Below are 286,598 nucleotides of genomic sequence, written 5' to 3' on the forward strand. Positions count from 1 at the left end.
GGCTGCAGCAATGGCCTCCATGGTAGGAATCGTTTTGAGGATTGTGTGGGATGGACGGGACAGCAGTCCGTTCTGTCACACACAGGGTCCTATGAGTTGGCATTGACTAGGCAGTACCTACCCATGACACAAGGAGCTGCTGGGCATCTGCTGGCAGAGGGCATGATGGTCTGCTGGGGCAGGGGGCTGGGGAGAGGAAGGAGGATGACCAGGGGTCCTGGGAGCAGACTGTCCATTTCCAATCTCCCCCAGCACTCTCCGGACACCCCTGATGAAGCTGAGGCATAGGGCTTTTGAGACCAAGAGAGCCAAAGAGGGTGACCTCACTGCCCCCAGGGGAACGGGGAGGGGGGAGACAAGGCACCTACCCAACTTGAGGTCATTGCTGTCCCTGCCCAGACACCATCTGAGAGCTCTGAGCTCTGGGCTGCCTTTCCCCGAGGGCACTCCCTGCTGACCCTGGGAGGTCGCACTTCAGAGAGCGGTGCTGGACGGGAGGCAGAGCCAGGGAATTGACACCCACACAGCTGGAATCACCTGCTTCCAGTCTGTGGAGTCCAGATCCAGGGGCCCAGGATGCATTGCAAAACTTCCTTTACCGGTTCACTAAACATGGACCCTAACAAGATAAAACAGTTGGAATTTTATAACAGACTAGTATTATGACGTCTTTGCTTTTATCTTCAAAAAACAAAAATCTCTCATTGTCATAGAGTTGAGTCCAAAACTCTTAGCGACCCTGTGAGACAGGGTAGGGTAGAACTGGCCCCGTGAGTTTCTGAGACTCTGTCTACAGGAATGGAAAGCCTCATCTTTTCCTGGAAGTGACTGGTGGTTTCAGGCTGTTGACTTTCTGGTTAGCAGCCCAGCGTCTAACCATGGCACCACTAGGTGCCTTAGCTCCTCTCTAGAAAGGCCTGAATGGTGCCCTGACCTTGGCCGGTGTCCTCGGCTGGAACGCTGTGAGACGTCCTGCTAGGGAGACCCCATCTCGCGTTGGCCTCTGTAAAACAGATGTGACGAGTAGCATTAGCTGGTCTCTGTGGACCTTAAAAGCCCAATGCTCAGGGAACTGAGGGAAACGAATTAAGTCGTAATTTAGTACACACCCATCACATGGTGAATTTATATAGTCCATGTAACCACTGAGTTTCTACCACCAAAGCGGGGAGACAAAATCCAACCCATTAGAGACTGTTGAGATGTCAACACACTTTGGATTCGCCGGGAGATGTACAATCATTCTCATTCATTTGCTCATCTATAGGCATGCCTACCACATCCCCACCAGCCCTGGTGGTGTAGTGGGATCCCACTCTGGGTTGCTAACCAGAAGGTCAGCAGTTCCAAACCACCAGCTGCCCTGTGGGACGAAGGTGAGGCTTTCTGCTCCTGACAAGAATGTTACAGTCCCAACAAGACGGAGAGGGCTGCGACAATGGGCTCACACGCACGGACAAGGAAGGTGGCTTAGTTCCAGGAGCACTTCGTTCCGTTGTCCACAGGGTCGCGCGGTGAGGCCGAATCAACTCGACGGCACCTAACCGCCACCGCCAAGTACCCAAGGGAAGGTCAGTGGCGGAATTCTTGTCTACCTTGTGGGAGACCTGCTTTGGCTTCTTGGCTAAGGAAACCTCCGGCAGCCACCACCCACCTGTCCGTGGAGGATCGTGTGTTGCTCTGGTGCTGAACACGTCTCGCCAGCCAATGACAGCCCCGTGGGCCACAGTGCTCTGACCACTGGGGATGGCATAGGGCCAGGTAGCACTTTGTGCCATTCTGAAAACCCTTTAGGACTTGTTCTTCCTACGTTCCCTTCCCAGGGCTGAAGTCCCTCTCCTCCCTGTGTGTGTGTGTGTGTGTGTGTGTGTGTGTGTGTATGTTCCACGAGCAGCTCCTCAAGACTGCTCTTTGCCAGACTGGATTCCTGCTCCCTGGCTGTCATGGAGCCTACATGGGCTTGCAGAGACCCCTGTTGACAGGTGAGCATCTCCTCAGCTGCAGGCCTCCAGGCCGCTCTCTTTAAGGAATCAGACAGTCTCACCTTTCTCCCTTGGAGCAATGGGGGCGGGGGGGAGCAGCGGGGGATGAAAGCCCTGTCCTTTAGCACTAGTCGGCAGCTGTCAACCCACGGTGCCACATGGGCTACTGGGGCAGGAATAGAGGCCATTCAAAAGTTTGGATCCAGGGGTTGAAGGGGTATAGTTGAGAGTAACCCTAATTGTTCTCTTATGACTGTCAGAATGTCCCACATAGACGAGGCAGGCCTAAACTTGGGGTGTGAGCAGGGAGGCTTAAGCCTTGAGGGATGGCAAGATACGGGAGAAAGAGGAATGTAGGGGTGGAGGATGGAGGGTGGAGCAGAGAGGACAGGTCTGCACTGAGGCCCTCACCACCCACCCTCATCCCCATCCCCTCTCTACCCCAGTCCTGTCCTAGAGAGTAGACATGTCCCGGTACGCACTTGAAGACGATGACACTGAATGTCAGAGAAGTGAGTCTGCTTTGCAAGCTCTCCTCCAGACCCACGGCAGAATGGTGATACCTACCCAGAGCCTTCCAGCTCTCTAGAACCTTCCCCTACCACACAGGGTCCATTGGGCCTGTCATCAGAGCCTGTTCTCCTCCCTGGGCAGTGGATGCCCTCTACTCCATACCCAGCTGGCCTCAGAACTGTCCCAAGACTTCCTTTGCTTTTAAATGTCTCAGTCTTATGCACCTTAAAATCTCAACATCGTATTTGACTTAGAATTTCTCTTTGATTTCACTACATCAGCAATGGGGTGCTGGTGCCTCAAAGGGTGACGTATGCACTGGGCTGCTAACCTCTAGGCCAGCGGTTTAAGCCCACCAGCCACTCCTCAGGGGAAAGATGAGGCTGTCTGTCCTTGAGAGGATGCATCGCCGGCGAAGCTCACAGTGGCAGCTCCACTCTGTGCTGCTGGCTCCCGACCGAGTCGGAATCCACTGGGCACCCGACGGCAGTGTGAGCTTTTCGAGTGGAGTCATTGACACTGAACTTGCCATGCTCTCCCAGTTGTCATTCATTCCATTAGTCATGTCTTCAGATTTTTAACAACTAGGAGTCCCTGGACCCCAGGCAGCGTAATGGGCTTCGAATCAGCCTGCTATCTGCAAGGTCAGCAATTCGAATCCACCAGTCACTCCTCAGGAGAATGATGAGCCTCTCTACTCCCATAAGGAGCTGGAAAGCCCCAGGGACCGTTCTACCTTGTCCTATGGGGCTGCTATAAGTCAGTATTGACTCGATGGCAGTGAGCTACCCCATGTGTGTGGGGTGGGGCACAGTTAGTTTGTGCAAACATTCAAGCACTAGAGGATGTACTAAAAGGTTGACAGTTCGAACTCACCCAGAAGCCCCTAGAAAGACAAGCCTGGTGGTCTGCGTCCTCTGAAAAAGCCAACGGAGCAGGAGCACTCTGCACGGAGCGCAAGCATCACAAGTCAGGCACAGTCCCCTTCATGGCAGTGGAGGTGGTTGCTTTGGATGTTCAGCAAACAAGCAGCCTAAGGCACTGTCCCTGTAGAAATGAAATGTAAATTAAAAGGCACAAAATAAAGCACCGCCACCGCCCCCCCCCCCAGAAAAAAAGGTAAAAAAAGACCTATCAGATGCAAGTCCGTCTCCAGCAGGGAGGAAGAGTCCAGTCAGCCCCTGAGGACATCCGCTCAGCCTCTGGGTCCAGCTCCAGCGCCTCCTCTATCCCTTCTGATCCCCCTGTCTTCTGTGGGGGCCTCTGCTCACCAGGGAACCTGATGTTTGTCACCTCGCCAGCTCTCTGGCTACCCTCTCTGGTTCCCTGGTCCTTTCAGAGTGTTCTCCCTAGTATAGTACTTCCACGTGGTAGTCTGCGATCCTGGGCCCCCATGGACCTCTCTATCCTGAATGCACCTCACTTACTGCCTGTGAGTCTATTTCAGCTCACAGCAACAGGGTAGAACTGCTCCTATGGGTTTCTGAGGCGGAAACTCTTTAAGGGAGTAGAGAGTCTCATTTTCTCCTGAGGACCTGCTGGTGGTTTTGAACTTCTGACCTTGAAGTTAGCAGCCCAACTCTTGACCCAGCACGCCACTAAGGCTTTTCAGGCACTGGGCAATGATTCTTCCCATGCTCCTTTGGGCCAGGCAACCTTCTCGGTGACATCCCAGTGGGTGAATCTCTCCCTCCTCTCTCCCCAACTAAATGGACATGGGCCTCCTCTCTTTCCTATCAGGACTACCCAGCTCTGGGCTCCCTGTCCCCCACACTTGCTTTGCTCAAGTTAGCAGGCAGGTGCAAGGTTCCTGAAAATAGGGGCTGGAGAATGAGCCGAATTGGATGCTGGGAGGGGACTCCAAAGGATTAAGTCAAAGCCTTGTCCTGTTCACAGTACTCCGCTGGCCCATTTTTAGGAGCAGCGGTCAGCAGAAAAATGTCAACGTTGACCTGGGAGGCACCCACTTGCTCCTTTCTTCCTTCAGGGACCAGGGAGGGGACGGGACCCACACCTGGGGCAGGGCTGGGGTGACTGAGCTGTGTTGGGTCCCAAGTCCTGAGACCCCAGCCCACAGGGACCTGGAAGCCCATTTCCCAAGACAAGTCTGCTTTGCTAGGTGGCCACAGAGGTGACCAAGTCTCTATGGTCCTCCCTTGCTCTTCCTCAAAGGGGGTCATCCCCACCCCCACCCCTCCTGGGATGTGGGGTGTAGTGGAAGCCATCAAACAGGGCCCACCAGTGGGGAAAACCCACTGGTAAAGGGGAAGTGTGGTCCCCAGGACCCGGCTCCCCTGCTATGCACAGCATTGGACAATGAGTTACCTCATCCCTACCCCCAGCCCTCTGTAAACTAGGCAAACGTGGCCTTGGCATCAGCCCGGACTGAGAGTGGGCTATTTCAGACCCAAGTCCTCAGCCAAGGCTTACTGGCCAGGCTGTAGTTAGCCTGTGCTGGGCTGCCCTGGGCTACAAGCGCCGCTCTCTAGCGCACCCCTCCCCTTCCCCTCCAGGCAGGGGGACACACCCATTGCCTTCCCCCCTCCCCCAACCTCCCTCCCAGCAGGGGACCCGAAGCCCCTCAGGCCCCTCCCTGCTCCCAAGGCCAAATTTGTGCCTTCCTGCCCCGCCCTCCCCTCCCAACAGTCCGCCCACCCCTGACTCCTCCCATCCAAGCTGGGATCCCACCCCGCCGAGGGGTTTGCCCCTGGGGCCACAAGAGACAGCTTTGTTCTGGGGCAGCCGCGACTGGCCGCTGTCCTTCCCAGGAAGTGGCTCTGGTTTCCCACTGTCCCTGCTTGGCGGCGTCTCCACCACTTCCCAGTGGTCTTGGTGAGTTTCAACCTGGTCCCTGAGCCTGGGCTAAGGTACCTGTTGAGTCCATATGCCTGGAGGAGCCCAGTGGTGAGCGTCCCTGACTTAGCTCAAGGCTCCTCAGAAGGCTGAGCTTGGAGACCCTGCCTTTGAGGGCGGAGGTGTGGCAGGTGACCCCCGGAGGGGGCTACTGCAGCTGGATCTTCTCAGGGGCCACTTCTCCAGGGTCCTGGGCTCAGGGTACAGCCACAGCTGACATCTGGACGTTTGCGCCCTGCCAGGTAAGGGCCAGGCTCTCTTCCTGTTAGCCCGCTGGGGCCAGCGCCCCCTCCCACCCTCTTTCCCCAGGAGGCAGCAGGACTTGGTGGATAGGCTACTACATTGTTCGCCCCCAATGCAGACCCCTTTCTCTGGGACCCAGAGCTAGGGCAGCTGGAGAGTGGAGATCCAGCACTGACTGGGAGTCCCTCAATTGGGGGATGGAGCCCAGTGTGCAGTGAGAATGCACTGGCTCTAGCTGTGCAGCCTCAGGAGGCCTGAGCCCCCCCCCCCTCCCCCGCCCCCCACCCCCAAGGGTGGCAGTGTCCCAGCCTTGATTCCCAAAGGGAAGGAGCCTTGATTGTGCAGTGGTTAGCCAGGCAAAAGGTCCACTGTCAGACTCCACTAGCTGCTTTTCAGGAGCAGACAGACCCTCTGCTCCCTGAAGACTGACAGCCCCAGACACCTAGGGGCAGGTCTATTCTGATGGATTTTGCTTTTTTCCTAAGTTGCTGACATATCCCAGCTTCTTTCAACTTTCTCCTAAGATATTTAGAGAGAGAGAGGAAATTAAAAACCAAAACTAAACCAAAACTGGAGTTAAGGGGGAGGCCTACATGGTGGAGTAGTGGTTATAAACTAGGTTGCTAACCACAAGGTCAGCAGTTCAAAACTGCCAGCTACTTCATGGGAAAAAGATGGGACTTTGCATTACTGTAAAGTTTTTACATTCTCAGAAAGTCACAGGGGCAGTTCTACCCTGTCCTATAGGATCACTATGAGTCAGCATTGACTGGACGGCAGCAATGGGTTTGGCGTTTGGAGGGTTTTTTGGTGGCCTGTGGTCTTCTTGTTGTAAATTGGGATGTCTTTCCTATTGGAGAGTTTTCTTTCCCCTCTAGTGGCACAGTGGTTGACACTTGGATGCTAGCTGAAAGGTTGACAGTTCAGCCCCACCAGCTGCTCCAGGGGAGAAAGATGAGGCTGTCTGATTCTTGTACCATTTACAGTCTTGGAAACCCCATGGGGTGGTTCTACTCTCAGAACCTCAGGCTCGATGTGACTCAGAGCCGGGGGTTTGCTTTGGCTATGCTTTGCTTGGGAGCCCTGATGGTGCAGTGGGTTAAGCACTGGGCTACTAACTACAAGGTAGCTGGTTCAAGTCCACCAGCAGACCCTCAAGGAAAAAGGTGAGACTGCCTGCTTCTGTGGAGCTGACAGCCTGGGAAACCACAGGGCTGGTCTGCCCAGCCTGCAGAGTCCCTGTGAGTTAGCATGGACTCCTGGGCACTCAGTTGGACTTTCAGTCTTGCCAGCTCCAGTTCAGAGAGCTGTTTTGTACTCCCCGCTCCCTGCATTTTCTCCTCAATAGCAGGCAGTATTTCCTGTCCTTAGTTTGTAAACATGCCCTCACTGGAGCAGAGAAGCCAGAGAAGATGATGGGAGTGGGGGCTGCTTATCTGGCAGTCCCCGGTGGTGGGCATGTCATTTGCCCTCTTCCAGGGCCCTGTGCCAGCCCCTGACTTCTGTCTCCTTACAGATCATTGAAGCCCCATTCAGACCGCCATCTGCCCTCATGACTTGTCCCTGCTAGCCTGCAAAGGACCTGACTTCTACCTGCAGCTGGCTTCAGGCCAGGCCTCCCTCCAGACAGCTGTGGTTTAGTTTAACGTGTTGTCCCCGGGACTGTCTAAATGACAGGGCTTCCATGCAGTGGCGAGGCCAGCGGAGAGCAGTGCCGTAGGGGTCAGTGGGCGTGAGCTTGGCTGACCTGCCTGGCTGCTCTGCAGGCTCTAGCCTAACCTCTCTCTCCCCTCCCCCATCAGTGCAATGGGGCTATTAGGACAGATGCCCAGACCAGCTGCCATGACATTGGCTTGACTTGGGGTGACCCCATGTGTCATACCTGGGCTCTCAATGGATGGCCCCCCCAGCTTGCGGGAAGTGCCCTGCACACGGAGGGAGGATTGACTTGTTGCTCACGTTTTGTTCTGCCTGGTTGAATGCTCACCCTGAGCCTGCTGTGGGGTGCTGCTCTGTTTCCACTATCTTCAGCAAGGACTGGCTGGGGGGTGGGGAGGGAGTAATGGACAGTCTGAGGTCAGGGATGTGACCTAAGGTCACAGGAGAGACATCTAGGATCCCTGATGGCTCTGTGGATTAAGCATTGGTCTGTTAACCACAGGGTGGGCAGTTCAAAATCGCCAGCCTCTATCTGTTCCCCTTGAAGAGTTACCATCTGGGAAACCCAATGGAGCAGTTCCATGAGGGGCTTGTTGGGGTTCAGTCACCCTGCAGGACCTCCGTGTCCACACAGTGCTGGGAACAGTAGCAACTCTGGGTACCTGTGTGCAGCGAGGGTAGTTTTCCCCCCAGTGGTGGCCTCGTGTTTGCCAAGGGGCAGAAACATGGGCTAAACTCCCACACAGGCCCTGGCTCGGAGGGGCCGGATCACAGCAAATGAGGACCTGGCCTGTTGAGACTGGAGCGACTGTGCTGATCCCTCCCAGCTGGCACCATGGTCTCACCCAGCCCTGCTCTGCCTGCCCTGCCTCCTATCCTGCCAGCACCAGGAGGCTCTGGTATCGTGGGGCATACATAGTCCAGGGCCCTGGGAAAACTCGTGGACCCAGACAGTGGACTGGGCTGTGTGGAGGGCTACAAGCCTGGTCTGGGGCCGACCGCACCGCTTCTGTGTGTGACTGTGGTTTTTGGAGCACTGTTTGCTGCGACCCTGGGCCGGAGCCTAAGGAAAGAGCTCAGAAAGCCAGCGGGACCTCAAACCCCGATGTCCTGCGGGCCTCTGTAGGGTCTCCCTTTCTCCATCTAGCCCATTCTCACACTAGAAAAGCAAGTGTGTCCCCTCCCCAGCTCCAAAGTGAGCTAGCCGATATGGCTGGCTATGCATAGGCCTGTGCCATCCCGTCCGGCTGGGCCCTGGCTCTCAGTGGTTTGGCAGGCCGTTGTCCCCTGAGATGGGATCCGATGCCATCCGCCGATCAGTTGTGAGGGGCCGAGGGTGGGGTACAGCATCCTCACTCACTCGGATCCCAGCCCCTTCCAACGTTAGGGCGGTTTCTCGAGGGTGTAGCCTGCGTCACCCTCCATCTCCCAGGAGATGAGAGGGCGAGAAACCAGCAGAGAAAGGAGCTGTGGGCAGAAATCCTTCGGAACCCAGTTCCCTGCACTGAGAACCCTCCTCGACCCAGGAAAGATTATACCAAGACCCATGGGGATCGTCAAGAAGCGCCAGGGCCACAGATGTTAGAAGGAGACAAGACCTTCCCTGCAGACTCGGCACAGAGGGAAAACCACCCCCTAGAGCTGCAGCCTCCTCAACTGTGAAAGACTCCTTGTTTGTGAAAGCCTCCTCCCCCCATGTGGCTTCATGTCAGAGCCCCCCTGGAAAGCTCAGAGGGGCCCTGCATACCAATCTGTAATATCAGTATAAGAAGACAGGGCTGAATGCTCACCGGGTACACGGATGCTTCGAGGACAAAGGGGCAAAAACAACCTGTCCCGTCCTCAAGAGCCTGAGCTGTGTGATGGGATGGGCAGGGGCCCAGGGGCTCTGTGCTGGGGGCAATCAGCCTCAGTCAGTCATTCACCCTGCACGGTGCTGACCAGGATGCCGCATGCTTCTGAGAGTCCACCCCCCACTCCCCCTGGTACCATCTGCATCGACGCCTGGAGGGACGCCGTCTGTGGAGGAGCAAGAAGAAGCTGGCTGAGGCCATGTTACCTGTACAGGGCCCACTGATGTCTGCTTGGGGCTGGGGTGTTATCCCAGGTGCTGGGAAGGTGTGCCTTCCTCTGGGCAGGCTTCCTGGGTCTTCCTGGCAAGAAGAGAAGTGTTTGTCTTAATGGTTTGGGCGTTGTTTGTTCTGATGTCTGCTTGTGCCCCTGTGAGGGACAGTTGTTAATATGGAAACCCTGATCCCCACCTCCATGGTCCTGGCCCTGAGTGCCTGGGCACAGAAGGGGTGGCCTGGGTGAGTTACCATTGTCAGGTGCCATCCAGTCGGCTCTGACTCGGAGTGACCGTGTGTACAACGGAACGACACACGGCTCGGGCCGGCGGCTGCCATACTCAACACTTGTGTTACACATGAGCCCATTGTGTTAGCCACTGTGCCCATCCCTCTTGTGCAGGGTCGTCTTCTTTTGCATTGCCCCTCCACCCAAAACAATGTCATTTCCCAGGGACCAGTCTCTCCTGCCAGGATGTCCAAAATACGTGAGCTAGTCTCACCAGCATTGCCCCTAAGGAGCTCCGTTCTGGCTGGATTCCTTCCAAGACAGACTTGGCAGTCCATGGTTATTACCATGTTCATCATTTATGCCAGTGTTCAAACGCCCCGGTTCTTCTTCTGTCTTCTTTATTCAACGTCCGCAACTTCACCTGTAGATGAGGCGACTGCAAACACCGTGGTTTGGGTCAGGGACACCTTAGTCCTCAAAGTGACAACCTGGCTTTTCCGCACTTGAAAGAGGTCTCGGGCAGCAGACTGAGCGTGTCCAATGTAGTGTGTCGCTTGACTTCTGGACCGGGAGGCTTCCATGAGCAGCGACGGTGTGTCCCAGCCAGACGAGATCCTTGACAACTTCAGGCTGTTCTCTGTTTCTCAAGGTGTTACCCACTGACGTTGTTTAGGAGATTTGGGTCCCCTTGACCTTGAGTCGTGATCCATCCTGAAGGCTGTGTGTCAGGCATGAGTGAAGGGGTTGGGGGGGGCGTGCTGACGCGCAGGCGGCATGGGCAGAGGGGCGAGCAGACCGAGTCAACGAGCACAATTCGGGGGACATTCTGAGAGCCAGGAGAAGGGCACAGGCTCCTGCTGGTCCCAGGGCATCAGGGATGTCTCCAGAAGCTTGTTTCTACCCTTCCTGCTGGTGACTCCCACCTGTGAGCCTTAGTCTGTTGACAAGGCCCAGCTTGGGGGTGGAGGGGGTAGCGTGGTCCCCAGAGCACAGAGGTACGGAATGGGGCTCCCCGCAGAGGAGAGATGCCCAGGGGCTCCCTGTCATGGAGCCTGCTCCCAGGGCAGGACCAGTGGGAGAGCCTGTCAAAGTCATGTCCAATCCCCAATCTCTGTAGGAGTGGCTTGAGAACCCACATAGTGGAGGCTGGAAGCCCTCCACCCACCACATTGGCCTCCCATGTGTATTGGCTCCCTGGGAGAGCAGTCCTCTGGGAAGCTCCAGCCCGGGTGCCCCTGGCACTGCCTGACCTTCGCCTCGCAGACCCTGAGTGGCTCCCAGGAGGAAAGACACATCCCTGGTGATGGGCCAAGAGGAAGCCTGGGGCCAAGACCCTGTGGCTGCTCCTACCCCAGTCTTAGATTAAAATGAGAGTTAAAATGAGATACAACGAGAAAAGGACACACAAAGAGACGCTCTCTTACTGTGTGTCCTGGTTTGTACCCCAGGAACTCAGTAGGTGGTTTGAGACCTCACGCATGCATGGGGCCCCGTCTCTGTGTTTGTCACTTTCCCAGGCACAGAGGAGAAGCTCCCCCTGCCCCCACCCTCAGTCCAAGGAGCTCAGTGAAGAAGGCCAACCCTTGGGTAAATGGCCTTGAACACCATGGGGGGACGAACTAAAAGTGACTGTGACAGAGGCCCGAGGGAGCCGATCGTTGACCAGATAGGCCGAGTCCTCTGTTTCCATCAGATTGTGCACCTGAAGCTTGCTGTTGCCCCTGGTGGGTGTCTCGTTGCCTGGGGCCCATGAGGACCCCATGGAGAACAGAACAGAACAGAACAGAACGCTGCCATCTGCACGGCTGTTGTCACGTGTAAGTCCCTTGTTGTGACCACTATGTCACTCCAATCCCTTTGTCCTTGAGAGCCCTCCACTTGACCTCCGGGGGTCCGCCCCTCCTCACAGTACGTCTGACATAGGCAAGTGGGAGTCTGAGACAATCGTCTGTCTTCCACAGGGGCTTCCCCGGGCTCATCGTCAGAGGTGGGTGGCTTTTCTTTTCGGTCTGTAAGCTCCCAGGGGACAGGGTATCGACTGAGGGCGGCTGCAAGTGATGGAGACAGCAACCAGTGAAGATCTCTCAAAGCTTCCTCTCTCTCCACACTGCCCCACAAAACAGCAGGGCCACTTCTGTGGCTTCCCCTGCCCCCCCCCCATCCTGCCCTGCCCCCTCAAAGGGAGCCGGCTGGACCAGCGTCTCCAAAAGCGGTGCCGATGGTGTCACACTGCTGATATAAATGGCTTCACCGTACCAGACGCTGCTCGAAATAAGTGCGGCAGAAATACCTTCTGTGTCCTCAGGACCCTGTAACCAGATACTGCCTCTTGCTGTGCTTTGGGGGGTGGGGTGGGGGCGGGGCGGTGGCAGTGGGGAGAGTACTATTGGGAGAGATTCCAGACGCAGAGAATGTGAAAAGAACTAAGAATGGGCCCATTGCAGCGTGGAGATGCTTGAAGACAAGACCCTAAGGAAGCCAGCCAGCGGGTGGGGCTCTTCTTGAGAGGACCGGCTCTCCTGTCTGAGCCACCGCCTTAGCGCACAAGAAGGGGGCAGGCGTGGGGTGCCTGAGTGGAGTTTGGAAGTCACCTCAGGTGTGTGTGTGTGTGTGTGTGTGTGTGTGTAATGTGTGTGAGAATGTGTCTGATGTGTGTTAGAGTGTGTGTGATGTGTGTGAGTGTGTGTATGTGGTGTGTGTTAGTGTGTGCTATGTGCGGTGTATGTGTGATGTGAGTGTGTGTGTGATATGTGTGGTGTGTGTGATGTGAGTGTGTCTGGTGTGTGTGAGTGTATGTGTGTGATGTGAATGTGAGTGAGTGTGTATGTGATTTGTGATGTGAGTGTGAATAAGTGTGTGATGTGAGTGTGTGTATGTGGTGTGTGTTAGTGTGTGAAATGTGCGGTGTATGTGTGACGTGTGATGTGAGTTCGTGTGTGTGATATGTGTGGTGTATGTGTGATGTGAGTGTGAGTGAGTGTATGTGATTTGTGATGTGAGTGTGTGTATGTGGTGTGTGTTAGTGTGTGTTATGTGCGGTGTTATGTGTGATGTGAGTGTGTGTGTGATATGTGTGGTGTGAGTGTGTCTGGTGTGTGTGAGTGTATGTGTGTGATGTGAATGTGAGTGAGTGTGTATGTGATTTGTGATGTGAGTGTGAATAAGTGTGTGATGTGAGTGTGTGTTAGTGTGTGAAATGTGCGGTGTATGTGTGATGTGTGATGTGAGTTCGTGTGTGTGATATGTGTGGTGTATGTGTGATGTGAGTGTGAGTGAGTGTATGTGATTTGTGATGTGAGTGTGTGTATGTGGTGTGTGTTAGTGTGTGATATGTGCGGTGTATGAGTGACGTGTGATGTGAGTTCGTGTGTGTGATATGTGTGGTGTATGCGTGATGTGAGTGTGTCTGGTGTGTGTGAGTGTATGTGTGTGATGTGAGTGTGAGTGAGTGTGTATGTGATTTGTGATGTGAGTGTGTGAGAGTGTGGGTATGTGTGTGATATGAGTGTGAGTGAGTGTGATGTGTGTGCAAGTGTATGTGTGTGGTGTGTGTGATGTGAGTGTGTGATGCGTGTGTGTGTGAAGGAGGTTGAGTAGTGTCATTCTAGAAAGAATCTCTACATTGAGTTGTCAAAGATGAAGGAGGAGATTGAACAGCGGTTCTCAATCTGTGGGTCGTGACCCCTTTGGGGGTCGAACAACCCTTTTCCAGGGGTCGCCTACGACCATCAGAAACACATATCTCCGATGCGTTGGGGTCCCCACCACATGAGGAGCTGCATGGAAGGGTTGTGGCATGAGGAAGGTGGAGCACCACCGAGCTAGAGGGACAAGAGGCAGCTCCAGGAAGGAGACTGAGGACCTGGGAGCCACGTGGGCAGGGAGAGAAGAGCAGGAGGGGTGACAGTGGCCTCTAGGGCCTCGCTGCATGTGCCCAGTGCCCACCCCATGGCTTTCCCATGAAGGAACCCCTGCTCCAAGTGGTTTGAAAAGGAGGGGTGATGGTTGCCTCTTGGCTCCCTGGCCTTTGCCCCAAACTCAGCAAGGCTGTGAGATGAGGGTGCTGGTGAGGCATTTTCTGCCCCCATCCTGGTTCTCTGAGTCTAGCTTCTCTGGAGGGTGGCGGGTAGTGAGGGCTCAATAGCTCCAGGGTCAGTGGCTGCAGGGGGCTCTCCGGGGTGCGAATGGCTAACAGCTTCAGCTGCTTGCCAGAAGATGGGCAGGGCGGCTCCTCCCAGAAGTACCTCTGAAGAGAAGCTTGGTGATCCCCTTTCAGGGAAGGAAGAAGCACACACCAGCTGTGGGAACCGCCCTGGAGCACTGCGCTGCTCGGATGTACACGGGCCCCCTGCCCGAGTTACAGTGGGGCAGCAGCAGCTGCAGGGGTCCCTTTCCTGTCCGTCTTTGTCCCCGAGGCCTCCTGGCAGTTCACAATCCAGGCACTGGGTCTCCGTGAGAGCATCCTCACCGGAGAAGACCCCACCTGCGAGCAGGGCCAGAGATGAGAGAAGTCCTTTCTGCTTCGGCCCATGCAGTGCCCTTTACGGAGTCTCCCCATTGGAATGCCCTTGTTGTAAAATCTGCCATTTGGTTGCACACCTGCCCACTGACCAACCCATGCCCAGCTCTCTTCGTGGCGCCCCCTTGACACAAGAAATATGCTCATTCATGCCCCCACTGAATCATGGGATACAGTGATCAGGAAAGCAATGTCTGCTCATTAAGAACTTTATCAGCCTGTGCTTAAGAAGCGGGCAAAGGCCTAGAGTCAGAAAACCTAAAGAAAAGGGTATGCTGAAAGGACTGGGGGAAGGGTAGGAAGTCAAGCCTCGAGTTGCAATGTTAAAGGATTCTATGGAGAAAATACTTAGCAATACAAGAAGCATCAGAAGATGAGAGGAATACGCAGAGTCGTTGTATCAAAAGGAATTGGCAAACGTTTAACAATTTCAGGAGCAGAATGAGATTAAAAGCTAATGGTATTGAAGGAAGAGGGCCACGCTGTATGGAAAGTATTGGCAAAAAATTAATAATAATAACCCAATTGAAATGTTTCAACAAATGGATACAATGCCGAAGTGCTTACTTAGGTATGCCACACATTTGGGAGACAATGACCTGGACAACTGACTGGAAGAGATCAGTGTGTGTGCCCATTTCAAAGCAAGGCGAGCCACCAGGATGTGCTAATGATCAAACCAGCATGCTCCTATAGCACACCAGCACAGTTTGTGGAAAGCACTTCATAAATACTTGCAGAGGTCCATCCACAAAGCCCTTCTGGAAATTGCAGCTGGATTCAGAAGAGGACGTGGAGAGAGATATCACTGCTGACATTAGATAGATCTTGGCTGGAAGCAGAGACCACCAGAAAGATGTGTACGTGTGTGTTCTTGACTTTGCAAAGACTTGTCATGGATCACAACAAGCTGTGAATAACTTGAGAAAAATGGGAATTCCAGAACCCTTCATTCTGCTCACGGGGAACCTATACACGGACCAGAAGCAGTTGTTCAAACAGAACAGTGGGATGTTGCAGGAAAGGTGTGCATTAGGGTTGCATCCTTTCAGCAACCTTACTCAATTTCTATGCTGAGCAAATAATCCGAGAAGCTGGACTAGATGAGGAAGAATGTGGCATCGGGATTGGAGGAAGGCTTATTAATGACCTGCGATGTGCAGATGACACCACCTTTTTGCTGAAAACAAGGACTGGAAGCTCTTGCTGATGAAGATCAGAGACCACAGCCTTCAGTGTGGATGGTAACTCAGGGTAAAGAATGTTCAGATCCTCGTCTGGACCCACGAACAGTATCGTGAGAAACAGAAAACAGGGAAATTGTCAAGGGTCTCACGTTACTTGGATCCACAATCAAGGTCGGCAGAAGCAGCAGTCAAGAAGTCAAATGGTGGGTGTGGTAGTTACATCATCTGTTGTCAATTTGAGACTTATGAGTGAAGGGGTGGGGTTTAGTCTGTCAATCAGGTCGCAGCTTGATGACCTCATTTGGAGGCTTGAAGGAGATAAATAGCTCACTGGAGGCGGGACACAGGCTCACTCCCTGGGAGACATTGCAGCTGACAAGACACATGGAGCTGGGCTAGTGCCCTGAGCTGGAGGAGCCACACGGAGACCCACACCAGCGCTGAGATGCTTATACCGCCACTGGATCTACAGACTTCCTACCCACTGGCCTGTGATCTTCCTACATTGGGCATCATTGCATGTGTTCCGTGAGTCTGCAGAGGACTTTATAGATTAGAATTGGACTTATGGACTAGTATTGGGACTTATGGACTTGATCTGGACTGGGCTGGGATGTTTTCTTAATGTACAATTACTCCTTATATAAAGCTCTTTCTTATACACATATTAATCTCCCTGGATTTGTTTCTCTAGTCTACCTGGACTAACACAGCAGTTCCATTGGGTTGATGTGCTGCACAGGTTTTGAAAAGCACAGGGGCACTTTGAGGACTAAGGGGAGGGGACTCCGACCCTGGTATTTTCAATCACGCTGTGTACATGGAATGAGCCAGACCATCCACTTGAAGAGCGAGGTAGAGTTGATGCCTTTGAGTTATGGTGAATGCCAAACATACGATGGTTTGCTAGAAGAACGAACTGATCTGTCTTGGAAGAAGTCCAGCCGGAATGCTCCTTGGAATTGAGGATGATGAGACTTTGCCTTTGGACGTGCTATTGGGAGAGATTGGTCCCTGGAGAAGGACATCCTGCTTGGTCAATCAGAGAGTCATTGTGAAAGAGGAGGACTCTCAGATGGATAGAGTGGCTACAACATCAAACCCACAAGTGGACTTGGGTTCAGGGGATCACAATGGGAAGCTGAGTCAGGATGCTGGCCAGTAGCAGAAGCTGGAATGCGAATGGACCAGGAGTGTTGGTGCCAACCAAACTTGGCTGCTGCCCAGAACCCAGCTTTGAACTCCAGACCCAGGCTCTCTGGCTTGTCCCAGACAGAGGGTTCAGCCCTCACAGTGAGTCCCTTTGCCAGTGGGGTCCCCAGCCCCTTGTCCCTGCTCCTCCCACCCAGCATCCTGCAGTTTGCTCTCAGATGTTCAGTAGGGCCGCAGTCCTAGAACTAGACCCCAGGCCCAGAGCTGGGCCTCGGAGAGAAAGACCCCGAGTGGTCTGGATAAAGCCGGGCCACACTTTTATGTCAGGACTGGATTCTTGCCCAGAATAGGGTCCGTCCCCCAGCCACACTGTGGCCGACAGGGTCTCACTCCCCTGACCTGCTCCCACAGCTGGGTCCAGCTCGCTCTGGGCCCTGGCTGCCCAAGCATGTGCCCATCTCCTTTCTCCTTAAAGTTGCTTTCTGGGCCTTGTTTCCCTCCTGTCCCCTGGGTCCCTGCACAGTGAATGCTGGTTACCTCAGTGATGAGCTGGCTGGTGGAAGGAACCCAGCTCAGTAAACAACTGCTGGACTTTTGGGGTTAGTGGTTGTCTAGAGACCCAAGGCTGAGACTTTAGCCAGCCCTGGAAGCAGCTCAGGGCCTGCAGGCGGAGGGTGGCCAAGCTTGCTGTGGCTGCACTTGGGATGGGCAGCAAAACACACACACACACACACACACACACACACACACCAAACACCACCACTGAGTCGATGCGACTGCCCCGGTGGGTTTCCAAGACTGGAACGCTTTACAGGAATAGAGAGCCTCATCTTCCTCCTGCGGAGCGGCTGGTGGTTTCAGACTACTACCTCAGGGTTAGCAACTTAACTCATAACCCACTACTCCATCAGGGCTGCAGCCCCCATTCCCTGCACAACTTAAATGTGTGAAAGTCCTGGGTGGGGCAGGTGACTTGCGCTCAAGCACCAACTTCCAGGCAGCTTGGATCCCATGCACGAAAGCTCAGAAGAAAGGCCTGCTCGCCTGCTTTGATACAGACTATGGCCAGGACAACCCTCCTGAGCAACCTTGCCTAACACACGTGAGCTGCAGTCTGCGCAGGGGCAGTGGGCGTGTGTGTTGGTCGGTTTTCAGGGTGCACCGGGATCCGATGGCATGCCTGGCCGGTTTGATTTCCCACTCTGTCTCACAACACCATCCCGATGGATGGAGTGGACACTGTCCCTGTCAGATGGCTCCCCCGGTGCCGTGTCTTCCGTTCCTGTGACAGGGAGGTGCTGTTTTGCATTCCACCCTCTGGCTGCTTCTGCGCCTTCGAAGGAGCGCTGCTCCCACCTGCTTCCACGTTGCAGACAGGCCCAGGCCTGGCTCCCACCCTGACTCCTGGGAATGGAGTCTTGGGCAGGCTACTGAAGCAGAGTTCATCAGTCTCCTGTTCCATGAATGGATGCTATTGGTGCTCACTCTTTGGGTCACGTGGGTGAGGTTTCCTGGTGGCAGAGTGTTTGAGCTTTGGGTTTTGATCTGCAAGGTCAGCAGTTTGAAACCACTAGCCACTCTGAGGGAGAAAGATGAGATTTTACTCTAATAAAGTGTTACCATCTCAGAAACCCACAGAGAAGTTCTACCCTGTCCGATAGGGTTGCTAGGAGTCAAAATTGACTTGAGGGCAGTGAGAGGGAGCGAGATATGTCCTTAGATCCAGAAAAGAGACTGAGACATTTATATAACTTCAAACCCAAACCAAACTCACTGTCGTCAAGTCGATTCTCACTTGTAGGGATCCTGTCAGGGCAAGGCAGACCTGAGTCTGGGTTTCTGAGATTACAACTCTTTCCTGGGGAAGAAAGCCTCGTCTTTCTCCTGAGGAGTGTCTGCTGGTTTCAAACTGCTGGCCTTGTTGTTAGTGGAACCACTATGCCACCAGGGCTGCTATAAGCACATGAAAACAAACAAACAAACAAACAAACAAACCCCAAAACAAAGTCACTGCCATCAATTCGATTCTGACTCATGGCCATCCTATGGGTGCTAATGAATAGTTCTGGAAAAAGCATGGCTTTGGGGTCAGGCAGCCCCAAGTCCACATCGTGCAGTGCTCTCAGGACCAGAGGCATGTGCTGCACAGGTGTGTTGACTGTTTGTGTTGGCTGCTGTCATCGGTTCTGACCCATGGAGACCCCATACTAGACTACCAGAGAGGGGCTGTCTGCCCCATGGGGCAGTGCGTCTGAAAGTGGGCAATACACCCCCACCACGGGGTCTGGAATGATGGCGGGGGGGGGGGCTGTAGAAGCAGATACCTACACTTTATCCTGAATAGTGGGCTACAGTGCTGAAGCTTTTCATTGCCAGGGAGCACTGAGTTGTGTGTGTGTGTGTGTGTATTGTTTGTTTGTTTTTTCCTGAAGAAGAGGCAGTCTGTTTGGAAACCTGTGCCATGGGGTGTCGTCAGCTGTGCTCCTGATGGAAGCAGGACTTTCTCCTGCTGGGTGGGTTTGAACCACCATCCTTTCCCTTAGGCAGCTGAGCATTGAACCATTTAACCACTGCCCACAGTGGCACTGTCACATTGAACCATTTAACCACTGCCAGGGCACTGTCACAAAGTCCCACAAACTCGATGGAGTCAAGTGTTTGCTGTCACTTTTTGCTAAGGACAAAGTTTCAGGGCCCTGCTCGGCTGCCTCTAGTGTATGGTCTGTGGACTGAAATGGGGCTGAACAGGCATGAAGCCAGCTTGGGGAGGAGCCTGCCATCGCCTGGGGACAGCAGGCACAGTGGCTGGGCAGTTTGAATCAGATCCTGGGAGGCCCTGGTTCACTGGGCAGAGGGGGTGGAGGATGGAGCATGGATGCAGAGGGTGGCATTGGGCTTGCCTTCTAGAAGGGCATGCTATCGGCTGCGGAGAAAGTACTGGTGAGGTTGGTGGGACTTCTCCCGGGAAGGCTCAGCACTCTTCCCGGGTCTCTGTCCTCCGACCCTAATGCTGTGTCTTTCTCCCCACAGCGGATGCTCCTCTAGACACTGCCGAGGTCTCTTCCTGGCCAAGGAGCACTGGTCTGAGAGTTCCAGGTAGCCATGGGTGATCTCCGATGCACCCCCACGACCTTCCTGCTCTACCTGCTGATGCTGGGGAGCGGCCTCAGCCTCGTTCAGACACAGAGGGCAGGTGGGTCCTCCCAAGCTGTGCCTATCCCTGTCCTTGTGCATGCAGGGTGTTTGTGTGTGAATATGTGTGTGTGTATGGGTGTATATGTATGCACCTATGTGCGTGCATATGTGTTTATGCATGTGTATGTGGGGACTTGTGTATATGTGTATATGTGTCAATGTGTATATAAGCATGTGTACATGTGTATGAACACTAACATAAGTAGGAGTAGGGGGATTTTCCAGGGTATGGTGGTGGTCCAGGCATGCTAACTTGAGCAGGGTCCTGTCAGGGTGAGGTGGTTCGGACATGCTAACACCTGTAAGGTGAGGTGGTCCGGGTATGTTAACATAAGCAGGGTCCTGTCAGGGTGTGGTGGCCCAAGCATGTTAACATGAGCAGGGTCCTGTCAGGGTGAGGTGGTCTGGGCATGCTAATATGAGCAGGGTCCTATCAGGATGAAGTGGTCGGGCATGTTAATGAGCAGTGTCCTGTCAGGATGAAGTGGTCCTGGCATGTTAACATGAGCAGGGTCCTGTCGGGTTGAGGTGGTCCGGGCATGCTAACACCTGTCAGGGCGAGGTGGTCCGGGCACGTTAACATGAGCAGGGTCCTGTCAGGATGAGGTGGTCCAGGCATGTTAACATGAGCAGGGTCCTGTCAGGGCGAGGTGGTCCGGGCATGCTAACATGAGCAGGGTCCTGTCAGGGCGAGGTGGTACGGGTATGCTAATACCTGTCAGGGTAAGGTGGTCTGGGCATGTTAACCTGAGCAGGGTCCTGTCAGGGCGAGGTGGCCCGGGCATGCTAACATGAGCAGGGTCCTGTCAGGGTGAGGTGGTCTGGGCATGCTAATATCAGTGGGGAATATGCGAGAGCCAGAACTTGGAGGCCCCCACCCCTGGCCTGGCTTTCTGGGATCTCTCAGTGCCCCTCTCCCCTGGCCTGGCTTTCTGGGGTCCCTCAGTGCCCCTTTCCCCTGACCTGGCTTTCTGGGGTCTCGCAGGCACTCGGCCTTGATAGGCTGCAGGCTTACCACATTTCCATTTCTGGTTTTACTGGGAAATATCTGCGTCTGCTGTTTTCACCCCCCACAGACTCTCTGGGCTCCGGCACCTCTGGTGTGATGGTCTACAACCTCAGTGAGCCACCCAGCGACTGTGGACAACCCATCACCATTGCCAAGTTACTTTGGGGGCGCTGAAACTCAGAGGCTAAGCCACCTGGCAGGGCTCCCAGCTAGTGGGAGCCGCCCACCTGCGGCCACCTGGTTGATTCTGGCTCACAGCCACCCTACTTAGGGTTCCTGAGGCTTTGAGCAGACAGTCTCCTCTTCCTCTAGTGGAGTGGCTGGAGGGTTTGAACCTCTGGCCTGGTGGCTAGCAACTGGATGCTTACTCCACAGCTCCACCAGGGCCCCCGTGTGAATGCCTGTTGCGTGTGACTGGTAGCTCCACCCCCAGGCACTATGACAGCCCCCTTTGCAGACCAGGCTGCCCAAGTCCCGCTTCCCTCCCCCCTGCAGGTTGCAAAAGTGTGCACTACGACCTGGTCTTTGTCCTGGACACCTCCTCGAGCGTGGGCAAGGAGGACTTCGAGAAGGTGCGCCAGTGGGTGGCCAACCTGGTGGACACCTTTGAGGTGGGCCCTGAGCGCACGCGCGTTGGCGTCGTGCGCTATAGCGATCAGCCGAGCACGGCCTTCGAGCTGGGCCGCTTCAGCTCGCGCGAGGAGGTGAAAGCGGCGGCCAGGCAGCTGGCCTTCCAGGGCGGCCACACCCGCACGGGGGACGCACTGCGCTACATCACCGCCCGCAGCTTCTCGGAGCAGGCGGGCGGCCGGCCCCGCCTGCGCGCCTTCCAGCAGGTGGCCATCCTGCTGACCGACGGCCGCAGCCAGGACCTGGTGCTGGACGCCGCGCAGGCCGCGCGCCGGGCCGGCATCCGCATCTTCGCCGTGGGCGTGGGCGAGGCGCTGCGGGAGGAACTGGAGGAGATAGCGTCGGAGCCCAAGGCCGCGCACATCTTCCACGTGTCCCACTTCGACGCCATCGACAGGATCCGTGGCAAGCTGCGCAGGCGCCTGTGTGAGAGTGAGTACGCTCGCGGGCCTGCAGATGGATGGGTGGGTGGGAGGAGGACGCCTCCTATTGCAGCGAGAGGGGTGTGTGGGACAGAGACCCCCCTCCTAGGGTCAGCTACCACACCACTGCCTGGGCCATACGCTCGCAGTGACCTGGGGGTTTCTGAGGCTGCCTGCAGAGCCCTGTCAAGCAGCCGGCACAGCACGGGAAGACAGACACACTCAAGCAAACCTGTAGTTGTGCAGTTGAGGCCAGTCCCTAGCAACCGTACAGGGCAGGGTTTGCCGGCCCCCTAGTTTTCTAGATGGAGTCTTTATGCATGTGTCTGCTGTATATTTCTGAAAGAGCAGCTGGTACTTTTGACCACCGACCTTTGGTTCAGCAGCCAGTGCTTAACCTTTGCGTCACCAGAGTGCCTTCTCTGGAGCATAGTAGAGCCAAAAGTTAGCTAGTCCTGAGCCTGGGGAGGGGGTGCGAGGGTGGGGTAGCCTGCCGGCTATACACTAAACTGATAACCACATGGTCAAACCCATCAGCCACAGGATAGGCTAACACAAGGCTGTCTCCCGTAAAGAGTTAGGGTTTTGGACACCCCCAGGGCGGTTCCACCCTGCCTTAGAGGGCCCCCGAGTCAGCATTGACTGGATGGCAGTGGGCTTTTTGTCACTGTTCCTGGTCCACCTCCCAGGGTCAAGAAACCAGCTGCCCAAGGTCTCTGTGAGTTGGAACTGCCAGCTGACTCCGCCCCCCTAGAGAGAGACAGGCTGGGCTCCTGGGGTCTGCTGACCTGTGACCCCTGAGTCTCTGAAGGATGTGTCTGGAATAGATGACTGGCTGAGACAAGGGCATGGGGGTGCGGAGCAGGCAGAGGGCCAGGGGTCCTGCTATCTGATCAGAAAGTCCCGATCTCTTTGAGACTGGTGCTTTCCATAAACTAGGAATCCGGTAGTGGGAGTCCTGGGGCGGGGCTCCTGGGACTCAGAGGGGACAGGGAAGCAGGGCCACGGATGTGGCAGGGCCGGCACGATGGCAGCCCAGGCGTGAGTTTTCCTGGCAGTTCAGTGAAGGAGACTGCTGGACCCAAGCCCCAAAGCCCAGGGGGTGGGTATACCTGTCCACTGCCGTCACATTGATCCCAACTCCTCATGTCTCTGTACAGTCCACCCGATGCTGTCTGTCTGTCTGTCTTCACAGGAGCAGAGAGCCTCATGTTTCTCCCTCAGAGCGGCTGGGGTGGGGGCTTGAATTCCCAACTCAGAGTGAGTAATTAGTTTAACATGTAGCCCACTACACCAGCAGGGAACAGGGTGACTATTGGGCCTTGAATCATATGACTCTGAGCTTTAGGGGGTGGAGTTAGCTTCTGCCCCCCACTCCTTTATGGAAAAGGTGGGAGAAGGGGTATGGTGAGTGTGGGGAAGCATCAGGGCATTACCTGGGTCTCCTACATGGGAGGTGAGAATTCTGCCAGGGAGCCACCACCCCGTGCACCCCACTTCTCCCTTATCTACTCTAACAATCACCTCGCTGCCGGGGAGTTGAGGTCCACTCACAGTGACCCTACAGGACAGGGTGGAACTGCCCACGGGTTTCTGAGATAGTGACTCTTTACCAGAGTAGAAATCCTCATCTTTCTCCCGTGAAGGGGCTGGTGGTTTCAAACTGCTGACCTTGCAGTTAGCAGCCCCCAACATGTAGCCACTACGCCTCTGGGGTTCTTGCTACGCACACAGTGTGTTGAGCAGTGTGATCGGAACTCTTATCCACACCGAGAGCCTGACTCCCTTTGTTGCGACGTTTGCTTTGCTTTAGTGGTTTAGAACGGAAACCAAAATGTCTCTGAGGCGTGTCTGGACCGACTGTCACCCAGGGCGGGCCTCTTCCAGTGCGCCCCTCCCAGGTCCATGTGGCACCCCAGGAAAGCACCTTGTTGCCACGGTGCAAACTCCTGCCTGTTCATGCAGTTCGGGGCTCCCAGGGGACCAGCCCAGCCTCGGCTTTCTGCGGTCCTGGGTTCCGGGGCAGTCAGAGGAGCAGGCTGTGGGCTCTGGAATTAGCTTCCCCACGGCTGGGCTGTGGCTGCCAAGTAACCTTTATATAGCTTATCTGCCGCAGCGGAATGCCAGCCCCAGGGCCTCCACCTCCTGTTATTCTGGGCACCCCACCGTGGTCCCCTCTCCCCTCAGGCTGGACTCTGCTTGGGCTCTTGTCGGGCATGGAGCCCTGGGGTGGCCCTGTGGCACTTTCACGCTGACCTCTCTGCCGGGGTGTGCTCATGACTGGCCCAGTTCCAGGTCCCAGGAGACTTGGCTCTTGGATATCACACTTACTAAAGTGACCAAGAGAAAGAGAGAGGAAGGAGAGGTGGAAAGAGGCAGAGAGAAAATAAGGAGAGGGCGAGGGAGAGCCTGGGCCTTTTGGGGAGAGGGGAGGCTCAGTTTATTTTTCACATATAGCTTTCATGCCCCGGTGGTGTGGTGGGGTTACAAGCTGAACTGCTGACTACAAGGTTAGCAGTTTGAAACCACTAGTTGTTCTAAGGGAGAAAGATGAGGCTTCCTAATTCTGTAAAGAGTCTCAATCTCAGAAACCCACAGGGGCAGTTCTGCCCTGTCCTGTGGGGCCGCTGGGAGACAGAGTCATCTCAATGGCAGTGAGTTTGGTTTCTGGGGTATTCGCTCTGGTGGCTCCACAGAAGAAAAGCCTGGCTGTCTGTGTCCATACCGATGGCGGCCTTGAAGCCCCGTGGGGGCGCTCTCACTGTGCCGTACAGCGTCCCTGTGGGTCGGAATCAACTCCAGTACTTCACAGCAGTTCTCGTTTCCAGCAGAAAAAAACAACCTTTAAACTCCGGCTGTGCATTTTAATACTCGTGTGACTCAGCCGGCCTCATGGTTCAGCGCTTCAAACCCACGGGCCACTCTGTGGGAGAAAGATGAGGCTGTTTGCTTCTGGAAAGGCTTACAGCAGGAGTGGGGAACTTGCGATCTGTGGGTCATGTAAGGACCAAGAAATCATTCGGTGAGTCCCAGCGCACGCTGCGCCTCTCTCTCTCTCTCTCTCTCTCTCTCTCTCTCTCTCTCTCAGCAGTTCTAGCCGTCACATTAGGGGTGCACTTGTTCAATGCTTGACAGTATGGCCCAAGAAGGACATTGTTATAAATGCCCACATGGCCCTTGGCAGAAGAAAGGTCCCCCACCCCTGATCTACAGCCCCGGAGACCTGGTACAGGCTCACAGTGAGTCAGAATCAATTCCATAGCTTTGGGTTTCATGGTTGGTACCTCCAGGCAGTGTATTTAGCAACTGAGAGACTGACGGGGCCCCTGCAGCTGTGGGCTGGGTTGCCAAGTGAGCTGAGGCTGGGGGCACACAGGTATCCACCAAGACCCCCTACCCACATGCTTTCACTCTGGGTTGCAGACAGACCCCTTACAATAAAAAATGAGCTAACTACTAGATGTATTGGGAATCGTTATCGGCCACGGCTTTTTCCTTTCTGTAGAAGTGGCTCAGGAACCACTATTTCTTTTTTTAAAAAATAATTTTATTTGGGGCTCATACAACTCTTATCACAATCCATCCATCCATCCCTTGTGTCAAGCACATTTGTACATTTGTTGTCCTCATCATTCTCAAAACGTTTGCTTCGCACTTGAGCCCTTAGTATCAGCTACTCATTTCCTCCCTCCTTCCCTCCCCATCTCCATGAACCTTTGATAATTTATAAATTATTATTATTTCGTCATGTCTTACACTGTCCAATGTCTCCCTTCACCCACTTTTCTGTTGTCCATCCCCTAGGGAGGAGGTCATATGTAGATCCTTGTAGTCGGTTCGGTTCCCCCTTTCTACCCCACCTTCCCTCCACCCTCCGGTATCACCGCTGTCAGCACTGGTCCTGAAGGGATCATCCGTCCTGGATTCCCTGTGTTTCCAGTTCCCACCTGTACCAGTGTACATCCTCTGCAACCTCTATTTCTTTATACAGCAGACAGATGCGGCAGGTCCCATAGACCCTGCCTCACTGCCCAGGGTTTTAAAAGGCTCTGTGTCTATCTCTGGCTTATTATCGCACATAGTCTTTATGCGTGTTTACTGAACTCCGAAGGACCAAGGGTCTCCTCAGGAAGAAATTGATGTGGCCTCAACTAGTCAATTCCTGGGATCATCCCCCAGGAATTGTTCTGAGGCTAAGGGGTCTCAGTGGAGAACAAGAGCGATCGATCCCTATGTCGAGTGTGGTGCTATCTTTCTGGAAAAGCAAATGCCATCAATGCTTGAGTCACTCTGACTCATAGTGGCCCCTGTGGGTGTCCAAGGCTGTCACTGTTTCTGGGAGTAGAAAGCTGAATCGTTCTCCCACAGAGCTAGCTACTGGTGGTTTCGAACTGCTGACCATCCAGATCACAGCCTAACCTGCAATCACTACACTAGTAGGGCTCCTGGAAAGGAAGGGTCCAAATAACCAAACCAAACTCACCGCCATCCCGGCCAGTCTGCCTCCTGGTGACCATGCAGGTTTCAGGAGCTGTAAATCGTCCTTCCACAGAGCGGCTGGTGTGGTCGAACTGGTCCATCCCAAAATGATGGAGTAAACAGGTAAAGGGAATCTCATGCTGGGAGAGGGGCCTGCAGGAAGTAGATAAAGCTGGATGTTGTGCCTGTGTTTGGGTGAGGAGATTAGATAAAATGTCTTCAGAGGAGAGAGAAAATCCAGTTCTGCTGGGAGTGGCCTGGATGCCCTTCGCTGCCTGCTTTGTGGACAGCGTCCCAGCAGAGGCAACAGCTGAAGCTGGGGCCCGGGGCACCCACAGATACACAAAGGCAAGGGGGCAGAGGGCAAGGAGGGAGCCAGAGTCTGGCGGAATGTTACCATTCCCAAATTAAAGCAGGTAGCACGTGGGGCTCAGATCCATGACTTCAGTTTCCCAAGTCGACACAACCAGAAAGGGTCAACTATGCTGTCCAGAAACTTCCAACTACATATGCCAGCAGGGGACACTGTCAGACGGTTCTAGGGTGGTTGACATGGTGGGCGTGGGGGTGGTCCATCTCCTGGGGGTGGCTTCCCTCGCTTTTCATTGGCCCAGCAGGATGGCCTTCTCTTGGGATTGCTCTTTCCTGAACATACCCCTTGTCCCCTCGCTTCCTTCAGAGAGAGCTTTGTCCTGGGCATCAGATGGGGTTTCACATTTCAGATCTTGGACTTTGTCTTCAACAGCTTAAACGACGCATCAACCCAGTCACTTACCCTTCACCAGCTCCTGGATGGTCCCTCTCCCTCTCTTCCATTTCTCCCCGGGGAACATCCATCAACAGTCCACACCGTTGCTTTATTTCCCCTCCCTGACCCTCCCCCACTTCAAAATCTCCAAAGTATTTTGTGCTTCCTGTCCCCTTCCTTGTAATAGCGTCTCACGTGATAGTGGTCCTTTTGTTGTTGGCTAATTTCACTCGGAGAAGGACATCGTGCTTGGTAGGCCCATGAAAGACAGAGGAAGGCCCTTGATGAGATGGACTGGCACTGGGGACAACAATGGCCTCAAACAGAGCAGCCACTGTGCGGATGGTGCCGGCCGTGGCTCTGTCCCCTTCTTGTAGACACAGATCGGGCCACTGTGGGTCAGAGCCGGCTTGATGGCACCTAACAGAAGAACAGCATGCAGAATGACTGTCCAGGTCCACCGTGCAGGAGGAGCTCCTGGGGTTCACCATTGTGTGTTTGTGATGGATACATCCCACTGTGTGTGGGGGCCGGGGAAGCTTCACCCGGTCATCTACTGGTGGTCATTTACGCTGTTTCCATCACCTGGCTGTTGTGAGCAGCGTTGCCGTGAACACAGTGCGCTATGTCATGCCTCTCCTTTCTAGCGCACATGGACCCGGCAGAGGGAGTGCTGGATCCTATGGGATTTCCATTCCCAGTTGTGGAGGGAGCCCCATGGTGCTCTCCACAGTGGGTGCTCCTATGAATTTAGAGTCCACTGGCAGTGCAGGGCTCCTGTCTCTCTGGCATTCGTTGTTTCCTATTGTCTTGTGTTGGCCCTTGGCTGTCCTCATCGGGGCAAGGTGGCATCTTTGAGATTTTTACCTCCCAGATTGGTCATCCTCACGTCGAAGCAGCATGTGGGTTGGATTTCTTCTAAGACAAACTTCTCATTCTTCTGGCGGCCCATGGTTCATTTTTATCTTTGCCAACACCACCCTGTGAGCACAGAGCCAGGCTGTAATCAGCCTCCCTCCTTGAGGCTGGCTGGTGGCATGTCTGGCCTGGGAATTTCTGGGGGTCACTCCTCTCTCTGTACCCAGAGCCTCGAGAAGCCATCAGCAGTCTTCCTGCCCACAGTCTTCCTGCCCACAGTCCTCTGCCCAGCCCTATCCCTTGGGGCAAACACAGGACACACACACACACATATGGGGACATGTATGGCCCCAAGGCGACACACCCAACCGTTCCTCCTGGGTGGGTCCAACGGCCACTTGGAGTGGCCATGTAGATGCCTGTGGCTTGGCACGTGGGAGCCAGTCAGCTCCAAGAGGCCATATGGGTCCCCGCCCTCTAACTAGAGGTCACCCGGAGTTCCTCTTGGAGAGGCCTGGTGATGGCAGGTGCCAATGGGGAGAGGTCGCTGGGTTGATGGCTGCTGGTGAGGGGCTACGGAATTCTCTGAGGATCAGCTGAGAATGATGAAAAACTGGACACACGTCTCTTGTTCTTGACTGATAGGTGACGAGGAAGACAGGCTCCCTCTCCCAGCCCAGCTCAGCCAGATCCCAGAGGGAACGTGGCCTGGGACTCTTGGATGCCTGCCCCTACCCACCTTCTCTCTCAGTCTCAAAAACAACAAAATTGTGCCATGCTCCCTTACCTTTGATCACACACATGCCCACCCCACTGCCAGGGCGATTCCATGGTAATGACTTCCTGGGCTTCCAGGTCAGGGTTACTATGACAACGCAGTATGGACTTTCAGGGTAGGCACATAGGCGGCTTTGTCTACAGGAGCAGAAGCAGAGTCCTGTCTGAGGAGCCCTGGTGGTGCAGCGGGTTACCCATTGGATTGCTACCAGCTGGACTGCTAACACGAGGTCAGCAGTTCAAACCTACCAACTGCTCCTCGGGAGAAAGATGAGGCTTTCTACTCCCATACAATTTTAGTTTTGGAAACCCACAGGGGCAGTTTTCCTCTGTCCTATAGGGTCACTCAGTGGCACTGAACTTGGCTTTATATACATGCTTATTTTATGAGGTTGGGAAAATCACTGAATATAACAATATCTAAGATCTGACACTGCCACCACCTTGCTTGGGGTGTGTATGTATGTGTGTGTGTGTCTGTGTGCACATTTGCAATGATGTCACCCACTTTCATAGTGCAGGGCTCCGGTGTCAGAGGTTATGAGCCGCGGTCTCAGGGAAGTGGGGCTCTAGTCCTGACTCCAGCCCCTCAGGACCCGTGGTCTGTGGCATGAACACTCGGCAGGCCGCCTGGGCTGACATCGTTGTTTGCTGAAAGTCTTTAAACCTCAGGGCCCTGGTGGTGTGCTGGTTACAATCAGTGGGCTGCGACCCAAATGGCCGGCCGGTTCTGCCTCTGCCCATAGCCCTCAGTCCACAGCTGTGCCTCTGTGTGCGGCTTCCTGCTCCCACAAGTGCCGTTGAGTTCACTACCACTCAGGTGCATTGCTGCTCACACTGGTCACTGTTGCTATCACTGCCCTTGTGGGTGTCAGATTCCTGGGGTTTTGTGGCAGGCAAAGTAAAGAGAACACATCGAAGTGACCAAGTCCCACATCAGTGGAAGTGAGTGCCATGTCATAGGGAGCAACCAAGACGGAGATCCATCATCGTGAGCTTGTAAAGGGCCCTGCGTTGAGCTCAGGCAGGGAGTAGCTGACGCTACCCGGTGGGACACACCTGGCCAAGCTCTGTGGATGCGATTCCATGGGAACCCGGCATGCTGCCTCCTTTATATCTGGCGGTGCATTTGGGGAGAACACAGGGAGCAGTGGCACGGGGCGGGAATGAGGGAGGATCAGGTGGTGAGGCCCAGGTCTGTGGCTGAGAGGGCGAGTCTGAGCTCAGTGGGGAGCCATCAGCTTCTGCCTCGGTTTCCCTGTGAACTTTTGAGTCAACGGATGGTAGGAGACCTTCAGGAGGGTGCATCTCTCTTGAGCGTGTGGCGGGCACCTTTTGCCCAGGGGCCCAGTGTGATGCAGGGATGCAGGAAGTCAAGGGCCACATGCTGGGGCCCCTAGGGGGTGTGTTGACACTTGATAATTCCCTGGCCTGGGGCAGCTGACCATGGTCATTGTCCACCTCTGTAGACAGTCACACCTTTCCCATGAATCTGTGGTGTGGATTCCACTAAGCGTGTCCAGGGCTCCCACTGGCACTTAGCTGGCCATCTGTCTACGTCTGCTGTTCTGTTTCTACCTTGTCCTATAGCAATGGTTCTCAACCTGTGGGTCGTGACCCCTTTTGGGGTCGAACGACCCTTTTACAGGGGTCACCTGATTCATAGCAGTAGCAAAATGACAGTTATGAAGCAGCAGTGAAAATAATTTGATGGTTGGGGGAGGGTCACCACCACATGAAGAACTGTATGAAAGGGTCGCGGCCTTAGGAAGGTTGAGAACCACTGTCCTACAGGGTTGCTATGAGCCGGGGTTGATGTGACGGCAGTGGGTCGTTCGCTTTATGCAGGACCCGGGCTTGATTCTCGGCTTCACGCACCTCACGCTCAGTCGGTGGATGCGTTGAGATCGACTTGATGGTGGTGAGATTGCCTTTCCATCAGAAGCAACCAAGCATTTTCAGTAAATCAACTCCTCTCCCAACCTCAGCAAAGGCCCTGGGCCAGCACGGAGCTGCATGCTCTCCCCGCAGCTGCAAGGGAAGCAGGAAAATGCAAGATCAGAGCATTCCCTTGTTCTGTTTGCACACCTGCCTCTCGATCCTGGTGCCTTCGAGCAGCCAGCCGTGGCTCTTCTCCTGGGGCTGAAATCTCTGTCAGTCGGAACAACAGTGCCAGTCTTTCCGCAGGAAAGGAGTGGGCAGCGGGGACGGGGCTGGCAGTGGACGGCGCCTGCCACACCTTCATGAAACCTGCTTGCTAGCCTGTGAACGGATCACCAACCACAGACCTGGACGGTCTGAGATCTGTGCCCACCTTTCAGGCGTCACCGGCCACTTCTGCAGGGGTGTGGCGGCAGCTGGGTGATAAGAAGGAGGGAAGCAGCTACCCCGAGGCCTGGGCCACCAGGCTGGCCTCCCGACACCTTCCCAGAACTTGAATCGACAGAAATAAATGCTTTCGATCTTCAGCTTTTGTTTCCAACCGGGCCAGCAGAACCTGCAAACACCCTTCCGGCGAACCCTCCTCCCGGCTCGCTTCTCTCTCCTGCGACAAAGGTTGATGATCAAGGCTCGCAGAGCACTGAGGTCCGCAAACCCCGACGGACGGCTGTGAATGGACACGGGACTTCTCAAAGCGTCGGTGTCATCTCCAGACCTGGGAATGTGACCTTGTATGGAATGTGTGTGTGTGTCCGTGTGTGTGTGTGTGTGTGTTCTCTTGCTGTGTGTATGAAGTCTGACCAATGGAGGGCGAGTCTTACGTCTAATTCTTCCTCAGTGGTCCCCAGTCCAAAGAGCAGAGCAGTTGGATGCCCGCAGGTGCCAGGTAAAGAGCTCCAGGAACTGAATGGAGGCTGTTGCTTATTCCCAGAGAGAATTTTCACCTGCCTGGTGGGAGGCTGGCGGTGAGGTCCTGGGCGGGGCATCTCACGTGCTGCCATCACTCACCTGCCGGCAGAGGTGTGCGTGTGCCTTTGAGGCTGCTCAGGTGTCAGCGCAGCTGCCAGACTAAGAGAGACGGGAAAGAAGACTGGCCTTCCACTTCTGAAACCACCGGAGAAAGCCCGGCGGACCACACTGCCCCGAGCGGCCTCTGGTCATCGGGGGATGTGTGATTGGCCTACATTCATGCCATTTTACATGGGCTTTTCCCCCATGAGCCGACTCGGCAGCTGACAGTTACCACCACCACCACCACACACCAGCTGATCCAACTTGCCTGCCAAATGGGTGGAAATAGTCGCTCAGCAGGACCAGGATGCGAAGGAGTATTTTGGGCCACCACATTTGTCCTGACTTAACTAAGTCATCTATAAACTGCCCCTCTGCCTCTTGTACTTATTCTGGCTTTGTGACAGCTGTGTTTGGGGAGGGGGCCCTTCCATCAACCTGGGCAAGTTGGAAAGCCTCTGGGGAGAGACTCCGTCATCGCTGTGTCTGCCATCTTTGGGGTGGCCTCGACCGTCTGGTCCTCTCCTGGAGGTATTTGCAGGGGTGCTGCCTGCCCTGCGCTCCCGGCCACCATCCTCCAGAGAGTGGCTCACTGTCCGGCACAGAATCTCCGAGTTAACTCATTTTACATGAGCCTCCATCCCTGGCCAGTGTTTCTGAAGGTTCTCAACGTTACAGCAATTGATAGTCACGCACAGCTGCCGGGCCTGGGGTGGGGCTGTTTAAACACTGCCCAGCGCCAAAATCCTCAGCATGTTGGGACCTAGGCAGACAGCTCCCTGCTATTTCCGAAATAGCCCCAGTTCCCGTGATGACCCAGACTGTGCGGTGCCTGGTGGGATCCACTTTAAAAATACCCTCTCCCCTAACAGGGAAGGTCTGATTCTGGCCCCAGCTTTTCTGGTAGGCATGGGGCCCGCCACTGAACCCCCCACTCCCGGCCCCTTCAAATACACACACACACAGAATGGCTGGGTGGCTCACCGGCTGAGCAGTCAGAGATGGGTGGAAATGACTCTCAGAGTCAGGGCCAAGGCTCGGGGGAGGCCAGCCAGATGTCTTAGGTGCAGTATTGACCCAGGTTCCAGTCCTGTTGGGAGTCCCTCCTCGGCTGACACAAGAGAGATGCACTCTGAGAACTGAGGGTTGGTGGTTCCAAACCACCCAGATGTGCCTCCGAAGACAGCTCTGGCGGTCAGCTTGAAAGGCCAGCCTTGAGAGCTTTGTGCAGGAGCTGAGCTCTGCCCCGCCCCGCAGGCCTGCCCTGAGGTGGCGTGGCATCCAGGAGAAGCGTCAGCCCTGCTGAGGGCCTGCTCTCCCCATCTCCTCCCTGTGTCCAGGACACTGATGTCCAGAGACTTGTCAGGGCACCAAGCTCACGTCCACGGACACGTCTGGCTGGGTTTCTTCATGGAGACTCAGCGATGAAGACTTTGTCAGAGCTACCACTTGGACCGGGATGTTGTAATGGGTTTGAAAACTGAATTGTGAACTGGGTAGAGGTTGACTGAGCAGCTCGTCAGTTTCTCATTCAAGAACTCGGACTCGTTGGTTTTATCTCCATCACGGTCCCTTTAATGTGACATCACATTCCTCCCTCCCTCCCGGGGTTTCCTGCTTCTATCTCCCTCCTTTCTTCCCAGCCCTCCTGACCTCCGGCCTCGGGCCAGTGAACAGACCTTTGGGTCTCAATGGCTGGTGACTCGAATGTGTCCTTCTGTGCCTCGTGGAGGCCTGACCACAACGTGGTATGGGTGACGAGGGTGCCATGGGGCTAAGTGGTGTTCCACGCCGTATGGTCCATCATCTCTGGGTTTCCACCAATGTCTCTCAGTCTAGTAAGCCTGGGGTTTGTATTTTTTAATGATTCTGAGTTTTGTTCCACTTTTCTCCCCCTCCCACTCAATCCAGGACCTTCTCATGTGACCCCCCTTTCGGAGTGGTCAGTCCTGGAAGCTGGGCACCATCTGGTCCTTCTGGCCTCAGGACCCTGGGACTGACGTTCATGTTGTCTTGGCATCTGTTGTACAAGTGGTCTCTGCGCATCTTCAGGTGTCATCATTTTCCTTCCCTCCAGGCGGTGAGACCAACAGTGGCCTCTTAGCTGGTCACCCCCAAGCTTTCCAGAGTCCAGTGGCTTCTCCCCGAAGTCGGATGTAGCACATTGTCTTGGTGAACTGCATCATGCCAGTGGACCTTGGTGCCTCCTGAGACTAAACTTTCTGAAACCCGAGCTTAGTACATTCTGAAATTCTGTGGGAAACTGGAAGACTTCCATAGCTTCCCAAGAGCTTTCTGTTTGGTTTGGTTTGGTTTTCCCAAGGGAAGAAGCAGCAATGTCCTGTGCCTTTTTACCATCACAGGTGATGGCGGTATTGTGTGGCGTCTGTGCTCCATTGCCGTTACATGACCCGGAAGGTTTGCTCTCTGGATTCTTCTGGATCTCCTAAGGGTGGCCTGGGGGTCCCCTTCCCATCACGCTGCAGCACACCTCTCCTGTGGGGTGGGCACCTGCTGCCTCAGGAGTCTCCCTTCTGTTTCCATGTAGCTATCTGTCCTAGTGGGTTCCCTGCTTGGTTCTCCCCCTGAATCTCACCTTTCCTTTACACAGAATCTTCCCTGTTTCACAAGGGAGTGGTGCCTCCCTAGGAAAGCTTCCCTGAGTCCCCAGGCGGGGCGGGGCGTTGCATCTGTGCCCTGGGTCTCAGCTCTCACCCATCCTCCGTGTGGATGGCGCTGGTACCCACTGCTGACTCTGGGGTTAGCAGCAGGGGCGCTTACCCATGCTGGTGGGCAGCACAGTGGTTAAGCCCCAGCTGTTCCATGGGAGCTCCAGCAAAGATGGCCACTGTGGTCTGGAGCCATTCCTCCAGTTCCACGTGTAACAACTCCCAGAGCGACAGTGCTCCTTGCTGCCCGCCAGGACCCATCCCCACGATGGAGGCTACATGGGAGCTCAGTGCTGCAGCCACTCAGCTCATCCAACTCTCTCCCGTTTGTCACCGCCCCTCGACTTTACCAAGCATGGTGTCCTTCTCCAGGGACCGGTCCCTCCGGATTCCGTGCCCCAATGTTTGAGATGAAGCCTCTCACCAGCCTCAACTTCCAGGGCAGCGTCTGGCTGTGCTTCTTCCAGCACACACACCCCTGGTCTTCCCATAGATGGAGTCGATTTGATCTGTGCGGAGCCCATCCTCCAAGACTCCAGCCTGGGAAATCCTATGGGGCACGTCTACTCGGTCCTTCCGGCTCTCTGTGCATTGGGTTTCTGAAGGGGAGGTGGCTCAGTGGGAGACTCCTGACCTCCGCACAGGAGAGCTGGGTTTGATCCCCTGCCAGTACACCCATGCCCAGCCACCACCCACCATCCCTGGAGGCTTGTGGCTGTTTGGTGTTGACCTTCCAGGCCGAGACACACATCACCCACAGCCCAGCCTGTGATGGGCCCTGGTGTTGGAGCCGGACAGAGCAACCCAGAATTCTGCTGGGTGGGGGCCCGTGCTGGCAGGGCTGACCACGGCGTCTGCACAGAGCGAGTGTCCCCTGGGCCCCATTCCCTTACCAACCTGTTTTCTTCTCTTCTCAGATGTGCTCTGTCCCAGCATCCGGATAGACGGCGAGCGCTTTAAGCACACCAATGGAGGAGCCAAGGAGATCACAGGTGAGGGAGAGGGGTCACAGGTCAGGAGAGGGGTCACGGGTCATGGAGAGGGGGTGACATATGAGGGAGAGAGGGTCAGGAATAGAGGGTCACAGTTAAAGTCATATGTGAAGGAGAGGGGTCACAAGTCAGGGAAGGGAGTCACAGGTCATGAAGAGAAGATGTCTGATGAGGGATAGGAGGTCACAGGTCAGGGAGAGGGGATTATGGGTGAGATAAAGGGGCTTATGGATAAGTGAGAGAGGGTTACAGGTCAGGGAGAGGAGATGACAAGTGAGAGGGGGTCATGGGTCAGGAATAGAGGGTCACTGTTGAGGGAGCCGGGGTCACATATCAGGGAGAGGAGATGGCAAATGAGGAAAAAGAGGTCACAGGTCAGGGAAGGTGTCATAGGTCATGAATAGGTCAACATTTATCATAGGTCAACAGTTGAAGGAACAAGGCTCACAAGTCAGGGAAAGGGGGTCTACAGATCAGAGAGAGGAATCGCGGGTCAGAGAGCGGGGAATCCCTGGTCATGGAGAGGGGTTATGAGTAGGGTGGGGGTTCACAGGTCAGGGAGAGGGAGACACAGGCCAAGGAGAACCAGACCCTACACTGCTTGCTGGGCCACTCTGTTTGCGGGCCCTTATGGGATTTGGGGCTTCTCCTGGGCCCTGTCCTCACCCCCATCTCTCGCAGGCCCATGGGCGCACACATGAGCAGGCCAGTGGGGATGGCGTGGGAGCAGCCGGGGTGGGGGGTGTCTGCGAGTGGTGTCTGCCAGCCGAACAAGTTTTACAAGTCAGAATCGAGTCGATGGCTCCTGACAGCAGCAACCCCAACATGAACAGCAGCAACCCCACATGAACAGACCTCCAGGCCTTCCTTCCCAGAGCTGCGGGTGGGCAGGTTCAAACAGCCAGCCTTTGGCTCAGCAGGTTGACCTGCTCTTGGTTCCCCTGCCACCCCTGGTGACCATGGAGTTGATTTTGACTCCTCGAGACCCTCTAGAGCTGAGAAGAACTGCCCCTGTGGGTTTCTGAGGCTGCCAGTGTCCACATTAGCCAAAAATTACATCTTTCTCTCGTGGAGCGGCTGGTGGGCGGATTGCACTGCAGCTGCTGCTGAGCACATCCGAATGAACGGATTAGGAGCGGAGTCGGGGGTTGACCAGAGCAGCAGAGATGAGCATGCAGGATCGTGCTGTGGGTGGAAGGGAGAGGAACAGCGAGTGAGGGGACGAGGTCATGCATGGCTGGCAGGAGGACAAAGCCCACACGCGCCCATCAGCCATGGTAGCTGATGGGAGGGGGCGAGTCTGTGGGCTCCACAATCTGAGATGAGGGCACCGGCTCAGCCCACCAACAAGGATGCTGGGAAGCCCTCTCAGCTCTGGACCAGGTTCTCCTCACTAGCACCCCAGAGCTCCGGTGACCCTGCACCAACCCATGTTTCTGTGCAAGTCACCATAGCAGCAGCTTAAGTCCAGGGACCAGCCACTCAAACAGGCCTGGGTCTGCGTGTGCTGGATGGGCTTTCCTGAATGGTCAGCGGCTGCACTACCTGGGGGCACAGCAGACACAAGGAGCTGCCCAGAGCAGCCTCCAGACAAGGATCCCTGGGAGTTGATGGGACAGCATCCTGGGTCTGCTGCCCCTCAGGTAAGAGCTTCCTGAGTCAGGGCTCCTCATTTCTCTGAAGTTAAAGCCATAGTCACCCACACTTCTGTCAGTATTGGCTGCCCTGCACTCCAATTGCTAGAAGCCCCAGCGAAGACATACTTGATCGCTCTTCTCTTGCTCCTCCGAGTTCCTGAGCCACCACTATTGTTGGGGCCGCTGAGTTCCTTCCACCTCGCTGCAACCTGGTGCACAACGGCATGGAACTCCGCCCAGTGCGGGCCCATTCTCACCAGGGTTCTGATATTCGAGCCCATTGTGGCAGCCTCTGTGTCAGCCCCCCTCTTCGAGGGCCTTCCTCTTCATCACTGTCCCTTTATTTTTCCAAGCATGATGTCCTTCTCCAGGGACTGTTCTTGCCTGACAACGTGTCCAAAGCACGTGAGACATCGTCTCGTTAGTCTTGCCTCGAAGGAGCATTCTGTCTGGTTGTGGTTCTTCCACAACAGATGTGTTGGCTTTTCTGGCCAGTCTGTGGTACTCTCCGTCTTCTTTCTCAGCAACATGATTTAAACACACCTGTTCTTCTTTGGGCTCCCTTACGCAGTGTTCCACGGGCCTGAGAGGTGACTGAAAATACCACGGCGTGGGCCAGGCGCACTTTAGTCCTCAAAGGGACAAACGTCCTTGTTTTCAACACTTTCCAGAGGCCTTGGGCAGCCGATTTCCCCAGATATGACGTGTCGTTGGAGCTCCTGACAGCTGCTTGCATGAGCAATGGCTTGGAGCTGTCACGATGAGGTCCTTGGCAACCTCAGCCTTTTCTCCAGTTCTCATGGTGTTATTTAGCTATTGGTCCGGTTGTGAGGATTTGACCTTCTTGACATTGAGTTGTCATCCATACCAAAGGTTACAATCCTTGATCTTCCTCAGCAAGGACTTCAAGTCTTCCCCACTTTCAGCAAGCAAGGTGGTGCTTCCTGCAGATCACATAGCCTTCCTGCAGGCCTGATGTGACCTTCATCATAGACTCCAGCATCTCTATTGAGTTTCCCATTTTAATGTGCTCTTCCCAGGGCCCATCCTGTCCAGCAGATTATGACTCATAATGACTGTGACAGGGCTTGCCTGGGCAGTCATCTTCCCAGGAGCAGGTCAACAGTTACTGCAGGATGGCTTCAAGCCACCAGCCTATCTGTTAGCAGCTGGGCGCTTAACCCCTACACCGCCAGAGGTGAACCCTTCATGACTACTGCTGAGTTCCTGCCTTCCCACCCACCATGCCTCAGGCTGGAAGCACCACAAAAACATCATCCTTCTTTAAGATTAAGATAGTAATACTACATTTAATCATGTTTGGGTGAAAGTTTTCCCAGGCAGCTCAGTCCCATCGGGTGATGTCTCCACTCACGTTGAGTGTGTTAATCACAGCACCCACAGCAGTTCCCAAAGAGCCCCTGTACTCGGGCTGGGTTCTGCCTGTCTGGGTCCAGTGCTTACCTGTCCCTTGTCACCGTTGCTCCAGGGTCACTGTTGACTTGCGGGACCCCACAGGTGGTCTTCAGCAGAGCACCCATATAATGGGCATGGCCTTTATTTTGTGTCTTTCTTGACTTTTATCTAAAGGGAACCCTGGGGGACAACGTGGTTCCATGTGGAAGGAGCACCCCTGGGCCATAGTCTCAGGCTGTCCTCCAGTTAATGGAAACGGTCTCCCTGTGCAAGCACCCAGCCTCTGAGGTCTCTCCCTAGAGGACAGGGTAGAAGTGCCCCGTGGTTTCCGAGACTAACTCTTTCTGGGAGTTGATAGATGGGGACAATGGATTGGGTCTGGTCCCTTCTCTTGTAGAGCTCACTGACCACCTGGGGAGGAGGCAGGTGGGCTGGGAACATCTGGACAGACCGTTAGGTCTGGGGGTCACTAGCTCTCCTGGGAGGGGTGCGGTCAGCAAGGCCCAATCCATGCACACTGGGAGCCGGAGGTGGAAAGCACACAGTGGGGCAGGTGTCACCAGAGAGCCCCTGCTGCTGGCCTCTCTTGAGGCTGACCAGTGGTATCGGTGGCTGTGAGTTCCTGGGTCTAAAGCCTGTGATGTTGGCCTGGTCCCTTCCTCTCCGGTGTCCTCTGTCCCTTTTCACGGCTGCTGGCCAGCCCTCCTGTATCCCAGCCTGTTCCTCACTGCTGCCTCTCACTGCCCCTCTCTGCCGCCCAGCTTACTGCTTGTTGGTCCCAGTTTCTGTTTCTATTCAGATGCCAGGGTGGCCAGGAAGTGTAGCTTACGTCTGCTTTCATCTAAAGTTTAAAAGAAGGAAAAAAAAATCTACCTTAAAATCGCTGAGGGGAACCTAGCTGACAACAGTCTGGCGGGAGCAGCCCAGGCTGTACACCCTAGAGACAGAGCCCGGCCCCCCCAGGCACTGCCTACTGCTGGACCTGAGCCTACATATGGTATGACCTCACGCTGCTCCCCACTGAGCCTCAGGAGACCTTGCTGTGTGCTCACCAGAGCCCCACCCTTATGCCAACCCCAGGCAGCCCTGAGAGGGGGCACTGGACAAATTCAGGGATATAACATCCGGTGTCATGCCGCTGTGAGGAGGGGGGTGCCAAGACAACATGGGGGTGGCGGTGGGGATGGATAAATGTCATAATTTACACAAATAAAGGCACTCTGTTGGTGCTGTGGGTGAGGCACTGGGATACTAACTGCAAGGTCAGTGGTTCAAATCCACCAGCTGCTCCCCAGGAGAAAGATGAGGCTGTCTGCTTCTGCAGGGTTGGCAGCCTTGGGAACATTCGGGAGCAGCCTCCTCTCTGCTGCAGGGTCACTGTGGGCAGAATCAGCTTGGCGGCTGGTTTAGCTTGGTGAGAAGCCCATGAAGTTCTTATTTACAGAGGAAGCATCCACAGAAGCCTGGAGCTCTGCTCAGGGAGCAGAGGAGGGCTGTGGTGGTTAGGGCTGGTGGCTCCCAGTCCTGTCCTCTCCAAATGCAGAGCTCAGTGTGTCTGTGTGGGGTGTACTGGCTGCCTCTGGGCGAGCTGGGTGGTCATCATGGAGCCCAAGCAAGTCCAAGTCTGCGGAGCTCCCTGGACTGTTGGCAGCCAAAGCAGAGACCGCTGGCATCTCCCCAGCTGGACGTCCCAGGCCCTTGAGCCACCCCTGGGATGCTGAGGAGAGGCTGACCCAGCCTCAGCCCACTCAGCCCCCACTCCCTAGGGACCTGGTTTCAGGTCAGGGGCCTTGCTGTGAATCCCACCATGGGTTTTCCTCCAGGCCCGCTCGGTGGTTTGTGGGAGTCCTGTCTGCCTTCCTGACTGGCCCCTCCTCTTTGTGAAAGCCCCTGTTTGTGGGGGACCCAGTTGTGCTGGGGCAGCGGGCCTGCTGTGCCATCAGGTGGACTGCAGCATGTGGGATCCCATGGGTGACAGGTAGGACCGTGCTCCCAGTTTTCAACTTCATCTGCAGTCGGCCGGCCTCTCTTTCACACGGCCACCGGGAGGTGGGTATGGACCCACTAAACTTTTAGCTAGAGCTCACCATCAAGCCATCGTGAACTGCAAATCTGAGCATCTGAGCTGGATTAGACTTCCTTGCCCCCCACTCTCACTCCTGTCAGTGTACTGGTAGCTCTGCAGGCGGGGAGAGGGCTTCAAAGCAAAATGGGCACAGGTCAGTGGACGTGCCCTCTGGAGAATAGCCTGCTTCTCTCCCATCCTCTCGGCTCTTTCCAACATCATGAAGCCCTGGGCGTGCCCAGCTCCGAGACAAAGCCAAACACGCATCCATGGAGTCCCTGCCGCCTCAGCGACTCTACAGGACAGGGTAGAACTGCCCCTGTGGACTTCCGAGACCGTAGAGCTGTACTGAACTCACCACCATCATGCCACTTCTGACTCACAGCCACCCTGCAGGCAGGGAGAACTGCCTCCCTGGGTTCCTGAGACTGCAGCTCTTCATGGGAGTAGAAGGCCTCGTCTTTCTCCCCTGAGCAGCTGGTGACTTCAAACTGCTGACCTTGTGGTGAGCAGCCCAATGCATACCCTTTAGAAAACCCTTAGGAATTGGGAACATGAACATGAGGCTGCAGGAAGAAAGCCCTAAGTGCCGGGGCCCACCCAGGGGAGCAGGGGCGTCTGGTGGCCTGAGAACCCCCACTAGGACTCCCGGCATCAGCCCCAAAGCCATGACACCTCTGCCTATGCCTTCTTCCCCACCGGTGCGTCTGGCCACTCAGGCCTCTGTGGGGAGCCCAGGGGCGGAGCTTTCCTGTGTCTGCAATGGAAGCTGCTGGGCCCCCAGGACATAGCTGAGCTCCTCTGTACAGCAGGTGTATTTCCCTGTGTCTCTGCCTCAGACTCACACCCACCTCTTGTCCCTGGACAGGTTTTGATCTGATGGATCAGTTCGGTGTGAAGGAACTCCTGGGGCGGAGAGAACACGGTGCTCACAGCTCCTACGTCCGCATGGGGTCCTACCCCATGGTGCAGAGGACTGAGTGAGTGCACACTCTCTGGACCCGCCCTGGGCGCTGTGGGCTGGGCAGTCTAGTGGAAGCCAGGAAAGCCCTTTGGTGTGGCAGGGCAGCCGCACCATGAGCCCAGGGCTGAATACCTGCAGCTCCCTGAGTGTAGCTGTCTGTTGGCTGATCTTTCTTTAAAGTCACCACCCATTGATCCTGCCAAGCTCCAGTCCATGCAAATGCAGATACCTAGTAACTGGAGCTAGCCAAGAGAAGACCCCTGGGGCTGGGCCCAGGGGAGATGTAGCCAGGAGGGCTAGGAGCCAGGAGGGTCTCCTGGGCTCTGTGTGACCCTGGGGAATGGGTGTGTCAGGAGGGGGGATGGGAGGGGAGGGGGTCACAGTGATGGTGTCCGGGGGGGCCTTGTCTCACCCCAGCAGAGGATGGTGGAATAGTACTCGGGGAGTGAGCAGGGGCAGCCGAGGGCTACAGTGGTGATCTCCAGGGGGCTTATGAAGGCCCTGCCTAAAAAATCCTGGTGAAGGACAGGACCCAAAGAGGTATTTAGAAATATGTGGGGGCTTCAGGCAGCGTGTGGGACACGGGATGAAAAGATTATGGATTTTCCCTGGAGCCCTGGGAGGCCCTGGGGTTGGGCTTGCCAACTTGTCCCCTGGGTGAGCAGCCTCCCTTCACGGGCCCCTGCATCCTGCTGAACCTGGGCTGCCTTCACTTCTCCTCCCAGGGACGTGTTCCCCCAGGGTTTGCCGGATGAGTACGCCTTTGTCACCACCTTCCGTTTCCGGAAAACATCTCGGAAAGAAGACTGGTACATCTGGCAAGTCATCGACCAGTATGGCATCCCCCAGGTGAGCTGGGATTTGAACTCATTCAGTCAAGCTCCCAAGACTTGTTCTGCTCATGAACTGTTCCGTAGCATCCCATGCCAACTAAGATGCGTGGATAATTCCAGGTGTGGCTGCCTGTGGCCTGCTTTCCTAAGTGTAGGAGGCTGTGGAGAGTTGAGAGTCCCCCTGAGCCCAGCTTCTTTCTGCTCCTCTTGGTCCCCATCCACCCCCGCCTCCAGTAGCAGGAGTCTTGTATCTGCACTTTCTCAGGGTCTGGTATGATGGGACTGGACACCTGCCTTGACATTCTTGTGGGGTGAGCTGGCACTACCTCCTCTGTCTGGGTTCTCTCTTCCACAGAGCTTCCAACGCTATGTGCCCCCCCATCCCCACCCGCCCCATCCATGTCTGCCTGTGCCTTCCTGCTGGAATTCCATGGAGTCGTGCGGAGGTGGACTGTGCCTCCCAGACTTCAGCCTCCTTCTGGGAGGGCGGCTGGCCTTTCCATTTCCTCAAGCAGGCCCTGGCTGGACGCTCCTCACCGGCCGTTCCAAAGACCACCCTCGCACCCTGGGGGGAATATTGGATCCGCATAAGAAAAGGAGATGCTGAGCTTGGAAATGGCATTTATGAGCCGAGTGATGTAGCCGACATCGCCATTCCCGTTCCTTGCGTGGGCACTGCTGCAGTAGCTCAGATCCGTGATCCCATTCCATCTTTCCAACCTCTGCCTGAAGCTGGCCTCCTGGGAGGATGTGGGTGTGTTAGTCTGGGTAGACTAGAGAAACAAATGTAGGGAGATTTATAGGTGTATAAGAGAGAACCTTCTATCAAAGAGCAATTGTATATTAAGAAAACATCCCAGCCCAGTCCATATCAAGTCCATAAATCCAATAGTACCCCATATGTCGATACCAGTCCATAAACTTCTTCAGACTCATGTAGTCATGCAATGACACTGAGTGCAGGAAGATCACAGGCCAGTGGATGAGAAGTCTTATGGATCCAGTGGCGGTGGGAGCATCTCAGCGTCTTGCAGGGAGAGTGTGTCTGGTCTCCAGTGAGCTATTTATCTCCATTGTGCCTCCAAATGAGGTCATCAAGTTGCGACCCAATTGACGGGCTAGACTCCACCCCTTCTCAAGTTGACAGGAGATGATGTATGGTAACTGCCACAGTGGGCAGTCACTCATTCCCAACCTGATGAAGGGGCAGGATGATGGTCAATGTGAGTGGCGAGGTGCGGTGGAGGGAGGATATAAATGTGGAGGACAGTGATGACACTTCAGGGGTATGGACGCCCCCACACCTTCTACCTGTACCTACCTTGTCAGGCATCACCCTCATACGCATCACCACGTGTGAGTGCCCAGTGAGAGCACCTCAGCGTGCCATTGTGCAGAGGGCTGCTGTGTGCTCGAACAGGCTCCGTGGTTTCTGATAGACACACCTGGGCTCTGACCCCTTCAGGAATGAGCTTCCCTGTTACGTTTTGGGGCCCTATCAGTGTTGTTGTTCAGCGTCATGGAATTGAGTCCCCTACATAACAGAACGAAACACTGCCCACTCCCTCCCCATCTTCACAATTGTTGTTAGGCTGTGTCCTATCAGCGTCGGGTGAGTTTTAAGCCAAACACCTTTGAGATACAAAGAGAGCAGTGGATTGTTATAGGGCAGCAAGCAGAGGTGGGAGAGGACAGACGTTACACGGTGTGACGATCACCGGGGAACCTTCTCCCAGAGCCTGGAGACAGAGAGCCAGCGCCCTGCATGTGGACTGCCAGCCCCCAGAATGTGAAGAAGCAAATGCATGTCTGTGGGCCAGAGCCCCCTCCTGAGTCTGTCTATTATAGCCACAGAGCTAGCTGAGACATCAGCTAAGGGCGGTCCTGGGATCGACCAACCAGTGTCACTCAGCCCACTCGCCGGGTCCCACGTTGACTTTGGGCTGTGGAAATGACCACCTCTTCATTTTACAAATGAACAAGGGATGCAGAGAGGTTTAATGACCTTCTCAAGGTCACATGCTCCTGCAGGAAGTGTCACTGGTCTGGGTCCAGGCAAGCAAAGACACCTTGCCTCCCTCCCCAGACTCCCCCACCCACTTCTTAAAGTCAACAAAGCACTACTACCAGCCAGGCCTCGGAGGACACATCTTCCCAGCAGCCCCTGGGCTGGTGGGTGACCAGACAAAGGGCGCCTCAGTCTAGCCACACGGCCACATGAGCTCGCCCAGCAGAGGGGTGAGTTTGTGTCCCTGGATCTCATGGGGGAGGGTGGCATTACAGGTGCATTCGATGGCTTGCCAGGTAGGTGTTATAAGCATCATTGTACCCAAGAGTAAATTAAGGCTCAGAGTTGGGAGGGAATTGGCTGAACAAGGGTCTGTCTGGTTCTAAAAGTTGCCCCCCTCCGCCAACACACACACCTCTGACCTCCCCACCCCCCATCAAGCTCAGCGGTCTCTGGTCTCCCCTCCGTCCCCAGGTCTCCATTCGGCTGGATGGCGAGAACCGGGCGGTGGAGTACAACGCCGTGGGCATCATGAAGGACGCCGTCAGGGTGGTCTTCCGAGGGCCCCGGGTCGATGACCTCTTTGACCGCAACTGGCATAAGCTGGCCCTGAGCATCCAGGGCCACAACGTGTCCCTGTTCATGGACTGCGCCCTGGTGCAGACGCTGCCCATTGAGGACAGGGAGAACATCGACATCCAGGGGAAGACCGTGATCGGCAAGCGCCTGTATGACAGCGTGCCCATAGACGTGAGTGGCCTGGGCCATGGCCACCAGGCCTACAATGCTGCTCTGTGCCGGCCCTCCCGCAGGCTGTGTCAGTATGTGGGGAGTTGGGGCACCAGGAAGGGACGGGGCTGACTCCCCTATTTCTTTAACCTCTAGTTCTGAGTGGTGGGCCCAGCCCCCTCTCAGTCTCCACATGACCCCAGGGCACCTTGGAACCACACTGCCTGTGCTCTGTGAATTCCCTGGGCCATGCACGTGGTTAGTGAGCTCCCAGAGAAGCATGGTTCAGATCTGCCTGACATGCCCTACGAGAAAGGCCAGGTGGTCTCTTTGCCCCACCTCACCCCCCAGATCAGTCATGGAAAACCCTGCAGAGCCCCTCACCACAGGCAAGGTCACTGCGTGTCAGATCCCAGTGATGTCAGCTGCCTTGTTCCAAGTTGTCATGGTCTCTGAGGGGCACGCCCTTAGGCCACGCCGCAGGGCCCGGAGGTCATGTAGCCTGGCTGGTCTCATGTAGCTGGGATAGGAGGGGTCAGAGCCGTGAGGCCCACTCAAAGTTCCAGAGACTTCCTTGCTTGGCTGGGCAGCTGCTCACTGGGGCTGGGTCCTGTCCTGACCCCTATGTTTGGCCATCCAAGGGGGGGGGTCCCTTTCTACTCCTTTGCCCACGAATGTTGATTCAGTGGCTGCTGGGTACCAAAGGCCTTGCAATCCCAGAGGAAGAGGAGGCCGAATACAGAGAGGGTAGGGTGGGGGTCTCAGGCAGCTGAGAAAGGTCACTCCTGGATCCTCACTTCACTTATACGCACCTCCGTCCAGTCCTCAGACCAGCTGAGCTCAATCCCTTTTCCTATGCCCCTCCTTCTCCATTACTGTCCCTGCAGCCCTGCCAAGAGGGCCAGCTAGGCTGGGTGTGTGTCTGCTAATGAGCAACACAGGATGGGCTCTTTGGAATGGGCCTTGTTCAAAGGCCTGAGTCTACATGCTGCAACTTTCCCCTGTGTCTGAACTGCTGTCTCTGCAGGAAGGGACACAGACTGAGGAAAGTCAGTGGGCTGAGAGGGAAGGCATGCAGGCTCAGCTCAGGAAGCCGGGAGACTGGTCCCACACAGTTGGCCAGCTGCCTTACCTGTTTGCTTGAGGGACTCCTGGGCTGGACAGGTACCAGGGACGGGTGTGTAGGTGGACAAAGGCTGGGGACTCTGAGGTCCGTGTCCCAGGAAAGCACCTGGCTTCATCCCCTGATCTAATGCCTTTCTGTGCACCCTGTACTCATCCATCCATCCATCCGTCTATCCATCCATCCATCCATCCACTCATCCACTATTCACCATTGACATCTCCACCCACAATCTATCCATCCACCTACCCACCATCAATCCATCCATCCACCATCCATCCATCCATTCAGTTTTCCAGCTACCTACTATCAATCCATCCACCCCCATCATCCATCCATCAATCCACTTTACCACCCACAATCTATCTGCCCAACCATCCATTCATCCATCCATCCATCCATCCATCCATCCATCCATCCATCCATCCACCTACCTACCCACCCACCATCTATCCACCCACCATCCATCTAACCACTATCCACCCATCCAGTCATTCCACCATTCAAGTTCTTGGCAAAGGAAATGATGAATCATCGGCTTTTCCCCACCAATGTTGCCAAGCTTCCTCACAACATTAGATCTCAAACCCCCCTGCCATGGAGTCAGTCGGGGCCAACCCACTGTGGCCCTTCAGGACGGGGCAGACCTGCCCTGTAAACGTGACTGCTTCTCCTTCCAGGAGGAGGAAAGCTCCCCTTTCTCCGGCAGGGCAGCTGTAACACATGATATCACCAGGGCTCCCCAGAATTAGAGGGGACTTCAATGAGGGGGGCAGTGGCCTTCAAGGTGAACAGAAACACCCCTTAAAACTATCACTGCACCAGGTGTCAAGGGCAGTTTTTGTCCAGCGATAAAGCTGGGGGTGGGGTGGGGTAGGCCAGGAAGGGCTGGGAAAGTGGATGGAGGGACATTTGAAACAAGAAGGACATGGGAGGATGGAGGTGACGTGGTGGGAGCTGTAGTCCACGTCATATATCCACATGGGCATGAGTGGTCGAATGGAAAGAGAGTTTGCTGAGCACACTCCCACCAGATCCACCAAAAATGCTCACAGCGAGCGAATGGAAGAAGCACCATGGGGGAAGAAGGAGTCAGGAAGGCAGCGTCTGAATGTCATGGACTTAGGACCACAGTTGCTGCCCTGGGAATTGTGACCCTTGCCCCCATCCTCTTCGCTTATAGAAATGGGTGCAAGTGGATGATGTGTAAACCCCAAAGGCCAAGCTCACCACCGCTGAGTCACTTTGCCCCGCAGGACCAAGTAGGACTCCCCCCCCCCCAAGGGCTTTTTAGGCTGTAAATCTCAGAAGCAAACAACCTCATCATTGTCCCAAAGAAGGTCTGGTGGGCATTGAACTGCTGACCTGTCTGTTAACAGCACAGTGCTTAATCTTGTGCAGCACCACGGTTCTATAGATGCTGCTTCTCTCTCCACACCTTGCCTGAGAATCAATCTCGACTCAGCGTCCACCCAGGGCAAAGTCGACCTGCTGCTTAGGTTTCCAGGGCTGGTAGCTGTAGGGGAGCAGACAGCCTCATCTTTCTCTCTCAGAACAGTGGGTGAATCAAACGGGTGACCTTGGTCTTTGCACATATCCACTGTATTGCAAGGATTCCGGGCTGAAGATTGGACACCTCAGACTTGGGCAGTGAGGATCAGGGAAGACAGTGACCAGGATGAATCCAAGAAGGATGTGGCCAGACCCTAGCAGGGCTTGTCTGAGAGCAGAGGGTAGGGGCTTTGACACCCAGACTCCCTAAAATCCACCCCATGTCCCCCCCCCTGCAGTTTGACCTTCAATGGGCTGTGATTTACTGTGACTCGAGGCACGCCGAGCTGGAGACCTGCTGTGATATCCCTTCTGGTCCGGTAAGCGTGGCCCATCCATGGGGTGGGGGGCGTAACGTCGGGGAGGGCATCACGGGGTGTTGTCAGGGCTTAGGAAGGTGGGTCCCGCATGGGGGACTCGCACCTGAGACTAAGCAGAGCCAGTGAACGTCACCAGGGGCCTGCTTCCTGGCCACATGGGGGCAGGCAGGCCAGTGAGGCCAGCTCAAGGAGGAGCCAAAGAGGCCCAGGGCTGCATCTCAGTCAGGGGCTAGTCAGTCACTAAGGAGGAGGTGGCCCTCGGTCAGCATGTACAGTTTGACCCCTGGTGGTCCTCTCCTTGTAGGCATCTGCTTCTTGTCCTCACCACGTACCCCTGGGCAGTCTGTCCAGTCCCTAGCCGGGCTTTTCCTGGAAGTGCGGGAAGAATATTCAGGCTTGCTACCTGGAACTGGAGGGTAGAGTCCATGTGGGGTACCCTTGGTGGCTGTTAGGAGCTATGGCTCTTAGGGCAGCCCTCTGCTGGATGGACAGCAGCTGCTGGGCTTCGGCCAGTTCTGACCTTCTGCATGTTCCTTCCAGTGCCGGGTGACTATCATGACAGAACCTCCGCCCACGCCCCAGCTCCCTCCCACCGCTGGCAGTGAGCAGATCGGATACTTGAAGACCATCAACTGCTCCTGCCCAGCGGGAGAAAAGGTATTTTCAGAGGTCTACCCTGATCGCCCAGCCTGGAGCCCCAGAGCTGAGCTGAGCTGAGCTGAGCTGAGCAGAGCCGGTCAGCAGGACCACATAACACTTCCTGGTTCTGCAGTAAAGATGGGAATCTCCCATCATCCTCCCATGGCGGGATGACATCAGCCTATGGATGACCTTCAAGTCAAAGTCAGTCTGGCTTCTGAGGTCCCATCCCAGGATCCCCGACCTGAGCAGGGAAGGGATGGTCAGTCGGCCTGCATACATCTAGTCCCACAGTGATGGTTGGATTCTCCTATTACGCACTTGGCTTCCCAGGCCCAAATGGCCGTGGGATCTGGATGGCTTTCACTTCAGAGCTTAGTTCTTGCTCCTGAGGACCCAGCCCAGAGCCTCTGAGCTGAGCAGAGCAGGGCTGGTGCCGCAGTGAAAGCGAGATTTTCCCATCACGTGCCTGGCCTCCCAAGGCAGGATGGCACCAGGCTTTGCAGGACTTTCACATAGGCGCACCCTTCTTGCTCCTTGGGGTTCAAGTTGGTTGGTAGATTGGTGCCCACATGAGGAGAGGCAGCCTCGGCTCTGACTTTTATCCACATTCCCCTGAAGTTCAAAATGTACCCCCACCAGGCTCTGCTGGCTCCTCCTGGTATTGTCTGCACCCCGGGGCAGCTGCATCAGCCCAGATGTGGTCTGAGAATGAGACTCAGCATGGGGCAGGCAGGGAAGGGGCCGACATACCGCTCCTCCACATTTCACTCAATTAGCCGCACGCTCTCATCTGACCGCCGCTGAAAGAGGTTGGTACGTTTCGTCATTTAAACAGGTGGCTTATTTCCGTACCCTCTGTCAGCTTAGATGAAATTTCTCATTGTGTGCTTGGGGCTCGTGGTGAGAAGAAAGCAAATGTCCCCCCACAATTTGAGCAGAAGGAACATAAACACATTTGCAAGGAGAGGAGGAGCGTATCGGGGCTGGGAAAAGCCCCGGAGAAGTTCCACAGGACTGATCGCCATGTCTGGGTTGGACTGTGTCCCCCTCAGGCCTCCCCTCAATATATATATTGAAGTTCTCATGCCCTATATCTGCGACTGTGACCTTATTTGGAAAGGGGATGTTGGTTTGGTAAGAGGGTCTTTGAAGAGGTTGCTAGTTAAGGCCACCTGAAGCTGTACTGAATGTGGGGCCATGTGACACCGACGGCTGGTGTCAGGTGCCATCGACTTGATCCTAGGCTCAGCAGAACGAAACACTGCCCACTCTGCCACCGTCCCCACAATTGTTCCCATGGCGGAGCCCGTTGTTGAGACCACCGTGTCCGCCCGTCTCATCGAGGGGCTTCCTCGGTCTCTGTCCCTTCACTTTGCCCAGCATGCTGCCCTTCTTCTGGGACTGTCCTCTCCTTACAGCGAGCCAAAGTACACGGGACGAAGTCTCCCCAAACATGCCTCCAGCAGGCTCTCTGGTTGTGCTGCTTCAAGACAGATTTTCCTGTCCTCTGGGTACTTGCCCGTGGTTCTTCCAGCGTCACTGCCAGCTCTGCCATTTGGACCTGTCCACACCCTCCTGGTCTTCCTGATTCAGTGTCTGACTTTCACATACCTGTGAGATGGTTGAAAATGCCATGGCTTGGGCCAGGTGCACCTTAGTCCTCAAAGGAACCCCCTTCCCCCTGCTTCTCAACAGTCTAAAGAGGTTTTATGCAGCAGAGGGACCCAATTCCAGGCGTCTTTCATTTCATCTCTTGACTGCTGCTTCCATGAGCATCGAAGGTGGATCCAAGGTAGACACAGTCCTCAACAACTTCAACCTTTCCCTGTGTGTCTTGATATTACCTATGGGTCCGGTGGTGAGGACGTTGGTTTTCCTTACATTGAGTTGTCATCCATACTGAGGGCTGCTGTCCCCAATCGTTATCAGCAAGTGTTTCTGGCCCTCCTCATTTTCAGCAAGCAAAGTCCTGTTATCTGTATCTCAGGTTGTTAATCAGCCATCCTCAGTCCTGAGGCTGCAATCTTCCTCCTATATGACTGTTGTCCTTCCAAAAAGAAGAGAGAGGACGACACAGAGAGACACAGAGAGGGGAGACAGCTATGTGAGGATGCAGGTGGAGGTCTGCATCATCTATGAGCCAAGGAAGGCCAAGGTTGCCAACAAGCGCTAGAAGTGGGAAGAGGCATGGAAGGCCTTTCCTTCAGAGCCTTCAGGGTGAGCTTGATCCTGCAGACACCTGGACCTCTAACGCTAGTCTCCTCTGGAAAGGTGAGCAGCTGTACCTGCCGTCTGAGGCCCTGGGTGTGTGGTACTCTGCACAGGCAGCGCCGGGATGCTCAGAGAGCCCCAAACCCTTTCATCTCCAGCATCAGGCCACATTCATCCTCCCAGCCACGTGTCCCGACTCCACACCAGCATGTACAAGGGGGCCAGTGACTCCGTGCTCGGGACCAGGGACACTCTGGCAAGAACATGACAGGTGGACGAATTCCAGCCACCTCACCCCCACCACCCCTACTGAACATACTGATCCGAGATTCTTCAGAAGATTTCTGATCCAAAGGCCAGTGGGGGAGTACAGTACAGAATGTCAAATTCTCAGGGAATCCAGATTTTCTGGAGCCATGAAGTCTCAATGAAGCCGAGATCATCTTTTCAACCTTGAGCCATAAGGCAAAATCTTCATAAAGCTGAACAATAGTCTGGAGGGGCTTCTTAAAAATCTGAGGACCATCCATCATTCAGTTCTATTCAGCACACTTGTGCCTATGTTGCCATCAATATGTCCCAAACCTTTTCTTTCTACTCGAGTCCTTGGTATCAGCTCTTCTTTTTTTCCCCTCCCTGCCCCCCTCCCATCCTCGTGAATCCTTGATCGATGATATATTATTGTTGTTATTTTGTGTCCTACACTGTCCGTTGTCTCCCTTCACCCACATTTCTGCTATTCGTGCCCCTGGGGGGTGGGCTATATATCCAGCCTGTGATGAGTTCCCCCCTCCCGCATGATATCGCTGCTCCCACTATTGCTCTGGAGGATTCTATGTGCCCCATAGTCCATGTGTGGAGCGCTCTCATGTCATGTCTGCGCCTTGAGCACCGTGTTCTTTGAAGATCTCTCTGTGAGGCTCAAAGGGACAAGGTCCACTTGAAAGATCAGATGGGAAATGGAGGTGCAGTGAGTCCCTGCTAATGGAACAGCCCAGCAAAGGAGAACGAGGATGGCTGCCCAGCTAGAATGAGGCCGTCTGTGTACTGGAGCAGAGACGTGGAAGCGGTGGGACTGGTGCGTGGTGTGCTCTGTCTTTCAAAACAGGAGCACGGAGTAGTAAAATAAGAATTTCCGCAGCAGCCCCATGTTCTGGCAGCGAGCGTGACCTGGCAAGCTGCCCCCCAGACCCTCCTCCTCCTTCCTCTGCTCTGGCACCATGGGGTCAATCAGGGTCTCCATCTCTGGGTCTGCCTGCTGGCTGGACCATTCATGGGCAGCCTGGTGCTGTGCTGCATGCCTGGGGGTGATCTGCCTCAGAGAGGGCGGGAGCCCTGGAGGGAGCCAGGCTGGGCTGTGGCTCCTCCCCACCCTTCCTGCAGGCTCAGGGCCAGCTTTGGCCCCTCCAGGGATTCAGCTCTCCAATACCAGGGCCAGCCCCAAAGCAGCTGTCTAAACCCAAGTCCCCTTGAGTCCTCGCTTTGAGTTAAGAAGCCCAAATGAGAAGGGAAATGGCATTGCCAGCTGAGATCATTAGCCATGGTGCACCAACCAGCTGCATCCAGTTTCAGACTTTCCCTCTCAGCCAAGGCTGTGCCCTGGATATATCCTGCAGGGGCCCCTGTGGTCGCAGGCAGAGAGCCCCAGGAGGGGAGTCTGGGGTCAGGTGGCCTCCACCCACTTAGTCCCATTGATTTTCCAGCTCCGACTCACACCCCAGCCCCCTTTCCGGTCTCCACTGCCCACCTTGGCATACCTTTTGGACACCTGTCCCTACTTCCTGGCCTGCAGGGCCCAGAACCATGTCCTCGCTCATGCCCTCTCCAGCCTCAGCCCGCCCCCTCCCCATCCCCCGAGAGCGGATGTGGTCCTGTTCTCTTGAGCCCTGGAGTTTGCACAGGTGGAATGCAGACCTCATCCCCGTGACCTGCTCTGTCTGCTCTTCATTCAAGACACCTCCAAGAAGACATCCCCTCCCTCACCATCACTGTCCACCTCACCCCCTTCCACCCCTCCCTCTGCTTCCCCACTCGCTTCTCTTCCATTATTCACAATCCATCCCTTCAGTAATGAATTATCCAGCACCTGCAATTTTCTCTCTCATTTTTAAGCACCTGCAATTTCCAAGAAAATGTGAACTTTTCCTTGCACCAAGCCCCATACTTCCATCTATCTTATCATGATCACATCACAGTGAAAGTGTCTACTATCTTCCCCCCCCCCCATAAAATCCTGAGCTTCCAGATGGCAAAGATTGAATATTTACATTTCTGAATTTCTATTGACTTGATGACAGTGTGAATATATAGCCTGATACAGAGGGTTTTTTTTAAAAAATAATGGTAGATTTAATGGATAATTGGATCAGTGCACAAAGAGCTGGATGGATGGATGGATGGATGGATGGATGGATGGATGGATGGATGGATGGAAGGATGGATGGATTGATGAATGGTTGGTTGGATGAGTGTATGAATGGTTGTACAGATTGGTGGGTGGGTGGATACATGCACGAGTGGGTGGAGGAATGCATGGCTGGGTGGATAGATGCATGCATGTGTGGATGCGTGGTTTGATGGGGGGGTAGGTGTGTTTATGGGTAGATGAATGGGCCTAGTGTACCAGTCCCCAGCCCCACACTGCGTGACACCACCCAATATTGCCTCCCTTTATTCAGTGAATCATTCTTCATTTCTGAGAGTTAACGTGAAGCTACCACTATGCGCAAAGCACTGCTCTGCACAGTGGGGCTTTGAGGCAAGCAGCACACATATTCTGGCCCTTGCAAAGCCCTCAAGCTGCTCTCTGGGTAGGAAATTCAGGGGCTCGGGGGCCTGGCTTAGGGGCTAAGAGTATGCCATCGGGCCTCCTCCAGAAATTTCCAAGCTTAGGTGGGTGGAGAAGACAGCTCTACCATCTTCTCCTCTCCCCAAGAAGACCACATGGAAGTGCTTGACCAGCAGCCTCATGGTGCATGATTTGCCAGCACTTGCTCCAGCTTCGCGTCTTTAGGAGATGCAGCACAGGGGCCTGGGAAGCTGTAGAATCACCTTCAGGAGGCTGGGCTCTGGTCACAGGGAGAAGACTCTGCTTCCAGTGATTTGGATCTTCAACTCAGTTTCCAAATATCTCAATTGCTCAACTTGATCAGTGATGCTCCTGTGTCCACGTCTCCACCCTCAGCATCACGTGGACTGTGGATGACTGTGACCAAAGCTGCTGAAGGACATTCTGTGAGGTCACGAGCAGAGCGGTGTATTTAACTTCATGTGTATGGCTGGAGGGCATTGGTGATTGACTTGAAAAAGGATAGCCCTAAAGCTGCTCGGTGTACACCTGTAAACGTTGTCAGGCGCCACTGAGTCAGTTCTGACTCATAGCGTCTTATGCATAACTGAAGGAAAGAGTGCCAGGTCCTGAGCCCATTGATGGACAGCCACAAACAGTGTCACCTGTAGCTTCTTTTCAGGTGATGGGTGCCCACAGATGAGTGAGACAGTGTCATCTTTCTCTTAATCCATGTGGCAATATTTGCACAGATAAAACATAGGAATCTTGATGCTTCTGCTCTTAGTTTGGCAATATCTCCCTGTGCCCTCCACTTGTGGACCACATTAAAAACAGACAAACAAGCAAACAAACAATAACCAATAGCAAGACCTTGTACACAGTCAACAGCACATGGTTTAACACTGAACAAATGTTACATTAAAAAATAGTCGATAAGCACAGGTTACTGATGAAGGTCAAGAACTGTAGGCTTAATCGTGGATTGCATCTCAAAGCAAAGAAAGCCCAAGCCCTCTCTGTTGGACGCATAGGTAACATCATGATCAATGGTGAGCAGATTAAAGTTGTCAAGGATTCGATCTTGCTTGAATCCCTAATTAATGCTCTTAGCAGCAGCAGCCACGTGATCTGTTACATCGGGCAAGTCGGCTGCACAAGGCCTCTTTGAAGTGCTGCAAAACAAGAGTGTTCCTCTGAGGACCAGGCTGTGCCTTTTCAAGCCATCGTCCTTCCAGGCCACGCCCCTGCAAGTAGGGGGGCGGGCCCTCAAGAAGGAAGACTGAAGTGGAATGGGTGCATTTGAACGCTGGCACTGCAAGGAACATGGAAAGTACCACGGACCGCAAGAAGAATAAGCACCTGTCCGTCTTAGCAGTACAGCCAGAGGGCTCCGTGGACGCGCAGATGGTGAGACTTGGTCCAGGTACTTTGGACGTGTTCTCAGGAGGGACTTGTCCCTGGAAAGGACACCATGCTTGGTAACGTGGAAAGTCAGCGCAAAGGAGGAGGAGACGGCCTGACCCAGCGGCTACAACTATAGGCTTACACACAGCAGTCAGTTCGAGGATGGCGCAGGACCAAGCACTGCACACAGGGTCCCTGTGAGTCGTGACTCAACAACAGCAACAACAACATGCCTGAGCTGGTGTCTTAGGGACCAATCATCGCATGACCCATTCTCCTTCTGATTCACATGATGAACTTCTCAAACAGACAAAGCAGCCCGTGGCTGTTCATTGCTCCCCATTGTCCTGCAATTGGAGGGCGCATCACAGGTCCCCAGGGACTTCCTGGTCAGGAGCTTGGGCTCTTGGTTCCCCTGAGCCAGTGCTCTCATCCAGCTCTGCACGTGGCTGATCCCAGAGTGGCTTCTGGGCACGCCGGGTGGGTGACCCAGTGGGCCGAGGAGGGGCAATGAGGGTAGAGCACAGACTTACCTTCTGTTTCTCTTTGTACCTTTAGGGGGAGAAAGGCTTTGCTGGCCCCGTGGGACTCCCTGGTCCAAAGGTCAGTACTGGTACTGGAGTTGCAGGGGAGAATCCAGAGTCAACCTCCTTTTGCTCTCTGTGTCCCAAACAAAACTAAAGACAGGTGTGTGTGTGTGTGTGTGTGTGTGTGTGTGTGTGTGTGTGTACGCACGCGTGCGCCCTGCCTGCTCTGCAGGTATTTAGTCCCGGAGACAGATGGGTCAGGAAGACAGGAATAAGTGGCGTCAGTTTGAAATGTCCTCATTTCTGTCACATCCCCCGCTTCTCAATCTGGGAATAGGAGCAAGAAAGGGTTGGCTTCTCCACGCCCTGCTCTGTTCCCGGCTCCCACAGGCCTAGTTCTTGCCTGTCCATGAGTCCTGCACAGTCCTTCTGAGAGCCTTTCAGGGACTGGGCTTGTCAGAGCAGTTTAAATACATGGCATTTATCTACACCAACTCCCCAATCCCACTAATTGCACATAGCCCAGCGGTGTCTTCTGGATCGCCCCCCCCACCCACAGCCAGGACCCATGTCCTCCACAGACCCCCAGCTCTGTGACCTTTGCAAGGAGTCCCCTGGTGCCATGACCTAAAGGCGGTGGTTCTAACCCACACCCTGCTTCCAATGGTGAGCAGGCTGCATGTACAATGAATGATGGTGGAGTCAACCGTTTCAGGGAACGAGGCCAAGGTGACCTGTGTGAGGGCCTAACCTGATCGCCTTTTTGCTTCACTCTATCAGGGTGACATGGGGATGCCTGGGCTGGCTGGCGTGCCTGGAACCAGGGGAGAGAAAGGTGACTCGGTGAGTTGAGGGCCCCTGCTCTGTGTCGCCCCCCCAGGTGGCTGTCATGCGGGTGGGTGCACACGTTGTTGTGAGTTAGGAGCAGTTTAGACAACAGTATTGATGGGCCTACAACATGGATAAACCAAGGGCAGTGTGGACGGTGGTGCATGTACACAAGGACACACCGGTGGATGGGGCAGCCATCCATGCACCTGCAACCAGACGACCCAGGGCAGTGTGGACGCTGGACCTGGAAGGCACTATGTGACTGACATGTAGACCTAGTCATAGGAAGCCCTCTTTCTCTTTGGCGCTGTGGGAACTGCCCTACACCGGCTGTGGTGACGGTGACCCAACTCAGGGGAGCTGTTGAGGATGCCCTGACTTGCGCGTGCCCAGCAATGGCATCGTGTGGCATTTGAGCGGTCCCTCAGTATGGCTATGATGGGCGAGGGGTGGAGTGAGTGGTTTGAGTGGTGAAATTGTCATAATACTCACGACTGTCCACATGCAGTGGCTCTCAGCTGTCCCTCCTGAGGTGGGGGGGAACAACCAACCCCCCGTGCTCGCACCCCCTGCTGGGGGGCATCATGCCATGTGATTGCTCCATCTGAAGCTCTGCCTTCTCTTTCCCCGGCTTCTCTGCAGGGCAGAGGACCTTTCGTCCAAGGAGAAAAGGGTGAGAAGGTATGAGGTCTTCGTCACGTTCCGTGGGGTCTTGGAGGTGCGGGGTGGGGAGTGGACAGGGGTCTGGGGTCTTGGGTTGGTGGGGGTGTGTGCTCTCAGAGGGTCTCTTGGCAGAAGATGGGTCTTCTCTGTGGAGGACCCAGGCCTCATGGGTCCCCCGGAGTGGATTCCTCACACGCAAAGTAAGCACAGGTTCATGTGTGCTTACTACCCGCAGTGAAGCGCCTCGTGTTTCTCACCACATCCACGTGGTGAGACCCACGCGCAGCGGCTCACCACAGAGCAGCAAGCACGCACAGTGAGCCCGTGCTTCCCTCGCAGAGCTGTGCAGTGGGAAGGGGCTTGGATTCTTGCAGGAAATGGGCTGTGGGTTTGGGAGAGCGAGGCCGGTCGTAAAGAGAAGCAGAATCTTCACTGCGGGGAACGGACGCCTGTGAAATGTTTCACCGTGGATGAGTGAGAAAGCACGGGCACCCTGTGCTTACCTTGCCCGTAGGGTCACCTGACACTGTGCCGGTTTCTCCCCATCCCCCACCTTGGGCAGTGGGAGCAAGCTTGTGGGCAGCAGGCAGAGAGACACCAGAGGCAGGAGCAGACTTGGGGGATTCTGAGCCCATTCTACTGGGGAAGGTGGCTTTTGAGTGTCGGGCAGGTTCTCTAGGTCAATGGGGGAACTTGAGGGGACAGGGGAGATGTTAGGCTGGGAATGGGCCAGGTTCTCAAGATCAGAGGCTACTGAATGACCCTCAGAGGGAGTGGGCATGGGCTGAGTGGTCTGGGAGCCATTGTGAAGGGTGTGTGTGCGCCTCCCCTCCCCCTCCCACACACACACCATAGCCATGGGACACATGGATGGGACCGTGCTTTGTCAGATGTGCGGGGAATGTTCTCTCTGCAGGTTGTTCTTGTAGCAGGTGTCAGACAGATCCCAGAGGAGAGAGGCAGGGGTTGAGGGAAGTGTCAAGAGACGACACCAGTGATCGTGAAGATGGCGAGGGACCGGGCAAGATTCCATTCTCTGATGCATCAGTGGCAAGCCCACTGGATGGCCCCCAACCACGATCCTCATCACACTCCAAACGCCTGCCGTCGAGTCGTCCACTCCCACTCTGAGCAACTACAGGGCAGCGTAGACCTGCCCCCGTGGGATTCCTAGACACTACACCTACTACACCTTCCAGGAACAGAGGAGAGTGGATGGCTAGGCATGACTGTGTGCCTGTGGCACGGTGCGTCTGACACCCGTGAGCCTAGCTGTCACTGTGTGTGCTGTGAGGGAGAGAGACAGCCTGGTGGGTGATGGGGGGTGGGAGTGGATGGATGCATGGTTGTATTGGTTCCAGAGACCGCCCCAAGCACCGGTGGTCTCCAGAGGGTGTATGTCCCTGTGACCCATGTGTCTGACCACCATGTGACCCTAGTGTGACAATGGATGAATGGATGGATGGATGGTTGTATTGGTTTTGGAGACCTCCCCAAGCACCGGTGGTCTCCAGAGGGTGTATGTCCCTGTGACCCAGTATGCGATTGACCACCACGTGATCCTAGTGATGGACAGATGACTGGATGGGTAGACAGACAGATGGATGGATGGATAGATGGAAGGGTAGATGGACAGACAGATGGACAGTTTGGTGGTTGTATTTGTTCTGGAGACCACCCGAATTGCCCCTTGTCTCCAGATAGCTTGTGGACCTGCTGTGCTCAGAACCAAGAGCTACTGGGTTCAGTAGAAGGAGCACTGGCTGGGGCTGACCAGCTCCCATTTTAATTCTGCCTCTCCCTCGTCTCAACCACATGTCTTAGGGTGTCTCTGAACCTCAGTTTTCTTTTTGGTCAAAAGCGTGATCATAGTCATAATCATTACAGAGTTCTTAGAAGGAAGGATGGAAGGCATTGTACTTCAGACAGGTTCTCAGGGGCGGTCAGTCCCTAGAGGAGGACAGGATGCTTGGCCAAGCAGAAGGTCAGTGAGAAGCAGGAAGATGACCAGTGAGCTCAGAGCCCCAGTGGCGTCGTGGGCCGCACATTGAGCCGTTCATCACAGTCAGCAGCTCGACCCGCCAGGTATGCTCCGAAAGACGAGGCTAGCTGCTCCCATCAGACTCCATCCTTGGAACCACACAAGGCAGCCCTACGCTGTCCTATAGCATCGCTACGCTGTGAGTTGGAATCAACTTGATGGCAGTGGGTTCGGGTTTGGTTCGGGTGGGTTACAGGAGGCATGCCTGTCACAGGTCTGACTGTGCACAAGAACACTACACCTTGAGATGGAGGTGCTGCGCTGTCATCGGAGGGTGAGACTGAGATGCTGGGGATCCTCATGATGGCAGATGGCCATGGCTTTGGGAGGCTAGGAGCCTTCTGAGTGGGGTCAGTGGTCACAGGGAGGGACAATGACCCAGCCCCTCCCAGTCCTTGCTCTTCCTACTTTGGGAACACCAGGGCGCACAGCGAGGGCGTGAGTGGGAGACCCCTTGGGACCAAGCACTAGCTTGGTTGTGGTTTGTGGTGATGGGTTCACAGCATCTTTAGGACCCTGAATCCCACAGCAGAGCAAGTTCAGAAAAACAAACACAAGGTGAAGATGGGCGATTCCCAGTGAGCTCCTTGAGTCCATTCTGCCCAAGGGCTGGCTTAGGAGGCCTGGTCACCTTTTTTGGACGTCCAGAGCCCTCTAGTGTCCAGAAACCAGAGCTTCACTCTGGGTTTTCTTCTGCCAGGACTCCAGTACCGGGTACTGGTGTGTGTGTGTGGGGGTGTGTGTGTGTGTCTGTAGATGCGGTGTGTATGTGTGTGTGTTTATGTATGTGTGCATACATGTGCGTGGTATATGTGTGTGGTGTGTGTGTAGTTAGTGTGTATGTGTGTATGGTGTGTGTGTGGTGTGGGTGTGACTGTGGGGTGTGTGTGTGTGTATGGTGTGTGTGTGGTGCAGACCTGCGTGTGCCTGGAGCTCCTCAGTAGTTGGTTGAGTGGTCTGAGGTAAGTGTCCCCAGACCTCCCTCCACCTTCCTCCTGTGTAGAGTGGGACCATGGGTGCCCCACCCAGGGCTGTGGGAATAGGGGTGCCTCATGTACAGTATGTAACACACAGAAGGTGCATCTGCACCTGTGGCCCTTGGCCTGTTTCGCTTTCCTTCTCTGGAACAGCTTGAACAACTTGCCTCCCCTAGATGCTCACTGCAGCAGCCTAGCTTCTTTACAAGCAGGGACTGCGAGCATTCGGTCAGGAGTGATGCGATATCCCCGTCACGAGAGTCTGACTAGTTTGGAGTTATCTATGGATCCCTGGAGGCACAGCAGCTCCTTGTTGGGCTGATAACTGCAAGATAAAACGTTCTCAACCTCCCGCCACTCCTGGGAGGAAGACGGGTCTTTCGACCCTGTAAAGAAGGACAGTCCTGGTCTACCTGATCCTATAATGTCACCAGGAGTCAGAATTGACTAGTATCTATTTAGGGACCTGTCTCGGTTAAAACCTGGGCAGACCCCACCTTCCTGGGGCTCCTAGGACGGTTCTGTTGAAGAGACTTGGTGGCACACCCTTCCACGTGGTTCTTTTAAAGCCTGAATCTTCTCTCAAGCCAGGCTGTACCACTGGGCAGTAACATCTTTTCCTGTCAACTGAGTGAAGGGGTGGAGTCTACACTGTCAATCAGGTCATAGCCAATGATGCCTCTGTGTGGGCATGGTCTCCTCCTGAGGATTCTGGAGGCAGATGCCTGTCTTCCTCCCTGGAGGTGGAGCACACACTCTGTCTGCATGATTTTCCTGTTGAGAAGCCACATGGAGCCACACTGACGGCAGCCAGAGCCCTGGAGATGCATTTACCACCATTGGATCCATAGGACTTTCCATGCACTGGCCCATGAAATTTGGCATCATTGCATGAGCTGCGAGAGTGTAAAGAGGAATTTATGGACTAGAATTAGACATATAGGCTAGTATCAGACTTATTGACATGATCTGGACTGGGCTGGCATGTTGTCTCAATACACAACTTCTCTTTGCTATAAAGCTCTTTCTTAGACATATATGTTTCTATGGATTTGTTTATCTAGTCAACCCGGACTAACACAGCCACCTTCATTGTCCCAACTGTGCTTCCAGGGGCGAGAGCAATGATGTTGTTGACAATCCTTCCAGTCCAGCCCAGAGCGCGAGAGCAAGAGTGAGAGCGAGAGACTGACTTAATCACTGCATTGGCTTTGCAGTAGTTGGGGCCGGCAGGTCCAAAGCCCATAGACCAGGTAACAGGCTAGAGATTCCTGCAGACTGGAGTTCCGAGACCCATAGGTCAGATAACAGATAGAGTGGAGACCAAGAGAGAAATTCTACCCAGATGCTTAGTTATGGTCTGAGGAGATCACACTCAAGGATTTCAAATGATTGAACGGATTATTGTGGTTATGCACATAATAGGCTCATTATACTATTTATTTTGCAAACCATGAAACCCTTTCAGATGTTTGTTTCCTGTGTTCATCATGGGAGACCTCATGGGGGGTGCCCTTGAGTCAGCGTCAGCTCACAGTAACCCACGCGCGGCCAAACTCGACAGCGTCATAGCACTTGCCGTGTTTGCGCCCTTGTCGCAGCCACCGTGTCAATCCGCACTCAGGGGCCATCCTCGGCTGTGTGGGCCTCCGCCGTACCAAGCACGATGTCTTTCTCCAGGGACTGGTCCCCTGATGAACGTGTCCTAACTGGTCCCCTGATGAAGAGCCTTGCCACGCTCACTTCTATGTGGCATTCTGCCTGTGCTTCTGCCTCCACAGATTTGTTTGGTCGTCTGGCAGTCCATAACGACTTAATGTTTTCCACCGACACGGTAATTTGGAGGCATTAGTTCTCGGGTCACTGTATAGCTCTGCTCTGCAGACGGATGCTGTTGGCTGCCAGGTGTCCTTGGATTGTTTCCAATTCATAGTGACCCCCATTCTCAACAGAAGGAAACACCAGCCGGCCCCACCCTCCCCCTCACAGTGGTCCTTTTGTCTGAGCCTATTGTTGCAGCCTCCATGTCAACCTCTCTGGTCGAAGGTCTTCCTCTTTTTAGATACCCCTTTGTCTTTTTCGGGGACTGGTCCCTTCCTGATAGCATGTACACAGTATGCAGACAAAGTCCTGTTGCCTTTGTTTTTTGTTTTTTTAAAGCATTTTATTAGTCGCTCATACAATTCTTATCACATTCCATACATATACATACATCAATTGTATAAAGCACATCTGTACATTCTTTGCCCTAATCATTTTCAAAGCATTTGCTCTCCACTTAAGCCCTTTGCATCAGGTCCTCTTTTTTCATCCTCCTTCCCTGCTCCCCCCTCACTCATGAGCCCTTGATAATTTATAGATTATTATTTTGTCATATTTTGCCCTATCCGGCATCTCCCTTCAACCCCTTCTCTGTTGTCTGTCCCCCAGGGAGGAGGTCACATGTAGATCCTTGTAATCGGTTCCCCCTTTCCAACCCACTCACCCTCCACTCTCCCAGTATCGCCCCTCACACCCCTGGTCCTGAAGGTATCATCCACCCTGGGTTCCCTGTGCCTCCAGCTCCTATATGCACCAGTGTACAACCTCTGCTCTATCCAGTCTTGCAAGGTAGAATTTGGATCATGGTAGTTGGGGGGAGGAAGCATCCAGGATCTGGGGGCAAGCTGTATTCTTCATCGGTGCTACACCACACCCTGACTGACTCATCTCCTCCCCTAGACCCCTCTGTGAGGGGATCTCCAGTGGCTGACAAATGGACTTTGGGTCTCCACTCTGCACTTGCCCTTTCATTCACTATGGTATTTTTTTTTTGGATGATGCCTTATACCAGATCCCTTTGGTACCTCGTGATCACACAGGCTGGTGTGCTTCTTCCATGTGGGCTTTGTTGCTTCTGAGCTAGATGGCCACTTGTTTACCTTCAAGCCTTTAAGACCCCAGACACTATCTCTTTTGATAGCTGGGCACCATCAGCTTTCTTCGCCACATTTGCTTATGCACCATTTGTCCTCAGCAATCGTATCATGGAGGTGTGCAGCCAATGATATGATGTTCTGTTCTTTGATGCCTGATAACTTATCCCTTCGGGACCACGTGATTACACAGGCTGGTGTGTTCTTCCATGTGGGCATTGTTGCTTCTGAGCTAGATGGCCGCTTGTTTACCTTCAAGCCTTTAAGACCCCAGACACTATCTCTTTTGACAGCCGGGCGCCATCAGCTTTCTTCACCACATTTACTTGTTCACTCGCTTTGGCTTCAGCAGTTGTGTCGGGAGGGTGAGTATCACAGAGTGCCAATTTAATAGAAGAAAGTATTCATGAATTGAGGGAATGCTTGCATAGAGGCCCAAGGTCCTTCTGCCACCTTAATACTAAACCTATAAATATAGACACATAGATTTATTTCCCCATCCTCATATATACATCTGCATGTACATGTCTTTGTCTAGACCTCTATAAATGCCCTTTGCCTCCTAGCTCTTTCCTCTATTTCCCTTGACTTTCCTCCTTCCCCACTATCATGGAGCATCCTGACTGTACTTCTTCTGAGACATGTTGTCTCTTCTTTGGCAAGTCCACGGTACTGCCAATATTCCTGGCCAGCGCCATGATTCAAATGCATCATTCTTCTATTGTCTTCCAGTTTCACACGCACATCAGGTCAGCACACCTTAGTCCTTGCTTTTTACCCAAGAGATCTTGAGCAGCAGCTTGACCCAGTGCAATGCCTTGTTTGGCTTAGCCCAGTACATTGGGCTGCTCACTGCGAGGCAACAGTTTGAAACCACCCTTACAGCCTCAGAAACTCACAGGGGCAGTTCTACTCTGTCCTAGCTCAAAACTCACAGCTAGTGAGTCACTTCTGACTCATGGCAGCCCTATAGGATAGGGAGGGGAGAACTGCCCGTGTGTGTTTCTGAGACTATCACAACTGTAACAGGAGTAGAAAGTCTCATCTTTCTCCTGCAGAAAGGCAGGTAGTTTCAAACTACTGACTCTGCCCTATAGGCTTGCTATACTTCGTCATCGGCTCAATGGAAGTGAGTTCTGTAATGTTTGCTCTCTTGACTGCTACTTCCTGAGTGTTGGTTGCAGATCCAAGTAAGACCAAATGGTTGACGTCATTCTCTTCTCCATTGATCATGTTACCTGTTGGTCCAGTTGTGGGGAGTTTGGCTTTCGTTATGTTGAGCTGAAATCCATCCTGAAGGCTCCAATCCTTGACCTTCATCCTCAAGTGTTGACTGAACATTCCTTGGCTTGGGTTCAGTGCATCTTAGTGCTCCAAGTGACATCTTTGTTTATTTTAAATGCTTGAAAGAGGTCTACAGATTGGCCCCAGAAAATACGCCATTTGATTTCTGGACTGTGGCTGCCATGGGCGTTTATTGGGGATCCAAGCGATAGGAAATCCTGCACAACTTCAACCTCTTCTCCATTTGCGTGCTGTTGCTTATCGATCCAGTTGTGAGGACGTCTGCCTTCTTTATAGTGAGCGCCGATTCCAATTCACGCTGCTGGCTAGAGTCTTTGATCTCTGTCAGTAAGTGCTTCCAGCTCTTGTTACTTTTCCGCCAGCAAGCCTGTGTCCTCTGCAGGTTGCTAATGACTCTTCCTCCAACCCTAAGGTCATGTGCTTCTTCCTGATACCTATAGGAAATGGAATTGGGGCAAAGTGTCCCCATCGAGCCTCATCTGGGTCAGTGCCTAGGAATTCAGCATCTGGGAGCCCAGCCACCACAAATCCCTTTCTTCAGCATTTTCACAGAGATCCATATGGCAGTAAATTAAACCCTGTGTGGATTTTATGCCCAGCCGTCACAGCGTGCTGCTCCCCAAACAAGAAGAAGAAGAAGATAGATGAATAAAAGGAAAGTCTGCAATCTGAGCCACTCGGCCGGATTTTTGTTGAGTTCATTGAATCACAGCAGGCGGAACTTTGGGTCCCACAAACATCGATCTGTCGCCCGTTGTGATTGTCTTCCAATCTGCCCGGGACCCTCGGCTGCCAGGGACTCTGCATGGCGAATGCGAGGCTCTGCCCAAAGCAGCTGAGGGTGGTCCATCTTCGCGAGCGGTCAGCCTGATGCCTGTTCTGAAGAGGGTGCCCGGCGCTGGAGCGGTCTGGAACGATTGTGATCCAGAGTCCGGCACGGTGGCCCATCCGAGATGTGAGTGAAGAGGATACTTGATCAGAGAAAGCTCCAGGACTTCTTCCCATTTCTATGTCTGATGGACTCGGGGTGGGGTGGGGGATGCAGAACACCCTGGCACCAGTTTGTCAAGTACCAGCAGACTCAGCCACGGTGGGCAGGTCTCAGTGGAGCATCCAGACTGAACGACAAACTAGAAAGAAGGAGCTGACGGTCCACTTCACACACTGTGGTTGCTGTCAAGTGCCAGTGACTTGGTTCTGACCCACAGCGACCCCGTGCACAACAGGAGCAAACACAGCCTGGCCCTGCGCAGCCCTCACAATGGTCCCTGCACCTGAGCCCATGGTTGCAGCCACTGTGCCCATCCATCTCCTGGAGGGCCTGCCGATATTTTCGTTGCTACCCCTTGACTTCACCAAGCAGGATGACCTTCTCCAGGGACTGTTGTCTCCTGACAACGTGTCCAAAGTACATGAGATGAAGTCTCGCCATTCTTGCCTCGGAGGGGCACGCTGCCTGTCATTCTTCTGAGAACTCCCTGGCTCACAGCAGGATCTCGCAGGAGTGTACTGAGGATGGGTCCCCCGGGTGAGCAGGCCCCAACCCCCACAGCCCACCTCTCTGCCATTGCATTGTGTCTGTTCCTATTTCCAAGGCTGTCACTCTGGACTCCACTATGGATCCTCAGCTTTCTCCCGTGGAGGAGCAGCTGGTGGATTCCAAGTGCCGACTTTGTGGTTCGCAGCCCAAAGCAGAACCCACTACGTCACCGGGTCTCCAGCACACAACTGACCTTGGAGATGGCCCAGGACCTGGTGACACGTTGTCCTCAGGGTTGCACCCATGGTGGCTGACTCACAGGATGCTGTCAGCACCAATCATAGTGGAATGGAGGAGCATTGTCAGGAAGTCAGGTTCATGGCAATGGACTTGAGGTGGCTGGCTCTCCAAGAAGCAGGGTTCCACCCACATTTATGACAACTGTATCTCCTGTGCGCTGATGACCAACGTGTCCCTTGGGAATAGAATAAAGTGGGCTATTCTCATCTTGCAGTGGATCGCATGGCAGAAGGACTTTTAGGAAAGGCTGCAGACTTGAGCGTGAGCTGGGACCCACCTGCCAAAAAGTCACACCTGTCGTGGGTCAAGGGAGCCTGGACACCGCAGCTCTGGTGTCCCAGTTTGCCAGGGGGCCACCCTTGGAAATATGCACCTGCCCAGGAAGTGGCATGTGGCCTTGAAACACTGCTGTGGTCACTCCATCACCTAGTGGACGCAGACTGTTCAGTGGCCCTTGGAAGAAGGTCTACGGTATTGGGATGTGTTGGTCACCCACTGCCACGATGCGGCCCTACCTGTCCCTTCCCAGGGCACTCTCTGCAGGTGCCTCCTCTCTGCTTCTGATCCCCGTGCTCCGCCTCCATGCTCTGAGTCAGACCTTCCGAGGGTGTGGACTCATTCATTCTTCCCAACAGTTGTGGACAGAGGATATTATTATCTCCGATGCCTGTAAAGTCACCAAGACTCAAGAAACACGCAAGGCCCTGTTTTCCCTCTCCCTGTTAGGGCGAGGCGGACCCAGCTGTTTCCACGGAGCTCTGGCTTGTTGGGTGACTGGAGAAGTCACAACTACCACGTCCTTATGGCCATGCATATGCTCGGGGCTGGCCGATGTGCAGGGAGGGGCACTGACATGCAACTCTGATGACCTGAGCCCTGGCGACCAAGCATGTAGACTGGTAAACCTGGGAACCTGGACTTGATTCTGCAAACGTGACAGGTTTGGCAGCACATTATTGGATGCGTGGTTAGCAGGGCAGCCCCGGTGGCCAGCAGAGACATTCTGATTAGACGGAGACCTTGAGACCTGAATGCCTGGTGGGATCTTACTGCAGGTGGCCAGCTTCTGACACCTGTGTGTCAGACCCATCTGGTGATGACCACACTGTCAAGATCGGCCCTTCCGCCTGAGCTGGGCTCATCCCCTGGTACATCTCAAAGGCAGGTTCTGCTTGAGGCTGGAGAGCAGACTTTCTGGGTGGTGCAGGTGGGGGTGGACAGTGGAGGGAAGAAGGAGGCTCCTCTGCTGCCAGGATTGGTTTCCCTTCCAAGGTAATGACCATGGAAGACTCCCTCCAGAAAACATCCGATGCCGGTGCATATCCAGCCTGCTGGGCCAGATGAGGGAGTCCTGATGGTGGTAAAGTGCTCAGCTGCTAACAAAAAGGTCAGCAGTTCGAACCCACTAGCTGCTCTGCAAGAGCAAAATGAGTCTGTTTCTGTTTAGGTTACAGCATTGGAAGTTCTATAAGGCATTCCCACTCTGCCTATAGGATTACTAGGAGCCAGCATTCAACTTCAGAGCTGTGGGCTTGGGGTTCGTGCAGGGGAAGTGCAGGCCAGAGCGAGGGACAGCAGACACCCTCTGGAAAACTGACAGTGCGGTTAGGCACTAGCCCACCAAGTGGACTTCACCAACCATCTATCGGTGATTTATTTTCTGAAAGTGAGTGAGTTAATCTCAAAAGAAGGTGCCATGGAGTGGGGAAAGTCTGGGCATCTGCCTTTCGTGAGTCTTTCTCCCCTCAATTTTATTGTGAATGAGCGGAAGGATCGTGGATTTACACTCGATAGTTCAACTCATCCTTTGCGATGCCCTCAGTGAACCAGCGTGTGTCCCGCTGCCGCCCCTGTGCCCTCTTCCCTTCCTCTGTCCTTACCCGCTCTCCAAGCTTAGGGGAGATGCTGCCCTTTTGATTCTAAATGGCTGTTTCTTAGTATGCACTGGTTATGCAGGTGATAAGATCTCGTGACCTCATAGGGCGCCTTCATGGAGACTGAGGCTTGCCCAGGACCCTGGCGCCGTGAGTGGGTGGGCCTGAGTCTGGTATGTCTGACTCTTGTTGTTGACTTACTCCTGATAATGCCATGCTCATTGGAAGGGAACACTGCCCAGTGCCCTGCCACCTCCCCCACCCCCACGGCTGGTTTTCTCCTTTCCCTCAGCATCTTTCAGTGGCTCAAAAGTTCCTTTCTTTGTGATCTGGAGGCAGTGCCCAGAGCGAGTCACCAGTTCGATATTCCACAGTTCGAATGGGTTTTGTTTCATCTCATCCACTGCCCAACCTGCAGCCCGCCGTCGCTCATTCCAGCTCCTCTCGGAGTCCCTTGTTTCCCTCCTTGATCCCAGCCCTCTCAGCTTTGTCCTTGTTCACATGCTACCCTTTGGCTCTTAAGCGGTTGATTATTCTAACACATGGGTGAGCTCTGTCCCAGATGGAAGGCTGACTGAGGGCCATCGTCTTGAGCGTCCGGCCAGTCAGAATGCAGCCAGTCAGCCTGGCCCTTGGACGGTTATGATTCTGGCTGCTTTCCAGAAGGCCCAGGGTGATCTTCACCATACGCCCCCATGAAGCTTGTTCGTCATCATAGCAGCACGCCAGCTTCCACGGGCAGATGGCGTGTAACTGTGCTCCAGGTGCATTGGCAGGGACTCGAACCCAGTTCTCCAGCATAGAAGGTGAGGACTCTACCACAGAGCCATTAGTGCCAGTTCCCCTGCCTCAGTCTGGTTTCCCACAAGCACAGTCTCCACATTGGGATGAGTCTGCTCCCCATCTGGAAACCCCTGACCCTCCAAAACCATGTCCGCATGGCAATCAGTGTGTTTGCTTATGCCTGCCTGTCTGCCGTGTGTGCCCTTTACCTCCCTAGGCTGGGTTCTTTTCTCTCTACTCAGGACTGGTTTCATCTCACGCTTCCCCACCCTCCCCCGTCTCCTATTCTTAGCCCGTGCATTAATGTGCATTATTCATGGCTATCGAGTTGGATAACTGTGGTTGAGTGCCTTCTATTTTTACAGTAATTAAAGGGTTTAGGGGAAAATAAGTTTAGCTGCTTACATGCCCTTAAATAGCCCCACGGGTGAGGGCTGAGATAAGCCAAGATGCCACGGCTCTGTCCGAGGTGCTGAAGGACACCTTGGCGAAGGTGTGAGTTCACGGGATCTCACAGCCCCGGGGAAGGCAGAGCCGGGCTGGGAATGTCTGTGTGTTTTCCTCCATGGGTCTGACACTCGGAGCCCCCCTTACCAAGCCGAGTGGACCTGTCACAGGACCAAGGGCTTGGTCCTGGAGGGAGCCAGAGTGGCGGAGGTGCCTAAGTGCTGGAGCACTGAGCTGGGAGGGCTGTGGACTCTGCTGGGCTGGCCTGGTGGAGTCCTCTGCTCAGCCACTTAGGAGCTGTGTGTGACTCCAGGTCAGTGACTCAGCCCTGTGGCCCTGCTTTCCTGGCTATAAATCAGCAATTTGAGTAATAAATACATGCCTCTGAGCCTTGCTGCATGGATTCAATGAGCTAATGAAAATAAATGACTTAGATTTATAAAAAGTGCGTCTAAGTGTGCACTGTAATTACCATGACACCAGCACAGTGTTCCGGTCTTTTATACATTGGATGATGTCTTCTGCATCCCGGGAGCTGTGGCCTTGCCCCAGCAGCTTCATCCAGCTGTAGAACGTCACAGCTCCGGCAGGAGGGGACCCTGCCAGCTCCCCTGGGCTCAGGTAGAGAGCAGGCCCCAGGTGGGCTAATGCAGAGGCACTGGGCACACTTCCCTTGATTTCATTTACCTTTCTAGGCTTCTAGGAGTGGTCACCTGCTGTGTGTCAGCATTTACTACCTGCTAGGAGCATGAGTTGGGACCTGCTAGAAGGGCTGATGAACTGTTCACACAGGTACAGGGAATTTGAACTCACCTTTCCTGACAACAGGGACTTACCTTTCCGGGGCGATAAAGCAGCAGCACAGGACGCACAGGTATATAGTAAGCATGTGATCTCACTACCGTGCAGTTGACTCTGGCCCATAGCAACCCTGTAGGACAATAGAACTACCCCCATGGGGTTCCCAGATGGTCTCTTTACAGGAGCAGAGTCTCATCTTTGTCTCAGGGAGCTGCTGCTGGTTTCAAGACCAGGGCCTCCCATTAGCAGCCCAAGGCTTAACTGCCTAGCCGCTTCACTGCCATTGATTCAATCCTGACTCATAATGAACGACCCTCTAACAGAAACAAAAACTTGCCGCCATCGCGTTGATGCCGACTCACAGCAACCCTGTCGGACAAGGTAGAACTACCTCAGTTTCTGAGACTAACTATTTATGGGAGCAGAAAGCACCATCTTTCTCTTGAAGAGCTGCTAATGGTTTTGGACTGCTGACCTTGCTTCTGACACCTTGGTACCTCACTGCCACCAAGTCTGTGTCAACTCACAGCGGCCCTATAGGACAGGGAAGTTGAGTTTTTGAGGCTGCCACTGCTCACAGGAGTAGACAGCTTCTTCCTTCTTCAAAGGAGCGGTTGGTGGTTTTGTATTGCTGGCCTTGCAGTTCGCAGCCTAATGCATAACCACGACATTACCAGGTCGGGCTTGCTTACTGATCTGTAATGTAGGTACACCTCCACCTGGCTCTCACCTGTAGACAAAGGCATGGTGGAGCCCAGGTGGAACTCTTCTTCATGGAGTAGTAAGCAAGCATAATTTAGCCCATGCATACCATGCTGGCTGGGCCGTCTGTCCCTGTCACAGTCCCTAGACTGCTAACCAGAAGGGTGGGGGCTGGAGTATCCTCGGAGTTGCCTCAGAAAGAAGGCTCAAGATCTACCTTTGAAAATGCTACTGCCTGAACCCCCTTGGAGCCTAGTGCCCTGTAACCACAGGGAGCCTGAGCCCACAGCGACTGACACCCTATAGGACTGGGCTCTCCCAGTACAGTCTGCAGTCCTCAGCCAGAGCAGAGGTGTCCCCTGTGGCTGAACATCAGGATCACTGGAAGGGCTTGTGCCATGGGCGGCCAGGACCTGGAGATAACATTGTAAGAGAACTCCTACCCCCCAAGCCTGTGGCACTTCTCAGCCCTGACAGTGGAGCACGCTGGCTGTGGCTTAGGCAGGGCCATTCTCAGGGGCCTCCTTGCTCCGTGTCTGCCAGGTGCCCTGAGGGTGTGTCCTCAGTTCTGGATGCTCACACCTGGCTGTCTGCAGGCAGGGAACTTCCTCTTGATCCAAATGGACTCATGAGACCTGTTTCAGGGGACAGAGATGGGAGGGGAACTGGGGATTTGGAGGCTGCTGAGACATCAGAGCCCAGAACCTGGGCTTGGGAACCAGGCTGTGATCTGGGGTCACAGCGGCCACTGTGGATGCATGTCAGGTGGGGGAGGGGCTCTCCCTGGAGCCTCAGTTCTCAGCGGCTCTGTCTGTTCCCCTTGCCTTTACCCTGGAGGTTCCTATGGCTCCCCCAGAGAACAGAGCTGAGGCTGGTGCAGTTCTGGCCTTTGTTGAAGGCATTTCTCTCAGCACTGCCCTCAGCCACCTGCTGGCCAACTTGGGCCTGTGAGGGGGGGGTGTAGCCTGTCCTTCCTGGAGCACCCACTGCATGTAGCATAGATAGGGGGGGGGGGGATTGCTCAGCTCAGTCCACACCAGCAGAGGCCTCATGGGAGCTCAGGTCTTCTCCTTCCCTCTGGGGCCTTTCCTCCCTCCTCCATTCTCTTCCCATCCTTTGTCCTTCCCTCCCTCCTTCCTGCTCATCCTCCCTCCTCTCCCACCTCCCCTCCTTTGGCCTCTTCCTTCCTCCCTCTGTACCCTTGGCCATTTCTTCTCCATCTTCATTTTCTTTCATCCCCTTCTTCCCTCTCTCTTCTCACCCTGCTCCCCCTTCCACTGATTCTCAGTTTTCCATTTTGCATGTTATTGTGGCTCCTTGGACACGTGTCTTCCTTTTGGAAACCTCCCCATGCCTGATCCAGACTCACCCCTCCCAGGCTCCTCCTTGTGCCTTTCTGTGCCTCCTTGTGGGCCTGGGGATGTACTTTCATTCGGAACAGCACAGACACAGCGGGGGAAGCTTTACACTCCACACAATGGGTCCCTGTTTATTTTTCTTCTAATATTATTGTTATTTTCATATCTTGCACTGTCTGGTGTATCCCTTTGCCTACAATTCTGTAATTTCCCCTCATGGGGGTTTCACAGCCGTCGTTGCTATCAGTCCCCACCCACCCCCCCACCCACCCCCGTACCTGCATGGAATCATTACTCCATTACTGTTTGTGAGGGCTTTATCTTTCTTGGATTCCGGGGATCAAAAACTCTTCTCTGTACCGATGTGTATATACCAGATGCCGGTCTAGGAGAATTTATGAGGCAGAACTGAGGCTATAACGTGTGGGGAGGAAGCATTAGAGAACTAGGGAAATGTGTGTGTTTTGTTGTGCTATGCTGCAGCAGTGTGGTCTCCATTTTACACTCGTCCGGAGACTGTCCAGTCAGGTCTGGGTGGTTAGCGTGGGTGGGGCTGCCCTTCATCTTTGGGTGGTCCCGAGGGAGGGGACGGTGGTTCCAGATGGAGGAAGTGAGCGGAAGTGCTGTGGTGGGTACACTCTCTGAGGCTTAGGCTGGGAGACGCTGAACCCTTGGGGTCCGGCTGACTTTCCACGAAGACAGAGACTCCTCCCAGGACCTGCCTGGCTGCGTGATACCTGGAAACAGTGCGTTGCTCAAAAGTGTGGTTCTCCTACCCGCTTCGGGAGCTGCCTCCTTCTTGACTATGAAGAGCCTGCCAGTCAGTGTTTTAGGGCCCAAGGCAATTCCTGCTCAAATCCCCGCACCAGAATCTGGCTCCACAGAGCAGTCATCCCCAGTGACTGGGCCAGTTGTCAGTTCCCTGGAGAAGCGCCGATTCTGACAGTAGGGTTAGGATATCGGTTTCCAGGTGAGGCCTCAGGGCCTCTGAGCATCTTGTGACTTGGCTGTGGCCACAGGTGCTACGCGATGGAGGGAAGGCGTGGTGCTTTGCTCCCCAGGGTCTGACAGCCACTATCGTTCCACAGCGCCAGGTTGCCCACTTTGCTTCTCAGGCCTCTCCTGTCCCCAAGGCGGATCTTGAAGTCAACCTGCATACCCACGGACGCCCTCTGGAAGCACACCGGACTTTAGAAAACATGTTGGGTCCAGGGCTCCTGTGCAAGGCCAGGTGCCTGGGAGGCGGAGACAATGGAGTCTTCAAGATAAATGAGCCTGGCGTGCTTCTTAGGGACAAGGATGCTGAGCCAATGGCTCATGCGCTTTGGACATGTTATCACGGGAGACCAGTCCTCAGAGGGCATCACGCTCGGTGAAGCAGAGGGGCAGCGCTAACGAGGAAGACCCTCAAGGAGATGGACGGACACCATGAGTACAACAGTGGCAGTGGGTCCTTCTGTCTTGCCAGGAGCTTGTGCCTGAAGTAGGGTATGGAACCTTGTCTTTGTGCACTGGTTTGTGCCAGGTGACCTCAGGGTCCCCTGAGAGCAGGGTCCTGAGTCTCCAGGCCCCTAAGTCCCTCCCTCCACGTGCTTGGTTGGAGCTAAAAGGTTTCCCCAGCTTTGCCTGCTGCATGCTCTAATCTACCCACAGAGGTACTTGCAGTGTGGGGGAAAACACAGGTAGAACTTCCCCCTTCACCGTCCTCTGTCTCTGCATGAGATGGGCCCACAAACAGCAGGTTTCCCAGAGCATGTGCGTGAGAGGAACAACATCTGTTGGAGAAGCTGAAGGTTCTGGAACTCCCCAGAGTTCTCTCTGGCATTGCCCCTGGTTTCCCTGATTAGATCCAGTGCCCTGTGCCTCGTCCCCTTTGCTCCCGGGCTGGGACCCACCAAGACACCCTTCAGCTGGCCTTCGGATATGGGACTTCCTGATCTACAGGAGCCTGCAGGCCGCCTGACCTCCCCAGGACGGTGACCTCCCCCTCCCCCCCCCCCGTCGACGTGACTCTAGAGGGCAGTGCCATCAGGGAGTTTCCTCCAGGATGTCCTTGTTTGTGGGGGGATGCCTGATGGACAAGCCTCAGTGTGGCCCTGGTGCGGTCATCGGGAGCCTGGTAGTGCTGGCAGTTAGCTGCCCGAAAGGTTGACAGCTCAAACGTGACCCTGTGCCTTGGGAGAAAGGCTTGGTTTTCTTGCGGTTAGAGGCTGTCCAGTTGATTCTGGCTCCTGGCAACCCTGTGTGGCAGACCACAGCCCTGAGGGTCCTCTAGCTGTCCCCCAAGGAGCCTCGCAGGGGAGGCCATTGGACAGTGTCTCGGTTGGCAGCCAGGTGCCTCAGCATTGCACCATCAGCTGGGGCTGCAGCCAGGGACAACCCGAGGACCAGTTCTCAGCTGCCACGCTGGTCACCTTGAGTGTACTCAGCACGACACTGATGACAGCACGCAGCCCCCTGTGCCTGGAGCGCCGTGCAGAGACTCCTGAGCGGCTGAGGGAGCCCCGTGGCACCATCTCGGGAAGTGACGCACACAGCAGCCAGGGCGGCCACATCTGCAGGGCTCTCGTCCATACTCCAGAAGAGAGGCCAGTGACCTGTCCCCACCAGCCTCCCTGGTCCCAGTCCTGACTGCTGTGGGAGGCCAGTGATGCACGGGGCCTTTCCTGGGAGGCTCAGTGTCAGGTCACGCAACCAAAGCAGTGCGTGGGACACCAGCGTGGACGACATCTGCCTGCGTGTTTTCTTCGGGATCCCAACACAGAAAGTGAGACCCTCGGAGCACATCATTGAAACTGCGTGTGTGCATGCGTGAGACCCAAAAGCCAAAGCCCCTGAGTTCCGGTGTTGGCGAGCCATCCTGGAAGGACCAAGACCTCCCAACCTGTCTTGGGAGCATGGTGCACCATCAGGTTGCTCCTTGGAAGTGAGTGAGGACGGAGAGACTCCGTCTCACGTACCTTGGACCCATTTTCAGGAGAAACCAGTCTCTGGGGCAGGACCTCACGCTTGGTGAAGTGGAGGAAGACCCCAACGAGGTGGAGGGACAAGAACAGCTGGGAGGAGGTGCGGGACCGGGCGGTGTTTTCTCCTGTTGTCCATCCGTCACTTGCTGTGAATCAGAGCTGACCGGGCGGCAACATGTACAAACCAAGCTCACAGCCTGTGAGTCCCTGCTGACTCATCACGACCCTGCAGGACAGTGCTCTGTGAGTTTGTTCCTGAGCCTGTAAGTCTTCGGATTCAAACCGTTGACCTTGCTGTTAGCAGTCCAGGGTGGAATCCCTCTGCCACCAGGGCTCCTCAGCAAAGCAAGCACCAAACACACTGCCTTCAAGTTGATGGGGACTCAGAGCTGCCCTAAAGGATGGGGTAGCACTGCTCCTGGGGGTTTCCGAGGCTGTGAAAAAGCCCTTCTTTCACCGACCACATAGATACACACATCTTTTTATTTTATTGGGGGCTCATATAGCTCTTATGACAATCCATTCATCCACCCACTGTGTCAAGCACATTTGTACATATGTTGCCATCATCATTTTAAAAACATTTTCTTTGTACTTGAGCTCTTGGTATCAGCTCATGTTCCCCGGCCCCCACCCTCTTGAACCCTTGATAATTTATGTTTTTTTTTTTTCATGTCTTACACCGACTGCTGTCTGCCTTCACCTACTTTTCTGCTGTCCATCCCCCTGGGCGGGGTTATACGTATACCACTTACAGATTAAACTATTGCAGTTAGGTGCATCCAGTCAGCACCGCCTCATGCACAATGTAACAAAACCTTACATCCTTTCCTATGCCACCCACCGTCCCTGTGGATCAGACAGTGGTGGCCCAGGGGGTGTATGTGGGCTGCAGATGACCTCTAACCTTTTCTTCTGCATCCCTCTGAGTTGGGAAACTCAGCTGAAACCTGATGTTCAGCCCAGTGGTGTGGGAGCCGCGGGGGACAGGCTGGGGGTGACCGTTCATTGTCTGAGCTGAGTGTGGATCGGCATGTGGAGGGTGGGCAGTCCAGCATGTGCACTGGCCAGGGGAGCACACTGGACGACCCCTGAGGAGCTGTGGAGCAAATCGCCAGGCTTCATCTGCCCAGGCTGGTGCGGGTACTAAGTAGGAGGCCGAGTTGGGCACATGGCACCGGCCTCACGTTGGCCTTTCCCAACAGGCCTGAGCACTTGGTGTCACTCACTGGCGGTGAGTGTGTGCAGCCAGGCAGGCGGGAGCTGGACGGAGGGCTCAGGGGAGACCCTGCATCCCAGACACATGGTGCCTGAGCTCCCAGGAGCTTAGCAGTCCCTGATTCGTGGTTTTCCTGGCCCTCTCTGCGGAGGTGTGTGGAGCAGGAAGGGGCTGGTGATGCTGGCTCGGTGTTGCATCTCTATGGTCATGTCTGCCACCCATGCTTCTGGGTGTGAATCCTTAGAGCAGCATTTGTCCTGTCTGGAACATTCTGGAAAGTCCTGCACTGACCCAAGTCGAGTTGTCACGACTTGGAGATGTGACTGGCATTCTGAGGGTGAGGCCAAGGACGTAGCCCTCCAGCTCCCCACTCCCCCATAATGATACATGCTGAATGTCCCCGGGGCCGTGACTGAGACCCCGTCCCAGCCCTCACTCTAGGTGCCTGGGCTGAGGGGCTCACCCGTGGGCTGGGGTGGGGCTGGCACAGCTCACACTCACTGTCCCGTGTACAGGGCTCCTCGGGTCTGCAGAATCTGCACGTCCATCTCCCGCTGCCCCTAGGCTGCTTCCCTCAGCAGGTGGGCCTCTTGCTCTGGCACACAGGTGTCTCCGTGTGGCTTTGATGTGCACCTCTCCGGGGCCTCCAGAGGATGCGTGGTTACGAGTTTGGCTGCTAACTGCGCGGTCAGCAGTTGGTGGCCTGGGCATGGCCCCTTTGGTGAATTGTCTCCAGTGTCAAAGTCTCGGCCATGGCTTCCTGCTAAGAATGCCCTTTTATCCCCAGCGCCTCAGGCCTGTGCCCACCTCCTTCTGATCACGGGCCGGCCCAAGGGGCCGGAGTACAGCTGGGCCATGTCGTGGTCCAGTGGCTGCGAATTCTGAGGTTGGCAGCCTGGCCTTTCTTCACAGATACCTCTGGATCAGTGCCAGCCTAACTAACCTCTGACCTCTTTCTCTCCTTCCAGGGATCCCTGGGCCTACCCGGTCCCCCCGGGAGAGATGGCAGCAAAGGCATGAGGGTACCTTCTCATTCTACAGCCTTCCCCTGGGGGGTGTGTGTGCAGGGCCTAGACCTTGTCACTGTAGCAGTAGCTGTGGGCATTGGCCTCAGTGGCCTGTCCCCTGTGGGTGTTCTTTCTCAGGAGGTGCACAACCCAGCCTGGGCTGGGCTGCCACCCAGAGCAGAGCTATTGGTGGCTATGGGAGTTGGGGTGTCCTCCACCAGGTCCCCCCAGACTACGCTTCTTCATGCCTTTGCGGGAGCACCTACCCCAGAACCCAGGGTACCTGAGGATCTCAAGTTGGGGGTCTGTCTGTCCCAGGGAGGGAGGCACACCCACCCTCCTTCCAACAGCCCCTGTGGGGTTTGGTTCTAGGATCTCCATAGCTTGGCCCCTTTGTCGTGGTCAGCACAGGGGCAGCTTCATGGCACTGATGTGTAGGCACCTGGACCCCCACTGTCACCTGGCAACATGAATCTGAGGTGGAGACCAGCAGAGAAGGCGGAGGTCTCCCTCCATGCTCTCAGGTATCAGGTGGGGCAGGGGTCCTGTGGCCCTGCTGCTGGGCTCAGTTGGAGTGGGGTGCTCTAGTAGCCAGAGGCAGAAGGCAGCTCCTCCAGGGAGCACTGCAGGTGCCCAGACCCCATATCTGTGGTTCCTAGGGTGGACACTGAGTCCCAATGAGGCCCCTGGTGGTTGGGTCTGTGTCCCCCAATGTGACCACACACTGTCTTATTTGCAGGGGGAGCCAGGAGAGCCGGGTGAGCTGGGCCTGCCTGGAGAGGTGGGCATGCGGGTGAGTTTCCCAACTCAGGGTCCCGAGGTTCCAGGGTGGGAGAGGCTCAGAGGGTCTCTCTGGGTAAGCAGGGGTCTGTTCTTGTCTATGAACATTGACACAGACATGGCTGATCATGCACACATGTATGACTGGTCACTAACAGAATATGAATACCTGTGACTCATTACTCATAGATACAAGCACTTACACAGGGATGATCAGTGATGCACATGCACTGATTGCTCACGCATGTATGACTGATTACTGACACACACATGACTGCTTGTTCACATGCATATGATTCATTTGCACACACATGACTGCTCACACATGTATGGCTGATTACTGACACACATAACTCCTTGCTCACACATGTATGATGGACTACTCACACACTCATGACTACTTGCTCACACCTGTGTAAAAGATTACTCACACATATACGGCTGATTATCCACTCACCCAGATATGCCCGGCCACTCACACCTGCATGTCTGATTACCCTCACAGGGAAGGCCACTTACTCATAACCCAGCCAGAGGTGGGCATGTCCTTGGCCGTCTGTCACATCCATAGCACATGGATTCAGAGCTGGTGTGGCAGCCCAGTACAGATGGACCTGCTTGTTCTGCAGGGCGCCCTGGTGGTGCTGAGGTTAAAGCACCAGCTGCTAACCAAAGGTTGGCAGTTCTGACCCACCAGGCGCTCCGTGCAAGAAAGACATGGCAGCCTGCTTTCAGAAAGCTCACAGCCTGGGGAGCCCACGGGGCCCTCGGCTCTACCCTGGGGGCGTGGGGCAGGGTGTAGAGATGAGTCAGCACTGGCCAGGCGGCACTGAGCATTAGCACAGTCTGTCGGGACCGTGATAGGAACACAGCCTCCTGCTCAGAGCCTGCTCTCTGCACGGCCTCGGGCTGCATTCTAGTGTTGTGTTTTATGAAGAACTACTGGGCGGTGCATGCATGGGTGTGTAGGGAGCCCTGGCAGTGTAGTGGTTACGTGTTGGCCTGCCATCTGCATGGCCGGCATGTTGAAACCACCAGCAGGTCCCTGGGAGAAAGGCTGGGCTCTCTACGTCTGTAAGCAGTTAGTTGCAGTCTTAGTAACGCACAGGGGGGTCTCTCTGGGTCAGCATTGACTCAATGGCAGTGAGTTTGTTTGCTTGTTTTGTGGGGTGTGTGTGTGTGTGTGTGTATTTATGTCAGTGCATGTGTGTGTGTGTGCACTGTGCTTTCATTTGAGCCACAGGGACTCCAGACACCGGGTTGTTTTGTCTGATGGAAGGAACATGTCTGCTTTAATAGTGTAGATAGACACCAACAGATCACCATACACGCGGGGAGGTGGCGCCTGTCCGAGCAGCTCAGTAGAAGATCCGATCTCTCCAGGTGGGCGGGAACACACAGCGCCTCCTTATTCCAGTGGCTGTTCACACCAGTCCAGGTGCTGTTGGGGGTAGTGGTGACTCTGAGCAGTCAGAGCAGAACTGACCCCTGAACTTTCAAGGACTGGCTGTTCAGACGCAAATTGCCAGGCTTGTCTCCCGAGGTCTCTCTGGGTGGAATCGAACCTCTGACTTTTGATGGGCAGTCGAGTGTGTTAAGTGTTTGTACCACCGGGGGGCTCCTGATGCTGATGAGTGTGGGCATTGTTATTTCAGGAGATTTGAGGGGTCCTGGGTGCTCAGTGTGGTGACACTTGTAGGTCCCATGGCTAAGCGCCCTCTAGTCTGAGTTTTCTCTTCTGTCCCAAACCTTTTCTTTGTGAACACCATCCTGCAGGGGCCTGCAGGACCACCTGGGCTTCCTGGACCCGCTGGACACGTGGGCGCTCCCGTAAGTAAGAACACTAGAGGGTGGTGGGAGCACAGGACACTTGCTGTCCCAGGAATTGAGCCAGCTCTTATGCAAACACTGTAGCCATGTGAGAGGGTCCCTCCACCCCCCATTCCCCACAGCACCACACCCCAGCCACAGTGAAATGTTGTCTCTTGCTTGCTTTAAGAAACCAGAAAGTCTTCGATGTCCCCAAGACCCTCCCTGGGAGCTGGCCAGTTTAGAGCGCACATCCCTGGTTCTGACCCAGGAAGGGCAGGTGTCTGCATTTCACTTAGCACCACTGGCATTCAGAAGCTTGCCCACAGTGTTTTAGACGCAGTCCTGCCTGATCCACTGTGCCTCCAGTGACCAGCAGGCGTCTCGGTCTGTACTGTGGGCACTGGGAAAAGTAGGCCAGCGCAGCCTTAGGAAGGAACCTCGCTCAGAGACTGGTGCTGGTGGATAGGCCCTGGGCAGATGTGTGGTTTGCCTGCCTGGTGGGCAGGACAAGGCCTGCCCTACCACCCTGCCTTGTCCTGGGTCCGAGAGGGCCAGACTGTCTCTCCACAGGGCCTCTGGGACGGTCAGGACAGAGATGCCAGGTAGAATGTTATCACTGCTCTTCTTTGGTCCCCAGGGTCTCCAAGGAGAACGAGGTGAAAAGGGCATCCGAGGAGAAAAGGTAATTGTGGTCAACTCCTGCCTGTCAGCACCTGCCTGTGTGGGTACCTGTGTGTACACCTGTGTGCAGGCATGGAAGGATACAGTGGGCACACACGTGTGTACAAGTATGTGTGCAGCTATGTATGCCCATGTGTGGTTTGTAAGTGTGGGCAGGAGTATGCAGGTGTGTATGTGTGCAAAGTGCATGCTGTGTGCGTGCATATGCATATGTATTCATACGTGTATATGCATGTGAGTGTGTACAGGCTTGTGCACATATGTGCAGGTTTCCTGTGTGCTTGCAGGAGAATGCAGATGTGACTGTGTAACCTGCATGCAGATGTATACAGGCTTTTGTGCAGGTGTACACATCTACCGGGGTGTACCTGTGTGCAGTTGGGGCCAGAGGGGACTGGCGCACACGGAGTACTGGTCTCCCTGCTACCAGGAAGCTCTGTGCCAGGAAGGCCCTGGTACGCCAGCATTCTCGCTTCAAAGGCAAAGCTCAGCGCTTCCAGACCAAGGAGCTCAGTGGCTCTGGGCTCTGCTGTGCTCCCATCTCCCTCTCCACCTGTCACCCGGCCTGACTCTCAAAACCACTGTGTGGCTGTGGAGACACCGCCCGCCTCAAACAGCAGGGGGCTCTGCTCAGTGGTAGTGTTGGGGAGCGAGCCTCAGGTATGTGAACGGGCTAAGCGTGCACCCTTAACCAGGGACGGCTGCAGCTGCTGCCACCTTGAATCACGAAGGCCTCCCGCTCCTTCCCAACGTCTGCCGTCTACCGGAAGGCTTCTTGGCTCATACTGGGCGAGACCAAGGATCGAAAGTCCCCCCACCTCCACATTCCCAAACAGCACCTGGAGGTGGTGACCCGTGGCTTCTCCCCAGGCCCACCTGCTGAGCTCCCCATGCCCAGCATCTGAGGTCGAGATCAGGAGAGAGAACCAGACTGACCCTTCCTGCCCTCAGGCACACTCCGGCAGCTACAAAGAGACTTCCAAATTCTCTCTTCCTCTGCTACATACTTGGCTCCATTTGGAGGGCCTTTCCATCATTATGTGACGGACGCGCAGGTCAACGTGTTTGGATTGTACCGGACACTCGCCTCCGGTCCCGCCACACACATCAACAGTCCACCTGCTGGGCGCGTTTCCCATGAGACTAACTCTCACTGAGCAGCTGCTGTCTGGCAGTCACACACCTTGTAGCCAGTCCTTGTCGTGCTCGTGGGCCCTGTGCCCAGCATCTTCTCCCCACCACCTCTGCCTGCAGGGCCATCTCCCAGAGCGACGCAATGCTGCTTGCATGGCCCGAAGAGGCTGTCCTTTGTGGTGTCCCTCTCTCAGAGGCTGTGTAAGCATGCGTCCGTGCTCCCCTCTGAATCATGCCCTGAGATCCTGGGGTGAGCTCCTAAGGAGAAGCACATATGCGGGATCATGTCCAGACCCTACAAGGGGGCGAGAGCCCCAAGCCCTATCCACCAGGCAGGGAAACAATGGTTTGCGTATCTAATTCCAACTCTGAAAATGGGCTATGAAAACCAACAGGGACCAGACCTGGGGGTTCTGGTCTCCACCTCCCTTCATTAGAAGGGACCGTTTGGAAGACAACCAGGATCAGTCAGGTTCACAGTCTCAGCCCAGACATTGATCTTTTGGAAGGGCAGCCTAGGGAAATCACCCCACATTTGAAAAACAAACGCTAGAGGGTGGGAAATGGTCCTCACAGCATGAAGGTGGTGGCCTCTGGAGTCACTGAGGACTTAAGTAGGGTCCTGGGGACAACACTGCAAGCAGCAAAGGAGCCAGGCTCTGATCACAAAGCCCTGAGAGGCAGCCACGGGGGGTTGGGGGCCTGCTCCAGAGACTATGGTGTGGACTTGAACTAAGACTGCCCAGGAGCATGCTGAGCTCAGCAGGGAGCCCTGCTGAAGGGCCAGGTGTGTGGTGGTCAGGCACTGACTCACCTGAGTGGCCATCCAGCGGGAGGTAGGAGCCCACCCCTGGCTGGAGGGTCACAGGAGACTATGAGGCATTTGGTCTCCCCTGTAGCAGCTACCAAATGTCTGCTGAGTGCCAGGCCTGGTGCCCAGGGCAGGAGGTACAGAGGGCACTGAGGCTTGGTCCCTACCTTCCAGATCCTAAGAGCTTAGTGGACAGACAGACTTTAAGAAGCCAAACTCCACAAGTGGGCATCATAGTTGTCTGTGTGTGGTGCTCACTGTGGCGTGGAACATAGAGGGATCTCAGAAGCACCTGCCAAGGAAGTTGATGGACAGATCATGACTTTGTCCCACTACTGGTCCCCTGTAAGAAGGGGTCTTGGTGAGTTGAAGGCGTGGGGACTGCGATGACTCATTTGTGTGTCTGGAGGGCCAGGCACCCAAACACAGGTAGAAGTGTCGCGGTGAAATTTCGTTTGAACACGGTTCACCTCAAAACCAGTTGACTCTCACTGATGGATGAAACCAAAACTCACGGCCATCAAGTCCATTCTGACTTATAGGGACCCTGTGGGACAGGGTCCAACCATCCCTGTGGCTTTCCAAGACTGTAAATCTTCACGGGAGTAGGAAGACTTGTCTTGCTCCTGAGGAGCGGCTAGTGATTTTGAACTGCTGACCCTGCCATTAGCAGGCCAACATGTAACCACTATGCCAGATTGACCCTTCTAAAGGGAACAGGCTTTCCTTGTCAGCTGGAAGGCCAGAAGAGCAGAATGGGACCTTTTCCCAAGAGGACATGCTGCCCCAAGATGGCAGCATCAACTCCTGCCGTGTGCACAGCCTGCGTTCCTGCTTGCTGGTCCCCATCATTGAGAGCCTGCCCCAAACCCTGCTGGTTTCATCTCTCTGCCCCTCTCCTATCTTCCTCTCTGCTCTTATTCCCCACTCCTCTCCCCCCTGCTAAGGGGTGTGCCCATCTGCCAGCTCCCAGCTGTGTCCTCCTGGCCCCGGCCCTGGTCTGACCAGTGCAGCATGTTGCTGACACGGCAGAGAAGCAAGTGCACCGTCCACCTTGTGCCTGTCAAGAGTGACAGCTGGCAGAAACCTTGGTCTCAAGCTTCTCTGACCTGGAAGGACCAAGCGAAGACTTGGTCAACAGACAGACGCCTCTCCTCCAAGACCAACCCAAAACCCACTCCCGTTAACTCCTAGCCACCTTATAGGACAAATTCTGTCACCTTTCTGAGGCTGGAAATCTTTAGCGGAGAGTAGATGGCCTCATTTTTTCCCATGGAGCAAGGTTGAAGCATCAACCTTGTAATTAGCAGCTTAATGCCTGGCCCACTAAGCCACCAGGCCTCCTTCCACCTCAAGGTAGAACTTGTAAGACAGCGCCTGCTTACTCCATTTTCCTTGGCTCAGAGCCCTGTGGGAAATTACACACAAATGTATTGTCTTGCAGTTTAGGACACTATGAGTTCAAATCCAAGGGAAGATGTTCTCTCTGTGCCAACTCTGGGGGAAGGTCCCTTTCTCCATTCAGCACCTATGGGTGCCGACTTTCCTGGAGAGCTCCATGTGTCTTGGCATCACTCTTCCTCTGGGTCTGGAAGGTGCTCAGAAGAGGGATCTTCAGTCCAAATGATGCACTCTGCTCTTGGCTTTCTCCTCCAACCCCACCTGGTGGTGGGAGGTTCCTCTGTTCTCTTGTTTAATCTCTTTTATATCTCAAACGAGATTGACTCAAGACAGAGCTAATCCTGCAGATTGTATCCAGTTTAATAGCATCACAGAGGCGAGGATTTACCACATGGTGGCTGGATAATTACATCCGATCACAAAACGTAAGACAATCACATCATACTGAGACTCATGACCTAGTCCAGTTGACACATATTTGTGTGTGTGCATGTGCGTGTGAGTTGGGGGCATGAGGTGGGGGCACAACTCAATCCGTAACAGATGTCCATGCTTTCTCTTCAGATCATGACTCTAGAGTGTCCAGTGGGCCCGTTGCCTGGTGACCACTTGCCCATTCTTCATTCTTCCCTATGTCTTCTTTTCTTGCCAGGGGGAGCGAGGTCTGGATGGATTCCCTGGAAAGCCGGGGGAGACAGGACAGCAGGTATGTGGGGTTGATGATTCGAGGCTGGGTCTGCTGGAGAAGCGGAGAGACGGGGTCCTGACAGGGGCTTCTGTGGAACCCAGAGGCTCCTGGGGGATCCAGCCATGCAGGCACTGCAGTGCTGCTGTGCTTGGACGAGGAGGGGCCACAGAAGACCCTCTGCTCCACATCTGCTTTGCATTAAGTCACAAGACGCTGTCTATGAAGGAAGAGGCCCCAGCCTCCAGGGACACAGCGTCCAAGGTCAGGCATTACAAGCTTACCGTAAGAGGGAAAGGCTCGAAACAAACCAAATACCATCCTTACGGACGCTCGTCAGTCGAGGTGTGTCGACGGAAATGGCATGAAACTTTGAAGACGTCACGATGTTCTCCTGTGCTGAGGTGGGCATTCCAAGAGACACGCTCTTCAGAGACAAAGTGCACTGAGGTGGGGAAACATCATCTCTGTCTTCTGGAGGGCTGAGCTCCTTCACAGGGGCAAGCAGGAAACCCTGTCTTGTGCCCAGAAGAGCATTCTGGGTGACCGGAGATGTGGGGTGGAAACTTAGGTGGCATTTACATTGTGAACCATGTTGCCATTTAAAAAAAGCAATAACTAAATTCAAACATTTTAACAGTTTAAAAGTAATGCGTGAATAAAACATAAAGCTGGGGATCTTCATGGAAGACAATCAGGGTAATGCCACATTATGTAATATAATTTAGTGTATGCCTCTCAGCTAGTTAATTAACAGGCTTACATAAAGAGCAATACAAATTGATGTACATACAACAATGGGTTGAAACTCAAATGGTATCCACTACGAATCCATCACAGGTGAGCATTCAATCTGATGTGCCCTTTTAACCTAAATGAAAGCCATACCAAGCGCCGTCGGAAACAATGCCTCAATTCTTACCCATTGCCACTCACGAACAGACGTGCACAGACATGGGACGCATACCTGGAACTCGTCCCCTCAAGGATTCAACACCTCTGCACATGCTTGTAAGCATTTCTTCAAGTATTCAGCCCAGATGAATGACTGAGAAGGCAGCTGAGTGGCCCACAGCATGAACATGTCACCCTGGAGTCACCTGCCTTAACGCATTCACAGAGTGCCACCTTGCCACCTGGCTCTCACTCTGGGGCATCCTCACTGGGTGATGGCCAGGGAAGACCAAGCGCCCTCCACCTGCTGCTTACACTTTACACCAAGCGAGAGACCCTGGTGGACCCATGAGGCCACAGTCAGTCCTTGGGCATTCCTCAGGCCTCGCCTGACCTCACCCCACGGCTCAACCTTCAGCCCAGCCACAGGCCTCTCAGAGGCACACTCACTGCAGATGGGTGAGTGCTCCTTAGAACAGCCGGACTTTCTATTTCTGTGTGAGCTAGAAAGTCAGAATTGCCCCGGGATACAGTTCAGAAGGCAGGAAGGCACAGGCATGGTGGAGGGATGGAGACTAGAGACTCAGGGTGGAAGTGGGATGTGTGCCGTTACCCTGTGGGGCTTGCAATGAATGGAATAGGTGACTGGAGACCTAATCGACCCAGTAAACTTTAACCCAAATCACAACGGGAAGTTTTAAGGAAGGGAAAGTGTAGCAAAGCTCCATGAATGGCCCGTAGAGAAAACACTGACAGTGTGAAGGCCACAGGCCAGTGACTGAGAAGCATCAGGGCGGGTGGACCCGGTCCAGTCCGATTCTCAGCTCAGAACTCCCTGCCCTGAGTCGGGTCCGTTCTTTGCCATTTCTACTGAAAGAGAAGTGAGCGATCTGTGTCCATATCGCTGAGCGAATGTTCGGTTACCTCTTTAGGATAAGTTCACCTCCACCACCGCCGCCTATCACTTTACCGTGGGGGAATGGACCTAGCTTGCCCACTTCAAACAGATCCTTCCTTGTCTCCACACGGGGACTCACACTGGGTCTCCCAGTGTGGTGTGGCCCTGGGGCCTCCTCCCTTCTAGTTCTGTAGGGGATCCCAGTGCTTGGCAGTTGTCCTGGTCAAGGTGGGTCGGGGTTTCTGTGGGACACTTGTGGAGAGGAGGAGGAGATATCTGTAGCACCCCTGGGCCAAGTCTTGGGGAGCTCTGCTTTCCCTGCAGCTCAGAGATTTAGCCTCTCCTCTAAGAATTTCCACGTAGTCCATCAGACTTTGCCTTAGACCTGCGCCGGGTCCAGGCAGAGCGAGGCTATGTCCAGAGGCTCTGTGACGTGCCCCTTGAGGCCTGAGGACAAGGTCCTGGGTGCTCTCCCATGCTGTCCCACCCAGACGCGCCCATGGGACTTCCAGGGGGAGGGGATGCAGAGGTGAAGCTTGGTCCGTGTGACGAAGAACTGAATGACCATAAGCGCCATCCGGGAAACCTGACCCAGGAGACCCGAGCCTTCTGGGGAAGTCTAGCCAGACTGCTATCTACCCCTTCCCCGTGTTCTTCTCCACTCCCCGGTCCTAATCACCCCCCCCCCCCCGGCTTCCTTTCTTCCAGGGCAGAGCTGGTCCTCCTGGTGCGGCAGGACCCCAAGGAGAGAAGGTAAGGCAATCGGGGTGATAGGTGGCTCTGGGCTCAGGAAAGGTAGGTCCTGGACCATCCTCCCGGACAAACCAGGGCTCAGGAAGAGGGGCTGGGCTGGAGTCCTGGGAACAAGGCGCAGGCCAAGGGTAGGGAGCTGAGCTTAATCCACTGCCTTTAGGAGAGGGTGGGCTCAAGAGAAATCCAAGCAATCTCACCCAAAGAATAGTAGGTCATTCAGATGGCCCTGCCTAGATTCCATAGGGAAGACACCAGGCAGAGGTGGGCATGACCTCTGTCCAAATAGGAGGCAGTGGGAAGGAACCAGAGCATAAGGCTGCCCCAGGGGAGATGGAGCCAGCTAGCACCTGGAGAGCCGGTAGGCCCAGTGGCTCGTTGCAGGGACCCAGGGACCTAACCCGGCATTGGGAGGAATCAGTTCAGGGGTCTAGTAAGTTGAAATCCACCAAGTGGATTTAAATGAATACATTCCTCCTCAGGGAAGAAATTGGGAAAATAGCATGGCTGTGATTGACATACTTTTAGATATGTCAGTAGAGTACTCAGAAATAAGCAACCCAGAATTGTTCTCACCTTAATTCATACTGGGGTACACAGCACAAGGATCCCCGGTTATGCCACTGACTGAGGGTGCAAAGCCAACGACAAGGGCCTGAGAAGCATCACAGGGCTCTTCTCCGACAGAGGAGCATGTTGTTACGTTCAATCATTTGCTATGTTTCGTAAGAAGAAAGTAAACACGCTGCATAGATACCTCTGAGTGGGGTCTCTGATTGCCTCTTTAGGATAAATTCCAACTTAAAAACTCCCACTTGTCTGGGTGGGGGGATAAGAAGGCAGGCTGAGCTGGCAGGTAGGAAGTACAGCCCATGCATGTTTTCACAATAGCCAAGCGTAGGGTGAGTGAAATGCCAACCCACGTGGGATGGGTAAACCCAAACGTGGGCCATCCACTTACGGAGCCATGATTCAGCCGTCAGTGGTGCACCTGGAACCCTTCAGACCGAGCGGAATACACCTCAGAAGGACACCTTGAGATGAAACCAGCAAATACGTGCAAAGCAAAGCTGATTCCTGGTTACAGGGGTAGGAGGCTGAGGCGAAGGACAAGCAGACGCAGAGGCACAGAGTCTGCGGGACAGGTGGTGGGGTGATTTGGACCAGCAAAGTGATCTGGGAGGATGGGATCAGCACCACCGGATGGTGTGTGCAGAAGTGGTTGAGTTGGCAGGGTTTGGGTGTTACACACACACACACACACACACACACACACACACACACACACAACCCCCCCCTTCAGGAGGTGCAGGAGAGCGCTGAACCCCGAGAGTTTCATGGAATCAGACCTCAATGCCAAGATTATGACCGGGTGTCAGGAGCTCACCTCATGACCCTTCCAGTCCTCTGTGCATTTCTATTGTTTCTGCTTTTCCGAGTGAAAACCCAAGGGCAGCAGGGACACGCGGAAGGACATTTAGAGGACACGCAGGACTTTCCAAAACCTTCCGCCCCTTTCAGTGCGGTTGGGGATGAAAGAGGCTGTGAATGAGTACAAAGTAAAACCTTAGCAACATCTTTTCTTCCTTTCCCTCCTTCATGTCATATTATAGAGATATGATTTTGTGTGTTTATATTAATATATCTTAGTCCTGAGAAATAACTATACAGATGTAGTTATTAATCCTGAACATTTTCTCGCTCTTTGGTGAAGAAAAGGTGTGTCTTATCCTGGTCATCAACTCTAGATTTTTTTTTCCCAACAAGGCTGAGCTGGAGAAACATATTGCTAGGATATCTGTTCACAACTGAAATCACTGTAAAAGGAATTTTTTTTTTAAGTTGCCACAAGTCCGTGGAGATGGGCAGCATGCTTGGTAAAACAGAGTCCGCAGAAACGAGGAAGCCCCGAGTGAGGTGGCCGGACCCGGTGGCTGCAACAGTGTGTCAAACATGGTGATGCTTGTGGGGACGGTGTAGGACCGGGCAGTATTGTGTTGTCTTGTACACACGGCCCCTCAGTCAGAACCAATGTGACGGCAACAACAACATGGAGATGTACAAGTGGGAGGTCTGAGCGGTCAGCTGAGGAGGCAGAGGTGGGAAGGAGGCAGGATGTGTTCTGGGCCTGAGTGAAGGTGGCTAAGTTGCAGTCCCTGAGAGTGGTTTGGGGCCAGCCTCCTGGAGAGACCCTTAGGAGACAGCGGGTGAGGACACAGGGCTGGGGATGGGAGGTGGGAGAGGGCAGGATGGCTCCAGTTACGTGCAGATGCATGAGCCGCCTGCCCTTGCAGAGTTCAGGAGGAAGTCACAGACTCAGGCTGTGCCCAGCTTGTGCTCAGACCGAAGGAAAAGGCTGACAGGTCCACGTTATAAATAAACAAGTAGCCTCTGAGTTGGCAGGTCTTGGCTCAGGAATGGGGACAGGTGGCCGCTCGCTCCTGCTGTCCAGATTCTCACTCGGCTGCAGCTCTGGCTGAGTTCATTCTCTCCCCTTCTAAATATCTTTAGAGTTGAGACTTGCTTTGCTGCCATCCTAAGTCGCTCGCACAATTGGAGAAGCACGGGAGTGTCCGGGCTGGTGCTGGGCTTTTCTTGCAGCCTTGCCCAGCTTTGGCCAAGGGCTTGCTAAATAAGCCACCCATTGCAAGTCCTTCAGAGGGATGATTCTGGATTTGAGCTCCCACCCCGGTGCTGCTTCTTCTCGCGCGAATGCTTGTGCGTGCTCCTTTTGGATTTCAAACTTTCGTGGATACATCACTTTCTGTCCTGCAGGCAGGTTGGGACACATGTTTTTCTTACTGCAAGCCGAGGTTGAAGGGCAGGGTCCTGGGGCATCCTCAGGGATCATTCTGAAACTGGCGGTGCTCAGTGGTTTGTACGTACCTCTCAGCTGGTTCCCAGAGAACATTATCAAGATAATTCTCTGATGTTACCCAATCGGAGAAGGTCATTGGACTATAGAGCGGATCCTTTTAAACATCCTCCTTTGAAGATAAGAGAGCAGAAGCCCAGGAAGATGGGGTGTCTTGTGTAAGACCCCACAGTGGATTCAGCAATAAGCCAAAGTCTAACGCTTTGGCTTATCTGTTTGTCCACCAGCGTTGGGCCAAGGATCTGCTGGTGGCTTCAAACCACCAGCCTCTCTGCTATCAGTCCAATGCTTAACTACTGCACCATGCGGATTTCTTTGGAAGCTAGCTGGACATCGGAAATCAAGGTGTGGGCCACATCGTGCTACCTCTGAAACCTCCAGTGAATCTTCTGTTTTCCTCTCTTTGCAGATTCTGATGGTTTCTAGCCATCCTTGATAGCCTTGACTTGTAGCCACATCACTCCAGTTTCTATCCAGTTTCCCTTCTTAGCTGTGTCTCCATGTCCACATTTCACTCTTCTTACCCAGGCAACCACCAGCAGACTGGGGCCTACCCTACTCCTGCACAACCTCCTCTTCACTTCAGCATACCTCTAAGAATGTTTGTCTAGATAAGCTCTCTATTGTAAGGATTCCCTGGTTCCCACGGTTAAACTAGAACAAACACTTTGGAGTAACACAACTCAACCCACCTTGGGGACAGTCATGGTGTCTAGCTACCATAATTGAAGTAGATCATTGCCTAAATGTATTATCAGTATAAGTAAATTGGTTCAAGTGGAGACTGCCAGTTGTATTATTATCTAGCTTGTTTTATTTAACCCTGAACTAGGCATCTCTGCATCTCAGGTTCCTTCTGTCTAAATTGGGAACGATAATATCACAGGAAAAGTTCCGGATGGTAGAAGACCCACAGTGTCTGCAGTCATACACACACCAGAGTGTTTCCAATCACCCCCTCCCCGCTCCAAACATGCGGACACGGGAAACTGAATAGGGAAAGCAGGGGGAGACGGAAGTTTCGGCTTCAGGGGTTGGTGATGAATAATGAACATGCCATTGGCTGCCAGGACATTGAAATTCCTATCTTAGAAGATGTGCAACCAGGATGGTCCAGAGAAGTGAACCTGGTGGGACTTATGGTCACATACTTTAGACATGTCCATGGAGAAGCAGGCCCCAGAGAAGGAGTGCATGCGTAGTACAGTAGAAGGTGAGCCAAGAAGAGGAAGGCCCTCACTGAGCTGGACCGACAAAGAGGCTACAATGGGCTCAGGCAACATTTGTGAGGTGGGCATAGGAGCGGGTTGATGATGTTTGGTTGCATACAGGGTCGGTCTAGTCAGCACCCAGCAACATCTATACACGGCATCATAGGAACGAATGCCAGAATCTTCCGTTTTTCTCACTAATGGTCTGACTCGCTCGGAATATCTTATCTCGTATTGGGTAGGATGACCTAGGCAAACTCTTGTTGTGATTCATTGATTAAATGACTCTGATTGAAAATCCTTTTTGTGGTATAATAATAATCATTTTACAATACTTACGAAATAATCAAAAAGCAAATGCGATTGGCCTAGGGTACACAAAAGGAGAAAGGCACAGGTTGGGCCCCCCAAATATTCCTGAGTTAGCTACATTGAGGAGTTAGCTACATTGAGGAGTTAGCTACATTGATACACAGTCCAGCCTAGTGCCAGGTGGGTGTGCTTGGTGCTCTGTAAATTAGCTTGTGTGGCTCACACTGGGAACCTGGTCCATCTACAGCCACTTTGGCCCAGATGACCTGGTGTCAAAGGAGGTGAAGGCACTAGCACAGCCTTCTGTGTCGATTGACTGAGCATCAACCCCCAAGAGACCTGCCCCGAGTCACCCCTTAGACCTGGAGCTGAACTCACCCCATTGGCTCCATTCTCCGCCAAGCAAAAGGCAGGTCTATACGGTGAACAGTCATATGAGAGATGAGTTCCTCCTTAAATCCATGTACAGTTTGTGATCCAAAGGGCAGCGTTTGCCCAAGGAGAGAATCCAGAAGGCAGGGAGGGTTGAGCCAGAAGAAGGAAAGGCAATGGGAAAGACACGGACTAAGTAGGAAGAGGGATAGCTGCCTCTGAGATGAAACAACATAGGTACCGATGGTTGAAGGGAAAACTGGTCTGTCCAGAAACCTCCCCGTGGTTCACATGGAAAAGCTGAAAAGCAGATCGAGCTCATCGGAGCAGATTGTCTAGGGATTTGACTCTGACCCTGTTTTGAGCATGGCCCAGGGATGGAGATGCCCTAAGCTCCACTCACTGGCCCAGCCCCTGTGGCTAACTCTGTGCCCAGCACAAGCAGACACTCACTGGGGCATGGACGAGGGCATGCTCCAAAGCCAAGAGTGATTGTGAAATGCCAGGAGGTATTGATGGATCCTTAGCCAGACCTCAGCTGGACATCCTCACCAGAGAAAACTGGGCTCCTTCCCCCTGGAAGCCGGCAGCCTTCGTGCCCACACCTGTCAGACACCGAGCATTTGAGAAGGTGGTAAGAAGTGGCTCAGATCATTATCGTGATGTTTCAGGTAGTGGAGTAGCAACGTGGGAGTGGTCTCGTGAACTCACAAGAAAAGCTAAGGGCCTTGAAGGCTGCTTGCCATCCTAAAGGGTAGTGAATAGCAGAAGGTGGCAAGGACCACATCTGTTGAAATATTTCTTCTTTCTACACAGGGGGACGTGGGATCACCAGGGCCCCCTGGCACACCAGGCTCTGTGGTAAGTCTGACAGTGATTTCTGTCATCCACGGATGGAATCAGGATCTGGGGAGCATCTGTCCATCCAAGGCTTTGGCAGAAAATCGGAGATGCCATGCCAACACCTTCAGAGTTGCTGGCGGAGGAGGATCAGGGGGTAGAAATTGCTTTGCACTAATGCTTGCTTTGTCTCTCAGGTGCAGAGAGAGGGTCTGAAGGGGGAGCAGGTAAGGGGGCTGTGGGACCCATCCCACTGATGGCTTTGGGCTGGTAGCAGGTATAGAAAGGCCGTAGTCCTGGGGCTCGACCTGCATGCTGAGGTCAGATGGTATTTCTCAGATGTGTCAGGACCTAAACATGTGTATGTGGTATGGCTGGGCCATCCTGGGGACTCAGGAGGACAGCTCGGGGTTGGGTCCTTTCCCTTGGTGGTCCCATTGTGCAGAAGGGGAGGCCATGACTGACCTACCTTTGCCTCGTGTTCCAGGGAGCTCCAGGACCCCGAGGTTACCAGGGCCCACCTGGGCAGCCAGGAGAACCGGTGAGTTATCCCTGCCCAGGTCAGGGGCTTTTAGTCATGTCTTGGGGCGGGGGGGTTGGGGGGTAGGGGGTGCAACTGAATGTCACAAAAGGGGTAGCTTGAAAGAAACCCCTTACTGTCCCAAAGTTTTATTCTGAGGTTAACCAGCCTCCGAATAACCAGACACCACTGCCATCCATACCGACTCTAGCAACCCTACAGGCTTGCAATCCAGGTGGTGGCTCTTTATGGAAGCAGACTGCCCATCTCTCTCCTGGGAGGGGAGCTTTCTGGAGGCCAGGAGTTTAAACTGTAGGCATCTTGCCAGCAGGGCTAGCCTCTCTCTGTCCACTCCAGGGAATGGTCCTGCCTGGTCTTTCCTGACTTCTGGTGGCCCAGGCATTTCTTGGTATTCCGTGGTGTATTTCTGCATCTTCATGTGACCCTCTGCAAGTTCCGGCGCCTCTGCTTGCTCATGGAGTGAGACAGAGCCCACCTTGCTACAGTCTGACCTGTGTCTGCTTCACTGGTCACGTCCCCCGAACAGGGTCCTGTTTCCCAGTTCCCAGGTCAGGACTTGACCATTCCGGGCGGGGATAGAGTTCAGACCACAATGGCCCTGAGCCGCGCTAGGTCTGAAGCATGGTTGTTCCCACTACTGAGCACTGGAGGGCAGTGTCTTCCCCCAGCACCCTCTTCACAGAAGAACCAGCCTCCCCAGGTGAATCCCTGGCTGAGAGTCAGCCAACGTGGAGCTGGAATGCCACCTGGGCAAACACTCTCAGACCAGGGGTGAGGCCTGCCGGCTAAGCTTGCCAAAGCTAACCCAGAAGTTCATAGCTCAGGGCCACACAGGGGTTCTACCTGGCACTCTGCCCACATCAAGAAGACTACAGGCAGGAGCACCAGTAGGGCAGCTCTGCTCTGTCGTGTCACATGAGGCCAGGAGGGGGTGGAACAGGCCAGACTGCAACAACCAATGCCTGTTTGGGAAGGGGCCACCCAAAGGGATCCCAGGGCCATTTGGGGCTCCGAGTGAATTCAGGTGTGAATGGGGACCCACCGGAGACCTCCGAGGATACCTCCACAAGAGGCTGTGCTTCCACCCGCTCCCTTCTCAGAGAGACTACTGACTCAGCAGGCGTGCTATTCCGTTGAAAGAAACAATCCAGCTCTGATTTTTGAAGACCTGCCCATCAGGTTCCCATGAAGCCATCCAAGCCCGGACCTCAATAGGATGAAAGCGACCGTTCCCTTTAGGCCGGGAGGGGACTACAATGGTGGGAATCATAGCATGGTCAGGACAATTCCACATCAAGACAAGCAGGTCCCCCCTGGAGGGCTCTTCTTCTTCACAAGACCACAGGGCAGCCACACTTCCCCTGAAGCGTGTGAAGGAAAAGGCGGTCCCTCTGGGCTCCCACTAAGGAAGAGGAACCCGAAGTGGCCCTTCCCACCCTATCATGAGGCCAGTCCCCGAGTCCTTTCCTGGGACCTGGGCTCAGAATGAACGGCAGGCCCTCACATGCAGGCATCATGACATGTGGGGGCTGGTGGGAGGAGGGAGGGCGTGAACATTTAGCATGCGTCACCTCCTGCTTTACCGGAGGAACCCCAGTTCAGCACTCGGCCTCGAGCCAGAAAGTTGCCTGTTGCAAGTGACCCAGGACCTCTGAGGGAAAAAGGCCTGGCCATGCTCTCTTGTCAAGATTCCAGCCTGTAAAACACCCCGGGTGGGGAAGGATTCTGAAGCTGCCGGGCACACCGTGCTGGAATGAACCGAACCCCATCCATCCATGAGCACGGGGCCTAGCTGCCTGCTCTGAACCCTGGGCATCTGTGAGCATCTCCTGCCTGAACTTGAACTTGCCGCAAGGTCGGATGTAGGAAGCAGGGCTCTGAAGCCCGAGGGAGGCCAGTCTAATATGAATGGTCATCTCTTGTGAACTCCTGGCAGCTTCTAGCCCAGCCCTTTCCCTGCGCACTCGCTTCCTGAATATGCATTAGAGTGAACAATCGCATTGAGATGCTGGTCCCGTGACTGCTGATGAGAATGGAAATTTCCAGTTTGTGTCCAGCAAGCCCAGCGAGAGGCGCAGCACCCCACTCTGGGAGCGGAAACCCCATGTCCCACTTTGCATCCAAATGCTGCCTGTCCTGCTCTTGCTTCCTTTCCCCAGAAGACAGGGACACTGGCCCCTTCAGGATGTCTCCTTGGGGAGATAAAGATGGGCCCCGGGAACCAGCTATGAGCATCTCCTGAGGCTTGGTGAACACTCACTCCTACAAGCTCTGCCTTTGCTCAAGGGTCTTGAGCTCTGCCGAGCTCCCCTCGCAGGGAGCAGGGGACCCATGCCTTGAGTGACTGAAGTCAGTTTATTCACCCATTCATTTACAGGTGGCGCAGTGTGTTAGGTGTCGTTGAACTACTAACCACAAGGTTGGTGGTTCAACCCCAATAATCATTCCACCAGAGCAAGAATGAGGCTATCATGGAAGCTTTCCACCCCCAGAAAGCTGGACAGCCTCAGGAACTCTGGAGAGGGCTGCTGTGAGGGGGACGGACCATGGCAGTGGGTTTGGTTTATGGCGAGAAAGGGGTCCTGCTTTGTGCTCAGATACTAAATGAAAGGTTGGCGGTTTAAAGACCCCCCAGGAGCTCCTCAAAAAGAAAATCAGATGATCAGCTCCCTAAGGGTCCCAGCCATGAAAGCCGAATGCGTGTGACTCTGCTCTGCGGCCCATGGGGCCACCAAGAGTGGGGCTCAACAGACGGCAGTAGGTAATGGCCGTAGCTCGAAGAGGAAAGAGCTGGCTTCTCAGCATTGCTGCTGCGTGCAGATGAGCCAGATCCAACTCATGCGGCTCCTGTGGGACAGACTCCAGCCACCCCACAGCGCTCCCAAGCTGTCCTCGTTACAGAGGGCGGACCTGCGTCGTCTTTCTGTGCAGGACGGCTGGGCAGCCCAGCGCTGGTCATTGCAGATCAAACACAGGAACAAACACAAGCCCATTGCTGTTGAGTATATTTAAACTCACAGTGACCCTTGGTGACAGAGCACAACTGCCCTAGAGGGCTCGCCTTGATGGGGGCAGATGGCCAGGTCTTCTCCTGTGGAGTGGTTAGTGAGTTCAAACTTACGACCTTCCAGTTGGCTGGTAAATCCTTATCCATGGTGCTACCAGGGCCCCTTGGTTCTAAGTCCAGACAGTGATGACACAAATTTTTGGAATACTAGCCACTAAGGTGATGCTTACATTTGATTGATAGGTGAGGAAACGGAAGAGCAGAGAGGTCGTTTCTGGCCACAGTTCATCCAAACAGTTGGTGAGGCTGAGCAAGAGCTAAGCGTTTCAGCTGGGCATCCCTGCCCCAGGCCTGTTCCAGGTGCCAGCATCTGGCTCTAAGTCACAGTGCTGCTGTGAGCCAGGGCTTGTCTGCCTGTTTTTCAAGGGGCCTCACAAATGCTCCAAAGGTAGGGATGTTTCCCCCACTTCATCAATAAGCTCTCAGGGGCCCAATGACATGCAGGGATCTGCATCAGGACATGCAGCAGATGCCTGGTGGGATGGAGGAGCTAGATCTACAATGCACAGTCTCTTGTCTGCACCCGTGCTACTTTGCTTCATTGAAACGGATCTCAGACCCTTCCATTTCTGTGTCCCAACTGCCACCGGATCTTTTGTGTCACTGTGCGTCCAGCGGCACGTCCTCCAGGCTCACTTCTTCTGGGTCCCGAAGCTACAAGCAAAAGAGAGATGGAGTCCTAGACTTACAGATGGAAACACAAGCCATTGGGGTTCATCTATAACATATAAATAATGGTAGGCTGCTAACCACAAGGTCAGCAGTTTGAAACCACCTGCTGTTCCATGAGAGAGAGATGGGTCTTTCTACTCCCATAAAGAACTGCAGTCTCAGAAATCAAAGGGGCTGTTCTAACCTGCCCTAAAGAGTTTCTATGCCATTGGCATTGATTGAATAGCAGCAAGCTTGGTTTGCTTACACCTGGGTTGCTAGATGTAACCCGTTAGACTAGATGTGGGTGTAGATGTTTTAAAGGTTTATAGCTAATACCTAAAAGAGTCCTATTCCATCTTCTCCATACCGTCCAGTCTCCCCATTGAAAGAGGCTGGTGTCTCTCCATTCATGATAGTGGGCTGGAGACACAACCTGTGCTGTTGAACTTTGCATATATCATAATGTGCTCTCGCTCTCTCTCTTTTCAATCTCACCCTGTCCTTTCCCCTCCCCAGGGTCTAATGGGCCCAGAAGGCAAGGCTGGACCTCCGGGGCTGCAAGGTGTCCGAGTAAGTGAACTCTTGTCTCTTCTTCCAAAACCTCCACTCCTGCTCAACCTTGGCTGCCAGTGCTGACCCTGCCATGGAGGAGGTGGTGCCAGCCTCACCTGCTTGGGATGGTGTGCGGAGTGGAATCAGGATGAAGCGTCAGATTCAGTTCATCAAATGGATGGATGGCTTTCTAGGAGCTTGGTCTTGAGCTGGGCAAACAAAGATGAGTCAGCTGTCTGCCTTGAGTCCACCTTTCAGATGCTTACATCCTAGCTTATCAGGATCTCAGCAGAGGGCGAACAGAGATGGGACAACTGGCCCAGCCTGGGCACCAGCCAGGGCTTCTAAAAGGAGGCAGATTTGCACTAAGTCTTGAGTGGAAGAGAGAATGGGGATTGTGATTGTGAACTTCTACCATCTTATTAGGAACTTCCCCCAAACTTCTATATTTTCATTGTGCCTCAGTGTACCAACGTGGGGCCACAAATAAAGAAGAGTGAAGAGGAATCGATGCCTTTGAATTCGGGTGTTGGCAAAAAATATTAAACATGCCTTGGACTGTCAGAAGAATTAATAAATCTTTCTTGGAGAAGTACAGTTGGAAGGGCCAAAATGCTCCTTAGAAGCAAAAATGGGAAGATTTTATCTCCAGTACTGTGGGCACGTCATCCAGAGAGACCAGTCTCTGGAGAAAGGACCTCACGCATACTTTGTGAAGCAGAGGGTCAGTGGGAATGTGGCAGAGTCTCATATGATGGGTTCACACAGTGGCTGAGACTGTGGGCTCACGCATGGAAATCGTGAGGGTGGGTTTGCTAGGAGTGGGAACCGACCCAAGGCACCTGGCACCAGCATCTCCCTGTCTCATGGCATCCTCTGTAGTTAACTTGCTTTAATTAATCACCTGCCTCCTTCCTTACGTGTCTCAGGTGGGTTTTGATTTACTAATAAGCACAGCTGCTGGCCCCTGCCAGGCATCTGAAGAAAGGAAGTAGGAGAACACCTGGGTTAGGTGCCCTCCTGGGCGCCCCCATGGCACACTGGCCTAGGTCTCAAGACTCAACTCCATTTCTCCTGGTCCTAGCGTGGCGCCTGGGATCAACCACATGGATTCTCCATCAACTCTCGCTCTTGAATGTGGTCTATCTTTCACTGAGACCGATGGGCAGCTGGGCAGCAGGGTCAGCCCTAGATGGGGGAGGGGGGCTTGCAGAGTAGAGAGCTCACTGCCTCTGGTGTTTCTGCGCCAGGGCCATGGGATGTCCTGGGGATGGGGAAGAACGGGTCCTGGAACTTGATGAAGGTGGAGGTGCCTGCCTTGTTATGGTATCTTTGGAACTGGAGACTTTGTAGTTTAGTCAACTGAGTGGGTTCATGGACTGGCCAGTCTCTCGCCTTCTCCTTCCTTCCCCCATTCCATCTATCTATCCATCCAACACATAGTTATTAAGTGTCTAACACAGCGATTCTCAATCTGTAGGTTGCCACCCCTTTGTGGGGTGTTGAATGACCCTTTCACAGGGGTCGCCTGATTCATAACAGTAGCAAAATGACAGTGATGAAGTAGCAATGAGAATAATTTGTGGTTGGCAGGGTCACCACAACATGAGGAATTGTATTAAAGGGTGGCAGCATTAGGAAGGTTGAAATCCACCGTTCTAACAGATGTCAGACCCTGTTCTCAACGAGTGGGAGAGTTCAGTGAGCCAAACGAAGATCCTGGTCCTCGTTTATAATCCAGGAGGCTAGGGACAAAAAAAATAGTATACTGAGCTTTTAAATCGGCGATGGCGGAAGGCCTCCTTGAGACCTGTGTTTTGTAATACCCCAGTGCCTGTATAGCGAACCAAATAGCTGGTGGCTGGAGCCCACCCAGAGACACCTCAGCGTAAAGGCCTGGTGATCTGCTTGTGGGTTAGTCTGGGTAGACTAGAGAAACAAATTCATAGACCCTCATGTGCAAACTAGAGAAACAAATTCATAGAAAGAGCTTTATATACAAGAGCAATTGAATATTGAGAAAACATTGCAGCCCAGACCAGATCAGGACCATAGATCTGATATTAACCCATAGGTCTGATACCAGTCTATAAATTCCTCTTCATATTCACAATACACATGCAATGCTGCCAAACGCAGGAAGATCACAGGCCAGTGGGTGGAAAGTCTTGTGGATCCACTGGCAGTGGAAGCATCTCAGCTCTGGCAGAGATCTCCATGTGGCTCCTCCTGGGCCAGGGCTCAGCATAGCTCCATGTGTATCATCCACAGGAATGTCTCACAGGGAGTGAGCAAGTGACCCACCTCCAGCAAGCTATTTTATCTCTGTGGCATCTCTAAGTGAGGTCATCAAGCTGCGACCTGATTGACAGGCTAACCTCCACCCCTTCACTCTTCAGCCTCAAATTGACAACAGATGATGTACCTACCGCAGCTTGTGAAACCCCCCTAGGAAGGCCAGGGCTCATGGGGTCACCGAGAGTCTGAATCCACTCACCATCCAAGGGGTTTATGTGGCCAAGGAGGTGAGCCGGTTGGCCAGGTTGAGGGCTGGGGCAAGCATGTTAGGCAGAGGGAGCCGCCCTGGCTACCCAGTGGGGCAGAGCGGGGAAATGATGTGAGAGGCTACCCACTCTTCCAGTGAGTAAGTCTGGTGAGTCAGAGCCAGGGCTGGGAGGAGCAAGGCATTTCTGAGCCTCTGTTTGGATCCAGCCCATATGCCAGCAAGTGGGAACCCCCCAAAAAAGCAGGCTCAGGCCCCAAAAGCCGCATATCTAGCAGAGAAGGCAGGAGAGAGAGCCAAGAGCTCCCTGGTGGGGTGAAGATAGTATTAACTCAGGGTGGGGGGGGGTGAATCCCCTAGTAGATGGAGGTCAATGTCTTTGGGGGGCCCTTGATGCTTCAGTGAAGGTCCCTGGGTGGCAAAAGTGCATTACACTTAGCTGCTAACCTAAAGGTTGTTAGACTGAATCTCCCCTCTGGTGCCACGGAAGAAGGGCTTGGGATGGATTTCCTTAAAGACCACAGCCATTGAAAACCTCACGAGTTCAGTTCTTCTCCAAGGCATGCAGGTTGCCCTGAGCCTGGATTGACTTGAAGACAATGGTTGTCATTGTATAATTAGGTGCCCACCCAAAGTGGCCCTGTGCACAACAGCTTGCAATAACACCTGGGCTTGTGGCTTTCTCCTGATTGTTGCTATGACTGAGCCCATGGCTTCAGCCACTGACTGTGTCTGTCCATCTCCTTGAGGCTCTTCCTCTTTTTCGCTGCCCCTCCAACTTTACCAAGCATGACATCCTTCTCCAGGGACTGGTCTCTCCTGGTCTAAAGAATATGAGATAAAGTTCTTGCCGTCCTTACCTCTAAGGCTCACTCTGGTCATACTGCTTCCAAGACAGTGGGCTCATCCTGGTAGCAGGTCCAGGGTACTCTCCATGTTCGCCTGCAGCCCCGCCCCTCAAATGCATTGGCTCTTCTTCAGTCCTCCTTATTCAATGTCCAGCTTTCATGTGCACATGAGGCAATGGATGTGATGCCCGAGCTTGAGTCAGGTGCACCTTCGTCTTCAGAGTGACACCCTGATGTTTCATACCCTCCAGGGGTCTTGTGCAGCAGGCTGACCTCATGAGGTGGCGGTGGGTCGGGGCCTTGGGTCTGGCTGTGAGTCGGGATTGCCTGGATGGTGGTGGGATGAGTCTTTGGGTTCCAGCTGTGAATGGTGATTGACTCAATGGCAGTGGGTCTGGGCCTTTTGGTTGGGACCTCAGACAGTCACTGAGGAGTCCTGATTCTGTCTGTGGCTCCGGCACGGCTGCCTGGCGGGCTGTACGCAGGGACGAATGGGGCAGAGACTGTCTGGGAGGCAGTGCAGCCTTGACAGCAGCTTTGAGCAGCTGCTCTGCGCTGAGTCAGGAAAACCGGAGACAGAATGACTCATTCAGAAAGTGCCACCTCGCCTTCCCTCCCCGCCAGCTGCCATTGAGACTCCACTTGGCTGAGCGTCTCCAGGTTGCTGCACGTTGTCTGCCAACGAGAATGCAGCTTGCAGCTGGGACACGCCCCACTGCCACTGCACGGCGTGAGGGGGGGGCGGTGGGGCACGAGGGGGAGCCTGCAGAGGGCGATGCTGCCATAGTATCCACACTGTCACTGAATGGGGGCAGGTGCATGGGTGACAGTCCCTCACAGCGCAGAGAGGGGGACACGGGATGGGGACAGGAACTGGCCCTCACAGTATAGAGCAGCAGGTCTTGGCACAGTGGTCCTGGCCCATGGGCAAAGCTGGTGCTTTTCTACCAGGACAGAGCAGCAAGGGGGCAGTCAGGGTGCCAGCAACCTCCCCTCTGGCCCATGGGTTCCCGGATGTGAATGGCCAGCCCACCTGCCTGCAGGACTGCATAGGCAGTGACCTGATTTTGCCTCCTGCGAGGTCTTCCTGATATGTTTGCCCCACCTGGAGGTCTCAGCTGCCTTGACTGCTGATTCAGCCGTTGAACACATGTCCTTAGGCACCAGGGTCTAGGACATGCTGGTCCAAGGTCAGCCTGGGGAGGGTTGGCGTGATCCAGCCCAGGGTGTTGGAGGTCATATCAGCACATCTTTTGAGTGCTTTCCCTCTTGTGCTGACTCTCTGCTTCCCAGGGCCCTTGTCTAGCAATTGGTCTTTCTGATGACGTGTCTAGAGTCTCCAGTCACCTCAAGTCTAAGGAACATCTGGTTGGGGGGGGGGGTTGAACATCTGGTGGGGGTGTGTTGGGAGACAGATTGTCAGGCCTTCCTTCTTGGTCTGCTCTGGTCTGGCTATGCTGGTATCTGAAGTTCCATGGCCACTGCTTTGCACACAAACCACCCACAGGGTAGTGGGGGCCCCACATTTCAGGCAGGTCTGCTTTGGCATTTTTGGGGAGGGAGTGCTATCGATTGGCTCAAGAGGGCAGGGGTGCAGCTGGCATCCGTACAGGGATGTTCAGACAGCAGACCCCGCCTGGCTCATGACCACCAAGCCCCTTAACCCTCAGTTCCTGGGCAGGTGCCTTTTCTTGTGAATTTTGTCACACCCTAGACGTTTACCCCCAGTATCACCCTGTTTGAATGTTCCGCAGAGGCTTGATCCTATGTTTCCATGATGCGAAGCCATTTATTTCTGTTTCTGTCATGGGAATGTAAGCCCAGGAGGACAAAGCCTTTCCCTTCTCTGTCTGTGGCTCTGTCAGAGGTAGCTAGGGTGGTGGGGGTGGCGTAGGACTGGGTAGCGTTTTGTTCTGCTGTGCACGGGCCACTGTGCTACCCAACCACACTACCACAGAGCCTGCAGAGGAGCCTGGCACCCGCCATGCGCGGTTTTGTACACACCTGAAAACACGTAAGCAAAGGGTGTCAGCGTACAAAATGGACAGGTACGTGGTGGCATTAAAGCACTGGCTGCTGTATCAATCCTGCCTCTGGCGACTGCTGTGGGTCATCAGAGCAGAGCCGGTCTCCGCAGTTTGCAGTGGCTGGGAACTCCCAGAGGCCGGCCACCAGGCCTTTTCTCTGAGGTGCAGCAGGGAGGACTGGAGCCCTGGCCTTCAGGCTAGCACTGAGCACTAGGCTGGGTTTAAGAGAGGCCCATTACCATTGGGTTGGTGGGGGGTGGGGAGCTGGTGATGTTGTGGGCTATGTGTAGGGCAGCTAACTGCCAGGTCAGCAGTTCAAGACCACCGGCAGCTCAGAGGGCAAAGACGAGTCTTTCTGCTCCCATTACTTCTGGTGAGCTGCTAGGGTGGGGTAGAACTGCCCCCATGGGTTTCTGAGATTGTAATTCTTTACGGGAGCACAGAGCCTTGTCTTTCTGCCTCTGAGTTGCTGACCTGGCAGATCACAACCCCTCCATCACCAAGAGTTAGAATTGACCGGGTGGCAGTGAGTTTGGTTTGGTAGATTGCTACAGTGTCAGAAAGGCACAGGGGCAGTTCTGTCCTGCCCTAGAGGGCCACTGTGAGAATTGACTTGATGGCAGAGAGGAAAGGGTTTCAGTCTCAGAAACCCATGCGGGCAGTTCTGCCCAGTCCTGTAGGGTTGCTGGGAGACAGAACCATCTCGATGGCAGTGAGTTTGGTTTCTGGGGTGTTCACTCTGGTGGCTCCACGGAAGAAAAGCCTGGCTGTCTGTGTCCATACCAATGGCGGACTCGAAGCCCCGTGGGAGTGCTCTCACTCTGCCGGACAGCGTCCCTGTGGGTCAGACAAAAACTCGACGGCCTTCAGTTTGCCTGTTTTTGTTTGCTTTTAATGCTGTCCTGTGCTGGTCCAGGCTGCTTCCTGGGCACCATTCAGTGTTGGGAAGAGGAGGTCAGCTTCTAAGTGGACATCTGGTCCCATGCATGCTGACCTCAGCCAGAGAGCAGCTCATTAGAAAGTGGGAAGCGAGGCTCCTTCCTGTGCCTGCATCTAGCCGTGTGGAGCCGGGAGCCCCTGAAACGACCAGGCTGCCTCTCCTCTTGTCTCAGCAGAAGAGAGCAGGAAGCAGGCTCTCTAAGAACGGCCCATGTTCTCAGCCATTCAAACCCTCTCCCTGCCCTCTCATCGAGTCCTGTGTTACCACCCCTGTGTGTTTCCAAGACTGTAACTCTGGATGAGAGTGAAAAGCCCCCTCTTTCTCCTGCAGGGCAGCTGGTGGTTTCAAACCGCTGACCTTTTGGTTATCAGCCCAACACGTAAACCTCCAAGCTACCTGTGTGCCTCCAAGGAGACCCAGGGCCTCTTAATAACGCGGGGTGTCTGTTCAGAGCAACACTGCAGGCACACATTGCTCTAATCTCTGACTGGACCTCTGGGAACAGAGGGTCTTACGGTGGCTGAAAACACTGTGCCCAGCAGTTCTGGGTTCTGCGGTGTTGACGGGAAAGCCCGGGAGGTCTTGTGTCAAGGGTAGCGGGGATGCATTTGTTGGCTTCTTCTCACCTGATGGTGACAGCATCGTTTACGTCACAGAGGACCGTTCCATTTATTCGGTGGCCCCAGCCAGGGTTTGTGTCTGGATGGCCCAGGTTTTCCTCTCGCTCCGAGCTGACGCTAGACGTTGAGAGGCATAGGTTCTGGGGACCAAGCTGCAGAGCTCAGGAGACACGTCAGAAGCCCTTGCTCAGACGGTCCTGTCATCGGCTTGTGACTGCGCCCTAGCCGGGAGGGATGGCAGCTTGGAATGAACTGCTTCCCACCTCTGCAGGCCGATTGGAAGCCTTGGAAATATCAGCACCGCTCAGCATCCTGCCATTCCGAACAGCTTGAAAAGTCTGCCCTCGTGATAAACTGCGCGCGTTTGTCCAGACACAGCGCCAGGCAACAGTTTAGACAGAAGACATAAAAGTGATAAAAGCAGGCATATTGTTCATGAAACATTTCTTTATGACCACAAACTCGCCCTCGCCTCCACTTCTCCACTCCCCGCAGCCAATGACGGTCACAGTGCAGGGCCTAGGTGGATCCTGCTGCAAACACCATGCCCCCACCACCGTGACCATCATCACCACCACCTCCCCCATCATGTCCACCATCACCATTGCTGCCAACACCACCATCTCCATCTGCAACATCATGAGCCTCACCACCACCACCACCACCGCCACCGCTGTCCCCAGTACAGCACCGTCTGTGTGTCAAGAGCTCTTATCTGTACCAGTGAACTGGGGTCCTGATAGTCGGGTGGAGGGGTGGGGGAGAAAGCATTAAAGAACTAGAGGAATATTGTGTGTCTCATCGGTGCTACACTATCCTCTGGCTGGCTTGTCCCTTCCTTGTGACCCTTCTGTAAGGGGATGTCCAACTGTCTACAGATGGACTTTGGGTCTCCACCCTGACCCCCCTCATTCACATTGATATGATTACTTGTTTGGGTCTTTGATGCCTTGATGCCTTGATACCTGATCCTCTTGACACCTTGTGATCACATAGTGATGCCTTGATACCTGATCCTCTTGACACCTTGTGATCACATAGGCCGGTGTGCTTCTTCCATGTGGGCTTTGTTGCTTCCTTGTTAGATGGCCACTTGTTTAACTTCAAGTCTTTGAAACCCCAGATACTATATCTCCGGGCACCATTAGCATTCTTCACCATATTTCCTTATGCACCCATTTTGTCTTCCGCGATCGCATCACCACTATTGCCAGCACTAACCTCACTATCACCATACTGCCTTCATCACCCCATCATCACTACCCCCCACCATCCTTTTCATTATCATCCTCTTCTTGATCACCACCACCATCATCATAAACACCACCACTACCACCCTTATCATGACATCATCATCATCTCTTCTCACCACCGCCCCTCCTCCATCACTACCACCATCAACCCTCATCACCACCACTATGTCTGCTACCACGACCTTTGAACCACCTCTACCACCATCACCACCTCCTCCACCACTAGCTCCATCGACCAGCATCATCTCCACCATCATCAGTACTGCCACCACGAACTCCTCCATCATTACCACCATCAACCATCATCACCTCCACTATTTCTGCTACCATGACCTTTGAACCACCTCTACCACCATCACCACCTACTCAATCACTAGCTCCATCAACCCTCATCGCCACCATCATCTCAGCCACGCTGACCTCTAGCTGCCTTAGACTTAGAATTCGTGTCCCTCTCGTTGTCTAGAGGTAGGGGCTCAGAGGAGGAACACAGTGGAGCCCTAACTGCACTGAGTACTTAAGGCCTTCTAGCCACTGATACGGGCGACACAGTTGGTCACTCTGACTCATTTGCTCTTGGGTGGAAAGTGGGCATCCAGAGCTCAGCTATGTTTTTGTCCTTATTGCTGGGCTGTCACCGGGACGTGGCCCTGGACCAGGGTGTGGGTTTGACCACCGAGAGCCGTCTCAGGGGTCAGATGATGTCCCGAGTGGAGGAGGGTGGACTGGGTCTGAGCAAATGGACATGTCATCAGGAGAGAGCAGTCCTTGGAGAGGGCCGTCATACGTGGTCAGGTAGAGGGGCAGCGGAACCGAGGAAGACCTTGACAAGGGGGATCAGCGCAGTGGCTGCTACAACGGGCTCAAGTACAGGAACAATTGTGCGGATGGCGCAGGGTGGGGCCGTTTCCTTCTGTGGCGCGTGGGCACTACGAGTGGGAACGGACCCCCTTGCCCCTGACGACGACAGCAACAGCATCTCCTGTGATGGCCAGTGGGACTGACCCGCCGACCGTGTGCTCGAGAGCCCAGCACCTGGGGCTCAGGGCCACCCGGACTCCGCAAGGTGCTCTGGGGAGGTGGTCGTGGCTTCCGTTCTTGTTTCACTCTCCGTCGGGATTGGACGTTTGAAATGAGAATGTGACTGTTTGCATGTTCGGTTCGGTGAGGCGTGCCGTGCTTGATGTAACTGGGAAAACCTACGGAAGGACAACAGGACAGCCACACAGGCCTGTCTCTCACCAAGCAGGTGACGCCTCACATCCTGTGCCCCTGCAGGCAGGAAGCCCCACCAGCCTCTGCTGAGGGAGCAGACATACCCATCAACTGGGGACAGCCGGGTGTCTTTCTGTCCTGTGGGGCTCAGTGAGAGAGACAGCTTGCCCACCAGGTGGCTGCGTGCTGGACTTCATCAAGAAACCGTGGGGTGGGGGAGTGTGCGTGTGGGGGTGCTGCATACCATGCCCAGGACACCCCTGGGGAGACCCCAACATCTGGCCAGACGTGCTGCTGCCCTGAGCAGTGCTGAGTGGCCAAGGCAGGGTCAGAAGGAGGAAGGCTCCCAACCTTTAGGCTGGGGGCTGTTCAGGGAAGCCAAGCCAAGGCTTCTCCACTGCACCCCCACTTCCCACGCCCAGCTGCTTCCCTGGAGCCCCCAGGAGTGCATTATTAATCAGGACATTGGAGAATTAAAGATTGGGGTCCCCATGCTGATGATGCCTGATTGAAGGGGCTCCAGAGGCGATGGTCTGCTGCTAACATTTCCTTTTCTTGTGCACGCAGGGCAAGAAAGGCGAGGAGGGCTCCCCTGGACTCCCGGGGCCACTGGGACCACAGGTAACCACCCCTGCATGCCAGCTCCCTTAGCAATGCTGCTAGCTCGGATGCCTGGATCTTTAGATGACAGGACCCCTTCATATTGGCAGACACCTCAGAGGTGGTCTTGGGGTGACCCTCCACTCTGGAAGGGGCAGCTGGTGTGGGAGGCGTGGGCCCCCTGTCTGTACCTGTCACCCGCCCTTGCTGGTGTGCGGATATCATTGGGTTCATGACTTGTTACCACACTCGGAGTAGAACCCTTGGGAACTGCAGCTCAGAGGGGCAATGAGCACGTGGCCCAGGGAGTGAGGCATCGGGCTGCCAACCATCAGGCCGGCTCTTTGAACCCACCAGTCATCCATGGGGGAGAGCCAAGGCTGTCTGGCCCCATAAAGATGGTTGGGACGCCTGCAGGGCAGCTCTCCGCTGCCCTGGGGGGTCTCTCTGAGTTACAACCCACTGGCTGGCAAGGGGGTTGGTTGGTTCCGTTCATGGGAACTGGATGAGCAGGCAGTGAGGTCTGACTGTCCCCAGTGAGGTCTGACTGTCCCAAGCTGCAAGGCGCTTCTCCCTTCCAAGGTGGGTGGGCCTCCTGGGGCAGCCTTTTTTTACAACAAGGATGTGCCCCAGAAGGAGCCCCGGAAGCCAGTTGTTAACACTGCTAAGGGAAAGGCCAACTTCGGACCCACCAGCTGCTCCATAGGAGGAGGAGCGGGGAGGGGGGGGCGGGGGGGGGCTATTGCAAGGAAGAGTCTCAGCTTTGGAGACACCCCCCAGGGGGGAGGGGGCAGCTCACCTCTGCTCTTCAGGGTCTGCTCTGAGTCAGCACCGACTCAGCGGTAGTGTGCTTATTGCTGCTAGTGCACATCCACCAGACAGTCGTGGGCTTGCTGCTCCCCGAGGGATTGTAAGAGACGTGGAATCCCTGCCTGGCCATGGCTTTGGGGTTGGCACGGGGACAGGAGTCCCTGGGAGGTGGTGAGCATACTGGCTGACAGTGGGCACAGTGGGCTTTGAAGCCACTGGGCCTTCTCCTAAGAAACACCCTGGCAGGAGCAGTCTTCACACGAATGCCCAAGAGCCATCTCCTCTGTGTGGGACTTACCAAATGTCCCCAAAGGGCCCAGGCAGAGCCGGAGACAGCTGCACTAATGGGGCCCATCACTCTCCCGCACCTCCTGGCCCCACCCAGCTCCATCACCCCAGCCCAGCTGGAAGTAGGTGGTTATTAGGAATAATTATTGCCAATCCTCTATGAGCAATAATTGGGTTAATTGGCTATTTATGCCTTACCGGTGTAGCTACGTCGCATATTAAATAGCTTCTTAGTCACCATGCTCTTAGAGGGAATCGAGTGGCGGCTCATTAATAATAATTAGACTAATTTGTTAATTGATAAGCAGAGTCATTCCTTAGCTGTTTTCATCAGTGGCAATGAAAACAGTCGTACGTTCAGTTGCTGGCATTCAGTGGCACTGACGAATGTGTTACTTTCTTTCATAATTGGATAGAGGTGTATTTTAGACACTGCCCCGCTTGGTAAATGTCCTGCATGAGACCTCTTGAAAGGGAATCAGGGCGGAGGACTGAGTGGCTGACCACGCCGAGGTATGTTCAGTGGCCTCCCTCCCATGTGCGTGAACATTGGGCTGAAGAATGAGTGCCTGTGAAGTTTGGTGCTGGGGACGAATCCTGAAAGTGCCACAGATGGCCAAGAGGACAAACCCATCTGTGTGGGCAGCGGAACAGCCAGAGTGCTCCTCAGAGGCAAGAATGCCTGGACTTCTTCTCATGTACTTTGGACATATTGTCTGGTGAGAGACCCGTCCCTGACGAAGGGCATCACGTTGGTAAAGCACGGGGCAGCGGAAAGAGGAAGGCCTTCGCTGAGACGGATGGACACGGTGGCTGCATCAATAGGAACCTTGGTGTTCAAACATAAGAACCATTTTGAAGACGGGGCAGGACCAGGTTCAGCGGCCCCTGACCACCACCACCACCACCACCACCACCACCACCACCACCACCACCACCTGTGAATGGAGAGCATTCCTGGGTTGGGCTGGCCCAGGTGCCTACATTTAATCCACACAGTGAAGCTGGGAGCTGGGGGTGAGGGGCTAGGAAAAGGGGACTTGGGGAGGGGGAGGCCTCCAGCCCAGCTGGGAGAGTCGAGACAGGTGTTGACGGAGGAGGTGGTTTACCCCACCAGGTCAAGCCAGGTCATCGGAGGCAGAACCAGTCCTCACCAATTGCCAGAGTCAACCCCAACTCCCGGACCCACAGCACCACTCTTAGAACTGGGGCAGGCTTCCTGGCCGGGTGCAGGACCCCTCCACCTGTCTTCGAGTTGCCTTTGGGTGGGCTTGGACCTCTAAGCGTTTGGTGAGTCCTTAACTGGCGGTGCCACCAAGGATTCAGTCCTATGCTGAATGCCTAAACCCAAGGTTCTCAACCTGTGGGTCACGACCCCTTGGGGGTTTTGAATGGCCCTTTCACAGGGCTCACCCGATTCATAACAGTAGCAAAATTATAGCTATGAAATAGCAACAAATAATTTTATGGTTGGGGTGCGTCACCATAACATGAGGAACTGTATTCAAGGGTCACAGCATGAGGAAGGTTGAGAACCCCCCGACCTAAACCAAAGCCCTGTTTAAAAGCAAACAACACCCTTTGCAGGCCACCATTACTTAAGACCCAGAGCAGACCCACTGCAGTGGGATCAGACCCCGTAGCACAGAGCACAGAGCAGGATTGCCCCATTGTCCTCTGTAGGACAGCATGCCATGCTGTTGGGTCAGAGAGCTGGTGGGGCTGAGCCAATAGCCTTGCCATTGGCAGGAGAAGGCTCACCCACAGCACCACCTTATGCCGCCACATTTACTGCTCACAGAGATGTTAACTCTCAAATGGGGTTTTGTTACAAATATAACCCTATATATAAAGTGTGCAAATACATGTGGAGTATGTAATCTTTAATACATGTGTTAAGAGGGCCCCAAAGTAAACTCGCTGCTATGAAGTCTATTCTGACTCAATGGAGGCCCCTATAGGTCAGGGGTAGAACTGCCCCGCCAGTGTCTGAGACGGAATCTTTTTTTTTGAGCATCTCCTTTGGCACTTCACCCACATATCTTCCAATTCAGTAGCCCCACCATGTCCAGAAGCATTGCACAGCTTTTTCCACAATCAGTTGGAGAACATTGTTCTGTTTCCCCATATGCATTGTGATTCATGTATCTTTTTCTCAGTTGTGACACAAAACAGACACAGCAAGACATTCCCCCATTCAACAACTTCTACATGTATGATTCAATGCCATTGGTTAGACTGTGCTGTACAGCCATTATTGATTTCCCTGTCCAGATTGTTCGACCACTATTAAAAGGAACTCAATGACCCCTAAGCGAAAACCCTTCCTCCTTCAGTCCCGGTAACTACATCACGCTTGGTTTCTTTCCTTTTAAAAAAAAGTAGATTTCTTGATCTAATATTCACGTATCATCCACTTCCATCCTTACACCGCTTCTAAAAAGAGTTGTATACACATGCTCACAATCAGTGAGACTTTAAATCTTTACCGAACAAACTCGTCTTTCTCCACCAGAGCACCTGGTGGTTTCAAACTCTTGACCTTGTGGTTAGCGGCTGGATTCGTAGACAAGAAATTTCACCCATGGTTAGAAATTTGGTGAAGATCAAAGGTACATAGAGCCCCAGCCCGCCCATCTCTTGGCCCCATGATGAGGTGAAGGGGACAGATATCCTTAAAGTGAAATTTTGGAGCCAGCAGTATCTGTTAGGGGAAACTGTGTGACAGTCCCCAGCCTGGGTCTCGGCGCCCAATAAAGTGCCAGGCATCAGCGGGCCTGCTCTCAGGGAGCTCAGATCGCCTCCGCGGGACTTCCATTCCCTCTTTCAGCAACGGAAGGAGTGGCTCCCTCCGACGGATCCTGCAGCATTGCCTGCACGCCTTTCGCCGCTGACACTAAGTCACTTGAGATGTGGAAACGACTTCCCCATGCATCCGACACACCAAGCTCGCTGAAAGTGAGCGGGACTCCTTCAAGCTCTCACCAATGAAGATCTAAGGCTGCAGCCTTCCGCATGGATCCCGCCTCAACATACCGAGGACATGAACCTTCACAACTCAACCAGCAGACAACACCGCACTCTGTGCTCGGTTTGTGAACAGATCGAAGCCGTCAAGGAGGTTATTGTACTTCGATCCTTGCTGACCCCCGGCCGGAACAGCAATCGGGGATTCAAAGGACACATGGCGCAGACACATCTGCAGCACCACACCTCTTGATATCGTCAAAAAGCAAAATGCCGCTCTGAGCAATCAGATGTGCCAGGCCCCCCAGGCCATTCAAAAGCAGGCAGTGACTGGGGACCCACTAGGACGACCGGGTGCCGTGGGGTGGCGGTGTGCGTGAAGAATGGTGAAGATGCCAGGAACAAGCAGGCGTCTCTCGGAGGCAGTCCGCAGCCAGAGTGCCCCCTAGAATGGAGGATGGTGAGACTTTGTCCCACGTGCTTTGGACATGCGTCCAGCAGAGACCGGTGCGTCCAGCAGAGACCGGTCCCTGGAGATGGGCATCATGCTTGGTAAAGCAGAGGGGCAGCGAGAAAGAGGAAGGCCCTCGATTGGATGGGCTGCCACGGTGACTGCCACAGTGGGCTCAGACACAATTATGATTGTGACGGTTGTGACGATGGGGCAGGGCCAGGTGGTGTTTCCTACTGTCCAGCATGGGATGGGAACCAACTCAATGGCATCTAACAGCAACTGTGAGGGCGTGGACTGCCACATCTTCCCCACGGGAGCAAGTGAGTTTGAACTGTCCACCTGACAGTTGGCAGCCAAGCGCTTAACCACTACGCCACCAGGACACCGTGACACCAGGTGCAGCTACTACAAAGCGTCTCTGCAATCCCTTTTCCGAGTCCTTTGGCTCGCGGCTGCCCCCAGTGGGAGATGAAGGAACAACAGCCCACGGGTGCGCCCGTCAACAGCCATTGCTTAGTCTTTATCGCCCTCTAGTGACAGCTGGTCCCAACGCAACTCAGCCTGGAGTCCTGGTGGCTTAGCGGGGGTGTTACTCATGGAGCTGCAGACCAGAAGATCAGCGGTTCAAACCTACCAGCTGCACCATGGGAGAAAGAAGAGACTGTTTGCTCCTGTAAAGTGTTAAAGTCTCAGACTCCCACAGGGGCATTTCTACCCCGTGTAAAGGGTTGGAATTGATTCAGTGATAGTGGGTTGGTTTTGTTGTTGTTGTTGTTACACATAAAACTCTGCTCTGTTAGGCTCAGCAGGTCTTCTGGCATTTTCTGAATGCCCGCTCTGTCCCGAGTGGATGCTGGTCAGCGTGCACCATGCACACGAGATGAGAAGGCCCTCTTTGCACGGATAGGATGGTGGGTTAGAACCCCGGACAGGGAGCACCCCAGGGCCAGGTCCACGGCAACACTGGGGCGTCCTCGGTAGAGGCACAGGCATTTAGAATTGTTGATGTCTTCAGAATGTCACAAAAGAGATCGCATAGCACAGCAAGGAGCCGCACTCCAAGTCGGCTACCATCCAAGGAGCTGCTTCCATCCGAGTCAGGCACATGCTACAACAGTTTGATAGTTTGACTGCAGGGTTTGTTTGATAGTTTTCTGTTTTGTTTACAGAATAAGGCACTGAGAATAAAGCTGATGAACCTTCCTGTCACTGGGCCCCCTTGCTCCTGTCCCTCACAGGCTGTGGATTTTCTAACCCTCTCAAACCTCTCTCCGCAGGGACCCCCAGGACTGCCTGGTGTCCCAGGGCCTCCTGGGCCTGGAGGGCCCCCGGTAAGACTGGGTTGGTTTTCTCTCACAAGGGCATGATGTGGAGGTTCAGGCCTGAGGAAGGCAGGTCACCTCCTTGGGGATGGGTGCCAGGGAGTATCGCTCTGCAGACCCATTCCCACAGCCCCTCAGACAGACTGACAGAAGTGTGTGGGGCACTGCTGAGGCCAGGGCTGCCCACTAGGCTGGCTCTTAGGCATTTAGGGCTTGGCTTGGAGGTGAAACAGAACCAGGGTCTTGTCAGCATGTCCAGTCTCAGGATGCAGGGAAGTAGGTGGGGTCAAAGCCGTGTCCACCAAGTAGGTGTATCTAGGAACCCCACCTGCTGAGTGGGGTCTGACCAGAGACCACAGCTTCACAGTGGGCAGGGATAGAGGCCCCACCTGTCTGACCACACTTGCCAGGAAGGTGGACCCAGGGAACCACATCTGTCTAGTAGGGTGGGGCCAGAGGCCACACCTGCCCCGTGGGCAGGGCAGCCCCAGCAGGAGGCAGAGGCCAGACACCGGCCCATCTGGTAGCAGTGACAGTCAATGGTGCCCCATAGTGAAGATTTATTGGGGTGACAGCTCCACCCCCTTGTACCATGGAGGCTCGCTTAATACCACGAGCTCCACTTTGGGTGTCAACCACAACCAGATGCCCGGCCAGTGCAAATGGGGGGGGGGGGGGCAGGAGGAGCTGACTCTCCGTGAGGTCACACCAACCTCTCCCTGTTGATTCCTTTGCAGGGCTTACCTGGCGAGATAGGATTCTCAGGCAAACCTGGCCATCCAGGGCAAGTGGTGAGTGTCCTGGGCCCACCCCTCTGCCCCTGTGGGGCCACCAGAGCTGGTAAGGACAAGGGCCTGGCCCCAGCCAGGTGTCTTCTGTCTTGACATTTCCACAAGCCCTGTTTCCAGTTCCTGAGTCGGACAAACCCCTGCCCAGATGGGAGCAGTGCCTCCCCTCATCCCACAACCCAGAGCCATTTTCTGACATCTTTGCTTTCTCCCCTGCTTTTTTGAAATGATGGAGCCAATTCAAGGAGACTCCCAGTTCATCAGTGTCTGCGTGCATAATGCAGTGACCTCGATCGCCCTCTTCATGCCGACCACACCGTATCCATTTATGTTTCCTCTTGATTCCACCACCATTCATGGAAACACAGTGCCCCATATGCAAAAATATGCCCTGTGCTCCCGCCCACCCCAGGCCCCAAGACACCCATTGTCATTGAATCCACATCAACTCACAGTGACCTTACGCAGTCTTTCCAAGGCTGTGACTTCTCATGGGAGGAGATTGCCTCATCTTTTTTCCCTCAGAGCTGCTGCTGGCTTTGAACCACTGACCTTGTGGTTAGCAACTCAGTGCCTACCACACAGCGCCCCTAGGGCACCCAGCAGCCATCTATCACCATTGGTCTCAATAGACATGCTCATTTCATATACTTGTAAGCGAAGTCATGCAGTATCTACCCTTTGTGTCTGGCTTGCTTCACTCGGAGGATGCTATTGGGGTTCACCTGTGTGGTGGCTGCACTGGGCTCCGGGACCCTAAATGGCTGAGTGACATTCCCCTGGACATGCATTCCAAGGCCCTTTGCTTTTTCAAGGTGTGACGAGTCATCCTTAGGGGACCCACATAGAGATGTTGCAAGTGGCCTGGGATGCCCTACCTTGGAGGACAGCTCTGGTCATCTGCTTCCCAAAGGACTCAGCCTTGAACACTCATGGGACGGCTCTGCTCTGCACACGGGGCGTTGGCATGGGTTGGCGTCAACCTGACAGCCCCTGGTGTTCACCTTGGAGATGAAAGTCAGAGCAGGAGATGCGGGACCCTGCCGACTGCGTTTCTGAGGGACCGGAGAGGGGAAGCTAGCATTGGGAAGGGAGATCAAGGAAGACAGAGATACGGAGAGGAGAGAGATAGTGGAGTCTCTCAGAAGCTGGGGCCGATGCACAGTTCTTTAATAAATTTAAACCACTGAATTATGCGGTATGTGAATTATATTTCAATAAGCAAGTTCAATTTTTTAGTAAGAGCTTGGGTAGAAGTAGACTCATCAAAAATGGATTCTGTAGATGTCTGGCCCCTCCCACCCACCATGCGTCCAGGGCCCTGGAAGCAGGACACTGACCCAGCAGCTGTGGCCTGACAGCTCCCGGAGGGAAAGTTCAAGGCCAGTTTCCCAAGGAGGCACTGTCTCATCTCTTTGTGCTCTTTCCCCCTGGTACAGGGGCCACCTGGGAAGGATGGGCTGAGCGGAGCGCCAGGCCTGCCGGGACCCAAGGTGGGTATACTCAGCGTGGCTGGCACATGCTGGAACCCCATCCGTGGATGCCCCGGGGATACTAACCATCGGCCCATTTCAAAACCCACAGACTCCCTGGAGCCCGGGTCTGGATACAGTGGAAACATTTGGTGTCCGGGGTTGGGCAGGGGAGTGTCCTGATGTCCTCTTAGAAAACCAGGATGGAATTTGGAAAGCTCGAACCTTACACACAAGCCCAGCCTCCATAGGTTTTCTTTTCAGGAAGGAAAAATGTTGAATACTCTAGCTTCAAACGAGACTTCCAGTTGTAAGTACGAGGGTGACAGTGAGCTCAGCTCATGACGGGAAGGTCATGTAAGTAATAGTTTCCAGTGGGTTGTCCTAAGCTTGGGACACACACCCCACCTTTGGCCCCCACAGCTTGGAAGGTCACATGGAGCATCACAAGCCTGGGCACCAAATAACTTAACAGACAAGGAGGCCTCGTTCCTGGTCACCATGCCCCAGCCCCAAGTGTGCATGCCATCCCACTGCCAGGCCGTTCCAAGACAGCCCTTAAAGGTTGTACGGGAATGCCTGCTGATGCTTTGGATGAGCCGACTTAGATTCAGGAAGGCAGAATAAGTCCAGATTCAGCTAGAATCTTCAGGCGTTTTAGGGTACTTCTCATCTACTTCCTCTCCCCAGAGACACTCCAACATCGCCCTGATTTCCGATAGCTCAGCAAGAGAACAGCCCTGTGCACACGCCTTTGTGTTTTCCTGTGGAAAGGAAGGCAGGACTGTCTGGGACGGGGCCCGGAGGGGCGTGGGCGGTTTGGTCAACGTGTTTGGCTGCTCAGCATGAGCCTTGAGACAGGTGTCTACCAGACGTGCCTTGGAGGAAAGATCTGGAGATGGGCCTCCCACATCCCCCCTATCTGATGACGCCCGTGGGTCACCGAGCATCGGGGTCGGGGGGTGGTGCCTGGCTTCGTGAGCTGCCTACGAGGCCCCACAGAGCTCAGGATGTTCACACCCACCTGTGAACAAGGAATGCCCTTCCCTTGTTACTAGCACGTGTACTCGTGTGCTTCCGAAACCAAACCCAGGCTGTCGAGTACTTCCCGACTCAGAACAACCCTGTAGGGCTGAGTAGAACTGCCCTTTAGGGTTTCTGAGGCTGTAATTTTTAAAAACAGTACTATTGGCACTTAACCCACATCTCACACAATTTAATCACTTGATCCTATCAAGAATTGTACAATCATGACCACAATCAATTTCAGAACATTTACTCCCCCACCCCAGGATTAAATCACTCTTAAAATGAGTGTGTAATCACCTTCAATTCTAATGCTTACTCCCCCTCCCACCTTCCTTGTTTACTCTCGATATTTTCCCATCCCAACATCCTCTACAAGTCCTTGAGGCTGAAATTCTTGATGGAAGCAGACTGCCTCGCCTTTCTCCTGTGGAGTGGCTGGTGGATTTGAACTGCTGACCTTTGGTTTAGCAGCCCAACACATAACCTGCTGCACCCTCGGTTAAACCAAACACATTAATGCTACCTTGTGCTTCTTGCAGGGGAACCCAGGAGAAAGAGGGGAAGATGGCCTGCCGGGGAAGCCTGGTGTTCGGGTAGGTGACCTTGCTTCCTTCCCCATCACATCCCACACGGTGCATTTGCAGGGTGTTTGTGTGTGTGTGTGTGTGTGTGTGTGTGTGTGTGTGTGGCCGTTGGGGGGCTCAGCTCACTGAGCACAGCACCTGTCTCAGCCAGGAAAGAGTGGGACAGTGAGCAGGGTTCTGGGGATCCCCCAGAAATGGACACACTACAAGGACGGTGGCCACAGGATCACAGTCAGCCCCAGGGGAGGCACAAGGCAGTGCTGCCGCTCTCTGGTGCTGCCGCCACAGAAGCACCATGCAGAGGAGGCTTCCACAAGCACGGTTCTTCCCCACAGTTGAGAAGACCCTACGTTTGAATCCAGGGTGCCAGCCCTGGAAAGCTTTCTCACTCAGTCACCGCTGGGAGAGCTTTCAGGGTGTCTTCAACATCTTTCACCATCTGTGCGCCCAGCATTCCTTGGATCTCCGTGTGTCTTGACGTCCACCTTCCCCTGGCTCTGTGGGGTTCTCGCAGAGAGGCCTCTCGTTCCCAGGATGCACTTGCTCCTGGCTCTTCTTTCTTGGTTCTACCGAGGCGCGCCTCCTTCTGCTCATGTCACTCTCCTTTTAATCTCCTGTCGGATAAAAGGTGGTGTGGGCCACTCCCCAGGGAAGTCCCTCCCACCAGCTCAGGGCTCGGACCTGAGGGAGGGTGTTGCATTCCACCTTATTCCCCTCATAGCTGATTGGCTGATCCCATCAGATCGCATCGTGAAGGGTGACTACGTCATTCTATAACTGCCAAATTGCATCAAGCCATGACCACCAAGTCACTAAGACCCATGGCCCAGCCCTATTGACACATACTCTGGGAGGAGACACAGTCCTTGAGATGGAGGGAGTGGGTTCTGGAAGCCAGTAGCCCTGCATCTGGGGGAGAGGGCCCCTCAAGAAGGGCCATGGTCCTGAGCAGAAGATAGCGACTGTCCTCTGGCCAGGGGGAGGGGAGCAGGAAGGACAAGCTCCTGCTCTCTTCCTGAGTGGCAGGCCCCGCAGGGCTCCTCAGGCTGGGAGGCCATACATCCAGCTGACACCACCGATTGGTTGGTAGAATTCCCCCCAGTTTCCAGGAGGGTGGTAGCACATGTGCTTTGGTTTGCTGTTCTCTTCCGTGCTTGTCTCCTTGGGACTCCGATGGGAGTCAACCGTGCGCTTTAGTTGCATCCTCTCACATTCAAGAGTGCACGGATTCCAAGATGCTGTTTAATCGGGAATGCCGAAGAAGCAGCGATCCACTTGAACGATGGTGCTGGCGAGGAAGACCGACGGGACATGGGCTACCAGAGCTCATCTGTCCCGGAAGACTGCTCCTGAGGAGCAAGGATGGCAGGACGTCATCTCACATCCTTGGAACATGGCAGCAGAGACCGGTTCCTGGAAAAGGACGTCACGTGCGGGAAAGAAAAGGAGCAGAGACAGAGAGGCAGACCTTGCTGATGGACAGACGGATGGACAGACACAGTGGCTGCAGCCATGGGCTCACGCATGACCACCATGAGGCTGGTGCAGGGTAGGACGCTGTTCCGTGCTATTGCACATCAGGTCGCTGTGTGTCAGAAGTGACTCGGCGGCTCCTAATAATGACAATGGCGGCTGAAGATAAAGAATTGCTTTCTGAGTGGACGGGCACAGCGAGCCATAGGAGACAGCTTCCTGGGGGTCCACTCAGGGCCGAGTTGCTTGCAGGGTGACTGGCTGTCCCAGGAAGACCAAGAGAGCCTCATCCTTCTTCCTCAAGGACCGTCGGACTTCCTGACGCAGGTGTAGGCTGCATGTGAGCTCCCTAACTTCCTCCTAACTGAGCTGGGCCCCTTGCCTTTCCCAGCATGGGACAAGCCACTCCCGCTGCTGCAGATGGTCCCCTGCCTCCCTCTCACACACACAAAGAAGATGCAAAGTGACAGTCTGGGTGACAAGTATTTGCACAATTCCGGTTAGAGCAAATCCTGGCTAATTGCGCTTGTAGACACGGTGGGGTTGGCGGGTGAGTTGGAGCATGTCTAGAATGCCGATGCGTGTTGACTCCGGACGCCAGCCCCCATTGTGGCGAATCGCTGCACAGGGAGGCATGTGCTTTCACCCAGCCATGCTCTGGGGACCCTTTCTTTCTGAGACGTGAGAGTGGGCTGGCTGCTGTGGCCCTTTGAGTCTGGCACGCGCTTGTCGTTAGATGTCATCAAGTCGGCTCTGACCCACAGCGGCCCTGTGCCCAGCAGAATGAAACACCACGGGGTCCTGCACCCTCCCCACCACGGTTCTTCTGTGGGAACCCAGCGCTGCTGCCACTGTGTCAACCCATTTCTCTGACCCTTCTCTTGGACACCTTCCTACTTCGCCCAGACTGATGTATTTTCTGTCTCAACTGCGGGGATATTCTGCACGCATGAGTTATTCCTTCTTTCCTGCCTTTCTGCCTCCTCCCTTCCTCCCTCTCCTTCCAGCCTGTGTCCCACCACTCATCCGAAAACCACTTTCCCCCATGGAATTCCAAACCAGATGCTTCCCCAGAGAGCGCCCTGGGCTTGAGAAGAACACCTGTGCTTTCTAACATACTCAGCTGCTGAGAAAGCAGAACCCGCCACCCCTCGTGCCACGCCCCTCCTTACAAAGGGGGTTGGTAAGGACCTGCTAAACACAGAAGCGTCACGGGATGATGGGAAGAGCCCTGCTGGTGCTATGTCTCTGAATTCATCTTGACCACAAAGGCTAGTGAAGGTCCTGTGGCGGAGGGTGACACCTGACCCAAGCTGTCAGGGAGAGCACACCCATGCCGGGGGCTGATGTGCAGATGTAAGGCAGAATGTCAGCAGAATTTCATCCCAGGCTTGCCTGCCTTTGTCCCAACAAACCAAGGAAGGATGGATGAAGCTCGTCCTGGTCCCCAGCCACAGGGGCATGCTGTGTCACCAACCAAGTGGTACAGCAATCGTAAAGACCCAGCCAGCCGGGACAAATCCAACAGCAGCCTCTTCTCCATCTTTAGAATCAACGTGGGGTCCACCTTCCTCCAAGGGACAGCCAGAGTGGCTGTTGGCCTGAAGCTGGGCGTTGTCGGTTCAGCCTTTTCGTGTTGTTGCATCAGAAGTGTTTGGATTCAAGTTGGATGGGATTCAAACTGTGAAAGTTCGGTCAGGGTTACCCCAGGTGCTGTCCCCCTTTCAGGGAGAGGAAGAGCAGTGGGGGTGGGTGGGGTGAGGTGGGGTGGGGTGCACCGTGGTTCCCAGTCCTGGACCCTGCATTCAGCCTGTGGGACTCGAGTCTCTGCCAACATGACTGAGAAATGCTGATGTGTCTTACTCTGTTCTAGGGTGACGTTGGGGAGCAGGGCCTGGCAGGCCGGCCAGGAGAAAAGGTCTGTTCCTTCATGCACCCTTGGTTATGTACTAGACCTTGCATCCCTTGCCTTCTGGAAGATCACTGCGCTCATGCGATGCATTCATGCCCCTGTGTGGTCAGTCACGACGAGCGTCTACTGCCTGCCCGCCATACTGCTGGCCAGTGGGGCTTTGACCCATGAGCCCAGTTGGGCTGGTCCTCGCAGAGCAGTGAACAGGCCGGGGGCATGCAGGTGAAGATGGAGAGGTACAAGAGGGTCCCTCTGACAGTCGGGCACGGGTGTCAAGAGAGATGGTGAGGTGACATTCAGGCTAAAGGACAAGTAGGTGTTAGTCAGCAAAAGGGTTGACACCAGGGGTTCAGGACAAGGGAGGAGCTGAGGGAGGAATCACCTGGCAGCCCTCAGCAGGTACACACTCTGGAAACCAGCATTCTCTCTTGTGCTTGCCATGGGTCTGTGACTTGGCCCTACTTGGGGGGACTGGAGAGCACGTGGCCCAGGTCTGTCCCCAAAGAGACCATCCACAATCGTGCTTAGTGAACAAGAGCTGCCATTTTGTTTTCACAGGGAGAAGCAGGTCTCCCCGGAGCTCCAGGGTTCCCAGGTGTGAGGGGCGAGAAAGGAAATCAGGTACGTGGTGTAGCCCCTTCCCACCATGCCTCCCCGACTATGCCCATGGGTAACAGTCCCCTCTGGTGGCTCAGGCTTTGGTACTCGGTGGGTTTAGCCAAGATCCAGGGGTTGGTCCAGAGATTATCGAGCAGCAGCTGGAACTGCGGCTGGGAGCTTTCTTGGAAAGGGTCAGGCATCTCGAGGTAGAATGGATGGGGACATGAGGGTGGGAGACACCACCTGTCAGCTCCTCTGGTGCCAAATGGAGAACTGGGTGCTTCATTCTTAACCGTTCGGACCACCCCTTCAGTGGGACTTCAAGTGGCCATGGGATGAAGCAGGCCAGGCCAGTTTAGAGGGTAAACAAAGTGCATTTCACCCAAAGTCATGTGATAGGGTGTTTTCAGTCGCCTCATATGCATAGGAAAGAGAGCTAGGCAACGAACTAGGAAGACACAGAATGATGCCTTTGAATTAGGATGTTTGCAAAGATAGCAGTGCCAGGAGAACTAGTGGATTTCTTCCTTCTTCTGGTAGTTCCTTCTAGAATTCTCCTGAGAGTGGTCAATGGCTTCATCTCATGTACTTTGAACATGTCATCAGGAGAGACCAGTCCGTGGATGAGGGCACCGTGCTTGGTAAAGTCGAGGGTCAGTGAAAGAGGAAGGCCCCCATGCGATAGAGGGACACCGTGGCCCCATCGGTGCACTCGGACAGAGTATTCGTTGGGAGAATGGTGCAGGACCGGGCGGTGTCTTGTTCTCCTGCCTTTGGGGTTGCTGTGGGCAGCAGTGGACTTGAAGACACCTCAGAATACCTTGCCTTTTCCTAGAGGAGTCTGGAAATAAACTCAGTTTGATTTCTAAGACTTGCTCATTTTTATCTTTTCCTACAGGGAGAAAAGGGTGAACTGGGGCTTCCAGGATTGAAAGGCAGCCGTGGTGACAAGGTAGGCATTCCCTGCTCTCATCCCAGTCTTCAGTTCTCAGTCATTATGTTTTCCTAAAGTAAGGGTTTGTCTGCAGACAGCATTTGTCTCAGAGTCATTGAGATCGAATCACTCCAAGCTCCTTTGTTTTGAGGCGACAATCTGTTAGCCTGTTAGACATGAACCTCAGACTATCTGTTCTCCACTGCTATAGACCGAGGCTGAAAATGATGCCGCATTCAGGTAACAAGGCATCCATCCATCCTACGGCCATCACCTTAGTCGTTAATTTATTCAGAGCTTAGTGAGCGCCTGTCATGATCTGAGTGCGGTGTTAGGCTTGCTTATGGCCAATCTCTCTCTGAATACTAATGCCACTTTCTGCAGCAGACATCAGTGATTTACCAATAACACCGAGTCATTGAGATTCAAAGGATGGAGAGCACTTGCTGAGCATCCAGTCTCAATTCCCTTAATTCCCATGTCCTGCTTTCTAGATCAGGAATAATAACAAACCAAGAAATGTTGCCACTGAGTTGACTGTGAACCGTGACGACCCCACACGTGTGTCAGAGTAGCACGCTGGTCCTGAGGGTCTTCAATGGCTGGTTGTTCGGATGTTGTGTTGGGCTGAGTTCACTGGAGAAGTAATGCTAGTGATATTTTCATGTGCATATGTGTGTCAAGAAAACGGCTCCACAGTTGTAGAATTGGGTACGTCTAGTGTGGTTCAAGGCTGTGAGTCCGATGTTCAGCCGGAGGCTTTTCCAGATCCATGTGGTTGTTGGAGCCAATGAACCAAGAGTCAGGAAGATAAACCTGGAAGCAGGAAGGTCCTCGGCTGCTGGGGGCAGAGTCGGATGACTCCAAGGTTGGCAAGCAACATGGCAGTCCACTGATTGATTGCAGGATCAACAGGAAATATGGCAGGCCGTTGGTTCAAGACCAAAGAACCTGAAGTGGATGAGACAGGTGCAGGATCCAGACACAGCAAGAAAGAGGTAGCTTTCACACCTCATCAATTTGCATAGGAAGTAGGCCACACCCCCATTGAAACGTCCTTCCAGTTATGTCAGGGCTGTGACCTGACTGCTTGACTGCTTCCATCAGATTCCATCACAGGGTGGATCACAGAATGTGAGGCTCTAAGTGCCAAACTGAAAACCCTGGCCCAGCCAAGCTGATCCCAAACCTGTCCCAGAAGTAGATCCCCAGGCCTTTCTTCTGAGGTGCCTCAGGACAGATGAAGACTGTCCTCTTTTCGGTTAGCAGCCAAGCGTGTGGGCCCTCCGCACCACGCAGAGACTCGATGTTATTTGTGGCACATCCATTTGACTGCTGGTGAGGTTGAGCTTGGCGCCGGCTTGGTGGTGGGTCAGGGCCGACTCTAAACCAGGGGCAGATCTTATTATTCTTCCTGTCCTGCTGTGTCAGTAGGTGTGCGGGGACGGGAGTTAGCCCTGGGTGGGTTTCCAGTCTGAACGCAAAGGGCCAGTTCTCCTCTGTCCTACAGAGGGACAACGAGTCAGAACCAACTCTCACCAACCCCTGGCTGAGCTCTAACCCAGCGTTAGAGGACTTGTGAGCAGGGAAGCAGCAGGCTCTTCTGCTCCGTGGGCAAGCCTGCTGTGGAACCACAGCTATGTCAGCAGTTGGCTGTGGCCCAGGGCGATTACCCAGTAAGCAAGGTGGGCAGGGGCTTCCTTGCTGAACTGTAGTGAACAGTTTCGTGTGGCTTTCCAAGATGTGCAGACAGGCGTGTGACGCTGCGTGCTTCAGGTGGTAAGCAAGTACAGTTGTGCGGATGGAGCAGGACACGGCAGTATTTCCTTCAGATGTGCAGAGGGTAGGTCGCCACGAGTTGGAGATAACTCAGCACCTAACAGCTTCAAAGTCAGCACAAGTAAGCCCATGTGTATCTTGCTGAGTGGGTCCTTTGTCCCTGCAACCACACAACACAAACAAAACCACTACCATCGAATTCAATTCTGAGTCATAGCCACCCCATAGGACAGAGGAGCACTGCCTCTTTGGGATTCCAAGGGTGTCATGCTTTACAAATGCAGAGAGCTTCATGTTTCTCCTGTGAGACGACCTTTGACCTTGAACTGCTGGCCTTTTGGTTAACAGCTCAGTGAGCCACCCACGATGCCACAAGGGATCTTCCTGTCCCTGCCTGGGGTTGTCAGCTTGCAGAGGTGTTGACTTTAGTAAGTGCCCGGTGGGGCTGGGAGAGAGACAGATGCCAGCCGGTCCAGACACAGGGTCTCTGGTGGGGTGGGAACTAGTGAAAGGATTCCCTGAAGATTAGTCCCTTGTTGTTGGATGCCACCGAGTCTGTCTTGCCTCACAGTGACCCGTGTACAAAGAAGGAAACACTGCCTGGTTCTTCGCCATCCTTACCATTGGTATGTTTGAGCCCACGGATGTAGCCTCTGTGTCTGTCCATCTGGAGGGACTTTGTGTCAGTCTGGGTAGAGGAGGGAAACCAATGCATAGACACTCATGTGTGAAGGAAAGAGCTTTATATACAAGAGCAGTTGAACATTGAGAACACATCACAGCCCAGGCCAGATCAAGTCCAAAAGTCCAATATTAACCCATATGCCCCATACAGATCTATAAAACCCTCTTCAGACTCACAAAACCCATACAATGATGCCAAATGTTAGAAAATCACAGGCCAGTGGGTAGAAAGTCTTGTGGATGCAGTGGTGTTGTAAGCATCTCATCACTGGCAGGGTGTCCACGTGGCTCCGCCAGGCTCCAGGGCTGCATCAGGGTGGGTCCATGTGATTTATCCTCAAGAATGAACTTAAAGAGAGTGGGTCTCCTGCCTCCAAAGAGGAAAAATCCAGGAGCTCCCAGAATCCTCAGAAGGCCATGCCCACACAGAGGCCTCATTGGCTATGACCCAACTGACAGACTAGACTCCACCCCTTCACTCTTAATCCTCTCAAGTCCCACATTGACACCAGATGATGTAACTACCAAACACATGATGTCATTTTTTAGGGACTAGTCTCTTCTGATAACATGCCCAAGTTTTGCCATCCTTGCTCCTAAGCAGCGTTCTGGCTGTACTTCTTTCCAGACGCATAGTGTGTTCTTTTGGCAGTACATTGGTTGCCAGCACCACGGTTCCAACACATCCCTTCTGCTTCCTTCCTCCTTCTTCAGGGTCCACCTTTCCGGTGCATATGACTGATTGACAGTCCCAGGATTGAGTGGGTCAGGCACAGGTTAGAGTAACAGCCTTGCCCCCCAATACTTTAAAAAGGGTTTTTTCAGCAGGTTTACCTCCTGCAATGAAATGCAGCATGCGACCTTGTACCTGCAGCTTTCTCTTTGTTTCCAACTTATGAATTCTAATCACCAATCATTAGCTATGCAGCTTGATGGAATGTTGGAGCAATTTCAGACTGAGGAGGTTGGCAGAATGGTTCAGCTTTTATGTCACCAGCCTCAGTGACTTCTGGGTAAATTGGAATGACGGTTTTAGTGGCTGGATTCCCTTGTATGTACATAGTTCCAGTCAGTCATGGGCAGCAGTGTACTTCATGATAAATCCCAAGGTGTCCTTGTTGACGATGGATGCGGTGCCATTCTTCTGGAGTGTGTCCTTGCTGCCACAGTGACCCATGACAGTCTGATTGGAAATGGCCAACCCCAGACCATCCCGGCTTCCTGCTGCTTTCCAAAGTGACCTTTATGCGGCCCCTTTCATTTTCGATGGCTTCCATTTCCCCCTAGATTAATGCTTTCTGTATTACAAGTTCTAGTTACCAATATAGGCATACAAGTCTGTTGACGGTGGACTCACTCTGCACCAGAATTGGTCATGGGACCCCCCACCCCCGCCCCACTCCCACAGTGACTTTGTCCTTACTGCCACCCTGCGAGGGAGCTTCAGTTACAGTAGCATCCCCATTTCATAGATAGAAAACCGAGGCTCAGGAGGCTAAGTTCTTGCCCAGGTGGCATGGCGAAGCTTCAGGAGAGTCAAGATTTGAACCCTGACCATTTGATCCAGATGCCACCCACTGGGTGCTAGATGGCCGGTGACAGACACACCAGGGGTTCCCTATCTCATTCCCTCGGCTTCTTCAGTGTCTTCTTCCCCAAGTTCCCCTTGTGTCCTGTCCCCTCCGGGTCCAAGCCTTCATCCGTCCGTCCACAGCCCTGGGCTTTTCTCTCCACCAACCTGCCATCTATAAACAGAGCCAGCTCAGCCTGGGGAGGCCATTCGGCCCCGCGGCTTCTGCAGATGCTTCCGAAATGCTATTTTTATGGGAGATGCTTGTTTCCAGGATGTGAAGGCTCAGCAGGCCCACAGAGCCCTGGCACCACCAGAGACATGACTGATAGTACTCAGCCTTCCAGAGAAGCTCCTCCTCCTTCCCTGCCTCCAGAGAGATAGACAAGGATGGGTGTGCGAGGCCAGGCAGACTAGAGAAACACACCCAATGACACTCATATATGTGTAAGAAAGAACTTTCTATCAAGGAGTAATTTTATATCGAGAAAACATCCCAGCCCAGTTCAGCTCAAGTCCATAAGTCCGATACTAATCCGTAAGTCCCTCTACAGACTCACACAATCACATGCAATGATGCAGAATGCAGGAAGATCACAGGCCGGTGGGTGCAAAGTCTTGTGGATCCAAAGTCGGTGGAAAACATCGCAAGGCTCCAGTAGCTCTCAGGGTGTCTAGTGAGCAGGAAATTCAAGAGAGAGAGAGAGAGAGAACACCAGCTTGCAGAGACGAACCTCAAGGGATGCCATCAGGCTGACTTATAAGCTAAACTCCACCCATATCTTCTTACAGGTTGGCACAAAAAGCATAACTGTCACAATGAGCACATTTAGTAAAACTAAAAATCCGACCTCACCTTGCTCATGCAGTCCCTGCTCCTCATTCATTCGGCCCTCGTTTTAGTCCCCTCCGAAGCACTAAGGCCACCCACCACTGTGCAGTCGCGTCCCCCAGAGCAGAGCGTCCCCTTGGTGTTTGCCCGGCTGTCGTCTCCACGGGAGCCTGTTCCACAGGTCTTTCTTCGGCTGCGGTGCGGCTGGGTGGGTTCAAACCCCGGCCTGTAGGTTTGCAGCCAATGGCACACGCTTGGACCACCCAGGGACTCAGCTTCTTGGAAGAGATACATTCCAGCGTCTCCCAGTGGGGGCTACCTGAGGGTAAATCCACCTGATAGATACGGCCAGGGGCCCGTCACATTCTCTCTCAACCTTGGAGTCCCTCCCTTACCAGGCCTTCTCCCAGAGTCGCTGGGAGGCCACGTGTTCCCACGCAGGGTCCCCTGTCTGGGACCAGACCCTGAGGTCAGCAGGTGTGCTCACAGGTGGTTTCCTGGTCCTGGGGCAGGGCATCTCTCAGAGTCTTCTCCTCTATCTGTGCACTCAGCTCTGAGCACTGGGACTTCTCCGGTAGATGCTTGTGGTCCAGACAAGGCTACCTGTGGAGTGCGGATGAAGCGATGGCCAGAAGTGCTGAGTCTGGAGCTCCCCAGCAGTAGCTCCACTTGAGAGAGACAAGGTGGTCTTCTCCCGTAAAGACCAATGGGCTCGGATGCAGTGGTTCTCAACCTGTGGGTCGTGACCCCTTTGGGGGTCGAACGACCCTTTCACAGGGGTTGCCTGATTTATAACAGTAGCAAAATTACAGTTATGAAGTAGCAAATGAAAATACTGTTATGGTTGGGGGGTCACCACAAAACGAGGAACTATATTAAAGGGTTGTGGCATGAGGAAGGTGAACAACCACTGCATGATAGGGTAGTTTCTCTCTGTCCGTTGGGCCTCAATGAGTTCGAATCAGCCCTCTTGTGTCCGCTGGGCCTCAGTGAGTTCGAATCAGCCCTCCTCTGTCCGCTGGGCCTCAGTGAGTTCGAATCAGCCCCCCTCTGTCTGCTGGGCCTCAGTGAGTTAGAATCAGCCCTAATCTGTCCATTGGACCTCAGTGAGTTAGAATCAGCCCTACTCTGCATTGGGCCTCAGTGAGTTAGAGTCAGCCCTGCTCTGTCTGCTGGGCCTCAGTGAGTTCGAATCAGGCCTACTCTGTGCACTGGGCCTCACTGAGTTCGAATCAGGCCTACTCTGTCCACTGGGGCTCAGAGAGTTAGAATCAGCCCTCCTCTGTCTGCTGGGGCTCAGTGAATCAGAATCAACTCTTCTCTGTCCCGTTAGGTCACTGTGTGTCAGTATCACCTCTGTATCAGTGGATTTCCTTTTCGGGTTATAAAGCAGAGACCGTGGATTCTGCAGACAGCGCCAGGCTCTGCCGTTTGATGGTGATGTGACGCTGGGCAGATTCATGGCTGTCTTCATGCTCTGCCTTCCTTCCCTCTGAACTGGGGTGACCGGAGCTTCTACCTGGAGGCATCTCTACACAGAGCAAGTGGGATGAGTTACCTGACACACCTGAACCTGGGATGCAACCCTGACAGCCATAGAGATCACAACCGCATGAGCAGATGGCAGCAGCAGTGCCTTGTTCCAGACCACCCGAGGTTCCGGCTCTCGGAGGCTGCAGTGTGACCATGCCTCCGCCCTTTGTTTCAGTGGAAAGTGTCTGAGTCTGAGTGTCCTCTGTGGACAGTTTTCCACCTTATGCAGATTCTGGCTTTCACAGGATTCACTGCAGTAACAAACCACATGACTTTTAAATTAAGCTGTGATCCCAAACCAAACTCATTGCTCTCGAATCAATTTTGACTCTGAATGACAATAAGGGGCAGCGTAGAACTATCCCAGAAGGCTCCGAAAGTTGTTAATCTGCATGGAAACAGACGGCTTCATCTTTCTTCTACAAAGTAGCTGGTAGATTTGAACAGCTAACCTTTGGCTTACAGTCTATGACACTAGAGTTCCTTGACTTCTTAACTGCTGCTGCATTATTATTGTTTATTAGTACCAGCTTGTCTCTCGCTAGATGACATATCCATCCATCTATCCATCCATCCATCAATTTATCCATCATCTGTCCATTTATAATCTAGCTATTTATCATCCCCCACCCACCCTCTATCTATCATCCATCAATCATCTATCCATTCATCCATCCATCCACCCACCATTCCTTATCTATCCATCTAGCTCATCTCTCTAAACCACTATATTCATTCATTCATCCTTCCATCCATCCATCAACTATCCATCTATCACATTCCTCTCTAGACCACAATATTCATCCATCTGTTTATCCATCCATCCATCCATCCATCCATCCATCCATCCATCCATCCATCCATCCATCCACCCATCCAAGCGTCATCTGTCTGCTATTCATACCTGGAAGAACTGCTAGCGTCCCAACACTGGGTTGGTGTCAGGAGCAGACCGTGACACAGAAGTCCAGTCCCTGACTCTCTGGTTGCGTCTGTGAAGTGACCGCTTTGGTGACCAGGCCACTCACCATGACTCCTCCTACCTTGGACGAACAGCTCAGGAGCCACTTTTCCTCCTGGTTGATGCAACAATGCCTTCCTCCTAGTTGAGCCTCTTCCTCAGATCACCCTCATTGCTCCCCCACAAGATGCTGTGAGTGGCAGGTGCTCTGCCCATCCCTGCTTTACCTCGAGGAAAGCACACGGGAAGAGGTGAAATGACTTACTAATGCCACTGTGCTGTGACAGGAATGCAGTCAGGCTCCTCAGCCCAGGACAGCCCTACAGGGACGGGGCGGAGGGTTCTAAAGGAGTCAGGCTTCAGACATGCCTGGTGTGCACAGGGCGCTCATACCTGCACATCTGGTGCAGCGTTTGTGATGACACCAAATGGAAACCAACCTGCATGTCATTAACATGGCAATGATGACAGGTCACTTTATGAGGTATATAGCCAATGGAATCCCACAGCATTGTCAACATAAATACTTCCCAAGGAGTGTGAATATGTGTGAACTGAACATGTTTTCCTATGTGTGAACTATTTTGTAATTTGCACTTGATCTATCTGCTTGTTGACCTATCTGACTGTGTATCCTCTATCCACTATTAGTGTGTCACCTGTCTCTCTCTATATATATATTTCTCACTCACTCACTTTCCATCCATCTTTCTAACAACTCATCCATCGTCTATTAATTGGTCAATCTGACTGAATTACCTATCATCAGTGAATCATGAATCCATCTCTATCGTGGTTGTAGTATGTCTATCTCTTTACTCACTCTCTGTCTCTCTCCATTCCTCCATTCATCCAGCTATCATCCACCCCTTCTCTGTCTACCTACCATCGATGTATAACTTCTCTTTTACATGGACTCTCGCTCTTTTTCCATCTCTCTCTCTATACACTGTGTATTATCTCTCTGTCTGACTGTGTGTCATCTACCTGTCACCAAAGTGTCATCTCTCTCACAACCTATCTCATCATTTGTCTGTCAGTCTTTCAGTCTATCTGTTATCTGTCTAGCTCCCTGTGTATCATCTATCTATTTACCTCTGTATCTATCTATGCACCCACTCATCTACCCACCCATCTGTTGTCTAATCCATTAAGGCTGCTGCAGGGGGTGATCCCACTGAGAGAGACGGGAAGTGGACTGGAAGACTAATGTTTCCCCCTCTTCTTCATCCAGGGTGAAGCTGGCCCCGCAGGTCCCCCTGGATTACCAGGAACTGTAAGTCCCTCAACTTCTTCCTCTGAATTCCCACAGCATTGGGGTACACCCTCTCCACCAACACCCCAATACACACATCATCTTGTTACCATTTTCCTAGTCATTCATTTGTCTTATAACGCAGCCATATGAGTTCCTCTAAGAAGCATTGTTTTTATATTGAAGACATGTGTTTCATGGAACAAGCCATGATGCCCTCTACCAGGCTGTGTGCAGACACTGAGGACACAGCGCTGACTGGTACACATGGAGCAGCTGAGGTCCCTGGAGAAGTGGCCCATCTTGGCAAAGTTAGCAGGGCGGGCGCACGGCTGTGGCCGGTGACTCGGACTTACTCTCCTGTCTCTGCAGGCCTCAGGCCAGTATCAGAGCATGGGCTTTGGAATCAGAGTGCCAGGTCCACTGGCCCATCAGCACTGACCTTCCATATGTTGTTTAACCTCTACAAGGCTCCATAGGCATGGTCTCATACCTAAAACATACATATTTGAAGAATTGAGGTGTAGTGTCCAGGCACATTGCAAAACTGTAGTGAAAGTCATCTGACATCTCATCAAGTTAAAAGAGCCACGGTGGCATAGTGGTGAAGCACTGGCTGTTAACCAAAAGCTCAGTGGTTCAAACCTACCAGCTGCTCCGTGGGAGGAAGATGTGGGAATCAACTTCCTTAAAGATGGCAGCCTTGGGAACCTTCTGGGGAAGTTTGACCCGGTCTCACAGGGTCGCTAGGAGTCAAGATTGCTGGATGGCACTGAGACACAGCAAGCACCCTAGCACCGTTCCTGGTAGATGGCAAATGCTCGATTAAAATCTTACCACGGACAACCCTGTGTTGAAGAAGTGCAGCCAGCGTGCTCCTTAGAGGCAAGGATGGATAGGTCCTGTGGACGCACTGTCAGGAGAAACCAGTCCCTGGAGAAGGACACCTTGCTGGGTAGAGTAGAGGGACAGTGAAAAAGACGAAGGCGCGCCACGAGATGGATGGACACGGTGGCTGCATCAGTGGGCTCACACTTACGAACAATTGCTCATACTTACGAACATTTGTGGGATGGCTCAGGACAGGCTGCTGTTTTGTTCTGTTGTACGTAGGGCCGCTGGGGGGGCGGGACTGGCTCCAGGGCAGTGGGGTTCTCCAGGGATTTTGAGGCTCTGTTCTTTCACTTTGTAAATTCCTGACGTGGGCAGTTTTACTTGTCTTTACATTGAGAGCCAGGCTCGGGTGTCCATCTGTCTAACTTCTGTGGCATTCTTTGCAGATGTCCCTGTTCACACCACACCCAAGAATCCCGGTAAGTCGCAAAAATCCCCCGTCTTCCAGCTGCCAGGCACCCCGAGGTCTCTGAAAGGAGGCACAGGGGGTCTCTAATTCTCACCTCCTCTTCTGGTCACTCCCTGGTGCCTGGCAGGGGCCGGGGGAGGGGGCTGGCCTTCTGGTCACCAGTACATGGGAAGGGGTGGGCCCTTCTCTCTTCATGTTGCTCTCCTCCCAGCATGCCCCCCCCCCCCCGAGGTGAGCCACCCAAATGTGTCATACTCAGATTGTTGCAGTCCCTGGGTACTGCCAATAGACAATGTGCTTGGCCACTAAGCAAAGGACTAGGGGTTCGAGGCCATGCAGAGGCACTTCAGGGGAAACAGCAGCACCATCTGCTGAGAATCACAGAGCACAGCTCCACTGTGGCATCCCAGGCTCGCTGGAGTCTGGGCAGCTGCAGGGAGCAGGACACCCATTGGTCTGTGGCCTCTGTAGAAATGAACCCCGGAAAAGACAGGTGGTCCTGGGTCTGCTGTCATGACATGTGGCTATATTCCAGTCCACTCTTTGCTCCATCTGCTCCACTGTCCTTGTCTACATGAGCCCCACTACATCCCCTTCTGGCCACCGTGTGTGATGTCTTTGAGGGCAGCAGAGCGGGAGACACCTGAGAGCTTTGCATGCACTGGCAGGAAGGACATGCCAAGATCTGCCTTGAGGGGCCATGCTGTCTGTGATAGGATTACATTCCTGTCTGTGATAGGAAATCCAACGGATACAATGATCATTCAAATGGGGCACCAACCACTAAAGCTAGTGATGCAGGCACTGAAAAATACTACCAGTGTCTTCGGTCTGAAATGGATCAAACATACATCAAGATGCATTGATAATTCCTGGTGACTGGAAAAGTTGGAAACAAAGAGAATGCGACAGTCTTTGGGAAGTATGGTCTTGGTGACAGAAATGAAGCTAGGAATCCCATGATGGAATTTTACAAACCCAAATGACTACCTCATAGCCAATGCCTTTTCTCAGTCACACAAGCAGCACCTACATATATGGACGCCAGATGGAAGACATAAAGATCAAGATGAATACACCAGTGGGAAGAGAACACGGAGAAGCTCAGTGTCAGCAGCTAAAACCAGGCCAGGGACTGACTGTGAAACAGACCATCAATTGCTCCTGTGTAAGCTGAAGCTGGACAAAGTTAAAACAAGTCTGTCAGGGCCAAGTATATCCCACCGGAATTTTGGGAACATCTCAAGAATAGATGTGATACGTTAACACATATGATGGAAGGCTCAATGAGCTGTGAAATGACATCGAGACTGTCGTTCATGAAGAAACAAAAAGATGGAAAGGAAGGAAAGATCCAAGGGAATGTTTGCCAAAGCTCTGCAACTCACCCTTCACTGTGCAGAGGAGTAACTGAGACAGACGGAAGAGCTGATGAAGTCAAAACGCTGAGCAGAAAACTTCAAAGGACAGCCCGAGAAGACAAGGCAAAGTGTTATAATAAAATGTTCTAAAACCTAGAGTTCGAAAACCAAAAAAGGCAGAACACGCTCCACATATCTTAAACTGAAAAAACTCAAGAAAAAATTCAAACCTTGAGTTGAAATCTTGAAAGGTTCTATGGACAAATAATGAACGGTACAGAAAACATCAAAAGAAGATGGAAAGGATGCACACAGTCACTGTACCAAAAAGAAGTAGTAGACATTCCACCACTTCAGGAGGTAGCCCCTGAGCAGGAGCCAACAGCACTGAAGGAAGTTCAAGCTGCACTGAAAGCATTAGCCCAAAAGAAGGCTCCAGGAATACTGGCAGTCTTTCAACTCCCGAGGGCTGCTGGGTGCAAATCAAGGAAGCAGACAGCTGAGTCTTCTGTAGAGCAATACAGGCAGTCCGGCCACAGGCAGCAAAGAGCAGGGAAAATCACCAACAGTCAGCCAGATGACAGGGTCTGACAGTCCCTAGCTCAAGTGATGTATACACCAGCAGTGTGGTGAAGCAGGTCTCAAAGGAACCTCAAACTATAGTGACACGGTCCATGGGTTGGGTATCCCACAGGTTGTGTAGCTCACAAGTTGAGGCAGAGAATGAGCTAAGGCAGCCGCACACTGGTCTGATCATCAGAGAGCAAGACACGGACAGGCAGGCTCACTGAGCCATTTATCTCTTTGTCCTTCAATTAAACTGTAACCTTATTAATCCCACATGTGTCTATTGGCCAGGTTGGCACAATAAACCTACCTATTACACTCGTCTATACCAGGAAATTTGGAAGAAAACTATTTGGCCAACTGACTAGAAGAGGGCCATATTTGTACCCATTCCAAAGAAAACCAACTCAATAGAATGCCAAAATTATAGAAAAATATCATTAATATCACATGCAAATAAAAGATCACCTAGCAACGGTAGTAGCAGTCCATTGACAGAGAGCTGCCGGAGGTTCATGCCGGATCCAGAAGAGGAAGTGGAACAAGAGGTGTCATTGCTGATGTCTGATGCATGTTGGCTGGAAGCAGAGGATACCAGAAAGATGTTTATTTGTGTTTATTGACTGTGTCGAGGCATTCAACTGTGCGGATCATGGCAAACTATGGACAATGTTGAGAAGAATGGGAATTCCAGAACACTTCATTGTGTTGATGTGGAACCTATACATGGATCAACAGGCAGTTGTGGGAGCAGAACAAGGACATATGGATGTTTTAGAATCAGAAAAGGTGTGCAGAGGCACTGCATCCTCTCGTCACACTTGTCCAATCTGTCTGTTGAGCAAATAATCGGAGAAGCTGGATCATACGAAGAAGAAGGCAGCATCAGGATTGGAGGAAGACTTGTTAACAAGCTGCGATGGGCAGGTTACACCATCTTGATCTTGAAAGTGAGGAGGACTTGAAGCACTTGCTGATGAAGATCAAAGCTGGTAGCCTTCAGCAGTGTGGATGAAAGTCAATGTGGAGAAAACCAAACTCCTTATAACTGGATCAGTGGCAACATGACAAATGGAAAAACGGTTGAAATTGTCAAGGATTTTGTCTTGCTTGGATCCACAGGCGATGCCTGGGAAAGCAGCACTGAGGTGGTCGAGTGATGCGATTCATTGGAAGATCTGCTGTACAAAACCTCTTTCAAGCATTGAAAAGTAAAGAGGTGACTTTGAGGACTAGCAGTGGGCCTGACGGTGGCATTCTCAATGGCCTCGCATGCGTGCGAAAACTGGATATTGAATAAGGAAGACCTAAGGAGGATGGGTGCATTTGAGTTATGGTACTGGCAAAGAATATTGGTAGTACCAGGGACTGCCAAAAGGAGTGCCACCTGGTGGTGAGGTGGTTACATGCCGGGCTGCAATCTGTTTGGTCAGCAGTTCAAAACCACCAGCAGCTCCACAGGAGAAAGACTGGGCTTTCTCCTCCCGTAAGCAGTTCCATTCTCAGAAACCCACTGGGGGCGCTGTGAGCCAACATTGACTAGATGATCATGAGCGTATGGACAGCCAAATGAGTCAAATCTGTCTGGAAGAAGTACGGCCAGCATTTTCCTTAGAGGCAAGGATGGCGAGACATTGGCTTTGGGATCATTGTCAGGAGAGGCCAGTCCCTGGAGAAGGACACCGTGCTTGGTAAGAAAGCACCGTGCAGGAAGAAAGAGGGAGACTCTGGACAAGATGGATGGACACGGTGGCTGCATTGACGGGCTCACGTAGAGCATTTGTGAGGGTAGTGCAGGACCGGGCAGCGTTCTATTCTGTTGTACACAGCCTTGCTGGGAGTCGGAACCAACTGGACAGCACTTGACACCAACAAACGCGTTTCCTGGGTGCATCCTCGGAGGCCGAGTGCATCAGAAGCTGGATCTCGTGCCACTGGGAGAGCTGGGCTGGGGGGGTTAACCTTCCTGTAGTGAATGCATCGAATAAACCAGCGCCACAACATGATATCCAGTCAGCACTCAGGAACAGGGTCCCTCCCGGGGAGAGGGTCAGGGCTGCCCAGTGGGCAGGCGCCATCCAGCCCTCTCCTTGCCCCCCCTCATTCAGTGCGCAGCCACCTCCCGTGAGTCCATGACATGCCCCCTTCACAGGGGAAAGCAATGAGGCTCGGCGAAGGCAAGAGACTCACAGAGGCCCTTCCGTCCCTGGAGGCGGACTTGTATCAATGAGTTTGGAAAGTGTTTGTGGCTTGACTGCCCCCTGGCCTTCCCAGCATGCATCTTTGGAGGTCTTTAAGGGGGCGGGAGGTGTGCAGAGGCGGTCTGACTTACAGAAGCCTGTGAGCCACAGGGTGAAGCACCCTGGCACCGCGCTCCCCTCAAAACCATTGCTATGGTGTTGCTGCCCCTCTGCTTGGCCGAGCACGATGGCCTTTTCTCGGAACTGTCCCTCTTGAGGGCATGTCCCTTCTTGCTTCCAAGGGGATCCTGGCCACACTTCTTCCCAGACAGATATGTACCCTTCTCCCGACAGTCCCCGGGACTTTCCATTTCCTTCCCAGCAGCATAATCCGCATGTATTGAGTCTTCATCTATGGCCTTCCTTCTTCAGTAGCCAACTTCCACATGCAGAAGAGCTGATTGAAAATGCCATGGTTTGGGTCAGGCGCCCCTAGTCCTCAAAGGGACATCCTGCTCTCCGACACTTTATGGGGGTCTCATGCACAAGGCATTGCTTGATCTCTCGGCCGCTGTTTCCACGAGCATGGGCTGTGAACCCAAGCCACGTGAGATCGTTGACGACTTCCGTCTGTTCTCCACTTGTCACTGGGTTGACTCTTGGTCCGCTTGCGTGGAAGATTTAGAGGGCATGAAAGCGACAGCATCGTTAAGAAAGGGGGCGCAGAGGGGAGGAGCAGTGGAAGGCCCCTCAGACCCCTGCCCACCCCATTCCCAGGACTGAGGGTGCTGTGGGGATGGCGGGTGACTGTAGCCCCTAAAGATGCTACTCATGCAGAACGGAAGTTAAGATTCTCATGGAAGCCTGACTTCCTGCCTACAAGGGGAGAAAAATGTAGACCCAAACTCACAGCCTAGAAAAAACTAGGCTGGCTGGTGGGATACAGGCTGGTGGAACCCCCAAGCATGTGGCCCTTCCCTTAGCCACCCCTTGCACCTGAGACAGAGCATGCCCCTCTGGCTCACATCTTAGCCAAACAGGAGCCACGTCTGTTAGGGACAGTGCCGGCAGGAGGGCCACACGCCTTTGGAGGACCAACTGTGAACAAGAAGGAGGCAGCATTGACCCAAGGACCTGGCTCAGAAGTGTCCTTAGGACCTGGCTCAGAAGTGTCCTTAGGAACCAGGGAGGGTGGACACGGGTTGCAGAGGGAAGCAGTGGGCTGAGGATGGGCCATGCAGAGTGAGGGGCAGACCGTGCGGATTCTTGAATGAAAGTGGAGCTGTCTGTGAACTTTCAGCCAGGTCACAATAAAACGTTAATTTGCATACTGAAGCATAGGGAGCGTAACCTTTGCCGTTCAAGAAGAGAGAAGGACTCAAGGTGTGTGGGGTGGGATAGGAGGAGCCCTGATGGGCAGAGGGGCTGTCTGGTGGTGGGCACCGGGCAGGTCTAGGGGTGGACACTGGTCAGGTCTGAGATGGGCACTGGGCAGGTCTGGGGTGGGCACTGGGCAGGTTTGGGAGTGGACACTGGGCAGGTCTGGCATGAGCACTGGGCAGGCTTGGGTGGGCACTGGGCAGGCTGGGGTGGGCACTGAGCAGGCTGGGGTGGACACTGGTCAGGCTTGGGTGGGCACTGGGCAGGCTGGGTGGACACTAGGCAGGTCTGGAGTGGACACTGGGCAGGTCTGGGGTGGGCACTGGGCAGGTTTGGGGGTGGACACTGGGCAGGTCTGGCATGAGCACTGGGCAGGTCTGGGATGGGCACTGAGCAGGCTGGGGTGGGCACTGGGCAGGTCTGGGGTGGCCCGTGCACAGATGCACTCCAGGGCCAGGAGGCAGCAGCTGGCCCTTAGGCCTGTGATGTATTCTGTGCTCCTTCTCCAACAGGGCGAGCAGGGGCCCCGAGGAGAGAAGGGTGACACAGGCCTGCCTGGAGAACCGGTGAGTCCTCACCCCTGCGCCCCTCACAGCTGTCACCTGTCTAGGTGGCATCCCGGGCCACAGGCTGCACCAGCCATTTTCTGGGGCCATCCACAGGAGATGTGGATTGAATGTGGCCCCTTCGTGGGGACCTGACCCTGTGTGCCTGACTGTGAAGCCCCAGGCGTCCTCCAAGGAAAGCATTCGAGCCGTTCCTGGGGGTGTTTCATTGCAGGGACCACAGGGTCGTCCTGGAGAACTGGGGCCTCAGGGACCGCCTGGACCTCCGGTAAGGAAACCTCCTCCCGGGGTTGGCCCCTGTCTCCTCTGCTGCCCCCTCACCTGGCATTCCCACAGTACCCACCAGGGGCATGGAGGCACAGAGCCTTCACCGGGTCCCCCAGGCAGCTGTGGGCCTGGGCCCTGCTGCTGGACACTGTGTCCTTACTGGGGCACAGGGGGTGGACTCTCCCCCTCATGCTCTCCTACCTCATCGGTGGTGATCAGCCACGGGGCAGCTGTGAGGATTTCAGCATGCAGGTCACTGCCCTTTGTCCCCGCCCTCCAGGGCAGCTCTGCACAGAGTGACCGCCCCTACGCCCACCCCAGTGCGTCCAAGCCTTGACTCTGCCCTCACTTTCTCCCATGACGAATCAGTCTTTCCTCCCCCACTCCCCCTCCCTCTGCTCTCTCTCTCCTCTCTCCTCTTTCTTTTCTCTCCTCTCCTCTCCTCTGCTCTCTCTCCCCTCCACTCCCCTCCCCTCCCCTCCCCTCCCCTCCCCTCCCCTCCCCTCCCCTCCCCTCCCCTCCTCTCCTCTCTTCTCTTCTCTTCTCTTCTCTTCTCTTCTCTTCTCTTCTCTTCTCTTCTCTTCTCTCTCTCTCTCTCTCTCTCTCTCTCTCTCTCTCTCTCTCTCTCTCTCTCCCCGCCCCCCACCCGCCCTCTCTCTCTCTTCTCTGTCTTCAGGGACAAGATGGAGCCCTTGGGGTACCGGGCGCAGCTGGAAACCCGGTGAGTCCTCATGTCTACCCGTTGCTGACCACCAGAGTGGACAGGGCCCGGGGACTGAGAAGGAAGGCGAGGATGCTTGGTAGCACTGGTGGTGCTGTGGTTAAAGCAGTCAGCTGCTGTCCGACAGGTCAGCTGTTCAAACCCACCAGCCACTCTGTGGGAGTAAAAGGAGGTGTTGGCTTCCATTAAGCCACAGAGTCCAGAAAACCTTCACCCAGGTCTAGTCCAGCCCACAGGGTCATGCGAGTCTGTGTCAACCACTCAGCAGTGGGTTTGGGTTTCTGGTCTCTTCTGACCAGTAGTGAGAACACAGGTCTGGGCTCCCAAGGGCACTACGTGTCTGCATGTGTGTGTGTGTGTGTGTGTGTGTACATGTGTGTCCAGGGTCCAGTGTGGGCACAACACAAGGTTGGCTCACACTCTTTCTCATGTGCACACATCACACCAACACACACACACACAGAGGCACACTCATGGTCTCATGCACACAAATGCATGCAAATATTCTCACACACTTCACACCACATTATACTCAGACCCACCATACACCAACATGGACACAGTCTCACATGCTCTTAAACACCCACCAATGCCTGCATACACACACACGCACACACTTTATGCACACACATCATACGCACACCACACATATACTCACATCAGGAACACACATAGACACAGGCTCAGACTCACTTACTTTCTCTCACACACAGATGCACACACACACACACCTACACATATCCTATCCATTCACTCTCATGCACACTCATATTCACACACTCCATGCTCACACACGGAGGCATGCTCCAACACACACCCACACACAACATATATACATACTTACCACACACAAACACACACTCACCACACTCATATACACACCCTCAGCATACAACACTCTCACTGCACATACACACACCTTCACAACACCCATACACACACACAATACATACCCCTCAACATATACACACATACACATGCACCCACCCACACACCTGTGCCTCATCAGATGGACTTCCCAAGCCCCCTCCACCCATGGCCTGCTCCCCTCCAACTTCTGCTCCACAAATTGAGCTCAGCTGAGTTGTGGCTTGTCTAGGTACCACCAAAGAAGGTTCTAGACATGTGTGTGGAGGGGAGGGGGCAGGGGGAAGTGTTAGGCTAGAGGCAATTCCAGAAGGCCGCGGTGAAGGGTCCCAGGCAGCCCCTTGGGCTTGGAGAGAGAGGGAGCTGCTCTTGTGACCCACACCCTTCTTTGTCTGCACAGGGCGCTCCTGGATCTGTGGGCACCCCAGGCCCTAGTGGTGCCCCGGGGAGTGTGGTGAGTAGGCCTGACACCAGAGAGGGGGACTCTGGAGTCTCAGGAGTGTGTCAGGGGATTCGGTGTGAAGCAGGGCGTGGGGGTGGGCTCCTGCCCGGAAGTCAGAGAACAATGGATCTGTCTTCATCTCCATTGACCTCAGAGCTGGAGGTGGGACGGTGAGCCCGAGCTGTGGTCCTTGATGAAAAGCAGGCCTGGTTGCCATGGCATGGAGACCCTCACCTTCCCTGGTATTCTTGAAGCTCAACATAGCAATGTCTTTCCTTCTCCAGGGCCCCCCTGGCATCAGAGGCCCCCCCGGGAAGGATGGGGAGCGCGGGGAGAAGGTAAGGCCCATAGACCTCTGTAAGTCAGCGTCCAATCTGAACATCTCCAGAGGCCAGTGGGGGGTGCTCCAGCCTCAGACAGGGCCCACTCTGAATAGTCAAACCCACTGCTATGGGTTGATCCTGATTCTTGGGGTTCCTCTGGGGCAGGGGAGAACTGCGTCAGTAAGTTTCCAAGGTGCATACCCCAGATGTCACCTGCAGAGCAGCTGTGATTTCCAACACGGAACCTACTGGCCCACCCTGGTTCCTTCCTCACTGCCATCGAGTCGGTGCTGACTCACAGCAACTCCCCAGGGCAGGGTAGGACTACCCCTTCCCTGTGGCCTTCTGAGACTGTGACTCTTTACAGGAAGAGAAAGCCTGGTGGTGGTTTTGAACTGCTGACCTTGCAGTGCGTAGCCTGATGTGTAATTCCTTTGGGACCCAGGCATCCCCCAGAGACCGTACCAGCAGATGGTGTGGAGTCAAGTGAAGACCACCCACCAGGGAACTCACTGGGCAAAGTGACTGGCCAACCTGCGGACACCATTCTGGGGCTGTGGTCCTTGGGGGACTAGATACCACTTTGTTCTTCCAGTGGCACATGCTTGGGAGCCCCTTACAAGGCTGGTGGTTCAAGCCCCGCAGGCCCTCCTTGGGAGGAAGCTGAGGCTAGCTCCTCCTATGGAGATGTGCAGCCTCAGAACCCTGTGAAGCCGCTCTTCTCAGCCCTGTGGGGTCAGAAGGAACTCGCAGGCCAAAGGTTTGAATTTTGAGGCAGGTGCGAACACGTTGGGGCAGGTAAAGCACTGTCCCAGACTGCAGGGACAGGTGTCCAGCACCTTGGGCAAGTGAGGGAGGCTCCGTCCCCGTCTGCTTTAGCGTGACCCCACCCATCTGACGCAGTGGGCGTGATACAGCACAGGGCATTGCAAGCAGGATGTCGGTGAACTAGAAGGGGCGACTGAAGAAGGACTTGTGCTGGATGGCTGGTCATCCGGTGCACCCCAGTGGTGGCACAACCATTCACACGCTTGACAGGAAGGTCGGAGGTTCAAACCCCAGAAGCTCTGCGTGTGGCAGTCTGGTTCTGTCACGATTGCAGCTTGGGGGCCCCCAGGGAGAAGCTGTCCTCTGTCCTGTGGGGTTCTAGGCAGTTGGGGTTGACTGGGCAGGCTGGTTTTCGGGGGCTCTATTCCAAGGTGGGACATGGGTTGACGTGGACTGGGTGTCAGCGGGTTTTTGAGTTGTGTGGTATAGTGATAACAGGGCTGGGCTCAGAAAGTCTGAGTGGGAACCCAGCCCAGCTGCTGTGCCCTGGGAGAAAGGTGAGTGAGTGTGGCCCTGTAAGGGTGCCAGCCGTGGAAGCCTGGGGGCGGTTTGCTGCTCTCAGGCAGGTTGGCTCCTATCCAGATCCTCTCTGTGGCTGGCTTCGGTTTAGCATTTCTGCTCTGAACTCCATGGGCTGTTACCATGCTGGGGCCGCCAGGGGGAGCCAGAGGCCTATGGCTGAACATACCTGGGCACCAGAGACTGTAAATGGTCAGGTTCCTTACGCCTGGTTGTCCTTCACCCCCATCCCCAACACCCACCGCCTCTCACTATATCTGGGGCCTGGGCTTCTCCTTCTCACAGGGTCCAGGGCCTAGGCTGTACCCCTTCCTGTGTCCAGGGCTTGGACTGCCCCCTTCACCATGTCCAGGGGTGGGCTGCCCCTCCCATGACCATGTTCAGGAGAATCCTTCCATGTGCCTTGCCCATCCATAGTGCATATGACTAACCCTGTTGGGGTTCAGAGGCTGCCTGAGTCAGGTAGGTTACAGTGTAGTCGTCTGGGACAGGGCATCCCTGTGGATCAGGGTCCAGCCCACTCCTGCGGAGGAGGCAAGCTCTCTCTTGACCGGCTGTAGGGGATTATTCAGTGCCCAGCTCCCTTGCAAACTGGCAGGCAGGCTCTGTACCCTGTGACACTCACTGTGCAGATCAGTGTTTTTGATGGCTGGTCTGTGAGGAGACAGAATTCTCAACTGGCTGGGGCTTGGGAAGGGCTGTCATGTCTGGATGTGGTAGGACAGGGACGTGGGGGCTGGCCTGCTGCAGGGTTGAGAGTCTGGGGGTGGTGAGCTTCTTGGTCTCTGGGGACACCTGAGCAGACCCTTTCTGAGCTGTGCCTGCTGGGTATTCTGCTCAGAGGGGAAGGGTGGACTAGCCCTGCATAGCTCGGCACCCACCCCATGCTGCATGGCCCATCTTTCCGGGTCCTCAGAGGGGGCGGGTATTCTGACACCTGTTCAAGGGGAGGGTACCCACTCACCTGGGCTGCTCCACCATTGATGTTGGGATCCACTGTGTGCCCTGGAATATGGACACTGTATTTTCCTTCCAGGGAGTGGCCGGGGATGCCGGGAGCCCAGGCCTGGCCGGGTCAAGAGGAGACCCTGGTTTGCCTGGGACGCCTGGACCACCGGGGAAAGGGAAGGATGGCGAGCCGGTGAGTGGCATGGGGCCTCTAGGGGCTGTGCCCTGTGTCCAAAGTGCCGGCAGCAAGGAGCAGGAGGAAGCCTCCTGCCCAGCTAGAGGTGGAGGTGGTTGGAGACAAAGCTTCCATCCACACTCAAGGCCTACCCATTTCCCAGAGTCCCTTCTCGTGGACTGGGTCTTCAGTGGGTCTGTCACCCTGCTCCTGAGCACCTGTGGCCTGGCATGTAGGGCCCAGCAGTCCTCACTTGATGCCGTGACTGTTTTGTGTTGTTTCCACCAGGGACTCCGTGGGCCACCTGGATTACCTGGACCCCTGGGGAGCAAGGTGAGTGCTATTGTCAGTGCACCCTGGGCTCTGGCTGCACAGGGCTGTGGATGGCTCACCAGCAACATTGCCGCTCCGCCCTCCCTCTACTTCATGCTCACAGCTCCACTCTGAGCACACAGTAGGTGGTCAGGGAACGTGTGATGCTTAAATGGGTATACAGTAGGCATTCAGGGATATGTGCTGATTTAATGAAGATACAGAAGACTCCAGGAGCGGATGGAACTCAGGGGTCTCCTGCAGGCACATGCCCCCTGACTGGGCTCTCCGTGGGCATGACTTCTGCAAACAGAAGGTCTGTGGCAGCCACGAGTCTAGCTGGCCATTTGGCCAGCGGCGTGCGCTCACGCCCAGTTTGCTCGCTCTCAGGGTAGTTCCATCTTTTCCATCATGTTGCACACTCTTCATAGGCCACCTCCGGGGATCGACCTGGCTTCTGTCTGCACTGGGACAGCCAGCCATTCACGTGACGCTCCTCATGGTGACATCCTCTCCATGGGGTGGCCTGGCATGGCTGAGCCCACAGCACCTCAAGGCCTGCCCTGTGGGTTTCCAAGACTAAGTGTTTCCTGGAGTGGGCAGCCTGGTCTTTCTCAGAGCAGCTGGTGGCTTCGGACTGCTGACTGCCTCGTGGTTAGCAGCCCAGCGTGTGATCACTCGGCCTCAGGAAGGTGGGGGGTAGGCGTCCATCTTCACGTACCAGCGGTGGTTCCATGCAGCCTGGCTTCTTTGGACCTCTGACCTCTCCACCTATGCACTGAACTCCCCATCTTACATTGTCTCTTTCCAGGGCGATCGAGGGGCACCTGGCATCCCTGGCTCTCCTGGCAGCCGTGGCGACCCGGGCATTGGCGCTGCTGGCCCTCCTGTAAGTCTGTGCCCTCAGGCACGCAGTGTGCCCCCAGCTAACCAACCTGGGTCACTAGTCCCAGGGAAGTTGGGGGGCAAGTCTGCTTGTGCTGCCGATGCAGGTCGTAAAACTGGGCATGTGTCTTGTGGGAGCCAGGCTTCTGGGGTGACCAAGCCTCCCTTGTGCAGTTCACAGGCAGCTGAGAGAGGCAAACTCACTCCCACTGTTAGTGAGAGGAGGGACTCCTTCATCAACTCTTGCAGCCACAGAGCATGCCTGTCCCTGGTCTGCCTGGGGAAGGGGTGTCCATCACTCCAAGTGTCCCCAACCCTCATTCACTGCCCTTGAGTCAGCCCCGACTCAGAGTAGCCCTCCAGGGCAGGGTAGAACTGCCTCTGGGCATTTCTGAGACCCACACGTTTACTGGAGGAAAAGGCCCCGTCTTTCTCCTAAAGAACAGCTTGTGGTTTCAAACTGCAGACTTTGCTGTTAGCAGCCCAGCGTGTGCGCAGTGCAGTCCCAGGGCTCCTCTATTCTCCCGTGAGTCCAGGGGAAAACAGACATGGAATTGAGGGAGGCGGCCATCCAATCCTCAAGGCAAATCTGCGGCGTGTTCCTCACGTTGTGAAGTCCCCCGAATAACCCCCACAGCCGGTCAAGAGAGCTTGCCTCCCCCTCAGAGGTGGTCCTTTGAGAGGGGTGCGACCCGTGTGTCTGGATGATGGTGCTGGCGAAGAATTAGGAAAGTCCCATGGACTGCCAAAAGGACAGACTGATGTGTCTCGGAAGAAGTTCAGCCAGAATGCACCTTCGAGGGGAGGACGATGGGATTTCATCTCACGTACTTTGGACTCATCACCAGGAGAGAGCAGTCCTGGAGCAGGACATCAGGCTCGGCAGAGGGGAAGGGCAGCGAACAAGAGGAAGGCCTTCTTTGTCCATCCAGGAGATGGATGGACCGTGGCTGCAACTGTGAGCTCCAGCACAAGAGTAAAGCTGAGGACGGGGCAGGGCAGGGGCGCTCCGTTCAGAACAGCCCCGATGGCGCCTAACCCCCAACAACACAGGGACTGAGGAGCCCAAGAGGAGAGCTGTCCTAGCAGGCTTTCACTTGAACTTTTCTAGAAATGCAGGTACCCTTCTCTCAAAGCCAGGAAGCCTTGGCTTTGAAGTACACTCATTGCCACTGAGAATAGAAATTGTTAGAAATCTCCTTTCACAGCGAAAGGATCCTCTGTGTCTCACTCATTGTGCCTCATTTTTACGCTCTGTAGCCCAAAGAGCACATTTAAAGACCCAGCTGTCCCCTGCACTGAATGCTCGTCTGCAGAGTTTCTAGCTGTTTTGTCACCCTGCGGTCTGAACTTCCCTCCCTCCTTTCTTCTCTGAAGACACCGGCTTCATTCAAACCTCTGGGATTGATCGGCGGGTCCGATGGCCATACCATACTGTTAAGCAAAAGAAGGTCAGATGCAGGCGCCTTTCAATGCCCAGCCGTCCAGGTGCTCTGCTGAGCTCAGAAAGGTTGGAGGTTCAGGTCCAATCCGAGGCCTGGCTACCGACTTTGAAGAATGGGCCTGGGGGAATCCCATGCTGCAAGGCCCCCTACTGGCACACGCAAGGTCCCATGGGTCAGAATCAACTTGGCAGCAGCTGGCACATGTTTTTAAAGCCTCGTCCGACCCAACCTATCCATGTATTATTACTATTATTATCACCACCATCGTTGTTGTTGCTTTAATCCCGATGCACAATCTAACTCAGACCCCAAAGCGTGTGACCTTGGCTCCAAGTGACTCAGACCCTGCCCACCTTTGCATTCAAGCCCCACCCCTCAGGGGCGCCTCTCTGAGAACAAGACAGGAAGACTTTTACAGCTCACAAGCAACACTTGGGACATGAAAACTCCTTTCCTCCTGACCTCGTCCCTTCCCTCTCCCCATCCATCTCCTTCTCCCCGCTGCCCCCACACCCAGCAGAAATGACCTCCCCTCTCACACCTGCCCACAGGCAACGGGCACTATTTCCACAGGGGCAGGGTCCAGTCTGCTACGCATCTCCCCTGCAATGACCAGGGACCCTCCTGGGAAGCGCCACATGGAATCACCCCAGGACTGTCTGGTTTTGGGTCTTTTCTTGAAGACAGTCCTAAGCTTGGCTTCCTGTTTAGAAGGCCCGCCCTTCATTGGATCACCCCTGCCTTTGGGACCTTGGCTGTGTCCTGCCTGCTGTCCATCAGAAGGCTCATGCGGCATGGACCGCAGAGAAACGCAGTAGTCAGCTTTCATCTTGCTGAATCTTCCTTGTCATGAAGCCAGATGCTGCGGGAAGGATCAGAGCTCTGGATGGAGGGAGCATTGTAGGGGAGCGCCAAGCATCACCCAACAGTAAATTCTAGGGGTTTATTCAGAGAGAGAGACGGCTGGGACCAGGAGGACATCCAACTCTAGAGAGGGAGGGGTGCGGCTCTGCTCTGCCAGACAATGAGGAGCAGACATCCTGGGCAGTGTGAGCCAGAGTTACAATCTAGATCGTCTTCTGGCTCAATGACAAGCAGGCAGTCTGGAAGCAGGGACGTGGCAGGACGGGTATGTGCCAAGCCTGTGGGGTCATGTACCTGGTTAAGGGTCCCTGTGGGAGCATCCCAGGACAGTGGCAGGGCAGGTGTTTCTCATGGCCTGCTTGTGAACTTGTTTCCCCAGCTGGCGGTCTGGCACACAGTTTGAAGAATAGTGTGGGAAACCTGGAGTAGCCACTGTCACCACCAGAATCTGCTTGTCCATGGAGAAGATCATCTCCTGGGAATGGATTGTAGCATCCTGCACTTGCTGGGCCTCAGAGATGACGAGAGTCTCCTTTAGGGCCTAGAAGGAGCCTGGTGGCCCTGTGGGTTAAGTGTCAGGCTATTGTTGAGCAGGTCGGCAGTTCAAACCCACCAGCCACTCCTCAGGAGAAAATGAGACTGTCTGCTCCTATAAAGATGTACAGCCTCAGAAAACCTACATAGGGTCGCTGTGGGTCAGAATCCACAGGGCGGCGGTGGGTTGGGTTTGGTCTTTCCGGTCTGTGGTTTAGTCAGCTTCAGTGTCAGGCCAGCGCCATGGTCAGAAAAAAAGTCACTGCCCATGGAGTCGATGCCGACTCACAGCAACCCTGCAGGACAGAGTAGAGCTGCCCCTGGGGGTTTCTGAGACTGTCCCTGTTTGGGGAGTGGAAAGACCCATCCCTCCCTCTGAGAGGCTGGGAGTTTCCAGCTGCGGACTGTGGGAACCAGAGCCCAGCGAGCAGCCACCACCCACGGGGGCTCTGCTGAAAAGGCCGCTTTTCAAACCCATCACTGCAGTTAGCCTGGTTCCGAGGCTTTAATGGCGTGTCCAGGCTCCCACCTCCGGGAACTGGCTGCGAGTGAACCTGCAGAACCCCAGTCTGGGTGTGTCCCCTCCTTCCGTAGCACGTCACCTCCCAAGGATGTACCGGGTCAAGGCCTCAGCCGGAACACAAAGCTGCAGTCGTGGTCACAGTTCACCCCTCCTCCCGCTTCAGCGCTCACCCCCCATGAAATATGTTCCGATCTCTGAGAGCCCACCTGCAGAAGAATTGGCTGGCTTTAGCTAAGAGGCTGTGAATCAACTATTAGCCACCCCCACCCCCTGCCTTCACCACTCTGACTTATTAAAAGCTTCCGTGGTGAATGTAACGGTATTGAATTTCCATAAATCCTGCCTCTGGCCACTGGCCCACGATGCTGATGGCCTGTGTTGGGGCCTATGCTGAGAGCAAGTGTGTGGAGGGGTGAAGGAGTGGGGCAGGGAGCAGGCACGTGACCACCCTGCATGGAGCCAGCACCGTGGGGTGCTGGGCTGGATTTAGAAGCACCAGCTTCCTCCACTTTTCTCGGTCCTTGGAGCTGGCTCATCCTTCAGCTAAGGGCGGAGACCAGGCAGCAGCCACCCCTGGAAGCAGTGCTCCGGAGTAAAGAGTCCACCTGGAAAGTCGCGTCGGAAAGCATTCCCTTCATTCGGAAAACCACAGCCAGGGAGCCAATTGTAACTCAGAGTCACTTCTCTGGGACAGCAGCTCCTATCTATGCCTCATCTGGGGATGGCGGGAGCCAGGCATTTCCTCACCGTCTTAGGTTACTATGAATCATGCTCCATTGCCTTCCTCCTGGGCCTTCCTCACGGATCCTTTTGGCATTCCGGAGCAGAGCTGACTTCCTGGGAGAAGGGGCTTACTTTCTCTGCAAGCTCAGCATCTCCCTCTTGGTGGGAGGAAACTGGAGCGGGAGGCTATTGGGGGTTTCGCCTTCCTCTGCATAACATTAGCAAACCCGCAAAACATCCCTTTGGTCTCCACATCTCTAACCTCCCTGGAGCCATGTATAGAATGCTTACAGGTGATCCCAGCCAGGCTCTGGGGCAGATCAACATGCTAAAGGGCTTGGGGTTTGGGCAGGCAGGTTTCCATTAGTGACCATGGCCCTGAGGAGGAATCTGTACCTTCCATCTTGGACCACCAGTTCCCTCCTGAGTCTGCTGCCAACACCCTCCAGTCTCCTCCTGGGTGGGGCCGAGTGCAGCAGGAGACCATTGATGGTGACCTTGACCCCACCATGAGCCCACAGCTGCCATACCAACCCTCTTCCAGGGACATCATTCTTAGATTCCCAACCCAGAAAGACTTCTGCTTTCCTGAGGACCTTTACCCCGATATCATCCTTGGGGGCCCCGAGAAAGAATCCCTTCATTGATGGAAAAAAACTAGGTCTTCAATGAGTTTCTGTCATCACTTCTGGTTGGGCTCTCTCAAGTCAGCCCGTGACTTGCTTATTTAGTAGCTTAGCTTCTTGTTTTTCCTATAAGTTTTGCAATTGAACCAAGAGGCTTAATTGGATCCAAGGCTGATGTTTTTGGCAAGACTTCATAGGCAGTGTGGTGTCCCATCAAGACCCGTGTGATGTTTGGTCTGTTCGCGGTCGGTGATGTTAGCTCCCTCAATGTCCAATGTTTGAGCCAATTAGGACTTCCAAGTGCTTCAACTTGGTGCCCTTGGGGTTCTAGCGAGTGTTCTTTCTGTTCATAATTTATCAGCTGGGATGCTATTTTTGTAACAGCTTTATTTACCTCTAATTTACCAGTCGTACAATGCAATGCTTCCCTCATGTCAAGAAGAGTGGCCCAGCCATCCACCACAATCCATGTGAGGATGGTTTCTTCTGTTTGCTCCCCACCCAGCTCCTGACATGCCCCTGGGGACCCATTAGTCCAGCTACTGTCTCCATCGACTGACCGGTCCTGGATTTCACATACAGAAAGACATACTAAGCCAAAGCAAAGAACAAGAACAGCAAGAACATTTTAAACCATTTTAAACTCTCTAGAGTCCAGAGTGGACTTGCTGGTCCTTTGGAGGTGAGTTGACTCCTAAGTGCCTTTGATGAAAAGAGAAGACGTGGGGAGTTTTCTTGCTCCCTGCGAGGCAAAGCTGCTCTAGCATATGAGTTTGCTGCTGGAACTTGGATCAGTCATCTCTCCAAGGTGTCAATGCTGTTGGAGTGGAGATAGGTGCTAAGGGAGCAAAACTGGACAAACAGGTAACATCATGATAAGTGGAGAAAATGTGGAAGTTGTCAAGGATTTTGACTTACTTGGATCCACAATAAATTCTCACAGAAGCAGTAATCAGCAAATCACAAGATGTGTTGCACTTTGTTCCAATAATCTGGCATTCTGTGATGCTCACCTTCCTGAAGTGATCGCTGAAGACAAAATGGGTGCATAAGCAAATGTGGTGAAGAAAGTTGATGGTGCCCGGCTATCAAAAGATAGAGCATCTGGGATCTTAAAGGCTTGAAGATAAACAAGGAGCCATCTAGCTTAGAAGCAACAAAACTCACATGGAAGAAGCACACCAGACTGTGTGATAATGAGGTATTGATGGAATCAGGTATCTAAGACCCAGAACAAAATCATACCCAATGTGATTGGGTGGGGGATGAAAGGGGTGGGGGTGGTGGGGAGTGGAGACCCAAAGCCCATTTGTAGACAATTGGACATCCCCTCACAGAAGGGTCACAAGGGAAAGATGAGTCAGGCAGGGTGCAGTATAGCATGGATGAAACACACAACTTTCCTCTAGTTCTTTAATGCTTCCTTCCCCCCACAATCGTGACCTTAATTCTATCTTAACATGTATTACACCAGAACATGCATACTCCTACAGATAATAGCCCGCAACACAGGGAATCCAGGATAGATAAACTCCTCCAGGCCAGCAATGAGAATAGAGATAGCAGGAGGATTAGCGGAAAGTAAGGGGAGAAAGGGGGAATTGATCACAAGGATCAACATATAACCCCTTCCCAGGGGGGAGAACAGCACAGAAGTGGGTGAAGAGCAACAGAGGATGATGTAAGATATGAAAATAATAATCTATAACTTATCAAGGGTTCATGAGGGAGGAAGGGCAGGGAGAGGAGGGAGAAAAATGAGGAGCTAATAGCTAATACCAAGGGCTCAAGTGGAAAGAAAATGCTTTGAAAATGAGGATGGCGGCATATGTGCAAATGTGCTTGACACAATGAATGAATGTGTGGACAAGAGATGTAAGAGCCCCCGATAAAAGTATTTAATTTCTAAAAAGTGCATTGCGTTAGGTCAACCTGCTGCACAAGACCTCTTTAGAGTATTGAAAAGCGAGGATGTTCCTTTGAGGACTAAAGTGCACTTGACCCAAGCCTTGACATTCTCAATGACCTCCTATGCATGTGAAACTTGGACGTCCAATGAGGCAGACAGAACATGAAGTGATGCCTCTGACTTGTGCTGCTGGAGAGGGATGTCGACAGTACCGTGGACTGCTGACAGGACAAACTGATCCGTGTTGGAAGAAGGAGGGTCGGAGTCGGAGTGCTTCTTAGGGGGAAGGACGGCACGCCTTTGTCTTGCCTATTTTGGACATGTCAGGAAGGACCCGTCCCTGAAGCAGGACATCATGCTTGGTAAAGGGGAGGTATGGGAACAAAGAGAAAGGCCCTTCATGAGATGGGCTCAGGCAAAGGTACCATCGTGAGGATGACGCAGGACCGGGCAGTGCTTCGTTCTGGTGTGCATGGGGTCGCTAGAGGGTGGAACCAACTCAGGGGCACCTGGTGAGAACAATAATGAAACATGACTTGTGTACAGACACACCAAGTTGAAGCATGTTACCAAAGAGGGCTAGGCCTGCTGTGAGCAACGATGATTAGAAGTCACTTTGTAATCCCCCCACCCCCACCACCCTGCTGGCCATACCCCATGTCTCTTAATAATGTAGCAACAAAACGACTCTAATGGGTGGACGCTGGCCTGGGTCTCTCCTCTGGGATCTTGCCCTGCTTCTCAGTGCACAGGGCCCGGCGACTCTGCCTTCAGATGGCAATACAGGAGAAGGAATCTAAAGGGGAGCTTCCTCGGAAGTTGGCGGCCCCTGCAGAAGCTAATGCGGAAATGGCCCTCAGAGAGACCGATGGCAGACATCTGCTTCGACTGGGGGGGGTTTCTTTCCCCCAAACCCAACACTCACTTCCAGGAGGTCCTTGACCAAATTCACTCACCAGTGGCTTCGCCCTCAAGGAAGTTCGCAAAACCTCCTTTCTGGTTCGAAGCCGGGCTTAGTCAATTGGACTTTGGAATGACCTGGATGGAGAGGGTGGGAAGGGAGGGAGCTGGTCTCAGTTTGGTCTCGGTGACAGGCGGAAGGAGGGCCGGGCTCGATCCAACATGCTAAGGTTAGCTGGTGATTGGCCCATCTATATTTCTCCCTCCTCTTCTCTCTATGAGATGCCCGATGGTGCTGTGAGGAGGCCTGGGGCTGATAACCATAAGGTCAGCAGTTCAAACCCCCTAGCTACCCTTCAGGAGACAGATGAGCTGTCCGCTCCCAGAAAGATTTACAGTTTCAGAAGCCCACGGTGAGGGTTGGGTGGAGTTCTCCCGTGTTCTAGAGGGCTGATACATGTCAGAATTGACTCCATGGCAGTGTGGTTTGGGGTGATATTAAACAGCCCCAGCAGCTAGGTGAGGACAGGGGCCTGGAGAGCGAATTCGTGAATTCACAAAGGAAGCGTTTCTTCATTCAGAATCTCTCTCTGAGGTGCCTCAGAAGAAAGTCCTGGTAGCTTCCCTGCTGAAAAACGAGCCATTGAAGATTCATTATGCAGCACAGTGGGCCTCCGGCACACACAGGGGCCAGGACTTGGCGCTGACTTGCTGTCAGCTGTGTGTGTGCATGTGTGCGTGTGCACACATGGTTAATTCGGAGGCTCCCCAGTGCTTCCCCATTCCTGTCCCTTGACTCGGGTTGTAACCCAAGGACAGCTGACTCCTCCCAGGATCCCTTAGGGAGGGCCTCCCTCTCTTTCTGTGCAGCCCAAACACAGAGTTCTACCTTTGTACCCGGCTGGAAAGGAAACTGACACGGATGATCTCCTGCGCATGTACAGAGCATGTGTAACTTAGGGTTCGGTGCCCCTCAATGTTGGTGACTATGGGATATGCGGGATCAGGCACTCGAGCTACGCCGTCCAGCCCCACTGCACTAAGCTCTCGCCTGTCTTTGTCCCCTAGGGCCCTGCTGGACCTCCTGGAGAGACGGGACCAACGGTACAGTAAGGCTCATCTCCCGGGCTGGGGCTGGGATGGGGGGAAATTCAAAGTTAAAGAGATTTTCAAGGGCAGGGAAGGCCCATTGTACACGGTCGGATGGGGTGGGGACACATCCTAGAATTGGTCGGATGGGGGTACGTCCTCCTGGGCATGGTGTCCACACCGCCAACAAAACCAATGTTGGCCAAACAATGAGAGGGGCCCACGGGCAGTTGCTGGACAGCCCTCCTGTTCAACAGGGGGCGGCTCCCACAGTTACTGTTGGCCTGTGGGGTGACCACAGGGGAAGGGTCCCTGGGCATTCTCCTCGCGTGCTCATTGGTTTACCTTGGCGATCCCCACCCTGCGATGCTTGTGGGCAGTCCGACAGAAAAGAGATCTCCAATGTTAGGCTCTCAGCGGCATTGGGGACTCTGGTCTTGGTGTCCCTCGGTATGGTGGGGACAGGCTGTCTCAGCAGTCCCCCTAAACCCTATGGCTCTCCCCAAACTCTTCCCTCTCACCCACTGTCCAAAGCAGAGATCCTTCTCTGTACCCTGCGGTGAGTGTGCAGCTACCTGCTACGCCCTGGGGGGGAGGGGTGCTGGGCCTAGTGGTGAGGAGTCACTGCACTGGGGGCTAGGTGACACTGACCCCAGTGATGTCACTGTTTGGTGCACCCTGCCCTGCAGCGCCAGCCTCTCCCCTCCCCCACCCTGGACACCACACACCTGCAGCCACTGTGCTGTCACCCCTCTGACGGCGGCATTCCCTTGGAAGTCGTCTGTTCCATTTCTGGAGTCTTTTTCACTGGACTGGGGAGGGTGGCTTACAAAGATCAGTGGGTGGCATGTGTGTAGCCCAGCTCCCTTGAGGAGCGTCTCAGCAGGCCCAGACTGGGGTCGGGGCCAGGCTCTACTATGCTCAGGCCCCACAGACTCGCAGCTCGGGCTGCGGAGCACCCGGTGTGCCTCTGCCTTGGCCAGCAAGCCTGGATGACGCCGGGGCCTCCTGGTCCTCATGCATCAGAGCCCTGGTGCCTCCACGGCGTCTGCACGATGGAAGCCAGCACGTTCCTGGTCTTGGCCTGAAATCCAAGGGTGTCTCTGCTCCTCCCCAGGGATCTCGCGGCTCCCCTGGATTCCCAGGACCTCAGGGACCCGCTGGCCAGGATGTAAGTACAGCAGAGCAGATGTGGCTCAGGCAGGGTCCTAGGAGGCCCCTCTCATGGAACTGACCACAAGCGGGGCCCCTGGAACAGCCTCATTGAGTGGTGGACCCCATCTGTCCCTGGCTGCCCTCTCAGCCTATGTTGGTGTGTTTGGTCCTTTATTTCTGGAGCTCGCCAGCTGGTCAACTCTGTGGTCTCTAACTTCCCATGTGCAGTTCTCTTCCTTCACCTTTGATGTTTAACTCCCAGAACCTCATAAGCACCTGGGTGTCCTATGTAAGATCTCTGACTATACACCCATTACCTTATGTACTTTCCTAGTCAGTGCAGCTCCGAACAGACCCACCTTCTCCAGGCCCTCATTCCCAGCTCGTCTTCCATGGACGGGGTTCCTCGTTCCTACGCTATCCTCCCCAGATGCCGTGACCTGACCCTGGCTCAGGTTGATCTGAGCCCCGAGAAGATCACGGCCTTGTCTTGTCCATCTGCAGTTCCTGTTGCCTAGCAGCAAGCCAGGGGCCCTGGTGGCTTTGTGGTTATGCATTGGGTTGTTAACCGGAAAGTCAGCAGTTCAAAACCACCAGCCGCTCCTCAGGAGAAAGATGAGGATTTCTCTTCCCATTAAGAGTTACCATCTCGGAAACCCACAGGGACAGTTCTACCCTGTCCCATAGGGTCCCTATGGGTAGATCAGCAAGCCAGGTGCTTGGAAGGGATCTGAACACACTTATTGATGAAAGGGATGAGTGACAGCCACGAGCTCTTATAGTACAAAGGAGTCTGGAGCCAGCAGCAGTGGCCTGCCTCTTTACACCTCTAGCATTTTAGTTCCTTGTAAGCAGGGACAATAATACATTACCACCCTCCCCACCCCCGAATTTTATGAAACTGAGGACAGTTTGCTATTCTCTTACGGCTGCTGCAGATACTCAGCTCTCCCTGCCCTGCTGCAGACATGGCAGCCCTACCGCCCAGTCATTGGACATGCCCTCTTCCTTTGTCAAGGAGCCCTGGTGGTGCACCTGCTGGCAGGTCGAACCCACCAGCAGCTCCTCGGGCACCAGATGAGGCTGCCTGCTCCCGTGAGGGTTAGTCTCTGAAGCCCTGCAGTGGCCACTAAGAGTCAGCACTGACTTCACAGCAAGGATTCCCATGCCAGTGTTGTCAAAGCCAGGCCTTCTGCCTGAGTTGGCAAAAGATGATGCACATTAAAAACAGGTGTGTGACTGAGTGTGTGCGAGTATGTGTGTGTGGGTGACTGGGTGTGAGTATGCACGTGTGTGACTGAGTGTGTGTGTGTGTGTGGGGGGTGTCTGTGTGTGGTTTTTGTTTGTGTGCTTTGGTTGGGGGAGTCATTGGAGGCAGAGCCGACTGACTCACCCCTTGGCTACCCTGGCCATTTCCTGGGCAGCCCTGGGTACTTGGTGGAGAGGGGAACTCAGGCACTTTCATGACGGCCCCTGGACTCAGCGGTGATCCTGCGGGTGGGTGCCCGTGGGCGGGCGCTGTGTGGGGTGAAGCTGATGCTGCGCTCTTGCTCTTCTTCTTCAGGGCGTGCCAGGAAACCCGGGAGAAAGAGGGCCGCCTGGCAAGCCAGTAAGTACATCACCTGACCTTTCTGGATAGGTTTGAGGGCCTGCCAGGGATCGGGGCTCTGGCGAGAAGTCAAAAAATATCCAAGATGGTTCAAGAAGCTTGATGCAGGGCCTTCGTGCAGATGGGTGGGCAGGGGGCCCTGATGAAGGAGGCAGAGACCCCGAGTAGGAGCGCATGGACAGTCTAGAGGGCCAGGGACAGGTGGAGTGGCATTTTCAGAATCAAGAGAGAACTGTCAGAATCAAAAGGAACTGCCAGGTAGCACCCACAGTGGGGTCCAGGCTTAGTCGAAGAGCTTAGCCCGGCGGGGCAGGGAGGGAGCAGAAAAGAAGAACCCTAACCTCAGAGTCTCCCCAAAACCTGTACTTCCAGAATTTCCTTGTGCTGCTCTAGCAGGCCGGGGAGCCTGTGACCATCCACCCCCAGGGCAGGGCAGAGCAGGGTGCAGAGGCTGGCACACACAGTGGGAAAGCCAGCACCTCCCACTCTCCCACCTGTGCTCAACAGGTACCTTCCTACCTGTTTGTCAGGCACTGTGGGTACTGCGGAATGCTTCCAGTTTATGGTCCACCTGGCTGCTTGGTCCTGGGCAGGCAGCCCCAGTCTGGCCCCAGGTCCCTGCCAGCTCCTACATCCACCATCAGGCAAACTCTCCACCGGGTGGCCAACACCAGGGATGCTCCAGGGTCCAGTTGAGTCAGCAGGCCACAGGGAGACCCTTGTAGGGTTTAGTCTTTTAGGCATGGAATGCCCCAGGGATACATTTAGTCTCGCTGTCTTCAGCACCCCCAAAGACCACAGAGACCCCCCCCATGCCCCTTGAGTTTCTGCTCCAAGACACTTAGTCACAGCAGACTATCTGGCAAGACCCCAGCCCCCAGCGAGCAGAGATGGTTTCAGGAGGCAGGGTAGTCTACTGTTTCCTGGTCACCTCCCAGGAGCGAGGGAATGGCCAGCACTTTGTTCGGGATGTGCAGGCTTTAGAAACCCAGCCCATGACCTTCAGCCTTGCATCCCCGCCAGAGCTCAGCAAGCAAAGAGAAGGGCGGGGTCTGTGTGTCCAGGTCAGATGTGCAGGAGATCGGGGGATGCAGGGTGGGCGGCGAGAGAGAGAGAGAGAGAGAGAGAGAGAGAGAGAGAACGAGAGAGGATGTGAGCTCAGCTGAGGTGTAGCCTGGGTCTGACCCCATGGTGGCTCTGGAGTGTGAAGCATGATCACCGGTGGGAGAGGCAGCTTTCCTGCTGTGCACGTTGGTCTGCCATTGGCCGAGGACTGCTCTTTGTGGGAGAACGTAGCCTCCCTTGAGTTTCCAACAGGGAAGGGGGTCCCAGGGCAGGACACAGGCTGTGCCTTCTACTCCCCCAACTCTTCTAACCCATTGGGCCACCTTCCTGGCCTGGTATGTGTAAGCAGTCACTTGAAGGCTGGGGGCAAGGGTCACCATGCAGCCCTGCGCCTGCGCATCTTCAGAAGCTCTGTCACATACACAGAGAAGGGTGAAGACAAGACACAAGATTGACCATCTCCAAGACTTCTCCATGCCTAGACTTGAAATCCATTCCTTGCTTTCTCGCCCTTGGTACCCAGCCAAGCTGCCCAACAGGGCTCACTCTAATTATATAAAGAGCTTTGGTGGCAGCATAAAGCTGTCCCCCTAAATGGCAAGTCAGCAATATAAACCATGCCAGTTTTAACCCTATGCCCCCCTCCTTAGTCACCCCTCAAGGGAAAAATATAGACGCTTCAACATGTCAGCCACGTCCACTTTCCTGAGGGAGGTTTGAATCCATCCGTATTAAGGAGGTTGGCTGTTCTTCAGAGAATCTCACTCAGATCCCAGGGCTGGTTTGGAATTGGGGGGCTGGGGGGGGCTTTGCCTTGTGTGAGACAGCGTCACCTTTAGTGGATTCTCAGAGAAGAGCGAGCAGTCCTCCAGTACCTCAAATTTGGTCAAAAGGGCTGGCCAAGAACTTGAGGGTCCCCACAGAGAAATCAGCACACAGCCCCCCCCCCCACCCACAGCAGTGAGTCCCCTGTGCCTGCTAGGTGACCCACTTACATGGCTTTGCATCCCATTGGAAACGGTGGGAACCACATTTCCGGAGAGGAATGCCAGAGAGGGGGGATAGCAGCGTTGTCTTGGTTTAAGCCTCCCCAAGATACCAGACTGGATTTGAACCTCTTAAACTCCACCAAGAGAAACTCCTCCCAGCAAGTCCCACGGGGCCATAGGCTTCCTGTGTCCAAGCGGACAATCTAGGGCCTCCCCCTCACAATCCTCAAATGCTCCTTTCCCGTGGCACACATTTCCAGAAGGGCACCCAGGCTCCAACTCCAGTCTGAGATCCCCTCCTCCCGTCAGCTGCCTGCCCTGTGGATCCCCTGTTTCTTCCCAGCCATTTGCTCCTTGCACCTCAATGGGGTCCCAGCCTCCAGCCTATCTCAAACCCTGGGCCAGCTGCCCTTTTGCATTCACATTGGCTGCGGGTGTCAATCCAGGGACTGGCAAAGGTGACCTCTTGTCGCAGGCTTTGGTATTACTCTTGATTTCACCAAATCCCCTTTCCAGAATTAGACGTGTTCAGTCCATAATGACAGGCAAGGTAGAAAAGGCAGCCTCCCCCGTGAGAGCTGATGAGTTTGGGTGAAACGCACAGCAGGCAGTGCATGGCCGCGAGTGACAGCGGTGACCTCTTTGGAAAATCCAGGACAACCAGATGGCAGATTCCTGCCAATACTTGCTATGGCCTTTTAGATGTTGATCTCGTGCGGCGGGGAGGGGGTTCTCAGTGGATAACGGCCCACCAGGAGAGGAGAAGAAGCCGGTGGATGAGGCTGGGGACCAGAAAGGTGTGAGAGAGTCGGGTCTGACCATGAGTCCCAGGGAGGTGCGTTCCTGGGAACATTAGCATCCGTGCTTTGTGCAGATGACCTGGGCCTGGTGGCCACTCTCGCGGAACTCTCACTCGTGGAGGGTGCTGGGGTGGGGGTCTGTCTGTCTGTCTGTGTCCAGTAGGCGCGGATGCATTTGTTTATTTGTACTCCCACAGGGCTCCTCGCCACTGCTGTCTCCGGGGGACATAAGCCTCTTGGTGAAGGTAAAATAAAAAGCATTACACGCATTTGCATGGGTTTTGAAAGCCACGGTGGGGGGGGGGGGGGAGGCCAATCACAGTGAGAAACGGGCTCTCTCTGGACGGTTCCCTGAGGACCATAGCAACAATAGCAGCACTGTGCCTGGGCAGCTGATGTGACGGGCGAGGGGCCAGTTTGCACTGTCCTGTCTGGCAGTATATAGACTGTGGCTTCCTGGGGCTGTCAGTCCTTCTGGGAGTAGAAAGCGTGATCTTTCTCCCATGGAGCAGCTGGTGGTTTTGAACTTCTGACCTTGTGGTTAATAGCCCACCCTGAAATCCACGGTGCCACCGGGTTCCTCTTTTGTACATGGGGAAGGGGGAATTTCATCATCTTTTGATTCGGTTTTCCAATGGACTTCAGAAAGGAAGGGAGGGATGAAGTGTGTTTGCCCACACATGCCCCAACCAGATGGCAGGATGCACTAAAAGAGGGGCTGCCATTTCCCATGAAACCCCAAAAGCAAAACATCCAAACTCACTGCTATGGATTGGATGTAGACGCACAGCGACCCTTTTAGACACGGTAGAACTACGTCTGTGAGTTTCTGAGAGTGTCGCTCTTCGCAGGGGTGGAAAGCCAGTTCTCCTGGGGAGCAGCGGGTGGTTTCAGGCTGCTGACCCGGGAGAGTGGCAGCCCCACACATCACCGCGACGCCACCAGATCTCCCTGTACTCAGCTGCTAGCCTAAAACTCAGACGTTGAAGCTCACCCAGGGAGGCCTCAGAAGGCTCTGGTGGTCTCCCTCCAAAGAAGTCAGTCACTGAAACCCCATGAGGCAGTGGGCGCTGGGCTCCTCGTCCCTACCCCACCTGGGACGTGCCTGATCAGAACTGGACACACACTCCATGGCACTCGGTGACACTTTAGACCTTGCTCACAAGGTCAGTGCCGCGTGGCCTCCACTTTCCTCCAATCTGCACTCCTTGGGCCCCCTGTCTTCTGAGACCAGCATTTGATGCTGTGACGTCAGAGAACTCCACCCTGACTGGTGAGACCCAGGGAAGGAGAGAGAATACACAACAGCTAACCAAGGAAACCAGTCCCAGAAGGGGGGGCTTTTAATCGCCCCCTCACGTGGAGAGGTCTTGGAGAATTCGACATTTGATTAAAAAATAAATAGCGGGGCACTCTGTGGATTTTTATTGACAAGGGAGAGTATTTTTCCCTGGCCAAGGGCACGACAAGAAATCACTGTCTATTGATTCAATCCTTTGTTTATTACAGATTTCATTAGCTGCCTTCATTTCTCATCAGCCCATTGTTCTGCAAGGGACTGGGGTTTGCATCACCCCCCACCCCCGCCAAGAAACGCAAGGGGAAAAAAAGCTTCAACCTCAGAGTCTAGTGGTTTGTGCACCCACAGTGCGTGCAGGAGAAGGCTTAGAGTCTCACATCCCAGCACTGTGTTGGGGCAGACACTTAGTGAAATGAATAGTCTCTTGCGTGAGAGGACGAAACTGGGTTTATCAGAATACTTGGGAATCCCAGGGGACATGTGAACACCTGTATTCAGTGCCCTGGACCCACCAGGACATATTACCTTTAAATGTTATCGACTACAACCAGAGAGCGGTAGGTCTGGCCAGGTATGATCTCTGCTTCGTGTAGTCAAGAAGCTCTAGGGATTCAGTGGTTTAAATACTGGGCTGCTATCCCAAAGGTCAGACGTTCGAACCCACCAGTGTCTCTGCATGAAAAAGATGAGGCCGTCCGTGTTCCTCAAGAGCTGCAGCCATGGAAACTCTACAGAACAGTTCCACTCTGTCCTCCTGGGTTGGAATCGATCCCACGGCGATGGGTTTAGTTGTGTGCAGCAGTCCCTGGCATCTAGACATTGCAGGTGGAAGGCTGCTGATCTGGTCCAGGGACTGATAGCAGGTGATGGCTGGGAAACTGCCTGGGTAGGACGCTCTCTCTCCAGGAGTTTCTGTAAAAAGAACTTCGGTTGTTGGGTCTCTGCCCACGAAGGTCATCCTGAGGACATCTCCCTCGCATGAGTACAACCATTCCGCAAGCTCCGCACTTGCAGCACTTCGGCTCTGCACTTCACAGGGGCAGCTGGTGGGGCACGATCTCCTCAGTAGAGTCCCATGCACCTCTTTTGCATGTAGACTGTGGCTAGAAGAGCAATGTCAATGATTCACTGCATCACAGCTGCACCCCTCTCTGGCAGAACTATTGGGGTGAGGATGCTGGTGTGTAGGCAGGAGGGCCCCCAGGGCGGTACAGACAGGGACGGACTAGACTCCCTTCCCCAAAGCTTAGCAGTTGGCACCCACTGCCAACACCGAGAAAGGCAGCCCTGGACCCCTGCTCCTGCAGGCTCCCAGCTCTGAAAGTCCACGGAGCCCGCACGTCCTGCACACAACACAGGGTTCCCACGAGTTGGAACCAACCTGACAGCACCTTGTGTTTGTGAACGACACAGGTACAGTGAGCGCTTGGGTGACCTAGAATGGAAGACTTGGCGATTCCTGAGCGGCAGAGGTGGCCTTTCTTCCCGGGAGCAAAGGCTGCTGCGTTTCTCCACATGGCAGCCTCTCATTGAGCACTTGTTTGCTGCTGCCCATCACACTGACCATGATGCAGCGAGCTAGGTTTGCTGACAATATCTCAGGCCAACGGAAGAGAACAGCTGTGCACACAGCATATGCAATGGGCCCTGCAGTTCGCATGGTGCTTTGCATGCACGCATGGTTTTATTTACATCTTAGAGCCCTTCCCTTAATTGGGAGAATGGTCCCGTCTACAGATAAGAACGTGCACTCAAATGGACGAAGTGACTTGCTTAATGACTCAGTAAGTGGAGGAGTTAGGAAGTAGTCTTGATTAGCATGTATCGCATTGGGCAGATCGCTGCACTTGGCCTCTTTTCGTGCTGAGAAGCACAGATGCCAACTTGAGGCTGACAGTGCCCCTGCCCCTCGCCATGGTAATTTCCTCGACCTCAGAGGCATGCCCCAGCTGAACAATATATCAGGAGCACTAGAGAAGAATGGGGCATTTGAAATGTGGTGCTGGGTAGGGATTGCGAATGTGCCATGGACTGTCAGAAAATGGGCAAGTCTATCTTGGAAGAAATACAGTCAGAACTTCTCTCAGAAGTGAAGGTGGTGAGACTTCGTCTCTCAGGCTTTGGGCAGGTCCTCAGGAGGGACCAGGCCCTGGAGAAGACATCATGCAGTGAAAATGAGGAAGCCCCACCATGAGATGGATGGACACAGTGCCTGCAACAATGGGCTCAAACGGAGGACACACAACGGGGATGGCGCCAGGCTGGGGCATGTCTTGTTCTCTTGGTAACTTGTTGTGTGTCTAACAATGACAACATACAAGGGCATCTGCTGTGCACATGAGCAAGACCACCCACTCAGAGCAGGAATCGGCCCTCCAAAGCATCATGGCGCCAGCCGAATTCAGATTCCCCACGCCTTCCCCATGGACTCCATCACCCTACTTCATGCCTCGATCATGTATGGCCTTGCTGATTTCCCACAAGCCACCACGGGTCACTTCCCTGTCAGCTCCTCAGTGGACTACACAAGGACAACCTGCTGTGCAGTGGGTCCCCTGAAGTGATTCCTATGCTGGTGCCCTGTCCACAGTCAACATCACCCCAGTAACAGCCCGGCAGGACAGAGCATTGCCCCATGTTTCCAAAGCTGTGAATCTTTATGTCAGCACACTGCCAGGTCTTTTTCTTGTGGGCCAGCTGGTGGATTTCGAACCAGTGACCTTTCTATTAGCAGGCACCAGGGCTCCTTACACATCCCAGTCATCCCTGGCCAGCATTCCAGTCACCCCTGGCCTGGCTCTGTTCTCCCTGCCCGCCCTCCATCATCACAGTGTTTCATGACTACATCATGGCCTAAGGAAGTGGAAGAGACTCTCTAGGCAAGGATGAGTCCTCCTCAGCGGTTACTCTGTCTAACAAACAAAACCACAGCACCAACAAAAGATCCTTCTGATCATTTCATGCACCTTGGAGTTGGATGAGGTGCCCTGGGGGCACAGTGGTTTAAGTGTTTGGCTGCTAACCACTCAGTAACTGGTCCAAACACACTGGCCACTCCAAAGGAGAAAGATACTTCTGTAAAGACTTACAGCCTTGCAAACCCTACAGGGGCGGTTCTGCTGTGTCCTGCAGGGTCACCACGATGTTGAATCCACTGGTCAGCAGTGGATTGGGGCTGCTCATACACATTAGCACCTAGCAATTCCCAACATGTAACCAACCCACCCCCCAAAAAAATGCCCAACCAGCTTTTCCAGCCCCCTCCCTAAAAGGAGACCGCAGAAGGTGAGGGGTTGGTTGGTTCGTTGGTTGGTTGGTTGGTTGGTTGATTGGTTGGTTGGGTGGGTGGGTGGTTGGGTGGTTGAGTTGGTTGGTTATTGCATGTATTCACCATGTGCTCTCTAGCCAGCTATTTGCTACAGTGAAGACATATGAAAGTAGCCTGACGCCCTGCCTGCCTCCCTCTGAGAGCTTGCTCTTTCTCTGTGCCCAGTGAGGGGAGGGCGGGTGGAGTTGTACACAGACCCATTCAATGATGAGTGGAGTGCTTGGAGAGTAGGAATCCCACTCCAGGGTGGAATAATCAGGGAGGCTTCTTGGGATAAGAGACTTCTAAAGAAGCGCCAGAAACTCAGAAAGCCAGATGAAGGGTGTGCTGTGCTGGGAAAGCTCTTCTCTCCTGAAATGAGAGGCCAGGAGTACTGCTGGATCACCCCATACTTCATCCCTTGCCGTAGGAAACCATGTAGACCCCACCCACTTTGTGAACCTCTCTGTGGGCCACTCAAACAACGGTGATCGGTGCCACTTGACCTTGAGCTCTTCACAACATTCCACTCATTGTGGCCTTTAAGCTTAGCATTGCCAAAGACAGCTTCTTACACTCAATGAGTGGACAGATACATGAGTGACCAGCAATAGCTTAAGTGTATTGTTCCTTAACCAACTAGTTTGGTAATATTCTAAGTGTCATATTTGCATTTTCCTGTGTAACTCTCAGCAGATCCCTTGTGGCATAGTAGCTACTCTTTGGGCTACTAACAGCAAGGTCACCAATTCAAAACCACTAGTCCCTCCTTAGGAGAAAGACAGGGTATTCTGCTCCCATGAAGAGTTAACAGCTCAGAAACCCATGGGGACAGTTCTATTGTGACCTACAGGGTCACTATAAATCAGTATCGACTTGATGACAGCGAGTGTTTTTTCTGTTTGTTTGTTTTAACTCTCATGATAAAGAGAGGGCTCATAGAAGTGTTTCTGAATCAGGCATGACTTGTTAGCAGAGGGTTTGAGTTGTTTCTGTCCAGAGAGAGGAGGAGGAGGGAAGGGACACTGAGGAAGGACAGCCTGGTCCTACTCCCTGGTTGTCATTTTGCCTATCATTTGGGAGGATGCTGGAAGCTGCACCGCCAGTGAGTCCCACAGCAGCACGGCGGGCAGCTTCCAGCAGAGCTGAAGGCGGATGCTAGAGAGGGGGATCTGCTGGTCTACTTCTGAACACCAGCCAAATGGAAAACCCCCTAGAGGTCACAGCAGAACAGCATCCAGTTGAGGGACAGGAGTTTGTTCAGTTGAGGGTCAGAACATCATCCAGTTGAGGGAGAGAACAGTGTCCAACTGAGGGCTACAAGATGGGCCCCCTAGGTTGAAAGGCCCTCAAAGCGCACAGCAGCCACAAGCAATCAGACCACTGATTGTGAAGCTGGCGTGGGACTGGGCAGCATGTCTTCCTTCAGCTGAGCAGGGGCTCCCGGTGAGTCAGAGCGCATGCAGCAGCACACGGTGACCTGAGTCTAGTTACGTGCGTGAGTTTCCCTGGTACGCTCTGATCTCCACAGGAAGAGCTAGAGACAGAAGACTACTTCCCTGCACAGAGCGAGCATTCCATTCCCTCCAAGGCGATTCCTTACCTCCGACAAAGACGCGGAGCACAGTCGATTCCAGGAAGTGGTTATTGAATGCCTACTCAGGCTAAAGCTGGCATTATGCCCCACAGCGAGAATGTCCTGAAGGGCGGGGCTGCCCTTTGTGCTGCTCCTCTGCTCAGGCAACCCCGAGACAGAGCACTGAAGTTCCACCTCTCTTCTGTCACTCATCCAGGGACAGAGCATGCCATTTTTAGCAGCCTGAAGTGCTCGCGTGGCATCAGCTCCGTATCTGTTTAGATGCTCACAGACATTGGTACACAGAGAGATTTTTTACATCATTTTCTCCTGCCATGCTTCCAGCCACCAGGCTAGCCAGGAGTTGGGGGAGATGGGGTACTAGTCCAAGTATCTCAGGGCTGGAACGAAACTTTCAATGAAGTCAGTGACCATACAAAGTGTGATGCACCAGGAAGGGTCTGGGTGATGATGAGATCCAGCCCGTGGGCTTTGCCATTATTGAGTGGAGCCATGGGTCTCCTTGACTGTACAAGTGAAGGTGTTGTTCATGCATATTCTCTCTCTCTCTCTCTCTCTCTCTCTCTCTCTCTCTCTCTCTCTCTCTCTCTCTCTCTCTCAGGATGTGTGCGGCGACTGTCCTCCTGGTCCCCCCGGCCTTCCTGGTCTGCCAGGCTTTAAGGGGGATAAAGGATTCCCAGGAAAGTCAGGGAGAGAAGGCACAGAAGGGAAGAAGGTACGGAGTACAGGGACCCGCGGACTTCATCATGGCAATGCAGTGTGTCGTGGTGTCAAATGGGAGGAAACAACACCTCCTGCCCCCACAGCTCTCGGGCTTTGAGGGTTTCGGCTTGCCAAGGAGGGTCGGGCTGTGGACACAGCTGCGGAATTGCTGAGGAATGGCCTGCGTGGGTCTTGAACATTTTAAGAAAATGTTGTCAGACATTCCGGTACAGCTTGATATTTAACACACACAGTCTGCCTCCAGCCCTCTCTCCCTCCTCCCCTCCTTCTCCACTTCTTCCATGACTCTGCCCTTCCCCGTTTTGCTCTTTCTTCCACCCTGCAACTTTTGAGCATTAAGATGTAACCGAAACCAAGTGAGACACTCAAGCAATGCAGGATCACCCACTACCTCTCTGTCCTTCAACACGTCTGTGCACCAACCCACTTCCCTACCCATCTGCCCATCAATTCTCTTGTCATGTACTGTTTAGGAGAGCGTGGTAAGTATGTATCATGACTCTGCTCTCATGGAATTCCTGGTGGTGTTGGGAGTGAGGTATGGGCAAGCAACAGACACAAATGCAGGTTTGAGGTGTGACCTGTATTCTGATCATTAACTGTGTCCCCTTCCCCTCCCCTACACCCGATACACACATTGCTTTAGCAGTGGCCTCACAGTGGGACACAATTCCTGTACTTCTTCCAAAGTGCTCCGGGTTCTTGGGAGAGGACCAGGGCAATTCCCAAACAGACTTGACTAAGGCTTGCACTTAATCCAATTCTCCTGGTAATCAAGATGCCAAAAATAGACACTTATTGGATTTGCAGCATCTCTTACATCATCGTATATGGAATGGTAAGCAGACTTAATGGAATCCTTTCATATCCGTGTGAACTCTTCTCCCTGCTCCCCGAACCCACACTTCAGTCAGCTCGCTGATCAGGTCAGAAGATTGCTTTGTTAATTAAGATGGATGAACCTCTGGGTTTGATTCCAGGCGTCTTAATCTAAGAGGTTCCTCTCTTTACAAGAACACTTAGATGTCATCTTGTTGAGTGGCTCTGAGGCAGACATGTCCAAATCACTTAGATGATTTTTAGAAAAATTATTTCTGGAACCCTCCAGCCCAGACTGTTTCCATCAAATCTCTGGGGAGAATTCTCAAATACATATGTTTTGAAAAAGAACTCAAACAGTTCTGATGATGAGAACCACTCACTAAATCAATTTCTAAGCCAACTTTCCAAGCTGTGTTCCATTCTTCTAAGCAGGACCTGCCAGGTGGCCAAGGACCCCGTTCTCTCACCTGAGGCAGCCTCTACTCAAAGCAAAGGCCCTCCTTACACTCTGTTGACACTCAGGGTTGTAACCAGGGAAAGTAAAGGTAGGATGCATATAGTTGTGTGCGAATAAATACATATGCATGTGCATATGTATGTATATATATATACTCAATGAATTGTAGAATATTCTTTCTTTACACGTACACATGAGCATGAAAAAATTTATGAAAAAATTACATTACATTTTAATGACGTTTTTCATGAATGTTTTAAAGCGATCTCTATCTTAAAAAATATCATTTTATTGGGGACTCTTACAGCTGTTATCACAAACCATACATACGTCCATTGTGTCAAACCCATTTGTACATATGTTGCCATCACCATTTTCAAAACATTTTCTTTCTACTTGAGCCCGTGATATCAGCTTATTTCCCCATCTCCCACTCTTCTTCCCTCATGAGCCCTTGATAATTTTAAAATTAATTCTTTACACTCACTGCTGTTTCCCTTCACCCACTTTTCTGTTGTTCATCCCCTTGGGAGGGGGTTATATATAGATTATGGTGATGGGTTCCCCTTTTTTCTATCATATCTCTCTAGGGAGCCCTGGTGGTATAATGGTTAAGCATTGGGCTGCTATCTGAGAGGTCAGAAGTTCAAAACTACTAGCTGCACCTCAGGAGAAGGATGAAGCTGTCTACTTCTGTAAAGAATTGTAGTCTCACAAAACCCAAAGGGAAGTTCTACCCTGCTATAGGTTTGCCCTGAGTCAGAATTGACTCAATGGCAGTGAGTTTGGTTTTTGGTTTTATCGATCTAGCTAGCTAGCTATCATCTATCTATATTTTGTAACTCCCTCACTCTCCTCTCTTCTGTTTTATGATCTATTTATTACTGTTTTATTCACTGAACCCAAAACATAGTAGCATAGAAAAGCACAGCATTTATTCCCTCACTATTTCTGAGCAGCAGACACCCGGCAGTGGTGTACCTGGGTGGGCCTGGTGCAGGCTCTCTCACAAGGTTGCTCACAATGTTGTCCAGGCCTGCAGCCATCAGAGTCTGACTGGTGCCAGATCCCTTCCAAGCTCACTCATGTGGTTTTTAGCTGGAGGTTAAAGTTCTTAACCATGTGGGACTCTCTACAAAGGTTATTCAAATGAACTCAAGACTTGGTAGCCACCCTGTTTCCCCAAAAATAAGACAGTATCTTATATTAATTTTTGCTCCCAAAGATGCTCTAGGTCTTATTTCCAGGGGGTGTCTTATTTTTCCATGAAGAAGAATACAGTACACATTTATTGTTTGTTAAAAGAGATTTCCTCGCATTTCCTGTCTGCTCCAGCTGTGCTGCAGCCAACAGTGAGCTCTGTGGAGGCACCTGCCACAACAGTCCAGAGTCCAGAGTTACGGTAGCTTCAGGGGGTGGGGGGTTTATTTTCAGGGAGGTCTTATTTTCGGAGAGATGTCTTATATTTCAGCGAGAGGCAAAAGAGTAAGTAGGTCTTATTTTGGGGGGATGTCTTACTTTTGGGGAAACAGGGTAGCTTTCATCCCAACTAGTGGTGATAGAGAAAGAGAAAGCAGAGACCCCCCCAAAAAATTGGATATTTTTATACCCAGACACACTATTACACCTGCCATGTTATGTTTGTCACATCGATCAATCCTGGTACAAATGCTACAGTAGGGTGTGACTGCTGCCAGGCAGGGGTCATCGGGAGCCATCTTGAAGAATGGATGCCATGCCAACCTGCTGCACTGGGCATGGTCACTTGCCTACATTCTTGGTTCAGCACTTTGGCATCCCAAAAAAAACCTCACTGGGCACTCAATGACTAGAAGCCAACATGGACATCATGATAATGACTGTGGCCACAGGCACGGCCACTCATTCTTGGTTTTCTATTTTGTCCTTGCTTCAGGGGGATGCTGGACCCAGAGGCCTCCCAGGGCCCCCAGGAATAGCTGGACCACAGGTAGGTGAGACTTCCTAACATATGTCTGCATCCTCTCTGCACATCTCTTTGCTTCATGTAGTTTGAGTGAGAGTGAATGTTATCCAGTGTAAAAGAACAATAGTTTCAAAGCTAGAAAATTCCTGTTTGACCTAATTATGACCTTGGGCAAGTCACTACAATCTGTTGAGTTTCAGGCTTCTTGTCTGCAGATACCTGAATGGTGAACATATGATCTAAGAGATGGGGTTAGACATGAATGGCGGGGTCTGGAAGCTTTGACTCTGAGTCCCAACATTGAGTTTAGCCTTCAGAGCTGTGTGGCCTTGGGTAGAATCCTTGACCTCTCTGGGCCTCAGTGTGTGTTTGGCCATCAAGTTGACCCTGACTTACAGCAACCTTATAGGACAGAATAGAGCCACCAGATGGAATTTCCAAGGCTGTAAATCTTTATGGAAGCCAATGGTCACTTCTGTCTCCTGTGGAGCAGTTGATGGGTTCAAACTACCAACCTCTTGGTTAGCAACCAGGGGCTTAACAAATGTGCCAATAGGGCTTGTGGCTAAAAAGTTGCCCACTAATACAAAGTACATGTACTGAAGAGATGTACTAGACTTCAGTGACATGTTGCCCAGAGAGAGCTTGGCATCTCATTAAACATATGACTAGGGAGCCACATGGTAAACAGAGGCAGCCTGGTGTCAGGGTCCTGCTGAGGCACCCCCTAATTAAAATAGAACTGCCCTGTGGTGTCACAAAGCAGGAGCATAGGCACCAGAGTGGGGGCACAGGAACAGGGACATGAGCATGGGAACAGGCTGTTGTGCCCTGGGCTTTGGCCATTTGGGCTGGTGGTCATGGTGGTGGTGTTTATCTCTAAGAAGATAGTATCTGTGTTTGTGTGTTGTGTGGGGGGGGGCCATGGAGAGCTTGAGGGCTGGCCCTCACTCCTTTGTCCTCCTTTCCCTGTCCTGGATGTTCTCCAAGGGTGTCAGGAAGGACTGTAAGCTATGCATCATGCCTTCCCCTTTCATAGTCAGGATCAGTCTTCCTGTTTTCCTGTGGGGACAGAGGTATGTGTATCCTTCCTGACCCTGTGGCAGACTTTCAGGGGACCTGCTGCTAAGATATAGTGTACCATGAGGCGGATCTGACTCATGACCACCCTACAGGACTGAGGAGGACCCCATCGGGTCTCAGAGCCTGTATTTTTATGGGAGCAGACAACCTCACCCCTCTCCCTCAGTGTAGTGAATGGGTTCCAAATGCCTACCTTTATGTTAGCTGCTGAGTGCTTAACCTCTGTGCCACCAGGGCTCCCTGCCCACAATGTATCCGGATGGAAAACATGTGGCGTGCAGGTTGAGACATTTACACCTGCTGGTGACTGAGAAGGAGTCCCGGGTCCCTCAGTTCTCCGACCCACCCAGGGTGGAGAGTTGGGGCAGCTGGTGCATAGAGTTTAGCCATGGCCAAGACGGGGGCATTAGGACCCACATGTCTGTGGCCCTCGAGGAGTGAGATTTCTCAGGAGCAGGTCTGGGCTATTTACTGCGTATTAACCTTCTCTCCAGGGTTCAGCAGCATCTGCGCCTGGGCCTGTGATTTCAGCAGATTCTTACTTCACCTTGGCTGTCAGTTTGCTGGCTGTCCTGGCTTAGCCATTGGGAGTGGTGGTCTTTATCCAGAGAAACAAAGCAAATCAATCACACAAATGAGGCCTTGCCACACCTCCTCAGGGACCATTTCTCTTTCAACCCTAACCCGCCCCCCCCCCATGCTCCCCTCACACCCAAGAGCTAATGTCTTGGGACAATGGCTCTGCTTCAGCCTCTTTATAATTCCCTCCCAGGGAGGCCTTCTGAACACATCTGAGCAAGGCAAAGACTGCAGCCATCCAGGAAAAGGACCAGCAGAGTGTGGCACCAGAGTCTTCCCAGGGGTGACCTTGATGAATCTCAGGGCTCTCAGCCCCCCCCCCCCCAGGCGCACATAGTGAACATTCTAATACCAATGGTCAAGCCAAAGCGCCCTGGTGGGGTAGTGGTTAAGCATTGCGCTGTTAATTGCGAGTGCAGCAGTTCAAACCACCAGCTGCTCCATGGGAGAAAGATGAGATTTCCTACTCTTGTAAAGAGTTACAGTCTCAGAAACCTGCACTATAGGATCGCTATGAGTCGGCATCGGCTTGTTGGCAGAGGATTTGGTTTGGGATGGTCAGGCCTGGTAAGGTGCTCTGCAGTCTTATCTCCTGCAGCAATCAGGAGGATCCTGGGAGGCAGAGCTGTTTTAAAATGATGGAACTAAGATGTAGCAGTTTGAATCCAGCAGCTGCTCCACAGGAGGATGTGAACTTTTACTCCTGTGAAGATTTACAGCTTCAGAAAGCCGCAGGAGCACTTCTACTCTGTCCTACCCAGTCTATGAGTCGGGACCTACTAGATGGCGATGGGGGAGAGATGTCAGTTTTATAAACTCTAAGGAGCCACAGCGACAGTGGTTGGAAAATAGGACCTTAATGATAGAAACCAAGCTGGAGATCGCATGATAGAAGTCTGCAAGACCAATGGCTTGTGCATCGCAAATGCTCTTTCCAACAACACCGAAGGCACTGTACACCTGAATTTCTCCAGATGGAATACTCAGAAACCATATTGACTACATTGGTGGGAAGAGAAAATGGAGAAGCTCAATATCAGCAGCGAAAACCAGGGCAGGGGCTGACTATGGTGCAGACCATCAACTGCTAATATGTAAGTTCAGGGTAAAGCTGAAGAAAATTAAACAGTCTATGAGAACTAAAATATGACCATAAGTCTATCCCACCTGAATTTAGAGAACATCTCAAGAACAGATTTACTAAGCACGAATGACAGAAGACCCAATGAGCAGTGAGCAGACATCGCAATTGTGTTAGTCTGGGTTGACTACAGAGACATCCAGAGACACTCATATGTGGGTAAGAAGGAGCTTTATATCAAAGATCAATTGCATATTGAGAAAACATCCCAGTCCAGTTCTGATCAAGTCCATAAGTCCAATATTCTCCCTTATGTCTGATACTAGTCCATAAACTCCCCTTCAGACTCATACTGCACAGGCAATGATGTACAATTCAGGAAGATCACAGGCCAGTGGGTGAGAAGTCTTGTGGATCCGATGGGGAACGTCACATCTCCAGCATGCCTCCATGTGGCTTGTCAACAGGAAGATGAAGCAGAGAGTGTGTGGTCCACAGCCAGGGAGAAAGAGAGGAAGTTCCCAGAATCCTCATGAGAAGGCCCTGTCATCCTCCAGCTGTGACCTGATTGACAGGCTAGACTCCACCCCTATACTTATTTATCAAGTTGACCTGAAATCATGCAACTAGCACAAAGACCATCATTCTTCATGAAAGAGAAAGGTCATTACAAAGACAGGAAAGAAAGAAAAGGTCAAAGTGGTTGTCAGAGGAGACCCTGAAACTTGCTCTTAATCATGGATTAGCTAACAGAAATGCAAGAAGCGACGTTGTAGCCAAAGTGCTGAACAGAACATTTCAAAGGGCAGCTCCAGTGCAACTATATAACGAAATGTGCAAAGACCTAGAGTTAGAAAACCAAACAGGAAGAACATACTCAGCATATCTTAAACTGAAGAACCCCCCCCCCCCCCAAGAAACAATTCAAACCTGGAGTTGCAATATTGAAATATTCTATGGATGAAATATTGAATGATGCAGAAACATCAAAAGATGGAAAGAACACATTGAGTCCCTGTACCAAAAAGAACCAGCTGACCTCCCACCACTTCAGGACGTAGCATATGAACAAGAACCATTGATGATGAAGGAAGAAGTTCAAGCTGCATTGAAAGAACTAGCCCCAAATGATCTCCTGGATAAAATGATCTGTCTTGGAAGAAGTACGGCCAGAGTGCTCCTTAGACGCAAGGATGCTGAGACTTTGGACATGTTGTCAGAAGAGACCGCTCTCTAGAGAAGGGCATTACGGTTTCTAAAGTGGAGGGGTGGCGAAAAAGAGGACGGTCCTCTGCTAGATGGAGTGACACGGTGGCTGCAGCAATGGGCTCAAGCACGGGAACCGCTGGGAGGATGGCACAGGACGGGGTGTGTTCCTTCTGTTGTGGGTAAAGTCAGTAGGTCAGCCTGACTCGATGGCTCACACACCAATAATAACAGTCACGGCGTCTCAGTGGATTAAGTACTGGGTTGCTAACTGAAGGGCTGATGGTTGGAAATCCAGGGGAAAGATGTGGCAGCCTTGGGAAGCCCATGGAGGCAGTTCTACTCTGCCCTACAGGGTTGTTCTGAGTCGGAATTGGCTCCCCAGCAGTAGGTTTGTTATAAAACGTGTTGTTAGCCTCTACTCAGCGACTACTGACTCGTGTATACCAGGGCAGTACTGCAGGGATCTAGAGTTTCTGGCTGAATTTCAGAAATACCTTGCCAAGGTGTCTTCTGAGGCTGTGTTAGTTTTCAAGCTCCGCTGAAGCCTGTGCAGCCTCCCAGCAGAGCACAAACCCCCAAATGGGAATGAGTAGGTTGCCAAAGTGGGTGCCTGCTCATCCAACCCCAAATGCATCCTGGTGGCACAGTGGTCCCTGCTTTGGACTGCTCCCCGAAAGATGAACAATTCGGACCCACCAGCCTTTCCTGGGAGAACGGTGAAGCTGTCAGCTTCCTTAAGGCTATACAGCCTCAGAAACCTCAGGGCCAGTTTTGCTCTGTCTACAGGGTCGCTTAGAGTCAGAATCACCCTGGTGACTGTGTGAGCCCAGGTAGACCAGAGAAACAAAGTCATAGACATGCATATGTGTATAAGAAAGAGCTTTATCTACAAGAACAATTGAATATTGAGAAAGCATCCCAGCCCAGTCCTGATCAAGTCCATAAAAGTGATATTAGCCCATATGTCCGATACCAATCTATAAATTCATCTTCAGACTCACACAGCACATGCAATGATGCTGAATGCAGGAAGATCACAGGCCAGTGGGGGGAAAATCTTGTGGATCCAGTGACAGTGGAGCATCTCAGTGCTGGCAGAGGTCTCCACGTGGCTCCTTCAGCTCCAGGGCTCTAGCATAGCTCTGTGTCTTGTCCAAAGGAATGTCTCACAGGGAGTGAGCCAGTGTCCCGCCTCCAACAAGCTATTTATCTCTAACTCGTCCAAATGAGGGCATCCAGTTGCGATCTGATTGACAGGTTAAACCCCACCCCTTCACTCTGAAGTCTGACATTGACACCAGGTGATGTAACAACCACAGTGACCGTGACGGTACATACCAGGACCCCCATACCCCAAAAAACTCAAACCAAGCTCATTGTCATTCAGTTAATGCCTATTCATAGCAACCCCTGTGGGTTTCCAAGACTGTGACTCTGTGTGGGAGCAGAAAGCCTAGTATTTTCTCCCATGGAGCTGCTGCTGGTTTTGAACTGCAGACCATGCGATAGAAGCCCAACTCGTAACCACTACACCATCAGGGAATCCCTAGGGCTCCCATAATGTGCTGTATTCTCAGTAGCATAGCTACTACTGTCCACATCCATCGCTGTCCCCAAGGGAAGCAGTGCTTGCCTTGACCCTGCCTATGGTCATGCCTTCTTGTCTCCACCCACTGGAGAGAAACTGAGTCACAGAGAGGTTAAGCATGCCCCTTGAGGACTCACAGCCATCTGGAAGCTCGAATTCTCTCTTTCCTTGTCTTTATTTCATGCCAGTCTCCAAACAAGCCCAAGGGAGGGCTGGTCCGGTTTCCCTCTGCCCAGATTCACGTATCAGGCAGGATTTCACTGGAACTGTGGGGGGGGGGGGCACAAAGCGGAATTTGTCAGTGGAGAATGCACACCGGCCAGAGTTCTCAGGACTGCTGCTCTCATCCTTTGGGGACCAAAGGTCATGGGTGTGTGTTGATCCCTTGCATTGCCCTCCCCACAGGGGCTGGTTTGTGGTTCTGATGAGCAGCAAGGAAGAGGCTTCCCCAAGACTGATGTCTCAGAAGCCCAGCTGCTCATGAGGGCCCACTCACCGGGCCTGTGGAGGGTCACACCATCACTAATTACGGAGCGCCACTCCAGGGCTTTCCAACTGCGCCACACGGGAGCTTCAGGGCGTTGGGGGTGGGGTTGGGGTGGGGAGATAGTGGAAGCTCTGATAGTTTTAATCTGAGTAGAGGGAACAGGATCAGGATGGCAATCAGAACCATTGCTCTAGGCGCATGGATTCTGCAGAGTTAAAAGCCCGTCCAGGTTAGAATTGCTGCTGATTTTAACCCTGTCAGAGAGCTTTTTATCTCCTCTGCTGTAAACCTAAATGCTCCGAGAAATGCCGGCATTTGTTGAGAGGTGACTCGATTTGAATCAGGCAGGGTCAAATCAACCCAACCGTGTGGGGAGAGGCACTCCCACGAGGGTGTGGGGAAACAGGTGATGAACACCGACTGTGGGCAAGTCCTCCTGCCCTCCAATGCCACACAGTTTTTACCCTGCCTTGAGATAATTGAACCAAACCTTCTTCTCGGTGATGATGTTGGATAAACCTTGGACTGCTACCCTCAAGGTCAGCAGTTCAAACCCTCTATCTCCAAAGGAGAGAGATGAGGCTCTCTGCTCCCATGACAATTGTACTGCCCTGGATGAGTGCACGATGACTCAGAATAGACTATATGTCAGTGGGCTTAAATAAAACCAAGCCAAAAGAATTCGCCGCCATCGATTTCATGGCAGGACAAAGTGGAACTCCCTCACGGGCAGAATGATCCTTAGAAGAAAGGATGGTGAGGCTGAGACTCATGGACTTTGGATCCGTTATCAGGATAGACCAGTCCCGGAGGAAGGGCCTCATGCTTGGTAAAGTAGAGAGGCAGCGATCAGGAGGAAGACCGTTAATAAGATTGATTGAACAATTATAGCCAGAATGCTCCTAGCGATGTGGAGGGCAAGGTTGTATCTCATGTACTTTGGACATGTCATCAGGAAGGGTCATTCCCTGGGGAAGGACACCATGCATGGTACATTAGAGGGTCATTGGCAACGTGAAAGTCCCTCCATGGGACGCATTGCCACAGTGGTTGTAACAATAGGCTCACACACAAGGACAATGGTGAGGATGGTGTCAGACCAGGCGGTTGTTTCCGTGCATGGTCTGTAGGGTCACTGGGTTGGACCGGACTACATGCTACCTAACAATAACCACAGTGATACTAATAACAGCAGGTGGTGACAGGAGCATGCCGCCTCAGCCTTTTCCCTCAGCTGGTGGCTTTGAACTGCCCACCTTGTGTTTGTCAGTCCTTCCGATAACCCACTGCACCACTGGGGCTCCTTGACACTGCCTTTCTGAGACTGTCATGTAAATGGAGTCATAACCCTGGTGGCTTAGTGGTTGCACATTGGACCACAAGATTAGTAGTTCGAAACCACCAGCTACTCAGTAAGATAAATATGAGGCGTTGTGCTCCCATAGGAGTGACAGTCTCAGAAACACAGGACAGTTCTGTGCTGTCCTATCGGGTGGCTGTGAGTGGGAATTGACTCGATGAAAGTGGGTTTAGTCAAAGCCTGGGTTCTCTGCGTCTCAGAGCTGGTTGCTCCTAGCTGTCCTGCTCTGGTCCAGGAGAACCCAGCACCTGAGGCAAAACTGTGCACAGTCACTGCAAGGTTGTTTGACTAAGGCTATTTCAGGTGAGCAGTTTCTTATCAGCTCAAGGTTTAAGGGCAAACAGCCTGGCTGGTGACCCCAACCCCATGGATCCAAAAACCCATATTCCAGAAGAATTAAAATGGGTTCATTACATCAGTCCACTTGTCTGCCAGCTTAGAGGTATTGGGGACTGAAGGTGGGCTGTGCCAGACCTCTTCGTGTCCTGTCAAATCCTGGGAACAGAGAGCTGCCTTGAACACGGTCCATAGAAATGAGCAGGCTTTCTGACGCCAGAGCCACTGCTTCTGACGTTAAAAGCCAGTGGGACAAGCCACCTAGTCTAGGGCAATAGCCATGATTGGAGCCAAGGCAGGGAGCGGTACCTGGCCGCTTGGTCTTCAGGGGGACAGGGCTGGATTAGGCTGCCAACCCTGGTTTTGACTAGCTATGTGATGCGATGTTGTGGTTATATGTTGGGCTCGTTGCAAGCGCAGCAGTTTGAAACCACCAGCTACTCCTTGGGAGAAAGACGTGACTTTCTGTAAAGGGTTACAGTCTCGGAATCCCAGAGGTAGTTTGACCCTGTCCCGCGGGGTCACTGTGAGTCACTAGGTACTCTATGACTGTGGGTCTGGGGGGTTTTGTTGTGACCTCAGGTCAATGACGGATCCTCTCAGATCTCTGATCTTTGGGGTCTTTATTGAGACACAGTGATCACTGTGCTCGCCCCCTAAGGTGATCTTCCTGGTGAACGGAGATACACCGAGGTAGGAGCTCCGCCGTGGGTCAGGGCAGATGTCGGCACACAATGGAATCAAGTGTGGGAAAGCTCCCGCATGGTGCTGGCACCGAGCAGCAGCCCAGCAATGCCGCCCTTCTCTCGGGCAGGAAGTGAGTCAGGCGTGGGGGTGGCTGCCGTGGAGGTCCTGCAGCTTCTGACATTTCCATTGTTGTGAGATGAGGGTGCCAACCACCCTAAGCCCAGACCAAGGTCTGGACATTTGAAAGGAGACCATTCACCTTTCAGGCAATTGTCCCAAATGTCAGGGCGTTCTGTCAGCTCTTTTCAGTGGGATCACAAAGCGGCCAGCGGACAGCCTGCTGGTTTCAGAGATTCAGAAAGGGTGGAAGCCGTCACATGTGAAAATGTTGGTGTAGATGACTTTCCCTTCGGTTTGCCCCTCTGAGGGATGTGAGGGGGTGCTCAGCAGGTATTGCTCACCTGCGCCCTCCCAGGTGTCCCATGGAGAGTTGGGTAGCCATCACTGAGCTGCAGGTGCGGCAGATCCCTCTGGAGCTGACCTGGACTGAGCTTGGCGTTTCAGTGCAAGTCAAGTGGCGTGGGGCTTCGCTGCTGGAACCTCCCTCAGGCTGACCTGCAGAGTCACGTCCTACCCTTGGGCAAATGAATGGGGCGCCCAGAGGAGACATGACTCGCTCAAATATTTACAGGTCCACACTGGCCATCCTGGAACCAGAAGCATGGCTGGCTCACTGCCAAGGGCTTATTTGTACTGCCCACCCCACCCCCCATCATTCTTTTGTAGGAGCTGCAATGCTGCTGTTTAAACACATTCCACTGAAAAGACATTTGTGGATGCAGTAAATGCTGAACCCAAATAGTTGGCAGATAGGATGTTGAAATATGTTACTTTCAGGGTTCAGCCATAAGAAATAGCTTTGGTGGGTTGTGCATCTTGCATGTTGTGAGGATGAGAAGAAAGGTGATGGTAGCAGAGTGCGGCCATGAAGGTGACAATGATGACAATGATGATGGGGCAGCAACGGTGCCCTTCATCCAATGATGATGTTAATGGCGTGGTGGTGACGACTGTGACGGCATTTGTGTTGATGATGTGGGTGACATTGATGGCTTGAACGATGGCGTGAACCAGGGTGATGATGCTGATGGGAACGGACGATTGCGGTAGCGTGGATGAAGTCGGTGGTGGAGGGAGTGTTCAGTGAAGACTGATTCTGAGGCTGTCACTAGTATGACAGCCCTTTCAGGTCATTGAATCACAAAGCCCAATGAGCTAGGTACGACGTTGGCTGTCTCCCTTTAAACGTTAGGAAACGAAGTATCGCAGCACCTTGCCCGAGAACACACAGTTGGCAAATGGCAGGGCTGTAGTTCAAATCCAAAATAATCAGATGCTCTTGTTGTTTCTTATTAATTTGGATGTGCATTATGATAACTTTCTGAGTGCTTTTTGTATCCTGAGGTGTACGTTTGGGGTTTTCCATGTATTGCTGGATTTCAGTCTCCTGACAGGTCAGGGGCAGCATCATTAACTCCCCTGTCTTACAGAGAGAGAAGTAATGTCCCAGATCTAATGACTCACCCATGGTCCACAGGGGCTAAGGGAGGGAGGAAGGAGCCTGAGCTCTGCAACAGTCTCCTGCTCAGCTCGCTGTGGAGTGTGGCCCATGACCCCCCCCCACATCCCAGCTTCTCCCTCTTCTTCACTGCAGCCCTGTTCTGCCAGCCCCCTAGGCCCTGCCTCACCTGCTCCCCATCTCACACCTACACAACCACTTCTCCTCCCAACTGACCATCCCTTCTCCAGGCAGGGCCTTCCAGGACCTTGAGCCATCCCTTACTAGAGGCCACAGGCCAATCTCGATTCAAGTCCCCCCGTGAGCAGAGCTCGGCCAGCCTCAGTGCCCAGGCAAGCCCCTCCCCCAGACCTGCCATTTCTATCCACCTGTTACCAACCAAAGAATGAGCGAGTGAGTGAATGAATGGTGAAAATGCTGTTTTGTAATGTCTCTTTAGTAAAACAACTTCTTCTTCTTTGTGTACATGTGTTTTTTCTCCCCCAAGGGAAGTAAAGGCGAGCACGGTGTCGACGGTGAGGTTGGACAGAAAGGTGACCAGGTAAAAACAACTTGCTGTATTATTCTGAACCATTCACGCCCAAAGGGCACCAGTATCCCAAGAGGGAGCACTCACGAGAGCATCTCCAGTGGCCTTTCTTGCTGCCCCCTGGCCTGTAGGAAGGACTCATAAAGGGCAGCATTTCCATGGTTTCCATTCTGCTATTTCTGGTCCACTGTCATCTGCCTCTCCTCCCCACCTCCCCCCGCCTCGGCCCCCTGCTTGTGTTTTCCAGTGACAGGGTCTGGAGGTGGAGGGGAGGGAAACCGTTCCAGTTGGGTGGTGGGTGGGTTGTGTGTGTGTGTGTGTGTGTGTGTGTGTGTGTTTATAACAGTTTGACACACATTTGAACTGCAACGTATATGATAGTCTGGCACATTCTGCATTCTACCATGGGCCCAAATCCTCTTTCTTCAAAGAAGAATGCTGTCGTTGTGCCAGTGCCATGACGTGGCCAATCCAACAGTTCCACTTGGGGACAGACAGGAGGAGGGCATGTATCTGTTTTGTGGTGGGACACCTCAAACCTAGAGGAAAAGTAGTCAGTACAAGGAACCTGGTGTCCCATCACCCAGCACAGGTCCTGCAGCTGTTAGGACCTCTCTGGTCTCCATGGAGATCCGTATACATCCTCACCACTCCCTCCTACCCTCCACCAGGGCCCCCAGGTTTTTATTTTATTTTTTTAAACCAATGGATCCACTGTCAGGGTCCATTCGTTTTTATTGATTTTCCAGGCATGCTCTCAACTTACTGAAGCACCAGCAATATCTTCTTACAAGATTCATTTATTCCCCACCCAACCGTGCTGGTCCATGGCACCAAGGTCGTCTGGGCTGCTCTGATCCAGCTGTTGTCACGGTGACCTTTGACCAACAGCAAACGCTTCCTATGCGTCCCTTGTAACCATTGCTTCCTGTTTCCCAGGGTCATCCTGGAATTCCAGGCTTCATGGGCCCCCCAGGGAACCCCGGGCCACCAGTAAGTAATGACATTTAACTTCAACCTCCTAATCCTTGACACATGACCCCTGTTCCATACTTACTGGCCGTGACGGCATCACCCTGAACCTACCTCTTCTTCAGCAGGTGGGCTGGAGTCTGCACACCCTTCGGAGGGCAGGTCCCGGGGGAGATGACTAGAGACGAGTCATCTTGGTGGGCCGGGTACGGAGAAGGCTGTTGGGACTTGCGGGTGCTGGCAGACATGGCAGTTTTCAGAGTGCTGCCGTAACAAAAACGCCGCACGGGGTGACCTTCAACCGCTGGGCTTTGTGTTCTCACAGTGACAAGGCTACAGGTCCAATTTTAGGACACTGGTTCTGGGGAAAGGCTTTCTTCCTGGGTCCACTCCAGGAAGGTCCTTTTCTCCAGCTTTGCTCGCCCTAGCACATATCCTGGACTTTTTGGTGACCTCCAGGTGTCAGGGATCTCCTGTGATCTGTGTCAATGCTGCTCTTCCTGGGTCTCAGTCCAGATCCAGGGGGACAGGGCTCCGGCACTACGGACTCATGGGCACGTGACAAAGAAAACCCTATTTCTGAGGGCAATGACACTCACGGGATTCTCACCCCTATTTCTGAGAGACATCCAGTCCGTCACAACCAGCGTGGCAGGCTTTTATATATTTTAACCAACTTGGAGGGTGAGGGGCCGGGGGCTGATGCCAGAGGGGAGGTGTCAAGCAAAGAGCGCGGAAGCAGCTTCCTCCCCTCTGTCAGAAGCTTACCCACAGTGAGAGTCATTGGGATTCCAAGAGGCCATGGGAACCAGGTTATCTGGATTGACCAGTGATTTGTGTCCCTTATTCCCATTTTAACAATTATTGTTATTACTTGTCTGATTATTTATCCTTACTTATTGTGGTGAATTAGTAATTATAGCAAGTGTTTATTATACCTTTGCTATTAATTTGTTTTATTCTATGTCACTTATCATATATTTGTATATTGAGCTATTTATTTATTTACCCATTTATTATCCATTGCCGCTTGTTGTCCTCATAACTACCAAATAACCATCGGCTATTACCCGGAGTTAGCCTTCCAACTTTTAACCAAAACATACCTTGAACTTTTCTTCAAGTCACACTGCTCACACATGCTGTCTTGACCATGTGCTCTTGTAAGGAAGGAGCTATGGGATGCTCATGACCTCTTGAAAAGTGCTGAAAAGCAAGGGTATTACTTTGAGGACTAGGGTGCACCTGACCCAGCCATGTTCTTTCCATCGCTCCACTGGCATTGACTCGGGAGGAGTGGAGGAGAACCCACGCATTGGAGGGCGGGTGCTGGGGAAGAAGAGCGCAAGGGTGACCCAGAAGAACACACGCATCTGTTCGGGAGGAGGACAGCCGGAGTGCTCCTTGGAAGCAACGATGGCAAGAGTTGTCCCATAGACTGTGGGTAGGTGACCAGGAGAGACCCGTCCCTGGAAAAGAATATTGTGCTTTGGAAAGCGGAGAGCAGTGAAAACGAGGAAGACCCTGGAAAGATGAACTGACAAGGTGGCCTCAAGCATGACAATTGGCACAGGACTGGGTTGTCCTAAGCTCGCTGTCACTATGAGCTGGCATGGACTTAGTGGCATTGAACTCCCGGGGTCACAGTGATGACAGCAACCTGAAAGGTTAGACGGGCTGCGTGGCAGACAGTGGTCTTGTTAGACTCACGGTGGAGGAATGACGTCGGGAAGGACGGTGACAGTAATCACACGATTCCAACAGTGAATCCAGGCACTGAGCAGACCGCGCAGAGGTCGTCCAGCCTGTGTCTATGTTCAACAGCCACAAAAATTAAGATCCAAAGCAAAAATTCATCAAAGAAACCCAAAACCAACATGGATATGCATCATTCTCCATGTAGCACGCTCCCCCCCCCCCTCGGATCCCCCTGCTGTCTCAGCTGGGTGTGGCCTTGGCATTGATGGTGTCATTGTCAGCATTGTCTCTCCCTCCAGCCCGGGCTAGTCATGGCTTAGTCCTTTGCTCCTTGTCTTGAGCGAATTGCTGTCCGGGTACCCATGTAGAGTAGTCATAGCAAAGGGTAGGGCTCCTCAGTGCCCTTGATCCAGCCCAGGGCGTATTCCTAGAGGTTTCTTATGGCTTCTCCATTCACCCAGGTCTCCCAATCCTTGCAGACAGAGGTTACCAATACTGGCAAAGAGACCACAGAGCAGAATCCAAAGCACCGTAGTAGATAGAGAGGACTCCCATTGGGATTTCTTCTTGGATCGTGAAGCTAAAGTGTATGGAAACAAATCATACCCTGCTTTTTTTATAACAACTCCTGGCTGCACGTGGTCCCTGTGTGTTACTCAGAACTAAGCCAGTGGTTTGAGCCCATCCCCTACTCGCCATGAAGCCAGGCGAGAGCTTGGAATCATGCTCTTCACGTCGTACTTGGCTTTTAGGGCAACACCCACACAGACCCATAACCACAGCATTATTAAAGCCCGGCTCATCTTCCTGAGAGCCTACCTTCCATCTTTGACAGACACCTGGTTTGCCTTCCCCCGGCACCCGAGCCGCAGACCTGGGCTGCTCACTTCCTTGTGGACTTCTTCGTCTAGACTTTTGTCTTGTCCAACTTCATCAAGTGAGCATCAGGGATTGTTTCTGCAGGGGCTCAGTGGGTTTGCTACAAACCCATTCCCCATGAAGTCATGAAATGCCGCAGCTCTTCGGAGATTCGCATTTTTGTGTACATTACTCTGAATTGTGTTGCTGCTCTCCCCTCTCTGCTTCCATAGCTTATGACCATCGGTGGAAGATCAACCCACACCCAGGGGAATAGGATGGGCCTCGGGGAGAAGCACTTCTGTTAAACAAGCAATGCCATTTGGGAGGAAACTCATTTCCTAACAAACAAGCAGAGCCCTGAACAGTTCATTTTGAATCATTCCCTATTGTGATGGCTGTACCTTCCCTGTGTAGTGCAATTGCCGCTGAAGTCTCTGAAAATGGATGGTCCCATCCCCAACCCCATTTGTTCCTAAGTTAGCATGTCTCTGATGCAGACAGAGCCCTGCCTTGGTCTCTTTGGGATGTGTCGTCACTTAGAACTGTGACAAGTGTAAGACGTGGCTCCTTCCTTGTTAGTCTCACGGCAGACCACGGATCAGAGGCCCAGAAGCAATCATCATCAGAAGCCAGCTTGTCCATCTCCATCTAATTACTGTTTTCCATTCCCTCCTGGATGAGCTTGGAACCGTTGTCTTATGGTCAGCCCTAGACTGATCATGGACTCCAGGGGTGGGCGTGGAGGTGGCCGCTGGTGCAGACCCAGCATCCAGATGCCGGAAACCATGCAAGAAACCTTGTCCATCTTGTCATTCATGCAGTACACATTGGCTACTTATTTTAAGCCAGGGTACCAGGGACTCCTCTCTTCCAGAGCTTACTCTCTGCCACCCTAGAATCAGCAGTCTTTCCCAGATATAAGTCATACCCTATCCTCAGGCTGTAGCAAAGCAAGGCATTTTATCCCAATGCAGCTCATCCCCGGAGTCCAGGATGCTGGAAGTCCTTGTCCAAGCAATGTCGAAGAATTTGCCTTTGAAGTGGACATAATGTTGCTCTGTTAGATTTGAACTAGACAGGCTGTTTCCCCTGGAGCTGGCTGCCCTGGTGAAGCCTGGGCCTAGGCTGTTTGTTAAACGTTACCTTCTGCTCCCTTGAAGGTGTATCTGAGGGTTGATTTCCTACCTTCTGCCTAGCGATGCTCCCTGAAATGTAGCAGCAAGTGCACGCTCTCGGGAGAGACACGGGCTGGGGCTGGGGGTGGGGCTGGGGCTGGGGCTGGGGCTGGGGGTGGGGGTGGGGCTGGGCTGGGGGTGGGGTGGTTGCAGGGAGACCAACTGACGTTTTGCTCCTTCCTAAAATGCTGTTCATTCCTCAGCAGCGGACAGCAGAGTCCTTCTTTGTAGTCTGTTGTTAGTCAGGAACCTCTGCAGAGACCTGCTCCCCCGGAGTGACCCTTCTGGCACTTGAAATACTGGTGACATTGATTCCAGCATAACAGTAACGCACAAGCCGCCGCAGTACAACAAACAAACAAACAGGTCTGTCTTGGCAGACAGCCAGCCAGAATCCTCACAAGGATGGCAAGACTTGGTCTTACTTCAGACATGATGTCAGGAGAGACCAGTCTCTGGAGGAGGGCAGCGTGAACGAGGACCACCTTGACAATATGGATGGACGCAGTGGCTGCAGCAGTGGGCTCCAACATATGAACCACCGTGAGGACATCGTAGGACTGAGCAGGACTGAGTCTGCTGTGACTGAACCGACCAGATGGCACCTAACAGCAAGAGCAGCAGCAGCAGCAACATAGTGCTGCTCTTCTTCCTACTTCCTGCTGCCCCCAGAGAAGATGGACCAGCCTGGAGGGGGGACGGGAGCCCAGTTGAGAGGACTATCTGTGGGCAGTGGGCAGGGGCCACAGAGGAGAGCATCTGTTGTTAGTTTGCCTTCAGGTCAGCTCTGAGACATGCTGGCCCCGTGTGTGCCCTGTAGCACTCCTCCATAGTGTTTCCAAGGGACTAAATGGGCAGCCCCTTCTCCCGAGGCACCACACGATCATTTCAGCTAGCTGTCGAGTTGTTCAAGGATCGCACCCCATGGGTGGCCCTCCTGGACCAGGAGGAGGATGCCGGTGACTTCTCTTGGCCAATAACTTCCTGCTTTGTGTCCCCTAGGGAGCAGATGGCATCGCAGGAGCTGCTGGGCCACCAGGAATCCAAGGACCCCCAGTAAGTCCTCCAGGCACGGGATCTGCTTTCACCCAGGGTGCAGGCTTTCTTAGAACCAGTCCCTTCCTGATGTCTCTGCCCAAATCACAGACTCTCCGTTTCTGTTTTCTACCAGCCTGGCAGGGAGGTGGCGGTAGGATTCTCTTTATGGTTGCCTCACTGATGAAGCTTTTTGCTCATCAGAGTTGCAGTCTCAGAAGCCCAGAGGGACAGCTCCACCCTGTCCTCTGGGGTCACGATGAGTCAGAATGGAATTGATGGCTGTGAGTTTCTGATTCTCAAAGCCCACGTCTGGATGACAGATTCGGGAGGTATATATTCCAGAATTCAGCTCACAGCCACCGATGTCAATGGGACCACAGGGTAGTTCCCTCTCTGCGTCTTACCTGACGAGCCCACCTTGAGTCTTGGCTGTGTGCCAGGCAGGAGGTTGCCACAGTTACTTTCTCTGCTCAGAAGTACAAGGTGAAGTTCAGAACAGGGAAACGCCTCATCATGGTCCCACGACCACAATGGCAGGGGCTGGCACTTGAATCCACCTCTTTAACAGAAAACCAAGACTTCTGTTCACTGTAGGAAGATGCCAGAAATCTTGGTTTCAGTGTCCAAAAGTAAAGGTTACCCCCAGCTCACCAGGCACGCTGCTAACAACTGAAACATGCGTGACACACACGGGGATCTATCTCCCACCATCAGGTCGATTGCTCCTGGGCACATCAGAGCTGCCCCACAGGGTCTCCTACAGGTCCCTGTGCTCCCTATGGAAGCGAACACCAGGTCTTGTTCAGGTGGAGGGCTGCTGGGGTTGAGACAGAGACCTTTCGTTCGATCAGCAGCTAGTGCTTTATCTATTCACCCCGAAGGCACCTTCCAAAGTCATATAAGTAGAGGAACTAATCTTCAGAATAATACCCCACTTTATCCATAACAAAGGTGGGGGCCAAAGCTACACTGTGTGACTCCAGGGTCACACGGAGAGGACATGCCAGGTCCAGGCACAAATCCTGGTCTATAGAAATCCCAGCCTAGAGTGCCCTGTCCTCGCCTCCGGGGACTCTGGAGTCCAGGGCATTTGAGAGGTCACCTGGTATCGCTTGTTCTTCTTCAGAAAGGCAGCCAGCGGCCAAGGGGAGCACATACTAGGTCGTACAGGAAATGACATCCACATGGGAGAAGAGGCAGTATGGAAGCCCAGGCTCTCCCTGCTAGTCCATCCCGACCCACTGTGTAGGATGGCTGGCTCGAGGGAAGGGAAGAGGTTGAGAATGAAACATTGCGGCCACATGGCTCTTTCCGTAACCATCATCTGGCCAGTCCTTTGCAAGCAGCCGGTTTAGAAGTCCCAGGGTGAATAGAATGTAATGCGTACTGCTGGCAGCTTTTCATTGATTTCTCAGACAACGAAAGGTTCCCCGATAAGAACCAATGGGCTGTTTTCCCGAGGAGGATGAATGTGGGGCCCAGAGGCAAAACCGTCAGACCTCAAGGAGCTAATTCCTATTCAATAAGCCAGCCATTCTGCCATGGGGCCGATGGTGAGCCAGGGGAGTGTTTGAACCCGTCCATGTTCCTGGTACTTGACCATCAACACCAAACCTGAAGAAAACGGGTGTCTTCCAGAGCCCTGGTAGTGTAACGGGTTAAGTGTTGGCCTGCTGACCACAAGGCCAGCAGTTTAAGACCACCAGGCATCCCATGGGAGAAAAAGCAGGCTTTCTACTTCCGGGGAGCTGACACCAAGGGCTCAAATGGAAAGAAATGTTTAGAAAAGGATGAGGGCAACATATGTACCAATGTGCTTGACACAGTGGATGTGTGGCTGGTTCGAAGAGCTGGCAGAGCCCCCAATAGAAAGATTCAAAAGGAAAAAAGAAAGAGTTACACTTGCAGAAACACCCAGGGGGCAGGTCCACCCTGTCCTGTGGGGTCCCTGTGGCTGATGGCAGCGAGGACTAGGAGCTTAAACAAACAACAGCAAACAGCAACAAGAAAGGAAACGTTGCTTTGAAATTAAGTGGTGAATAATAGTGATAAAGAAAAGATGCATGCAAAACTTTTTCATGGGAGCTTAAAGTCAAACAGGAAGAGGTGTTATTTTGACTTTGGGCCCCAGTCCTGGGAGAAGAGCACTGTATATCTCTGCGTTGCTCGTGGAAGCAGCGGTTTGTGTGGAGGAAGACATTGTGAAGCATTCTAGATGTACAGTGTTAGATTGCTAGGATACACCTGCTCAAACAGACATCGCGGACTTCACTGAGAGCAGCTGAGTTTGATAGTGAGTGGCTTGTCTTCGCCCTGTCTTTTCAGAGAGCTACCTTAATCTGCCCTAAATATGATCACTCCTTTATTGTTTTCCAGCCAAGTTTTATTGGGCGTCTAATGTATCATGGGAGAACCCTGGTGGCGCAGTGGTTAAGCACTCAGCTGCCAACTGTTCAGTCAGCGGTTCACTCCCACCTGCCAGTTTTGGAAACTGTGTGGGCCAGTTCCACTCAGTCCTATCGGGCGATCGTGCAGCCGTCCTGCTCTGAGCGACTGGGGTGCTCTGAGCTGCAGGTGGTGCACGGCCAACCCGATTGGTTTGGGTTTTAATAGCTAATTAAGCAGTGCAGTGCCCACAGCAGATAACAACAGGCACCTATAAGCATAGGAACAAACTGACTCCCAGCGAGTCCGTCACTCACCTGGTGGGACAGACAGACGACGGCGTGCTGCAGTGTGACTAGAAAGTACAGCCGTTTGGAGAGGAGGGAGGTGCAGGTTTCTCATGGGGGCAGGTCAGTGGAAGTGGGTTAAGCAATTGCTTATCTTTTAGCTCCCTAATGGAATCCGTTTTATAGAACAGAGCATGTGTCCATCTGAAATAAAGATCCGGTTTTGATTTTTTAAAAATAAAATGTTCTTCTAGGAAACCACATATCCCTCGACAAGGCTTTGTGTGGCATCGAGATTAGGACGGGGAACCTGGCCTCAGTCAGTACAGACCACAGTCGTGAGGAATTCTCAAACAAGTCCCCGTTGTTATTGGCTGCTTCCACGCCAGTTCTGATTCATAGTGGCCCTGTGGCCAACAGGACACAGCAGTGCCCTGGCCGAGCACACGACTCCTGCGAGATTGGGGCTCTTGGTGCAGCCACCTCATTCATCCATCTTGTTGAGAGCCTTCCTCTTCTTTCTTTTTAGAGCCCTCTCCTTTACCAACATGAGACACAGCACAACATTACAGTGCTCTTTGCGGTAGCCACGGTGACACTGTTGACCTCATGCTGGCCCAGCAGCTTTGGGTGACAGTGGAGTGTGTGTCTGAGGAACAAGTTGGAAAATGAAGTCTTAAATGATGTGACTTGCTAAGCACGGTTGTATAGAATATGGGGTCTAGTTCACACGGGGAAAGAGACACAAAGAAGTTTGATACCAGTGAAACTCTCCATCATGTGTGTACTCTGGCCAGCCCTGCACCTGTGTTGGCTCTGGGGCACACAGCACCTCCAGGTGTGCTTGTCTGTGCTGTGGGTGGGGAGGTGAGTCTCGGGGAGTCTCAGAGACAAAGTGCAGAGTTGGATCTGAGCCAGGTCTTTTGGATTCCAAAGCCCCGATCTCTTCTTCCCACAAGGCTTGCTTCTCCCCACTTCCCCGAGTCTATGGAATAGGGCCTGTCAATGAACCGGGGTGAACACACTCTGTCCTGGAGTGGGAAAATCCTGGCATGAGACGGGCTGCTTTGAGGAAACCTCATTTATACCAACGGTCTCATTCTCCACAGTCTCCAAGGGCAATGTAGCACTAAGTCGTGTCCTTCCAGATAGACCCTGCACAAATCATCTTTAGATGTGAAAACTGAAATCAGAAGGGCCCCCCCCCCCTGAGGTCCCCTTTGAACCAAATACTAGTTTATCTGAATAAATGGGGTAAGTCTACTCTGAGCATCATGCTCTTTTAAAGAATGGTCTGATCAAGGTCAAATTGACTGGACAACGTGAAAGGCCAGATGAGAAGCTTACCAGGTGTTGAGTCCAAGTTAGAGGTGATGGGCCATCTGGTGCAGGGCGGTGAGAATATTTGCCCCTTGAAGGAAGCTGTATGGGGAGAATGGGTCAGACTGGTGCACAACCAGTGTATGTTTTCACCAAAAATACTAACACACACAACGTGCTTCGGAAAGACTTCATGGTGTGTTTCTGTCTTGAATCTTTAGGGGAAAGAAGGCCCTCCAGGCCCCCAGGGCCCATCAGGATTACCAGGAATCCCAGTAAGTGACGGCAAAACAAAACAAAATTTGTTTTCTGAATTATACCCCAAAAAGCAGAAACAAAAACAAAAAGTCAAGTATATGGTTCTTGTTATTGAAGCAAATCATGGCCATTAGGGGAATGTGGTGTCTTACAGAGAACAGGAAGAAACACAAGCAGCTCGTTTCCCAGCCAAACCAACTCTGAGTCACACGGCCTTGCTCCGTGTGTGCTTTTGTCTTTGTCTGCTCATTTATATCGGATTTTTATCAGCCAGCACAGGGCTGAATAAGCTGCTGTGCAGATCTGAGTCGAGGGAATGGCCGAATGAATGACCACTGTGTCAGTGGTTGTCTTAGGCTGGGTTCTCTAATGAATAAAACAGGGTGAGACGTGTGTGTGTGTAAAGTTATATCAACAAAGCGGTTCATGTGGTGTAGAAGCAGACAAGCCTAAGCAGGTGCCCTGTCTGAGGTCAGCTAAGAGAGTAAATGCCTCCTGACTTGGGTAGCTGGAAGGGGCTGTTGAACCAAAGATCAGCAGGAAGAGGACTGGGTGGTGGCTGCAGAGATGAATGAATCTAAGGTTTACCAGTCAGTTGGCAGATGACTGACAACCCCCAGGATCAGCAGGCAGCATGGTAGTTTGCTGGCTTAAGTCCAAAAACCAGAGATCTGTGAGTCAGATGCAGAATCCAGACCTAGCAACAAGCAAGCAACCTTTCCCACAGCATCCACTTACATTGGAAGCAGGCCACATCCCCAAGGAGACACCACTTCAGAGCTAGGTCCTGAATAATAGCATTGTGTCTCACCTTGATCTTCTTATCCCTGAGTAGGGGCGCATAGCATATCCCATTTGGGACGTGGTTGCATTATGCTAGGCTACATCCAGGGGAATCACGGCGTCCGAACAGCCAAACCACTCGGAATCTGGCCCAGCCGGGTTGACGCAGAACCTTAACTATCACAGAGCTCAAGGGACAGACGGAGCCATCCGTGGTCCCAGCCCTCAAGGAGAAACCAAACAGAACCGCAAGCCACATTGACCTGTAGCATGATATACTTAAGATATGCTGGCTGGAGACAGGCTCAGCACCCAGACAGACCAGAGAGGAACCTAGATTATAGGTATGTGTCTAGGAGGGGGCAGGGGGGGTGTTGTTTATGCAGATCTGTATACTTATGCCAACTGGCTATAAGATAGGACTTCCTTCTTACTGCTTCATGTAGTGAGCGATGAAAGTCCCAGTGACGAGATGCCAATATTCATTGACCTTGCTGTTCCTTCTCATAAAGTAAAACAATTGGTCTCCCATTTACTGAGTGCCAAGGACAGGCTGGAGAGGCTCTCTGTGTGACGCAGGGTACAGGGGAAGCATATCATGTGCAGCCTCTGCACCCATAAGGGCCTCTCATTATTTTACATTGATTACCCCAAACCTGTTAGGCCTCGCTTTAGCAACGTGGATGCTGTGCGATTCAGACGTTGTGTGAGCACCCTATTTAAACCTTCCTGGGGCTCACCCCAAGTCGTTTCCATCTCAACTGCCACTGCTGCTGGAGACCGGAGGAACGGGTGGCTGCAGTGGTGGTCCAGAGGGTGGCACAAGGATGGAGCGATGGGGGGAAGGGACCAAGTGAGGAGGGCACAGAGTGCACCCAGCTGTGTCCACTGTCTGTCCCCAGGAGCAGCTCCAGACCCCTGCTGCCCCTGCTGTCCAGTTGCCCACTAGAAAAAGTCCAAGAACAACACCCCACCCCACCCCAGAGCTGTGTCCTCTGCCTCCTTGTAGCCCCACTCCCACTCCCCACCCCAGGGTCTAGTGGTGTGGGAATCTGGTTTGGAGTCTTTAGAAACATTGAGGAGGCACTGGTGCAGATGATAAATAAAAAGAAAAGGGGAAAAGGCTTTCTGGGACCACAGGGGTGTGTGTGTGTGTGTGTGTGTGTGTGTGTATCACCTGGTTAGACCTTACGCCACAGGAAATTTACTTATATTTGAAAATTTTTATTGTGAATTGGGTGACGGTTTACAGAGCAGACCATCTGAACCCACTCAGCAGTTCACGCACAGGCTGATTCAACTCAGCACCCTGCGCCGCACCTCGCCCACTGGGCTTTCTGTCTCCATCGCTTCTTCTTTCCTGACCCTGGTCACTTTGTCCCTCTCTGGTGGTTGATTCTAATACGGGCGTGACTGCAGCTCCAGAGCCAAGGGGTGACAAAGGGCCATGGTCTTGGGGGTCCTACTGGTGTCTAGTTGACCAGTCACTCTGGTTTCACACATCTGTCCATTTTCTAACCGCCACGACAACATGGTGAGCTACAGGGGTGAACCAGGCATGGAAGGGTCCCACTGGGAAGCCCTCCCCTACAACATGCTTGTGAGCACCCCCTTACTCAAAGGCCAGGCCCGGGCAAGCTAAGCACGAACAGACCCGCAGTTAGCCTTTCTCTCTGAATGTCTTCGGCTATTTGGTTGGTCCTAAGTGTCTCTGTGGAGCACTTACCCTTCTGGGTGACCCGAACACTGCCACCTGAGCTCCCTCCCCCACCCCGACCCCTGCCCACCCCAGACTGACCTTGATGGCTTCCCTTCTGGGCATTCCATATCATGGTACCAGGCTTCCCTTGCATCGGGGACATGGCAGCTGGAGGCCAAGTCTTAATGGAAGAGAAGACTGATCCAGGAGACCTCGCAAGCGGCATGGCTGGTTAGTGCAGGTTCATGCAGGGACCCCTGAAGAGGCCTTCACAGAGAACACATGGGGCCTGGGGACAGTGCCCTGGCTGGTCAGTACATCCAGGTCTCCGTCCACAACGGCATCCACCAGTGAGGGCAGAGGTGCTGCGGAGGACTAGCACCTCATTGCATCAGTGGCTGCTGCCACCATGGCCCTGGCACTGTGTATCCAGGGCTCTTTTGTGTACCCGAGCAAGCAGAAGCATCGACTGAGCCAGCTGGCACTTCCACAAGGCAGGTTGTGATCCCTGTGTAGGAGATGAGACACCGAGAAGCCGGGTGCTTCAGTGACTTCCCTGAATACAGGGCTGGCTAGTGGCAGGCAGACCTCCAACCTCACTGCCTAGACTCCTCTGTCACAGAACCTGTTCTTTCCTACCCCAGGATTCACACAAGTCAGTCCAGGAAGGGGTCCTACACCTTCCTGATGTCCCGACCATCCCTGATTGTCCTGTTTCAGAGAAGACACTGGGATCACTTAGATAAACATGAGGGTTAGAACCGCAGGCTCTTGAGCAGGGGCTGGGGAGCAGGGAGGCGGGGCCACAGCTTGGCTTCACAGCAGGAAACGCAGAATGCTCGCTGCCACCCATCACTCTGATCCAGACCCCCCACGCGCACTAGAAGAGCTGAGTCAGGTGCCTTGCTTCCCATTACCTGGTGCCCTCGTCTTCATCGGAACCCACCTGTCCCCTTCTCATCATCTGGCTCCACCCAGCAGGCCCACCCATGAGTTCCCACCCAGCTGGGTTTGCCCCCTGAGAACACCCATCAGGGCTTCTTCAGTCCCTTCAATCAAGTTGCTGACGCCACTTGTCATATTCCCAGGACTCGCCGGGCACAGACAACCGTAGAGTCCTGGCTACAATCTTGGTGTTGGACCAAACCAGGGCATGGAGGCTGGACACCAGATCTCCTGTCTGTGAAAAGGCCTTCCTAGCAGTTAGCCCTACCCACCTCTCTGTATCCAGGGAGAAAGACGCGTTGAATCTGCTGTGTTTCCCTCTAGCACAGCGGTTCTCAACCTGTGGGTCGAACGACCCTTTCACAGGGGTCACCTGAGGCCATCGGAAAACACATATTTCCAATGATTTTAGGAACTGAGACACCGCTCCTCTATTATCTCCAGGCAGGCAGGTCCGCCCACGTGCAGATGTGCCTACATAGGAGAACCCAGCATGAAGACTGTTACCCATGCTGCACCATGCTTCAAAACAAAATTTCATTTATTTGTCATTAGAAGTAAATATTTTACAACATATAATGATATATTGTTTTTGTAATTAATCACTATGCCTTCATTATGTTCAGTTTTTAACAATGAGAATACATCCTGCATATCAGACAGTTACATGATGATTCATAACAGTGGCAAAATGATGATTCATAACAGTAGCAAAAGTGATGAAGTAGCAATGAAAATAATGCTATGGTTGGGGGTCCCCACCACCTGAGGAACTGCATGAGAGGGTGGCGGCGTGAGGAAGGTTGAGAACCGCTGCTCTGGCACATCATCGTTGACCTGGCCACCCAATTGAGTTTCTTTTACAGGGAGAAGAAGGCAAAGAGGGCAGAGATGGGAAGCCGGGCCCCCCTGGAGAGCCAGTAAGTGACCGTTCTCCTGCCTTATTGTTACCTCAATCCCAAACAATCATTGCTCAGTCACGTGCTGAGCGGAATTGTGAGCTAAACCCAATGAAAGTCTCTTTTATCCATTTCTCCCAGTGACCCTATAAGGTAAGCATTGCTGTCTCCATGGTATAGCTGAGGAAAACTGAGTGTCAGTGACGTGGTGAGCCTAAAGTCCCCTGCTGGGCTGGTGGCCAAGATGGCCCGGAGCCCAGGTCTCCTGTAACTCCCTCCACATTGACTCTGGGAGGGGAGACAGGCACTGCCCGCCAGATGGGCACTGCCTGGAGGGGACGTCTGCTGTCTGGAAGGACTCTTGCTGCTGCTGAGCCAGTGTGACCCGTGGCGTCCCCACGCACAGAGCGATGAGACTCACCATTCCCAGGCTGAGTGGCGATGGGCCTGTTGTGGCCCATAGGGGTTCCACACGCTGATATTAGAAGTAGATTACCAGGCCTTTCTTCTTAGCCCATCTCAGCTCTGCTGAAACCTGGGCAGCCTCCCAGCCCCAAGCTGGCTTCCGTGGGCTGCCGGGCACTAGCTGTGCAGGAGGTGCGTTGGCTGAGAGTGTAACTGGGTCCCGCATGCCAAAGGCCAAAACTCGACCCCTGACCCACCACTGTCCGCATGTCTGAGCCTATCACCTTCACTGAGAACCTGCACTTCACCGACAGCTGCAGGTGTGGTGACTTTCCAGTTTTCCACTCTGACATTAAACAATGCATTTTGGTCCAATCAATTCTGCCGCTTAGAGACCATAGAGGACCAAGCAGAACTGTGCAGAGTGGGCTCTCTGAGCCCCTGCCCTCTGCCTGGGAGCAGATTGCCCCCTCGGTCTCCATGGGTGGTGGGTGGGCTCTCATGGTGAACCTTTCAGCAAGCAGCCCGCCAAGTAAGCCATTTCGCCACCAGGGCTCCCTTGCTGTGACATAAACCTTTCACCTTTTCATTATCAAATGAGCAAACGCACTACCAATTGCACATCCTGACCACGTGCTCAGGATGAAGCACCCGTGGCCCCAGAGCCTCCCATGACCTTGAGGTTATCCGACTCAAAGGGACCCTATAGAACAGGGTAGACCTGCCCCCTGTGAGTTTCTGAGACTCTGTACGGGAGTAGAAAGCCAATCTTTCTCCCATGAAGTGGCTGGTGGTTTCAAACTTCGAACCTTGTAGATCACAGTCCACTGCATAACTGCTAACCCTCCCTGAGGGCTCCTTTCACACAGGGTGAGAAGAATGGGGCCAATTTGCCAGCCTTTCTGGGAGATCCCGTGAGGTCGCACATTGGTTCCATGCCTCCCGCTCCTCCGTTGATGGCCTTCGGTGACTTTGTTTTCCCAGAGTCCCCAGCTATAACTCCCGGCGAGGTCAGAACCACGGAGTGTGAGATTGCATAAAATGTTTCTGCAGCGAGGTTTATGTTCCATTTAATATGTTTGGTTGTAAATGATTGTGACTCATGCTGCATCGTATGCGACTCACCAGGGGGCCCCTGTCTCCATCATCTTACTCTGGTTGCCGGATGCTAAGACCTGAGTCCCTGCGAAGAGGACGAAGAGCAGAGAGTGCCCCCAGCAGCCCAGTGTCCTGCAAGCTCCTGCCGAGCCGTGCTGCTGCAGGCTGTGGGCGAGTGGCACCTGGCCTGGTGGGAATGCAGAGCGTGGGAGGGAAAATAGTCTCCCTGCCCTGGGCCACACCGCCTCAGTGCACACCACGTGCTTCCTCACTTGCCCCAGGGTGGCCCCCATGGGGCCCTTATGGCGTGCGGGCACCAGTCCTGTGCCATACCAGGAAACGCAGGCCAGGGGGAGAAGTCATCTGCGACTTGCTCGTCCTGTAGTCTACTGGGCATGCGTGCAGTGGCCGTCACCAGCATCATCATTCAGATCCATCGAGTCTTGCCCAGTCTTTCTTGCTTAGTGCCCAGCTTTGGTGTGCAGAGGAGGTGGTTCGAAATGCCATGACTTGGGGTAGATGTCCCTTCGTTCTCAAAGTGCCATCTTTGCTGTTTAAACTTCCCAGAGGTCTTGAGTGGCACATGGGCCCCATGCAATGCTTCACTTGTTTTCTTTCTTTCTTTCTTTTTTTCCTAAGAATTTGTTTCCCAACAGTTTTATGGGCAAGTAATTTATATATCCTATAATTCGATAGTTCCATCATTCAATCATATCAAGAATTATACACTCCCTCCTACATCAATTTTTAGAACATTCCCCCTCCCATGGTTCAATGGCCTCTAAGATGGGCTGTCCAATCACAACCCAATCTAGTGCTCCCTCCCTCCTCCTGTCTTCACCAGTGACTCCTGAGATCTCCTGACCCTGCCCTCACTTGGTTTCTTGATTTCAGTTTTTATGACTGCTGATTGTGGATCCCAGTAACATGAACCCCACTGCCACTCAGATCTCAAATATACAGTGATAATTTGTGCAGGCAAACCTGGACCAGATTGCCAGAGGCCGGGGGCTGGGCAAAGACAGGCTGATAGAGATGCCATGATATGAAACCCCAAATCCTAATAAACTGTCCCCATCTCTCTTGTTCTTTACTCTCAGGGCAAAGCTGGAGAGCCCGGTCTGCAAGGAGCAGAGGGAGCACGAGGCCTGCCTGTAAGCCCTGAACCTGTGTGTGAGTGCATGCGTATACATGAGAGTATGCGTGTATGTGTGTGTGTGCACGAGGAAAAGTGTGTGGAGGTGGGGTGGAGGTGGTGGTGGATGGCATGTGACTTGGCAGCCACGTGGCTCATGCCCTGATGGGCCATGCTCATCCACACTGAGAAGTTCTCTCCTACCCAGGACAGTGGTGTCCTGAGGAACAAGCCCAGTTACTTTCCATAAAAATCTTGCTGCTGTGGAATCAATGCTGACTCAGAGCACCTGCCCCCTATGCCCACCCCCGTGGTTTCTGAGATCGTGACTGTTTACCAGGGAGCTGCTGATGGTTTTGAACTGCCCACCATACTGATCGCAACGCAACTTGTAACCACTACACCACCTTACCAAGCTGGGAGTAAAACGTGTTCTCGGATTGCGGCTATTATTACCCGTTGTTCTCAGTGGGTTTTGCTGTGATCTTATTTATTGTTTTTCTACTGGGCTCGGTCTGGACGATGGAGCCAAACACGAGCGTTTTCATTTGAGGGTGCGACATTGTCGAGAGCTGGAATTTGCCTCCCTCCGTGGCTACAAGTGCTCTGTGCCCACTGCACGGTCATGAAAGGGATGGTGGCGAGCACTTTAAGGAAAGGAGCTAGAAGTGTGGTCTGGGGAAGAAAGTCAAGTGCACACAGTTACATAACCCAGGGTGAATCTCTGTCTGCCTCCTGGGATCCTTTCCCCCAATCCTTTCCTCTGCGTCTGAAGTCCCACTCTGTGCATCCACGTCCTCATCGACTCTGGAGCTACTGCGCATAGACACGTGCACACTTCTTAGCCCCCTCATGAAGATGAGCACTCGCCATTGATGTATTTTAGACTTTGTCTTTTCCTTTTGCTAAGGGCCTTACTCCTCCGTAACTTCAACATCAATTATGCAATTCCCAAAATTGCTTTTTTTTAAAGGGGAAAATGTACCATTTTGATGAAAGTCCCCCAATCCAATTATCTGAGTAGAAACAACATCTTCCAAAAGAAAGTTCTATTTCCTTCATGCTGTTTTTCAGAAAATCAATACATCACATGGCAAGTGTCCAGTATGGAGGAGACAAAATGCAAAAATCAATGTCCTTTTTGCCCCACTCCACCCCCTCATCTTGCTTTTCACCAGCGGAAACCTACAAATGGGCAGCATCATTCCTGCTGGGGCTCTGAACACAGGAGCTGGTGGTCAGCCCTTCTAAGGTGGTTCCTAGCGGATGGGTGGGAGGAAGATACCTGTCAGAGAAGCCAACTTATTCATGATGGAACCACCTCAAGACCCACCTCTCCTCAGGGAGCTCTAAGGAGACCTGCCCTCTGTGCGTGCTGAGGCTGGGGACCAAGTGAGCCCAAAGTGTGGCTGGGGAAGCTTTGAAGAATAGCTCAGGGTTTGAGTTGAACAAACAGGGCTTCAGCTTTCATTTCCTTGTATACTCACATCACCACACCTTAATAGGGCACCTCAGGCCCCTCTGCTTTCCTCTTCTGTGAAACAATGATTGGTCGCTCCAAGTTATGTCTAGAGGTTGGAAAGATTAACAGAGATGCTCAGCCACATAAAGCCCCTGCTGGGTGCCTGGTGCATTGTATGTGCTACATCTGTCTGCACTTTCACCATGCTTTCACAGGAGAACACAGAGGGTAGCGGGCTCAGGGCTCGCTGGTTTGGAGGGTGTTGGAAGGATGGATGCTCTATCTGGGCATCTCAGGGAACAAATCCCTGAGATGGGTGGGGCAAGGCTAGCACTCTGGCCCTAGGTGAGGATCCCTGGACTGGCGTGAACTTGGGGTGCTGGGTGGGGCTAGTCATGGTGACAGGAACAAGGGGGTTGTCCAATGGCCTCATTCCAGAGGAAGGCAGTGTTGTCCCAAGGACTCACCTGACTCAGGTGTCTGCCCTGCAGGAGCTAGGCAGGGGGTCCCAGCACCGTGTTGTGAGGCCAGTAGGGCAGGAAAAGCTGGAGCTCACTCACTGCAGGGCGTGGCCCCAGCACGCTGCCACCTTTGGGTTCAGCTTTGCAGGCAGAGAGAACTGAGAGGAAGGCTCTGTGTTGATTGGTCATCGCCTCCTTGACCTCGAGCTTGTCACAAAGTAGATGCTTGAATGCGTTACTCCTTGGTGGCTCAAGAGGGGACTGCAGAAGAGCCGCTGGGAGGCAAGGGACTGACTCAGTGGGTCCACTATCCCCAGTGCCCATCCTCGGTGCCGTCTGACATGCTCTTTGGTGAACTAACTCCTTCCTCCTTCTTCCAGGGCTTCAAGGGACCCACAGGCGATCCTGGTGCACCTGGTCCCCGGGTAGGTGGACACCCTGCCCTGAAGGTCATCCCAGGTGACACTGAGCTGGCAAGGACCTGTATTCTGCAGCTAGTGAAGCACCTCGTTACTGAGGAGCATGCCCTGGTGCAGTGGGCATAGTGGGCATGATGGAGCACCAGGCCCTTTCTCAGTCTGGTTCTTCTAGAATACTCTTCTGACCACTCTGCGTTGATAAAAATTCATGTGGCCAAATCAGAATGGTGCTAGGTGTGATCTTCACCGGCTGTGTGAGACGGGGCGATGTCGAGTCCTGTGAATCAAGACGTGTTGACCAGCTTAGTGTCTTTCCACAGGAACAAGCAGGCTGGCTGGGTGGCTAGCTGGGTGGCTGGATGGCTGCGGGAATCCGGAACCAATGGGTTTCCCGAGGTCTCAGAGCTTGTACTGGGCATGCTACGCTGTTCTAGTGTCCTGAGATTGACTTCTCATCTTTAAAGTGCTTCTGTCTCTTCCAAATGTCTCAAGCAGAAGGGCCAGCGTGGTCTGTCAGCTCTTGGCCATGCTCTGACAAGAAAGCGGAAAATTAGGGAGGGTCATGAACATCGGGAGAAGAGGAGTCTAGTCCTTGGATGGTAGTCTTTCCCACGTGGCTTAGACAAGAGTGTTGCCCAAACTTTAGGTACACACAGCCCCAATAGGGCCAGGACACTGCCCTCCAGTGGGAGGCTGACCTGCCCTCCATTCCCTTTGTAGACGGCCCCTCTGGATCTGTGCCCTCCCAGGCCCTCAGGAATCCCTGCACCTGTGTGAGCACATACCCAGCACCCCCCTCCCTAAGAGTCAGCTCTTTGTTTCTCTCTCCCTCTTCTAGGGCGAGCCTGGTGCTCTGGGTCCAGCCGGCCGGGAAGGCTCCCCAGGAAAAGATGTAAGTGTGGGTGTACCATGGAGCTGGGCTTGAGGGAGGTGGGGTACAAAGAGGTGTGCATCATTGAGGGATCAATGAGACCCCCAGAAATGGAATCACAAGGACAACACAAGGCTTTCTGAACCAATTGTCCTCTGTCTCTTATGGGCACCAACCAAAGAGTAGTTGGTTCTGTGTCTTAAATGAACTTCACCAGCCTCTCAGAGTGAACCTGAGCCCTGCACCAGCACCGTTACCCACACCTCCTCGCTGTGCAGAAAATAGGCTGGTCCCTGCTCTCATCTTCAACTGGTCATTGGGTCTGGGCAGGGCCTGGACACATTGGTGCAGATGGAAACAATGAGCCCCAGGGGGAGACAGGGGGCTTTCTTGTGGTCACACAGAGAATTGGGGAGCAAAAGGGGATGTGTCTAGAGCAAGGGTCTGCCAGGTCTACAGCCTCTCAGGATAGTCTTCACCATTCTCCCCCTCACACCAGTGGGTGTGCAAGGTCATCAGCAGGAGTGGACACAGCTGGGCCCCTTGGACTTGGACTTGTTTAGGAGTGTGGCTTCAGGGTCCTGAGGTCTAACAGGGCCTCATGCCCACCCCTTTACCTCCTGCAGGCCCCGCCCTGAAACAGGTCCCTTTCTTCCGGTGCCCCATACGGCCCCACAGCAGAGGCGTGGGCTCACCTGCTCTCATGAGTGGATGGACCAGGAAAGGGTCTTAGAAGGGATCAAACATCACCAATGTGGTTTTTCTCAACAGTTTTGAACAATGAATCAATGCATGCAACCACAGGACCTGTGGCTAAAAGAGACCAGCTGTGTTCACCCAGGGGTCCATTTCTCCCGGGCCCACAGGGCACCTATGAGTGCTGAAGGACAGTGGACTGGGCAGTTCTAGTCCAGTCCACTCTGCTGCATAGAAAACCAGAAACTCAAACCAGTCGCCTGTGAGTCGATCCCAGATCGTGGGGTGACCTCACGTGTGTCACAGTGGAACTGTGCTTGTTGGTTTCAAATGCTTTTATTTTATTTTAATTTTCTCCCAAGGGACCTCTGGGAGCTGCCAACCCCCATCCTTCTGGTTAGCAGCCCCAGTGTGTTACCCGTGTGTACCATCCAAGAACAGGAACGTAAAGAGATTCCCAGACGGGGATATGGCTGGTGCCACCCCACACGTCAGGGGGCAGACTTGGGGCAGGGACCTAGAATGCTATGTTAATGTGATTCGTTTCTTTATATGGATCCATTTCATAGGTCCCTTTGCAGCTCCCGTGCGTAGGGACATAGCCAGGCTTCTGTTTGTTGGTTGGTCCATCCTGTGGGCAGACTATGGGCATCTCATGAGGCTGGCTGTAAGAGTAAGCACAGTGGCCGTGAGGAGCCTACCGGACTTTGCAAGCAGGAGGGAGCTGTACACCAGGGAGCGCGCACTTCCCTTAGCAAGAAGACCCAGGCATGTGTGGCTCCAGGTGGGCACCTCGCTGTGAACCAGGAAGGATTTAAGGAGCTGCTCTCCACTGGGTATGTCCATTGGATTAAGAAGGAACCCCCTGACTCCCACGGGGCCAGGTGGGATGTGTCTACACAAGTAAAGCAATGAAAGCACACCCCAACATTTTCCTGCGTTTGCTCTTGCTGTGGATCAGTCAGAATCACGGGCCACTAGTGGTCCCGAACTTTGGACCCCTGTTGGGTGCTTCACCTGGTGGAGTTGCTGATGCCTGCTGCACTTCTGGAAGCCGTGCTGATGGGTCTTCCTGCAGAGGCTCTGTGACAGCATGACTTCTCTCTGTTTGTTCCAGGGGGATGCCGGACCCACCGGGCCCCAGGGCCCCCGAGGACTGAGGGGCCCTCCGGTGAGTTTTGCTTGGAGGCTATTTCATCCCGTGATTCTCTGGGGCCTGTCATCGTGGCTGATGTGTGATGAGGCTCTGTGTGGCTGAAATGGCAAGAGGTCATAGCAACCCACAAACTGCCACTTGCCTGTGATGGCCTGAGGGTCCTCCCACACGCCTGTCCCTTTTCTGGGGTCCCTCTCCACACTAGGAACAGCAAAAAGCACCATCCAGCCTGGTGGTCTCATGGGCCCTCCCCAGGGCCTAACTCTAGCTTTCAACCACTGCTCTCAAGTTGGCACCAGCTCCCAGCGATGCTGCCCGAGTCAGGGTGGAACTTGGCTCCACTGGGGAAGAGGTTGTAGCGGCCCCAGCAGGGCAATAGCTGGTACTTGTGGTCACAATGCACATAGGTCCCATCTGGAAATGTCCTTTTTAGCTTTAGAGACTGGCAGCACCCTGAGACCATGGCTAGTTCCTACCCTTAGTGTTTGCTACCGAACTCACCCCTGGGGCCCAACTTTCGGCTCAACAACACAGGCCTGTGAGGTGAACAGGGAATCTTGGTTCTGGAGTGGTTACGAACTGTACTGCTAACTGCACAGTCAGTGGGTTGAAACCCCCAGCAGCTTCTTGGGAGAGAGCCAGGGATAGAGATTTTTTACTCCCATAGAATCATAGTCTCGGAAACCCTCAGGGCCTTTTCCTCTCTGTCCAGCAGAGCTGCTATGAGTCCAGATTGCCCAATGGCCATGCGTGTGTGTGTGTGTGTGTGTGTGTGTGTGTGTTTAATAAAGTAACGATGACACCAGGGGAGTTCACATGCCTTAGAACCACTGACCCCAGGAGAGCCAAAGGTGCCAATTGCCCAGAGATAAAGCTTGGGAGACCAGGAGGGTCAGTGCAGGGAGGAAGTGGGAAGACGGTCCCCGTGTGGGAATTGCAACCAAGGTCATGAGACCAGGCACATCTTTTGCTGCCTCTTGTTGAATCGCTCCATGGAAAGCAGATCCCCTCTGCCAACCTTCACCCCGGCCGCGGTGAAGAGTGGGAAGAAAGCACGGGAGTATCCTCTGCACCCACAAGCTGCCAAGGACCAGCCATGGTCTTATGGCCATACACTGTTGACCCACTGAGGGACCTCCGGGTGGCCCCCTTGGCAGAGGAGAACAGGTGGCTCAGAGACTTCAAGAGACGTGCCCAAAATGTCACATCTCATGCTAGGCAGAGTAGGGTGGTCCCCAACCATCTGGTCCAAGCAGTCGCAGGTCCTGCGAGGGCCCAGGGCTTCAAAGGGCAGTCGGGAAGCCCAGATTTGGGGTGGGCATTCTGTGGCTTCCACTCCTGAGCTGCAGAGACAGACCACCTGAGATTGAGGGGGATGAGGAGGTCCTTCCCCATAGGCCTCAGGGACATGCAGGCCAGGTGGCTGCAAGCCCACCTGCTGTGCACCTCCTCCTGGCTGCCCCTCCCCTGTCTTGGCCCTTCTCCTCCCAGCAGACGGAAAAGCCCAGAGGGGAAGGAAGAGAGATATAATTACCACAGGGATGAGCCAAGGCATGTATTTTGGGGAGGAACACATATGGGAGGGTGGGTGGAGCGAGCAGGGTGCAGGAAGGAGGCAGCCACACAGCCCTGCAGGGAGGGATGGGACAGGATGGCCCCCAGATCTGGGCGATGGCGGCAGGAGGCCATGCTCAGCTCCAGAGCATCCCCTTTGCACCAGTTCTATGTCTCAGTTTCCTCACTGTGCTTCCTCTACAAGGTTCCTGAGAAGGTCAACTAAGCTGGTAGACACAAGGGTGAAGGAGGTGGGACTCTCCACCTGCCAGGTCAGAGAGCCAGCAGTGTGGGCTTGGTGGTCCTTGTGTTTCTCCTCTCTCTCTCTCTCTCTCTCTCTCTCTCTCTCTCTCTCTCTCTCTCTCTCTCTCTCCCACTTTCTCCCATTCACTCATTCTCTCATTGACTCACTCACTGACTCACTCGATCACATTCCCTCCCTCCCTCTCTCATTCTCTCATTCATTCACTCATTCCTCAGCCCATCTTGCCGAAGGTCTGCCTCATTTACTCTGACTCTGTGTTTGACCAAGCATGATGTCTGTCTCCAGGGGCTGCTCCCTCTTGATGAGACGTCCAAAGTATAGGAGACAAAGCTCATCATCCTCCCTTTGGAGGAGCATCCCTCTGTCCTTCTTCCAGGACAGATTTGCCCCTTCTTGTCAGTGTGTGGCATGACAGAAGGAGACGTGGTCCAGCCTTGCACCATCTTCATGATGGTGGGTGTGCTCGAGCCCTTTGTACAAGCTGAGCAGCATCCTCAGAGCGATAAAGCGTTTTCCCGAGAGTCACAGTGGTTTGGGGAACAGAATCTAGGTGTGAAGTCAAGTCCACCAAACCCCGCTAATCTCTTTCTTCCACCAGCCTGCTCTGAGATGCCCTTGCGGGGCATCTTGGAGGAATGACCAGCTCTGTTTTGTCCACCAGGGGAAGAGTGGATCACCTGGATCCCCGGGAGACCCCGGCCCTCCAGGAAGCCCAGTGAGTACCTTCTGATTGCTGAAGGATGATGCCAGGGGCCAGCTTTGAAAGGAGAATGTGGCTCCCGTGGGTAATCATCCACTTTCTACCCCCCCTATACCCCCAAGAAAAAAACTATCACTGGGGAGATTTGGGCTTTGAATGATCGAAACAGGATGAAGACATGTAAGATACACAGGATTGTACACTCAGCTTCCTGTTGTCTATAACTGTAAGCATCCAAGAGACAAAACTGATAAGAACTACAAGACTTAAAGGAATAAGGTTGCATAAAGAGTCAAGTTGACCAGCTCTTACCTGTCATAGGACAGGTGAGTGTGCACCATGGGCAGGCAGGTAGAAAATTTTTGGCCTAAGACATCTGGAGGCAGAGGTGGGAACAGAAGAATCGACAGGTCTAGAAAGCAGGTGACTTGAATGATCCACAGCGTGCAGACCCTGGTAGAGGCATCTGCAGCTTGGGGTTTAGGCTTGGGAGATGGGAGCTATGGTGGGAAAGATGATCCTTGGGTGGGCTGTCTGGATAAGGTTGAGTCTGCCCACTTGTCTCTCGCGAGGCAAGCCTTCCTGAAGGCTTGTCTATGGGAAGGGGTAAGCCCTTAACAAAGACCCACCTTCATGGGCTGGTGAGTCCAGAGACAATTGTGTGAAGCAAGGGTGCCCACTGTCCTGGCCAGCTCACTGCCAGCACTAAGGAGACGAGGGAAACCAGCTCATCCTGGTTTCTGAGAACTTCTCGGGATTAGCCCTCGAAGCTCTTTATTCCAGTGTGCGAGCCAGTCCTGGGCCCACCAGGCCAGCCGGCCAGCCTAGTGGAGCTGCAAGTCCTTTGGTGCCAGGAGCAGCAGAGCGAAAGGAATTTGAATTCTTTACCTGCCCCAGCAGCTGGGGTGCGGCGTGTTGCTCACAGAGAGGCAGGGCAGATGTGATGGGATCAGAATGGGTTGCTGGAGACACTCCTTGCAGAGGTAACCCTAGAAGAGCCCACACAACTTTGGGCGGCTTTCCCAAAGGCTGAAGCAGAGAGATTCCCAAAATGTCTGGTTCTCCTCCAAGAAGGATCCTGCCCCACCATGAGCGTGGGCAGCTTCTTGGAAGCTGCATGGTGTCTCATCAGAGGAGACTCAGGCGCATGGCCGGGGGTTTCCCTGACTCCTGGGTTTGTCTCTTTGCACGGAAAGGCTGTTCACCATGCTGGGGACCTACTCCCTGTGCCTCCCCATTTCTGACAGCACTGTTGGGATTCCGTTCACCTTGTCTCCAGGCTCCGAGTCTCTCAGGAAAGCGTGAGGATGCTGCTTACAGCCCTGAGTGCAGAGGCATCTTGAGGTTTCTGAGTCTACTGGTCTTGGCCCTTCACCTTGCACAGTTCATCCCCGTGTTCTCTTCGCAGGGTCAGAAAGGAAGCAAAGGAGAAAACGGCAGCCCCGGGCTTCCTGGCTTCCAGGGTCCTCGTGGGCCTCCGGTAAGCAGGAGTCCCCAAAGAGGTAGAAACACATGACTCCAGGTGTCAGTTCACATTCAGTACATCTCCTACTCCCTCTGAAGTTCTTCAGTCATGTGATTGTTTCTGTTAGCTACTCTTTTTTTCTTTTTTTACATTTTATTATGGACTCATACAACTCTTATCACAATCCATACATAAACATACATCAATTGTATAACTGTTAGCTACTCTTGAGTGGGCCCTCAAGTCATCAAGACTGCATACCTAGTCTTGGTGTTTTTGGCAATAGATCTCCAGGCATTTCTTCCTAGTCTCTCTTAGTTGGAGAGCTTTGCTGACACCTGTTCTGCACCATGATACACAGCCATGGCAGATGGGTGATGGGTAAGTATGAGGTGTGTGGGCCAGGAGCTGGCCCATGGAAGGCAAGAATTCTACCACTTTACTCAGCTCATCTGCTCAGGCCCTTGTGGCCTGCTCAGAGCTCCCCTGGGGTCTGTGGATGACAGAGCACCTTCGTTAAAGCCTGAGGTCAGAGGTGATCTCTAGGGGAATTCTCAGCCCTTAGAAAGCCTCCTTGCCTTTGTGTGCTCCCTCCTCATTATTCCCATGGGTGTCACAGCACCCACTTCTGAGGATGAAGTGAGATGACTCATTTAAAAAAGATCAGGAAAGTCATGTGGAGCCGCTGGAGCGCCCAGTCGATATGAGCTCTCTCTGGAACAGCTGTGGTGGGTTCATGGCCATGGTGAGGATCCCAGAGCTTGACAGGGTTGGACTTCAGGGACAGAAGGCATTAGTTTTTATAGCTAAATACCAAGAGGAGCTTCAGGGTGGTCATGACTGGGGTGGTCGTGACTGGGTAGTTTCTGGGAAGTTGTTCAGAGCCACCCAGTCAGTAATCACCCAAGTAGAATGCAGTGACAAACCACCTGGTCCTGCCCTGGCCTCACAATCATTGGTGCAGCCACTGTGTCCATGTGGGCAGAGGTCCCCTATAGGATCACCCTGACATGCTGAAGGTTTCAACTCTTCTCCAAGTGAGGTCACGGGTATCTATGTTCTTTGGCAAGCTATAGCCCACAGCTCGGACTGCCATCTCGGGAAGCAGGGCTGTCCAAAGTTTGCGAGAGATTCTGTCCATCTCTCCTGTACTTTAATCCTGACCCCTGCACATCACCCTCCGGTCAGATCGGCTCATTCTGCATGGCAATTCCTCATTCACCCTTTCTACCCTAGGATGGCAGTGCCCGCTTCTTATTAGTTTTACTGTGGTGAAAGTAAGCACCAGAGAACATTTCCCAAGCCCACAACTTCTACACGTCTCATTCAGTGACCTGGACTACATTCCTCACCGGCCACCTTATCTTTATTTTACTAACAAATTGTCTCCTAACAAAAACACCCCCTTTTCTCCCTAATAATCTTTGGCCCCTGTGCTTGTTATTCTACTCATTGACTTCGCCTTGAGGTTACTCGCTCACCATTGAAGATCAAGGTCTCCTTCTCCATCCCCTTATTAATAAGCCTCTGGACACCGTTGAGTGTCCAGGTCTACACTCTTCCATATGCATTGGAACAGCCCATCCTCAAATCGCATAGAGTGGTCAGTGGCCAAGCCCTTACTATGTGGACACGACTGGTCTGAATCCTTTACAATGCTTACTCATTGAATGGGAAGCAGGGCCCGATGGTCTCCTTCCAAAGAGCCACAGTGGACAGACACCCTAAGGATCAACACAGTATTCTCTAATGTCAATCACAGGGACAGTGAGGACCAGGCCGCATTTTGGCCCATGTGACGATGTGTAGAGGGCTGAGTCAGTGGCGGATAAGTACCTCAACAACATGTTTAAATTTCATGGAAATCCTCGGAGGACAACTACTATTCCTATTTTGTAGGGTGGGAGTGGAGGCACATCAAGTCAAGGAGGCCGGCTGAGTCATAGGAACAAGAAGTGATGGAACCAGGGCTTGACCAGTCCGACTTTAAAGCCGAACACTTCTTCACACCATGAATTCCTCACCTTCACACTTCGTTAAAACATCCCTGCCTCCATCATGTGGCTGGAGTGGTAGACCAGAGTTTCTCCCAGTGGAGTCCCCTGCAATCCACAGACAAGGAGTGTTCAAACCTAGAGGCCCCCCTTCCCACCTTTCCCCTGCAAAGGCTGTCCGGGCAACCTTGCTTGGGATGCCCTTGGCCAACTGAGCCACTGACCACTGTCTTGATGCAAACGAGTCAAGTGCAAGGCTGTTTTGGAGACAGTCCTGTAACTCGCAACCTGCTGCTGCTGCAACCGACTGATGCGCTTTTCTGTTTCCAGGGAGAACCAGGAGAGAAAGGAGTCCCAGGCAAAGAGGCAAGTATGGCTGACCCACCCCCAGGCCAAGGCGGGGGGGGGGTGCTGTGAGTAGGGGCGGCGTAGCCTCACGGCACCCTGTGCTCAGAAGCCTCTCACTTGCTTTAATTCTCTACTGTGCCCCCTTCCAAATCCTCTAGGGTGGTTGAACAGGGGACCCACATCTTAATTTCTCTGAGTCCTGCAGATTACGTATCAGATCGGGCCACCACCTTGACCCATGGCGTATCTACCTGCATCCAGTCCATCCACAAGTCATGTCAACTTACTCCAAGATCCCTCCCAGTCCTCTCCATTTCTCTGTGTCTAGGATGCTCATCCAGGAGCTCTGGTGGCATAAGGGTTACACATAGGTCTGCTAATAGCAAGGTCAACAGTTTGAACCTACCATCCTCTTCTTGGGGGAAAGATGAGGCCTTCTACTCCAGTGAAGAGTTACAGTCTCAGAAACCCTAATTCTGGCCTATGGGGTCACTATGATTTGGACTGAAATTGATGGCAGTGAGTGGATTTGGGGGTTTTATTTCCTTTTGAGGATGCTAATTCAGCCTGTCACCATCTGCGCTGATCCTGAGCCTTCAGAATAGTCCCTTGCTCCCCACCTTGTCTTCTGTGGCCTTTCTGTACCCCAAATCATGAGAGGCCTTGGGGATCCCCTTTCATTCTTCATGTGACCCGGGCTGCACAGGCCCCTGTTCACTCTCCCCTGTGTATTCACACAGCTGTGTAGTCCTTGCGCATTCTTTCCCAAGAGGGCTTCCACCTGCACCTTGCCCGCTCTGCACAATGCCCCATGGCTGTGAGTTCTACAGCATCTGGTGAATCCCTCCCTGAACCTGCACATTCTTTCTTGCATGAAGGAGACTCATTTCCACTCTAGGCATTTTCTTAAACAGGGCTGGGGCCATTCTTGAGCCCAGATGAAATGTGCCCTGCCTGGGAAATGTTGCGCATGGATCCAGCCTAGTGGTGGCCTCAATGAGCAGAGCCCTGCCCATGGATCGAGGGCGGCTCCCTCCTGCTCACAGGGCAGACTGCTTCCTACAGCTCTTGACTCCGTCTCTGCACTCCATGGACTGAGGTAGGAGTGGAAACAACACAGCCCCCATGCGTAAGGGCTGAGTTGGCCCCAGTGGAGCCGTGGTTACGTTCCGGCTGCTAACCCTGGAGAACCATGTGGCCGTCTGCTTCTGCAGATCCGTCAGCCTTGGACACCCTGCGGAGTAGTTCGCGTCTGCTCTATGGGGTCTCCATGAGTTGGAATTTTGTTGAAGTCAATGGTTTTATGGGTCCTTGTGGGCGTACTGGGCTGCTACCTGCTCTCTCTCGGTCTCTCTCTCACTCTCCACCACCTACAGGAGTCAGTCCCAACTCTAAGACACTGCAGCGTGTTCCCAGATCGAGCCCACCCTCTGTTTCTGGTGTGAGCTCTTGTTCCCATCGCTCTCCCCTGTCTCCAAGGCTTGGCCTCACTCTCGCCACCCCGATGCCTCCCCCTTCTTCCTGTTGGGTTCCATCTGCCCTTGTAGCTTCTGCGCTCCCACACAGAATCAGCCTCTTCCTCCCAAAGCCCCTGGAGCCCCTTTCTGCATTTCAGTGCCTCTTGTACGGGGTCACATCTACCCGCATCAGCCTCCTTGCCATGCTGTGGGGCTATTCCTGAAGAACCAGAGCCGTCCGTCTCTCAGCCTTCTCTTCTGCGGAGCTCTCGGCTCCTCATTTTCTTTTTTTTTTTTATTTTAACAATTTATTGGGGCTGATACAATTCTTTTCACAGTTCATACATATACATACATCAATTGTATAAAGCACATCTGTACAGTCTTTGCCCTAATCATTTTTTTTCTCTTTTCTTCTTTTACATTTTATTAGGGACTCATACAACTCTTACCACAATCCATACATATACATACATCAATTGTATAAAGCACATCCATACATTCCCTGCTCCAATCATTCTCAAGGCATTTGCTCTCCACTTAAGCCCCTTGCATCAGGTCCTCTTTTTTCCCCCATCCCTCCCCATTCCCCCCTCCCTCATATGCCCTTGGTAATTTATACATTGTTATTTTTATTTTGTCATATCTTGCCCTATCCGGAGTCTCCCTTCCCCCCTTCTCTGCTGTCCCTCTCCCAGGGAAGAGGTCACATGTGGATCCTTGTAATCAGTTCCCCCTTTCCAACCCACTCACCCTCCACTCTCCCAGCATCGTCCCTCACACCCTTGGTCCTGAAGGTATCATCCACCCTGGATTCCCTGTACCTCCAACCCTCATATGTACCAGTGTACAGCCTCTGTCCTATCCAGCCCTGCAAGGTAGAATTCGGATCATGGTAGTTGGGGGGAGGAAGCATCCAGGATCTGGGGGAAAGCTGTGTTCTTCATCGATACTACCTCACACCCTAATTAACCCATCTATGAGGGAATCTCCATTGGCCGACACTTGGGCCTTGGGTCTCCACTCTGCACTTCCCCCTTCATTTGATATGATATATATACATATATACACATACATATATACATATACACATATATACACATACATACACACACTTATATCTTTTTTTTTGCATGATGCCTTATACCTGGTCCCTTGGGCACCTCGTGATCGCACTGGCCGGTGTGCTTCTTCCATGTGGGCTTATTTGCTTCTGAGCTAGATGGCCGCTTGTTCACCTTCAAGCCTTTAAGACCCCAGACACTATCTCTTTTGATAGCCGGGCACCATCAGCTTTCTTCACCACATTTGCTTATGCACCCATTTGTCTTCAGCGATCCTATCATGGAGGTGTGCAGTCAATGATATGATTTTTTGTTCTTTGATGCCTGGTAACTGATCCCTTTGGGACCACTCGATCACACAGGCTGGTGTGTTCTTCCATGTGGACTTTGTTGCTTCTGAGCTAGATGGCCGCTTGTTTATCTTCAAGCCTTTAAGACCCCAGTCACTATCTCTTTTGATAGCCGGGCACCATCAGCTTTCTTCACCACATTTACTTGTTCACCCACTTTGGCTCCAGCCGTTGTGTCGGGAGAGTGAGCATCGTAGAGTTCCAATTTAATAAAAGAAGGTATTCATGCATTGAGGGAGTGTTTGAGTAGAGGCCCAAGGTCCTTCTGCCACCTTAATACTTGACCTATAAATATAGACACATAGATCTATTTCCCCATCCTCCTATATATATTTGCATATACATGTCTTTGTCTAGACCTCCATGAATGCCCTTTGACTCCTAGCTCTTTCCTCCATCTCCCTTGACTTTCCTTCTGCCCTACTACCATGCTTCATCGCCACCTGGGCTAGAGTATACCTCTTCTCTAAGCAACCTTACCCTTGATCATTTCCCACCAGGCCTGCCACTCCCCCTTCTCTACCATTTGGGGTCCCATGTTTTTCCCTTGTCCCTGGGTTTGTTAACACAACTTCCTTACCCCCCCCCCTACCCCCCACCCCAAGTCCCCCCGGAACTGTCGGTCCCGTTGTTTTTCCTCCAGATAGTTCATCAAGCCTGTCCTATTCAGACAGACCTGTGGAGTCACTAACATGCACGAAAACTAGACAGAGGAAAACAAAGCAACAGTATACAACCAGACAACAAAACAACAAAAACAAACCACTGACAAAGAACAGAACAAAACAGTTCACAAGAGAAAAGCTTGTAGTTAGTTCAGGGATCGTTTGCTGTCGGCTCCTCATTTTCATGGGTGGAGATGATGGGGTCACAGTGACTGATTTAGCCTCATCACAGACCTACTCAGAGTAGATGCTTCTGAATGTCTTCCCTGGAATCAACTCAGACTCCCCAGGGCAAGGGATGGGACACGAGCCACATGTCCTAGCTTGTGTCCCAAATGCCAAGGCCATCGCCTGCTGTTTACCTACCTCCTACTCTTCTCATGCTGCTCTCAGAGTCACACCACACAAGGGCGGCTTTAACAAGCACACAGGTGCTCTCTCAGAAGGCTGACCCCTGCGTGGGGCAGCGACTCTAGATGGCGACCTTGCTCTGTTGGCTCGCCATCAAGGCTGAAGGTCCTTGTTTCAGGTCTGTGGCCTTGGAGTCCTTGGAGAGCTCCGGGAGTCCTGCATCGAGCTTCCCTGAGTCTATGAGGTTCCCAGTACTGAGACTTTGTTCCTGGCTCTTCTTTCTTGGTGCTAGTAGGTCCCCGTGCCCTTCTTATTTCTCTGATTCGATATGTTGTGGGACATACCCCAGGGAAGATCCCTTTACATCAGCTCAGGTTTGTGATGGGATCAAGGGTGGAGTGTCCCCCACTTAAACCTCATATTGTTTTATTACATCCTATCACAGCCCCCATCATGTATTGGGTAGCATATTGGGCTGTTGACCACAAGGTTTTCAGTTTGAAATCACCAGCTGCTCCATGGGGGAAAGAGGAGGCTTTTTTACCCCCCCTAAAAAGTTCAGTCTGGGAAATCCCCAGAGGCTCAACCCACTGTTGAGTCAGCATTGATTGGATGACAGCTGTTTTTTGTTGGTATGTTTAATCAAACCATGGGGGATAATTACATCATCATCGAATCACTGAGAATCAAACCAAACCACTGAGCATCATGGCCCAGCCAAGGTGACACATCTCGGGGAGGGGGTGGGGGGGAAGGCACAGAGGTTGACTCCCTGGCAGCCGGTGAGGACAGAGTGGGGCTGTACAGGAAGCTTGATGTTCAGCGGGGAACTCATCATGACCCCTGATTTGTGGACCTTGCCTGTCTAGGGGTGGACACAGGGAGGTGGCAAACAAACACATGCCTGCCTGTCACCACATCTGGGCAGGTCAGCCAGTGTGATGAGCCCTGTATGTGAGGACAGGACCCTGGCCAGAGAGTAGGGGACGGGGGACAAGAACAGCAAAGGGATGAAGAGACAGCCCTGGGGAGGAGTCGCAAAGGCATCCTCAGCAGAGAGAAGGTGGTGAATGTATACATTCAGTGACTGCCCTCCAGGAGGGCTCTGGAACCAGTGACACTGAAGAGGACCTGTCCCCAATAGCTGGGAGGCCAGGAATGACATCCAAGAAGAATCGGGCGGGAGCTGGGTGTCTGGGACAGGGGACCAGAACGGCTTCCTGGTGGGGAGGGCGCAGGCAGAGGGACAGGGGCAGCAGCCTTCATTTGCCGGGTTCCGCTGGGGCATATTTGCCCAGGTACAGGGCAGTGAGGGCTGGGAAAGGCCTGCTTGCGCAGGGCCACCTGGGAACTCTGGGAGTTACTGGGAGATGGCTGTGTGAGGGCAAAGCCAGTGCCCTGGCCATGGGGCCTGGGAGGGGCAGCAGTCACAGAATGGGAGGAACGTGGATATGGATGAGCACCCAAAGGTGCTCTGGTAGGACCTTCCCCGCCAGCCCAGGAGACTGTGTAGAAGGACCAGAGTCCTGCCCATATGTCCAGCGAATGACCGCCCTCCCCTTGGATGTTCCTGCAGGGTGTCGCCGGGAAGCCAGGAGAGCCTGGGTCCAAGGGAGAAAGGGTAAGTGGGGAAGGGGCCTCACCCTGGGCTGGGGCAGTGAGATTGGGGTCAGCCCATGGTGGATGGTAGACCACCTGACTTCTCTAGCACTTTCCCCCAGCCCACTAAGGGGGTCCATCTCCTCCCCTGTTCCTGTGCCTTTTTCCTCTCTTTGTGTTGTTACTTTGAGGCATGAAGTCAAAGGTGAGAGGGCCTGGACAGTGACAGAGACCCCCTCCCCCCTACTTCCCCGTGACAAAGCAGCCACGGCTCTGAGCCCCCCAAGTGCCAGTTGGTTAGAAGCCAGCTTTGTTGTAGGGGTGACACGGGAACAGCATTTTCCAGAACGAGACTGCAGCGGAACGAGGCGCTACACTTGGAAAGGCTTTCTTTACATTTCTCCAAAGACAACCGGGGGGAGGGGGGCGGCTTGCAGCAGAATCTGAAGAGGAGGGTGCTCTCACATTCTGATGGCTGCTGCTAGCCTGGGATGGGCAGGCAGCCCCTGTGCCCACCAACCTTCACGCTGCCCGGCTGTATCAATGCCACAGGGCAGTCACACCTCTGGCACCCATCCCCAGCTCGTCTGTCCTCCTGGGTCCTGCACAGGCTCTTGAAGGATGGACTGTGAGGAGCTGGAGGCGTGTCCTGCAGGCAGAGAAGAGGGAGAGAAAGTGGCACTCCCTTCTGCCCCTCCCTCTCGTCTCTCCCCCCCCCCCCGCCCTCCTCCTCCTCTGTTGTCTGTCTCCTCCACTATGACTCTGCTTCTTTTGGGGGTGATGGTTTGAGGACCGTGGTGGATCTGCTCACTGCGAGCTCAGTCGTGTGAAATCGCTGCCTGCTCTAAGGGAGCACAGGGGGCTTTCCTGTCCAGCAAAGAGCAGCATCTGGGAAGCCCACAGGCCTTGCGTGGGTCTGCGCCCATTCCATGGCAGCCCTTGGTTTGGGCGCTGTGGGTGGGGTCGCGATGTGTGGGAACCGAGTCAACGGCAGGGAGTTGGAGTTTTTTGAGTGTGAAGGTTTACAGAGCAGATCGTCCGTGTGACAGAACTCGCACACATTTGGAGCCCTGGTGGCAGAGGGGTTATGTGTTGGGCTGCTAACTGCCCGGTCTTCGGTTCAAATCCACTTGCCGCATCTGCAGAGTGCCACCTCAGAAACCCACAGGGGCAGTTCCACCCTGTCCCGTAGGCTCTTGTGAGTCTCCTGGACTCCAGGACAGTGAGTTTGTGTAGGCATGTGTTCTGTGTCCTTGATGTCCCCCATCCCCCCATGCTTCCTGCTTCCTCCCTGTGTTTCCTCTTTCCATTCCTCCTCCACTCCCAGGCCCTCTGGAAGCTTTGTCCTTGGGGAATCCTGCCTTTTGCCTTCCAATGGTGGATTGTTTGAAGGCACCAACCTTCCTAATGACTAGACCCTTTCATACAGTTCGTCATGTGGTGGTGACTCCCCCCCCAAACCATCAAATTATTTCTGTTGCTACTTCATCACTGTCGTTTTGTTAATATTAGGAATCGTCATGTAAATATCTGATAGGTTGTATTTTCATGGTTACAAATTGAACATAATTAAACATAATTAAACCATAGTGATTAATCACAAAACTATATGTAATTATATATTGTGAAATATTTATGTGTTTTTCCAATGGTCTTAGACAACACCCAAAGGGGTCGCGACCCACAGGTTGAGAGCCACTGTTCTAGGGGTCAGCTCTCCATGGTGTGAGGGGTCCCCTTATAGACCTGCCTGTGGTTTGGCTGAAAAGAGAGCTGTGGGGGTGAGTTTAGACCCACACTTGAAGAGGGGGGGTTAGAAGGACCCTTCATCTTGGGGGTCTTCTGTCCTGGATGTTGGCCCTGTGCTGTGGATCCAGGGCAGTGGGCACTTCGAGGTCCTCCATGTTCAAGGTCCAGCTGCTGTGAGAGCGCTTGCTGGCCAGTATGAGCTGTGGGCTTGGGGGCTTGGGCTCAGGTCACAAGGATGAACCCCTTTCCTGGTCCTCCATCCACATGCTGTCAGGGAAGCCCCACAAACAAGGGAAGCGCGGCTGGCACCTGCTTGCTTCCTAATATGCCCATGTTTCCCATGGAAACTTTAAAATAAAAAATCAAACATTTCCCCCACGTATCACACAATTGAATTGTTCAGTCATGCAATCATCACCTCAATCCATTCGAGAGGGTTTCCTACTCCTCCTCCCTGCTGCCCCCGCCCCCCTGTCCTGGCAGCTGCCTGGGCGATCACCAATCCAGTGCCGGTCTCTGTCCATCTCCCTCTCCTGAGTGTCGCACAACACCCAGACAGGAGGCGAACAGACGAACCAGAAGGAACCACAACAAGCACCGGACAACACATAGAAACACCCCAGTGAGAAAGAAAGTGGAAGAAATGAGAACACTTAACCAACTTTAAAATGGGTCCCAAGGGAGATCCGGTGATCGGGTGTTACAGTTCAGCCGAACTACACCTGCCGGGGACTGCGTGCCAGCGCTCTCAGGCAATGCGCATCCCTGGACTGTGGTCAGAGGGGATTCACCAGAGGCTCCATCCATGTGGGGTCCCTGCAAATAGATTTGGGGCTTCCACCGTCACCCACAGATGTCTGTAAGCCAAGTATTTGCAACTGAAGCTCCGATAGCCCCGTTCCCTCCTCCTCGTGTGTGGATGGCATTTCTGCCCATGTTTGCGCCACGTCAGAAATTGGCCGGCCTCGGTCTCACACAGCCCACAGCCCCTCCTGGCAGAAGCAACGCCTCCTTTCAAATGTGCAGTCCCTGCCAGACATCATCGTCGGCATGGTGAAACATGCGGGGCATAGATCCCTGTGGAGTCGTGAGGAAGCACCAGCCGGCCCGTGCTTGTCCTGCTCGCCGGGTCTGAGTCCCAGTTGGTATGTCCAGACCCCTCCTCCCCCTGCCGAGTGGTTTCATGGAAGCTGCTGGACCCCCATCCTTCGCGCTCCTGGGAGGAGGAGCTACAGAGGGCCTGGCTGTGGCAGGCACTACTGCCCCTCATAGGGGGCTCAGCTCTCAGCACCCAGCCCCTGAACTGGCCTTCTCCAGGGTTGAAGGCTGGGGAGTGGGGTGGGGGTCTTCAGCTTGGCCTCCCCCCTCACCCCGTTGGTCAGAGACAGCCAGGCCAGCAGGCGAGATGATGTGGCAGGCCCTTCCTGTCCGATTCACTGCTGCCAGCCAGGGTTCAGTTCTGCTGGGCACTTCAGGAGCAGAGGTCGCTGGGAGATCCTCCTGCCCTCTGAAACACTTCTCTCCTCCTCCAGGGAGACCCGGGAACCAAAGGGGACAAAGGTCCTCCCGGTGGAAAGGGCCAGCCTGGGGACCCTGGAATCCCAGGCCACAAAGGCCACACAGGCCTGATGGGTCCCCAGGGAGTACCAGGTGAGAACGGACCGGTAGGACCCCCGGGACCACCCGGCCAGCCAGGCTTCCCAGGACTGAGGGTAAGCATGTGGGCATGGCCTCTGAGGGTTCCCCTCGGCCCGAGGGGGTGGGGGCTAGTGACAGAATCCAGCCTACAGGTGCCTGGACCTGTGACCATGTTTAGTCTTCCCCTTGTCTGCAAAAGAGGGGGACAATGGGACCCTCTCCTGTCAGGAGTGTGCCTAGCCAGACCCAAACCCAGACCTGGATCCACACATGGGACACGGCTCCCTCCCAGAGCCACCCTGCAGGACAAGGATGAACTGTTCCACAGGCTTGACCCTTGATGGAAACAGGGGCAGCTGGTGGGTCTGAGCTCTGCTGACCTTTGGCTAGCCCTCGGGAACTTAACCACCACGCCACCAGGCCTCCTTAGTACATCTCACAACCCAAACCCAACCTGTCACCATGGAGTCATCCAGAGTCAAAGCAACTGTACAGGGTGGAGCAAAACTTCCCATATTCCTCCCACAGAGCAGCCGGCAGTTCAAACACAGGGGCTTCCAGTTAACAGGCAAGGGCTGAAGCACGGTGCCTGCACGGGGGCTCTTCCTCCTGAGGGACAGGGAGGGTCTCTTCCTCTGCACCTCCTTTCTCATGGCACGGCCATGGGGTGCAGGGGGCATCCCCCAGATCAAGAGCTGGTGTGTGTGTGGGGGCTGCTTGTTGTTTAAAACCTCCTTGGGTCTGAAAGGCAAGGGTTCCAGGTTCATAACCCAGGAAGAGGGTCTGCAGGTATTCAGCTTCAGAAAGACCACCTTCTCAGGGCGTGTGCTTTCTTGTTCATCCCTGGGGGGCTGGCCCCACGCCCGCAACCCTGTGAGCCCACCATGGGCTCAGACCCTGGTCATCCTGTTTTCACGGCTTGGGCTTTGAGAAGCAGACCTCCAGGCATTTCTTCCTAGCCCACCTTGGTCTGGAAACTCCCTGATCAGTTCCGTGTCATAGCCACCCAGGAGCCTCCGCTGACCGAAAGGAAGGTCCTTCTGGTGGGGCGGTGGCCAAGTGGGAAAGCACTCACTGGAGGTCGGGCTCCTGAGGAGGAAGACATGGCCGTCTGGTTCCATCAGGAGTCGAGCCTCTGGGAAGTTCTTCTCCGTCCTACAGGCTGGTGTGAGTGGGAGCCATGCTCCACATGCAGGTCGGGGCCTTGGTCTGGCGAGGCACACCTGCCTGTCCGGAGAGGGCCCGCTCTCTGCAGACAAGGGACGCAGCTGAGCAAGGAGAAGGGCGAGGTCAGGAGTCTCCCAAAGCAGGACCTGCTGGGATCAGTAAACCACCAACCCCCCCTTCCTGTTCCTAGGGGGAGGCTCCTTCTGTGGACACCCTGCGACGGCTGATTCAGGAAGAACTGGAGAAGCAGTTGGAAAGTGAGTCCCCCAAACCCACTGCCTCCGTGCCCATCCTGACCCACAAGGACACTTCATGGTGTTTTTCCAGTCTTTACCCTGAGCCAGCAGCCTCCTCTTTCTCCCGAGGAGTGGCTGGTGGATTTGAACCACTGACCTTGTGCTTGGCCGCCCAATGCCTCACTCAGAGCACTGTTGATGGGCTTTCCAGTATTGTTGGGTTATTATCTCCTGGGTTGAGAGCTGTGTGCTGGATGGCCTCTTGTCTTTTCTCCCTGCCCCTCCTTCCCAACACATAGCTCCCCTTCTTCTGCTCCACAGCCAAGCTGGCCTACCTCCTGGCCCAGATGCCCCCTGCGCACGTGAAGGCATCTCAAGGCAGACCCGGCCCCCCTGGGCCCCCTGGAAAAGATGGGCTTCCAGGCCGGGCAGGCCCCATGGGGGAGCCAGGCCGTCCGGGTCAGGGGGGCCTGGAAGGACCCTCTGGACCGCTGGGTCCCAAAGGTGAGCACAGCCCCTGGAGGAGGCACCCCTGGCTGTGTCCGTGGGGTCTGGGACTGCAGACCCTTCTGGATAAATCGTGCTTCTCTCCTGCCCGCAGCTGGCAACCACCTGGCTTTGGCATCCCATGGTTTGTTTGTTTTTTTTCATGTGCATAAGAGGTTTACAAACGACATTTTTGCAAAATTATGCTTCTGCTAGGGAGATGGAATCTAACCCCTTCCTCGTGCGCTGCCGCCCATCCCTCCCCATTTGTGCCCCTTCTCTCTCTGAAGTTCAAGTCTCCAAGTGCTAGCTCTGCTTACCATCTTCCCCTTTCGAGTTGCCCGAGCACCAAAATCCAAACCAAACTCAGTACCCATCCTGCCTCCTTGCCAACATTCAGGACAAAGCAACACTGCACCTGTGGTTTTCCCAGTCTTTTCAGGAGCACACAGCGTCTTCTTCTGCCTGAGGAGCAGCTACGGGTTTGAACTGCTAGCAGCCCAACACACAGTCCACTGCGCTGCCGGGCCCTGGGCCCACAGTGCAGACGCAATGCCCCAGTGGTGTCTTGGTCACAATGTTGGGCTACTCACCGGCAGGTAGATCGGCAGTTCAAAACCACCATTCGCCCCTCGGGAGAAAGACGAGGCTCTCTGCTCCTGTAAAGAGCTACAGTCTCAGAAACACACAGGGGGCAGTTCTGTTGGCCCTGTGGGGTCAGAATCAATGCAGTGCCGGTTTGTTTTGAGGTTCTGAGCCGTGGAAGTGACTTTGGAGGGGTGGCTGACAATGGCTGCCCACCCCCACCACCCAGGAGGTGACCGAGCTGGCTACGGGTCACCCTGGATATCAGCAGTCTGTCCTCCCCGCCTGGCTAGTGCACGGCAGTGCAGAGGGACGTGAAAGATAGTGGCTGGCGGGGCCCAAGCCATGCTCATCCCCTGCCACCGCCTTCTGAGGAGGAGGTACCAGGGTGCGGGTGGGGAGGCTTGAGCCCCTTATTCCATGGGCTCCAGCTGTCCCCCACCTTGATGAGTGTGTGTATAGAAGAGTGGCGTGCAGATGGCTCCAGGCTTGCATCTCCTTTGGGGGAAGGGGAGGGGTGCTCTCTCTGTCCCTACGAGGAAGCCACCACACCTAAGGTGCACTCTTCCTTGCCAGGTGAGCGAGGAGCCAAAGGTGACCCCGGTACGCCTGGAGTTGGCCTGCGGGGTGAGATGGGACCTCCTGGCATCCCAGGTAGGCTTGGATTGGCCTGGGGAGGGGGCCCTGCCACTTTCGGGGATGATTGGGAGGCATTGCCAGCTCCTGAACCACCGTGGATCCTGGGAGCCCCTGAAATGGACCCCTTGACAAACCGTGCGAGTGGCCCCAGACAAACTCAAGCCCAACAAAGTGCTTTGCCCAGGGAAGACTGGAACAGCTATTTTTGTTTGTCCCCCCACCCCTCCCTGCCCTTTCAGGTCAGCCTGGGGAGCCTGGCTATGGAAAGGACGGACACCCAGGGAATCCTGGCCCTCAAGGGGAGAAGGGCCCTGCAGGGCATCCCGGGCCCCCAGGCCCTCCCGGCCCCCCTGGCCAGTGTGACCCTACCCAGTGTGCCTACTTCGCCAGCCTGGCTGCCCGGCCAGGCAACGTGAAGGGTCCCTAGGAGACACTGGGGCGCTTCCCATCACAGCCTGCTCCGATTTCCTGAAACTTGAACTCAGAGCCCGGGGGAGGCAGAGTCTCTGAACCACGTGGGTTTTCTCTCTGGTCTCTTTCATCCTGGAGTTCGCTTTTATGGTACGGAAGATGCCAGGCACCCGAGGACGGATCGTGTTGTTGCTGGAGCTGCTGCCGCTTCGTGTGCTTGTGCTTTCTTGGTGAGATGCTTCCCGGAGACTTGGGACATGGCGTGTGGCCGTGGATGGTGGCCCTCCTCTCTCCTGGGAGCCCCAGGCAGAATTGTCGCCATCCCAGAGGTTTTTTTTAGCATTGCTAAGTGGACATTTAATAATAAGCCTCCCTGACTGTACCCAAGGGGCAACATGGCCCAAGCGCCCACTCCCGAAATCAGGGACTCAGGAATACGCAGATAGCACGCATTCCCGTCTGTCCGGTCAGTTTCCGGAGAGCAGTGGGCTGGGCGGTGAAGGAGGTTCTGGTGAGGAGCTTGACCAGCCCGGACTTGGGGAGATCTTTTGTGGGTCAGGACTCCTCTTTACTTGTCCATTTAGCTTCTTCACGGACACCCTGACAGTCAGCCAACCCCTGAGGTGATATCCTGAGCTCTTTTTCACCCCTTGTTCCGCGGGTTCCTCACTGGGGGGAGGGAATGGGCGCAACTACACACGGGGCCATTGTGCTCCGGCTCACTGTGCACCCGCCCGTTGGAAGTAAGCTCTTGGTGCTATGAAACACTGACCAGCCCTTTCTTTCTCCTCCAAAAGAAATGTGCAGAAGTTGAGCTGATGAGTCCCTAATCTTATCTGTGCCACATCTCCACTTCCCAGGGGAAGAAGAATGCCAGGGTGGGGAGAGAATTCCCACTCATGCAGGATGCTTCCCCAATGGCCAGTGCACATACACAGCCAGAAGGCCATTCGTGGGGACACTGAGCTGCCCCGGGTTCCCCAGCTTGCTGATGGAAGCTTTTTCTGCTGGTTGTCCATGGCCAGGTTGTCTCTTGTGCCATGGCCATAGGTGGGGGAGCTGTATTGGCAAAGCAGCCCTTGAGCGCCAACCTCACTTGTGAGCACTGACTAGCACACCTGCAGTCCCTCCTGGTTGGCTCTGATGTGTGCATGGTAAGTCAAGGTGCTTGGTGGCCCCTCCCTGGGTTCCCAGCCAGTGGGAGCTGGCCATAGTGCTTCCAGAGCTGGGAAACATGGAATCTCATTGCTGTGTGTTTATGGCATACCCCCACCAGCAGGTGCTCAATAAATCTGTTTCCTTCTCACTTCTTCTTGTGGACTCATTTCTCTCTCACCTCTACCTGGCTGTGGACCCCTCTGTCCAGCCCCATGATGACAGAGTAGGTGAGTGCATGAGTGAGTGAGCCAGCAAGTAAAGCCCAGCCAGTTCCAGGGTCGGAGATACATTATCATCCCTGTGCTCCAGCGGGAGTGCCGTTTCCATCCTGGAAGGTTCAGACTCACCTGTGCAGGATGGTTTGATGAAGCAGAGGGTCTTTGCAAATGAGGGAAACAGATGGGCCGACACAATAGAAACAATGATGAACTCAACCATATGGAAGACCCTAAAAATGGTGGTTGTGGACATCAGGGTACCTGGAATGGAGCTGATGCATTGGTCAAGAATGACCAATGCAGGGTCACCAAGTCGGGTGAAGGGAGCTGGGGGGAGATTGTGTTCAGTAGGGCTTGTATCTCCATCCTGTCCAACACTGCCTCTACACGATATACCAGTGGCCCATATAGAGTTCCTCTCTGTATTCACTCACTTTTGATTGATTGATTGATTGATTGATTGACTCATTTGTTCACTTACCCCAAGTCATCAGCCCTGCCCCACTCATCCAGCAGCTGCTTTGTATGGTGCTCGTTGACTCAGGGGCCTCTCCAGAGGATGGTTGGAAGACTCTGTGTGGGAGAAAGCCTTTGACTGTTCCGGGCTGCTCTCATTGAATGGATGGGGCCTGGTTTTGTGGTCATCAGGTGCTAGAGGCCAAGCGTAAGTCACCACCACCACCACCCCAGAAAAGCATGAGGAGACCCCCTTTTGGAACATGCACCGTTTCAATGAGCTCTCTCCATCTTCTGAGCTGAAAGGGGTCATTGCGGTACGTTGGCTTTGGAAGACACCATCTCAGGAACTGTGGAAGTTCTCTCCTTGAGTGACTTTGAGGACGGGGAAACCGAGCCTGAAAGAGTCAAAAGCATGGGGCCAGAGTGGATAGCAAGGGCTCCGTGTTCGTCCCAGCTCAGGGCACTCTTGATTCCTTACTGCGAGCCAGGTGGATGCCTCCTGAGGCATCAGCAGGCAGCTCACTGCTTCAGTGAGCCGGAAGCTCAGGAGCTCTCGCTAGGACCTGAGCTGGCCCTGGCTGTGCAACACCAGGCTCACTGCTCAAGGTTGCGGGCCCACCTAGAGGCAGCCCAGGAGAAAGGCCTGCTGATCCTGCGAACAGTCAGCCTCTGAGATCCCTTGGGCATAGCTGTGCTTTGATACCTACGGGGGACCTGGGTCTAAGGCCCTGAGCAGCTGCTTTCATTCAGGTGAGTTGACCAGGTGGGCCCCACCTGCCCTCTCATGAGCTCTGGCTGTGGGAGTTGGGCCGTTGGGTGGTTTCTCAGGGCCCACCTCTTCCTCTCAGAAAAGAACCGGGCAGTGGCTTCACTGGATATGTGCGTGTGCGCAAGGGTTAAGTCATTTCACATGCCAAAAGAATGATGATCTCATGGGCGCGACTGAGCACGTGCCTTCCTGAACGGAGTAGAAAGGGTCAGCCAGTGTCCTTTACAGGGACCCCATTTTGTGACCTTCTAGGGTCACAGCCACCCGCGCGCAGGTCTTTCTTCTCTTCCCCCAAACCTACGCTTTCACTCTTGTTCCAAACCAGGTCCCCCCGCTTTCCAGCTTCTTCCTTGCAGCCCCGACACCAGTCGGGAAACTACACTCACGGGAGAGGCTCCACCTTGGAGCTGGGTGCCCCTGCCTCTGGGCAGAGGGCTGGACCCGCGACGTGCCCTTTCTAAGATACTCCCTGGGGAAAAATGCATCCTTTGTTGAATTCTGGGAAGGTGGAAGTTGTTCTTCTCTGTACCCTTGATGCAGCAGGACATGGGGTGTCAGGTGAGCCAGTTCTTTCTCTGGCTTTCCCCTCCTCGCCCATGGTGACCATCTGTGTTAGTCTAGGTGGACTAGAGAAACAAATCTAGGGAGACACATATGTGTATAAGAAAGAGCTTTATATACTAGAGCAGTGGAATATTGAGAAAGCATCCCAGCCCAGTCCAGATCAAGTCCATAAGTTCGATATTAGCCCATATGTCCGATACCAATCTAAAAATTCCTCTTCAGACTCACAATACACATGCAATGACACCAAATGCAGGAAGATCACAGGGCAATGGGTGGAAAGTATTTTGGATCCAGTGGCAGTGGAAGCATCTCAGCGCTGGCAGAGGTTTCCACGTGGTTTCTCTGGCTCCAGAGGTCTGGCTCCATCAAACTCTCTCCATGTGTCTTTTCTATAGGGATGTTTTGCAGGGAGTGACTGAGAAAGAGTGTCTCCTGCTTCCAAAGAGGGAATACAGGAGTTCCCAGAATCCTCAGGAGAAGTCCATGCCCACACAGAGGCCTCATTGGCTGTATCTTGATAAAAGGCTAAATGTTATCCCTTAATCCTCAAATTGACACCAGATTATGTAAGTGCCACACCGTCTATCTTCAGCCCCTGGGATTTAGTGCAGTCCGGTCAGGTATGTCCTGGGTGAGAAAGATCTCTTTGGGAAGGAAGGGGACAGGAGATCAGGACGTGTGTCCTAAAGCCTGGAGGCTCGGACAGGTGTGTCCATTGGAGGGGTCTCAGACACAGACATGGGACCAGCCATCCTGTTCCATCCATGTCCCCCTCCTGTAGGCTCCTCTGCTGTGCCTGTCGCTCTGGGGCACAGGGAAGAGGCAGCGAGATGGGGCTGCCTGGCCTTGTGCAGAGGGCTTCACTGGGTGAGGAGGTATCACGCCTTCCAAGAGGGCCCTGACCCTGTCATTAAGCAAGAGCCTGTGACAAGCTGTTGCCATGGGGACGTTTGCTAGGTCAGTTGGCCCAGTCTCACCTCGTTGTCTCCCAGATCGGCCCCTGAAGTCAGAGATTGGAGGGCTTGGCAGCGGTGACTGAGCTGGTGGCACTTGCAGCAGCCTGAGCCCAGCGGTCTGAGTGGTGGAGCCCAGTGGAGGCACATGTCCGCTCCCAGACGATGGACGCCAGGCTGGGTGCCAGTGGGTTAGGAAGCAGGCCTACTCCCAAGGGCCTCTCAGTTGAAGGGGGAGAGAGGTCATTTGTTAGTTGCGGCCCAGTCAATTCCAACTCACAGTCACCCCATGCATGCACAGCTCCTGAGGTTTCACGGCTGCTTCCCGGGGTGTCAAAGATGGCACTGTCATCGGCTGCAGTAGCCCCGGCTTCCAGAGCCTAGTGATGCTTCACATCCAATCTGACAGAGAGAGAAGCCAGAGGCAGGAGTAGCATGGGTTGGTTTATACTTTCATGAAACGCTTCGATTTCTGTGCAGAATCTAGCGTGCGTGGAGTGAAGCGAGGGAGCGCAGGGCAGAGAAGGCAGGCAGGGACTAGTGTGCTATCCCAGGAGGCAGGAGGGAACTCGGGTTGCAGATTCCATCAGGGCACCGGCTGCCAGTTCCCCAAGTGCCCTAAAAGGACTAACTTTCTCCCATGACACGTGCTGCCCTTTTGATCTGGGGTGGTTGATGGTTCTAAAGTGTGCACACCTCCCAGATGTTCCTGTTCCCCTTGAAGGGTGTTGTTTGCCTGAAACAACACTGGATAGCGAGGATGCTCAGGAAGGCCTAGGAGCCTCAGGGGTACAACTCCCTCATAGCTGGCAGGTGGTCGAATGCTGACCTTGTGGTTAGCAACCTAATGCTTAATCACTACGCCAGCCATCAGGGCTCCTTTTTGAGGGAAGTGGGTGGGGAAAGAGCCGGTGAGGGTGTGTCCCTCAGGGCAGGAATGCCCAGGGCTGCCAGAGATGAAGACAGCACAGGGACTTTTCCCTTCTGCCCTGCAGGGCCTGGACAGAGATGCATCACAATGCCCCCCCCTCTCCCCCCACCCCCGCCCCCGGGCCCCACAGCAGCCCCACACCTGGCCTGGCTTCAGGCCATTCACTACTACATTGTTCTGAGACTTCCCTAGTCTGAAACAGCTGAGAGAGAAAGAGAGAGAGCCAGAAGGAGAAACACAGAGCAAGGCAGAGAGACAAGAGAGAGCTCCACAGAGATAGATATGGAGCAAGAGAGAGAGAAACACAGAGAGACAGACAGAAACAGAGAGAGACGGAGACACAGAGAGAGAGAGAGACCTCTATGGAGCCTAGCTCTACTCTGACCCACATGGAATGGCCATGAGCCTGAGCCAACTGTCCTGTGTTGGCCAGGCTGAGAAGCCCTATACAAGCTCCCCCAGCCCCCTTTGGAAGAAGTCCCGCAAGGTCTCAAGTCAACTGCACCAGCCAAGTACTCCGTGTGGTTTTTTATTCCCAGCGTTCCTGTCTTCCCAGCTGACTGAGCTGCGTAAGGAGACACTCAGGAGAAGTGTCCCTCTCCACCCTCCACCCCTTCCCCCACTTACAATGACTATTTTTTGTAAGACAGATTTGGTGGAGGGAGCCGTGTGAGGGGTAAACAGCATAATCTCTTAGGTGTCAATCCTTGTGACGTGATTGTGCTGAGAAAACATTCACTGAGCAAACATTAGCTTGAGCTGCTGCTGCTGCTGCAACAAGATTAAAATCCGCTCAGGACGCTCAAGAATGACTGGTCCTACCTCCACTTTGTGGTATGAGTCGTGGCTAGTCTTTCTTTCTGCCTCCTCCCCCTCCCCCTTCTCCCAGGCACTCATTATGACCCACACCTCTCACTTCACACGTGCCGTCATGGGCTCAGTAGCCCTGGCCTCCAGGGCCTGGTGATGCTTCACGTCCACATGATTGGAGGGGTGCAGTGTCCTTAGCTAGCTCGGGCTGAGCCACTGGACCTGGGGCGGTCCTCAGGTCGGCCGTGGGGACCTCCTTTACGACAGGGAGAGTACAAAGGAGCATGGGGGCACAACAGCCAACACTTGGCCTTCCGGTTGATTCTGACTGCCTGCAACCCCATGGGCCACCGAGCAGAACTGCCTCATGGGGTTTTCTTGGTGGCATGTAGACAGACAGATGGCTGGCTCCATTTCCCCCATGCCACTGGGCAGACTTGAACCGCCAACTCTGGGGTGGTCAGGGAGTGCGGATTGTTCTCATCACCCAGGGACTTCAGGAAAGGAGGCTGTTGTGGTTGGTGGTGTTGTAAGGTGCCTTGAAATCAGTTCCAATGTTTCGTGACCCTCTGTACACCCCGACCACACACAGCCTGGCCCTGTGCCATCCTCACCATGGTCAGTATTGAGGGCATTGTGGCTGCCTCTGTGCCCATCCATCTAGTCAAGAGCCCTTCTGACTTTCTCTGCCTTTCTACTTGACCAAGCACGATGCCCTTCTCCACTGACTGGTCTCTCCTGACAACATATCTGCAGTAGGAGTGACAAATCTCATCATCACTGCCTTTAGTTTTTTCTTGGCTCTCTTTATTCTAAGACCCATTTGGTCGTTCTTTTGGCAGTCCGTGGTCCTTGCCGTATTCCTTGCCAGCAACAGAGTTGTAATGCATAGAATCTTCTTAGTTTTCCTTATTCCAGGTCTGACTTTCACGCGCATAGGAGGTGACTGAAAATACCATGGTTTGGGTCAGGTGCACCTTCGTCCTCAAACGAATGTCCCTGCTTTTCAACACTTGAAAGATGTCTGTCTCGTGCAGCAGATTGACCCCATGCAATACTTCGTGGGATCTCTTCACTTCTGCTTCCACGGACACTGGCTGCGGATCCACGCAAGACAAGATCTTGGACTACTTCAATCTGTTTATTATAATAAAGTGACCCATGGGTACAGTGGGGACGATGCTGGTCTTCTTTACATTGCCTTGTATCCCTACTGAGGGCTGCAGTCCTTCATCTCAGATGTTCTGAGCTGTTGTCTAGTCAATCTTTGGCTCACTCCCTGTGCCAGAGTGGCACGGCCCCATCAAGTCTCATAGGCTGTACGTTTGCCATGAGCAGCTGTGTTTGCCACAGAGGGGCTGGGTGGGTTCGAATCACTGACTTTTCTGTTAATAGTTGAATGAGCACTCAACAGCTGCACCACCAGGGCTCCCAGACCTTCCTCAGCTTCCTGTCCATCAAGAGACCATGTCCCAGCCTTCAGGCCCAGAACTGGACTCACCTCTATTAGCTTCGTAGAAATCAAAGAGCTTCGTGAAAGTATAAACCAACCCATGCCATTCCTTCATTCCAACCTCTCTCTGGCTTCTCTCTCCGTCAAAGTCAAAGCCCAGTTCCTTACAAAGATCGCGTTGTCTAATACCATAGTGCCGGTTTCAGCTCGCAGTGACCCCGTGTCCATCAGAGTGAAACACTGCCCGGTCCTGCGTCATCCTCACACTCCTTACGGCTGACCCTGTGTTGTTGCGCTATTGTGTCAGTTCATGTCACTGAGGGTCTTCCTCTTTGTCACTCACCTTCTACTTTACCGCTATGCCACCAGGACAAGGTCAGTGGTTTGAAACCACCAGCCACTCAGCAGGAGAAAGATGAGGCTTTCGACTCCAGTAAAGAGGTGCGGTCTGGGAAACTCCAGGGGCAATTCTGCCCTGTCCTACAGGCTCTCATGAGTCGGAATTGATATGTTGGGGGTGAGTTCGATTTGGGCTTTCTACTTTACGAACCAGGATCTCCTTCTCCCAGGAATGGTTAATGCACCTTCCTCTCCTCCCACCCTAAGGCACTGATCTCCTCCCTACAGTCCAGCTTCTTGGTTTATTTTCTCAGCCTGCAGCTGGAATAAGGATGCTGAAAAGACACCAACTTTTCCCGATTCTTAGCCTGGCAGTCTCTCTTTGTTCTGTTGGTCAGGGGCTCTTGGGTCCAGGCTGTGCCTGAGCAGAGTGAAATGTCTGAAAGTCACACTTTTTGCAGTGTTAACCTTAGTATGTTATGCAATGCACCGCAGGTTCCCGGATCTATTTGGTCTGCTGCCCCTTCTCAGAAAAAAACCCAAACTAAGTCCCCCCAGCAATGAAAAATGTCTGCATGGTGGCCCAGAACCAGGATCAAGAGTGGCTAGTGATCTGCTTTGGCAGCTCCCCGGGAGGGTCCCAGCACTGCCCTCTGGGGTCGGTATCTCCCATGTGGGCCAGCACTGATGCACACCACTGAATGCCGTTACAGAACCTCTGAAACTCAGCCAGACGTTGCATTCTCTAGTCTCTGCTTTCTCCAAGCTCCGCCTGACCTCAGCAGTAACATCCCTCATCCTTCATGGTCTTCGAGATCCAGCTGGAATGTTGGCAGCTCCCGGTCGATGTACGACTGCGAACATTTAAAAATGATCGTTAGTGAATTTTGCTTGCAGGTGATAGTATTGATAATGAATTTCTGCATTCTGTTGGCTCCCTAGGTAACTGTCTCCCACACTTCTTGGCATAGACTAGTGATTGCTAACAGCACTGCCTCTGTATCCCAACTGTCACTCCCTGGAGCCCTGCTCCTCTCTGGTCCCTTCAGTGCAGCTTGCATCTCTCCCTTCAACATCATTCGTTCTTGGCCCAAGGCTCCCTCTCCAAAGAGCTGGACGCCCACCAGTTCTTTCTGGTAACAGCGAGTCTCTGCACTCCTGCCATCTTCTTCTGGTGCCTCCCGCCTCATTTAATATTTTGGCCATTCTGGAAAATAATTGGTGCCATCGAGTTCGTCCTGCCTCAGACTACCGTGTGCACAACAGAAGGAAGTGCTGCCTGGTCCCCCCCACCCCGCCCCCGTCCTCACACTTTCTGTTCCGTTGGAGCCCCTCCTTGCGGCCACTGACTCCGCCCATCTTGTTGAGTGTCTCCCTCTCTTTTGCCCAATCGTTTCCTTCAATATTGCAACTGGAGACTTGAATGATTTCTTCTGTTTGTTCAGCTTGAAAGACGCTGAATGCATTCTTCCCTTGCAGTTTTCTGACTCCAGGTCTTTGCACATCTCCTCTGAGCTCTTGACTGCCCTCTCCCCGCAGCTGCCCTCTGGAAGCTTGTGGTCAACCCTTTGGCTGCAGCCTTTCTTACAGTCTCTCCAGCTACTGCATGTTTAAGAGAGCATGACACAGGCCGAGAGGGCCACATTTGTTCTACGCAATCCAACCTTTCACCCCACCCCTTTCTCTCCACCCCTATTCCTGCCTGCCTCCCTGACTTATTCTGCTCCTGCCCTGCCCGCAGGCCCGCTCCCTTGGGGCCCACAACTCCTGGCCGGATCCTTCACCCAGCAGAGAAGCTGTGTCCCAGGGCATATGCCCACCACTTCTCCTCCATCTGTAATGCAGCCCCTCCCACTGTCAGCCAGACAGTCCAAGGGCAGCTCTCAAGGACGTGCCTTCTCTCAGTGTCAGATTCCGAATTCCAGCCCAAGCTGCGGGCGAGCCAGCGAGCGAGGTAGGGAAGAGTCACAGGCAAGGCTGCGATTGCAGATTCCCCCCAGCAATGATATAAAATCATATAAACTAGAGTCAGAGAATACATTTTAGTTTAAAAAAAATCTGAAAGCTAAAATACTGAAAAAGATTGTTTTCTGAACTCACTATGGACTGAAACCTAAAGCAATTTGGCAACCAGAAAACAAATAGAGGCACATGCAAACACATACAGACATACACATATCCGTACACATATAGATGCACACAGACACACATGCATACACATGCAGATACACATGGAAACACATCTACATACCCATACAGACACACATACTGAAATACCCACATATACAGAGACACATGCATACACATACAGACACACACAGACATATATATTCAGCCACATGTGTATGCACATACCAACACAGGTACACAAAGAGGCACATGCATACACAGACACCTATTCACACTGATATATACACAGACATGTGTGTACACACACGAAGGAGTTTCAAAAATTAATGAAAAAAGGAATCAAAATATAATGAAACTTTCCCACAAACTTTTTGAGCGCTCTCCTGTGTACCTATATATGTACGTGTATCTACACATACATGCATACGTGTGTGTGTGTGTGTGTGTATGACTATACCCTGGGCTTCCAGGAAAAGGACCGAATCTGTCTCACAAGATAAACAAAGAGAAAGGTTCTCAAAAGAATGGGTTGCATGACTTTTCATGTACTTTGGACGTGTTGTCGGAGAGAGCAGTCCCCAGAGGAGGACAGGAGGCTTGGTAAGGTGGAGGTCAACAGACAGAGGGAAACGCTCAGGGAGATGGATGGACAGAGTGGCTGCAATTGGGGCTCAGACATAACAATAAGTGTGAGGCTGACGCAGGTCCGGCGGTTTGCTGTGTCTTGGGTAAGGTCACTGAGAGCTGGGACTGATACAATGGCGCCAGACAACAATGTATATACTTGCATACATGGATATACAATTATATATAGTTGTATACATGCATGTGTGTGTGTATAAAAACCAAAAATACCTCACACCCACTGCCACCTAGTTGATTCTGATGCACAGTGGCCATGTAGTATGGAGTAGAACAGGCCAATGGATTTTCCAAGGGAGTACTCTTTATGAAATAAGACTGTTCTCTCTGTCTTTCTGTCTCCCGAATAGCAGCTGATAGGTTGGAACCACCAACCTCACAGTTTGTAGCTGAATGCCTTGGACCCTGGGCCACGAAGCTCATTTACACAAGTAAATGCATAGCTACATAGACATGCACATATGTATATTCTTCTGTGCTAGAAGACTCTCTTTATTCAAGACTCCAGAGGAAACTTGAGCTCTTAAGACTTTAGTTTATTGGAACTCGGGAGCCCTGGTGGTGCAGTGGTTGCATGCTGGCCTGCAATCCACATGGTCATCTGTTTGAACCCCCAGCAACTCCTCAGAAGAAAGAGGGGCTTTCTACTCCATAAACAGTTACAATCTCAGAAAGCCACAGCATGGACTCCATGGCAGTGAGTTTGTTTGAGTGAGAGCTTCTCAAGAGAGACTGGGCAGTGCAGTGGTCTCCCTGTTGGGCAGTTTGAAAACACCAGGTTGGAGAGAAAGGAAGCTTTCTACTCCTTTAAATATTTTGGGGGTTCTAGGAATGTCTTGGAAACCCACAAGGGCAGTTCTGCAGTTCCACCTTGTCTTCAAGGGTCTCTCTGAGTCAGAATCAACTGGATGGTTGTGAGTTTGGTTTTGGCTTTATGGTGCTGTTACTTCTCCAGGTCCCAGACACTTGGTGTGTGCATTAGCTCTTAGCTTGAGTTAGACCCTGGTTTAACAGTTGGAGAAGTGGAACAGGGAGGGAATTGTATATACCCTCTACCCCCAAGGTCCTGGAAGTACAGCTGACATCTCAAGGTCCTGGAAGTGCAGCTGACATCTCAAGGACCTGGAAGTACAGCTGACATCTCAAGGTCCTAGAAGTGCAGCTGACATCTCAAGGTCCTGGAAGTACAGCTGACATCTCAAGGACCTGGAAGTGCAAATATATCCTGAGTTTTGAACCCAGGGAAGGCAGTTTTCCACGCCCAAGTTCTTCACACTCTGTCAGACTCCTTCATCAGAATCACATGTACATAAGTAGCCATGGAGACTGTGTGACGCATTTTCTTACATGTTTCCACTCCATATTCTGGCAGAGGCAGGATATGTTGCTAGGTTAAAATCACTATTCCTAGTTTCTGTCCGCCTTCCTCCTCTCTGTCTCCCTCCCCATTCTTATTTCCCTCCCTCCCTCCCCTCTTCTCTGACCCCCTTCTCCCTCCTACGCTGTCTCCCTGTATGCCTTCCTCTCATGGGTCTTTCTTGAGCATTTCTGATGTCCAATGAGTCTAGCCATGCAGTGAACCCCACGGCCTTGCTGCTTCCTACTGGCAGTTTGCATCACCGTGAGGCAGACAGACAGTAAGTAAGCAAATAAGGCACTTCCCGGAAACAACGACTTCCCTGAAGAAAAAGCATGTAGCAGATGGCGTGGGTCAAAGATGACAGTTTTACAAAACCAAACCAAAATATCATGTTGATGTGAATGAGGGGGAGGGCAGAGTGGAAACCCAAAGTCCATCTGTGGACATCCCCTGTCAGAAGGACCACAAGGAAGAGATGAGCCAGTCAGCGTGTAGTATAGCACTGGTGAAACACAAAACTTTCCTCTAGTTCTTTAATGCTTCCTCCTTCAACCCCACCCCCTTCTATCATGACCCCAATTCTACCTTACAAATCTGGCTAGACCAGAAAGAGCTCAAAACACAGAGAATCCAGGACAGGTAAAACCCTCAGGACCAATAATGAGAGTAGTGATACTAGGACAGTAAGGGAAGGGGGAGGGAGGAAGGGGGAACTGATCACAATGATTGACATATAACTCCCTCCCAAGGGGACAGACAACAGAAAAGTGGGTGAAGGGAGGCAGCAGTTGTGGTGTAAGACACGAAAAAATTCATAAATTATCAAAGGTTCATGAGGGAGGGAGGAAAAAATAAGAAGGGCTCAAGTAGAAAGAAAGTGTTTTGAAAATGATGATGGCAACATATGTACAGATGTGCTTGATGCAATGGCTATCTGTATAGATTGTGATAAGAGCTGTAGGAGCCCCTGATAGAATGATTGAAAAAGATGGCTGTTTTAGTACGGCAAGCCAAAGAGCTAAGCCCAGACCTGCCGGATCCCCACTCCACTTCACGGGAGCGTCTGTAACTGCTGTCACTTTCTAGGCGGCGACGCAGATTTAGAGACAAACAGAGTTCACAGCCTGCGTGGCTCCCACTGCTTTCCGCTGGCCTCTAGGTGCCTGGGATGGTCATGTCATTGTTGTGTGTGCCATCAAGCCGATTCCAACTCACGGTGACTGCACAGGATACAGTAGAACTGCCCCAACGGTTTCCAAGGCTGCCGTCTCTACAGAAAGAGACCATTAGATATTCTCCCCTGCAGAGAACCAGCCAAACACTTACCCATAACTCCACCCACCACTCCACTCTTCGCTCACCCTTAAGCTGGAAACTACACCCGGTGCCAATTGATGGGCGTTCCGCATGCCTTTCTCGTTTCTTCCTCGGTAGACCATCTATTCAAGTCCTCTGCCTGTTCTCTGGTGGGATCATTTGGGGTTAAGTGGTAAGAGTGTCTGCACTGAAGCTTACTCATGATTATCAAAGAGAGGGAGGAGGCGGGGAGAAGGTGGACTCATTGTGTAGAGCTGGTGTTAAGGAGTCATGGGAACTTGGAGAATGAACAGGGATCAGCCTAATTACTGTCGCTGAGTTGACATTTCAACCGAAGACTGTTGAGATTCTAGATGTTTGAGATATATATATATATATATATATATATATATATGCAATTGTAAAAAGTCTATATATATATAAATGAAACTAAAAAGTCTATGTCTAAAGAGAAGGACTGAAAATCCGGGAACACTGCTCTTTAAATATCTCAATGGTAGATCAGAGAGCTTCAGAGAAACTATGATAGAGCTCTTGTGAATCACAAGCATGGAAGAAAAGGATGTAAGCACCTCCATGTCCTCAGAAGAAGCCCCACTAATATGATATTAAGGATATAAAAAGAAAGTCCCACAAAGACACCAAGTAGACACAAAAGAATAGAATCATGTGACCTATTTCTTTGGTATTAGCAGCATTTTGATTCTTCAATTTCAAAGGCATCAATATCAAAGCACAGTTGAAGGGTGTGTGGTACTCCTCCAGGATCAAACTCTTCCTTTTCTTAGTGGGGTGGAGAGCTGGTACCCCTACAGGTTATTTAGATAGGCATTCCTCATCTTCCCTTTATTCCATGAATATTCTCTGAGGTTTCGCTAAGGTACTAGGGGACCAAGAAGAATAGAGTCGTTGTTCTTGAAAACCGTACAATGTGGTAGAGAAAGATGCTCTAGAAACCCTGGAAGCAAAGGGAGAGACGTCTCAGATTTTAATCTTCATTAAAAAGTTTATTTAAGATTTAATGGCATAGCGGATCAAACATTGGATGGCTAAGCATCAAGTCAGGAGTTCAAACCCACAAGCTGCTCTTTGGGGAATAGATGAGCCTTTCTGCCCCTGTAAAGATTTACAGGTCCCCGCCAGAGTCCTAGCAGCTCCTGCGGGGGAGGAGCAGCAGCAGCCAAGCAACCCAGCTTTGAGAAAGCACCCGGTGCCCCATGGTCTGCAGGCATGCCACAAGCACCCTCGCCACAGCCAAGATGCCCCAACTAGGCTGACAGGGCAGTGAAGGCGGAGCCCAGGAGATTAGTGAGGTTGTCAGCGAAACCCGTGGCTGCAAAAGTGGAGACAACGTCCAAAAAGGTAGCAAGAAAGGATGCATCTTCAGACAAAAAGGTGCAAGCAAAAGGGAAAGGGGGAGCAATGAGAAAAGTGGCTGAAGTCGCTCACCAAGAGACTGAAGACGATTCACCTGCCCGAGATGGAGAAATGACAAACACGGAGAGCCCAGCCTCTGACAAAGCAGGAGGAGGAGAAGCCACATCTGATGAAGATTCATCTACCATATCTCAGCAGGCAGCCCTGTTGTCGCCCTTCTTGCACAATCCAGCGGGATCTATTTATCAACTATTTTGTAAACACAAGGTCTTTAGTAGCTCTAGAAACATTTTCATCCCATTTTTTTAAAGTGTAAATGCTTTTTTTAAAAGACATGCAATCATTCACTGGCTATTAATTTTTCGGTACAACCAGAAAATAGTGGGATGTTGAATTGTGGGAGGTGGGGGTTGTTGCCCTAAAACAAAACATACTTAATGGCAATTTGGAGTCATTTTCATGTACTTGTATGTCTTGAACATGTAAAGTTTTGTTTCCATTTTTATTTTTTCATAGACTTGTGTCTGAACACCGTTCTGTCATCCTGGCTGTCTTGTCAGCACAGTGCGCATTCTGTCGCACCTTTGGTCTTGGTCGTCCAGTTTTTCGGATCACTTTGTCATGTGCTGTGAAGAGTTGTGCATTTGAGAGTGTAGTGTGTGTGACAGTAAATCGTGAATTAGTGGGATGTAAGATGTAACAGCTTATGAACATTTGAAGATAATTTTACTTGATAAGCTCTTTAAAATTTTTTGCCTCCAAAAATTTAAAGCTGGAAAGTCACTGGAATTTAGAAATGCATTGTATTAACCTGTCATTTTAGGATTTGGGTATGAATATTTAAGAATTGTGTTCAGATTGTTCATAATGTCTCAAAACAACCAATACAATGCCAGTTACAAAGGATAAAAGATCTACAGTCTTGGAAACCCAAAGGGGAAGGACACTGCCGGATAGAGTTTTCTCTGCATCAGAATCAACGGGAGAGCAGTGGGAATGTGCCCGGGGCTGCCAGAAGAATATACAAGCCTGTCTTGGAGGAAGTATAGCCGGAATGCTTCTTAGAAGGAAAGATGGTGAAACTTTGTTTCACATATTTTAGAAATTGGGACAGTTAGGTTTTATATCAACTTGTCTGGGCCAGGATCTCCCAAGGTAAGGTCCAACCTGGTGTAGTCAGCTCTGTGATGTCATCTTCTATGAAGCTGCCAAGCAGCTGTGAGGAGCATCCTTGCTTCATCTGGCCATGGCCTTGTTGGGATTGAGGGAGGTCTCATTCAGGGTGCGGTCTGGGAAAGCTATTGGATTTAGGCTGCTAGATTTGGATCCGGCATCCGGTTTATCGGTCTCCTGATGCAGGAGCCATCGGTGAACTGGCAGCCTTGGACTCAGTTGGCTGATATTGCATTCACTCAGCTCAGCATCCACCAGTCTGTCTTCCCGTTTCATCTTCTTCCTTCCTGTTCATCAGCCCCCACCACTATCGACGTCAGGAGCTGCCTCCAGCTCTCATTTGACTTACTGAGTTGAACCAGACTGGACTTACCCACTTCTACAGTTGCATGAACCATTTCTTGATATAGATATCTATCGTTCTACACACACACACACACACACACACACACACACTACTTGCTATGCTTCTCATATGGTGGAGTGGTGATTATACACTGTGCCGCAATCTGCAATGTCCACAGTTCAAAAGCACCAGCCTCTCTATGAGAGAAAGATGAGGCTTTATACTCTGGTAAACCACTTTAATCTCAGAAACTCACAGGGGGCAATTCTAGCCCGCTCTCTAAGGTAGCTATGAGTTGGCATCGACTCGATGGCAGTGAGTTGGAATTTTTTTGAGCGAACCCAGACTAACACAGACATGTCACAAGGAGGGAGCACTCCCTGGAGAAGGACACCCTGTTGGCAGTGTGCAGAGTCCGTGGCAATAGAAGAGGCCCCTTGGTCAGAGTGACAGGCACAGGCTGCGATGGCAATAGGCTGGAGAATAACAATGGTTGGGAGGATTGCCCCACATCAGCAGCATTTTGTTCCATTGTACGTGCGGTCCCAATGAGTCAAGATCAATCTGTAAAGTTTGTTTGGTTAGTATCTTGGGATGTCGAGTGTGACTGTCCTAAAACAGAGGGTAGAGCATCCCTGGAAAATGCAGGGCAGTGGACAGGGAGTCAGACAAATGGTCTTCTATCTCCAACTCGTCCGTCTTCTGGGCTGTTTCTCTGGGCTCAGTTGTGCCCCGGTAGGCACTGTGTAGGTTCAAAGACTGCTGGTTCCATGGGGCAGTCCTGTCCGGGAACACGGTGGGCCACCACGACTCTCAGTGGACTCGGTGGCCATTGGTTTACTTTGGTTTCAGCGTCTCATTCCAGCGTCTGTCACCAGTCCCGTGAGGGTGGGAGTGACCATGAAAGAACGAAAAGCCCAGCTAGAGACTCTTCAGCCAGCATCAACCCACATCCCTGGACGCTCAAGTCGAATGAGCCTTTAGGCATGAGGCAGAGTGCCTCTCAGATGTCCTAATGAGGAGGATCGTGTGGACTCAGAATTTAAAAACTTGTTCTTTATTGACCTTTTCCAAACACCCATGGTTCATAACTGCGAACGGCTCTGCCCCCCCCCCCCCACCAGGGCTCACCTCCCCACCCACCAGGGTGCAAAGCCAGCACACTCAGGAAGACTGCCTATTAGACTTTCTTCCTTGTGTCTTGTGCGGTCTGCAGGCTGCCTAGCAACCTTGAAGTTTCTCTCAATTTCTTTCTATTTTCCAAGCGCTTCCTAATCACCAGAGTCCACGTTCCCGGCTGCCTGCGGGGAAAGGAGTGCTTCTTGTTCCGTGAGCCTGATTTCACCATCCCGCCCTCTTCCCACCTTCCAAGAGGGAAGCCTAAACCCTGAGCCACAGCGGTTATTGATCAGTGAACCTCCTTCGGAATGAGCCCATTTCATCTCTGTCGCGTGGGCACTTCCAGCATCGATCACTTGTTCTGCTTCCTGTGGTGATCAGTGGACGGCCCTGGGAGAATTAAAGAATAAATTCATCAGGCGGAAGAGCAGAAGCAGCCACTCCTCCATTCTGTCTGGAGGGCATGCCAGCACTGGGGTCTGCCAGGGTCCCAGCTCCACTCACAGTCTGTGCGGGTCCAGGTTCTTCTTTCTTCTGGTCGCTGGGCTCCCCTCTGTCTGCTTTCCCATGTGTCTGTCCCCTTTTATTTCTTGTGAGATACAAGGCAATGCAGGCTCCACCCCAGGCAAACGCCCCTCACATGGAAACGGCTGTGGCTTCAGGAAACGTGTCACACCGCACCCTTGACTCTTAACTGCCTCATCACATCATTAGACAACCGCTCAGCCACGTTGACACATATTTTTTGGGGGGTGGGGGGATACGATGTCAACTATGACCAATTCACCTTGTAGCAGCCAATTCCTCCTGTTGACATTCCTAATAGGAATCCAAATAGAGACAACCATGTGTGGGCCCTAGAGTTGGGGCCATGGGGGTATGTGTGGTGGAGGGTTTCAAACTGGCTGAGGGTCTGTTTAAAGACACACCTGCAGCAAGATGGGGGGTGCATCGTGATGCTGGCTTAAGAAGTTCGTTCTGCAGGAAGCTATGGCCTCCTTGGAAAGGAATCTCTAGCAAGTGGACATCAGGAAGCCAGCACTTGCCATCATCAAACTCATCTTTAGTAGCCTCAAGGAATTCCTCTCTGCTTTTTTCTCCAAGTAAAGGACTCACCTGGGAAGAAGGTAAGGGAGGCCAGAATAGCCATCCTCAGCTCTTCACACCCGGTGTCTTGGGCTGATAGTTAAAAACTGATGGGTGTGCACCACAGAAAACACGATGACTGGGTGAAAAGGTGAATCATCTTGAGTTAGATATGGAATGGAGGAATGTAAGTAAATAGGTAATCCTTAATAGGATGGCTTCGATAACTAGACATAGTTTAAAATATCACAGAATCTACCTGACATGCTAAAATACCACTTCCCAGTGGAAAGGGAGAGTCTTACCAGATCACACTGGTCACAATCTCTGGGACAAGTAAATTGCTCCATTTTTCTACCCCCAGAATATGGAAGCCCAGTCCTAAAATAGCCGTTTAATGAGTATAGTATTGATTATATACCACTGATAGGTCCACAGGTTCTGTTGAACAATATCTATTTCTTTTCTTTCTGTTGAAAGTCCCACTACATGTATTCTCTGGAAGTGTCTGTCCTTTCAGACTTTAGAGAATGGGCGAGGGCTTGTGAGATATAATTTTGTCCTCTGTTTTAGAGCTTAACTGGTGATTTTAAGTGATCACAAAGTGCTAGTCTTAAACCATGGCTTATTCTGTTTACCATTACACACAGGATCCATGATAATATTTCTGGAGAGGAAAGGAGGACGGATATTAATAACCCAGAAGAGGAAGGAATTAATGGGAAAAGTAGATGGATGTCAAGGGAAAGATTAGTTCGGCTGGAAACAAAAAACACAATTTAGAAGACAGACATAGATAAAAGGAAATGCAGGCAGTTGGAAACTTTCATCAAATTCCCACAGAGAAGCAGAGTCAACGAGAAGAGAATAGTGGGAGCATTCTTAATGAATCCATCACTTTGAGTTCATTAGGAATTTAAAGTCAATAAATACCAGATCGTTCAAGGAATAAGGGAGAGTCATCACAAATAACCCAGAGATTCTTTCAATCTTGATGCATATTGAATTGGACTGTTGCCCATTTCCTATAAATGCCAACATTTAGTTATTGTCCCCTGAGTTGTTCATTAAACTTCAAAAGTCAATGAATAATGAATAGGAAATCCATTTGTTCATTAACTTGGAAAATGAAAAACACCTTCTTCAGTTACATCTCTGATAAATTTGACTCTGCAATAAATCAGAGGCCCAAATATATCCCCCGGGGCTTTAACTGGCTCAGGAACCAAGGATGGAAGTCTGGCGCCTGTCTATGCTCAGTTTGTTGGGATTAGCTTGCAGAAAGCAGACTGCCTAGAGCTTCATCCAGGTGGGCTTTGTCACAAAGAGGAACTGAAGATGCTCTTACACCACAATTGGACAATGCAACCCTAGAATAGTGTTTTATTGAAGGCTGGCCACCTTTCTGGAAGCTATGTGGTGAAAATGGTCAATGAACTCAAGGCTTACTAAGAGATTGGAGGTCACAGTTCACTGCTAGGTACCTCAGAAGAAAGATTTAGAGATATACTTCTGGAAAAATCAGCAACTGAAAGCTCCGTGGGCCACAATTCTATGCGGACACGCATAGCATCACCCTGAGTTGGAATTGACCTGATAACAGCTGGTTCTTAGTAGCAGACGTCAACACACAGAAGGGAGTAGGGCTCTATTCCAGATGCAGCCACCGGAATTCCGCCTGGGGTCACCTCCTGCTGCACAAGATGCTTCTATGACTTTAACCCGAATTATTTTCACTCTAACCATGCTTCCTCCATCCATGCTTCTATTTGCTTCCTCTCTTAGGCTGGGTTACCTAGAGAAAGACAGCCAGTGATCACATACGTGTGTTAGACGAACTTTATATCAAGAAGCAATCTTATATTGGGAAGGCATCCCAGCTCGTTCCAAATGAAGTATATACCAAGTCCAATGCCAGCCGGGCCCTCTTCAGACTCACATAGTTGCAGGCTGATGACATGGAAAGGTGAAGCAGGACAGAGAGATCGCAGGCCAGTGTGGATCTAAAGACGGCATGCACATGACAGGCTGCCAACGGGTCTCAGGATCTGATGGTGCATGTGAGGCCACTCAGAGGCAGTCAGAGTCCCAGTAGCAGGAAGGCAGAGGGACAGGGAGATCCCCAGTGCTTCCTACCTCTATACGAAGAGGACTGTGCCCCCAAGGAGGTGTCATCAGATTTAGACCCAATTGATAGGTTGAACCTTGCCCCCACCCTTACCCAGGAGTGTCTAGTTGGGATAATCCCTAGCTATGACACTTCCCCATCCATCCAGGTACTCATCTATTCAGTGAACACAGTATAGGTGAGGCACCTGCTGTGCACACAAATGATGATAAACACCAAGGACAGAGACATGGCGCACAGACGTCTTTGCCTCAAGGAACTTACATTTTCCTGAAGACGAGCAACGAAACACCAGATTTCATGAGGTGTGCACCTTCTTTTGTCTTCCTTATTCAACTTTCATGTTGAATCTTAATGAAGTCCAATTTATTGTTTGGCTTAGTATCTAAGCCAGCACCACCGCAAAATCACCCAAGTGTTCCTCTGCATTATTTTAGAGAAGCTGTGCTGTCTTGCACCTTGCATTAAGAGCTTGGTCCTTTTTAATCTAGTTGCCTTGGTTGATGAGAGCTTTGGGTCTGAATTCTTTGCACACTCCCCCAGCCCCCACGTGGATGCCCACTTGTCCCAGCACGTTTCACTCTGAAGGCCATTCTTTCTCCACTGAATTCCATTTGCGTCTTTGCCAACGACCATGTGGCCTCCGTGTCTTCATCTATTTCTGGGTTCCGTGCTGTTTTGCCCAGTAAGTAATGGAAGCAAGGGTTTATGTGTGCTTGTGTACTAACCTGTAGTTAAAAGTTTCAGGTTTTCCACCACATCAAAAATTCTTCTTCCAGGTATGGCTGGGATCTGTCTGTTTCCCACTCTCTCTTCCAGCCTTCCTATATAATCAAAGTATGTTTTTCAAATGAATATTCCCTGACAACAATGGAAACCTAATAAGCAAGGCAGCTTGTTTATTACATAATCCATCCCAGTCTGGACTCTCTATTTGATCTATTGATCCTTTTGTTTGTCCCTTTGTCAATGCCATACTGTTTTGATTATTGTGGCTCTGTAGTATATCCCCCAGCTCTGTTATTCTTCAGCATTGTGTTGGCTATTTTTGTGTCCTTTGCCTTTCTATATAAATTTTGGATTCAGTTTGTCAATGTTAAAAAAAAGAAAAATCACTTGTGGGGATTCTGATTGGAATTGCATCGAATCCAATCAAGCTGTATTTGAGCTCGTTCTTGCAGTCACTTTGCCAATCCAGCTCATTGAGAGAGTTATAGTTTTCCTTCTGTGCATCTTGTACAGATTTTATTAGATTTATATCTAAATATTTCTGATTGGGGTGGTAGTGGTGTTATTGCGAATTGGTTATTGATACATAGGGAAACAATTGATGTTTACATTTGGGGGTGGGTTTAAAAGGTTTGTGGAAACCCTCTTCTAACTCCATTTATACACTAGCTTTTTGCATCCCCCCTCATAGTAAACATATCCTCAACCTTGTTATGAGTTTATTAGTCCCAAACTTTTTTGTGTGTGGGTTCTTCCATAGACAGTCATACTGTCCATGAACAAGGCGGCTGTGTTTCTTCCTCCCTAATCAGTTTGCCTTCTTTTTCTCCTTCACTCTCGTGAAAACATTCCCCTCCAAGGACACCATCCGGGATAATCCCCTTATTTCAAATTCAACTGATTGGCACCCTTAATCCCACCTGTAGTGTTGAAGTCTCTTTTCCCAGGTGATCCAAAATATGCCCGCCATCTACGTGTTAGCACATGCCTGTTATTCTCCCTGGCTAGGGCCTAGCATAATCGCCATCTCAGGGCAGGTCAAAGACTGGAGGAAAATCTGGAGATGCCATGCCTGGTGCTCACTAAGAATGCAAGGGCATCATCGCGGCTGCTACTGTATGTTGATTGGAAACCCGGTCCCCCAACATTGAGAAGTGGCTGCAGGGGTGTGTGTGTCACTATTACCCTCATTTTCTTAATGAATCAACAGCAGCTTGGAAAAGTGAGTAATTTCACCCAGGGTCCCAGCTGACAAGTGGTGAGGGGACTCTCAGGAAATCTTGCTCCAGGATTCTGGGACAAGGTCAAAGGCAAGCCCTGAATGACAAAGCATTTCTGGCTTTTAAGAAATGAAGGCAAAGGCCCTGATCATGCCTCTCTGTGCCAAAGATCTAATGGAAAGCATTAGTCAAATTGGAAACAGGCTGTTCTCATTAACCACAGAAAAACCCCATTTCACGCCCAGATGGAAAGCATGCTGCCGAGCTCCTCACGCCCTGCTCCTGGCTCCTCCAGCCTCACGCGGGTGCACCTCCCCTCCTCCCCTCCTGTGGAGGCAGGTACTGCAGACCCCACCAGAGGGCTCCCCCTTGCTTTTGAGGGGTGCCTAGGGGCTCACAGAGAGACCCAGTGTCAAGTCCCCAGGGCACCACATAGTGCTCAAGTCAGTCTGAGAAAGTTTCAGACTGTGGGGTGGCAGGCTTAGAGCGGGTCTTAGGAACTAGAGTTTGCAGAGGGACGGTGGGAAAGAGGCATGCCTGGGGATTGTCTCTAGAGACACTGGGAAAGAGAACCAAGAGCATTTCTTGGGGGCATCCTGGGTACTGATAGTGGGAATGTTCAGCAAATGACTCCCTCTTGCTGAGCACTGGGCTAGCAGGCTGGCCGGCAGGCACGTAAGAGAGCCATGTGGTGTTGCTGTCCCTTGTCTGGCTGGGGTTGGATGTGGGGCGCAAAGGCAAGAAAACACACTTGGTCCACATACAGAATACTCGATGGTGAGATCTTTAGGCTACAGGCAACCTGTGCATCTTGCAGGCCCAGCTCCCGGTGCCTGGCATGGCCACAATAGCAGGCACCTACAGCCCTGCGTGGAACTGAGTCAGGTCGCTGGGTTCCGCCGAGCACCTCTCAGCAATCTTCTGTGATCCAAGAGGCTAGGCATCTCCCCTGCAGCTGCCATGTGCTTGCATCAGCGACTGGCCATCACATGGGAGCCCAAGCCCACTGCCATGGGCTGAGCCTGTGAGTCTGAGCAGAGCTGTGCTCCTGGGACCACCCCCCATGGTTGGTTTTTGGGAAGCAGGCCACCAGCCTGCCTTCTGAGGCATTTCTGGGTGTAATTGAACTTCCAACCTTTCAGACATTCCCTGAGCACTTAGCCATGGTGTTACTGGGATCTCCTACCACAGAGTGGACACATTCTTTCCCTCTGTAGGGAAACACCTCTTGTTTCTCCGCTGGTCCATCATTTGAGAAACACCTATAGTTGTGACTTTAGTCTTTGCTATTGGAACCTACGAGACACACCCACTTTGTAAATAATACAATGCTGACCACAAGCAAACTGGAAAAACAGACCCACTGCCATGGAGTGGAGGCTGACTCACGGTGACCCTATAGGACAGGATCCAACTGCCCCTTTGGGTTTCCGTGACTGTAACCCTTTACCAGAGGAGAGAGTCCCCTCTGACCCTCAAGGAGTGTTTGGTAACTGCTGGCCCTGTGGTTGGCAGCCCAACATGAAAACAAAGAGGTTGCTGGAATTTGAAAGAAAATCTCCATGCACCACTGGTTCCATGGGTCTTGAGAGTCAGCAGAGGGAGGGGCAGCTTAATGACAGTGATAAAGTAAAATGAGACAACCACTTAATGAGGTGTTTTATAGGCAATGGAAACTGTGTTCTCAGACCTAAACTGTGGGAAATGTTTATCTCATAAAGTGGGGGGGGGGGAGAGATATATCTTATAGACCACATTGTCAAGGCTATTACCGTGCGGGGAAAGCATAATGACTGTGCCATGGACTGCCACGAAATCAAGCTAAACTTGGCGTCGTGTGCTCTGGACAAGTTATCAGAGAGACCAGTCCCTGGAAAATGACATCATAGCTGGTCAAGTGGACGGACAGTGGAATGAAAAGGAAGGCCCTTGACAGGATGGATTGACACTGTGGTTTCAAAGGTGGTCTCAGTTCTGTCACATAACTATAATTGTAAGAGCAGGTGGTGCTTCGTTCTGTTGTGCATGGGGTCCCTATGGGTCACAGCACCTAGCAAAACAAAAATAACACCTTCTCACTGCTTGCCCCCCAAAAAAATCTTTCAAAGTTTTTTAAAAAATTAAAATCTATACAGAGAAAACTCAAAGTCTAAAGAGAAATATATTAGAATGCTAGCAGAGCATGTCTCTGGCTGGTAGGTGGGTAATTTTATTTTCTTCTTCCTGCTTTGAGGTAATTTCCAAGTCCTTTTAAATGAGTATATATTACTTTTGAAATGGAAAATATAATAAGCTCATTAAAGTCGTTGCAACGCTTCTTATTACGGTGTGTACGAAGCTTATTTCCTCCTCCGTGCTCAGCTCCCTCAGCTCCCTCTGAGCCATTGAAGCTTGAACCTTTGTACCCAGAAAATGAATCCACTTTGTGCTGGGGCCTCATGAGCAATCAGAGTTAGCACCCTGATCCCTGGCATTTGGTTGTCAGTGCACAATAGCTGCTCTGCATTTTGTCTTGCTTGAGTCACCGTACCCCACAGGGTTAGGCGTGTTTAATGCCATAATAGCTACCCCGTTTTGAGCCCCCCACCCCCACCCCCCACTGTCCTGGGCCCTGTCACAAGCATCAGTTATAAGAGACTCATTGAATTTCTACAGCGACCATGCGACGCTGAAACGAGAACTGACAGGTTAATAACACAAAGTTACTCAGCGGATTGCTAGTTGCACAAGGACTTGAATGCCATCTTTTGTCTCCAAAGCTCTTTCCTTCTTGCCCCCCCCTCTCCCTCTCCTTCTTTTCCCCCTCCCTCCATCCTTCTTCCAATCTTTCATTTCTTACAAAAGAACCAATGCATTTTCTCCCCTTTGGCAAGGATCAGTGCTTCCCAGACTGAGCAGGTACTTGAAGGACACAAATGTGGGAGGGGACGTGGGGTAAGATGTGACCCATCCCTGTGGCTCTGGCCTGGGTGCCTGCAGTGACACAGGCAGGGAGTGGGCAACTTCCAGGAGAGTGGGAGCCGGCTCTATTGAGGACCATGGTGGCCCTTAGTTTAGATCCCTTCGCTATTGAGAGGGGCCTTCTGAAGGTGCTGGGCCATCACTGGCACCTTCTGATGACTCACACAGCCACGTCTCCCGGGAAACGCCTCTGCAGTGGTTCATTTATTCGCCAACTTGACTTGCTGTGCTAGGTGCTATCAAGTTGGTTTCAACTCGTGGCAACCCGCTGTACGTCAGAAAGACACACTTCCCGCCCTGCACCATCCTCACCATCGTTGTCACGCTTGCGCCCATGTTGCAGCCACTGTGTCCATCCATCTCTGCAAGGCGCTTTTCTAGTGGACCAAGCCGGGGGTGCTTCTCCGGGGACTGGTCTCTCCTGATAGCATGGCTCAAACCCACGAGAGGAAATGTCCCTATGCTTGCTTTTAAGGGGCACCCTGGCTATACTTCTTCAAGGACAGGTTTGTTTGTTCTTTTAGCAGTCCATGGTACTTTGAATATTTTCCACTAGCACCGTAATTCACACACATCGATACTTCTATGGCCTTCCTTACTCGGTATCTGACTTTCACATGCATAGGAAGTGATTGAGAGTACCATGACTTGCATCAGACGCACAGACTTCTGAGTAACATACCCCTCTTCATTGACATTTTAAAGTGGTCTTGTGCAGCAGATTTGCCCAAAGCAGGGTGTTATTTGATTTATTAAATGTTGCTTCCATGAGCATTGATTGTGGATCCAAGCAAGACAAAATCTTTGACAACTTCAATCTTTTTTTCTTTCATATACCATGGTCTTACCTATTGGTCCTGTTGTGAAGACTTTTATTTTCTTTACAGTGAATTGTAATTAATGTAATTCTTTCATCTTCATCAGCAAGTACTTTAAGTCTTCCTCACTTTCAGCTAGCAAGGCAGTGTCATCAGGTGTGGTAGATATATAATCGTTTGTCAATTTGAGGATTAAGAGTATAGGGGTGGAGTCTAGCCTGTCAATCAGGTCATAGCCAATGAGGCTTCTGTGTGGGCATAGCCTTCTCCTGAGAATTCTGGGATATCCAGTACTTCCTCCTTGGAGGCAGAGACACTGCTCTCTCTACCACTCCCTGGGAGACAGCAGCTGACAAGACACATGGACTTACCCTGATCCAGCCCTGGATGCTGGAGAAGCCATGCGAAACCCCTGCCGGTGCTGAGATGCTCACAACGCCACTGGATCCAAAGACTTTCTACCCACTAGCCTGTGATCTTCTACATTTGGCATCATTGCATGTGTTTCTTGAGTCTGAAGAGGATTTTATAGATTAGTATCGGACATATGGGCTAACATCGGACTTATGGACTTGATCATGACTGGGCTGGGATGTTTTCTCAAAGTTCAGTTGCTCTTGTATAGAAATCTTTTACTTATACTTATACTTTGTTTCTCTGGTCTATCCAGACTAACCGATTATGATACCTGGGGAGTGGGGCACTGGAGAGACGGATCATAAAGATGGAGAGTAGATGTTCCTTTGACCTCTCCCTCGTGGTAGTGTCCCTTCTTTGGGTAGCCAGAAGTCAGATCTATCCTTGCGGTTCACTGAGTTGTTTTCTGGGAAGAATATGGGAAGTTAAAGTTTTGATTATTATGTTTGGTTGTAGTCTTTCGTTATTCCTGTGAAATAGTGTGAATGAATGTGATTAATATATATTTTGAGCTCAGGGGCAGAAATCACCATTTGAATTTCTCAGAAACCATGCTTAAGTAACATGGCTGACAGAAAGCATGGGCCTGTTTTGATCCTGTAAGAGAACTAATCACATTTTTTGTATCAAAAGAGTAGTTTAGATAAGGACTTAGATAAACTAAATAATGATTGAAATCAACTGTTTGAAGAATTGAGTTTGATGTCTGATTCTACTTTGTTTATACTGATTTCCTCTGTTTATTATTATTGATATAATGATTGATATAAATGTTTATTGGGAAGTATGAAAATAGAGAGTTTGTAAGCCTATTTGTCATCGGCCATTAAAATTGGATCTTTAGATGGGTTTAGGACACACAAACAGAGAAGGCTTTGAAAAGATAAGCCCCACCCAGTGCTTTGGAGTACTCAGGGCATTTGCATTCCAAGACTTGCCTGCGGCAGATTGAAAATTAACAAGAAATTGAGCTCTAGTGGTTTTTGTCAGAAGCTGGAAAAAAATCTGAAACCATGAAGGTTCTAGGACTGACCACTAAAGGATGCCTGTGAGCAGGCTGAAATGCTTGCTAGTTGACCACCTGGATCCACGTGTTGAGTGGAGGTGGGAAAAAGGCAGCAACAGAGAGATGGGTTGAGTCTGGCACCTGTGGACCTGGTTTACAGGAACTAGAGGAGAAGACAGGAGTGGGTTGACTGGTCTGAATTTCATGACCTAGCACAAGGGGCTATGGTTGTTGAGAATTTATGATGGGGCCATGGTCTAAGGCAAGGCGACTATTGGACCAATGGTGAGGCTAAGAGAGGCAGTTCACACTGAGCTGACCAGAACCCGACCAGATGTAGAGAAGATTTTTCAGCCTGTCAACTGGTGCATATTGCTGTTGACTTTATGGATAGCCTGTCCTGATTTGACATTGCTTATGGATGCAGATTTCACAAGGTTCCAACTGGAATGAACATTCCTCATGTCGAAAAATGCAACATGTCCTTTGATTTATTGACTGTGATGTGTGTGTGTTAGTCTGGGTAGACTAGAGAAACAAATCCATGGACACACATATGTGTATAAGTAAGAGATTTCTATATAAGAGCAATTGAACATTGAGAAAACATCCCAACACAGCCCAATCCAAGGCCATAAGTCTGATATTAGCCCATATGTCCAATCTATAAAGTACTATTCAAACTCATGAAACACATGCAATGAAGCCAAGTTCAGGATGATCATAAGCCAGTGGGTAGAAAGTCTTTGGGTCCAGTGGCATTGTAAGCATCTCAGTGCTGGCAGGGTTCTCTCTGTGGCGTCTCTGGCTTCCGAGGTCTGGTTGCGTCCACGTGGCTTGTCTTCTGCAATGTCTCCCAGGGAGTAGCAGAGAGAGAAGTGTCTCCCGCCTCCAAGGAGGAAGTCCCAGATTTCCCAGAATTCTCAGGAGAAGGCCATGCCCACACAGAAGTCTCATTGCCTATCTCCAGACTGACAGCCTGGACTCTACTCCTACACTCTTAATCCTTAAATTGACATCAGATTAGGTGACAGAGTGTTTATCCAACTAAAATGAAATCAGTGGGTGTCCAGCCCCACAGTCCCACGGTCCTGCAGAGCGATGTGCACAACTGACAAAGAAGACAGAAAAGGGGGCACAGGAAACTCCACTCCATGCTTGGGCGAAGCAAGAAGAGAGCTAAGAGTCTCGGGTTGATTCAAGAGTGGGTTATTATAGCTCTTGAGACATGCAGTCCCCTTGTCTGTTGTACACATCAGACAAGTGGGCGATGCACTGATCTTGACCATCACAAGCCTCGATGGAATACTGCAAAGGGAGTACAAAGCAGACAAGAAACAAGAGGAGTAAACAGTTTTTAAGATAAGTGAACTTCTTTGGCATATGAGAGGGGTCAAGCGTTTGTGGGGAGCAGTGGGGCTGCGTAGAAACGTCCTTCCTGGGACACTGTGTCTGAGGCGCTTCTCTTATGGCAGAGTGTGCAGGGGCATGCCTCTCACTAGGGATGCCTGTGGTCCCCTGTGCTGGAAGCAGGCCATGGACCCTTTCTTCCAGGTACTCAGTTTCCCGCGGAAGCCCTTGAGAATCTCATTATTTTCTCCGTTTGCCATGGTGTGGGCTACTGTTTACTGTTGACTAAGGCAGTGCATATTTATTCTTCTGCAGTTCTGGAGGTGCATCATGTCTGCAGTGAGTCAGCTGGGCTCAGTTCCTCCTGGAAGTGCTGGGAGAAGGTCTGTTTTCTCTTCCCTGTCCAGCTTCTACATCCCACTCCTGTGCTTGCTCTTGTGGCTGGATCACCGGATCATCTGCTCCCATCACCACCTCTCTTCTCCAAGGCTGAGTCTGAGGCCTCCCTCTTGGAGAGCTCCTGGAGCCACATGAGGTCCAAATGGGCGCTCCAATGTGCCCTTGCATCTCAGGAGCATTTAATCACATCTGCCAGGTCGGTTTTGGCATGTCAAGTAACATATTCACAGGTCCTAGAGACCAGGATGTGACATCTTTGGAAGTTTTTATCCGGGGTACTGTAGACTACAAGGGGGCTTCAACAAGACAGGGAAAAATTCTATTAACTTTTAATTATATCCTTCCATAAACATATTGGGACTGTCGTGCACACCCTGAAGGGAGCGCCCACTCACACCTCTGGATGACAAACATCTCTGATTCAAGAAGCTCGAGATGGTCTCTTCTATGAAGTCTAGTCTTCCAGGCTCCAGAGCAGGAGGCTTTGGTGCGGTGGGTGTGGGATGGGACGCTCTCCGTGTCTTACCTCTAACAGACACTCAAGGAGCTCCCTGCACCACTGTCTGTCAGTGTGAAATCCTGTGGTTGCCTGCGTGTCGCTGTGAGCGGGAAGCTGTGCTGCTGCCACTTCAAACCACCAGGGCCACCGGTGGTGGACAAATCTCAGCAGAGCTGCCAGCCTAAGGGACACTGGGAAGAAAGGTCCGGCAATCTACTTCTAAAAATTAGCCAATAAAATCCCTATGGATCACAACAGGATATTGTCCAACACAGTGCAGGAAGATGAGCCCTCTAGATTGAAAGGCAGTCGTGATATGCAGCAGCTTCAGTAACAGACTCGAGCAGTTGTGAGGATGGCAAAGGACCGACCAGAGTTTCCTTTGGTTGTGTGTAGTGTCCCGAGGGCTAATTCAACACCATGGCAACTGACAACAACAGTGTGTTCCTAGCCCCTGAGCAGGTTGGGTGTCACTTCTCCCTTTACCCTGCATCCACAGCCATCCTTTCATAAGTTCCCTTTTAGCACTAACCTGGAAGAGGATGAGGGGACTCGGGCAGGGAGTGGGGAGATGCCTTGGCATGAAGCCATGTAAAAACCATGTCTCCTAGTATTCTTCCCAAAACCCAACTCACCGCCATGAGGCAGTCCTGACTTACGGTGACCCTCTTGGAGAGGGCAGAACTGCCCCTGTGGGTCTCCAAGATGATAACTCTTGATAGGAGAAGAAAGCCTCATCTTTCTCCCAATGAGTCACTGGTGGTTTTGAACTGCTGGCCTTGGGGTAAGCAGTCCAATGCGTGCCACTATGCTACCAGGCCCCCTTTAATACACCTAGTAACCTGGAATTCCAGTGCAGACACCCCATTGGATGGAAGAAATACAGGATACAGGGATCTGTCCAAGCACCACAGCTAATCAAGGACAGAACCAGGATTAGAATGTAGATCTGCCCAGCCTCAACCATGCTGTCCTTCATGCCATGAAAGATGCAGCAAAGAGCTGAGCAGCATCTAATCCTCAGCCAACGGACACTGAGCTCCTGTGGCCTATATGATAAAATCTTATACGATAAAATCATGGAGTGAGTCCATGAAGTTAATCAAGGAAAGGATGAGCTAGACTAATAAAAATAGCCCATTTGTGTCATGTTTGCTGAAACATGCCTTATTTCCCTTTCAATTATTGTTTTCCTTCTAGTCCCAATTATCTGGATAATTGTGTCAATTTTCCACTTTCCTCTTTATGTTTAAACATAACCATGGCTTGCTGTTGCTCCCAAGGAAAATTGGACAACAAACAACCGGAGAGATTGGCTCAACCACTGTTCAGAGAACCAGAGGGCTACCTAATGGTAGCAGTTTTAGCCAAACTTGGTCCTTGATTTTCAATCACAGAGGGAAGCAGCTTAATTGAAAAAGCATTATTTGCAAATGGACAAAGAGGGAGTGCTAGGTAGGAGCCCCCTTGAGAAATAATGGTGGGGGCTGGATTTCCTACCCATGTACTTGAAATTTGCTTTTATTTTCTTGGAAAGTTAAGAGAACAAGTGGCAGAATAATACACTGTTAAAACAAATCGTTAAACCCTCTCCAGGGATTTCCAAAGAGGCCCTGGGGAGAAAGAACCTGGTCAAACCAAGCTCCTCCAGCCTCTCTTCAAAGACCAGTAATGGCTCCACTACTTGTCAATGAGCCAAGGATTGCCTCACTTTCTTTGCTGTCACAATGACACACCTACTAGGCACGACCTAGACTTATTTCATCCTCCGCCGTTGTTGGGTGTCACCTAGTGGCTGTCAACTCCTTGCGAGCTGCTGTGACAGAGTGCAACGGTCTTACAGCAGCTCCTAGGTGGGAAGCATTCTGGGTGCCAGTGCCCAGAACTTTCTCTTGTAGAGGCACTGGGTGGGGTAGAACCTCCAGCTTTGCATTGAGGAGAGGAGTGCTTAACCGCTGTGCCACCAAAGATTCTTATTTTATTCTCTTGAGGATCTTTCTTTGGTGAGTATCATTTGCTGTGGGTCAGAGCACTGCCTCTGATTTGTTCGATTCCTCAGAGAATTCACACCAAAGCCTCGTTTGTGATCCAAGTGAGTTTTATAAAAGATAGAAGCAGTTTCAGGATTGGCACAGGCCCCCTCAGGGCACTTCACACCCACACGTGGAAACCTGAGCCCACAGAAACAGCAGCACTGTGGAGGAGCAGCTGGAATAGAGTGGGTGGGCTTGAAATATTAGCCTTTTGGGGCTTTCTGCTGGCAGTTGTGGTCCGTGGTACTGGTTGACCCCATTGGCTGAATTAAGCCCACCTGGCCTCGATTGGGGCCCTCCCAACTGAACCGGCTTCCTGGTTCAAGGGCCTGAATTTGGGCATGCCCTCTGGCCTTGATTGGCTTCCATCTTCCTGTAAAGGGGGAAGGGGGCTTTAGCATGTAGAGCAGCGATTCTCAACCTGTTGCGACCCCTTTGGGGGTTGAGCGACCCTTTCACAGGGGTTGCCTAAGACCATATTTCTGATGGTCTTAGGACCGCGACACTGCTGTCTCCAACATGCAGATACACCTACATACGGGGTCACCACAACATGAGGCACTGTATTAAAGGGTTGCAACATCAGGAATGTTGAGAACCACTGAGGTAGAGGGCAACCCCTAGTTTCTGCCTCTAGTTACCTAACAGATTTTACTCAGTAGACAGATAAGATTGTTGTTCAGTAGAGAAAATGTGTGTGTGTGTGTGTGTGTGTGTGTACATGAAGGTGGGGGAGTATGTCATGGTGACACACATGCACATGAAGAAGTACACATGTGTCATTGTATCACTGTGACACAGTGGCCTCACAGTGAACAGAAACATACCAACAATCACAAAGATGGCATGAGACTGGCCAACGATTCCTTCTCTTATATACAGGGCTATCATGAGTCAGGTCCTATTCAAAGGCAACGAACAACACATATAAACTCCACTGCTAACTTATTGATAATCTTGTAGACAACATTTAGGCCAATAGTAAAGAAGGTAACTCCCCACCATTTTGAACATCAGTGATGGAAATCTGGCTGTGAAAAATGCTGAGTAAGGCATGGGGGAAGACTAACACTAGTGGACATAGGGACAGTGATGTGTCAATGTGGCTGGGCCGTGATCCTCAGTGGTCTGGCAATTATGTAATAATGTAGTCATCCTGCATTTTCTAATCATTTTATTAGGGGCTCATACAACTCTTATCATAATCCATACATACATCAATTATGTAAAGCACATTTGTACATTCATTGCCCTCATCATTCTCAAAACATTTGCTCTCTACTTAAGCCGCTGGCATCAGCTCCTTATCTTTGCCCTTCCCTCCCCACTCCCCGCTCCCTCATGAACTCTTGATAATTTATCAATGTTTATTTTGTCATATCCTGCCCTGTCCGATGTCTCCCTTCATGCACTTTTCTTCTGTCTGTCCCCTAGGGAGGAGGTCACATGTAGATCCTTGTAATTGGTTCCCCCTTTCCAACCCACCCTCCCTCCATCCTCCCAGTATCGCCACTCTTACCACTGGTCCTGAAGGGATCATCTGTCCTGGATTCCCTGTGTTTCCAGATACTATCTGTATTAGTGTATATCCTTTGGTCTAGCTAGATATGTAAGGTAGAATTGGGATCATAATAGTAGGGTGGGAGGGAAGCATTTGGAACTAGAGGAAAGTTGTATGTTTCATTGTTGCTACATCGCACCCTGATGGCTCATTTCCTCCCTGAGGCCCTTCTGTAAGGGGCTGTTGAGTGGCCTACAAATGGGTTTGTGTCTCCACTCTGCACTCCCCTCCTCATTCATAATGGTATGATTTTTGTTCTGATGATGCCTGATACCTGATTCCTTTGACACCTTGTGATCACACAGGCTGATGTGCTTCTTCCATGTGGGTTATGTTACTTCTGAGCTAGATGGCCGCTCATCTACCTTCAAGCCTTTAGGACCCCTGATGCTATATCTTTTGATAGCCAGGCACCATCAGCTTTCTTCACCACATTTGCTTCTGTACCCGCTTTGTCTTCAGAGATCATGTCAGGAAGGTGAGCATCCTAGAATGCCAATTTAATAGAAGAAAGTATTCCTGTGTTGAGGGAGTCCTTGAGTTGAGGCCCAATGTCCATCTGCGACCTTAGTACTAAACCTATAAATATATGCACATAGATCAATTTCCCCATCCTCATATATAACTATATTTACATAGGTACATTCCTTTATTTAGACCTCTATAAATGCTCTTTGCCTCCTAGCTCTTTCCTCTATTTCCTTTGACTTTCCTCTGGTGCCACCATCATTCTCAGTCTTCGTTTGGGTTTCAGTAATTCCTCTTGGTTACGTTACCTTTGATCACACCCTACCAGGCCTCCCACACCCTCCTCACCACTGATTTGAGTCATCCTGCATTTTATAATCAAGTGTGCTCCTCCTCCATTTTCACATTCAATGCCAATTTTCACCTAACAACCCGGTCTTTAGGACCAAGTCATGCTAATAAGTGAGGAGTGTGTGTGTGGTGTGTGTGTGTGTGTTTTAATCTCTTGTGTCTCCTTTGAACTAACATTCTGGTTTCTACATGAATTCATTTTATTTTTACTTGAGAGTCATGTTTCAAAGTTTTGAAAATGATATTTTGGCAGACAGAAAACCCATGATTGTACAGGACCAGACAAGTGAATAAATTCAGGAAGCAGAGTAATATAATAAAGAGGGCGGGGATGTGGGGGGGTGAGATGTGCAGAGGTTATTTCCTGTCTCGAGGTCAGGCACCGCTCAGCTCCAGTCTTTAAGGTGGATTGCCACCGAGATATTACTAAATCAGGTTTTTCAAAAGAAGATAAAAATCTGAGTGGCGTGAGAGATTAGATGTCCACCACTCATCGCTCCTCTGCCCTCTTTGGGTCACGAACCCCTCTTTAGTGTGGAGAGACACTGTCCCATGATTTTCATGGTCTTCCTTACTTTCCCACGGGTCTGAGCACATTTGGTAGAACCTGGAAGCCCCAAGCCTCTCCTCATCTTAACCGCAGTAGTTTTTCCTGCCATGAGTGAGCAAGTAGCCCATCCAGGGACTTCACCTGAGAGAACCGCTGCTGTTCAAACTATTTTAGCAGATGAACTTTCTCCTGGGTTTCTTAATCTGAGAGGGTGCCTGGGCAGTCTTCCTAGAAACCATTGTGACCCCCCTGCGGGGAAGTTCTGAAGACCCTGGGCAAGTACAACAGCAGCACCAAAGCAGGTTCTCTGAGATGGACTTCAAAATGTGAATGCTCCGGCAGAAGCTCTCCTCTCTTCATTATTGAATTAGCTGTATCATTGTTACCTCTACAGAGCTTACCTTTTCTCAAGCTGGGCTTATGTCATGGGTAAGTAAGTGATTTTCGACTATCACAGCGGATGCTAAGTAAACCCAAACCCAAACCCCAAACACTTTGCCATTGGGTTGATTCCAACTCACAGCAATTTTATAGGACAGGGTAGAAGGGCTTCCAAAGGGTTCCAAGGTTGTAAGTCTTGCTGGGAGCAGACGGCCTCCTCTTTCACCCACGGAGCAAACTGCCAACCTGCCGTTTAGCAGCCAAGCACTTAACCAGTGCACCACCAGAGCTCCGAAGTCTGTAGTAGATTTCCTTGTTTTGCTTTTTAAGCTAGACAAGTCGGAAGCTGATTTTCAGCCATACAGGGGGAAAAAAATCACCTTGAATCCGATCCTCATTGTTCTGCAAAGAATGTCCTCTTTTTAGCAGCATAAATGCAACCGTAGTGTCCCTTGTTGTGGGAGGAAGACCACAAACACGGATGCCTTGAGGAAATGTCTAATGACCTATGGAAGCACTCCAGGTGAACGGCCCTCAATCGGTGGGACTTTGAGGCAAATCGGTGTTTGACCAGAGGGGTTAGGCCAGCCTGACTCCCTGACCTTGATACAAGGGTTCCTTGGGAGGACTGTGATGGTCTGACCCAGTATCAGCTACATTGGTACAAATGCCTCCCAGTAGCCTCTCAAGCTGCGGTATTTCAATCATCTCATATGCATATGAAAGTTGAACATTGAATGAGGAAGACCTGAGAAGAATCGAGCTCTTTGAGTACTAAGGCTGGGACAGAGAATCGGCGGTACCATGGACTAGCAAAGAGCACACAAATCTGTCTTGGAAGAAGAACAGCCAGGATGCTCCGAAGGAGTAAGGAGGGTGAGAGTCCTCACATCCTTTGGACATGTTATTAGGAGAGACCTGTCCCTGAAATGGGACATCATGCTTGGTAGAGTAGAGGGATAGTGAAAAAAGAGGAAGGCCTTGACAAGGTGGATTGACAAAAGGTCGACGACAATGGGCTCAACCGTAAGAACTATTGTGAGGTTGGCGCAGGAGCAGGCAGTGTTCCCTTCTGTTCTACATGGGGTCAGGATGACTTAGAATCAACTCGTGGCACCTACCACCACCATCACCCCCCGTCTTACTGATGTGTAACCTTCTTACACTGAACTCAAGTGTGGCCCTGCATCTTCCTTTGGCCAAAGAACAGTTGCAAATATGCTGTAACGAGAGATTGAAATACACCTACATATTAGGGCTTGCTTTCATGCTGCTTGGGGAATCTGATTATCTTGAACAGCCTCAAGGTAACCTCTTGGAGGATGTGATTCCCACGGGCCACTTATCCCTATTACACCTTACACTCCGGCTACCCAAACTACGGCTCCCATTTCAGGAGCTGAGTATCCTAGCTGATCTGTAGCTGACACAGATGGATGAGTAAACTCAGGCAAGATCGTTTCCTCAGTTGAACTCAACCACCCAAACTCACAGGCCCATAGACAGAAAATGCTTGTTGCTTGACGTCATTGAGTGTTGGGGTGCTTTGGTATAGTATTATAGAGTGAATTGTGTTCCCTCAAATATGTGTCCACATATGGGCCCTGAGTCTCACATTATGTAATTATCCTTCAGTTTGTGAGCTGATGCAAATAGCCTATGGTTACAAGTTGCGCTTCTCACTGCAAGGTCACTGGTTCAAAACCACCAGCCACTCTGAGGGAGAAAAATGAGACTTTCTATTCTTGCAAAGATTTACAGTCTTGGAAACCCACAGAGGCAGTTCTGTTGTCACTGTAAGCCAGAGTTGACTCTGTGGCAATGATTTTGGTATTTTTTGGTGTGATATTAGTAAGGCAAGGTTAGTGACAGTTGTGTTAATATGGTAGGTCGAACTCTACAGTATTAGATAATATATTGATTCCATCTATTTCAAGGTATAAAAGCAGTTAAACAACTGAGCAGGCGTCATAGGGTTTAACTATAGTGAGGAGGGAAAGCGTAGAGCATGGCACATCCTTTGGATCCAGGGTCTGTGCACTGAGACCTTCTTAGACCCAGGTGAAGACTGATACCAAGACACCTGGAGAGCCCCAAGGCACACCAGGCCCACAGACATTGAAAGCGGATGAAACCAGAGGAAGTAAGTCTTTCCTTGGAGCAAGTGGCCTGGATTTAGGCTCCTTGTCTCCTGTGCTGTGAGAGGCTGCATTTCTGTTTGATGAAAATCACCCACTTGTGGTTTTCCTGGTATCCCAGCACTGCGTAACTAAGATGCCCAGCAAACACTACATGATGCGAGAGGCACTTGTGTGGCTGAGGAAAGGAAACCCCTCTTTGTCAGTCACCCTACCATAGGGACATGTGTTGGGGGGCACCGGAAATGAGCAGTATCCATTGAGCTTATGCCGGGAACAAAAAGATGATCTACACAGGGACCTGGTCCAGAACCTACCTCCCAGCTGGAGAGGATAATGCTTGTCCGCAGAATGGTACAGCCCCAACCTCCACCTCCTCCACCTGCTCCATTCTGCACCGAGCAAGAATGCAGATGGACTCCCGGCATCCAAGCTTTTTCTCCATTTGGCAGTTTTATGCATGTTTTACAATTCATCAGGACAAAATATCCCTGTGGATAGCTGGATAATTCAACTCTGGCTGAAGTAGGTTCTTACTGCGCATATGAAAGGATGACTGATGGGACTTCCAAAAATTCAATTGGTGGGGAAAAGGAATTAAAAGACAATGGAATTTTCCAAGAACGTTTTGAAGCACTCCCAGTGTTTGAACAAAAATTGAGATATATAAACGCAGTATGACTGTGTTGCTTGGGTGTGAGACACATGCCATCCTTGCTCCAAGCACTGTTATTTTATTGGCTACTTCAGAAATAGAATTTTGGGTAAGATCAAGCAGAGATGAAGCGAAGCCAGCAGAAAGCTTTTAGATGGAAATTAAACACAGTGGGGAACAGGGAAGGGGAATTAGACCTTCAGTGCTGGCCATTAACTTCAACGCTGCACTTAGAAGAAAAGCAAGGCTACATGGCGAGTTAGATTGAAGCCATGGGAATACAGGTGAGGTGCCTTGGGAAAATGGCTGGTTTCAGGTTCAAATCCACTTTCTGGCTGTGCCTGCCCATGTGCTTTTGGGAAATGTCATTAATTGCCTCCAAATCTCCAACTCCTTATTTGTAAAATGGATTTCAAGTATCTGAATTGTGGGGATGCTGTGAGTTTTGAGAAAACACACTTTGAGATGTTACCTGCAGAGTCTGGCATGGAGCAGCTGCGCTGTGATTTTACTCTGCATTGTTGCTGGTGGAAGGTGTTGGTATTGGTGTAACTCTGGTGTAGCAAAGTGGTGGCCCAGATAGTCAGCTATGTACCCAGGAGGGAGGTGGGACTGGGTCCCTAGGCAGACCAAGGCAATAGAAACTCTGAGGAGTTTCTATAGAACAAAGGAGAAATGTATCCAAGAAATTACTTAAAGGATATAAATAATATAGAGAGGAAGAAAATACAGAGAAAAATTAACCCAAAGAAAGGGTGTCAGGTTAGAAGTGAGGGCCGTGATCGCCTGCCCTGGGGTGCACACCTGCGAGGGACCTCTTCTCGGGGTGGAAGCAGAGTCTGTTACTGTGGTAGCACGCAGGACCCAGACACATACAGGGGAAATACACACCATCTGCAGGACGCTGCCTCCTTACAGCCTTTGAAGGAGCACGCCGCCGCCTTTGAGCGATCTCTGGACAAATCCACACGCCGAGAAGCCGCCGGTTATCTCTGGGTGGTGAACCAGGAGGGCTGAAGGCCTCGGCCCAGAGATTGGCAACAAATTCTGTGAATGACCCAGTGAGTTCCAAGCGTTTTTTCCCAGTTTCGATTCCATTGAAACCACAGCCTCAGCTGACAGCTGGATGGCAGCCTTGCGCGAGCCTGGTGCATAAGACCAGCCAAGTCAGGCCCTGCATAAGAGGAGACAACCAACGGGCGTCATTTTAATCTCGTACATTTGTGATCATATGGCTAAGCAGTGACCAGTACAAATTATGGTACTGAAAGTGGAGGGCGGCCATGACAAATCCTTGGCAATGCGGGAGCGGCTTTGGACCTGGGCTGCAGGTGGAGGCCGGAAGAACGTGGAGGAACATAATGAGCAAAACATGGAGGCCTTTCTTAAAATCGTATTATTGTTTGTTGGGGAGATATATACGTAACAAAACAGACGACATGTCAGCCATGTTTACACGTACAATTCCTGACGTTAATCTTGTTTGCCACGTCATATAGCCACCATCAGTCTATGGTTCCGGTTGTTTTCATTGCTCCGAACAGAAGCTCGGTGTTCCTTAAACAACGCCTCCTCCTGTCTGTAGGGAAACATTGTCCGGTCCCCTGGGAAGATTGCTTGTGTGCAAAGACTATGTATAAATCTTGAGTGTGTAACTATTTGTGTGTTCTAGGAACTTGACCCAAACGCTGAATGATAAGGAGATCCCTTGTTAGAGACAAAAAGAACTCCATCGGGTCAGCTAGGCTCACGTAGGAGAACGTTGGTCAGTGTGAGAATGTTTGTTCATTAGGAATCCTGAAAACACCTGGAGCCGGCAGTCATTGTGCCCTAGTATGGGCCCTGCATTTGAACTTGGCAAACTTTCTCCTTTGGTTCGCAAATAGCAACCAGCGAGTGGAGAAGCTCAGGAGGGTCTTCTCTCTTGAGACCCTCTCCCTTTTCCTCAGATTCAATCCCAAGCCATGAGTAATTCTTCTGTGTGTCTCAGGTAGCTCTCAGCTGACCGGAGTGCTACAAACGGTGAACCTGACATGATATCAACACTTACGTCCCTAGCACCAGACCTTGTTGTGGTGCGTCACTGAGTCAATTCTGACCCACGGTGGCCTTACAGGGCAGAGTGGAACTGCCCCATAAAACTTCCAATGCTCTTATCTTGACAGAGCAGACGGCTAGGTCTTCTCTTCCATGGAGGGTTTGAACTGACCCATCAATAGCCAAGTACTTAACCACTGCACTGCTGGGTCTTTCCTCTGTCGTTGCTGCTGCTGTGAGGTGCTGCTGAATTGGCTCTAACTCACAGTGACCCTGCATGCAACAGAACTAAGCACTGCCTGGTCCTGTGCCCTCCTCACAATGGTTACATTTGAGCCCAGTGTTGCAGCCACTGTGCCAATCCGTGTTGGTGAGCATCTTCCCCTTTTTCATGGACTCTCTACCAAGCATGAGGTTCTTCTCCAGGGGACAACTTCTCCCGATGATGTCTAAAGGAGATGTGACTAAGTCTCACGGTGCCAGCTAAGGCACATTCTGGATGGACTTCCTCTAAGATAGATTTATTTGTTCATCAGTTAGAGAGTTTTTACCAACTTTCTAGCTTGCATAAATGACACTGCATTATAGCTTTCCAATTTCATTGTCATTTTTCTTTTCAATAGTAAGAAATCAAGGTCTGTCGTTTAGCTGTTGAAATTGTTTTACATTTGAATAAGCTGCCAGGCTTAAAATTTCTTAATTTTTCACAGTGCCCCCCAATACCATTAGTGTAAAAGTTACTATCTTTGTGGTCTTTCTAGAAATTTGTAGGTGGCCCCTTCTACCTTAGAAAAGCATTGCCAATACCCAGGAGAGGGAAGAAGTCTCAGTCCCAGACTCTGTGTGCTTTACTTCGGGCTGCCCATCCACGTCCCGCAGAGCTTTAATCTCCCAGGTGATTCTCCCTAATTGACTCTCCCTAATTGACTCACCTATGAGTTGGTAGAGAGAAATAGAGACTCGGAGTCTCATACACAAAGCCATTCGTCCACGTCACCAAGGTCACAGAGCAGGCCAGTGTTATGCACAATTTCCAACCCAGTCCCAGGCACAGCCCATTCTGACCTTCATGTCTTTCCAGAGGGGGATTCCTAAATCCCTGGCTTACTACACGTATCCATCAAGTGCTATGGAATACATTGTGCATGAAGCCCATCAACAGGAGCACTGATAACACTGTGAGTTAGATGATGGGCTGCTAGCTGCAAGGTTGCTGGTTCAAACCCCCAGCGGCTCCCTAGGAGAAAGAGGGGCTATCTGCTCTCTGAAAACTATAGGAACAGTTCAACTCTATCCCACAGGGTGGTTTCCAGTCAGAACCAACACCCTGGTGGTGGCGTGGAATAGAGAGGTGTGGCCCATTCCTTGTGGTTTATATGATCTTGAAAATATGCATCGGCCTATGTACCTACTTGCACATTGTACGTGTACATCTCTATACACAAGAGGCACATGCGGTGTATATGTAGAATACTTATGCCTACATATACATGCCTGTGTTTCTTTATTTTTAAACATATTCTGAACTGCGTTTAAAACAAGTTCTTCTTAGTAGGCCTCTCTCCCTCATGGCTTTCAACTCTTGTTTAGAAATAAAGCCGGCAGCTCTTCGTGGAAGAGCCAGCCAAGAGTAAATATTTCCTCTCACAAATGGGTTATTTTTAGTTTTTCAATACTTCCCCTGACCTCAAGGAATTTATCACTTTAATGTCAGACTCTCACAAATTGTTTAATATGAACTTGGGGGTGTGAAGCTGCTAAATCTCATTAGATGAGGTGCTGTGAGTGGTGTCCTTGGGATAGGTCTCTCTCTCTCTCTCTCTCTCTCTCTCTCTCACACACACACACACACACACACACATACACAGACCCCTTGATCCTGTGAATTGCTTGCAATATAAAATGGGTGATGGGTAAGACACCTTTACGACATGGACTGCATAAAACCACCCCAACCTTCCACCCACGGGCAGACCTTGGTCACAGGTCAAGTTACAATTGTCCCATCAGCCATCTGCATTTATCTTAAGGTTAAAATGATCAATAATGCCAATAGTAACATAGTACCGATTCATTTATTATTATGAAGGAGCTCTGGGGCTACAGTGTGTGAAGTGTTGGGCTGCCAACTGGAAGGTTGGCAGTTCAAACCCACCAGCAGCTACATAGGAGGCATTTGAGGCAGTCTACTTCTACAAAGACAACAGCCTTTGGACCCCGGCACAGCTCCACTCTGTCCTCTTGGACAGCCATGGGTCTGCATGGACTCCGGGACCCCGGCTTGGGCTTGGTATTATTCATGAGGTAAAGGGACTCTCGCACGTAACTCTACTTCCTATTCGTTTGAGAATTGTGATGGTGCTTTTACCAACAAAATGGTTCTTCCCAAGGTTGGGAAGTCATCCTTGGCGGGGCCCAAGTGCTCCCTGACCTGAAAGAGCATGTCATCCAAGTGACCAAAGCAGGGTCCCCCGGGGCCACCACACCCAGCAGCCTGCGCTCAGTTTGCAGAGGCAAATTGCAAATCGCTTTGTGGATGTGGTTTCTTGTTTTCACTCCACGGAAGTTATGCTTCTGAACAACCTGCCCCATGCACATGACACAACCTTGTTTGCTGAAAGTGAGGAGGACTTGCGTACATGCTGATGAAGATGAAAGATTGCAACTCAATTTAAAGACCCAGATCCTCACAACTGGACCCATAGGTAGCATCGTGTTTAACAGAGAGAAGGTTGAAATTATCAAGGAGTTTTTCTTGCTCAGATCTATAGTCAATGCTCATTGAAGCAGCAGTTGAGATCAAAATGATGCTTGGCACTGGGTAAATCTGCATAGGATCTCTTGAAAGGGTTAACCACCAAGGACGTTACTTTGAGGACTAAGGTGCGCCTGATTCTGAATCTCTCATGTGCACCTGAAATCAAGATAGCATGTTCAGAAGCTTAATTTTCTCTGCTCTTTCCCCCTATTACAACCTGAAATCATATAACATGTCCAATATTATCAGCAGCAGCAATGATATAGATTACTGCTCTTAGTGATTGTGTTTTCAAGTACATGAAGAAGTTACTACCTTCAAACTCAATGAAAATGCCTTACTTTGTAACCTTTTGAAAAACACCGCCCGCCCCCCCCCCCCCCCCCCCGCTCCCCGTAGTCAGAGAGCGAGATGTCGCAAGGATCAGGTAGGTTCTAGGAAGAATTGGCGGCTACTTTCCTCACCATTAGGAACCCAGTGGCATCGTGGCTGCTAAGGTTGGGCAGTGATCCGCAAGGGCGGCAGTTGAGAACCACCCGGGAGAAAGAGGAGCCGTTCCTCTGCTGTCCGGATTCACGGCCACAGAAACCCGCCGGGCAGTTCTACCCTGTCCTGGAGGGTCGGTATGAGTCAGCCTCAACTCATGGCAGCAAATTTGCTTTGGTTTTGGTTTTGCCTCTACATGGTATCTTTTACTTTTCTGGAATTATAGGCCATGCAAGGAACAATGGCTACACTGTGGGTTACGCGTTCATCCGCTAATCTCAAACTTGATGGTTTAAACCCACCAGCCACGCTGAGGGAGCCAGAGAGGGCTGCCAGCATCAGCAAAGATTTAAAGATTGACATTGACAGTCGTGGCGACCCTATTTGGATTTCTAGATCAGGAAGGTGTCCCGCTGCAGTCCAGCTCCAGTCCATGGGTTCGTCACTAGCTGGCGTGTCAGCTGCTGGGTGTTGGTGCGGATGGGTGAAGTGGAAATGGGAGATTGCAGGCCCGTGGTGAAGAGTAAAGCAGCGCTCAGGTTGGTGTGAACATGGCGGGGCACCACCTGGGCCGTCCCTGGAGGTGGAAGCACCCTGTGTTCAAATCCATCTCTGCAAGGGCATTCCTTTCTTCCACTGAACCTCACCAGACGCGGTGTCCTCCTCCAGGATGACAGGTGCTCCTCTCGCTGCAGCTTGGTTGTTTCCGGTCTAAAAGGAAGCTGGGTTACCCACCTGAGGGCAAATGAGAAGGTACCAGTGGGCTCCCAGAAGCTTAAGGGGAAATGGACTTAAAAGGTGAGGGAATGCGCCCACAAACTTTTTGAAGCCCCCTCATATGTTTCAAGCGCTTGCTCAGAGTTAAAACCCTTCTCTCGCACATTCTCCATTTTTGGGAGCCTCAATTCCCCTCCGGATCCGAATCCAGGGTGCATTATCACAACATGTTAATCTTGAGCTTCACGGTTGGAGGAGAGGAGTTTGCCTGAAGGTTGCAGTCTCCCGGCACACAGCAGACGTTGGTGGTGTGGTTAGGCGCCAGGGAGTGGACTCTGACTTACAGCAACTGTCTGGACAGCAGGGTTGTAGACGGAACAAAACACTGCCCGCCCCAAGCCGTCCTCACAACAGTTGCTATGGGAGCCACTGAGGCAAATCCATCTCTGCAAGAGCACTCCCTTTCTCCCACTGACCCTCTGCCAGACGTGATGTCCTTCTCCAGGATGACAGGTGCTCAGTAAATAACGGAGGCTCTGGGTTGGGCTCTCCCTCCCTGAGCATGGCAGCAGGCCTCTTTTTTCGAAAAGAAGCCTTGAGCAAGCAGCCACATGGTTTCAAACCTGTCCCACACACTCCCTGGGAGTTTTGATGATGTGTCAATTAGATGGCTGATTGTGCAACACATGTATAATTTTCATATTCTTAAAGCAATCATCTATTATTACGACTTCTCCCCCATTCACATGAAAAGCATCCTTTCTGTAGGAAGTTGGTACATGCCTCTGGCACCACAGGAGATGCGAGCATTCTCACAGAGGCTCCACGGTCGTTACTGGAACGTGCGGATTGTGACATGGTTTGGGTTTCTGCAAAGTGACGTTGCAGGCTCGGGCGTGCAAGCTCGGGATGGGCTTCTGCACCTGATAGTCCTTTTGTTGCTTGAGGAGGCTCTGAGAAAGCGTGTCCCCGCTTACAGATGGTGAGACTGAAGACAGACCCCTGAGGTCACAAAGACAGTGGGGCAGAGCCAACGCTGGTGGGATCCACTGGACGGAGGTGGATGTTCCTGGAAGCATGCTTCACTTCTTCCTTGGCATCGATGAGCAGATAGCATGGACTAGCAAAAGGCGGGGCTTTGAGACATGCCCAGGGCTTGGCTTATGTTGCTTGTCGGGCCCTGCTCCTGAGAGCCCGTCTGCCATCTTCCTGTTGGCATCCACTGTTTTCCACAGCTTCAGAATCAGAACTTCCCCTGGACCTGCCTCACATGTCTCTACCTGCTGGCTCCGCATCCTGCTGCTCTGCTCTGCTGCTGCCAGGCCAATGGGGAGGGGGTGGGGGCTCCCCGTTTCTTCCGTACAGTGAGCTCAGATCTCCCCAAAGAGAGGGTTGCACTATGGATGAAGGGCCTCTCCATTTTCCCAGTACCTGCAGGTTCCACATTCCCCACTCCGGCTTCAGTTATAGGCCAAGGGCTCCCAGGGTGGGGTGCATGCACTAAAATAGCTTATTTGTCTGAGGATGGATGGATGGGAATGAGGAAGAGAGGAGAGGTGGAGGAAAAGGTGGCAGAGAGAGAGAGAGAGAGAGAGAGAGAGAGAGAGAGAGAGAGAGAGAGAGAGAGAGAGAGAGATTGAGCAAGCTGAGGGAGGAAGAGGAGGAGAAAGAGGAGGATGAAGATGAGAATGAGGAGCAGAGAGAAGGAATGAAGACGGCACGAAGGAAGGAAGGAAAATTGGGGTGTGTGAATGGAGAGAAATAAGGAAGAAAGGAAATATATACAGATGGATGGGCGAGAGAAAGGAAGCAAGGATAGAATATTTGGGTTACTTGAATCAAGATGATTAAATTTTTTTTCTTTATTGTGACTTGGGTGGAAGTTTCCAGAGATAATTGGTTTTCTATTCGATAATGCATGCACATGTGTTTCCTGACATTGGTTGCAATTCTCACAGTGGGAACCCTCCCTCCTTCTTCCCTGGGTTTCATTGGTGCTATGCTGCACCCTGGCTGACTCCTTCATTCCTGTGACCCTTCTGTGAGGTGATGTCCAATTGTCTGTAGACAGGCTTTGGGCCTGCACTTCACAGCCCCCATTGTTCGCATGAATATAATTGCTTGCCTTGGGTCTTCTGATGCCTGATACCTGCTCCATTGATACCTCATGATCACACAGGCTGCTGTGCTTCTTCCACGTGGGCTTTGTTGCTTCCCGGCTAGACGGCCACTTGTTTAACTTTAAGCCATTAAGACCCCAGACACTATATCTTTTAATAGCTGGGCACCATCAGCTTTCTTCACCACATTTGCTGATGCACCTGTTGTTTTTTTCTCCAGTGATTGTGTCAGAATGTAAGCACCACAGAATGCCAGGTTATGAGAACAAAGTGTTCTTCTGTTGAGGGAGTACTTGAATAGAGCCCTATTGTCCACCTGCTACCTTAGTATTTAACATTTAAATGTATGTACATAGACCTATATCCCTATCATTAAATATTAATATATTTACCTATGTACATGTCTATATTTATACCTCTATAAATGCCTTTAGTCTCTTAGTTCTTTCATCTATTTGTTTTTACTTCCCCCCTGTCCTGCTATCATGTCCGCAAGGTGGTTTTAAAAAAAAAAAATTTTTAGTGTATCTGTTTTTGTCTGCAGACATTAAGAATGTTTGTTTTTTTAAATGGGATTTTAATTTGAACAAATGAAGAAAAATCCCACTTAGAGCGCTCACGCTGCCGCCCACCCCGCGCCCCCCAAACCCTGAAGGGGATGTTCACGTTGCGCGCTTTCAGGGCCTCAGCTTCTAAGCAGTGCTTCACAGCACCGGGCTGCCCCACAGCACATTTTAGATTTTAAAATTAAACCCGTGTTTCCACTTAACAGACCGTCCTGGTTTATTTTAAACACTACTGAAGCGTCACCTTCACAGCTGCTCAATAGTCAGTCGTGGGAGTGTCTGGGGGGCGTCCTTGGTAGGTGTAGACCCAGATGTTGCAGGTGTCATGGAAGAAAGGCTGGGGGATCCACCCCAGTGTGGTCGCCCACTGAGAACCCTGTGGAGCGCATTTCCACACTGACACCCACGGGGTCAACGTAAGTCAGAGGTGGCATGATGGCAACCTTTTTGAAAATAATAGCTATTTGTTTTGTTTGATTTTCCTTTTTCCTCAACTGTGGACTGTACAATCTTTCCCCAGTTTTGATACTACAATCAGTGCATCACAGGGGGCACCTCCCCATTCCCTGGGCTGTACTTCTCGCTAAGGGATCTGGACAGAGGACCAGAAGCACTTCCACTGTCTCACGCCCTCTGATACTGCTCATGGCGCTGATCGTGGAGTGGAGCTGGTCTTCCCTTGAGGTCAGGGTGTCTGCATAGCAGACAGCAGGCCCTGGGAGTTAGTGTAGGTGTGTATGAAGGAGAAAGAAAGGGACAGGGTGAGAGGTGAGGAAAGAGGGGAGAGGGAGAGGGAGAGGGAAGACTGCACCCAGGGTTCAGGGGCATCAGCAAGTATTTAACAAGCAATCCTAGAAGAGGCAACCCCACAGGAGAGGGCCCCCAACCCCTTGGTGATTTGAGAATGGTGAGCTCCCTGTGTGCCTGGTCTGACTGCCTTGCAGAGCTGGTAGACCAGTCACCCAGTTGTCAGCTGTCTGGCTGTTATTTGAAGCAGCTTGAACTTGACCACGTTCCAGAGCCAGCATCATTATCTTCCCAGTAATGACCAGCATAAGCCATGCAGGCCTGTTTTCAAAGTGCTCCGTCAGCTCTATGATTCGTTCAGCTGGGTTGAATAGAAAGATCTGTTGGGGTACCCAACCAACACACACAGATGTCTCTTCTGGAAGCCTCTCCTTCCAGAGGTCCGAGCTCCCCTGTGTCTGTGTGACAATCCGTCCACGGGGTGCTGAACCCTCCCTACGCGGTTTCTCAGAGTCCCCCACAGCACAGGGCTGGAGCAGAGCCTCTGCTACACAAACAGACGTGGCATTTCCTCCCACACTCCTTAGGTGGAGACACAGACTCTCCCACACTAACAGGGATCCTTGCCAGTTCCTCCCCACCCATCACTCCCAGCCTCTCTTCTCTATCATCAGTGACCTATGAGCTGCCTTCTGAGGTGAGGGCTTTGCTGGTCCATGGGCAGCTCTCTCCCATCGGGCCCATCTGAGTGCAGCAGCAGAGCCGGAGAGGACGGCCACTCTGCATGATGCAATCCTCTTGCCGCCCAGTGCCTGGGCCAGAGCTGGTACACCACTGGGCTGTTTCTCAGATGCCCTAGATGTTGTGCTAAGCATCTTGAACTTGACCATGTCCCACTGAAGTGTCCATTGTCCTACACAGAATCTCCAGGCCCTCTTTTCTCAGGAGCGAATGGTAGGTGCCACCAGAAGAGCACTCTATGGGAAAGGACGTCTGTTTGGCTTTGGGTGGAAGGGAGTCCCTGGGAAATGATCGAGGGTGTGATACAGAAGACCTGGGATGAAGGAGTCCACACCACACATTCAAGAGCAGATGAATGAAGACAAAAATTTGGTGGTCTTTCTGTTTATTAATTTTTGGCATAGTGGGGAACATAGATGTGATCAATCTTATGTCTGGTGAATTTATCCCAAAGAGAGGGACCTGAGCCACTGCGTGAGGCAATTGATGCCGAGAAAGAAATGAGCTCTTGTGATGTAGTGGTTATGGGTAGGGCTGCTAACTGAAAGGCCTGCAGTTTGAAACCACCAGTCAGCCCACGTGAGAAGTATTTGAGTTTTCCTCTCCGACACGAGCTAGTCACAGGAGCAGTTCTAGCCTGTCCTGTAAGGTCTCTATGAGTTGGCACTGACTCGAGGGCAGGGAGAGTTAGTGACTGGGCAGAGCGCTGCCCTGTCTGGTATTACTGTCACTCACTCACTCACTGATTCATTCCATTGAGTCAACATTTACTTGCATGTGCTATTAATGACCTTCTTTGATAATTTCCTCTTTCTATTGGGCCACCTACAGGATGGGTGCATCTCTCGAGCTCTTCGAGTCAGTTGTCCAGTTAGCTGTCTTCAAAACGTCCTGGCCTAGATGAGTGAGTGTTGCCAGTGCTTCCTCGGTGTGCTGAACGATTCCACTGGCTGTTCGGTCAAATCCAGGAACCTGGTTTCCCGCTACTGCCTTCAGTGCAGTTTGGACTTCTTCCCTTTGAACCAACAATTCTTCACCTCTCTTACCTCTCAAATGGATGAATGTAGACTTCACAGATCTGAGGACCCTATGGGGCAGTTCTGCTATATCACATGGGGGAGCCATGAGTTGGAGTTGACTCAAAGGTAGTGGGTTTTGGGGGTTGGGACTTTCAGACTGGATTGGCAAGCTTAATTCCTCTGCCTGATACTGTTCTAAATGTTGGAGAAGTCTGCCCTTTGCCCAAAGAGGTGGTTGGCAGCTTGAATGAAGAGCCCAGCCCTTACCCACTCTGACTTGGGCTGGCCCGTCAGCACCCCAAGAAGTTGATTGGCTGAGGCCATGCAGTCCATAGGGAGCTTTGCTGGGTGCTGGCACTCAAGGAGGCCTGAGCTGAAGACATTAAACTCAGTCGGGTTTTCTAAGTCAGACCTGGAGCTTTGCCTCTGGCCCCCTTTTGTGAAGGCTACCTCAAGACTTCCTCATACTGACTGTAAGAGAGCATGACACACGGGCTGGGGCCTTGTCCCAGCTCTGCACTCACTAGATCCATCTCCATGGCTTTAGTAGGAGACACTGGGTGTTATGAACAGTTAATGTGCGGGTCCATTAACCAAAAGGTGGAAGGTTGGTGTGTTAGTCTGGGTACTTTAGAGAAACAAATCCACAGAAACTCCTGTATAAGAGAGAGTTTTATATAGAGGTTAAGTGTACATCAAAAAACAGTCCAACCCAGTACTGCCCAAATTCACAAGTCCACTATTAACTCATATGTCTGACCCCAATCCACAAAGTCCTCCTCTATCTCACAAAACACATGCAATGGTGCCTACTGCAGGAGGAAAACTGAGTCAGTGTAAGTATCTCAGCGCTGGCAGGGGTCTCCAGATGGCTGTTCCAGTCAGGATCCAGGGCTACATCGGGGTAGGTCCATGTGGTTTCTCCTCAGGGATGTCTTGTAGGAAGTGAACCTTGCCAGCTGAAGCAGGGAACTGGCCAAAGCACCTGCACTTTGGTCCGACCATCAGAAAGCAAGAGACCTGAGAACTAGAAAGGCAAGGCTCACTGAGCCATTTATCCTCCGCCCTTCAGTTAACCCCAAATGTGTTTATTGGCCAGGTTGGCACAATAAACTAATTACCTCAGTTGGTAATCATCTACTTCTGAAAAATCAGCCAATAAAAACCCTAGAAGCACAGTTCTACTTGGACGCACATTGACTCACTCTGAGTTGGGGTTGAGTTCACGGAAACCGGCTTAGTTTCTTGGCTTGCTTGTTAGGTTTCATGGCTGTGCGTGATGGGCAGGATGTCTCTGCTGTTGGGGTGACTGCTGTGCTTGTCTTGTGCCCTGGCCTTTTGGTTAGCTGCCCCGTCCCGTGCTGAACCCCCTACACCACCAGGGCTCCGTTGAGATAGAAAAGCCCATATTGATGATATATCTTTCTAAAACCACCCTGTGGTGGTCAGATTGCATGTCAACTTGCCCCAGTGAGGAAATGTATGATATGAGCGGAGACATCCTATCGATCAGGTCACGGCCTAGTGATGACTCCTTGTGGATGTGGCCTTTCCAGAAGAGAGACAATGACCACTTCTCCCTCTGGCCCTTCATCTTCCTCCTCCCGGGACTCTGCGTCGGCCTCCAGGGTGGCCCCATGTGGGATGACTGAGTCTGAGAGTTGGCAGCGCCCTGCTAGATCTCCACTGATCTTGGATCCATGCAACTCTGTTCCCGCAGCCGTGACCTCTCTGCCTCTGCTTCACCTTTCTGGGTCATTGGCCTGCAGCCATGTGCGTCTGAGGAGGGCTCCGGCTAGCATGGAACTGGGTCGGACCGGGCTGGGACTAGCCTTCTTGATATAAACAACTTCCTGATAGAAAGTCCTTTCTTATCCATAGATGAGTATTACTGATTTTGTTTTTCTAGACTACCTGGCCTCACACGGGCCCCAAATATGCATGCTCAAGCTCTTCACTTCCTCCTACACCTGTTCTGTGCTAGGGACAATGGAGGCCATAAAACCTAACTCCCCACAAGGCCCTGCACACCCAGGGGAGTGCTGGTGAAATGTCCTGTCCACGTGCCATCATGGAGCACCGACAGGTGGGTTGGAGAGGGAAGGTAGGGCTGGGTTTTGTTGTGGTGTCTCATTGGGATTCCAGAGTCATGAGGAAGAGGAAGAGTGTGTGTGTTTCACCTGAGCAAAGATAACAGATGAGTCTGCCTTCATAGACCACAATGTCAGTATGCCAGATCAAGGAAGACTGCATTCTGTCAGCAGTGCCCACCTGCAAAGAATCCACCTGCATCTGACCCACAAGGACGCTCCATACCTGAGTCTGCTGTGGCTGTCCCAGTCCTGAGGTGGCAGTGGCCTGCTGGCATCAGGATAGACTCACTGGGCATGTGGTTTAGGACAAAAATGGATCCACAGAGCCACCAGCTATGACATGTGCAGCCAAAATGGAACCAGTCAGAGGGAAGCTGCCTTGGCTCCCAGAAGTGGGGCTCTGTCTCTTACTCCCTTTCCTGGGAACTAGGAGGCTCCCTTCTCAGCAGCCTCCTCTTGAGCTCTGCCACCCACCTGCCTACAATGATATGTTCCCACCTCCACTCCCTTGGTTATCTGACACCCACTGGTCTACCAGCACACACACACACACACACACACACACACACACACACACACACACACACACACACCCCACCCCCCACCTCCCTTAGGAAGCCCTGCAGGCAAAGTCAACTAATGGCACTGCCAGTTCCCCAGCCCTCCCTCACCCCTCTCTGTGGTACTTTTCACTTTGGCCTGATCCTCACGCTCCCCTGCCCACAGCTTCCTACCACCCACGAGTCTCAGGATCGGCCGGTTGCTTTCGCTCCATGTTCCCGAGCTTCCAGGAGGCGTGAGCTGCCCTCAGCCTCAGGGATACTCCGCGGCACTATTGCTTGAGCTTCTCTCTGGCTGGAATTCCACGTGTGTTAGGAATGATCCCAATGCGTCTCTCTCACCTTCTTCCCATGTCCCCATCCTTCATCCTGTCTCACTCCATCATGGCCTTCCACTTCAACCAAGATCGGCTGATTGCCCCTAGTGATTACTCCCTGAGCTCCCCCACCTCTTGTCCTGAAAATGTCATCTGTGGTCGAAGCCACAGTCCCCGAGATGCCCTCAGCCCCAGGTGACACCACATCGCTGGTCCCCTCTCCCCTCCTCCGCCTCTTCCTCATCCATCAGTCATTGTTTCTCATGATTAAGTCTTCCAACTCTTTCTCCCTACCCAGCAAGCTTCCTTTCTACTTCCCAAAGAAAATCTGCTCATCGCAGAAGTCCTCCTTCTGCCTCCATCCCTGTATTTCCTTCTTCCGTTCCCTAGTCCTTGAGTGGTGCAAACAATTAACATGCTCAGCTGCTCACCAAACGGTTAGCGGTTCTGGCCCACCCCCCAGTGCCTTACAAGAAAGGCCCAGAGAGCAACGTCCAAAGAAACCAACCCTTGAAAACCCCATGGAGCGCCGCTCTGTGCCAATCCACACGATGCCATTTCTCTTGAAGTTGCCATTCAGCCCCAGCTTGGTAAGACCAGACGGTGGGTTGCCTAACTCAAAATAGGTACCACCAGTCCACTGCAGCTCCCCAATGCTTAGATTCGTGATCTTGACGCATTCTGTTTTATTTTGGGTGGCTTTCACGTTTCCAAGACCCATATTTTGTGCACTCCCCATTCTGATTATAAGTGGATGCTTAGGTGACTGTTTTACATTCTGAGTAATGTCCCATCAGCAAAGGAAGATCCCTAAATAAATACTCCATGCGTGTTCCTAAGGTCGACTCTCCTTCAAGGAGGCAGCCCTGCCCTGGTCATGCAGGTGAGTCAAAGCTTCCAGAAACAAAATGTTACTACCCCACAAGATGTTCCAGAGAGACCTAGGAGGGAGAAGACCGGAGCACTTCTTTTAAGAGGACACTGTCACCTCAATTCTTCAACCCAATCATGCTGGTCAAGTAGAGAGACATTCCCGTTGGCTATTTCTCTCAAATGCAATGACACAATAAAACACTGGCAGTTGAATGGGATAGTGCATTAAGGGGAAAGAGAGAGAGAGAGAGAGAGAGAGAGAGAGAGAGAGAGAGAGAGAGAGAGAGAGAGAGAGAGAGAGAGAACATTGTGACCAATTGAAATATATTCCAGGAACACCAATCTGAGTCAGCATTGTGGAACACATTAGTATAATTTCCTGTATTTATAGAAGTGAGGGGAGACATCACTTAATAGATGTAGAAAAGAACATTTGATCAGATTTCCCACAGTCACTTATAATAAAAGCGTTTAGTGTGTAAGATGACAAAGAGAAGAAGCTTCATTAAACTAGTAATGGATGCATCCCTGTATTGGTGTGCCCAGAATGTGCACGTGTTAGAAAATCATCTTTAAAATTAAGATCGTGGCAAAAATGCCCACACTACAGCCTGCATGCTATGTGGTGGGGGAGCTCCGAGACAGGGAATATGTGGGGAAGATTTGTAAAGGAAATACGACATGGAAGATGCGCTGCTCCTTATTCACGGGTAGCATGACTGTCCGCGTGAGAAACCAAAGGAATATCTCTAGATTATCAGAACCAGCCACATAGTAAAGAAATGCGACCGAGAGACTGCAATTGTGTTTCTAGCAACACCCACAATATTTAGAAAATATAATTATAAAATGGAGCCCATTTAAAATAGCCACACATGATCTACGTGGTTCCTGGGTCTAAACCTAATAAATTCAAGTTGAGAATGTAATTCAAGTTGAGAATAATCAACATGGCACTGAAGAAGATCGACATCAATGTATAACCATTTCCATAAAGATTCCAGCTCTCCTTAAATTACCTTCTAGATTCAGTGTAATTCCAGTAATAATAACAAAAACCTAGTTGGTGTGGTTACAGATCTCACCAAATACTACTCTAGATTCTCAGGACAGAGAAAATGACCCCAAACAACTGATTCACTTAAGAGAAAGAGTTGTTGGATTCACCTGCATGAGCCCGGGAGACCTGTCCCCTCGAATTAGCATCAACCTTAGTAATGAAGACCAAGTAAAGATCTAGGGGTTGTCACGATTTCAGTTAACATCTATCCTTCAACCCGACCCCAACCCAACAATATGTAGAATAGTTAGAAAAAAACAACCCCACTGTCACCAGGTAGATTCTGACTTATGGGGTACATAGTCTCAGCATTGCCCTTTAAAAAAGCAAGACTCATTATAAAACTATATCTGAGCTTATTATAAAACTGTAATGATAAAAACAGTATGGCAAAAGCAGTATGCCGATGAAGCAGAGGATCAGCCCAGAGTGAGCACCCTCCGTGGGTGGAAACCTCATCTGTAATTGTCATTGTCGCCACAGATAATGTGGGGAGGCCACTCTGATCCTGGGTGGTGCTGGGTAATTAGATGGAGTCAGTCGTGGTAAAAAGCAAAGCCTTGTGTCTTGGTGGTGGTGGGTGCTGATGAGTTAGCCTCGTCGACTCATAGCGACCTTAGTCCAACAGAAGGAAGCACTGCCTGGTCTGACACCATCCTCACAATTGCTATGTTCTAGTCCATGGTAGCAACACCCTTGTCACCCCTCTTGTGGAGGGGCTTCCTCTTTTCGGCTGCCCCTCCTCTCACATTCTTTGGACATGTTATCAGGATTCACAGTCTTTGGAAAAGGACATTGTGGTAGTTACACACTTTTGCATCAACTTGAAGTGCATAGGGGTAGAGACTAGCCTGTCAATTAAGCCACAGCCTAATGGTACCTTCCGGTGGGCATGGTATTCTCATATAGAGGATCCTGGGAACTTCCTCTCTCTCTCTCTCTCTCTCTCTCTCTCTCTCTCTCTCTCTGCCTTCACTTTCCTGTTGCTGCCACGTGGAAACCTGCAGGAGCCCTGTGATGCTACCATCGCTGCCAGTGATGCACAAGAATTTTCACCCGCTGGCCTGTGATCTTCTTGTATTTTGCATCATTGCTTGTGGCTGCATGAGAATGCATAGGGATTTATGGACTAGTATAAGACATATGAACTTGATTTGGACTTGGCCGGGAAGTTTTCCTGATATCCAATTGATAAAAAGCTCTTTGTTACACATATATGAGTGACATTGGATTTATTTCTCCTGTCAACCAGCCTAGGACAGACATCATTTTTGGTTAAGAAATAGCAGTAGGGGATCTGAATGGCCTTAGGATGGAGAAGCATTCTAACTACACACAGGTGCTTGCACACACACACACACTCACACACACACACACACACACACACACACGAAGAGAGTAACCATAAAGAAAGGAAATCCATTTTCAACCAGACATTACTAACACAGACTTATAGTCATCAAAAGGCACCATGGAACTGGCTCAAACCATGCCACGCACTGTAAGAAGATACTTCAATAAGACACACTGTGAGTCTGTGCAGGGTACAACCGTCTCGGGAGTGGACCAGACTTGCTGGTTCATGCCCGTGATGGACATCACGATACTAGGTCATCATGGTCAGGAGGCATGCCCTGACTGCCTCGATGGGAGGGTCTCTGAACCAACCCCATTAATTCTCATCTACAGCCGTGCATGTATTCCAGCCAGGGGCCTGTCCTGCTTCTGTAGCCCGGCCTGCCACTGTGATGAGTCAATCTTCCTCCAGTCAGACTTTGTGCCAGCTTTCTTTGTGTTGCACGTCCTACCTAAGTGACTGGGTTCCTGCAAGTCCTTGGTCACCATGATGGCCTCCTTCTGGTGGTCTTCCTCATCTTGATGGCTTGCTTTGTCCTGCTCATTGTGTTGTTAAATGCCACTTAGTTGGCTCCTACCCATGACCAGATGTAAGCCAAAAGGAAGCTCCAATGCTCACAATTGTCCCTATCTTGCTTCAGGACATTGCTGCAGCTGCGGGGGCCAGTCTATCTCCTCAAGGGCCTTCCTCTTTTTGCCTGCCCCTCTACTGAATGAGCAAGCTGCCCTTCTTCAGAGACTGGTCTTTCCTGACAGCGCCTCTGAGATGTGTAAGGAGAATATGTCTGGAGTTTGCTTAGGACTCCCTAAATGAGTCTCTGTCAAGTATATTGGCAGCTAGGACCTCTTCCCTCTGTAGAATGCTCAAGACCAATTACTGGGTTCCAACTCACCAAGGGCAGGCCTGCAGCCCCTGCAGACAGGAGTGAGATCAAAGCTGCAAGCCCTTCGATTATGAGGCTGCAGAGTACCTGGCCAGCTCCCAAGGCTGTGTCCTCTATCAAAGGAAGAATCTGTCCCCACAGCACTGGAGTCATTTAATTTAATGATTCACCGCCTTGAATTGATGAAGATAGGGGTGTGTGTGTGTGTGTGTGTGTGTGTGTGTGTGCGTGTGTGTGTACGTGCACGCCTGCACCCGTGTTTCACAGAGCTCACACCCTCCTGGGTACCCAACCTTTATTGTGCTGAAGCCACTGTCATGATTTCATTTTATAACTTAGTATGAGCATTTATTTGTTAATGTCATCATGCTCACTCTCAGCGAAATTGTCCATTTTTTAAAAAATTGCTGACATTCTAAAAGAAACAAATGATTTATTTGTTACCTACTGGATTTTTTTTCTTCTTCTCCAGTGCGTCAAGGTTTTCTCAGCAGTAGAGTAATGGGCTCATTACATGTGATAGATAAATACCAATCTTGGCCCAGGATTCTCTCACTCACTCATCACACCGCCTTTAAGGAGGCTGTTTGCTGCAGAAGCCAAGTGGGTGGGCTCTGGGAGCCAAATGGGCAGCAGGGGGTCAAATCCAGAGTTAGCTGAGCCTCAGTCTCCTGCCCTGGGTGTGTGTGTGTGGGGGGGGGGCAACTTCCACAGTGTGGTCATGTTGGTATGCTTTTGAGAAGATTATCAAGTGTCTTGGAATGGGTGGCTCTCTATGTATGTGGCTCGGAATCATCAGAATCACGACTATTCTAGGTTGTGAAACAAACCCAGTCCACGGATGTAGCATCCCTTTGGCTCACACAGCCTGTATGATGGAGTGGGGCTGGCACAGAGGGCTTCTGGGATGTGGAGCCCTTATGAAGGACATATCTCTGCCCACAAGTGGGTGGTGGGTTGGGAGATGACCCTATGGTCAGCCGGGTAGTGATTTCACACTGCACCCTCAGAAAGCTGACATAAACAGATCCTGAAATCTCAGAGGCGAGATTTCATTTTTGACCCTTCGCAGTTAGGTGTGAGGAGCACTGGTGACACAGCCAAGGAAGCTGGGACTGCTAACTGCCAGGTCAGTGGTTCAAATCCACCAGCTCTTCCTTGGGAAAGAGAAAAACTGCTCCCATATGGATGCCCAGCCTCAGCGACTGTACAGAGAGTCAGATGGAGTCAGAATCTACTGGGCAACATGGTTTTGGTTTAATTAGACTTTAAAAGCAGGGGTCCTAGGCTACCTCCCATTGGAAATTTATTCCACTTTGAAATTTAGCATTTTATTTTTCTCTTATTTTTCCTTTTAAAATTTGTTTTCTGTTGTACAAATGGAGGGAGGGAGGGAGGGAGAGAGAGAGAGAGGAAGTGACACAGTGCTGTTGGGCTCTAGCTCACACTGACCCCACGTCCAGCAGCAGCACAGGACCCTGCCTGACCTTGTGCTATCCTCACCACTGTTAGTTTGAGCCGATTGTTACAACCACTGTGTCCATCCATCTTGCTCTTCTTCGCTGCCCTTCTACTTTACCAATCATGATGACCTTGGCTAGGGACTGGTCTCTCGTGACAACGTGTCCAAAGTACATGAGATGAAACCTCACTCTCCTTGCTTCCATGAGAACTCTGGATGTACTGCTTCCAAGACAGATTTGCTGGTTCTCTTGCAGTTCATGCCACTGTTAAGATTCTTTGCCAGCGCCGTCATCCAAATGCACAGATTCTTCTTCAGTCTTCCTCATTCAATGTCCAACTTTCACATGCACATGAAGCAAATGAAAATACCATGGCTTGAGTCAGGTGTACCTTAGTCCTCAAAATTACCTCCTTGCTTTTAAACACGTGAAAGATGTCTTGTGCAGCAGATTGACCCACTGCAATGCTTCATTGGATCTCTTGACTGCTGCTTCCATGAGCATTGAAATCATTGACAACGTCAGCATTTTCTCAGTTTATCCTGATGTTACCTATTGGATCGATTGAGGATGTTTGCCTTTTTTTAAAGAAAAATCATTTTATTGGCATAAAATTCACATATATACAATTCAACAGTTCATTCATATTAAGAAGAGTTGTAAAATCATCTCCACAATCAGTTTGAGCACATTTTCTTTTTCTTGTATTCATTCTTATTTGAACTAAGTTGTAATCCAGACTGAAGGCTGTGGTCCTCGATCTTCACCAGCAAGTGCTTCAAACCCTCCTCACTTTCAACGAGCAAGGTTGTGTCATCTGCATCCCACAGGTGACTAATAAGTCTTCCTCCAACCCTGATACTGAATTCTTCATAATCTATAGTCTCTGATGATTTGCTCAGCACGCAGCTGGAAGAAATATGGTGTGAGGATACAACCCTGCGGCACGCCTTTCCTGAAATCTCATCATGCAGTATTCCCTGGTTCTGGTTGCACCACTGCCTCTCCATCCGTTTACAGGTTCCTCTTGAGCACAATTAAGAGCCTCATGGTACTTTAGCCCACTCCACTGTTGGTGAGGACTTGGTCACATGCCCATCATCCAGAGGACAAACAACAATGTGGTCTGGTGGCTTTAAAACTGAGAGAGTGGCATTGATTTTGAGGGATTCCTGGGAGGTGCCCTAGCCAACATGATCTCTGTTGGCCATAAGGTTGGAGTCTACTCACAGTTGCCTTGGAACAAAGGCCTGGAGATCTATTTCCCTGTGGATCTGAGTTCTCCCCTGACACCCATGGTGTCAACATGTATCAGAAGCAGTGCCTTCGTACCTGGTGCCATTGCTTAGACAGAGGCCAGGGTCTTCTACTGAGGAGCATGGGTCACCTATCCTGCACAAAGTCACAAGGGAATGGTGATTGGAGTTGAGGGTCAAATTCTGTCACCTTGAGTCTCCATCTCCTGTGCTCTCCACCAGAATGTTGCTGACCCTGGGACAGCCTTATCAGCAGTGCCATCAATGCACTGAACACAGTGGCAGAGCACCTACCCCAAGCACGCAGTTACCATCTCGCAGACACACGCACAGGGGCAGGTCCACGCTGTCTTCAAAGGGTCGCTATGGGTTGCCATTGTCTCGAGGTCAGTGAGTTCAGAGTTTGGGGTCTGTTTTCTGGAATCCAGGAAGAAATTGAACTTCAGTCCTGTACAAATTTAAAGAAGAAAAAAACGAACTGAACACCTTTGGTATGTGTTGTGCTACTGTGCTGTGTGTTGAGTAAACAAAGTTCAAAAGATACTCCCTTCAAAGAGTAGTCTGGTGTGGGGACCATATTTTCTATATAAATAATTGAACCGTGGATCCCTGAGAATATAGCCAAGGTGGGTGTGGGGCCCTGGGGATGCTCTGTAGAGGAACTGAAGGCATGGTCTCAGGGGGGCTTAATGAAGACTTGTGTGAGCTAAGGTTAGAAAACTGCATGCCCCCGAGTCTATTGCAACTCACGGTGACCCTTTAGAACAGAGCAGAACTCCCTCTGCATTTTCAAGGCTGTCATTCTTCATGGGAGCTGAAAGCCTCATTCTTCTCCTGCAGAGTGGCTGGTGGTTCCCACCTGCACTATGCAAACCTCTTTCCACCTTGAAGAAGTAGGAAGTGCCCTGGGCTTTCCGGGAAGTCCACGCCACTCGTTATTGTTTATTATCGCTGGGCTGGGTGAGCGAGGGGTGTGTATTGATCAGACTGATTGTCCGAAGGCCTGAAGGCCTGACCTAAGAGCAAGGAGCCTGCTCTCTGGCCCAGACTAGCTCCTGAGGATGCAGTGGGGAAAGTGATGGCTGGATTTGCCTTTCTAAGATGATGGATCTGGTGTGCATGGCAGAAGGGTTAAGGGAACTAAAGCTGGACTTGGGTGGATGAGTTAAGGCAGGAGTTGGGGACACTCAGCCTGTGGACTGTGTGCAACATACAACACCATCACAGGCCTCCTCAAAGAGAAGCAATCCCAGCCATCACAGGGTGGGTGTGTTCATGACATGTCTGACCAACTACAGCAGGCTCATGCTTAAGTTGATCATGAAGTATGGTCTGAGAATGAGGTTATCAATATGCAAATGGCCCTTGGCTGAAGAAAATGGTTTCCCAGCCTGAGTGACAGTGTTACCCGTATGTAATCCTTGTCTGTTGCCTGGGAGAATGCAAAAGGATGCAGCCACAGTTTGGAAAACCCAGGAGGCAGCTCTTGCTGTGAGGGAGGAAGACATGGCTGTCTGACTCTGGGGAGATGGCAGTCTAGACACCCTAAGGGGTGGGTCTACCCTGTCCTTGGGTCACTGAGTCAGAATCCACTTAGTGGCAGAGAATAACAACCACCGTGGGCTGGGGGGACGGAGCCACAGCTCCCTCTGATGCCTCTAACCCACCCACCGCTATGAGGCGTTTTCGAATCCCACTGCCACTTCTACGGTTTCTCAGGCCCTGTGAATCTTTACCGGTGCAGATGAGCTCATCTTTCTCCGCAGAGGTGCTGTTGGGTTTGAACTGCCGACCTTGCAGTTAGCCATCCACTGCTTACTCAGTAGGACCACCAAACTCCCTCATGGGACCAAACTCAAAGCCAAACTCACTGCCATTTAGTTGATCCCGACCCTATAGAACAGGGTAGAACTGCCCCAGTGGGTTTCTGAGGCAAGAACTCTTGACAGAAGTGCAAAGCCCAGTCTTTTTTCCATGGAATGGCTGGTGGTTTTGAACTGCTGACCTTCTGGTTAGCAGCCCAAGTGTAAGCTCTTTGCTACCAGCTCTCCTGAGTCCCCCAAATGCAGGACACAAATAGTGATGGCCGTTGAACAACATTGTGAAAACAATTGGGGCCACTAATTAGACACTTACCATAACTAAAATGGCAACATTTATATTACATCTATTTTATATGTAAATATAAAATTTACATATTTATCTGCACATTTTACATTGCAGGACGCATTATATTACCACAATAAGCAAACCATAATAAAGCAACCATCTTCCTTCATCAGCCTTTGGCCCGTTGGACATGACTGACATTCCCCTTCCACAGCTCTGTCATTCTCGTAAGGAGGAGCCATCCACAAGACATCTAAGCTCCCCAGCCACAGTTAGGGGACCATAAAGAAGCCTTACTGTTGCCGACCAGAAATAGGATGTCCCTGAGTGGAGGTGGTGGCAGTGAGGGGACAGAGGAGAAAGCAGGTTGACAGAGATGCACAGCTGCCCAGGTACCTGTTTGACTTCGCCCTCCACTGACTGCCGCATCGACTGCTCTGCTTGGCACGATGTCATTCTGTAATCTTCACACACACAGACAGGTTGCTATCGTCCCCTTCTGGACTAGTCAAACTGAGATGCTACCTGGTTAAGTGATCTGTCCCAAGGGCACACCATCAGACAAGCAAAGTCTGACTTCTGAGCTGTGCCAGCTGAAGCCCAGACTCTCTGTCCAGCCAAAGTCAAGGTCTGGTCCCCCCTGAATTGTCCTAAAACAGCAGGGCTTGCACAGACACAAGGGAGGCCCGGGCTACCTTACCCCGTGAGCTGTGGTGCGTGGCTTCTAGTCAACCTCCCAGGAGAGCTGCTTCTTGCCATCACAGGATTTTCCCTTTGGAGACGTCTTCCCTGGCCCTGTGGGAAAGAGGCTATTCTAGCTGGGACGGCTCAAGTCCCAGTGGTCCTGAGCAAGGAGACCCCATACCCTAGCACAGTGGAGTCAGACAGTCAGGCTCAGCTCTGTAGACTCTCAGTGCTAAGCCTCTGAGGGTGGATCCACTCTGACCATGCCAGTGCCCATGCTGTCCTTCAGCGACACCAAGGCTCACACTCACTCACCCCCACCCGGGAACAGCCTTACCCAATCACCTTGGGGATCTATGAAAGAAGACTTTGAGAGCTGTTTCCATGATAGGATGGGAACGAGTTGGTATTTCATGAGATGCATGTAGATGAAGAAGAGAGGACAGATTGGAGAGAAACACAGACACTGAGAAACAGAAGCACACACACACACACACACACACACACACCAAACAAAGAGGGAATTCTGGAAGTCTAGGGTCTATGTTGAGTTCTGACTCCTGGGATGAGATGGAGGGAGGTCACCCCCTGATTGGAGGATCTCATGGAGTTTCCAGACCCTGAGTAGGCCCCCCTGGGTCCCCCTTAGGCAGGGAGGCGGCCTTCCCATCTAGAATCCCAACAGCCCCTCCGTTGTTCAGGGTCTTGTCCTCTGAGGCTGTGGAGGTCCAAGTTGGGATTGAGGCACTTCATGGATGGGACATATCTGTGAGAAGGATGGCCAGTGGTGGGTGTGCAGTATCAGTGGGCCCAGAGGAGAACACCCCACTGGACAGAGGATGGGGACATGCTCGCCACTGTGGCCATGCTATCTCACAGCAAGAAGAACTTGGTGTTCCCACAGGCTCCATAGCTGTCCCTGTGCTTCCTCCTGTCTCTCCACTTTCATCCCATGAGCCGGCAGTATCATGAGGGAGACCCTGAAGAGTGTCTTTGAAAACATTATTTTGTCACATGTGCAGGTGTGTGGAAAATACACATCTCTAACATGGTATGTTAGCGGTGATCTCAAGGCTTGTTATGATTCCAAGCACAGGAGAAACCACATGATCCTAATGGATCTCTAGGACCCCTGGGGGTATAGTGGGTTAAACATTGGGCTGCTAACTACAAGGTCAGCAGTTGGAAACCACCAACCTCTCTACAGAAGAAAGATAGCGCATTCTAATTCTGTCAAGAGTTACAGTCTTAGAAACCCACAGGGGAAGTTCTACCCTGCCCTATAGGTTCACGTAAAGTCCGCCTCTGCTGCCTGATGGCAGTGAGTCTTGAGAATATATCTCTATCTACATTTATATCTATGCATCTATATCTGGGCTGCATAAAGTTTGTGGAAAAATGAATTGAACTATATTAGAAAATTTCCATGAACATTAGACCCTCCTTTGTGCATATCATACATGCACTTGAATTATGATGCCGACAAAAAATGTTGACTATACCACACACATCTAGAAGCATAAACAAGTCTGTCTTGAAAGACGTACAGCCAGAATGCTCCTTAGAGGCAAGGATGGTGAGATTTAGGTGTTTTGGATATGTTGTTAGGAGTGACCAGTCCCTGGATAAGGACATCAGACTGGGCGACAAAAAAAGAGGAGGACTCAGAGAGACGGATTGTTACAGCAACTGCAACAACACCTCAAATATAACCAATGATGGGAAGATGGCGCAGGGCCGGGCAGTGTTTTGTTCTGTCATACATAGGGCCATTGTGCACTGGAGCTTAAGAAGAACAGTATATACCATTAGAACTGTCCCTATCCCAGGGTTTCCAAGGCTGTGGATTTTGGGAGAAACAGTGTCTCATCTGTCTATAATGGAGTGACTGATGAGTTCAAACTTGTGACCTTTGAGTGAGCTCCCTCACAAACAAGCTCACTGCTGTCCAGTTGGTCCAACTCCCAGGGATCCTCTAGAGTGGGTGGATCTGCCCCCTTGGGCTTCTTGGACTGTAACTCTGTGGGAGCAGGCAGCCTTGTCTTTCTCCCAGGAACAGCTGGTAGTCTCAAATCAGCTGAGTATTTTACCACTGCCCCTCCAGGACTCCTGAACACGGACACGCACCTTCATGTAGGTAGATGCATCTGTAAATAATACCCACATACGCACACACCTGGCCTGTGTGTGCGCGGTTTGTGTATCTGGGGCTCAAACATCAAGATGAGTTTTAGGAACCGCTTTGTGACGTATCTTGGCCCAGCACCACGGTATGGACTTGGAAATTCCGAGAGAGGCATCCGAAACTGCACCAGCTTCCTCCACACGGTCGTACACAAATGCCAGGACGCCGGTGAAATACATGCCACGGGATTTGGATCCCATTTGCAGGATACGTATTGTACAAGGAAGGTATCCATTTTCTCATCGGAGATTGGAAATACATATTTATTTGCCATCCACCATGCATTTCCTCAGGGGCTGGGTGGCCAAGGCTGGCTGGTCATAAACTGTTGATTTACAGCCTTTCTGCCCTGGTCTGTCCGTGCCACCTCTGGAAGCCTCCCTATCCCACCTCCTTCTGGATGACTTTTCCAACCACCTGACTCCCACCCCTGTGTCTCCTGAGGCTTCAGGACAACTTCTCATCTTTCCAGTGACCCCCGACCCCAAACCCGGGGTGCAGTTCCTGCCTCTGAGCATGGGCACCAGTGGTTCAAGTTCTCATGGTCTCACTTCCAGGACTTGGCATGACCTCTACACTCCCTTTGCCACCCCTTGTTCCTCCCTCTGGGTTCATTGGGGCCACCTCCTCTCCCAGGTGCCTCTCTGTGATGGCATCCCTCCTCCTGCTACCTTATACCTGGTCCCTGGACTGGGAGGTCCTGGTTACAACCGGTGTCTCTCCTTGGACTGAGTGAGTGCAACCTAGCCAAGTGGAGTGAGCACTGGGCCTGGAGTCCAAGCTTCCCTGAAGCCTGCTCTCCCACCTCCACCTGGAGCATGGAGCCTTCCCACCTGTGAAGGGGTCATGAAAGGACTGTCCCCTTTAAAGCCCGGTGAAGGTGCTCCCTTCTCCACGTGGGCAGTCTCTTGGAAGGTCTGAGCTCCCAGCATCACTCTGAAATAAGCACCAGGGTAGAAGGGTGCTCTGCAGTTTTTGAGTAGATGTGGAGGCCTTTGGGGCAGCTGACCCTCCCAGCACTTCCCTTACCTAGCTTGTTAACATTCAACCAGCGCCCTGCCTGAAGTCAGAGGCTAGTAACTGATTTAGGATTAGGGGTAGACTGTTTAAGGTTTTAACCCTTTCTCAGTCCCCCCTCCCCAGTCCCTACCCCTGCATCTGGTCAGGGCCTTTTGTATCTGGTCCCCAGGTTAGTGGGCACTTATGACCCCCATTAGCTGGCAGGCGGGCAGGTGGGCGCGGGAGGGGTCTGGCGGGGCCACCAGCCTCCCGGAAGCTCTTGTCACCGGCTGGCGGCGCACAGGGACAGCGCGCAGGCTCGCCACTGCCTCTCCGCCTCGGTGCTGTGCGCAGCGCGGCAGACGCCCGGGGCGGGCTCTCAGGGTGGCGAGGGCGCGCTGCGCGGGGCTGGCCGCGTCCTGCGGGGCAGGACCCAGCCTGGAGTGCGCGCAGGCAGCCGGCCAGGGCGCGGGAACGGTGCAGCGGAGGACACCGCCTGCTTCCAGGCTCCCCGGGTCCTTGAGGCCGCCCGAGGCCGCGGTTGGGCAGCTGTTGCACGGAGAGGGGGCAGCTGCGGAGTTCTATAACCATAGCAACTGCATCAGCCCAACCGCGGCGGCGGCGGCGGCGCGGGCAGCATCCGCTGGCTCCTCCTCCAGGCAGCCTGGCCGCGGGGACCTCAGCCTGGCTCCCAGCGCCCCTGACTCCGTGACCCGCCCAACGCCACCACTGGCCAGCCAGGGACCCCGCAGCGCGGCCCAGGAGCGGAGCTGAAAGCCCTGCAGCAGGACGCAGGTAGGTGAGAGTGCCGGGGTCGCCAGCTGCCCAACTCTGCCCTCCGCAGCCTTACCGTCTCTGCAAGCGTGCCCGCCAGTTGGCTGGCTTCTATTACTTAACCCGGAGGAATCCCGTCGCTGAGCAAGGTGTTTTCTATCCTCCCAGTACCCGGGGCTCTCTGCCCTCTAACTCACTGCATACACCTGGGCAGAGCTCCGGAGACGCTGGGGCCAGGAGGGGGTGGGCGCGGAAGTCTGAGGGACCTCATTCCAGATCCTGTCCTAGAGGGTGCTCTGAGCCAGTGAAGCAGGGCCAGGGCGCAGAGAGGCACGAGGGACCTGGCTTCATCCAGAGGCTTGTTGGGCTCCTGGCTTGGCCAGGCTGGAGGCGGTGCAGGCCAGCTCCTCTGCGGAGGGCTGAGGGCTCACCGAGCTCTTGATGTGGGGTCTTGCCTCTGTATCCAGCACCTGGTGTGGCTATTTGGTGAGGCGGGTGACATGTTCCCACGGTTCGTCCTGGTGTGGCCATGGGTGGCTTGAGGTCATGGGGTTAACAGAAGTAAAATAATAAATCTTCAGTCAGGACCCCTCTTACTCACACCTCGGCTGTATCCCCCTCCCCACACTTCAGGAGACCTGATGTCGCAGCCACTAAAGCGTTAGGCTACAAACCAGAAAAGGTTGGCACTGGGAACCCACCAGGCTTTGAGGGTGGAGGATGTGGCAGTCCACATCCCTGAGACTTACAGCCTCCGGCACCCCGTGGGGCCTCGCTGTTCACCATTCCCATCCACGTAGGAAATCCACTGGTTCACTGAGGCCCTAGATCCCCATGGCCACCCCCAGGGCTCCAGCACTGCCACACGGTGTCCCTTACAGACTGTGAGAAAAACCCGGCCTCGTTTCCCCATGGAATGAGGGTTGGGGCTGGTCCTTTTCCATTGGGTTCTGCTGTTCCTTATGTTAAGAGGTGTGTCAGAGGCAAATGCAGCTAGGTAGTCTATCCCACCTGCAGGCCAGTTGGGGCAGGAGGTTCTGCCCAGATTAAACCCTGCCAGTCTGGGGAGAAGGGAGTGAGACT

The 286,598-nt window shown here is 52.4% G+C and overlaps 1 protein-coding gene across 1 annotated transcript; it reads left to right on the top strand.

The window, feature by feature from the left end:
• Positions 1-19,508: 19,508 nt before the first annotated feature.
• COL22A1 (collagen type XXII alpha 1 chain) lies at positions 19,509-219,856 on the top strand. Its single transcript, XM_075550530.1, has 63 exons — positions 19,509-19,599; positions 21,106-21,672; positions 35,063-35,137; positions 41,124-41,235; positions 41,945-42,068; positions 44,535-44,810; positions 47,703-47,783; positions 48,324-48,440; positions 55,390-55,434; positions 56,139-56,201; positions 56,832-56,870; positions 76,989-77,042; positions 77,767-77,820; positions 79,584-79,637; positions 80,257-80,301; positions 84,299-84,352; positions 86,832-86,876; positions 92,460-92,504; positions 92,681-92,710; positions 92,971-93,024; positions 97,262-97,315; positions 107,271-107,324; positions 113,100-113,153; positions 113,882-113,935; positions 115,372-115,425; positions 116,973-117,026; positions 120,364-120,408; positions 120,961-121,023; positions 121,901-121,954; positions 130,530-130,571; positions 131,831-131,863; positions 137,854-137,907; positions 138,122-138,196; positions 138,851-138,895; positions 140,163-140,216; positions 140,489-140,542; positions 142,911-143,015; positions 143,286-143,330; positions 144,121-144,198; positions 152,787-152,822; positions 153,925-153,978; positions 155,527-155,571; positions 158,623-158,670; positions 165,231-165,344; positions 168,547-168,600; positions 179,053-179,106; positions 180,034-180,087; positions 184,803-184,856; positions 189,052-189,105; positions 193,382-193,435; positions 196,018-196,071; positions 198,356-198,400; positions 199,233-199,286; positions 201,079-201,132; positions 203,598-203,651; positions 205,045-205,116; positions 207,426-207,461; positions 212,907-212,951; positions 216,211-216,390; positions 217,674-217,740; positions 218,041-218,223; positions 219,367-219,444; positions 219,669-219,856. Exons 1-63 carry the CDS (start codon positions 19,509-19,511, stop codon positions 219,854-219,856), a joined length of 4,827 nt encoding a protein of 1,608 aa, XP_075406645.1.
• Positions 219,857-286,598: the final 66,742 nt, after the last annotated feature.

Source organism: Tenrec ecaudatus, chromosome 5, assembly GCF_050624435.1.
Source record: "Tenrec ecaudatus isolate mTenEca1 chromosome 5, mTenEca1.hap1, whole genome shotgun sequence".
NCBI lineage: Eukaryota > Metazoa > Chordata > Mammalia > Afrosoricida > Tenrecidae > Tenrec > Tenrec ecaudatus.

What these genes read in the sequence shown, in the direction of transcription:
- COL22A1 (XM_075550530.1), top strand. Translation starts at nt 19,509, where the DNA reads ATGGGTGATCTCCGATGCACCCCCACGACCTTCCTGCTCTACCTGCTG. An exon ending in CTGGCACACCAGGCTCTGTG is followed by an intron (nt 92,505 to 92,680) that starts GTAAGTCTGACA and finishes TTTGTCTCTCAG; the next exon opens with GTGCAGAGAGAGGGTCTGAA. An exon ending in GTGGTGCCCCGGGGAGTGTG is followed by an intron (nt 140,217 to 140,488) that starts GTGAGTAGGCCT and finishes TTCCTTCTCCAG; the next exon opens with GGCCCCCCTGGCATCAGAGG.